The sequence below is a fragment of the Onychostoma macrolepis genome, chromosome 23 (assembly GCF_012432095.1).
Source record: "Onychostoma macrolepis isolate SWU-2019 chromosome 23, ASM1243209v1, whole genome shotgun sequence".
NCBI classification, from domain to species: domain Eukaryota; kingdom Metazoa; phylum Chordata; class Actinopteri; order Cypriniformes; family Cyprinidae; genus Onychostoma; species Onychostoma macrolepis.
The window spans coordinates 24,455,220-24,734,282 of NC_081177.1; the positions used below are offsets into that span (position 1 = coordinate 24,455,220).

The 279,063-nt window shown below is 36.5% G+C and overlaps 11 protein-coding genes across 26 annotated transcripts in view; 4 read left to right on the forward strand and 7 right to left on the reverse strand.

The window, feature by feature from the left end:
- The first annotated feature begins 962 nt into the window (after window positions 1–962).
- tnni1a (troponin I type 1a (skeletal, slow)) lies at window positions 963–8,522 on the forward strand. 2 transcript variants are annotated; one of them, XM_058763496.1, is made up of 7 exons: window positions 963–1,378; window positions 2,387–2,501; window positions 2,604–2,645; window positions 3,300–3,431; window positions 3,765–3,854; window positions 5,727–5,903; window positions 7,846–8,522. In XM_058763496.1, exons 3-7 carry the CDS (start codon window positions 2,637–2,639, stop codon window positions 7,948–7,950), a joined length of 513 nt encoding a protein of 170 aa, XP_058619479.1. In that variant the 5' UTR covers window positions 963–1,378; window positions 2,387–2,501; window positions 2,604–2,636; the 3' UTR covers window positions 7,951–8,522. The 2 variants fall into 2 exon arrangements, with proteins under 2 accessions (XP_058619479.1, XP_058619477.1); XM_058763494.1 differs by lacking the exons at window positions 963–1,378; window positions 2,387–2,501; window positions 2,604–2,645 and adding an exon at window positions 3,165–3,194.
- Window positions 8,523–10,479: 1,957 nt separating this feature from the next.
- On the forward strand, window positions 10,480–23,765 carry lad1 (ladinin). Of its 3 annotated transcripts, none has more exons than XM_058763663.1 (14): window positions 10,480–10,745; window positions 11,717–11,842; window positions 12,576–12,891; window positions 17,210–17,289; window positions 17,482–17,650; window positions 18,618–18,704; window positions 18,995–19,038; window positions 20,326–20,368; window positions 20,460–20,503; window positions 20,611–20,677; window positions 21,592–21,720; window positions 21,806–21,919; window positions 22,636–22,729; window positions 22,985–23,765. In XM_058763663.1, exons 1-13 carry the CDS (start codon window positions 10,708–10,710, stop codon window positions 22,705–22,707), a joined length of 1,329 nt encoding a protein of 442 aa, XP_058619646.1. In that variant the 5' UTR covers window positions 10,480–10,707; the 3' UTR covers window positions 22,708–22,729; window positions 22,985–23,765. The 3 variants fall into 3 exon arrangements, with proteins under 3 accessions (XP_058619646.1, XP_058619645.1, XP_058619647.1); XM_058763662.1 differs by having other exon boundaries at window positions 10,481–10,745; window positions 23,021–23,765; XM_058763664.1 differs by lacking the exon at window positions 10,480–10,745 and having other exon boundaries at window positions 11,717–11,838; window positions 23,021–23,765.
- Window positions 23,766–25,349: 1,584 nt separating this feature from the next.
- tnnt2a (troponin T type 2a (cardiac)) lies at window positions 25,350–51,564 on the forward strand. Its single transcript, XM_058762393.1, has 14 exons — window positions 25,350–25,381; window positions 25,635–25,645; window positions 26,226–26,306; window positions 39,359–39,409; window positions 40,712–40,741; window positions 41,181–41,202; window positions 41,309–41,372; window positions 42,203–42,319; window positions 42,625–42,702; window positions 42,791–42,898; window positions 43,979–44,088; window positions 44,700–44,790; window positions 45,573–45,613; window positions 51,365–51,564. Exons 1-14 carry the CDS (start codon window positions 25,350–25,352, stop codon window positions 51,396–51,398), a joined length of 870 nt encoding a protein of 289 aa, XP_058618376.1. The 3' UTR covers window positions 51,399–51,564.
- A 145-nt stretch (window positions 51,565–51,709) lies between these two features.
- Window positions 51,710–80,160, reverse strand: LOC131531924 (plakophilin-1). 2 transcript variants are annotated; one of them, XM_058763113.1, is made up of 14 exons: window positions 79,867–80,160; window positions 76,578–76,687; window positions 67,379–67,722; window positions 66,943–67,087; window positions 65,883–66,090; window positions 65,477–65,645; window positions 64,521–64,638; window positions 63,650–63,808; window positions 62,626–62,790; window positions 62,393–62,546; window positions 60,959–61,145; window positions 59,044–59,128; window positions 54,925–55,016; window positions 51,710–54,824 (listed from the first exon to the last, which is right to left on the reverse strand). In XM_058763113.1, exons 1-13 carry the CDS (start codon window positions 80,042–80,044, stop codon window positions 54,936–54,938), a joined length of 2,103 nt encoding a protein of 700 aa, XP_058619096.1. In that variant the 5' UTR covers window positions 80,045–80,160; the 3' UTR covers window positions 51,710–54,824; window positions 54,925–54,935. The 2 variants fall into 2 exon arrangements, with proteins under 2 accessions (XP_058619096.1, XP_058619095.1); XM_058763112.1 differs by having other exon boundaries at window positions 62,626–62,793.
- A 283-nt stretch (window positions 80,161–80,443) lies between these two features.
- On the reverse strand, window positions 80,444–95,699 carry smpd2a (sphingomyelin phosphodiesterase 2a). Of its 2 annotated transcripts, XM_058762307.1 has the most exons (11): window positions 95,510–95,699; window positions 95,208–95,347; window positions 93,839–93,935; window positions 92,592–92,668; window positions 88,479–88,572; window positions 87,465–87,554; window positions 87,261–87,343; window positions 87,043–87,175; window positions 86,851–86,955; window positions 85,937–86,090; window positions 80,444–83,427 (listed from the first exon to the last, which is right to left on the reverse strand). In XM_058762307.1, exons 2-11 carry the CDS (start codon window positions 95,255–95,257, stop codon window positions 83,024–83,026), a joined length of 1,287 nt encoding a protein of 428 aa, XP_058618290.1. In that variant the 5' UTR covers window positions 95,258–95,347; window positions 95,510–95,699; the 3' UTR covers window positions 80,444–83,023. The 2 variants fall into 2 exon arrangements, with proteins under 2 accessions (XP_058618290.1, XP_058618292.1); XM_058762309.1 differs by lacking the exons at window positions 95,208–95,347; window positions 95,510–95,699 and adding an exon at window positions 94,779–95,186.
- Window positions 95,700–96,666: 967 nt separating this feature from the next.
- Window positions 96,667–138,465, reverse strand: tead3a (TEA domain family member 3 a). 6 transcript variants are annotated; one of them, XM_058763281.1, is made up of 13 exons: window positions 138,290–138,465; window positions 125,521–125,771; window positions 110,809–110,873; window positions 107,764–107,826; window positions 106,265–106,276; window positions 104,509–104,637; window positions 104,379–104,422; window positions 104,239–104,303; window positions 104,019–104,155; window positions 101,263–101,436; window positions 100,938–101,081; window positions 100,680–100,832; window positions 96,667–99,319 (listed from the first exon to the last, which is right to left on the reverse strand). In XM_058763281.1, exons 2-13 carry the CDS (start codon window positions 125,657–125,659, stop codon window positions 99,206–99,208), a joined length of 1,239 nt encoding a protein of 412 aa, XP_058619264.1. In that variant the 5' UTR covers window positions 125,660–125,771; window positions 138,290–138,465; the 3' UTR covers window positions 96,667–99,205. The 6 variants fall into 6 exon arrangements, with proteins under 6 accessions (XP_058619264.1, XP_058619262.1, XP_058619265.1 ...); XM_058763279.1 differs by having other exon boundaries at window positions 106,013–106,276; XM_058763282.1 differs by lacking the exon at window positions 107,764–107,826 and adding an exon at window positions 107,929–107,991.
- Window positions 138,466–141,254: 2,789 nt separating this feature from the next.
- tulp1a (TUB like protein 1a) lies at window positions 141,255–149,543 on the reverse strand. 4 transcript variants are annotated; one of them, XM_058763943.1, is made up of 12 exons: window positions 149,421–149,543; window positions 148,853–148,954; window positions 147,698–147,817; window positions 146,467–146,577; window positions 145,770–145,943; window positions 145,118–145,200; window positions 144,857–145,027; window positions 144,614–144,726; window positions 144,415–144,523; window positions 144,229–144,327; window positions 142,442–142,613; window positions 141,255–142,227 (listed from the first exon to the last, which is right to left on the reverse strand). In XM_058763943.1, the coding sequence occupies exons 4-12, from the start codon at window positions 146,513–146,515 to the stop codon at window positions 142,094–142,096; spliced, it is 1,104 nt and encodes a 367-aa protein (XP_058619926.1). In that variant the 5' UTR covers window positions 146,516–146,577; window positions 147,698–147,817; window positions 148,853–148,954; window positions 149,421–149,543; the 3' UTR covers window positions 141,255–142,093. The 4 variants fall into 4 exon arrangements, with proteins under 4 accessions (XP_058619926.1, XP_058619925.1, XP_058619924.1 ...); XM_058763942.1 differs by having other exon boundaries at window positions 148,853–148,957; window positions 149,421–149,542; XM_058763941.1 differs by lacking the exon at window positions 149,421–149,543 and having other exon boundaries at window positions 145,770–145,931; window positions 148,853–149,013.
- Window positions 149,544–179,116: 29,573 nt separating this feature from the next.
- On the reverse strand, window positions 179,117–183,416 carry LOC131532461 (adenosine receptor A1-like). The gene is made up of 2 exons (XM_058764135.1): window positions 183,094–183,416; window positions 179,117–180,255 (listed from the first exon to the last, which is right to left on the reverse strand). Exons 1-2 carry the CDS (start codon window positions 183,414–183,416, stop codon window positions 179,574–179,576), a joined length of 1,005 nt encoding a protein of 334 aa, XP_058620118.1. The 3' UTR covers window positions 179,117–179,573.
- Window positions 183,417–190,620: 7,204 nt separating this feature from the next.
- On the reverse strand, window positions 190,621–194,508 carry LOC131532374 (transcription factor PU.1). The gene is made up of 6 exons (XM_058763956.1): window positions 194,402–194,508; window positions 194,099–194,119; window positions 193,084–193,234; window positions 192,332–192,468; window positions 192,071–192,215; window positions 190,621–191,328 (listed from the first exon to the last, which is right to left on the reverse strand). Exons 2-6 carry the CDS (start codon window positions 194,117–194,119, stop codon window positions 191,012–191,014), a joined length of 771 nt encoding a protein of 256 aa, XP_058619939.1. The 5' UTR covers window positions 194,402–194,508; the 3' UTR covers window positions 190,621–191,011.
- Window positions 194,509–214,462: 19,954 nt separating this feature from the next.
- On the forward strand, window positions 214,463–217,722 carry LOC131532184 (uncharacterized methyltransferase YdaC-like). 3 transcript variants are annotated; one of them, XM_058763665.1, is made up of 3 exons: window positions 214,463–214,989; window positions 215,549–215,986; window positions 217,443–217,722. In XM_058763665.1, exons 1-3 carry the CDS (start codon window positions 214,839–214,841, stop codon window positions 217,637–217,639), a joined length of 786 nt encoding a protein of 261 aa, XP_058619648.1. In that variant the 5' UTR covers window positions 214,463–214,838; the 3' UTR covers window positions 217,640–217,722. The 3 variants fall into 3 exon arrangements, with proteins under 3 accessions (XP_058619648.1, XP_058619649.1, XP_058619650.1); XM_058763666.1 differs by lacking the exon at window positions 214,463–214,989 and adding an exon at window positions 214,996–215,316; XM_058763667.1 differs by lacking the exon at window positions 214,463–214,989 and adding an exon at window positions 215,072–215,096.
- Window positions 217,723–234,256: 16,534 nt separating this feature from the next.
- LOC131532145 (leucine-rich repeat-containing G-protein coupled receptor 6) overlaps window positions 234,257–279,063 on the reverse strand; it is a 91,498-nt gene continuing 46,691 nt past the window's right edge. The window contains exons 2-18 of the mRNA XM_058763580.1: window positions 278,868–278,939; window positions 261,347–261,418; window positions 259,404–259,475; window positions 255,538–255,753; window positions 254,616–254,687; window positions 249,578–249,646; window positions 248,789–248,860; window positions 247,527–247,598; window positions 246,902–246,970; window positions 246,114–246,185; window positions 244,668–244,733; window positions 244,363–244,434; window positions 243,610–243,681; window positions 242,142–242,267; window positions 241,171–241,325; window positions 238,197–238,277; window positions 234,257–237,364 (exon numbers count right to left, since the gene is read on the reverse strand). Of these exons, the coding sequence (XP_058619563.1) occupies window positions 236,115–237,364; window positions 238,197–238,277; window positions 241,171–241,325; window positions 242,142–242,267; window positions 243,610–243,681; window positions 244,363–244,434; window positions 244,668–244,733; window positions 246,114–246,185; window positions 246,902–246,970; window positions 247,527–247,598; window positions 248,789–248,860; window positions 249,578–249,646; window positions 254,616–254,687; window positions 255,538–255,753; window positions 259,404–259,475; window positions 261,347–261,418; window positions 278,868–278,939 (2,680 nt within the window). The 3' untranslated portion in view covers window positions 234,257–236,114. The remainder of the gene's footprint in view (window positions 237,365–238,196; window positions 238,278–241,170; window positions 241,326–242,141; window positions 242,268–243,609; window positions 243,682–244,362; window positions 244,435–244,667; window positions 244,734–246,113; window positions 246,186–246,901; window positions 246,971–247,526; window positions 247,599–248,788; window positions 248,861–249,577; window positions 249,647–254,615; window positions 254,688–255,537; window positions 255,754–259,403; window positions 259,476–261,346; window positions 261,419–278,867; window positions 278,940–279,063) is intronic.

The window sequence follows — 279,063 nt, forward strand, 5'->3', positions numbered from 1 at the left end:
AATGCCAGCATTAAAGGAATAGTCCACACAAAATATGAAAAATTGCTGAAAATACTCACCCTCAGGCCATTCAAGATTCTATTTTGTTTTTTCGTAGGAACAGATTTGGAGAACTGTAGCATTACATCACTTGCTCACCAATGGGTCCTCTGCAGTGAATGGGTGCCGTCAGAATGAGAGTCCAAACAGCTGATAAAAACATCACAATAATCCACAAGTAATCCACACCACTCCAGTCCATCAGTTAAACATCTCATGAAGTGAAAAGCTGTGTGTTTGTATTTATTTTTCCTTATGTCATTTTTAGTCCTTCATGTGTAAGAAACAAATCCATCATTATAGACAATTTTAGCTTCAAACTGTTTCTTCCATTTAAAACATAAATCCTCAATCTGCTTTCTCCAGTAAAAAAATCGTCTGATCTGAATCCATTGAAATATGCACAGATCAAGCTCCGCTTACAAGTGAAAACAGTCCAAAACAGTTATAAACAAATATATGGCTGGATTTTGATGTGAGAGAAAAACAGGAGATGGAGGAAGCAGATTATGGATTCATATTTTGGCCAGAAGCGACAGTTTAAAGTTAAATTTGTCTTAATGATGGATTGTTTCTTACAAACACACAGCTTTTCACTTCACAGGATGGATCAGAGTGGTGTGGATTAATTGTGGATATGTTTTTATCAGCTGTTTGGACTCTCATTCTGATGGCACCCATTCACTGCAATGGATCCATTGATGATCAAATTATGTAATGATAAATTTCTCCAAATCTGTTCCTACGAAGAAACAAACTACCATCTTGAATGTCCTGTGAGTACATTTTCAACAGTTTTTCATATTTAGTGTGAACTCTTCCTTTAATTCTGACATTTTTTCCGGTTGCCAGATGTTACTGGATCATGTTGATAGTTAACGTAATGATCTACACCTGTGGTCTCTGCCAAGTAAAATGCTTTAGAAAAGTGGTGTTAGTCCTGAGAAAAGCTTTAGCAACATTTGGTTTGATATTTTATATCTAATACAATGACATTCCATCATTAAGAACAGCTTAAGTGTCCAAATACTTTTTGGAGCCACTGTATATTGACATTTCACAACATAGCAGACAAATTGGCTCTGAGCAGATAAACCAGACCAGTGATGCTCCACTGGCACACCAGACAGACAGATAGAACCGTGGAGCCACGAGATGAACCTAATGTGTGAGACACGGACAGACAAGGAGAGAGAGAGAGTGAAAGATTTGTGCTCTAATAATATCCTCCACTGACAGATTAGAGATACAGAGACACTCTGGGTTAAATAAGGGAGCACATCTCTATTCTGTTATCAATTATCAGTTTGAGGACAACACAGTACAAACACACTGTAAGGTAAGATGCTTCTACTGATGGGAAATCTGCTGATCACAATATACATTTAAACATAGTATATTTCATGGTAAACTATACGTAAATGGTTTTCCGTTAATTTTGATGTACTTTCTTTTTTTTTTTTGGATACATTTCTACATTTAGATATTTTATTCTACATTTATTCTACATTATTCTATATTCTAGACTTAGATATTTTATCAGTGTTCTTCATCCTGAAGTTCTCATAATTTTTATAATTAATAAAGTTTTTCATAATGGTCAGGCAATTATGGGTTATTATGATGCATTAGAGAAATATAATTTAACATAATAGTTTTATCAATTAAGTTGGTGTAACTCATCAAGAGGAGGACTACAGTTTATTGTGAATATTTTCTGCAGATGAAATGTTTAATAATATAATATAATATAATATAATATAATATAATATAATATAATATAATATAATATAATATAATATAATATAATATAATATAATATAATATAATATAATCATTTATCCTACATAAGACAATCGGTTTGGAGAATTGATGGACTATGTTATATATTATTATATTATACCATACTATATTAAATATTACATTATTGTAATTTTTTTTTTTTTTTTTTACTTCTGTGTTGATCTTTGTGAGTAATTGACAATTTTCTTGCAACCTCAAGCATATTTATTTTTATTTTTTTTTTTTCCAAAATTCCCCCTTCATCAAATGCTTTACCTCTTTAGATAACTTTCTATTTGTGGAACCGGGTGAGTCCAAATTCAAGCCCTTTGTGTTAATCCAGTTGAGAAAGTAGAAAGATCACTCTTTGTTTGAGGGGCGTTTCGGTCGGTCACTAACTGAGATATGCAGAAAATGTGAGTGGGTCAGAGGAGGACAGGATGTGGCCGTGATGTATTCATAAATTAATTCAGTGGGAATTCAGTGGGAGTACTGAGTTAAATTTGATTTCATGTGTCAAATTCATCTAGAAAACATTTAATAAAATGATTTTGATCTCTTTTAGTTGCCAAGATGCCTGAACAAGGGTAAGTGTGGCTCTCTAAGCCCAACAATAATATCTCGTAACAAGTTGTCAGTATATACTAACACACATTTTATGCTGTATTTTCAGGCAAGAGGTACGTTATGCATTATTTCCTCTAATAAAATAACTAAAACTTTGATTATTTGATCATCTGTACTACCTGTACTGTGTCATAACTTTCACATCTCTGTCCCAGAGGAAATCCAAGATCTCAGCCTCAAGAAAGCTTATGCTGAAGGTTGGTTTGAAGCACATACAAATTCAGCATTTACATTGTATAATTCGCCCCACTTAACAAGCTGCACTATTTGAGATTTAAGAGTTATGATACAAATTTGAATACTTACTTAGAGGTAAGAGGTTTGTTCAAAACACTAATTCATAAGAACAGTACAAACAATAGTATTTTTTTAATTCAATAACACACCACTAGATGGCAGAAATGTGTCTAAAACAATGTTGGGCCTGTCCCAATATCTACACTTGAATAGAATAGTCCCTTAAAGAACACTGAATCCTCTTCAGAGTGGTATTTGAGGCTAAGCGTATCCCATCATTCATCAAATTAATTAGGCTATTACATATAATTAGGTAGAAGATGCTTGCAACTGCTTTTTATCAGTTAATTAGAAGCAGCACAATTAATACACTGTGTCTTCTGTTACTTAGGGATACTAAACCGACAATAATAAGTTCATTTTGAAGTGTAAAGTGTAGAAAACCAAAATATGTAAATGAAGCTCTGTAAAAACTTGCATTTTTATAACACTATATGTGTGTCCATCAGGTATTTAAAAGTTCTCCATGCCCACTTGAACATTTGGTCAAAAGCAAAGACCAAAAAGTGTGGATATTGGAACAGTCCCATTGACATACAGTTGTGTGTTTTCAGAGTTTGATGGTGGCCAAAGCCAAGGATGAGCTGGATCAGGAGGTGTTGGATAAAGAGGAGGAGAAGCAGAGGTATCTGATGGAGAAAGTTCCTCTTCTGCAGACGCAGGGGATGTCATTCGCTGAGCTTCAGGTAAGTGTTCTTCAGATGAAGTCCACCTAATGTTACAATCACTGCTGCTTGCGCCACTCCGCCTATTTATTTGCATATTAGCTTTCATAAGGCTGATGCAAATGCCTTGCCCAGTGCCTGTCTGTCTTAATTTGATTAACTGCAGTGTAAATAGCCAACCATGGGCATTATGTTTGAGTAAAATGATAACTAGGAAAATTGCCATATGATATTTGGTTTCTTATAACAAAAGACCTTTTGGTTGAGCTTTAATGTTATTAGTCGGCACTCTGTGTAATATAATACGCATTCATATCAAAAAGGATTCCTGATTAACATTTCTGTCTCTTTTAGGAACTATGTCAAGAGCTTCATGCTAAGATTGATGTGGTGGATGAGGAGCGCTATGATATTGAAGCCAAAGTCTCACTGAATAAGCGTGAGGTATGAAAATCCACATAAGCCATAGTTTAATAACCAGTTGGACAATGCCACAACTTGCTGTCTTCATCTGCTCTATTTGTAGGATTCTAATATTAGTGTGCAGTTCTGAGTAACTGCGATTTCCTGAAAAGGTGGAAGCAGTTTTCCACCTTTTGTTCCAAAACTATGTGAGCTGTCTCGCTGTCGACTCCCTACATACGCAACTGCCTGATGGAACATAATGAAATGGAACCTAATTAGGAACAATGTAAACAGACGACAACTGTGTGTCATACAAACGGTGTCATTCATGGGAATAAACTCTCAATTAATTACAATACATTTTGGAATTAGCATGTTGCTAAGCTAACAACAAAAGCAAAACTTCAGCTTAAAAAGTACATCAAAGTACACAAAACATTGACTAAAACAGTAGGCTAAATTTTAATTATTGTGAAATATCTTTAGATATAATGTTCACTTTTGAAAGAATTTTGCTCATAATTGACATTTCTCTTGCTGTTTTGAATCGATTTATTCATCGCGGTGCATTATAGGATTGCCTTCTCCAAAACTAATTCATGAGCTGTGTCCGAAATTGCATACTGAGAACTACAGTGCTAGTATGAATGTGTGTAGTATGAATTTAATCCGGATGTACTACATTCATCATGTTGTCACTAGCTATTTTTCCATCCAAAGTTGCAAAATTAACTCATGCACAAAATTGGAATTGTAATGAAGCCGATGAGACGAGAGACGAGCGGATCCAAGTGCAATGCTTTTATTAATAAACGTGGTCGAAATACAGGCAAGGGTCAAACAGTGGCAAACAGGTATATAATAGGCAAGGCAAAGAGTCATCCAAAACGGGCCTGGGTCGGTAGACAGAGAACAGTATCCAAAGGGGCTAGACAAGAGAGGTAAATCCAAAACGAAAGCAATAGTCCAGGCAGGGGGCAACACAATCCGAAACAGGCAAGGCAAGGCAAGACTAGACTAGACTAGGGAAACTAACAGGGGCTCTGTAGAGTAGCTAAAGCTAGGGCAGCGATAAATGCATACAATACTCGGCAGTGAGGGAGAGAAAGTCCATGGCTTAAGTACGGTGTGCAAATGGGAATCAGCTGTGTCCTCAGTGCAATGAATGATAGGAAACTGTAGTCCGGAGGTGACGTGCAACAGTAACTGTGGTGAGTGAGTGACCTCTGGTGGTGAGTGAATGGAAGTTCACAGACCTGATTCGTGACAGGAATATTGCATTAAACATTTGCACATAAATCACCGTTTCCATCCAGTGCGATGAAGAGAACAAATCGTCAATTTCTGATAAACTGACGCCAAATATCAGTAAGAAAAATGCAATTTATTTTCCATCGTAATTTATGCACGTTTTATTATTGGATAAAACATCTATCCAACTCAGTTGAGCACATATGTTTTTTTGTGTGCATTTTTTTAGAATCTATTCATATCTTGGCGTCTCCATTCAGCATTTTTTTTAATGCGATATCCCAAAATGCACATAAAAATAGGCAGATGGAAGCAGCTACTGTCGCTACTTACGGCGTCAGTTGCACCGCTTCAGGTATCAGTCTACTATTTAATGAATATGATCTCGGAAATACTCTTTATTTCACGTATTGTTTTTCGCCTACGTTATAATAGGTAAGTAGGCCAATTCAGAAGCAGGAATGCAATGCTACCTTTGAACCTGGAAGGTATGATGCTGCCTACCTTTTGGATTAACCTTTCACAAGTATATTTTTCCGAGGTAGCAGGAGAATGCTATCTATGTAGTGAGCTCACTAGCTTTTGGAACAAAGCCTTAATGTGTCTTTATGCTTATAAATGTTTAATAAGTAATTAAACAAACAACGGTTCATCCTCTAGGTCAAAGACCTGAACATTAAGGTTCTGGACCTGAGGGGGAAGTTCAAGCGGCCCACCCTGAGAAGGGTGAGGGTTTCAGCAGACGCCATCCTCCGATCTCTCCTTGGCTCAAAGCACAAAGTCTCAATGGACCTACGAGCCAACCTAAAATCTGTGAAGAAAGAGGATACTGAGAAGGTATGACGTCATGTGAACACGTAAAGTTATATGACCAAGCCATTCAAGCCATGTCAGATGGGTATATCGATACAAATTAAACCTTAAAAAAACAAAACTACACAAGTAGAAACATTATGGAATGTTCAGTGTAAGATAATGGGAGAAAACTGTTAATCCCTCAAGGTTATGCCAGTGAAAACATTACTAACATTACTAACCTTCTATCTGGACTGGCACTTGGACAACTTGTGGATCAAACAATAGGCAACGAAAAGAAACAATGTACTCTGACTATTCAGAGATTAACAGAGCTCAGAGAGAAGGATGACATCAGTAGCAGCAGCTGTTTGAAAGGCAGAGGCTCATGGGATATGAAGCGGAGGAGTAAAAGGCAATTTTAGAGACCAAACGGTGACAATGTTCATTCTTTTCAGTGTTTGTCTTGAATATAATACAGGTTGGGTGTTGTATGACAGACACGAGAGCGGACAACAGAAGTACAGTACTAGAGAAGCTTTTGTGTGGATTTGTAGCTGAATTCAATGGAAATAGCCTTTTCTAATTGTATTTATTTGATCAGAGATGAAACGCAACACAACAGAGAAAAAAAAAAACCCTGAATAGTGTAGTGAAACCAGAACATAAAATGGATGTTCTATGTTACTTTCAATTCAATCAGTCACATGCCATCAATTAGTGGCCAGTATTTGAACATTTTTTCAAGAATCTGTCCTTTGACTTGAACTTTACTTGTCTACATTCCGAAGCATAATACTGAACCTTTTAATCCAATATTCATAAAAGAACATATCCTGTCCGATTTGGGAATGAGCTGATTCTTTTCAATGAACGTGTTGAATCGGTTTGCAAATTGAGTCAACAAACAACTTACTGATTCAATGATTCAGTTAGACGAGTCTCCAGTTAAATTTGGCATTAAATCAAAATCAAAACTTGCGTTCACTTGCGTTGAGTGCCACTCCCATATCTCAACAACATCCAATCAACAACGGTCCATAGAACCAAGTCCCCGCCCTACATTTTTTATTTTTCCGTAATTCATTACACTTGAATTGCCATCACAATACGTAAGATCTGTCGTTACTTTTGCTTTATTGTAACTCAATCCACTGAATTGTTTATGTCTGAAAATGTGCCAACTTCAGGAACGAAAAGTAAATTATTAATTTTGAATATTATTATGATTATTAAAACCTTTTAATACATTTCATCAGAATACATGGCTTCTTTTGAATGACCTTCAATACAGAAAAATGCTTTTTAGAACTATACAGTGTTTTTACAACATCTACCAGCATTTTTGATAATTTTCACAAAACTTTCATGGCCCCTCAGAATATCTGAACATTTTTAATCTACGTTTTTATGTTTTATTCTAGCTTCATGCATTTTTTTTTTTTTTATCAATACTTGAATGTGGGTATGTTTCATTAAAAAACAAAATTTTTGACAAAAACGCAATTTTCTCAGCTTTTTGTTCAAAGACTACGTCTGGATGGGATTCAGAAAGATGATCAAAATATAGATGGAGTAGATCGCTTCCATCAACACCTCCAAAGCTTACACAGCTGTTTAATGTTTGATGATCGCGTTATTTTACATAGAGATCTGCCTACAAATGCGATTGCTTGTTTCTATTTTTCTTCGCTGTGTTTTGATCCAGACATTCAGTACTCTTTCAGAAGATGTGCAATAGCGCCTCCTACCATCTCGTAAATGATGGAAAATTCTGTCAATGGTGGGGAAATAGTGAACCTCATGTCTTTAAAAAGAACCTATTTTCCTTTCAAATCTTTCACTCAAGTGGAATCACCCAAAAGGCTAAACCCAAATTCAGTATAGTGATATTCAATGAAATTTCTATAGTTTGCTGATCATATAATCATGTTTAATCACAGCTAGTTAGTAGTAACACTTCTGTCATCACTTCTTTCTGCAGAAGAGACCAGTTGAGGACAGCGACTGGAGGAAGAACGTGGAGGCCATGTCTGGTATGGAGGGAAGAAAGAAGATGTTTGATGCAGCAAAAGGCCCCACCCAGTAAAACCTTGTCTAGTAAAGTTAACACTCAATATTATGCAATGTATTGTTTGGCAACAAAAAAGGCTTAGGTTTAGAGTTACATACTAAATATACCATTAAATACCATATATACTGTTATTTCAGATGTTGTTGATATGACAACTGTAATTCATTGCAACTGCTCAGCATTGGTGCAAATCATTACGCAACTTTCATGTGGCTGACAATAAGTAAATAATTACTAGCCTAGTTTATCTTTTATTGTGTCAATATTCAGTTATTAGGAAGAGTCAATGGAAGGGCGTACCAATGTATTATGAGAATAAACAATGAGAAATATTCGTTGATGTACAATACTCATTATATATGTTTAATCTTTCCAAAAGGTTCCCATGCTCAGTTTGACATTGTTTTCTGTGAATTATTGTTTACGAAAGCTCATAATTCTGACTTGCATTGCTGAAGTTAACCATATAAAATAAAAAGCACAAAAAGCTCATCCAAATTGTATGTAATTGTACTTGCAAAAAAGTGTATAATAACACAGCCGGGATAGTGTGATAATGTCTTTTTGCATGCTATATAACAGTAAAGTGCCTGAAGAATTTAAACAGATGTGCTGTGTTTCTTTGTTTAGTCTAATTTGATGCAAATGTTTAAATCGCCAATGAATAAGATCGTGCATAGATGATGAGATAAGGAGCTCATTCAGGAAGTGAAGCGTTAACTATGGAGGCTGTCATCTAAAGACAGTGGACTCCAACCCTTATTTGCATAATGGATATCTCTGTCTTCCCTGTGTTGGCATTGGGTGGGGTGTTCAGGCCACTTATGCATGCTGTACTTATTTAACGTTTAACAGTCGAAGTGCATTGTGACATTCTTCACTTGGAATGTTTTTTTTCTCTACTTGCATGAGTGAATATAGAGGCAATTGTAAATGAAACAATATAGCGGAAACATGCCACCAGATTTGTCATTCCAGTGGAGTTGCCTATTATTTCCTTTAAGGCCAAACCCTTTGGTATACTGGATATTCTACTATGTCTTTCATATAGCTCTGGTCAAAGTACAGCAGGTCTAGCTGTCTCTTATAGGTGTGGCACAGGGAATAAAGCAAACACCTCCAGCCTTTGAGCTTCAATGAATTCTGAACTTTAGAGCAAATACCACTGTGAATAATAACATTAAGTGATGTCCTGTATGCTTGACTTCATTTAAAATGTTGTATTCTAGTGTATTGAATTTATGTCTGATGGAACTCACGTAAGACAATGTTTCAAAATGTAACATGTTTTGAACACAAGCACATTTCACCCTATCTCCACTGCTACCCAAAATAATGTGACAAAACTAGATTCAAAACCGAGTTGACACAGCATGAAAAAAATGCTCCTATTACAAACAACAAAGATATCAATGTCTGTAAATGATAGAATTGTTTATAGTAGATAAATTCTGCTTTATCTATTAAAGTAGATAAAGTAGATTGATTAAAATAACTAAAATAATAATGACTTGGAATGACAAATTTATAATTCTACATAACAAAATATTAAGATATAATATAATAGTTATTTTAATGATATATTCGGCTTTTAGCTTTCTGACATTACAAAAGTTTTTTACATTGATAAGTATGTGACCCTGGACCACAAAACCAGTCTCAAGTCGCTGGGGTATATTTGTAGCAATAACCAAAATTACATTGTATGGGTCAAAATTATTAGAATATTAAGTAAAGATCATGTTCCATAGATATATTGTAAATTTCCTACTGTAAATATATAAAAACTATAGGCGATTTTCTCAATATTTTGATTTTTTTCCACCCTCAGATTACAGATTTTCAAATAGTTGTATCTCGGCCAAATATTGTCTGATCCTAACAAACCATACATCAATGGAAAGCTTATTTATTCAGCTTGGTTTTATCGTCCAGGGCCACATATGTTATGTTTAAAAATATTATGTTTTTTAATGTATTTTAAAATATCCTAAAATATGCAAGACAGATAATGAATAGAATAGAACAGAAAAATTCAATATATTTTAGTTACGATAGATATTTTGGCCATTTATTTTATTGCTTCTAGATTTCTGACATTTCATATAACTAAAACAAGTAAGTATATGGGATGTTATCTGTAAAAATATTTTGTTTATTTAAAACATCCTACAATATACAAGGTGAATAGAATTGAATAGAATAGAATACAAAAATGCAATATATTTGAGTTATTATGATTACAGTATATATACTTTCGGCTATTTATTTTATTGCTTCTAGCTTTTAGACATTTCATACAGCTAAAACAATATGTTTTGAGTTTCTAGTAGCCTAATATTTGAATTATTTTTTTAAAGATATACTTTTTTGGCCATTTATTTTAGCTTCCAGATTTTTGACATTTCATATAACTAATGTTTTGAGGTTTATTTCTCAAGTAACTATATAGCTATATTTTGTTTACATATTTTGCATCCCCAATCCACCAAACTCTCCCATTTTTAACTTTGATATTGTAAGTTTTGAGATGTAGTGTTCCTTCTTCGTCCCCACACGCTGTAGAGCTGCTCAGGGGCTTTAACGCGATGGTGTGTTAATAGTGAACAGGTATGATGCGCGCGCGGCGGGAGGTGAGGGTGGTGGTCATGTGACGCGGCTCTCGTGAAGGTGCGGGGTAAAGGTGGCACACAGACACAGGGAAGAGCGCGACACTGCAAATACCTCCACAGACCTCTCTCCAACCGAGTTCAACACAACAACACAAAAATCATGTCTATTAGCCGGAAAAACTGGTCTGCTTTGTCAACGTAAGTAGATATAAATGTACATTTAGCGTTTATATTGGTTTGGTTAATGGTTTTGCGTTTTCTGACAGGTTGCAGAAGCGCAGGTGTCAGTGTTTATACCGATGTTACAGTTGCGTGTGCCATGGACATGTTAACTTACAAATATCAGAACTATAACTGGAAAGAAATGGTGTTTTAGGGTTTCTACTTTTTTATTTCTTCCCTCTAAATTTTGTAAATGAAAAATATCAAACCTTCAGACTTTCAATTAAGCAAAACAAAAAAAGAGGGCACTTGAGTTTCAGAAATATAGCACCCAGGGCAACACTTCCAATGTATGTATGGTCATCGTGTGCATTTTTGGAAGACAACTTTATGACTGAAATAAAAACTGAAAGTAAATGAGTCTGGACTGGACATGCAGTTTGAGTTTGTGGTGCGGGTTGTGATTATTTTGACAGCTAGTGTAATGCACTCATATGGAAAGTAATGTCAGCTATCAGACTCAAGGCAGTGAGTATCCTTTAACCAAAACAGAGCTTGAAAAACCAGTTATTGCACAATGAAACACTGTTTTCAAACTGAAATACAATAGTCCACCTCTGGGATATATCATCGAGACCTTTGATCGTAATGCATCTTCTTATACTTTCAAAAAGACTGACAGGATAGGTTTCAGTAGTGAGTAGCTCAAAACATCCCTGCCATTTCTTTCCTTTTGCCTCCATGTGAATAGATTTAAATCAGTCCAAGAAAAAGTTGAAATTCAATGCTTTTTTTTTTTTTTTATGTTTCACAGAAATCAAAAGTGGTTGTAGCCAAAAGTTCTCATCTTTCAGGCAATATGGGCGAAACTATATTTTGGGAATGCAACAGAACAAGACAATCTACCTTTCTATCTATCAACCAGCATCAGTGTTCACAGAAAACTGGAATGCTGAAAACCATATATGTTGTATGCATTTTAAACATGTGATGTGTTTGATCTTCAGGCTGGCTCGACAGTGGACTGTGGAGGATGAGGAAGAGGTGGAGAGAGAGAAGAGGAGGAAGACAAGGGAGTATACAGCAGACACGGATGAAAGTCCCACTGAAGAGACCAAACCACAAACCAGTAGGTGCGAGAACAAAAAAAGACAAAATTACAGAGAAAACGCAACTTCAGACAACACTAATGGTGTATTTATGCTTTCCTTCCCTCTTCAGATTGCTTAAGAGCTGTAATTGGCTTTAGGACTCAGCGATATATATCAAATGTAATGCAAATTTTGTGTTAAGCATTTGCGTGAAGCAATTGACCTTACAGAACATAAGGATGAGCGCTTCAGAGAGCTTTAGATAAAGGTTTATGGTATCATAAAAGTGAATATGAATATGATCTACATGTAATGTTGTAATTCGGTCTCTTAATACCATATTTGGACACTGCCCATGGCTATCAAGAAAAGATATAGAATATATAATTTTTTCTGAGAAACAAATTTACAAGAAGAGTTTCATGTGATGTACCAGAATGTCTCCAAGTGGCATAAATGAGTGATGAATCCATCAAAATACAAAGACGATTGAATTCTGACCCCCACAAGAAAAACAAGAATACTTGGGGTAAAAAAAAAAGAAGGATAAAATCAGTGGAAAAAAAAGATCGTCAATTTAGTTGACAAAAAAAAAAAAGTCTGCATCCCCTCCAAATCATTTTATTCAGTTTGCACATATATTGCACGTTTACTTATTTTATCACAAGGTTTTAACCACTCAAAGTCTTAAACCCAGTAAGAATGCATGAAAATGAATCTTCAAACACTAACATGACATGACAACATGCTAAACACACTACTATAATGTTTCCAGTGTTAGTGGGCCTGCTGATGCTGGCGACCCCAGTGGCGATGCCGGTGGCGGTCTGGCCCAGCTGCAGATGGACTTTGTGGACATGTTGCGAGTCCGTGATGAACGGAGGAGGATGAGGCACGTTGAAACCCTGAGGAAGAATAAGGAGGAAGATGATGGAGGCATCAAAGAGGCCGGCCCGGGTGCGGAGCCCCATGTGGAGCTGCTGGGGGAACAGCAGGACGAGGAAGTCTTCAAGAACATTCAGCGCTGCGTGGAGACCTTCGTGTCAGCAGAACCTCCCACCAACTCCAAAGACTCAGAGACACACGAGAAGGTAGGAAGACATGGGTTCTCAATGTACAGTAGTTCTTCTACAGTGATGTGATGCTTTTAGGAGATTCAGAGGTGGTCCAAAACCAACAGAGCTGACAACTTAAACAGAATTTTAAGGAATCATGGGTGAGCTTCAGGAAGGCAACAGACCGTTATATTGCCATCAGCCGATAGCTGTGGCCAGCTAAACAATGAATACTAGAGAAGTTGTTCTCAACCTTTTTGACTTCAGTTTCCCCTAGTGTCCACAACGTTTCCCAACCCTGTTCCTGGAAGCACCCCTACACTACACATTTACAGACTCGTCCTAATAAAAACACACTTGAATCAACTTATCATCTTATTGTTAGAGACTCCAATGCATGAAATGGATGGGTCAGATAAGAGAGACATCCAAACTGTGTACTGCTGGGGTGCCTCCAGGAACAAGATTGGGAAACATTGATCCACAAAAATATTTGAGAACCAGACACTCCTAGTTTCTGTAAATTAAATAACAGAATTCCAAAAGTTTAAAGTTGCATGTTTCTCACCGTGTTTAACCAATAAACTGACTGCATTTGCTAACTAAACTGCATTTTCCTGTTAATTTATTTGTATTTTTTAAATTATTTTTACTCACACCTTTTACAGTACCTAAGAAGATATTTTAGATCTTGGCATAACTTGAAAAATGTATATTGATTGTAAAATTTCACATGGAGTTTTAGGTTTTAATTATTGACATGACTTTTCTAGGCCTAGATATGCTTTTTTTTTTTTTTTTTTTTTTTAATTAGGCTACATTATTCAGGTTTTCCATAAAGGAAAAAAAAAATTAAGGAGAATTAAAATAAGACACATTTTTATTTTTAGTTATATTAACTTATTTTACTACATGTTTTGTCTTATTTTAATCATCTTGATGCCCCATTGGAAGTTTGGCCCTGCATTAGAGCTAGTTCCCCCAATATCAGTTCCAAAATCTAACAACTGCTTCATCAGGAGACAATATATATATTTTTTACTTTGAGTAATAGTAATAGTTATTTATTTATTTGTATTGCCCTGTCAGCATCTAAGGCCATCTTCATGGCGAAAACTGAGTTGCAATAATACAAGAGTTCCATAAAAACAAAATAAAAACCAAGCAAACAGAGAAATACAGCAGTTAAAAATTATACAAGATTTTTTAAATTAATATATGATAAAAATTCTAAAATCTACTTTAAAACAGTCCAATAAACTATGTTTAATCATTTTGAAGAACATGCATAGAGTTGGATGTTTAGCATGGCATTGACACTCTTATCACCTAATGACATCTCCTAAAACACCACTTGATCAGATCTTGTTTTAAGGGAGAGAAAAAGTCTCTTCTATATTCAAAAGAAATGATTCCATTTAATAATGTTCAGAATCTAAGGTAAACTATTTCACCCACAATCTGCATTTGCTTTGTAATTTTTATGTTTATTAGCATATCACTGTAGGCTTAACAACATGTTAACATCAGACTCTCCTGGAATCATTTTAAATCCATCAATTATGGTTGTACTTTTGGGGTTGTTATGGTTTGGCGTTTGTTGGTAGAACAAATACTTTGCCATTAAGAGCAATTATGGGTAACTTCTTTAAATAAACCTTTGTATGTTTTGGCATGGCATATTCTTTGCAAAGTCTGTAACCTGAACTGGGATCTTGTTTTTTGATAGGGTTATGCATCAGTTCTCACAGCAGGGGAACATTAATGTTGCAAATGACATTGTAGCATTAGCCATTAGGTGCTATATATAGTAGAACAGCGAGAGTGAAACTGTTAGGTTGTATTGAAGGTTTTTGTCATTCGCAGAAAAGTTTAAATGAACTTGTTGGATGAACTTGTTTTGCAATGGTTTAATTATAAAATCCTCTCCTCTCTGTCAGTAAGTTGTCAGTTCTGCGCCGTGTAAATCTGACAGGTTTCATCATGTGGCTAGTGGTCAGAGGTCATCTGCATGCTGTGAAGCTGTCTCTCATTACCACCCGTAGAGTGTGTAATTAATCATCTACAGGATTAAGAGAAAGAGCTGCGGGAGGCCCAGTCTTTCTTTCACACACCTACACGGCCTCGGCATGAGAGAACATTAAGTCATTTGACCCACTTCTGAAGTGTGCCGTCACTTCTTCTCAGCCAGTGCAACCTAAATACACAGCAATGCTGAACGACTGTTAAAGGAACAAAATCAATATATTAAAATGTTCCTTTAAATGAAACTGCAGTATTTCACTGTAATTATGAATCTGTAGTTTGAATTATTTATCTGCTTATGTTTGTTCAAAGCAATGTTACCAGCATCTACCACATCTGCCATTTACACTGTGTCACACAAAGATGTTAGTGATCTCAAATCAGAAGTGCCTGAATTTAAATTTAAACATGCAATTTTTTAAAGATTTTCTCAGAAATTGTTCTATCCATGTTTACATTTTAAATTAGAGGTCGGTGGCATGACTAAAATCTTATATCACAGTACAAAAGTTCACTACAGTTCATAGGTTTGTTTTTTTTTGAGGAAGGGTGCATTAAATTGATCAAAAGTGACAGTAAAGACATAATATAGTAATGTAATTATTATAATATAATAAATATAATAGTAATATAATAAATATAATGTTGATTAAGATTTCAATTTCATATAAATGTTGTTTATTTGAACCTTCCATTCATCAAAGAATCCTTAAAAATATCACTGATGCAGCAAATCAGCATATTAGAATGATTTCTGAACGGTCATGGTAAACTGAAGATTGGAGTAATGATGCTGGAAATTCAGGAATAAATTACACGTTAACATATTAAAATTATTATTTTCCAATATTATTTATATTTTACAATGTTGCCATTTTTACTGTGTTTTTGCCACCTTGGTAAGCATGAGAGACTTTTCAAAAACATAAAACGTCTTCTAGCACTTTACATTTTTTTGTACGGCTGTTTATAATATTTTTTATTAAATGTGACCAAATTTCATTGTGAATGAATGACATTCTTAAACTGACACGCATGCGCAAAAGAACAACAACAAGACGGCATGAAGCGCGCTGCCATATGAGGTAAACATGGAGGCCACTGAATTTTAATAGTTTACCCTAATTTTACAGTTTTCCCTATTTTCCTCGCTTTTATTAGCTTTAAATGCATGTGCGAATTAGCGGCAATTCAGCGTCAATTGAATGAAAAACTCACTTAGGCTATATTAAACATATAATGTTTAATATATTAACAAAGAGAATACAAACATGCTATTAGGTCTAATATAAAATAAATAACTTACACAAAGTTTAAATATAAAACACTGAAACATTATTAACAAATTGATTTGGTGCAACCAAATAAATAAGAAACGAATGTTAAAAAAGCTTCCAAGTTTATCTTAGATAAAAGGCTAAAGTCAAAAGTCCTTCAAAAGTCTAACATATTTTTAAAGCAGGCGCTTTAAAATTTATACAGTGAAGAATATACAATGTTATTTTACATTTGATTATTTAATTTCTGTTCTTGAACACCTACAAATCTAAAAACGCAAAACATCTTTAATTTATATCTTTGTTCTATTTATTTATTTATTTGTGCTATTGCTTGTAATTTGTTCATTTGCTGTTCATTGTTCATTGACTGTTCACTGTTCACTGACTGTCTTTAATAATGTTTGAACTTTATATTTGTTAGTAGTTGTTGCTGTGTTATTGAAATTGGAATCGTGAATTGTAAAATTTAACTGGTATAGGCCTTTAATTTTGGTTTTCTTTCACAACAAAGTTAGGCTACTTGAAATAAAATATTTCAATGTTACTTGAAATAATATAAATATTAACAGATAAATTATTTAAATTTCTTATACTTATTTTGTTTCTTTCAATTTCTTAAGCGTTAAAAGAAAAAGAAAAAAAATTATCTGGAAGAAGGGGCCCAAATTTCTGTCTTGCATGCCCCCCTTAAAACTCTTCATGACGCCCCTGGACGCAAACCAAAAGATAAGATTATATCGAATGAATGATAAGTCTGGCAACAGTGCAAAAACAACTTCCTATTATATAACAGCTGAGTTAAAAACAAGCACCAGACAACAGTCCACACATAACTGATGAATTCACCAATAGTGAGGCAAAATGCTGAACAATTTCCAACAACAACACCACTTAATAAGTTCTTCATCTTGACACATTTCCATCACAAAGAAATCCTGCACACTGGCATATCTATACCATGGTGTACTAGCAACATTTCTACCATCACATCATACTGCCTGGCTCATTTATATACTCAATGGCAATTTTTTTTTTTTGTCTTTTTATAGCAAGAAAATGGAGGCACGAACCAAGATTCAACATCAACCAACTCCCAACCCCCCCCAAAAGCATCCAGAAAGTTTGTGAGGTATTTACAATTTCTACCCATTACAAATATTTGAATAAGAGTGAAATGCTGGACTGACAGTAGTGTAAACCCAGCTCTTTTATTATTTCTCTCACTGGAGACATTGATCTGTTTACAGTTTCTCACTGTGATAATGAAAGCACAATCTTTGCCCTGCTCAAATTATATCCTACTGTTGTTCTCTTTGATCAGCTCTCTCTCCATGTCCTTTGATAAGAGTCCCACATCACCCTCAGCAACCAGCAGACTGGTTTCTCCTCTGAGCCCCAAGTCTCCGCCCCCTCAGTCCCCGAGGGCGGAGTCACCACACAGCCCCACCCACTCCGGCTCAATGAGCCCCACACCAAATGGGGACGCAGAGGTGAGACTGCTAACAGCACTGCTGTCTTGTTTAGCACAGTTTCCCTACAGAAATAACTATGGTGATACCATGGTACAACGGCAGTCATTCCATAATACTACAGCATTTGTATGGCAATAGCATGTATATACCAAGGCATTTATATAGTACTTCAAAGAATAGCATAATATTACCAATGTACCAATGTAGAATGATGTTAGGGCTCCCTCTGGAGGAACATTGACGCTAATGACATTTACTGTTTTTATTGTGGCCAAAAAAGCACATTTTCACAGATATAAATGATTAAAGTGATAAAGGAGACCACGTACATTGAAAAAAAAAAAAAAAATGTTGGTGTAGGATTTGCATTGACACACATTTCACTAGTAAATTTCACAATTGATTACGAAAACGGCATTGAATTAAATGTGAAATTTTAATGTAGAAAGACTGAAATAGTATTTTCTTATAAAAACACAAACTTTACAAATGTCATTTTTTTACACGTTTAACTGAAAGAAAAAAAAATTATTAGAACTGACTTTGTAATTATTTGTGAAATGATCAGCTATTTCTGAGTAAAAGTTTCAAATAAACGGCAGGTAACACATTGAATTAAACATGAAATTTGAAGTGTACACTGAGAAAAATGGAAGGATTGACTTTGAAACAATTTGCACCCAGAAATTACTAGTAACTCTCAGAAATATGTACAATGAAATGGTAAGTAATGCATTGAATCAGTTTAAATATGTTTGTCATTCCTATAATGCCTCTTTAATCCCATTCTGTACATAGGCTTCTATTATTAACAGGAGTTACAGCCACATTCTGCAGCTGATTTAACTCCAGAATAATTTGAGTCAATTCTAGAGATCTAAAACAGGCTTTATCATTTATTGACTGATTATACTTGTGTAATTCATTATGCATTCTCTTACAGTTTTTTCTCTTACTGCCTTATTTTATTTGCATATGTGCACAGAGCCATGAAAATGGGTCACCGAACAATTTCGAACCAGCTGCGAAACCTGCGTTCACACGGCAGAGCTCCAGAACGGTGTCCTTCAGGGTAAAGCTCTCGTTTGACTATATAAATACATCTGAGCTAATTAAGTATGAGAGTCAATATGTCGTATAACACAGTGTCAACATTTGCATTTCATGTGGACAGTACAGCAAGCCCCTATACTGTCAAATTTACTTGTGTCAATAACCTTCAAGTGCTACGTCACAGAAAGCTTTTATTATTTATGCCATGTTCTGTCAGGACTCATTTGTTAAATATTTGACTAACTCAACACACACACACAGATAGACAGACAGTACTGCTTTGTGCCTCAGTGTCATTATCCATTTCAGATGATGAAGAAGAAGGAGGACGAAAACATGCCGCTACAGAGAAGGTACTGATCAACACACACACACACACACACAGACAAAAAAGAAATGCGCATGTGACATTTTGCTTCGGTTTTTTTTTAAGTATTAACTTTGTGATAAAGACATGCGCTTAACTGTACTAAATGTGCACTTGTACTCCAAATCGTAACACTTAAGTGTATTTAAAACATGACTGTTTCTTAACACACTTAAGTACACTTTTAAAAAGTGCACTTTGTAATAATGACAAATTAAAAGATTTACATTAAATACAATTTAAATCATTGTTTTAATTAGTTGTCTTGCTTTAAAGACCCACACTTATTTTGATGTGTCGACTAATATGCTAAAGCACATGTAAAGTACTTGATTCTAATTTTAACTGTAGTGTCTTGTTCAAGATTACATTTTAAATCTAGTTAATAGACAAGGTAGCATATTTTAAATCTTTGACATTGCAACTTTGTCAATACAAATGTGCAATATATTTAAATACATAACATACAAGTTGCAATAGAAAATTACATTAAAGTATATTTTAGTTGACTATAAATGATTGCCAGTGTATTTGCCATTCCATTTTAACCTTATTTCAAAACGTAATTATGCAATTGCATATAAAATGTACTTAAGTCCTACTTAAGTGAGTTTATAAAAATCACTTTAAAGTTCAGTTAACTGCATTTAATATAAATTTAAACTATAACACATTTTCATTTAATTGTAAATGACATGCAATTTAATTTCACTCAACAATTGTTCACAACTCACATTTAACAGTGGGTTATGTTCTTCTGACTAAAACAGTTACATGTTCAATAAATATTCCCTTTTAGTTTCTTGTTTTTATGTACCATGAATGACCTAAAGAAAATATGATTATTTTCTGAATATGGTAACTCTATGTCTTATCTTTTACATTAATTATTAATGTTAGTTAAATACATTATTGTTCGTTGTTAGCAGATAATGTATTAACTAATGTAAACATGTACAATGTTTATTAAAAATGTATTAGTATATGTAGAAATTAACATTAAAAGATATCAATACATGTTGTAGAAGTATTGCTCATTGTTAGTTTGTAAATTATTGCATTAATTAACATACACAACCTTATTGTAGCATGTTACCCCGGACACAATATCAGATTCACTCATAATTCTAATAAAAATTCTAAAAAAAAGAAAATGAAATTATCAATCAATGACACTGTTTATTTCAAAATAGATGTAATTTAGCTTTTACAGTGATGAGTTACAACAATCTGTATTCCCTTCCCTTCTATTAACATCCAATCTCATCCACAGTGCAAGTGTGCGGATTGCAGCGAAGACCTTTGAATCCAATAAGGTAAAGCTATTGAAGACAAATCTACTACAAACCCTTTCAGTCCAGTCTCAATATTAACTCTCAAGCTTACTCTGGATGTTTTGACCCACAGCGATCCAAACAAGAGGAGGAGCAGCAAACCCCATTTCAGAGAAAGTGAGTGAGTCTGTATTACTGCATTTACAGTGAGCTATTAGTTTCTGTTTCAGCAGCAGTAAAATGAGGGTGTGTTGAATTAACTGCTGTCTGTGCTGTTTCTCAAGCTCCCGACAGAGGTTATCATCTCGCTCCATTCAGGAGAAAATGGAACGACTGGCTCAATCCTCACAGGTCTGAATCTGAAATGACTAAAAACTTGGCACTTTTCCACATGTTCCATGATTTTTTTTTTAAATGCATTAAAAAAAATTTTTTTTTTTTTTTTTTTTTGGAAAACTATTAAAATTTTACATGCACTGCAAAAAATGCATATTTTTTCCAATACAAATATTTAAACATTCTTAAATCAGGATACATTTACTTTATTGAAGATATGAAGTCTTGTTTTCTGAAAAACCGAACAAAATAAAATGTGCTTAAAACAAGAAAAAAATCTGCCAAATAGCTGAACAAATATCTGTAATTAAGTAGATGTTTCTGTTCCCACTGATACTCTTCATTTTGATCAGTTTCTTATAAACATGTCTTACGTCATTTTGAGTCTTCAGCAAATGTATCTTGATTTAATAATGTTTGGATATTTTCACTGGAAAACAAGACAAATAATACAGAGGAAGAACAGCACTTTTCTGCACACTTTTCCCCCTTGAGATCTACTGGATGTTGTATTTTCAAACTTTGGTAACAAAAGACATTTACATTGAGAGACCATATTAACATATTTCATTCTGTTTATTCTTTATAAAGGTCTTAAAAAATGTTACATTTACAATTATAAAACCTGCAGAAAATTAACCTAGCATGAAAAGTTGCTCATAATATTTCATTTTATTTCCAGTAAAGTTTTTAAACTGCATCGGTCGCAAAATGTTGCTAATATGGTTGCAATCAATACAAAAAAGAAGTAGTAATATCAAGTTTAAATACAATTTAGAATAAAATGTTTATCAGGTTAAGCAGCTCATTTCACTGAGCAGCTGTTGAAAGAGTTTTAGGCTCTTTAGGCTGAACAGTGGCAGATTTTGCTGAATGGAAGACAAAATCATGCTTGAGAAATGCATTTTGTTGCTCTTTCCAATTTTTAGAAATGGGAAATATCCAAATCCCCAGTGGTGCACCAGACCGTGTGTTTAGCGGATGAGGTGTCGAGGAAGAGGGAGCTGTTTGAGAAAGAACAGGAGGAATCCGACAGAAGCCATGTGTTCTCCAAACAGGTGAGGACCATTTCAGTGTCTGGACAAAATGGGTTATCTGAACTGACCATTCAATCATTTGTTAAGAACATTTACTTTGTTTCAGGAGTTTCGCAGCTTTTCTTCGGGAATCTCTGATCGAATTAATCGCTGGGTTCAGAAGAAAACATTTACTGTGTCATCATCATCCTCATCATCTTCATCATCTCATAGTCCTTTGGTAAGTGCTGCATCATGTAGGCATACGCTTACTTTTATCTTTTTAAAATTTGTATCTATTTTAATTTTATCATAAGGAAATCATGAGATGGTACACACTGGTGTGAACCTTCTCATGATTTCCACTGTTTTTCTCCAGGCTTTGGCTTGGTGGCAGTATTTCACCTTGCACTGAGCCTATTTCGTTCACTCATTTGACCTTGTTAGTCATCCCACAAATATGTATCATGTATGTGATGAATCTGGAGTAATTATTTGCACCAATGAAATGACAGGTTTGAGCCATGATTTATGTAATCAGTCTATGTAATGACACGTGGCCTCCACATATCCTCACATAACCTTTTCCATTCCCCAAAATAGATTTTTAAACAAACAATCCTGTACAGAACTATAAATTGCATTCTTATCTTTAACAGTAAACATGCTGCAATTAAAACAGCATTTCATGTAGTATTTTTTTTTTTTTGTCATGGACGAAGTCAACTAAATTTCTCATTTAAAAAAGGCTTAAAACTGGTTTCATTTTCTTTATCCATGTGTCTTTCTCGTTCAGTTTGCAGTCTGTAGCACTGATGGCTTGCTGTGTCACATTGGTGTTTCAGCTTTGTAATGTGGAAGATTCTCGTCAAACTTGACTTGAATGAGTTAAAGGCTTAAAATAAGGAACATTGCCTTCTTTATGTTTCCTCTCATAACTCATTTGTTTATGCTCAGGATCTGAGACATGTGAGCATCTCCAGTAAGAAAAGTTTGTTTGAAAGAGGACAAGACCAGGACGACAAGTGACAGTCTCATGGATAAAGACAAAGTGAGCTGATTGTTTGTCTCTATAAATAAAAATTGAGAAGGACAATCGATTTTTATTTTTTGCATTGAACATACTTTTTATATTTAGTTCAGCATAGCTCATTCTCATTAATGTAGTAACAAAAATGTATCATTTAATAGTAAAATTTTATGATACATCACAGTAATAATTGTTGTAATTAAAATAATTGAGGTACATTTTAAATTCTAACAAATCACTGTATCAGGTTTTTTGGGTTTTTTTTCTGCATTACAGGTTTAATGAGATTCATTTGATCATGTATCTCTGCAGATTCTGAAGATTTTGAAAGAAGCTCGATTGACTACTTCAGACAGTCAGTGCCAAGGATTGTCTCTAAACTCCTTTTCCTTCTGCTTCTTTACATTGGCTAATTCCTCAGCACTTTTAAGGCATAGTACTGATCTACATTATTTGGGTAAATTCAAGGCTTATGTTATTGGTTGTGGATGTGTGTATTAATGGATTGTGGAAAGCAACAGGACTGTCTTCCAGGGTCTTTACACAGAAACTGAACATCACAGGGTTTATCTGACTGCAGGAATACAGACATACAGCTTCTTTGTGTCGGTGCCAGACGCTCCTCTTCCTTGTAGCTTGATATTTGTGCTGTTGATAAGTAAGTTATTAGGAGAAAGAGGCATAATCTATGACCTGAGCCATAACTCATAGCAGTCCAAGGTACAACTGTAATATCATAAATGTCTTTTTCAATTAACCTACTGGAAATAAGCTCAATGATTCATTTGTAATGGAGCTGGAATCGTGCGCTGAAGCTGACCTATGCTCTCACTGCTGTTGTTTCAACCTGCCGGAGACTTAAGTAGTAATAAGGAAACATAATTCAGACGTAACCTATGGAGAAATGTGTCCTATCAAGCCCTTTGCAAACTGACTTCAATCCATTCTAATTGAACCAAGCTTACGTTTCCTTTTTTGCTAACTGACCTTTCATGTAATTATCTTTTTTGCCCAGAAGGGTTATGCTGTAGATTAATAAAAAAAAATGTTTTTACTAGTGGTTATGTTGTCTCATGTTTTCAAATGATGCAGGCTTATGATCTGAATTTGTGAGAATAGGAAATATGTTAATAATAATAATAATAATAATAATAATAATATAGGAAATAATAATACAAATAAATAAAATTGTATTAATAACAACAACAGTCATTTAAAATTACCAGCAATTATAATTATATTATAATTATTGGTAATTATCAGTGGTTACGTTCTCTCACATTTTCAGTAATGACATATTTTAATTATATTCGCATTATAATTAAATATTTTAAAATGAATTCATAAAAATATATATATATATATATATATATATATATATATATTAATACTATGTTGTTATGTTGTCTCATATTTTTGGTAATATGCTAGAATTTTTTTTTTATGTTATATAATAATAATGCTTAAATGATGGAGGCTTGAAGTTATATGACTTTATGAAAATAAGAAATATATTGGTAACACTTTATGTATACAGTAATGCATTATAAAAGTAGTTTAAAGCATTAATTATGCCTTATAATGCATTGTACAATCTCATTATACAGGTAATACATTATAACACTTATCAATTCATTGTTACACTATGCACCTTAAATTCAGTTATAATTTTTAACAAGATATAATGTATTACAATGCACATTGTGAATAATTATAATACATTATACCCCATAATAACCCTTTATAATGCATTGCACATAAAGCCTTTAAGTAAAGTGTTACCAATAAAATAATAACAATTTACAAAAATGTTATCATTAATACTATTTTGTCATCAATGCTATTATTATTATTAATATTTATATTTCTTGCTTTTTGTGCAGTTCTTTGAGCCACATATTACATAAATATTGAAGAATCTAGTAACCACACAAAGCACATTAGCAACTGCATAGAAAACTCAGAACATCTAACAAGGCCTACATTCTTACAATACAAAATTAAATCTCTCTTCAAAATACTGAAGTATTCAAACAACATAAAAACTGTTTGAAATCTTCCAACATGGCTCAATCATGGAAACAAACTAAATTGTACATCTGAACATGGTTCAATCTCAGGCTGTTGGCGTGAGTGAGATGTGGAATGGTAAGCATGGTGCCATGAAGTGAGTCAGACTGGTCAGAGACTAGCCAGTCCCTCGTGTTATCAGAGGACACCTCTAAGAGACTCGTGTTGATATGGACATTAGCCACCGCCATTCTCTTCACCATAACAATGCCAGCAGCCTTTTAGGGAGTGTTAGCAAGACTGTTCACCGCTTATCTCTGAGGGTAAAAATAAACACGGTGAGTGAGATGTATGACCCCCAGAAACAGTCCCAGCCCCGATCATATAAGAATCAAGAGGAGAGCCAGAGCTCGCCTCTCGGACATTAACAATCTTTCTTCACACATCTCTGCTGGTATATCAGGTAAGAGTATTATGTGTTATGTAGTATATTACTGATGTATTATATAAAAAAAATGGATGTTTATAAGTACATTTAAAATTAGAATAAAAAGCAAAAAAGAACAGAATTTTTAGAATGTTTAGAAAAACATATTATACTATATTTTTAATGTATTTTTACAGAGTAAAAATGTCAGACAACGAAGAAGTGGAGGAGTACGAGTAAGTGCACCAGTTCATTGCTCAATTATCATCTGTCCATCAGTGGCAAATATGTCTCTTACAAATATTTATTTTCTAGTAAAATTGAGTTGGTCTGTGGTCACCAGTGCTATTGGTAATTTGAATAGCATCTGCTTGTCATATATCCCACTCATCTGATAAGTATATTTAATCTGAGAGTTCAGGCAGCTGTTGGGAAGATACTTGAGCTATGAGAACAATGGAAATAACGCTATTCTGTCTTGTTCTCTAGGGAGCAGGAGGGTAAGTCTTGTGTTTTGTGATATTGCTTTCATACTTCCACTGAAACAAGAAAATACTGTTTTTGTTTTAAAGTAGGTCATAAATAGTGGCCTTGCAGCTACATAGTTTTAGAACAGTGAAGCAACCGATGATATGGTGGTTTATGTAAAAGAGACAGCATGTTTTCAACAGGGTTGTTAAAGAATTGTGTCATTACACTGATATTTGAAATAGGAGATAACAATACTACAATAAAACCTTCAAAAATTACACCAGCTGATCAGGTTTTTACACCTTCACAGATTAAAACTAAAATCTTAAATATTCTGACATGTAAGTGCGGTTGCAAGATAAGGTGACCCGTCATATAGATTTATAAGCGTGAAAGCTGAGCTTTTCTTCTAAGTTGCAGCAGTTTTGTTCACACTGCTTGTCAGCTTTCAACAAAACACACCCAACAATGACACGTACAGAATAAGTAGAGATGAAAGACCTGAAGCATCTGCATATCATCACTAACCCATTATTGTGTTTCAGTGTCGACAGATCTCCTAGCTTCCATTTTTGTGATGTGTTTTTGTTTATTTACTCACCTAACCTGCATGGTGTGGCTTAGAGGTGCAAGAGGAGGAGCAGGAGGAGGAGCAGGAGGAGGTGCAGGAGGAGGTGCAGCATGAGGAAGGTAGATACTGCTTATCTGCTAATGGCAAAGGGCACTAGCCATTCACTAACACTAAAATGTACTATGGTAGCATGGCAATGCCATATTTTTGGAAATGTACCATGGTATTCTGTGAGTAAATAACATGGTACATGAAAATGGAAAACAATTGTTAAGCGCTGATGTTCCAAGATAACAAATGGTAATAGGCCTGACTGCCAATATTCAAACCAGCAGCACGACTGTGATATTGCTTAAAGGTGCCACCACAATAGCGAAATAGCAGAGAAATTTCTCAGGATAAAAAGAGAAATTGGTTATTGTCAATTATAGCAATTAATAAGTCACTTTTAAACCAAGCAGCTTTCTGTTGGTCAATGCGGCAAAATCACATTGCCAATATGTAAATGAGCAAAATCCGCATAGGAAACTTTTTCACCCCTACTCGAAAATACCAATCACGCAGAAAATGTGACTACATCTTAAGAGTGATAATAAACAAGTCAAGTCAAGTCACTATTATTTGTATAGCGCTTTTAACAATGCAAATTGTATCAAAGCAGCTTTACATCTGATGTAAAGCCACCTAAAGCTGGGTGGCTTTACATCAGCTTTACAGTATTTAGACGGGGACATAGTATGTCGAAATAGTGTCATTCTCCTCTGGCCAGACAAAATCAGCAGTTTAAATCTAGGCTGCAGCAGAGTCAGATTTTGCAAATGACTCATCTGGTTCCTGTGGTCTTGTCCTGATGGCCGTCTAGGATACAGGGTCTTCACTGAGGATCAGTCTCTGGGGCTCATCTAGTTGTCCTGGTCTCCACTGACATTCAGGGCTGTAGAGGTCATCTCTAGGTGCTGATCCACCATCTGATCTGGATACGGACTGGATCTGGGTGGCTGCAGTGACCATCTGATCTGGATAGAGTCTGGATCTGGGTGGCTACGGTGACCTCGGAATAAGAAAGAAACAGACTAATATTAGCGTAGATGCCATTCTTCTAGTGATGTAACAAGTACATCGGATGTTTTGGGAAGTGTTCCCGGTTCCGGTTGACCTAATTAATGCAGCCTAACAATCCTTTAACGGATTTGAATTATAGAAATGCGACAGTGTATTATGTGTAAGCAAGGTTAAAGAGATGGGTCTTTAATCTAGATTTAAACTGACAGTGTGTCTGCCACCCGAACAGTGTTAGGTAGATTGTTCCAGAGTTTGGGCACTAAATAAGAAAAGCGATCTCCGCCCACAGTTGATTTTGATATTCTAGGTATTATCAGATGGCCAGAATTTTGAGATCGCAACGGACGTGAAGGACTATAATGTGATAAGAGCTCGCTCAAATACTGAGGTGCCAAACCATTCAGGGCCATATAGGTAATTAGCAAGATCTTAAAATGTATACGATGTTTAACAGGGAACCAGTGCAGTTGACAGAACCGGGCTAATGTGGTCATACTTCCTGGTTCTAGTAAGAACTCTAGCTGCTGCATTTTGAACCAGCTGGAGTTTGTTTATTAAACGCAGCATGAGCAACCACCCAATAAAGCATTGCAATAATCTAGCCTTGAGGTCATGAACGCATGAATTAACGTTTCTGCATTTGACATTGAGAGCATAGGTCGTAATTTAGATATATTTTTAAGATGAAAAAATGCAGTTTTACAAATGCTAGAAACATGTTTTTCGAAGGAAAGATTGATATCAAAAAGTACGCCTAGGTTCCTAACTGATGAGGAAGAATTTACAGAGCAGCCATCCAAGTATGAGACAGTGATCTAGGTTATTACATGCAAAAGTTTTTGGTCCAATAATTAACACCTCTGGTTTTTTTTTTTCAGAATTTAGCAGTAAGAAATTGCTAGTCATCCAGTTTTTGATATCAGCTATACATTCCGTTAGTTTTGCAAATTGGTGTGTTTCATCGGGTTGCGAAGAAATATAGAGCTGAGTATCATCAGCATAACAGTGAAAGCTAACACCATGTTTCCTAATGATATCTCCCAAGGGTAACATATACAGCATGAAAAATAAGGGGCCTAGTACTGAGCCTTGAGGTACTCCATACTGCACTTGTGATTGGTATGATACCTCTTCATTTACTGCCACGAATTGATGGCGGTCAGATAAGTACGATGTGAACCACGGCAGTGCACTTCCTCTAATGCCAACATAATTTTCTATTCTATTTAAAAGAATGTTGTGGTCGATAGTGTCAAATGTGGTGCTAAGATCCAGTAGCACCAATAGAGAGATACAACCACGATCAGATAAGAGCAGGTTGTTTGTAACTCCAATGAGAGCATTCTCACAATGATATGGTCTAAAACCGGACTGGAAATCCTCACATATAGCATTTTCTCTAAGAAGGAACATACTGTAGTTGTGAGGATACTACCTTTTCCAATAAATTTGACAGAAAAGGGAGATTCGAGATCGGTCTGTAATTAATTAATTATTTGAGGTCATCTCTAGGTGCTGATCCACCATCTGATCTGGATAGAGTCTGGATCTGGGTGGCTGCAGTGACCATCTGATCTGGATAGAGTCTGGATCTGGGTGGCTGCAGTGACCATCTGATCTGGATAGAGTCTGGATCTGGGTGGCTGCAGTGACCATCTGATCTGGATAGAGTCTGGATCTGGGTGGCTGCAGTGACCATCTGATCTGGATAGAGTCTGGATCTGGGTGGCTGCAGTGACCATCTGATCTGGATACGGACTGGATCTGGGTGGCTGCAGTGACCATCTGATCTGGATACGGACTGGATCTGGGTGGCTACGGTGACCTCGGAATAAGAAAGAAACAGACTAATATTAGCGTAGATGCCATTCTTCTAGTGATGTAACAAGTACATCGGATGTTTTGGGAAGTGTTCCCGGTTCCGGTTGACCTAATTAATGCAGCCTAACAATCCTTTAACGGATTTGAATTATAGAAATGCGACAGTGTATTATGTGTAAGCAAGGTTAAAGAGATGGGTCTTTAATCTAGATTTAAACTGACAGTGTGTCTGCCACCCGAACAGTGTTAGGTAGATTGTTCCAGAGTTTGGGCACTAAATAAGAAAACGATCTCCCGCCCACAGTTGATTTTGATATTCTAGGTATTATCAGATGGCCAGAATTTTGAGATCGCAACGGACGTGAAGGACTATAATGTGATAAGAGCTCGCTCAAATACTGAGGTGCCAAACCATTCAGGGCCATATAGGTAATTAGCAAGATCTTAAAATGTATACGATGTTTAACAGGGAACCAGTGCAGTTGACAGAACCGGGCTAATGTGGTCATACTTCCTGGTTCTAGTAAGAACTCTAGCTGCTGCATTTTGAACCAGCTGGAGTTTGTTTATTAAACGCGCAGAGCAACCACCCAATAAAGCATTGCAATAATCTAGCCTTGAGGTCATGAACGCATGAATTAACGTTTCTGCATTTGACATTGAGAGCATAGGTCGTAATTTAGATATATTTTTAAGATGAAAAAATGCAGTTTTACAAATGCTAGAAACATGTTTTTCGAAGGAAAGATTGATATCAAAAAGTACGCCTAGGTTCCTAACTGATGAGGAAGAATTTACAGAGCAGCCATCCAAGTATGAGACAGTGATCTAGGTTATTACATGCAAAAGTTTTTGGTCCAATAATTAACACCTCTGGTTTTTTTTTTTCAGAATTTAGCAGTAAGAAATTGCTAGTCATCCAGTTTTTGATATCAGCTATACATTCCGTTAGTTTTGCAAATTGGTGTGTTTCATCGGGTTGCGAAGAAATATAGAGCTGAGTATCATCAGCATAACAGTGAAAGCTAACACCATGTTTCCTAATGATATCTCCCAAGGGTAACATATACAGCATGAAAAATAAGGGGCCTAGTACTGAGCCTTGAGGTACTCCATACTGCACTTGTGATTGGTATGATACCTCTTCATTTACTGCCACGAATTGATGGCGGTCAGATAAGTACGATGTGAACCACGGCAGTGCACTTCCTCTAATGCCAACATAATTTTCTATTCTATTTAAAAGAATGTTGTGGTCGATAGTGTCAAATGTGGTGCTAAGATCCAGTAGCACCAATAGAGAGATACAACCACGATCAGATAAGAGCAGGTTGTTTGTAACTCAATGAGAGCATTCTCACAATGATATGGTCTAAAACCGGACTGGAAATCCTCACATATAGCATTTTTCTCTAAGAAGGAACATACAGTGAGGAAAATAAGTATTTGAACACTCTGCTATTTTGCAAGTTCTCCCACTTAGAAATCATGGAGGGGTCTAAAATTGTCATCGTAGGTGCATGTCCACTGTGAGAGACATAATCTAAAAAAAATCCAGAAATCACAATGTATGATTTTTAACTATTTATTTGTATGATACAGCTGCAAATAAGTATTTGAACACTCTGCTATTTTGCAAGTTCTCCCACTTAGAAATCATGGAGGGTCTAAAATTGTCATCGTAGGTGCATGTCCACTGTGAGAGACATAATCTAAAAAAAATCCAGAAATCACAATGTATGATTTTTAACTATTTATTTGTATGATACAGCTGCAAATAAGTATTTGAACACTCTGCTATTTTGCAAGTTCTCCCACTTAGAAATCATGGAGGGTCTAAAATTGTCATCGTAGGTGCATGTCCACTGTGAGAGACATAATCTAAAAAAAATCCAGAAATCACAATGTATGATTTTTAACTATTTATTTGTATGATACAGCTGCAAATAAGTATTTGAACACCTGAGAAAATCAATGTTAATATTTGGTACAGTAGCCTTTGTTTGCAATTACAGAAGTCAAACATTTCCTGTAGTTTTTCACCAGGTTTGCACACACTGCAGGAGGGATTTTGGCCTCCTCCACACAGATCTTCTCTAGATCAGTCAGGTTTCTGGCCTGTCGCTGAGAAACACGGAGTTTGAACTCCCTCCAAAGATTCTCTATTGGGTTTAGGTCTGGAGACTGGCTAGGCCACGCCAGAACCTTGACATGCTTCTTACAGAGCCACTCCTTGGTTATCCTGGCTGTGTGCTTGGTCATTGTCATGTTGAAAGACCCAGCCTCGACCCATCTTCAATGCTCTAACTGAGGGAAGGAGGTTGTTCCCCAAAATCTCGCAATACATGGCCCCGGTCATCCTCTCCTTAATACAGTGCAGTCGCCCTGTCCCATGTGCAGAAAAACACCCCCAAAGCATGATGCTACCACCCCCATGCTTCACAGTAGGGATGGTGTTCTTGGGATGGTACTCATCATTCTTCTTCCTCCAAACACGTTTAGTGGAATTATGACCAAAAAGTTCTATTTTGGTCTCATCTGACCACATGACTTTCTCCCATGACTCCTCTGGATCATCCAAATGGTCATTGGCAAACTTAAGTCGGGCTGGACATGTGCTGGTTTAAGCAGGGGAACCTTCCGTGCCATGCATGATTTCAAACCATGACGTCTTAGTGTATTACCAACAGTAACCTTGGAAACGGTGGTCCCAGCTCTTTTCAGGTCATTGACCAGCTCCTCCCGTGTAGTTCTGGGCTGATTTCTCACCTTTCTTAGGATCATTGAGACCCCACGAGGTGAGATCTTGCATGGAGCCCCAGTCCGAGGAGATTGACAGTCATGTTTAGCTTCTTCCATTTTCTAATGATTGCTCCAACAGTGGACCTTTTTCACAAAGCTGCTTGGCAATTTCCCGTAGCCCTTTCCAGCCTTGTGGAGGTGTACAATTTTGTCTCTAGTGTCTTTGGACAGCTCTTTGGTCTTGGCCATGTTAGTAGTTGGATTCTTACTGATTGTATGGGGTGGACAGGTGTCTTTATGCAGCTAACGACCTCAAACAGGTCCATCTAATTTAGGATAATAAATGGAGTGGAGGTGGACATTTTAAAGGCAGACTAACAGGTCTTTGAGGGTCAGAATTCTAGCTGATAGACAGGTGTTCAAATACTTATTTGCAGCTGTATCGTACAAATAAATAGTTAAAAAATCATACATTGTGATTTCTGGATTTTTTTTTTTAGATTATGTCTCTCACAGTGGACATGCACCTACGATGACAATTTCAGACCCCTCCATGATTTCTAAGTGGGAGAACTTGCAAAATAGCAGGGTGTTCAAATACTTATTTTCCTCACTGTAGTTGTGAGGATACTACCTTTTCCAATAAATTTGACAGAAAAGGGAGATTCGAGATCGGTCTGTAATTAATTAATTATTTGGGGTCAAGTTGTGTTTTTTTAATGAGAGGCTTAATAACAGCCAGTTTGAAGGTTTTTGGGACACATCCTAATGACAATGATTATGAGTTAATAATATTCAGAAGAGGATCTATTACTTCTGGAAGCACCTCTTTTAGGAGCTTAGATGGAACAGGGTCTAACATACAGGTTGTTGGTTTAGATGATTTAACAAGTTGATACAATTCTTCATTTCCAATAGAAGCGAATGAGTGGAATTGTTCCTCGGGGGATTTATAGCGTACTATCTGATGTGATACTGTGGCTGACAGCTGCATGGTTACAATTTTATCTCTAATAGTTTCGATCTTGGAATTGAAGTAGTTCATAAAGTCATTACTACTGTGCTGCTGGGTAATGTCTGCACCTGCTGATGTTATATTTTTTGTTAATTTAGCCTCTGTATTGAATAAATACTTGGGGTTATGTTTGTTTTCTTCTAAAAGAGACATAAAGTAAGAAGATCTAGCAGTTTTTAAGGCTTTCCTGTAGGAGAGAGTATTTTCCCGCCAAGCAATACGAAATACCTCTAATTTTGTTTTTCTCCAGCTGCGCTCCATTTTCCGGGCTGCTCTCTTTAGGGCCCGAGTGTGCTCATTATACCACGGTGTTGGACTCTTTTCCTTAATCTTCCTTAAGCGTAAAGGAGCAACCGTATCTAAAGTGCTAGAAAAGAGAGAGTCCATAGTTTCTGTTACATCATCAATTTCTTCTGAGCTATTGGATATGCTGAGGAACTGAGATAAGTCAGGAAGATTATTTATAAAGCAGTCTTTTGTGGTCGAGGTGATGGTTATACCATGTTTGTAACAAGGAGTTGGCTTTACAGCTTTAGCTATATGGAATATACACGAAATTAGATAATGATCTGAGATATCATCGCTCTGCTGCAAAATTTCAACACCACTGACATCAATTCCATGTGACAGTATTAAATCTAGAGTATGATTTCGACAATGAGTAAGACCTGACATGTGTTTGTTTAACACCAATAGAGTTTAGAATGTCTATAAATGCTGATCCCAACGAACCTTTTTCATTATCAACATGGATATTAAAATCACCAACAATTAGGACTTTATCTGCAGCCAGTACTAACTCAGATAGAAAATCAGCAAATTCTTTAATAAAGTCTGTATGGTGCCCTGGTGGCCTGTATACAGTAGCCAGTACAAACATCACAGGGGACTTATCATTAACACTTGTTTCTTTGGATAACGTTATATGAAGCACCATTACGTCAAACGAATTATACTTGAAACCCGACCTCTGAGAAATACTGAAAATATTGTTATAAATTGTAGCAACACCTGCCCCTTTACCTTTTGGACGCGGTTCATGTTTATAACAGTAATCTTGGGGTGCAGACTCGTAAAGTAAAGTAATCATCTGGTTTTAGCCAGGTTTCTGTCAAACAAAGCACATCTAGTTTATGGTCAGTGATCATATCATTTACAAAAAGTGCTTTTGTAGAAAGGGATCTAATATTCAATAAGCCAAGCTTTATCATTTGTTTATCTGTATTATATCTGTTTTTTTATTTGTTGAACATCAATTAAATTGTTACTCTTACTTTGGTTTGGACGTTTTCTGTATTTTCTAGTTCGGGGAACAGACACAGTCTCTATAGTGTGATATCTAGGTGAAATATGTGCTGAGAATTAACTGACTCTGTGACGTGAGGCGGCTAGCAGACAGTCGGTTTAGCCAGTCTGTCTGCTTCCTGACCTGGGCCCCAGTTAGTCGAGTATGAACTCTAAGACTATGTGCCATATTTCTAGAGAGAAGAGCGGCACCACCCCTGGAGGGATGAAGACCATTTCTTTTCAACAGGTCAGATCTGCCCCAAAAACTCTTCCAATTGTCTATGAAACCTATGTTATTCTGCGGGCACCACTTATACATCCAGCCATTGAGTGACGGCAGTCTGCTATGAATCTCATCACCCCGGTAAGCAGGGAGGGGACCAGAGCATATTATAGTGTCTGACATCGTATTTGCAAGTTCACACACCTCTTTAACATTAATTTTAGTGATCTCCAACTGGCGAAGTCGAACATCATTAGCGCCGACGTGGATAACAATCTTACTGAATTCACTGTGATTGTAGAGTAATTCCAACTCACCACAGTAGTTTGATGAAATCGAAAAAAAGGAGCGAGAGAGAAAAGAAACAGCGCGAGAGAGATGAAGCGGTAGAAAACATGAATGGAGATGCGATTGACAAGCTAATAGGCTAACGGAATGCAAACGCGCTGCTACGTGCAGCGCTCACAGTTTAGATCAAGAAATTAAAGGCGGATTATGTCAAATTAGTCTTAAATCAGAAATATGGTGAGAATTAAATTATACTTTAGCGATTTAAATAACAGATAGAGTAAGATAAAGATTTCTTCAGATAAACAAAGCCACACGGAGCTACAAACGGCAGCACGGCAGGCAGGAACAGGAAGTGATCTCCAACCAATGAGCAAGAAACATCAACAAACAAGAAGTTAAATGTTAGTGCAAGTAAGGCAGAATTTTGCAGTAGCCCCTCACTGCAGAACAAAAGATCCAGGGGGCGGGGTTGGATCCACATCCAGGGGGTGGAGATTGGTAGGTTTAGGGGTGGGGATGGGTGGGTTTAGGGATCAGGGGGTGGAGACGGGTAGGTTTAGGTAAATGTAAGGTGGGAGGAGTTGGATCTAGATCCAACCACACCCCCTGGATCTTGTGTTCTGCAGTGAGGAGCATCTCAAATTTTGTGGGCCAAAAAGCTCAGTTGTCAAGAGTGCAGAGATATGAAGCACAGCTTACACTAAAATTACTTTAAATTTTTGCACATTAAAAAAAATACCTCACTGTAACTGGGCTGACGAGACGTGAGACGTGCGGATCCATGTGCAAGCTTTTATTTAAACGCATGGTCATAAATACAGGCAGGGTCGAAACAATGGCAAACAGGTATGGCAGGAACAAGACATAGAGTAATCCTAGGGCAAGCGTGGGTCTACGATCGGCGAACAATATCCAATGGGGCAAGGCAGAGAGATAATCCAGGTACACAAGCTATAATCCAAGAGAGGTGCAAACAGAGTCCGGACGGCAAGGCAAGGGTTAATCCAGGAAACACAGGCTAGAATCAAATACGGAAAACAGGCAAGGCAAGGCAAGGCAAGGCAAGACTAATACAACTAAGTGGGCTCCGTAGAGTAGCTATCGCTAAGAGAGGGATAAGTGCATACAATACTCGGCAGTGAGGGAGAGAAAGTCCATGGTTTATGTAAGGGGTGAAATGGGAATCAGCTGTGTGATCAGACTCGGGTGTAAGCATGTGATTGGCTGCAGCTTAATGTAGTGAGTGCAATGGATTGTGGGAACTGAAGTTGTGTAAGTGTAACGATCTGTGCAGTGTAAGAGTCCATGTGGTGAGCGAGTGACCTCTGGTGGAGTGTTAACGGAAGTTCGTAGACCAGATTCGTGACACTCACGTTGTGTCAATCACATTTACACACTGCCCTGATAGCACAGGTACATCACAGAGACATCTATTTGATGTCTCCATTTACATCTGCAAGACATTTATTACAGTGGGGGAAAAAATTATTTGATCCCCTGCTGATTTTGTACGTTTGCTTTTTTTGAACAGTGAGAGACAGAATAACAAAAAAAACATCCAGAAAAACGCATTTCAAAAAAGTTATAAATTGATTTGCATTTTAATGAGTGAAATAAGTATTTGACCCTTCGCAAAAATGACTTAGTACTTGGTGGCAAAACCCTTGTTGGCAATCACAGAGGTCAGATGTTTCTTGTAGTTGGCCACCAGGTTTACACACATCTCAGGAGGGATTTTGTCTCACTCCTCTTTGCAGATGCTCTCCAAGTCATTAAGGTTTTGAGGCTGACGTTTGGCAACTCGAACCTTCAGCTCCCTCCACAGATTTTCTATGGGATTAAGGTCTGGAGACTGGCTAGGCCACTCCAGGACCTTAATGTGCTTCTTCTTGAGCCACTCCTTTGTTGCCTTGGCCGTGTGTTTTGGGTCATTGTCATGCTGGAATACCCATCCACGACCCATTTTCAATGCCCTGGCTGGCTTCAATGCCCTGGCCCTGACGGTACATGGCCCCATCCATCGTCCCTTTGATGCGGTGCAGTTGTCCTGTCCTGATTTTGGTCTCATCTGACCACAACACTTTCACCCAGTTCTCCTCTGAATCATTGGCAAACTTCAGACGGGCTGTACATGTGCTTTCTTGAGCAGGGAGACCTTGCGGGCGCTGCAGGATTTCAGTCCTTCACGGTGTAGTGTGTTACCAATTGTTTTCTTGGTGACTATGGTCCTAGCTGCCTTGAGATCATTGACAAGATCCTCCCATGTAGTTCTGAGCTGATTCCTCACCGTTCTCATGATCATTAAACTCCACGAGGTGAGATCTTGCATGGAGCCCCAGACCGAGGGAGATTGACAGTTATTTTGTGTTTCTTCCATTTGCGAATAATTGCACCAACTGTTGTCACCTTCTCACCAAGCTGCTTGGCGATGGTCTTGTAGCCCATTCCAGCCTTGTGTAGGTCTACAATCTTGTCCCTGACATCCTTGGACAGCTCTTTGGTCTTGGCCATGGTGGACAGTTTGGAATCTGATTGATTGATTGCTTCTGTGGACAGGTGTCTTGTATACAGGTAACAAGCTGAGACTCCCTTTAAGAGAGTGCTCCTAATCTCAGCTCATTACCTGTATAAAAGACACCTGGGAGCCAGACATCTTGCTGATTGAAAGGGGATCAAATACTTATTTCACTTATTATACTTAAAATGCAAATCAATTTATAACTTTTTTGTAATGCGTTTTTCTGGATTTTTTTGTTATTCTGTCTCTCACTGTTCAAATAAACCTACCATTAAAATAATAGACTGATCATTTCTTTGTCAGAGGGCAAGCGTACAAAATCAGTAGGGGATCAAATATTTTTTTCCCCACTGTAGATGTCTTTTAAGATGTTTATGATTGTATGCAAATCTAACATCTTAAAGAAGTCTGTCAGATGTTTGTACACAATAGGTGCTTAACAGACATCTTGAAGACCAACGTGCTATCTCGGTGCCTCCGAAACTTTCATCTTTTATAAAACAATTCGGATCGGGTTCGATTTTCTGTTTTATTTTTTTTTGTATCTGTAGCAAGCATTTTGAGGAGTTTTGACAATTCAGAGCCACTGTACAAGCGAGCGTCAAAATACAGAATGGTGTCTGATGAGTTTATCCACTTCGTCTCGCAGCACAATACGTCCTTTTACATTGAGTTCATGGAAATTGGTGGTCTTCTTTTAAATAAGTGGCTCCAGTATCGCTAGCAACGCATCAAACTGAACTACTGACATCCTGAAGTAAACTTTGAATCACATGGCTGGGATAATTCTCGCAGTTCCTTGATAAGGAGGAGGAACACTCTTTCCTCTCTACACTATCTCAGGATTGGATGGACCCGATATTTCCTCTTTCTTTTTCTCTTGACGAATGACGAATACGAAAACCGCATATGAAAATTTTAGACTCAGTGTGCAAGGACCTTCAGTGTTGCCAAGTCCTTGGTTTTGGCTACTTTTAAACTATTTCTGTGGGGTGTTGCAGCTTGAAGCAATCCCCCCTGCCCCCCTGGAACGTTTCAACTAAGATAGAGCCCCATAGGAATTCGATTTTGACCCCCCAGAATGCTGGGGAATTGGGGAATACCGATTGGGCTGGTTTTATTACACAGACCCTGGTCAACATGGCAAATCTGTGTTGTAGGGAAGTTTTCCGCCCTTACGCAAAGCTCCAAACTACACAGATTCCTATTGGATTTCATCTGCGACAGAGCAACAGTATGAGATGAGCGAAAGCAAATTTTTGTGCCCCATGAAAAAGTGTGAACTCCTATTGAAATGACTGGATTTTGCAGAGAATAAGTGAGCATAATGGTATTTACCATTGTTCAGTGAATTTCCAGTCATTTCAATACGAATCCACACAGCTGGGAATTTCACACAGATTTTCAAACAGATTTCAGTCATGTTCAGGTTGGTGACACAAATTTGCCACAATGACCAAACAGCAATCTGCTTGATTTGAAAGCGACTTCTGTGTAAGCTGTGCTTCATATGTCGCTACAGTATCGACAATAGACACCTACCTTTTCTGCAGATAAAATTTTGCTAATGTGATGCACCTTAATTTTTAAGACACAATACTACCACTTTAATTGACTTTGCCATTTTCTCCATATTTTGATTTAATATTCAACATGAAATTTACATTATAGTAATTATGCGCGTTGCTATCACCAAAGCTCTCTCTATTCTTTAATGACTCACTCATAAAGTTACAATGTAAAATGAACAATGTAGCAGTAATCCGCATTTAGTGCAGTAATATCAGAGTTGAGGATAGAAACTAACTCAAAGTATGGTATTACCTTCTGTACTACGATACTTTTTATGGGTGGTTCGACTTCAGACATGCCAACACATTTATATGATAGATAACAGTTGTGCGGCTGGGTAGAGACGTGTGTAAGTGTGTAACTATCCGAGAGATTTGAGGTATGCTTTAATCTAATAAGCCTGCCACCAGTACCCATCATGCCCAGGCTGGTATACGGCTTCTTTGCCCTCAGGAATTAACTCACATCTTCCACACAAACTTTTGTTAGATTTTATGTTATTCACACTCTCAACTGGATGGAATGACTAAACTCAAAGGAATCATTTTGTAATTTGATAGCTAATGAAGGGAAACAATGAATCATAGTTGACGGTAATGCGAGCTAATTATACCCGTCCTTCAACTTTCTCCATGTTCAGAGGCTCATGAGGAGGTAGCAGGAGGAGAGGACGAGACCACTCAAGAACATGGTGAGTCCTGTTGGTGAGACCCTCAGTTTCACCTCAAACCCCTCCAGATCTACATCGCAAACAAACAGATCTACTCAAAAATATTCAAAAACAGATGCTGGTCAATAAACAAATGTGAGGAGATCATGAAGAGTTTTTCAAATCAGACTGTAGAAGTAATTTAAAGTAATCAGGTATTTCTTAAAAACATATGGCATATTTTCTGGACAGAAAAAGAAAATATTTGCATTGAAAAATAAACACTATATGCCACTATCTTCCAAAAATCAAAATCAATTTTTCAATTTTTATTATTCCAAATAAAAACTTTAGTGCCCCAACTGAACTGAAAATTTGCATTAAATTGAAAAAATGTGTTATTATATTCCAAAAGCGAAGTGATTTAAAAATAATAATAATAATAATAAATTCATCCATTTAGTCTTAACGTTGTTTAATGCCGTAAAATGCAAATCAAACTCCACTACAGCTTGACCTGCCATAACACTTTCAAAAACGAGTTTAATTAAATGTTTAATTGAACTCTATATCTAGATTCAGACAAAGATGATTATAAGCAACATTGATAGCTGTTGGAATTTGGTGTTTGTTTTTCATTTTCATCTGCCAACTGGCTTATCAAAACCGATCGGCGAGCCACAGAAATACCTTTTGCATATGTAGGTGAAAGTTTGTACAGATTTTTTACAGATAGCACTAAATCTGAGGGCAGAATCACATTGAAGTCTACTCTAAACATTTCAATTTTTTTTTTGTTTTTTTTTTAATTGCATTGATGAAGACCAAAATCATGCAGATTTACAAATAAAACTGTTTGAGTCAAAAGCTTTAGAAAAATCTGACAAAGGTTAAAAACAGATAAAAGGGAGAGAAAGTTCAGTAATCTTTCAAAAATATATTTTGTTTTCTATAGAAGAAAAACATTACACCTAAATTGAATGCATTGCTTTGTTAAATATAAGTTTCATCATTTGTAAAGCAAGTCATACTTTTAACTTTTTTCCCAGTAGGTTCACAAAAAAAAAAGATATATATATATTTATTTTTATTTTTTTTACTGTTATATAGTTAAGTATTAATTGTCTATTTTTTTATCATTTAACTGAACTCATGACACACACACACGGGGTGAATCAAATATTCTGCTCTATGTATAGTCGAAGTGACGAGTGATTGCTATGTGACGGTAATTTTTCCACCATTCTTCCGTTATCTGTTTCTAATTTTATCTCTCTGTTCTCTGAGGTACTGTCAGTGATGCCGATTACCAACTTGTAACCTCTTTTCCTTCCCTGCTTTCAGATGATGAAGAAGAGACAGAAGATGGAGGAGGTATTTGCTCTTTGTTGCACTGGTTAAAGACGGGAAACCTGTGACTTACAGTTCTCAACTAACTGTTTGAAACATGTAGAAACCTGTATTATGACACACACCCTTCCTTCTGGATATCTGTCTCTTCAAAGCATTAGATCGTCCCAAATCCTCTTAAGATAACATTCATTCCATCAGAAATAAGATTACGGTTATAATCTAGTTTACGGATTGGATGATGCATTCTTCAACATCTATAACCGTTGGCTATTGTGCAATAACTGCCATGAGAACACAAAGAGGAGACTTTGCAAATTAGGCTTATGCATTTATAATCAGACACGCCTGATTGATATATGCAACAGGTTATAGTTTTAAAAGGAAGAAGTCTTTTAAAAGGTCTCTCATATAATTTTGAATAACTTCTGTTGTTTGTTTATATGTCTTGATTCTTCTGAAGAGGCAAAACCCAAATTCCTAAAGTAAGTTTAGATTAATAACCATTGATTGGTTTTATGCTTTTAAAGAACAACCATACTTCTTGATTCAAAATTCTGTATGAAATGGAAAAATATATTTTTTTTCCAGACCTTTTATGTTACCGAACCTGGTTCCCCCGAAGATTCCAGATGGAGAAAGAGTCGATTTTGATGTGAGTAAAATTCCAATAGCAAGACCCACAGTGCCATGAAACTATTTTGGTTATGATTGGTCAAGATCCACTCTAGAATTTAAAATAAAATCAGCAAAATTGTATAAAATGATAAATAAAATAAAAAAATAGATAAAAAATAAATATATATATATATATTAGGATTCTTTGATTAAAATAAACTTAAAAAGAGAAGCATTAATCAATTTAAATCAGTTAAATGCATCATTGCCTTTAATACAAATATTAATTTTTAAATGGTTTGTCATATAACAAACTGGCCTAGGATAAAATATTAAATATTATATGATAAAATATTAAATAATAAAAATAAAATATTTTTATATTTTATAATTTAAAATATTTTATCAAGTTTATAATTACTGTAATGTATATATATATATATATATATATATATATATATATATATATATATATTTTTTTTTTTTTTTTTTTAAACAATTTTGCCTTGGCTCTGGTTCATTTAGACCCAAAGTCAGACACATTTTCTTGTTTTCTCTTTTGTTTCTCACCAAAAACATGCATGACTGAGTTTAAAATACTCTCTAATGACCCATTTATTCATTAGAAAGTAGTCAAATGTTTTGAAGGAATGAAATATCTTGGCAAACCAAAAGATGCATTAGAAGTTTTGTAGAAACCAGCAATTCTACAAAGGCATCAAAATGTTTCACACTACCCAGACATTTTAGATGTCAATTACTGAAACATGAGCTTTTGATTCATGCTTTTGTCTACCTGAACTTGCACATTTTATTAGGCAAACTGTCCCAGATACAATCTCAAAGGTCAAATGCTTTCCCCCCCAGGACATCCATCGCAAGCGTATGGAGAAGGACCTGAATGAGCTCCAGACGCTGATAGAAGCTCACTTTGAAAGCCGTAAGAAGGAGGAGGAAGAACTCATCAGTCTTACAGATAGGATTGTACGTGCAGTGTTGTCCTATTACATCATAGCTGCTTACTACTATGCAAACATACTAATCATAAGACAAAAACAGAGAAATGACCAATATGCGGTCATTATGGCAAATAAGTGAACCAGAGTAAAAACATACCAGCAGGTCTATTAGTGGTCAGTTCAAGCCCGAATGAGCGTGAAAAGAACTCAACAGACATATGTCAAATCAATCAGCTCTATCATTTTGCAGATTAAACTCCCCCATGAGCTCTTGTTGAGTGATCTGTCACTGAAACTGCTGTCAGGGTTGTAATGTGAGTGATTCTGCAGGAGAAACGGCGCTCCGAGCGAGCAGAGCAGCAGAGGATCCGCAGCGAGCGCGAGAGGGAACGACAGAAGCGTCTGGAGGTGAGTGGAAACATTTCCTCTAACCTCACACTGATGGACACAAGCTGGTACTAGCTTTGCAAATCCTTTCCTGTTTTCAAATGTTCAGGAGGAAAGAGCTCGCAAGGAGGAAGAGGAAGCCAAAAAGAGAGCGGAGGACGAAGCCAAGAAGAAGAAGACACTCACCAGTCTGCACTTCGGTGGTTACATGCAGAAGGTCAGAGTGGAGAGATGAGAGACTATGATAAAGACCTATTGAGTTCCAAAAAATGTTTAGTGAGAGAAATCTGAATATATATATATATATATATATATATATATATACATATATATATGAATCTTCATCTTCATCTTCATCTCAGACATGACTTTTTTTCGACTAACTCTCAATTTTGTTATATACTGTATATACATTTAAACCATCAACTGTGGCACTTCAGAAACATTTATAAAATTCACCTAAGGACACAATATGCATAACTATCATAATTTATGGTCATTTACATTTATGATCAAGTTTTTGGTTTCTATGATCAAAAGTCTTCACTTTGTTACAGATATATATGTACTGTATATACAGTATGTACAGTGTGGAAAATAATTATTTGATCCCCTGCTGATTTTGTAAGTTTGCCCACTTATAAAAAAAGAAGGGTTTATCATTTTTTTGGTAGGTTTATTTTAACTGATAGAGACAGAATATCAAACAAAATCCAGAAAAAAGCAGCATATGAATGTTAAAAAAAGATTTACATTTTAGTAAGTCAAATAAGTATTTAATTGTAAATTGTAAATGTATCATAGTTTCAACAAAGATATTAAGCAACACGTAACAACTACTTTTAACATTGCTAATATATATATATATATATATTTTTTTTTTTTTTTTTTTTTCTTCCAGCAGGAAATCAGCAAATTAGAATGATTTGCATTTTAAAATATACTGACAATTTAAAATGGGTAAACAGAAAATTCATCATCAATATCAATGTTTTATTAAAATACATTGTCAATACTGTTTTCTATAATTTTTTCTTTTTAATATCTGGGGTAATTTCTAAAACAATTTTGCCTGGGCTCTGGTTCAATTTTACCCAAAGTCAGACACATTTTTTTTTTTTTTTCTCACCAAAAACATGCATGACTGAGTTTGAAATATTCTCTAATTACCCATTTACTTATTAGAGAGTAGACATATGTTGTGAAATACTGAAATAAATACAGACAATTCATCATCAATATCAATGTTTTATTAAAATACATTGTCAATACTGTTCTCTATAATTTTGTTTTGCAGATAGAGAGAAGGAGTGGAAAGAAACAGACCGAGAGAGAGAAGAAGAAGAAGATTCTTGGTGATCGGCGCAAACCTTTGGACATCGACAACGCCAGCGACTCTGCTCTCAGGTTAGGAGTTAATTCTAAGAATTAAGAGTTATTCTACAAATGTAACTAATTAATATGCCACAACAGGTCAGGCAATACAATTTTACCACAATTAAAAAGATGCTCAATGCAGAAATGAAGATTCTGCCATTTTATTCACTTATATGTTGTTCCAAATCTGTATGGATTTCATTCTGTGGAAAACAAAAGAAGATATTTTGAAGAATGTTGGCAACGAAACCATTTTGGTTACCACTGACTTCTATTGAAGAGGAAACAAAAATTAATTAACTTCTTTTTGATCCACAGAAGAAAGTCATTTAGTTTTTGAGTGATGTGATGGTGAGTAAATGATGACAGAATTGTAATTTTTTTTTCTTTAAGGAATGTTCTTAAGCACACAAAGCAGATCGGTAGCAGCAACATGATAATTACATAGCCTATATTAATTATAATAACCAAAATAAACAAATTTCTCCACCAGGTAATGTTGTTGAATAGTGTTAACTCTGATTCAGTAAGACTTTTTACCACTCCATAACTTATATAGTATTCCAGAGAGTACAAATAAAAATAGCAATTAAGCAGATTTAATATAAAAATAATGATATTTTCTCTTTCTTTTTTACCAGGGAGAAAGCAAAGGAACTGTGGAGCTGGATGCGTCAACTAGAAGCAGAGAAGTTTGAGTTACAATACCAGTTTACCCATCAGAAATATGAGGTAAGCTGAGGACTAAGCTGAAGAGTTTCACTAGAACCCACAATGAAATGAAATGAAGTCAATGTCAATGTTTTGGTTTTAGTGAGTATGAATCATCGCTTCACGTTATATAAATGCAATATCTTGGTCTTCAACAAATTTCCTCTCTGTTGGTTAATGTTAAGCAATAGTCAAAATAAATAAATAAATGTCGGTTTATATCAATATGATAAAGTTTATAGGATCATATTATGCAAGTAAAATAAGTTACGGATATCGTTTCACGTTGACTTTACTGAAATGATTCAAAAGAACAGCCTCGTGGTACCATCACAGAGAGGCTCAAAATCACTCTCCAGAACATTCTCGTTCACCATTCCTGGCTGGTGGAATGATCTTCCCACCCATATTCGGAGTACTGGATCCCTGTCAATCTTCAAGCAACAGCTGAAAACTCATCTCTTTCGACACTACTTGACTTCAACCTACACATAAAAAAAAAAAAAAAAAAAAAAATTTCTCCTTACTTATTCCTTCCCTTGCTAGCTTGTACTTATTTAAACAATGCCTGAGACTTGGTGTTACAAGCACTTCCTTTGTCGAATTGCCTCTTCAAGATGAATCGCTTCATGTGTTCCCCAAATTGTAAGTCGCTTTGGATAAAAGCGTCTGCAAAATGACTAAATGTAAATGTAAATGTAAACAGCATTGTTATCCAAACAAAATGAAAGTACAACTCAATCATCACGATTTCATGATCCTGTGTTCAGTGAGATGTTTATTGTTTGTGGATCTCTCTACAGATCAATGTCCTGAGGAACAGAGTCAGTGACCACCAGAAAACGTGAGTTCATCTGTGTCTGTCCAACCCAGTTTCACGAGAAAGCTATTTTCGTATGAATTTACCCAATGTGATTCGTATGCCAAAGTATGACAAACAAATATAAAATAAATAAACTCAAACACAAAATAACCACCCCTAAATTTACCTGTCGTTAGGTATGTTTAGATGCACAAATTTTTGTCAACCGTAATACATTTAATACAATTTCCTATTCTGAAAATTCAGTTTTAAAACTCTAAATGTTGCAGTCTGATTCACATATTCAGCAAATATTAGTAAGACCCCCAAAAATAGTTTTCACAATTTTCTTTGTGTTTTGATTGTGCTAGTGTCTATTTCAAGCACACAACATAAATAAACTACAACAACAGACTGGCAAGTGTTTGTCACCCCTTTCAATCGGATTGAAATTGATTTTGGATCGAGTTCAATGGCTTGATTGGGACATTTTCAAGAAGTCCAACTGAGCCATCGATCTAATTATAAACTGATTATTTGGGTGCATGTAAATATCTATTGTGGCATAAGCAGATTGTACAAAAACGTATGCATGAGATCAAATTCATATGAATAATCCACCAACACCAAAACGTAAAATAGTTGAATTTCATTACTAAATGCTGAGTTCCATTATTTTGCAACATCTACTCCTCATCGAATCTAAATAAACTTGGCACTCAGAAGGTTGGCAAGTTGGTGATTGCTGTCCACTGAGCTGGATCTGGCATTATTTTGGTTTTAACACAAACCTGCACAATTCTCTCAGGGTTTGGTATATTGCTTTTATTCACCCTACTTCCCAGAGGGCTTTCTCATTCAAAACAAACTCTGACTCATTCGTTCCTGCCTCAGGCAAAGAACACAGACACATAGAAGTCCATTATAAGGAAACAGCTTAACGTGGCTTAACGTACCTCAACAACGACCGGGGAAAACCAAATTTCTGTCAAATTGTACTTATAATAAACACTTTCTGCTGTCAAAAGAACGAGCTCTTATTCAGCGTCTAAAGTGAATAGTTTAATGTTAAGCGAAACGGCTTAACGTGATATTATTCACTTCATACGATGAATAAGAGCTCTTTTTTGACAGCAGAAAGTGTTTATTATAAGTACAATTTGACAGAAGTTTGTTCCCCCCCCCAGTCATTGTTAAGGTACGTTACGTTAAGCTGTTTCCTTGTAGACTTCTATGGGGGAGAAAACGCTTAATGTGACATTCACTTTATCTGTGGAATGTAATGTAATTATTTAGAAGTCTGGAGTTATGTAAATTACAGTTACGTAAGTTTTAGAGAGCGGTTTACACAATAATTAATTCCCTTACCTGTCTAAATGCACAAACAAGCAACTTGAGCTCTACTCAGGATTTTATGCGTCATTCAATCTTTCCTCCTTGTGCATTATTAGCGATGTTGTTTACGCTGGTTTTGTGACTTTATCGGTCTTTCATGGCTTCGGAGCTTCTGTTTTTTCGTTTATTAGCTTCTGCTTATTCTACTTTTTTGTTGTTGTTGTTGTTTTTATTTTTTTTTTTTGCTGGTAAATCGTAATAACAAGCATTTACTGTTTAATTTTCACGCTACGACTCACCAAACAACGAGACACCCCTCGCTGCAGACTGTAGCGCGGTGACGTCAGGTATCTACGTCAGGTATATGTTTACCGCGCATGCGCAAAGTGACGTATGGTATGTCTATGACACGCAGGCGCATTGCGTGTGTAATTTGCATTACGTGGTGACGGTAGGTGTTTTCGCGTCGTGCGTGACGTAACACGTCATAAAAACGCATGCGCATACTTAACAGAATACTCTAATAAAATGTAAAAGTATTAAGAACCCTAAGGTGGGAAAAAAAATAAAACAATAAAATGTAATACAGCACATATCCATGATTTTAACTATGTTTCATCTCAGGTAAAATGATACGGAATTACAGAGTTTATTCTGTAATATCTGTGTAGTATTTTATTTACAATTTATTAACATTCTGTTGCACTTTACTTCACTGTGTATTGTAATATTACCGAATCCGAATATTGTTCGAATCCGCCTTTTAGCAAAGTTTTTTCTCCTTTTTCAAATATCAAATGACATCAAAAAAGCATTTATTTTCAATAACAATTAAGGAAATAATGAAAAAGTTGTGAGGGAGGGCTTTATTGTCCCAATAAGGTGATATATCCATTTAATAATTTGAATTAAAATTATAATTTACACTGCATTTATTATTGCATAACGTTAATGTTTTATAATGTACTACAACACTGAGGTACAGGTAATTACCACTGTTTGCAATAAGTAGTTTAAATAGCAGAACATCCTGCTATCACTTAGTGCAAAGTTGCTGCCTTTCTTATTTTAATCTGTCCTCTGTCATGGTTCTTGTTTATTTATTTATTTTGGATAATTTTGGACATTTTCCTTTTGCATTGGCAATTCTGCATGTGAAATATTTAAGACAATAAAGTAGTTTTAAATTCAATTGACTACATACAGTATATTTTCAGTGTCTGCATCCCATTTTATGCATGGTGCCTCCAAAAAAACCAAACTGATAACAGTGATCTTTTTTTAAATTATTATTTCAAAGAACAAAACAGAAAATATAATTGTATATACAAATATAGATTAAGACTATAGACTATAAACATGACACAGGAGAAAGAAAAAAAAATTGCATCTGCTCATTCTGAAATTCACCTCCATCACTGATAAAACAATCAACCGAGCAGTAGCCCTCAAATTCTTTGAATGAATAAAACCCACACAGGACTCCCCTCCTGTCAGTCCTGACATACCTAGGTGTGCAGTCTTTAAATACAGTATCTCACTGCACCGTAGGCACTGGTCTGTGAATACGACACCCGGCACTCCTGTCTGTATTGTGCAGAAAATGCACTCCAGTTCACGACACCTAATTTACATAAAATAACAAACAATATTAAATCATTTTGAGGAAAGGCAAAAGAGCCATACAAGGAAAATATTTTAAATGTATTTTTAAATATTATAGGATGGTGTTAGAAAAAGAGTGTTGTTTGCTTTGTCTGTAAAGTACCTAAGAGATTTAATTTATAATCATCATTAACCAACTAAATTAAAAAAGTTTGTCAAGTCAAAATTTAGGTTGGCTTGGCTTGAGAAAGCATATCAGGAAAAAAAAAACAGATAGTTGAGATGAGACAGACAGAAAGATGAGAAGAGAGACAGACACTCAAATACTTTTTACAGTATTCACTACATGTTAAGGAGTTAAAGAACTATCTGTCTAGACATATGAAGTGAGCCTCTTCTCTGAATTTCGTCTCACTGATAATGTCCCTAAAAAGTCATATGAACATGAAGGTAAATTTAAGAGGTAACACTTTACAATAAGGTGTCATTTGTTAACACTAGTTAATGTATTAATTAACATGAACTAACAATGAACAATACATTTGTTACAGTATCTATTAATTTTTGATAATGTTAATGCAAAAGATGACAAATATGAGAAACATACATACATACATACATACACACACACACACACACACACACACACACACACACACACACACACACACATATATATATATATATATATATATATATAAATGTATGTATGTATTTTTTATTTTATTTTATTTTTTTGCAATGCATGCAATTCATTACTTTATTAATATAAGTATTTCTGCTCTATTTTAATACATCTTTAAAGGCTAATTTTAGGCGAAATAAGACTTTTAAAGACCAGCAGCAGAATCCCTGTCACGTCGAATACTAACCATAGACTGTAAAAAAAATGGACGTAGTGTCCGTGACGTCACCCGTAGGTTTCTGTAAAGCGTTTTTGAAGCCTAAAGTGGGCGGAGCCGACCGCCGCCATCTTGGAAGCGCGTCACCGCGCGTCACTCCCGGATAATCGAAAATGGGCAAAAAGGCGGGACGTGGGTGAAGCTGAGCTGAAACCACGCCCCTCTATAGTGACAGCAGTGCTGCCGTGCAAAGACAGAACACCATAACTTCGTTTTTGGTCGAAAATGAGTTATTGATCATTTTGGGACATTAATGATCTCCTTTATCATGTGTTTAAGTATCATGGAGAAAAGCCCCGGAGAAACCAAGGCAGAACACAGTATAACATCAGTTACCGCGCTTTGATTTTGTTTTGGAAAGCTCAGATAAGTTACAGTGCTCTGCATATGTTTGCATTCGTTCGTCAATACTGTGCCAGCCTGGAGTTACACGGTATTCTGCCTTTGTTTTACTGTCCATTAAAGTCTACCGCGTTTATTGTGTACTTCTATATCTGTTGGCACTTCATTAGACAAACAAATGAGAGAGATCGCGATCTAACAAACTGCTCCATATAACAAAGCACTGTAAGCAATAACGATTAAAAAACATCTAATTGCCAGATTCCCAGTGTCCTACCTATAATTATTTTTTTCTGTACAAATACAAATCTTTAAAGCCAGTTTTCTAAGTTTCGCACTAGAGAGTTTCACACTCTGGAGCAGAGCGGCAGTCCACCTGTCACTCAAGTGGCCACGCCCTTAATTATGCAGAACTTTAAGGCTTAATATAATTTAAACGGATGAGTTATAAAAAAATTCACCCCCCTCACAGTTGTCACGAAGGGCAAAATTAGCTATATAGACCAAAATAATTTTTTGTACCAGGCTGTAAACATGTTTTTTTCTGCTGTAAAGTGGGCATTTTAACATGGGGAGTCAATGTGATTGACTCCCTTTTGGAGCCAGCCTCCAGCGGCCAGTCGATGAATTGCAGTTTTAGTCACTTCCGTGTTGGTTTCACTAGAGGCAGCGGGAGGTTGCCGCTTGATACTAACACATCATAAAACATGTCATAAATGTTTGAAATCGCACACATTTGCAATGACACTCTCTGTGATTATGAGCAAAGCATCCTTACAATTAAAAGCCAACACAAACGCACATTTTTAAGAAAACAAAAGTAAGTAAATGTTCTGGAAGTGAATGAACCATTATTGAACCTGCGTATTTACGGTAAATAGGTAACATAGGTAGGTACGTGACGTCACCGCGCTACTGCGCCTGCGTTTTATAGATATACCATACGTCACTTTGCGCATGCGCGGTAAACACATACGTGACGTAGGTACCTGACGTCACCGCGCTACAGTCTGCAGCGAGGAGTACTTGCAAACAATACTAGCGTATCTACAGAGTATGGAAGGCAGACGGGGACAAAACGGAACGCGTGAAATCTGATGGTCAACTCAGAGTTTGTCAGTGTCAGCGCATCAAAAAGCAAAGCAGCCAATCAAATTGCTGTATTTGAGACTGTATTTGCATATGTGATACATTTCTTCAATGTTTAGCGAAACACCAACAGTGATGTCATGATGAGGACGTGGGGCACATCATATTTAATTAAAACACTTTTTACAGAGTATATTATGAGTACAGTCTACAAAATACAGATGAAGCTTTACAAAAACATAGTTTATTTGTTAATGTGCGAACTTTCTAAATTAACTTCTGAATTTGAGTGAAAGAATGACTATTTCATATTGCTATGTATTTATTTTATTTATTTATTTATTGCTTATCAGATGACTATTGTGTTAGCTTAGAAATACATTACGATAAACTCTTGCATTTCTAGTCGGTTTCTATTAGCTCTGAGGTCATGCTAGTGCAAATTTGAGATAAAAACAAATCATGGTTTACAGCTGTGAGTTAAAGTAAAGGCCCTTGGCTATTAATTTTTCTTCTACAGGTCAAAGAGAACCAAGAGAGGCCTCAGGAAGTGAATGCTGTGCTGAAAGACAGACTCGACTCGTCACAAACCCACAGAGATCATCAAGAGAATGTTCAGGAGAGCTGTGTATAGTAGATTCTGATGCTTTTAGTTAGTCCTCACTGAATAAACACTGTAGATTTTGACTGAGAAAAACAAATAAAAAATTAGAAAATGAAGCAGCGTTAACTTGTGTACACAACTGTTGTCAGAAAGAAATTAATAATTTTATTTTATTCAGCAAGGACGCATTACATTGATGAAAAGTGACAGTAAAGACATAATGTTACAAAAGATTTCTATTTCAAACAAATGCTGTTCTTTTGAACTTTCTATTCATCAAAGAATCTTAAAATAGATATCGAGGCATCTCAACAATTTTCAACACTGATGGGAAAATAAAATTGTTTTCTTGAGCAGCAAATCAGCAAAGTAGAATGATTTCTGAATGATTGTGTGACACTGAAGGCTGGAGTAATGATGCTGAAAATTCAGATTTGCATTACAGGAATAAATGACATTTTAAAATATATTCAAATATAAAACTCTTATTTCAAATTGTAATAATGTTCACAGTAGTATTGTTTTTACTGTATTTTTTTATCAATTGCAACCTTGGTGAGCATAAGTGACCTTTCAAAAAACATTGAAGGTTTAAATGATAAATTTAGCTGTTTTATTTCTCTTTTTTTTAACTATAATTACACCTAAGAAAGAAAGGTATTCATGCTCAGTATAAAGGTAATATATGATGGACAATAACACACACCCAGCTGCTCTCTGTTAATGTCCCCTCAGGCCTTTCTGTAGTTTCACAGTCAAAGAGGTCAGGAGATTCTCATCGCCAATGATTTGCATATTAACATTTGGCACAGGAACAAATATACTTTATGAACACTCACTGTTCTGCTATTCACTTTCACTCTCTGCTTGAGCGTTTACAAGTGCCCATCTGAAACTAAACTCAGTGGAGAATAATAATGTTTGTAAAGTAATATTTGCACAAAACGATGATTCTACTAATTATGAGCGGAACATACAAAACACAGCACCAAAATGACCCTTGATATGCACAGATGTCTTTTTTTGGGGGGGGATTTGCAGTCCAGTATTTAAGCTTTCCAATATTGTGACAGGGGCGGAGGAACTTTATAATTGCACTGTGGAATGTGTGACTCATAAAAGCGTCTCCTGGCTGGTCGCCCGTCGTTTCTACTGTAGGGTGGAGATCTTGGGTAAACACAAAACAAGATCAATTAATATGACTGCTTTCTTGAGAAGTGATAAATGTCTGCTTTCTGATGGGGAAATTACTTTCCATAATCTGTCTGTACAATGAAGACATATGTTTGAGGTTTAACGACTAATGCCAACTATATTTTGGCCTCTAAATAAAATCACAAAAAGGAAAGTCTTGTCAGCCAACAAGCCATATTTCTCATAATGATTGATTTGAGGTGAAAACTGGAGAGGGTTCTTCCTCCTCAATAAATCATCTTTCATATTCACTTACACTGTAAATGTATATATTGCTTACACTGTAAATAACTGACAACTTATTTGTTATTATAAATAATCACAAATTCAATACATTTACATCTAACATACACAGTTAAAATTATTGTAAAAGCAACACACCATAAAGTATTTCTTGTTGAATTGCACTTTATTTCTTATTTTTATGCAAGATTAAAATGCACATTTTGGTCATGTAGATGCAAAATGTAATTTTACACAGCCACATTTAATATTTTAGTACAAAAATATTTTCTTTTTATTTGTTAATTTTCTGTTTGTCTGTTTCTATTTTGCTTTTTTTGACAACATAAAATGAAAAGAAAAAAAAGGTCTAGACATTTTCCCACAAGCATAGACACATTTTAAACATTTCAGCCAAACAAACGTCAAATAAAACGAATACTCACAAAATACAATGTCATACACATTTAGCAAACAGCACACAGAAAAGGCAAGTTTGGATTTAAAAAAGGATGTCAATCAGAATACTATATTACTGTATAGAAAACAATTCATTTTGCATTTACTGCTCTAAGCAGCCGATTGACAAACAAAAATATCGTTCTATTTTTCAAAATACAGCAATATTTCATCATTACAATTTCAATTCCCCCCCCCCCCCATTTCAAGTGAATGCATCTAGCATTACATCTCCTAAAATGAAACCATACCCAAAAGTCCAAAACATCTTTACACTGCCAAAAAGAAATATAAGCCACACCTAAAGCAGCATATACCACTCAACTGCGCTTAGTCCTATTCATATAATGTATTTACAGTAGAAATATGTGTGACTAACAATGTAAAACAGAAATAACAAATATTGCCATAAGAACTTCAAAGTTTAAGGTGGTACTGAGTCTACAGCAGGTGAGAACTGAATTTAACACAGCGTTCAGTCCACTTAAGTTGAAGGTGGCAAAACATCCAGAGCTGCGAATGCAACCGAAAGTTCATTTAGTTCCAATCCAACCATCATTTCAATGATGAATCACTCTGGTTTTCATTTAGATTTTTCAAATCAAATCAACAACGACCTTACTTTTCATTATTATTAACATTGTTTCACCTGTTTTTTTTTAAACATTAATACAACAACGGACATTATTTCAATCACATTTCAATCACATTTCAACACCGAAGGTTTTTAAAAGTGTTGGTTGTCATTCCTAACTCTACCTCAGAACAACTTAAGTGGACATCGAGAAGAAATAAAGCGGTGCATTTATACAGATGGTTTTTAATAACTGTGACATAAGAGCATGCTTAGAAACCAACAACTATTCAGGCCTCATTGCACCAAAATGCAAAAGCTTTACCCAACATGTATTATGAACCCCAATATACAGCACAGGAGGACAGGGGAAGGAAAGCATCAGAAGAAGAGTGGAATTATTACTCTGCAGGACCAGTAGTGCAAGTTTGTCAAGCATAAGTGTACAAACTCTTTCCCATGAAAGATGTGCATATTAGGCACTAAACATGCCTGTACTAGCAGTACAGGAGCTACATCATCCATTACTCATAAAATGATCATGATAATCATATCATAAAAACCATTCAAATGACTTGTTTGCTAAATTCCAGATCAGTCCAATTCATGAACGAATCAGTCACCGCAGTTTTGTGAACCACTGCACTGAAGAGATATTTACTTTTGGTAAATTTTTGGTCTGTTCTTTGCACATAGCATCTGGAATATTGCATTACACAAACCCTATCATACTTTAAGAGTATTTTTTTTTTTGAATTTTTGCCCTCAGAAGAAGAACATTTGGGTTTAGAATGACAGTGAGAGTGTAATAGTCCTTAAACAACTTTTTTTTGCAAAAAATTTGGTACTGCATCTAACCATAATGTGCTGCAATATATGAAAGCAGGACAGTTCTCTGAAACAGTGGCTTCCTGCAGAACTCCAAAACTGAAATCAAAAATAGATATTAAGTAACAGTATGAAAGTTATCAGAATCCAGGCAATAACATAAAATAAATAAAGTCAAAGCAAGCATCTTTCCACTCACTTGAACATGTCTTAGCGTCCATTCATGCGTGTTGCTGCCTGGTACGCTGTAGCAGTGACAGCATTTATAAACATGTCCTTGTTCATCCCTTGCTGCAAAAGAATAAAAGGTCAAAACTATAAATGGAGCATCGTTGTCCTTTCAAAATAACACACATCACCATCACAATTAACAGTGTGAAAGCTCTTGGAACCAAATGCATGTCAAGGTTTTGCACTGAATCACTGGTGTTTACACATGCCTGTCTGAGCTCCTGAGGTTCAGCAGCCATAACTGAACGCTTCACTACTGCCTGATTGAGGTGCAGGAATGGAACGAACAAAAACAACAACAACTACATAAACTCTTTGTAATATTCCTGCTGTCAATACACTGTAAAAAAAAAGTTGAGCCAACTTAAAATTTTAAAGCAACCAGCTTCAGCAGATTTTTGAGTTTATACAAAAATTTTAGAATCTCCCACAAAAATAAGTTGAGCAAACTCAAAAATCTGCTGAAGCTGGTTGCCTTAAAATTTTAAGTTGGCTCAATTTTTTTTTTTTTTTACAGTGCAAGTTAAAAATTTTAAAATGAACAACATGAAATGCTTGAATTTGTGATTTGCATTAAATCACAATCAATCACATATATCAATTATTAGTATTTTTAGTAAATAGTATTTTTATTATACATATTTAAATATTAATTACACATCCCTGCATCTTCCTGCAGCTCAGTTTCAGGGTCTTGGCAATCTTCTTATAGCCTATGCCATCTTTATGTAGAGCAACAATTCTTTTTTTCAGATCCTCAGAGAGTTATTTGCCATGAGGTGCCATGTTGAACTTCCAGTGACCAGTATGAGAGAGTGAGAGCTATAACACCAAATTTAACACACCTGCTCCCCATTCACACCTGCGACCTTGTAACACTGAGTCACATGACACTGGGGAGAGAAAATGGCTAATTGGACCCAATTTGGACATTTTCACTTAGGGGTGTACTCACTTTTGTGGCCAGTGGTTTAGACAAGTGGCTGTGAGTTGGACAAGCAGTACACTCACTACTTTACATTGTAGCAAAGTGTCATTTTTTCAGTGTCGTCACATGAAAAGATATAATAATATATTTACAAAAATATGAGGGGTGTACTCACTTTTGTGAGATACTGTATATTTAATGCAGACAATAACAAAAATAGTCAAATGTTGAAAGTTTTAATGACATTTAATTGCATTTTAATTAACTTACAATCTTACATTTTTTTCTGTTGCTCTTTAATATAATTTAATACAATTCGAATATAAACTTATATACTAACATTATATTATTATAATATTTTTATAATAAAAACAAAAAGCTGTCGTTAAGATTGTAATGTCGTACCTCAGGCCTGGAAAGAGAGTACCATTATTCCACTGCCAAAAAAGGCACATGCTAAGGATCTTATTGACTACAGACCAGTGGCTTTATCATCTGTGCTCTGTAAGTGTATGGAGAGAGTAGTTTGTCAACAACTCTCCCAAGCAATGATTGGGAAATTGGATCCTCTGCAGTTTGCCTATAGAGTTGGGCGTGGAGTTGAAGATGCCACCCTCACTCTAATGGATAAAGTTGGAAAGTACCTGGATGCGGCAGGTCATTGTGTTAGGATTTGTATGGATTTTTAATTTTTCAGTCAGGCGGCTGGAGGAGTTGCAGGTGCACTAAACTCTTATTTAACAGTTTTTTTTACGGGACCGTCCACAACATGTATTGGTAAATGGCAAAAAGTCGGAGAATGTGGTTTTAAACACGGGCCTTCCACAGGGGTGTGTTTTATCACCAATTTTATTTTTTATTTATATAAACGAAATGACCTGTGATAATGATAATCTGACGCTTATAAAATATGCAGATGATATGGCATTAGTGGGATGTGTAAAGGATATTCAGTGATTAGATACGTACCTTAATTTTGTTAACTATATTACAATTTGGACAGAGGAGAGTTCTTTGCAGCTTAATATTAGTAAAACCAAAGAAAGGTGTTGTGGGGCTAATAGTGTACAAGCACTTTGTGAACCTTTGTTAGTTAATGGAGAGGAAATTGAACAGGTGGGGTCTTTTAAATATTTAGGTACATAGATTGATTCTCAATTTTCATTTGATAAGCATTCAGATAATGTTTTTAAAGAGGCTTATCAACGTTTAGGGTTATTGAAAAGGACATTTTGATGGTTGTATATAAATCACTTATTAAATCTGTTCTTACTTTTAATATTGTATCCAGGTTCAACTCTCTTTCTGTTAAAAGTAAAAACAAACTTTTAAGGATTATAGATGTAGCGAGTAAAATAATTGGTGAGAGACATACACCTCTTTCTGATCTTTTTACTGTGGCATTAAAAAGGAAAGCCTTTGTTATTGTGGGAGACTCTTCTCATCCACTGAATAGTTATTTCCAGTTACTTCCTTTTGGCAGACGGTATGAAGTGCTTTTAGTGAAAAGGGCCAAGTATAAGAAGACCTTTATCCCAACTGCGATTGGTATTTTAAATAGGACCTTAAAATGAATTTATATATTAATATAGTTGTGTGTGTTTTTTTAGGGGATGTATGTAATGTGTTGCTGTGATGATTATTTGTATTGTTTGTGTGTTTGAGCCTTTTGTCTAAAGATAATTTTCTACCCCTTTGGGGATAGACAATAAAGCTTTTTGAATTGAATAAATTATTATTCTCCTGTTATTACAAATAACAATATATTGATACATTTAAAAATCTCTAATATCAGCTGATAGCAAATATGGTGCATGTTTCCACACTGAAAATCAGCACATAGGTCTGGTGTGTAATATACAGTTATGTGTGTTTTGGACCAATGAGATGTCAGTGTGGGCGGAGCTACACTACCTCATGCTACTGAAATACAAACAAATGATCAAATGACCTGCTTCTCAAGGCTGCTTAAGAAAAAACTAACATTAGAAAGATTAATATGGATCAGACAGCTTGATAGCGATGTAAGTCTAAAGATCTAAATCAGCTTTATGTGATCAAAAACATGTCTGCTGAAATGCTAATATACACAGTGTGGATTGTCATTATAGTCTATGTGGTATACTGTTTGAATGTGTTTGTATATTCTGGAAGGCGAGAGTTGTGTGGGTGTGTGTGTGAGTAGGTGTCGGAGGGTCACATTGGGAGGAGTGTGTTGTGTGAAAGGTGTTTGCTCCGCCCATGCCCTTCAAACCCTACAAGCAGAGAGAAAGATCTCGTCTCCCTGGATTCCTCTCTTATCCCGCTGAACTTCTTCCAGGGTTGGGTGGAGTACATGTCAGGGCCTGGAAGTGTGTGTGAAGACTATTCATGCAAGTGAGAGAGAGACTTATTTGATGTGTAAACTAGCATATAGACAGAATGATTGAGCGCAGCCTGGGGATTTTCTTTCACCTCAAAGCAGGAAAAAAATTTAAGAAAAAGCACCACGTGTGTGAACACACCCTACCACACCCTGCTTTCAACTAGATGTTGCTTCCTTTTTCTCTGCCCTCCCATCATATATGCTTTCAGAATAAGGGAATATTTGCCAAAATCTACCTTCACTCTTCCTCTGAAATCATAAACAGCATCTTGTGATTAACCACTTTGAACAAACGTTTCTTAGGTATGTTGTTTCTTCCAAACAGTGCAGTTCCAATGAAAAAATGTGCTTGTATTTGTGAGATGCATTATGAAGTGAATGTCAGTTTTCAAATACTGTTGTGTAACTGGACAGGCGAATCCTGCAAATCTGCCGACAACCTTTGAGTACCAAAATCAAAAGTACTGAGAATTGTTTTCCTACACAGTAAAAATTCAACATTTTCAAAATGATCTCTTTATGACAACTTCATTATTTTTTTATTTTGACAGCAATGCCAGTTGAGGAAGTATAATGAAAATTATTTTACAACGCAGTGCGGAAATCTTAGATCAGAATAAAATGTAAAACATGAATAAAATACAATTATGTAACTGTATGTACATACATACACAATACACTAAATTTTCTAATATTTTTTGAACCATTAAAGTACTTTCAAAGCTGTGCTGTCTATTCTACTGATCGTGAAAGGCTTTACTGCCTGTATCTAGTTTGACGCAGGACAGTCTTACCTTTTTCAGCACATTCTGGATATCTTTCTGTCCCCACATACTCCAGAGAAGAACTCCAGCAGCTTTTCTGGCTGTCTCAAATAACCTGCCAAACACAGAGATTCTCAGCAGGGTATCTGCTAATGCACATCAAATTCTTACTGAGTAACTGTCTTACACACGTGATCAGAATTGTTGGTACACTTGGTAAACATGATCAAAGAAGGCTGTGAAAATAAATGTGCATTGTTAATCCTTTTGATCTTTTTTTTTTTTTTTAATCACAAAAATCTAACCTTTCATTGGAGAATAAGAATTTAAAATGGGGGGAAATATCATTATGAAATAAATGTTTTTCTCTAATACACGATAGCCACAATTAACAGCATCCTTTTATTCAATACTTTTTGAAACCTCCATTTGCCAAAATAGAATAGGAGTTTTCTCCTATAATGCCTGATGAGGTTAGAGAACACCTGACAAAAGATCAGAGACCATTCCTTCATCCAGAATCACTCCAGACCCTTTAGATTCACAGCTCCATGTTGGTGCTTCTTCTCTTCAGTTCACTCATTTTCTACAGGGTTCAGGTCAGAGGACTGGAATGGCCAGCAGAAGCTTGGTTTTGTGCTCAGTGACCCATTTCTGTGTTGTTTTTGAGGTTTGTGCTTGGATTATTGTACGGTTGGAAGATCCAAACATGGCCCATTATAAGATTTCTAACAGAGGCAGTCACTTATTGATTTTTTATCTGCTGTTATTTGATAGAATCCATGATGCCATGCGTCTAAACAAGATGTCCAGGATCTCCAGCAGAAATATAGGCCCACAACATACAGCAGTATATTTCATTGTACACATGGGGTACTTTTTATCCCTGTGTGCACCGAACCCATCTTGAGTGTTTGCTGCTAAAAAGCTAAATTTTTAGTTTCATCTGACCATAGAAGCCAGTGCCATTTGAAGTTCCAGTCGTGTCTGATAACTGAATATGCTGGAGCTTGTTTTTTGGTGAAAGCATTTTCTTTTCTTGATTTTTTTCTTGAAACCCTCCCAAACAACATGTGGTGATGTAGGTGCTGTGATATAATTTTTTTAAGGTTTTCTGACCCCGAGACTCAACTATTTTCTGCAGTTCTCCAGCTGTGGTCCTTGGAGAGTCTTTATCCACTCAAACTCTCCTTCTCACCGTGCATTAGGACAATATAGACACACGTCCTCTTCCAGGCAGATTTATAACATTTTCTGTTTATGGGAAATTCTTAATTATTGCCCTGATGGTGGAAATGGGAATTTTCACTGCTCTAGCTCTTTTCTTAAAGCCACTTCACTAATTTGTGAAGCTCAATTATCTTTTGCTGCATATCAGAAATATATTCTTTGGTTTTTCTCATTGTGATGGGTGACTAATTTGCAATTTGGCCTTTGTTTTGTTTTCCCTCCTGTTTATATTTCTGTGAAACAGTAAGCCATGGCTGGATAATTTCATGTTCATAATCACGCTGGTGTGCTCAAAATTGTGAATATGAACGGGAATATATTTCAGATATATTTTACTCATAAGAATTTCTAGGGGTACCAGTAATTGTGTACTTGAGAAACGTGTATTTGAGAAAAAAAAAAAAACATTTATTTCATAATGATATTTCCCCCCATTTTAAATTATTATTCTCCAATGAAAGGTTAGATTTTTGTGATTTAAAAAAAATAAAAGATCATAAGGATTAACAATGCACATTTATTTTCACAGCCTTCTTTGATCATATTTACCAAGGGTACCAACAATTCTGACCATGTGTGAATATGGGTGGCTATCACAAAGCTTGTTATTGAAATAGAGTCATTTGTTGGTTTCTTTCCCTCTTAACTTCAACCATGAGCTTGCTAATGCCATAGTTTCACTTTTATACATGCATTTTCCTTTGGAAATACTTACATATTTGAGCTCAGCAAGCTCAGAGAGTCAACGAGATTGGTGTTGATCATCTTCTTGCCAGTGTCAGGGTCTGCCAGCATGAGTGTGTTCATAACACGGCACGCTGTAGCGATGCTGCTGTCAGACTCAACCATGCTCGGCTTCACAGCTGACAGAACAGCACTGACATTGGGAAGAACTTGCTTGGCTGTGGTTGACAAAAACATCATGGAAATCAGGGATCAATGAACTGATGCAATGCTCAAGTAAATGCAATAATATTTCATTCTGTATGACGTTTGTTGACCAGCAAGCTTGATGCTTTGGCTTTTATTTTTTCACTGGAGGAGAAATACATAAGTAACTGGCCTCAATATTAATAACTTTTTCTTGTATACATAATTACTATTGCATACATAATATGACAATTCTTAAAGCGATACTCCACTCATCTCTGTCTCTCTGTGTCAGCGTAGCGCCATTTTGGAGAGCATCCGATGGACGCAAAGTGCGTATGCTATTCTCTGTCATCAGTAACGCATGGATACGCTGTTTCCATTCAAATCAAAGCGTAAATAAACGTGCAATACGTATCCATGCGTTACTGATGACAGAGAATAGCATACGCACTTTGCGTCCATCGGATGCTCTCCAAAATGGCGCTACGCTGACACAGAGAGACAGAGAGGAGACAAATTGTTGAATAAATGTCATTATCGCGTCGCTTCATAAAATTCAGATTGAACTACTGATGGCAGCTGGACTATTTTGACAATGTTTTTTATACTTTTCTGGGCCTTGACAGTGTTATTTACTTGGCTGTCAATGGGACAGTCACAAGCCTCCTTGGTTTTCATCCAAAATATTTTGAATTGTGTTCCGAAGACAAACTAAGCTTTTACGGATTTGGAACGACATGGGGGTAAGTGATTAATGACAAAAATTTATTTTGGGGTGGAGTATCCCTTTAATATAATGTATATTTATTGTATACATAATTAAAATACATAAATTAATAAATACAATTTCTTGTTAGATTTCTTGTAAAACTAACTAACTAACTAACTAACTAAATAAATAAATAATGTTATATGAAAGCAATATAACACTAACATGACATGCTCTAGGTCACTGGCCTCAATATTAATTGTACATTTCTTGCATAATAAAATGTTGCATAAAAGCAATATCACACTTGCATGACATATATGTTAGTCATGAGATACCATTTATAGGAATCATATCATATCAATTAGTGAACAGTTTTTGTAAAGTCATGTTTAGAAAATGCATTGGGTAGGAGATTTTGTTATTTTTACTGCCTCTGGGGTATCAGTTGACAATCTGCTAGTGTCCATTCACTCCTGTGCTTGTGCAGATGTTGCTTAACAGGCACAACACAGAACTGACAACACTCTTTCATAGTTCATCTTTAGTGTTACAAAAGACTCTTACCCATAGTGTCCCGCAGAGATGACACCCGGGACATGTTGCCCACTAAGGACATGGCGGTCTTCTGTAGGCCAGGGTTTCCTGATTTCAGCAGGTGTGAAATGACAGACAGGCCTTGCAGCTTCTGTATGATGCTTTGACTCATCAGAGTGGACAACTGTGCAGAGGTCAAAGTACAAGTTGAAAAACTTTTCCTTAAGTTCAGTAGTGTGTGTGTTTCCTCTAAGTGTACATACAGGGCTCTTTGAAGCGGTCAGGTTCTGCAGGGCTCCACAGCACGCCTCCAGAGTGGCCTCCTCCTGACTGAAGCCCAGCAGAGACAGATACATCTGCAGCGACTTTTGGTTGTACAACCAATCCACTCCTTCAGGCTCTTCCTTCTCCATGGCTGGAAAGTTTAACTTCTGATAAAAAAATCACTGTGAATGCATTGAAGATGGCTTTTAAACACTCAGTCAACTTGAAACTGCTCTCTAAACTATACTGTGTGGTTAATATGAATAGACCAGTTTTATTATTAATGGTATGAATTTCCATATTGGTCCATTGCTGGTTGGGTGGATGGAAATGACCAAAAAGTACTGCTGGTTGGAGGATGACTTCACCCTTAATTTAGGATTCTGCCACTATTTATTCACCTACATGTCTTTTCAAACCTGTGTGACTTTGCTTTTTCAGAGAAAAGCAAGATTTTATTTTATTTTTTCCAAAATTTGGAGCAGCAAGATTTTATGTTTTTGAAATAAGCCTCTTATGCTCACCAAAGCTGTATTTATTTGATCAAAAATACAGCAAAAACAGTAATATTGTAAAATATTATTACAATTTAAAATAATGGTTTTCTATTTGAATATATTTTAAAATCGAATTTATCTGTGTGATGCAAAGCTGAATTTTCAGCATCATTACTCCAGTCTTCAGTGTCACATGATTCAACAGAAATCATTCTAATATGCTGATTGGTTGCTCAAGGAACATTTTGTATTGTTATCAATGTTGAAAACAGTTGTGCTACTTAATATTTTTCTGGAACAGGATTTATTTAAAATATAATTTTGTGTTTACAACTTTTCAAAAGGCATTATATTTCTCATTTATAATATTTTGTGTTCCACAGAATACAGAAAGTCATATGCATTAGGAATATAATAATGAGAGTTTTATTTTTAGGTTAACTTATCTTTTAAGTCAAGTCAGCATCTCATGACCAGCATCCAAAACATCCTGCATGCTAGTCGATTTATCAGGAGCAGCTCATACCTTCTGGGTCTTGGTGCTCTTGGGGCTGAAGAGGCTCTTTTTGTTATTGTTCTCATTTGGTTTCTCATCAGGAACAGATAACTGTTGGAAGTGATTTGGAGCCTCTTTCTCCAGCTGGTAACTCAAGTTATGAAGTATGCAGACACAGTTTTCCACCGACTGCTCCCACATCAACAAAACAAACAGAACCAGGACAAAAAAGTCACTTTCAGCTTGTTGAACTACAATTTTTGGCAATATATTGGAGTATTCTTGTAGACATTAAAACTCTATGGGCCAGATTTACTAAACAGGGCAAATCTACCGAGAGCAGCGCAAATTAAGACGGCTTTAAGACATGCTTTTTTTGGGGCGTTAAATAATGGCGCAAATGCCACTAATTAGCGCAAACGCTAGTAAATCGTGTTGGTTGATTCATTTTAATACTCTCCTCCCATAAATTTTGGGTCTGAAAGGGAAACTCCTACAAATGCATAATCTATGTCAGGCACAAAAATAACTGTGTCCACGCCTGTTCAGTGCTAATTCTTCACTTTGCGTCTTTAGTAAATCCCGAAAGTACTATTTTAACGCTGTTAGTAAATCTGGATCTATGAATTAAAAAATATTTAATAATAGGTGAAATCAAAATTTTATTAAATCGAAATTACAGTTTGTGTAATCTTTAAACCTTTCTTTTAATAAACAAGTTTAGCTAGTCACCTTATTTCCATTTTACAATATCATTTTACACATTTATAAATTTCAGAGCAAATCAGTTTTAGAGAACCTTGTGCTGCTAACATTAGGGCATCTGTTTCAGTGTCCACATATATATTTTTCAATGTAGTGTAAGAGCTTGGAGATCATGCAGCAAAAATGAAAGTATAACCTTGTCATCTGGATCGCCTCTTTCCATTTGAGTCCGAATATAAGTCACGAGAGAGTCGATAAGTCTCGGGCAGCTCCTCATCGATATCCTCTCCTGCTCACCAGCACAGCTGAGGTTTCTGCGAGAGTACAGCCAGAACTTAACATTAAAACAGACATTAATTTTGCACAACCTCACAATGATTATTCATGTGCCAGTCTTTGGTGTAACAGTCCTCTTTCTGTCCAACCCAAGTACGTCAACATCTTGTGATCTGCCTCCGACAACAAAAACGTTAGGCAATTAATTATGCAACACTGGTATGAAAACTTGCATGAAACAACATGACAGCTCCGAGAAATCTGCTGATGATAAGCATGGATGAATTATAAAGCATCGTTCAGGTGGTTTAGTGTTTCTAATCATTGCCCGTGTGAGGGATTATTGGGTGTTAAAGATGACATCATTTGATAAATAGAGTGTGACTATATTTCACTTGTTCTTGTCAAAAACAACCCACTGAACCTAACTAACTGAACAGCCCTATCGGCATAATAGGCCACCATGCAAGAAAGTGAATGTGGAAAATGAGCATAGACTTTGTGGTCTGATTTTTATCAAGGTACTATAAGGTGTATGGTTATGAATTTGACAAAGTAAGAGTTATGTCATTCAAAACCGTGCTCTGTTATCTTTCTGTGGAACGACATAAGCTGCCATACGACTTGGAATATAGTACCAATTGTTACTTTTACAGTGCTTTTTAGAGTTTCTTGACAGGAATTATTTTTTGTGTGTATTCCATGAAAAAAACATATACGAGTTTGGAATTATATAAGGGTGTCTAAATTCTGACAGAAATTTCATTTTTGGATGAACTATGACTTTAAGCAAAATATCATAACTGAGATACTTGTTTGTTTCATTTAAAAATATTATTTTATTCCTCATCTGTTCACTGTGTTTCTGTAACGCACCTTAAACAGCCAGTGACGTTGTAGAACACCTCAGGGTCAATGTGTTTGTTAGTGTTGCTATCAGCATAAAAGTTGTACGGCACCACAACGCTTTCTGTAAGCAGTGGCATGGCTTTACTGATCAGCTTTGGCTTCAGCTCATCAGCCGAGGACAGATTCCACAACAGACCTGAACAGACATCAAAGGGTCATACTCCATACCTCATATTGCATTTTCTTTTTAAACTGCGTTTGATAAACACATTCATTTCGAAACACAAAAGCAATTTATATCATTTTCTTTTATTTTAACTATAAAGGAAACCATTCACACACGATGTGATGAGATCATAGGACAACAAATGACACACGGCACATTAAAAAGTTGAAGCACAGGAAAGAGTGGAATGAGAGCGGCACGTCTTACCAGTGAGTTGTTTCTGTGTTTCTATAACGTTAGTGATTCTGAGCAAGGTCAGAATGGCCTCTAGTCCTTCACAATTGTCCACCTCAAGCTTGTTATTGTGGTCTTTAAAAACTAAGTTGCGCAGTGCAGCGGCAGCGGTCTGTTGCAGCTGTGGATTGTCGCTTTTCAGAAGCTGAATAAGAGCAGGAATCCCACCCAAATGGTAAACCTTTAAGTGATACAAAACAATACTTATGATTAAATCATTTACAATGATTTGTAGTATTCAATTACATTATAAAAATATATGGACTATGTAATCAATTATTTATAACAGAGAGACAGAAAGCTGGAAAGACAGACAGACAGACAGACAGACAGATAGACAGACAGACTATATTTCTTAATTTTTTCAGACTATATTATTTTTTATACTATATTTCCCCAACTTCCAACAAATGAAACCAAATTTTATGGCATTACCAAATGCAGAAAAATTAAGTCACATTTTAGGGGAAAATTCCAAAATGATCACAACAGCAGCAATATATATATCAGCCTGTCACAAACAAGACTGACAGCCAGTGGACAAAACCGAAGTAAGATCATTTCTTACATGTTGTACAAAGTTTTATTTTAATTTTTTTTTCCATTTATTTATTAATTTTTTAACAATGTCTTAAAAATTTGTCTTGTTTGTGGAAAAAAAAAAAAGTATACATGTACATATTTACTTAATTATTTTACAGATCTATTCTTGTTCTATGTATTATATAATTGTTTGTTCATTATTCATGTAATGGACAATGCTTTGGCAATACTGTGCAAGTCATGCCAATAAAGCTCATTTGAATTTGAATTTGAATAGATAGATAGATAGATAGATAGATAGATAGACAGACAGACAGACAGACAGACAGACAGACAGACATTTTATCAGAATAATAAACAGATTGTTTAAGGGTTTAATCAAATATCAAAACGGTTTATGATATGGCTCTTTAGATAATGGTATCACACATCGTGCAATGATGCAGAAGTAGGCAGGTTTAACTCTGCCTGAAATCTTTAGTTTGCTGACCTCTTGCTTGACTTTGTCTTCAGTGAAGGTGTGGTGCTGTATGAATGAAGCTCCACACAGCTGATGGCTGATGTCTGAGTGTGACAGATACTCCACTGCCTCCTGCAGAGTGATGTTAGGAATAGATCCCTCGGTACCACTCGCACTGCACAATGTTTAAGAAACAAGTAACAGACACACAAATATAACTTTGACAAAAAATTATGACAAAAACTTAGAAGAAAAAAAAAGACTAAAATTTAAATGTGTATTTGCTAAAAGTCTTTTCAAAAGCACACTAGCATATAGAAGACAAGGCAAGGTATCTGTAAAATGAACGTTTAGAACCAAAAAACACAATGTTTCTGTGAATCATCTAATGCAATTTTATATACTACTATTAGCACATAACATACGTAAACTACATTAAGATGCAACCCAGATGCAGCACACTCACCCCAGGGCTTCTGATTTGTTCTTGGTAGTGGTGACTTTCGTAATGGTCTGTGATTGGCTGAGGGAAGGTTTGATGCTTGCGACCTGTGATTGGCTGGTGCTGGCAGGCAGGTTATTCTCCTGGAGTCTCATGGATTGTCCAGTCACTCGGTTATATCGCACAGTAAAAGACCTCATCTTGGACTGCTGGGTAAGTGTGCCGCCTGCCTTATTCAAGGCCGGGTCGCTGCCACCGGGTCTCATCCCATTGGACTGAAAATGTGCATTCGAGTTCATCTGAGACTCCCACTGGCTGTTCTGGGTCTGTCTTCTCATCGTGTTGCGCAATGACAAGCTGCGACCATTCTGGGCAAATAAAAAGCAATGATGAATAAAGCGCTAATGGATTAAGTAATATTTATTATCAGTATTTATATGCATACAACTTCAGCTAAATCAGAAAATAATTATGAATTGACCCTTAGTTTCCACAACAAAACAATTTTAATAGAAATGTGAAGCTTCTTTCCGGTCACAGAATAAAAATATTAAAAAAGTTCATTCATTTTAACTTTCTCACAATTTCGAGTGTATAGCTCACAAATCTGACGTTTGTCTCATAATTGCGATTTTATATCTCACAATTCAAACTTTTTTCTTCAGAATTTCAAATTTATATCTCACAAATCAGACTTTTGTCTTGGAATTGCGAGTTTATCTCACAAATCTGACATTTGCCTCAGAATTGTAATTTTATCTCACAGATCAGATTTTATCATATTTGTGTTTATATCTTGCAATTCAGAGTTGTTTCTAAGAATGATGCGTTTATATCTTGTAATTCAGACTTTTTTCAGAATTGTGACTTTATATCTTGCAATTGCAAGTTAATAATTGTGAGATGTAAACATCCAATTGCAAGAAGAAAAAAAAAAGCATGAATTGTGAGATAAAAAGTTGCAATTACATTTTTTATTTTTATTCCATGGCAGAAATAAGCTTCTATAGCTTTTTCATTCATTCATTCATTCATTCATTCATTATTTCATTCAAAGGGGTGGTTAACTGATTTTTTTCTAGGCTTGATTGTGTTTATGGGGTGCATGCGTTAATGCTTTGTTTTAAAAAGAAAAAAACTTGTTTTTATGAAGCCCCTCCCTCAGAAATACGCGATGGGCTCAGATTGGTTAGCTGGTCCAGTGTGTTGTGATTGGCTAAACCGCCTCTACTACGCATCTAAACGTCTCGCCCCTCACCTTAGAATGTGCTCCGGCTGTATTGTAAACAATGACGTTGTCAATATTGCTTATCAATTTGAGCCAGACCCAGAGAATATTAGTAAAGAGGATCGTGCAGAACCTGTGCAAGCACACGGCTCTTAAAGGAACACTCCACTTTTTTTGGAAATAGGCTCATTCTCCAACTCCCCCAGAGTTAATAAGTTGAGTTTTACCGTTTTTGTATCCATTCAGCCGATCGGACAAATATCTAAATAGGACAAATATCGAAACTCTTTGGTCATTTTTGAACGCGATGCTACTGGTCTAATCGGATTCAATGATCTATGCTAAGCTATGCTAAAAGTGCTATTGCCAGACCCGGAGATCGGCTGAATGGATTCCAAAACGGTAAAACTCAACTTATTAACTCTGGGGGAGTTGGAGAATGAGCCTATTTCCAAAAAAAGTGTGTTCCTTTAATGGTATGTTCTACTGCTTATGTTAGCTTTTAATATAACTGCTTTATCAGACATTACATGCAAGATGAAATTAAAATGACATCCATAATTTTCTGAAGACAGTCGGTTTCTTTCAGAAATACAGTGATATAAAAACACCCGCACCGGGTTTTGATTTTGAAACGTGCAGTGCTCAACCAAGAGCTCTCCCCACCCGCCAACTATTCCAATTTCTGTAGGCGGGATTTATTTTAATGATATTCTAATGGACCACTTTGTGACATCACAAACACCGGAAAACAACGCTGTAGTCCAAACGAGCCATTCGTTGTAGTTCTTGAAAAGGGATTTTTTAAAAACGAAATATCTCCCTTTGGAGTGGACTTTGCGATTTGTAACTTTGTAGATCTTTATATGCCAAAACATACATACACACTGACTAACATTCAAAAAGTGAAAAAGCATAATAGGACCCCTTTAAAATATTTATTTTCTGATTTGGTTACACATTTTTGGTCTCATTACTTTGGGTGGGGTCTGCTCCAATTGTAAAATTATGACATTATCTAGGAAAACATGTATAATGCATTATGTGCTGCACTATCAAAACATTTTGACAGTTGTATTATTTTAAACTCTAGTTGCATTATCTATTCTATTTGCGGTGCTGCTGATTGCATTTCGTCTGCTTTTCTTTCCCTTTTGATTTTGCAAACTGAGTGACAATCAAAATTATTTTCTGCGGTAATGGTAATGATAGAGCTTAAACATTTAACTCAATATATTCCTTTACCACAGTCATGCAGAGCAGGGCAAGAAAGACTTGTGAAAGGGAGGAGTAAACATTTCTTGAGGTCAAATGCTGAGCATTCAATCGAACACTACAGTAATTCGTTTCATCTGTTCCTTGGTAGAAGCAGACAGATAGAAACCAACATGGACAGGTTGTGTGACATACCCAAATCCAAAAAACAAAACACAAACCCACAAACAAAACGAACTTACTATCCAGACTACATTAAATACATGTTGGCTTGCAATAAGGGTAAACACGGTCTGTGCCAATCAGTGTTGGGTGTACTGTAATTAAATTACTTATCCACTGAAAAAGTAAAGTAAGGGATTACTGCTCATTTTTAGGTAATTTAATAAAGTACTTGCGTTACATACACAAAATAATTTCAACAGTTCTAAAATCAATATTGAATTTGAAATCTAAATTTACCATCTAAAGATAAAATTGAATGCAGCGGCGTTAACCCTCCGCGCACTGGTTCGTTCACTTTCAGATTTTCCTGATTCACAGAGAAACCTTAAATACTCAGATACATATAAGTAGGGTTGCCAATCGTCCCGATTATTAGCCGAGACCGTGCTGCCGCGACTGAGAGCGGCTCGACGGTGCTTAGTGTCCCGCAGCAGCAGCGAGAGCAAGTGACTTCAGCGCAGCTGAAGAGTTCTGCGTTCAAATGCACGCAATAGGCTAAATCTTACCGCAAAGCCCCAGCAAACATGACCATGAATGTGTCCGCGGGAAATAGTAAGGACATATTTGAATTATTTACTAATAAACTAATGTTTTCTGAGTTCGTGTCGCAAGGATGAAGTTGCTGATCCTGACTCGCTGTCTCCTCATTAGATGCGCCTTTAGAGATAAATGCATCTTTATGATTAAGATTATAATAAAAGTTTGTTTTCGATTTTTTATTTTATTTCGTTACCTGATAATTTAAAGCTTTCTATAGATATATTTATGATGTCTGTGAGGCATGTATTCGCTCAGCTTCGGTTCCTTTTTGTGAAGCGCTCCTGTTCAAGACGAGACGGCAGAAAGCACATCATGTTTGTTTTCTTTGTTTAATAAAAGCACAACGTTTTGTTGATATTGTGAGTGCACACAAATCAAAGTAGACCCTTTACAGTTCCGAATGATGTATTACTCTTGCCTTTATCAGAAAAAAAAAAAAAAAATGACGGCGTAGGCTATTTTAAGTTGTTTCCACTGAAAAAAAAAATGCAAGTGATTTCCCTGGTGCCTCCATGTCCTGCAGAGCGCGCTTTAGCTTCCACTCTCCGCACAAACTTGAATATAGGTTAGCGCACATCATTATTATAGCGCAGGTTTAACGTTTAAACATTGTTATATGCTTGAACTGTTTTAGTATATCTATAGATCTTATTTTAGGCAAGTTGTGATGATTTGAGAAGGCTAAATTGATCAAACATAGGCTATGATCAGCTCACTGTATGCCACTGGCAGCTTGGTCGTTATACATTATATAAAACTTATATTTAACGAACAAAAATACTCCAAACATTTTTCTAAATTAACTTAATGAAAAAAAAAAAACCGAAATATAATCATTTTGCCATTACATACAAAACTGAACTATTTTAATAGCCGAAACAGTAGTATAAGCTGTTTTGGGACAAGGGGGAAAACAAAGACGGGCTCGGGTCGGTAATTCTGATAAGCTGTCGGACACGGGCCGGGCCAGGGCCTACATTTGAGGCCCGTGCAGAGCTCTACTCGCACTATCGCCAATTCCGTCCGTGTTTTGACTTCAGTAAATCAGTTTTGGTGAATACAAACAACGTGATTATTTTTCATGAGTCCAACATCCCGCCGCGCAAGAGACGTGGTCAGTAAGACGTCTTTCACTATTGTAATGCTGTTAAATAGAGAAAAACATTTTATATTTAAGTAGGCTAACTAATAGCATAATTCTTAACCTTATTCTTGAAACACAAAATGACCAATAAAAAGGTGTCAAGCACCAAAAGCAGCCCATATAAATCCATAAGCTGTCTTTAATTGAAAAATATGCATTGTGTGTGTGTGTGTATACACGGTCTCTCACCCAACGCAAACGCCCACACCCAGATAAAAAAAAAATAAAATTAACAAAAAAAATAAATAAATAAGATTCATCTAATTTTCATCATTTTTGAAAGAAGACCTGCTATGAGGAATTTACCTCATAAGAACAGCGCGATCTGACATGACTTTATTCAGCAGAGAAAATCATTTCTGTAATTTATTCTTACCTACATTAGTTAACGTGTTATTTTTACATAAACCTGTATGGATTTTACTAGTTGGGCTTTTCATGAACATCTTACCAAACTGAAATTTATTGTTTAACTTTTAAGCTTTTTTGTTATTCAGATATTTTGCAGAGTATTTATATTTGTTAACCAAAGAAGGTTAACATTTTTTTATAAAAATGTTTAAGTATTAAAGTTGTGTTAAAGCTAAAAGGCTAAACTATTCTATGTTTGACTCAAATTGAAAGAATAAACAGTTTAATTTCTATTAAGGTTTATAGGGATTTTAAGATGTAGCCTAATTAGCGATTTGAATAATTAAGTTACTTATTGAGTAACTAAGTTACTTTTCAGACAGAGTAATCAGTAAAGTAATTTAAATACAATATTGATGATGTAATTAGTAACTGTAATTAATTACTTTTTGAAAGTAACTTACCCAACACTGGTGCCAATTACAATATGTACTTGCTAAGAGCATGAACTCACTGAAATTCAAGAGATATTTAGAAAACAAACAGCTAGGCCTATAATGTTAAACTAAAAGTCAGTTTACCTACATTATGTTAATACTAATACTGATATTAAACTATAGAACTACTGATTTAAAGCCACTTCTCACTGTTTAATGAGCAGATGCAGTTTCTCAGGGATAACTGTCTCAGGAGTAACTGTCTTGCTCAAGAGCATGATGGTGTAACAACTCCTTCACTCGGATCCAGCGGAGCACTGACTGAGCTCTTGGATTTCTGTTACAAAAATGATGAAGATGCAGAGAAAGAAAGAAAATCTGAGGCACAGGAAAAGACTTGTATTTAGTGTATGCGAGTACATTGCTAGAAGGCAATCGGTTGGTTTAAGAGTATGAGCACACAGGGAACGAACTGCGAAATGAACCAAACTGTTCCAACAGCGTTCTTATTTTAATAAACGGTTTCAAATCACAATACAGATGCCTGCTGAGTTCTAAGTGTGAGTGCAAAAATGTATGTGTACTTGAGTTATTTTAGTATCACTGAGATACTAACAGTTAGCTTAATTAGTTTTTGCTCTTATATTTTCTGTTTTCATTTTAATTTTAGTTAAAATGTTGGTAATTTTGTTTTGTGTTTTTGTCATTTTAAATTTTTTTTGGTCAATATAATTTTCATTAATTTTTATTTTATTTTCAGTTATTTTAGTACATCCAAGATAAACTAAAAGAAAATGAAAATGCTGTCATGACAGCTAGCTTATTTTTTTTGTACTTTATTTCAGTTAAAGTTTTTTTTCAAGTAACATAATTGTTTTATGGTTTTATTTTTATGTAAACTATAATAACCCTGATGTGTATCTTTTACTTGCTATTAAGAATATGAATGGCATTACTTTATTTGCCATTGACAGTACTACTGAACTCTTTCCCTTGAATCGCACAGCCGGCTCCGATTGATTTACGTAATATAAAATCAATCATTTACTGATCATATGACCATGCACACAATCTGTTATATCCCTGTCATATTCTGGTGATGAGGTGTGTTTCTTTGGCAGCTGGCAACTAACACCCCTGCTAATGCGAGACTTTACTGTAAATAATTAACTTTAACCCTCCAATTTACGATATGTTGATATGTTGATCACTAGGCAACAATACCCTGGAACTGAGACATTGTAAGAACTGTGTCAAATATAAAAAAAAATGCTACAGCAATACCAGTAGATCTAGATGAAGCATGCAGGGCATAATAATGTTGCTCTGCAGTAAGTTTGGTTCTTCATCAGAACAGATTTGGAGAAAAATAGCATTACATCACTTGCTCACCAGTGGATCCTCTGCAGTGAATGGGTGCCGTCAGAATGAGAGTCACATTAATCAGAGTAATCATCATAATAATCCACAAGTAATCCACACCACTCCAGTCCATCAGTTAATGCCTTGTGATGCAAAAACGTGCATGTTTATAAGAAACAAATCCATCATTAAGCTGTTTTAACTTCAAACTGTTGCATTTTGACAAAATGCATAATTAATAAACGCTTCCTCCAGTGAGAAAAGTCCATCAAACTCCACACACATTTGTTTTGAACTGTTTTGGTTTGTAAACATTAAACAGTGCTTGATCTGTGCATATTTCTTTCCTGATTCAGAGGAAATGACTTTGAAAGAAAAAAACAATAACGGATTGAAGACTCATATTTTTGCCGGAAGTGAAGCTTTGAAGTTAAAAAGTCTTTAATAATGGATTTGTTTCTTACAAACACACAGCTTTTCACTTCACAAGACAGTAATTGATGGTCTGGAGTGGTGTGGATTACTTGTGGATTATTGTGATGTGTTTATCAGCTGTTTGGACTCTTATTCTGACGGCACCCATTCACTGCAGAGGATCCATTGGTGAGCAAGTGATGTGAAGCTAAATTTCTCCAATTCTGATGATGAAGAAACAAACTCATCTACATCTTGGATGGCCTGAGGGTAAATGTTTAGCTAATTTTCATTTTTGGGGGTGAACCAATAAAGTATTAAACATCATAAAACTCATAAAATTATTTTTCATGTCACTGACAAATGCACACAAAAGTGCAAAAAGGTAGCTTAAAGTAGTGTTTGCATGACAATCAACTAGGAATAAATGGAATCAACAATTTTGCATGATGCATACAGTATGAATATTATATGAATATGAATATTACACAGTATATACAGACACATTGTCTATGTCAAAGAAAGTTAAAGTGAAGAAGTACATTTATCATAAATGCACAAAACCATTTCACAACAATTATACAGTGATGCTTTGAAACACAAAACCTTCTTATCCTTTCATCTTTCAATACAAATGTATTCATTAAATCTGACCATTCCTGCCGCTCTTATCTGGAAAGAAACAAAAGCTGGTCTGATCAAAGTTAAACTACAAAACATTATAATCTCATAATAAATGGCCCTGTATCAGATTTGATCTAGCATCTTGCAATAATAAACATTTCATATCTTTTCCATCATATCTTTTTAGAAGTTGCCGTTTAATAGAGCATAATAAAACAAAGTAACCCCCTCCTTTCTTAGGCAACGTCTACAGAACAAATGCTGAACACAGAGCGACAGAGCACATTCTTAGGTATTACGCCGCAATGTTTTTGCATAAACAAAATACTCTTGGTTTAAGAATATACACACACAGGGAACAAAACCAGCAAAACTGTTCCACCAGCCTTCTTCTTCACAACAGCCACGCTTGTTTTAAAAAACTGTTTCATATCACAACACCATAGACTGCTGTGTTATGAGTGTGCTAATTCACAGACGCTGTAACTTAAATATCTACTCAAAAGAAAAATGCAATGCTAAAAGACTGAATATCACAATCATGCTCAGTCATCTTATAAACTAAAATGAAAACCAAAAATACATATTATATTTGCATGATAAAATACTGTAATGCAAATATACCATTTTCTTTACTGTAATGTATCTGGATGTTTTAATTTTGAATTTGTCTTTAATTCTGATTTTCTGTTATATTGTCATTACTGTGATGCATTGGTCCAAAAACAATGAACTTTGTTAATGAATAAAGAATGAGAATAGTGTGTGTGTGTGTGAGAGAGAGAGAGAGAGAGAGAGAGACTAATATAAATTATAAATAATATATAGCCTATATATTTAGTCATTAAGGGTAAATGCAACATGTACAGTATCTGATTTTGTGAGATTCACTCAACAATAACTAAAACAAATTTGGCTTCAAAATGTCTGAATTTAACCTAAAAAGTTTTCAAACACTGTGTATAATTAATTTACTCTTTTATTCATTTAAATACATTTAAGGCTAATATTTTATATATTAGGTCACACTAGCTTAATTCAACAGTGAATGCATTTCACTCGCGTTTGTGACTAAAAATGGAAGTATGCAAACTGTAAAGTGTATTTAGTGTATTAGTACAAGTACGTTTTATTCATTTTAAGCTATCTTAATTATCATTTTAAGAAGTCTTAAATTTGGGAATGGAAAAACGGGAATCGCTCAACAGCCTGTTATGTTATTATTAAACCTGCTTGTAAATGTCTCCTTGTATCCTTTATTAAAGAAAAACACATTATTTGATTACATTTTCATTGCATCCCTGAAGATATTTAATGTGCTCCTAATTTTTTCAAATCAGGAGCACGTGTCCCTTGGGGAAAAAAAAAATAATAAGCATCAAGCTCTGCTTATATCAAATTCATTAAAAACTGCCAACTATCAATTATGCAAAAGTCCATCTAACAGAAGGATTTTATTCCAGTTTAGTAATATACTACTAAAATTGAGTCAATTTCATTTGCTGAATATCAAAATACTTATATGAGTTGCATGGAGAGGGAGAATTGCTAGTTGTGCACAACCAAGCACGCATCTGCCGTGACATGAAACTCTAAATAAGCAACAATCATAAATCAGTGTTGTTAAGCAGTACAGTATATATAAACCATGCTGCTGAGCACATAGTGTGTGTGAGACTTTACCATTCTGCTGCTTGTCATGTTGGAGCTGCTAAGTTTGAAGAGTGTGTCGTTCAGATGTGTAGGTGAGAATTGGAATTTAGGCTCACTGTATTCTGCTGCCGATGCTGGAGCTACAGAAAATGCAAGCAAATTTACAAATTACATAATTACACAAATTTACTAGTGACTAGACTTGATAATTAAATATGATAGTTTAGTGAATGTCTAGTTCACATAGTTAAACATGAATTGCAAAATTTATATAAACACAAATGTATTTTTAAATGTTTAAGAACCCCCAGTTTCTCTTTGTTTGTTTGTAGGGTTGCAAATTTTGTAATTATATATAAATACAAACATAATAATAATAATACAAAATATTATTATTATATTACAACAAAAGAAAAAAAAAAGAAATATTGCTATAGTAAACAAATCAAGAAATTTAAGAAAAATGATATAATCATATTCACTTTATATTATGGTGCAATTGTAAAATTACAATACCAGTTTTTATGGCTGTCCTAATGTACTAATTTTAAAACATTAAAAGACCAAACTTTTATTTGGACAAACTCGGTTTGAAACACTAAACTTTATTAGGCATGTACACTGTAAAGTTGACTTAACTTAAAAAATTGAGGAAACCTGTTGCCTTAAAATGAAGTAAATAATAATAATAATAATAAAAAATTTAAAAAATAATTATATATATATATATATATATATATATATATATATATATATATATATATATATATATATATATATATAAGTGGTGTCAAGTTCACTTAATTTTGTATTTATTTTTTTTATTATTATTCTTTACTTAATCATTTTAAGGCAACAGGTTTCCTCAACCCACAGATAAATCAACTTTACACAAGCTAAGTCAACTTATCACTTTTTACAGTGTAATATTCACATTAATTCATATCGCAATTTTGTTTTTATTTCGATTAATCATGCCGCACTATCCAAATGTCTCACTTATATGCAATATAACTTTGATTTTCAAAATTTCTCTAATGAGACAAATTATTACAGTATATGTACTAACCCTTTATAATAGCTTCCATAGCATTAACAAACATTACATTAACATCTTTAGTGTCAGCAGAGCGACATGATATACTCCTAATTAAACTTCGAATTCTTGCATAATTATACATGCAGTATTCTGCCTATATACATGTTAATAGAGAAACATATATACTATAATTATTTCACGACATCAAAGGACTATATACATTAATACGTGGAAACTTACATACAGCACTTAAAATGCACACTTTCGTTTAAATTTTAATACAATTTTATCCAAACATTTTCATTTTTATATTTTTTGTCAGCAACCCACATTCGGATATTTTGAAAATATCATTGAACTTCATATATATTTGCACATGAAATATTGATGTTATGAATTAAGTCTGTTATTAAAACGTGCAATAAAAATACAACATGCAACTGTGTTAAACAAGACACATTATTCTCTCTTATTATTCTCTTAGCAAAAATCCTTGAGATATTAAATGTAACTGAACTGAATGAAAATTAGCAAAATTCTGCGCTAGACAGCGCGTCACATCTAAACACTGGGTGGATCCCAAAATTACATTGGTGTCTCAAAGCGTATATTGAGCTGCCTACCTAGACAGAATTTTGGGCAGCATAAGCTCACAAAAATATGAAGGTACAGTATATTCCTGGCTAATGACTGTTGTACTGTCAGTCATTTTTACAGTAGCAGTTCTATGATTTTTTTTACAATTAAATGATGTCTGTATACTGTGACCTCACAGACAGACACACAATAATCACAGATGTCAGTGTTACAGTCATGGCTTGTATATTTACAGATTAACTGTAAAACTATGATGGCTACAGAATACTACACTGCTGCTTAGATTCCCAGAATGTATTGCAGCATGAATAAATTAAGTGGTTTCTTTAAAAAAAAAAATAAAAAAATAAAAATAATAATATATATATATATATATGTGAACCCTTGTGAAAAAGAAGTGTTTACAATTTTTACTTTGAAGTACATTTTCAATTATGTTGTAATTGTTAAAAAGTATACTTTGCTGTGTTGATTAACATACTAAAGCGCAAGTACTTGATTGTGTTATTTCACATTCCATTTAAAGTTAATACATTTTAAATGAAGTAAAATTCAACTTTATTACAAATGTGTAATTACAAATATATTTAAATATATGACGTAATTTTCAATGGAATGGCATTAAAGTATATTCTAGCTGATCATATACGCTATTGCAAAGACAATAGAATTAATTATGAAATTACACATATACATGTAAACTGTAATACATTTTCATTGAGTTGTTCAATAAATAACATGCAATTAAGTGTTTTAAAACATTACATTCAGTTCACAAATTATGTAGGCTATATTCTTTTAAAGTAAATAATTTCCATAATAAGTACTCTTTGTATAAGTATGCTAAAGCGTACTTCTTTTTCACAAGGGAAAGTTTGTTTTGTTGCAGTTTTCACTGTCATGTGTATGTATAATACTATTATTTTGTGATGCAAGTTTATGATTGATGAAAATTCAATATTGCTGACCTTTGTGTACTTGTCGAGTGTTTACAACTCATACTAAAAGTTTACCAGAGATAAAAAAAAAATAAATAAATGTGTTGCATGCCCAAAGGGATACATATTTTAATAAATAATTACTAGACAAGTCCCAAATGTTTATTGAAAACTAATATTATTATTCTACTCTACATTGTACAATATTGCCACACATTAGATTGCCAGTTGTTTATACTTGCTTCCAGGCAAATGGAACATTAATAAATCATGATGATTTCAAAATACATCTAAACTATATCACACAATGCACGATATGATTATGTTTACAGTAATTTGTTAAGAAACAGTGACCTGAAATATACTGACTTCACATAGAAACATACTTAAATGTAAGATTAAATGTTTCACTGCAACATACTGCACTGTATTTAGGATGCATGCAGCATGGGATCAAATGTGCATATATCAGCCCCAAAACTGCAGTGCAGGCTTCTAGATCCAAAGGCTTTGAGACACACCCCTGTCAAAAACTCTTGTGTTTGAGATATTGATTACAAATGAATGCAACTTTGCTTCAAAGACCTGCTTGAACTTGCTAATGAAAAAAAATGTTTTCATGCAGATACTGACAAACAAGCATGCAGACCTTGTTAGTGAAGTTTATTAAAGTTGTAAGATTTATTTCACGCTGTCTTACTGGTATTATAACTAATGCCTTTGTGCATATAAACAGCGCACTTACTTGTTGGCGACGGAATGGAGTCATTCTTGACCATCTTCGACTTGCTTCTCTTGATGGACTTCACCTGCTCCAGGACGCGCTGCTGCCCCGTCCGCTGTTTTTTATCGGAGGGCAGCACCAGAGAGGTGTCCTCTATAGAGACGGAGCCCAGAGCCGAGCGAATCGGTTCGGCAGTCATCGCTGCTCTCAGTGGTTCTGCTCGCACTTACGGCCAAACCCGACAGACTGTCCTGCGACAACACCGATCTCCCTTACGGCTGCGGATATAGTGAGAGTCTGTGTGCACTTCATGGAGGACCGCACCTAAGGTCACGCCCATCTGATGTGTGGACCAATCACAACAAGTCCACATTCAATTTTAAACCTGTGAAGTACCTGGTGTTTCCTAGCAACCCTGTTTAATAGCGCAATTGTAGTTCACAAGCATCTATCTATCTATCTATCTATCTATCTATCTATCTATCTATCTATCTATCTATCTATCTATCTATTTATTTGTACATAGTGATGGAAAATAATTGGCTGAAACTGGCTGAACATTCATTCATTCATTTATTTATAGGCCTATATAGTTATCAAACCTTTTATTCCCCTGAGAAACAATGGGTTCACTTTGAGTAGAACGATAAACTGTTTTTAAATGCTTCACTGAGTGAACTTTGCGTTCCCTTGCAAAAATCTCAGAGAAACTGCATTCTCTCGTAAAAGTCTTGCGTTCCAAAGAGAAAATCTGCATTCTCTCGCAAAAGTCTTGTGTTCCAAAGAGATATTTTGCGGTCTCTCGCAAAAGTCTTGCGTTCCAAAGAGATATTTTGTGTTCTCTCGCAAAAGTCTTGCGTTCCAAAGAGATATTTTGCGGTCTCTCGCAAAAGTCTTGTGTTCCAAAGAGAAAATCTGCATTCTCTCACAAAAGTCTTGTGTTCCAAAGAGATATTTTGTGTTCTCTCGCAAAAGTCTTGCGTTCCAAAGAGATATTTTGCGGTCTCTCGCAAAAGTCTTGTGTTCCAAAGAGAAAATCTGCATTCTCTCACAAAAGTCTTGCGTTCCAAAGAGATATTTTGTGTTCTCTCGCAAAAGTCTTGCGTTCCAAAAAGAAAATCTGTTTTCTCCCAGAAGTCTTCCGTTCCAAAGAGATATTTTGTGTTCTCTCGCAAAAAGTCTTGCGTTCCAAAAAGAAAATCTGTGTTTTCTCCCAAAGTCTTTCGTTCCAAAGAGAAATTTTGCGTTCTCTTGCAAAACTCTTGCTACGTTTCCTTTCGAATGGGAACTCTACACTGCGTCCCCTAGAGGGTGCTTTTGGTCATGCCAAAGACATTGCCCAAAAGCGCCCTCTAGGGGACCAAGCGTCTCATTCCCCTTCTCAGGGAACCAAGGTTACATGCGTAACCTGAGACGTACTTCTCCCAAAAGTCTTGCATTCCAAAAGGATATTTTGCATTCACCCACATAAGTGCAATGCAATACTTTTGCGAGAGTAGCCAACGCAAAAGCATTAATTTTTTCCCCTTCTATCTCTCTCTTTAACATCACTATTTAACATTATCACATACTGAAGCTTCACATAACATACACATATTGTATACATACAGTAAATCGACAATTAAAAAATAAAAATAAATAAATAAAAACAAAATAACTGAAATTATATTGATTATAAAGTTCCAAAGTTTACATACCCTTAATTATAGCAGTGATATTATGAGTTGCATCAATGTCTGCTTGCAGCCTTGTGTGATAGTTGTCTACGAGTTCCAGAATTGTGGTTCAACTATTTCTGCCTATCTATAGAAACATGTTTGTTATGTTCATTAAAGTGTGACATGCCATTATTGGATAGTGTAATGTTCACATGCTCCAGTGTGGATGATGGGAGATGTTAATGACTGAGTGCTCAGTCTGTGGCATCACACTTCAGTGACATATCTTGAAGACGCCAACACTTCTACAATATTTGTGACATTCACTCACCAGAATAACACAGTATAACTGTACATGCTTTAGTGTGTAAAACAGTGTATAACAGTGCATCACCATCCATGACTCAGCTGTGATGATCAAACACACAAGTGTTGTAACTCTATATTATAATTAGCCCTTCTTTTACAACCACACCCAGAAATACTATTTCTCCCTACTATTTTGTTGTGTAAGAAAAGGGCTAAGATTAAATTATTGTCTATACTATTGGTATGGTAATGGTTTCCTAAACTAGTTAAATATTATAAAAAATTACTTGTGTTAATGGCTATTGAAGTCTGATGTAGCATTATTAAGCTTGGCATAAAACATTAATGCGTCCTGCAGTAAGATTTGCTAAAATAGATAAAAAAAACTTTGTTATGTAAACTGTCCAAGAGATAAGATTTATTTATTTATTTTTTCACATTTAATGAAAGCGAAAGTTATTGTAGCTGATTGTTCAGAATTTCTTTGGAAGAAAATGAAAGCTAAAAAAAAAACAGCTTGCTAACCACAGAAAACAAACGTTGGCTAAAAGGCTGCAGACTAGCTACTTATACTAAGAAACTAAACTGTTATTGTTCACTTTTCAGCTCCACAATGCAGATATTAATTCATCACATAAATTTAATTTCATAACAATGGATTTTTATGCTTTTTATGCTTTCAACATTTATGCTCTTGCATTCAAGAGCAAGAGCACTACCTTGTGGAAAGGGGGTGAATTATTTAAAACACCCTACAGTAAATATGAAAATACTTCAGAATAGTGATTTATTTATTCATGGATACGATAAAATGACATTCAAACAGTGTTTAGAATGCCTAAAATGTGGTCTAGTAATACCTCAACAACAAACAATTAAAAAAATTGACTTAAGTCTCTTTTGAGTTACATTAAAATATCAGAAAGCACACTGTTTGGAGTGTCTTTACTGGCATAGACAAGTACAGAATTAAATAACTTTCCCTCACGGAAACAAACAGGGCTTTCCTTTCCAGCCTTCAAGATTTTTTAGTTCGCTGAAATGCAAAGAGCAGCAGCTCTGTGATGATTGATCTGTCTATTCACTGAGTTGAGGTAGGTATAGCCTCAGAGCACTGATCTCGGATCAGATCTTCAAGTTATATCCTAACAGCTATTATGTAACACTGAGGTACAGTAACCTGATCCAGGACCAACTCTTAGGGGTCAACCTTACTCCTCCCATTTAAAAGGACTCAGCGGCTGGAGCTCTGGATATCCATCGGAGGACGAAGATCCAGACAGCCGACATCCTGTCAGTTTAGTCTGGAGGTCATTAGAGGTCAGCATCATCTGGTCTTCAGTCTCTTTTAGGACTTTGATGTGTGTGGTGAAGAGCAGGTAGAGCACAGCTCCAGAGAGGAGCAGGCCCATGCAAACGGCTCCCAGAAGCCCCACGGTGCTGAAGGAGCAGGAGCAGGGCAGGAAGGCCATAGCCAGCGGCAGCAGCAGTAACAGCAGAGCGCCGAACATCAGATGCATGGCTTTGTCCCGCAGGGCCTCGGTCTGACACAGGCCTTCCTTTACCACCGCACGTGCCTCTGTGACCACGTCCATCTGATCTGATACAGCCAGTGCTGGACGAAGACAGATAATTACATGCTTTTATTGAAATCAAAATATCATTGTTTCAGTGTCTGTTGTTATTTTCTTCAATATGTTATCCTTGCAGATTCTGTGACATTTTTCCTCTTTAATAATGGTTTGATCTTTCTTGAACATCATATTGATGGGAGTGACATCAAAGACTACCATTCAAAAGTTTGGGGTCAGTAAAATTTAAATTTTGTTTTTGAAAGAAGTCTTTTACGCTCACCAAGGTTGCATTTATTTGATCAAAAATACAGTAAAAACTGTAATATTGTGAAATATTATTACAATTGAAAATAACTGGTTTCTATGGTAATATATTTTAAAATGTAATTTATTTCTGTGATGCAAAATTGAATTTTCAGCATCATTACTCCAGTCTTCAGTGTCACATGATCCTTCAGAAATCATTCTAATATGCTGATTTGCTGCTCAAGAAACATTTCTAATTATTCATTAATTATAAATTATCATGAAAATATACATTTTTCAGGATTATTTGATGAATAGAAAGTTCAAAAGAATAGCATTTATCTGAAATATAATTTCTTTGTAACATTAAAAATGTCCTTTTTAAAAAAAATAAATTTAACGCAATTTTCAAACTAGAAAATAGTGTACATTTTGGAGAATGTTTCTTTATCAGTACTTCTTTATGTTTGCACTTATGGCCTCGTCATGTTCAATAAATCAACTCTATATATTGGAAGGATGGGTCGCTCTGATCTATCACAAACATTCCCCAAACCAGCAGAACCGACAGTACATACCATAACACTCATAACAATCAAATATCCGATATCCTGTAGTTAGTCCAGTACTCCAGTTTTCCCACATTCCTTTTTGCCAACTGACACAAAATTCCTCCATCATCTCTCTTATATGAATCTAAATCCTGGCTCACAACTTGTTATAGGAACATATACACATGCTGTGCAGTAAATTCAAACAAATACATGAAATTTATAGTGGAGTTACTGTAATGACAATTATTTTGGCATATATAGCTTTTGTTTGCAATTCCATTTTCAGTGTTGAAGTCTAAACGCCTAATTTAAACGTGATAACCACACAAGAAAACCAAGAGTTTATTTATTTATTTATTTATTTGAACATAAAACAGCATTGCATGTGTCATTCAGGTCTTATAAGAAGGCAAAATCATTTCTGAGATGGTAAAGAACTTTGTAAGAAAATGTACAAAATGTGCACAAAACATACAACCCACACCTACACTACTGTTCAAACATAGCTGAATTACATTTATAAAAAGTGACAGAAGTCTTTTGTAATTATTATTAATTATGAATGTCTTTACTATTTCAAATACATGCTGCTCTTTTGAAAGCAGCTTAACTGTTTTTCTTGTTTTTTGATCATCTAATCAACATTTCAGAATGATTTCTGAAGGATCATGTGACACTGAAAACCGGAGTAACGATGCTGAAAATTCAGCTTTGCATAGCAGGAATAAATTACATTTTAAAATATAGCACAACAGTTATTTCAAATTTCAATAATATTTCACGCTAGTGTTAACATAAGCCTAAACGTAACTACTGTATGATTATAATTGTAAAAGAGACTATAAAAGTTGTGCATTTTTATGCAACCCAAGCCGTACAATACCATATCTTGTACCAACGTTTAAAGGGATAGTTCACTCAAAAATGAAAATTACCCCATGATTTACTCACCCTCAAGCCATTGTTCTTTCAGACGAATATAATAGTTATATTAAAACATTTCCTGGCTCTTTCAAGCTTTAAAATGGCAGTGAATGGGTATCGAGACTTTGAAGCAAAATAAAGTGCAGAAATCCATGATAAAATGTGCTCCACACGGCTCCGGGAAAACAAATCACGGGTCACGAATTAGAAGTACAAAAAAAGAATTTGTAAAGAAAAATGTTGGAGAATTTCGATATAAGCCAAGAGAAGTTTTGGCTTTCCTTTGCCGTAAACAAAACTTGGTTCTCACAAGACTAGCATATTCTCACCGGAACTTATGCTACGTCTTACGTCATGCGCTGGACCCCACTCTCTTGTGAACACTCGTACAGTTAGCAGAAGCTAGAGATTATGAAGTTTTAAATATGGATATGTTTCTTACACAAACGCATCAATTCGCTTCAGAAGACCTTTGTTGGAGTACTCCTACTGGAGTCGTGTGGAGCCCTTTTTATGATGGATGGAAGCACTTTTTTGGGCTTCAAAATCCTGACCACCATTCACTGCCATTATAAAGCTTGGAAGATTTAATATGACTCCGACTGTATTCATAAGTCATATACACCTAGGATGGCTTAAGGGAGAGTAAATCGTGGGGTTGTTTTCATTTTTGGGTGAACTATCCTTTTAAGAGCTGCCATGACAGTGTGTTGGTGGTATGCATAAAAACTGCACTAAAGCAGGGTTTCATTTGTTATACTGATGTGAAATGCTTGTTTTTGCTGTTCTGAGAACAACGCAACCACACCAGCATCTGAGTACTCACTGTCGCTCAATCCATGCTGGCTGCTGTCCTCTAAACGCAGCAGGGCCAGTTCAGCAGTCAGAGCCTCATGGTCAGAATATGGAAAGGGTTTATCAGCCACTGGACCCTTTGTAGTGGAAAGAGACTCACATTTCATGTTCACTCTCTGAGAGCCCTGCACAAGAAAAATAACAAACACTAATGTTCAGTAAGGCATATAAAAAAAAAGCAATGTGAATACTTACACATACTGTTCAAAAGTTTGTGGTTGGTAAGATTTTTAAATGTTTTTGACAGAAGCGTCTTCTGCTCACCATGGATGCATTTATTTGATTAAAAATACAGTGAAATATTGTGAAATATTTCACTATTTAAAATAATTATTTTCTATAAATAAAATATAGTAATATTGTAATTTTCTATTGAATATATTGTAAAATGTAATTTATTCATGTGATCAAATCTGAATTTTCAGCATCATTACTCCAGTCTTCAGCGCCACATGATCCACATGAATGTTGAAACATGAACAGTAGTGCAGTCAAACAATTAATCGTGATTAATCGTATCCAAAATAAAAGTTTTTGTTTACATAATATATGTGTGTATACTTTGTGTATTTATTATGTATAAATAAATACAAAATAAATACACATAATTACATGCATATATTATGTAAACAAAAACTTTCATTTTGGATGCGATTAATTGCGATTAATCGTTCGACAGCACTACTGTTCAAGAAACATTTCTTATTATTATCAATGCTAAAAACAGTTAAGCTGCATCATATTTTTGTGAAAATTGAAACAGAAATCTTGTGTAACATTATAAACATCTTTAATGCCACTTTTGATCACTTTGCTGAATAAAACTATTAATTTATTTCAACAAAAATGCGTGCAGTCCTATATTTTCTTTAGAGATTATTTTACCTTCATGAGAATGTAGTCAATTCTGATGCCCTTCTCAAAAGGAATAAGATCTTGCTTTTTTGTGAAGTGATTGTCTGCTATTAGCGTGTGACCATCTTCACAGCCCTGCCAAGAGCAACACAAAGTGATGATTCGAATTAAAACAGGACACACAAACAGACTGAATAAGCATGTAACAGGAAGTGCGCTCACATCAAACGTGTCTGTTTCAGTATAGCAGTCTCTGAGCCCAGTGTGGGATCTGAAGAGACGGTTTCCCAGGTCCTGAGGGTGCATGTTCAGATCCCCTCCCAGAACCACCAGATCTGCTCCACGGGACGTGTGGCTAGAGAGGCAGCACGGTGTGAGTTTACTAAAAGCATGTGACCTCTTTTCTCTAAAACACATTTAGAAAACACACTTTCTCTTACCGCACGAACTGTAGCAGTTCCCACGACTGCACTACTCTGTGGGGCAGGTATTCATCTTGAGCCCTGGAGTACTCTGCATGTAACTGAGAGGAAAACAGTATTATTACGAAAGGTGCATCGTCTTCAGTTACTCATAAATAAACCCGAGTGAACATGAAGAACACACCTCAAGACCTATTAAAGCCTTTAGAGAGAGTGACTTACATGAGTAACATAGACATGCGCCTTTAATCCAGAAATGTCTACAATGACCAACCCGACTGCTTTGCCTCCAAACCAGTCGCCATGGCGCAGCTGAGATGAACACACACACACACAAATATATACTGTATATAAGGTAATGTAATTTTTGCTGTGTTAAAACTTTGTTACATGAATCATTCTATCATAAAGAAACAAAACATATCAGTTTCAATTCATATTAAATGCAATTGGCTGAACTTTAAGTATAGGACTTACAATATGTATATATTTACAGTACATGTAATCTCACAATTAATTATATTGTCTGTTGATATTTGGTTAAAGTGTAATGATAAATGTACTGACAAACATTTATGGTAAATTAAAATATAGGCTACTATATATCTTGCACGTCATGTTTTTAAATATATTTGCAATTACACATTTGTAATGATGAAGTTGCAATTTAGCAAATTTTAAATATATTAACCTTAAATGTAATATTGAACAACACACTACAGTTAAAATTATAAAATTATATTTTACATGTACTTTAGTATGTTAGTCAACACATCAAAATACATGTACTTCAAAGCATTTCACTAAGCATTTTAATTTGTATTAATATTAAATAATATTTAATATATTTAAATATTTAATTTTTTATAAAAAAATATATATATATATTGTGACGAACATAAAGCATGTTGTAAATAAATACTAAATTCTGGTGCTTTTTTTGGCCAAGGCTTTTTTTAGACTCTTCTTCTAGTGATGTACAAAGGCCACACTCTAACAAAGAGTGATAAACAAGCAATAATGTACAGTCAACCGCTCACTATCATAAAATAAACCTTGACAGGCTAATCAGAATCCCAATGTGTAGACATATTATACAGAGATTAATAGATCAATAAATAAAATGACATGAAATATAAATTTGAGTTTAGAATTAATTACATAGTTTAGTGTCATTATACAAAATATGTGAGGGCAGATTGACCAATCAGAATGAAGAACACAGAAATAACTTACCATATATGGGTAGCCGTTGAGAGAGTACTGGTAGAGCAGAGCGTCCTGGATCCTGTGTCTGGAGAACACAGCAAGCCCACTGCCAATGACTCCACTGTCAAAACACCACACCGTATCAGATACCAGAACATACAGCAACAAAATAACATTGGTCTTTAGGTATCTCTTGCTGTATATACGCCAGCAATCACACAGCTGCACTTACTTTTCCAGTATTATTAGGGAGACTGAAGATAAAAACCTTTGTTTGACTCTCATCTACACACTTAAGACTATAGGGTTATTATCTATGTTGATTAGCCCTAGAAAACCTACTTTCCTTTCTTTTGAACATATTGGCAGTCATTTGTTTTGTGCGGATATAATAAAGGAATAGTTCACCGAAAAAATGAAAATTTACTCAGCCTCAGGTCATCCAAGATGTAGATGAGTTTGTTTCTTCATCTAAACAGATTTACATCACTTGCTCACCATTGGATCACTTTCCCACTAATGATGGATTTGTTTATTGCAAACATGTAGCTTTTCACAAGACATTCATTGATGGATTGGAGTGGTGTGGATTACTTGTGGATTATTGTGATGATTTTATCAGCTGTTTGGACGCTCATTCTGGCGGCACCCATTTACTGCAGAGGATCCATTGGTGAACAAGTGATGTAATGATACATTTCTCCAAATCTGTTCTGATGATGAAACAAACTCATCTACATCTTGGATGGCCTGAGGGTACATTTTCAGCAAATTGTCATTTTTGGGTTAAATGTTCCTTTAATGCATCCCTTATTTACCTAACATACTTCTAGAGAGACTGGAAAATTGGGTCAGGCTTTCTGGGATGGTCCTCAAATGGTTCAGGTCATACATAGAAGGGAGAGGTTATTATGTGAGTATAGGTGAGCATAAGTCTAAGTGGACGTCCATGACATGCGGAGTCCCACAAGGATCAATTCTTGCACCGCACTTGTTTAGCCTGTATATGCTCCCACTAAGTAAAATAATGAGAGAGAACCAAATTGCCTATCACAGCTATGCTGATGATACCCAGATTTACCTAGCCTTATCTCCAAATGACTACAGCCCCATTGACTCCCTCTGCCAATGCATTGATGAAATTAGCAGTTGGATGTGCCAGAACTTTCTTCAGTTAAACAAGGAGAAAACTGAAGTCATTGCATTTGGAAACAAAGATGAAGTTCTCAAGGTGAATGCATACATTGAGTCTAGGGGTCAATCAACTGTACAGCAGCCGTACCAACATGCTTTAAATGCACTTCCATTGTGCCAGTGCCAAAACACTCTAGCCCGAGATGCCCTAATGACTACCGCCCTGTAGCACTCACACCCATCGTTATGAAGTGCTTTGAGCGGCTGGTCCTGGAACACCTAAAAGACTCTCTACCATCCACATTGGACTCACACCAGTTTGCCTACCGTAGCAATAGGAGCACAGATGATGCAGTTTCCATGGCACTGCACTCTGTGCTCACTCACCTGGACAATAAGAACACTTATGCACGTATGCTGTTTGTTGACTTCAGCTCAGCATTCAACACTGTCATCCCAACCAAGTTAATAGCCAAACTTGGAGACCTGGGCATCAATACCTCAATGTGCAACTGGATTTTGGACTTCCTGACCAACAGACCCCAGAATGTTCGATCAGGATTCACCTGCTCCACATCCATCACACTTAACAATGGTGTACCACAGGGCTGTGTGCTAAGCCCGTTTCTCTACTCCCTCTTCACCTCCGACCGCAAGCCTGTGTATGGATCTAATTCCATCGTCAAGTTTGCAGACGACACCACGGTGATTGGCCTCATCAGTAACAACGATGAGACTGCCTATAGGGAGGAGATCCAGCACCTGGCCACATGGTGCACTGAAAATAACCTGCTCCTCAACACCACCAAAACGAAGGAGCTCATCGTGGACTTCAGGAAGGAGTCAAGAGGCACACGACACCATCCACATCAATGGAATGGCTGTTGAGCGTGTCTCCAGTTTCAAGTTCCTGGGGATCCACATCTCGGCGGACATGTTGTGGAAAACCAACACCTCCAGCCTGGTCAAGAAGGCTCACCAGCGCCTCTTCTTTCTGAGGACACTGAGGAAGAACCAGCTCTCCTCGGCTATCCTGGTGAACTTCTATCGCTGTGCAATAGAAAGCATCCTGACCAACTGTGTCACAGTATGGTATGGGAGCTGCTCTGTTGCGGAGCGCAAGGCACTACAGCGGGTGGTGAAAACTGCCCAGCGCATCACAGGGACTCCACTACCTGCCATCGAACACATCCAGAGGAAACGCTGTCTGCATCGAGCTCGCAGCATCCTTAAGGACTCCTCTCACCCAGCCCACAGACTGTTTTCTCTCCTGCCCTCCGGCAGGCGTTTCAGGTGCCTCCGGACCAGGACCAGCAGATTAAAGAACAGTTTCTTCCCAGAGCTGTCTCTTTACTGAACTCTAACCCCCGTTGATCCACTTCCTCATATATTGTTAACTCTTCTCTCCTACCTCACATCTGCCTTATTTGCACTACTGAATGTAAATTTTTATTACAGTAACAACTGTTTACTTTTGTATCTTGCACTACCATACCTAAATTGGATTATGCTCATTTGCACTGCCGACTCTTATTTACATTATCAAATGTTTAACCTAAACTGCATTTCGTTGCCCTGTACCTCTACTTGTGTAATGACAATAAAGTTGAATCTAATAATCTAATCTAATCTAACTAAAAATCAAGTCAAGAATCTTGGTGTGATTCTGGAGACAGACCTTATTTTCAGTAGTCATGTCAAAGCAGTAACTAAATCAGCATACTATCATCTCAAAAACATTGCAAGAATTAGATGTTTTGTTTCCAGTCAAGACTTGGAGAAACTAGTTCATGCCTTTATCACCAGCAGGGTGGATTATTGTAATGGTCTCCTCACTGGCCTTCCAAAGAAGACCATTAGACAGCTGCAGCTCATCCAGAACGCTGCTGCCAGGATTCTGACTAGAACCAGAAAATCTGAGCATATCACACCAGTCCTCAGGTCCTTACACTGGCTTCCAGTCATATTTAGGATTGATTTAAAAGTACTTTTACTCGTTTATAAATCACTCAACGGCCCAAGACCTAAATACATTGCAGATATACTCACTGAATATAAACCTAACAGACCACTCAGATCATTAGGATCGAGTCAGTTAGAAATACCAAGGGTATTTAGCTATCATGCTGCCCACAGTTGGAATCAGCTTCCAGAAGAGATCAGATGTGCTAAAACATTAGCCACATTTAAATACAGACTCAAAATCTGTTTAGCTGCGCATTTACTGAATGAGCACTGTGCTACGTCTGAACTGACTGCACTGTATTTTATGTATAATCATTTTCTATTCTTATAAAAGAAGCTTCTAATTCCCTTCATGCTTTAGGGGGAGTCTAAGTGTTAACTGTAGATAGTACTGCTTCTTTGATAAGTGAGATGATTACAAATTCTGCCAAATCAGCTTTATTGATGGCATGCTTTAAGATCAATGCTTATTTTTCTTGTCTCATAATGATAAGGATAAGATATAAAGGTCTCTGAGAAGATTCAGAATATGATGTAATATTCAAATATTCAAGATTTTTTAGCTTCTTAAAAGGATAGTTCACCCAAAAATAATTGAAAAACTTTAGAAGAATGTCCAACCTGCTCTTTTCCATACAATGAAAGCAGACAGTTATGAAGGGACACCAAATGACGTTAGTTCTTTTGTGTCTTGTTACCAAACGTGACACACATTTTTAGTAAATAACAACTTAAATATTGGTCTGTTCCTGACAGAATGCTATTATGGGCTTCAAAATTTCTCCTTTTGTTTTTCCACGAAAGAAAAACAGTCATAGGGGTTTGGAACGACACAAGGGTGAGTAAATGATGACTGGATTTTTTTAGTTTTGGTTGAACTCTACTCTTAGTGGGGATTTTATTTCCCACCTTTTTCTCAATGGAATGTGTGAGAGCGTGTAGCCGCTTCAAAGGTTTCAAAGCCTCTCTTTCAAAATCCCAATGGCTTTGAAGTTCAAAGCAACATTCAAAGTCCCTCATGTCACGGCGAGTTGAACTGACCTCTTGAAATAGTGAGTATAAGGATGAGAGGAGGACAGCTTTTTCTTCAGGAAAAGGAAATCTCTTTCACTCCATACCTAGAACAATGTTAATGATACTTAGATCAGTAAAAAAATAAGTTTATGTGAAAAGAGTTTTACATATGTGCATTCAATTCAAAGGTTTTTAGAGATCACAAAGAGCAATACTATATTTTGGAGGTAAAAAATACATTCACTTCAAAAACATTCCAATATTTTTGAAGAATTCATTAACTTACACTTTCACAGAGTAATGATGGTTTTTATTGATTTTTAATGAAATCTCTTATAAAGGCTGCATTTAGTTGTTAAAAATACAGTAAAAACGGTAATATTGTGAAATATTACAATTTCAAAAACTATTTGAATATATTCTATTTGAACATATTTTAAATGTAATTTATTTATGTGATGTAAAGCTGAATTTTCAGTCTTCAATGTCACGTGATCCTTCAGAAATCATTCTAATATGCTGATTTGCTGCTCAAGAAACATTTCTGATTATCACCAATGTTGAAAACAGTTGTGCTGCTTCATATTTTTGTGGAAACTGTGATACATTTTATTCAGGATTCTTTGATGAATAGAAAGTTCACTGACTAGCATTTATTTGAAATATAATGTTTTCTAACATTATAAATGTATTTGCTGTCATTTTGCTGTCATTCCTTATTGAATAAATGTATTATTTATTTATTTAATTTTTAATTTATCATTATGATGATGATGATGATGATGATGATTATTATTATTATTATTATACTTAGCTCAAAACTTTGACAGGTAGTGTATCACACTTTCCATAAAAAATATTAAGCAGCAAAAACCAAATCAGCATATTAGAATGATTTCTGAAGAATCATGTGACACTGAAGACTGGAGTAATGATGCTGAAAATTCAGCTTTGATCACAGGAATAAATTACATTTTAAAACATATTCAAAAAAGTAAACAGTTATTTTAAATAGTAATAATATTTTGCTGTGTTTCTGAGTTTTTGATCAAATAAATGTCTGGTTGAACATAAGAGACTAAAATGTTTAAAAACATTAAACACTTTACCGAGCCCAAACGTTATAACCAGCCACAACTGCATATCTGTTTAGGACACAGTGTTATTCGTCCATCAGGGAAATGAAGCAAAAGTGCTAAAGCCACAAGGGCACTGAATTAATCTCTAAAGACAGTCAGAGGATAAGGGGGTTAAAAGTGTACAGTAAAACCCACTTCCTGTAACAGGGCGATGTCGTGCTGCTCTCGGCCCAGTAAATCTCCAATCATCTCATACCGCTGTGTACAGAGTTGACTGAAGAATCGAATTCCCCTGAAAAACACAAAACCATAGTCACTATTGTCTTACGGTCTAACCCACATACAAACCCCAACAGCATTTATAGTATACACATATGCAGTCATTATGCTCTACATATCAACACAGCTGACTTCATCATTTCACAGCTCCATCACATGCATGTTTTAATAATCTGCTGTGTCATCTAAATCAGGGGAAGTATTAAAAACCACTTTTTCTGTCTCAGCTACAATCACATTATACAATCTGCATTATTGCGTCTTGTTCTGGAGCATGGTGCTGACAGTGCTGGCATCAGCAGAGCAGGAGGCCCACACTGCATGTCATGTGACCGCCGCAGCCTGTCTGCTCATGTGCTTTCACCTTCATACTTATACCAACAACCTAAAACAGTTACATACATACATACATACATACATATTTCTAAAAGTTGCATTCAATGCAAAGGCTTTCTGTTCTCTGAACACGTTTTAAGAGTAAAGTTATATAATAATTATATAATAGAGAGCAACTACTACTACTACTACTACTACTACTAATAGTAATACATTCCATTCAAAAAGTGTCCGTTATTTATGAAGATTTGATTATTTTCAGTGCGATTTGAAGGCCTGGAAACCACTATTTTAAAATTAAATATACCAGGGCTGTTACTGTTAACTACAAAAAAAAAAAAAAAAAAAAAAAATAAGTTAGTTGAAATAATATTTTAAAAAAGTAATTTGCCAAGCTACCATTATTCACTTTCATGTACTGTAACTTCATGTATTAAAAATATATACATATACAACAAAATTTAAAAAATAAAATGGGAAATATTCAAAAACACTCATACTTACTACATACTTAACTTACTATTCTAGTTGACTGAATTATAGACCTCCAAAAAAGATTTCAACATCACCAAAGTCACACAGATGTCAGGGTATCTCAAAACTTCTCCAGGGCCCCAAACACCCTCAGACCCCAGAGCGTTGATGCAGAATAATGACATATGCTAGAATTAGACAAAGCTATTTTTCTAAAGCTCAAAAATGAATGAAAAATGCTAATTTATCTAATAAAACTACTATATTATCTACTTAAAATGTATTTTACACTTAGACGTGTGCAGCAAACCCATAAAATATTCATAAATAAATCCATGCATAATTAACTCAACAAATAAACACAACGAGCTACATTTCTCCCCCATTTACAGCAGTTGACATTGTTTCGGAGCGCTCCTAAGACAAGCGCGTTTTCCGTGCGTGATGTTGACGCGGAAGCATCATCTGAGCTCACCAGCAGTTGAGAGAGAAGACGCGCAGTCTGGAGGGCCGCTCTGTTGCCATGGTGCCGCGCAGCTCAGGCTTCAGTCAGTCAGTCAGTCAGAGAGCGCAGAGCGCTTTAAAGTCCGCTGGCTCTGGAGGCGGAGCTTCAAACTAATCCACAAAGCAGCCAAACTCAGGGACATTTGAAACCATGCTGTTTATTCATTCATCAAGCGATTTACATCAACAGTAAGAATTATTCTGATCTATATTAACTACCAGCTTAGCAAAAAGGGTTCAGGCATACTTTATAATCTTTAGTCATGTAAATACCTGCATAGGACTGGCGCTCAAATCGATGCTCCGCGTGCGTTCCGCTCGCGCTCGTTCTGAGCGCATGACAGGATTCTCTCACGGACTGATCGATAATCATCATTGTCCCGTCAAATGACCTCCACTGTATCCACTGTATCACCTAACATTACACAGCACAGTGCAGCTCATGCGCATGACATAGCCTACTGTAAAGAAACACTCGAGTGCATTGTGGGTAATGTAGTTCACTCAATTAATCCCACATATTTTCCCAGGTAAGGGTTCGGTAACTGCAGTAAATACAGTAAATGTTTTAAATAATTGCTAATAATTAATAGCTTAAATCATAATCATGTAAAATAAATAAATAAATATATATATATATTAATTATGCATTTACGGGGTCATGCAAAGATATTTCTGATTCCTCTAGTAACCTACTTTAAAAATAAGCAGATTTTCATAAATATGCCCTGGTCAAGCTCAGACAGTTTAACTATTAATTTTATAAAAATATTAAAATTATTAATAATTAATTATTTACACAATAGTATGGAAACAAAGAGTTAAAGTTAGGCATTATTCAGTAAGGAATTGATTGGAGTAATTCATCAATTCCACTGATAATGCTTATTGATGTACTATTTCTTTTTTTATCAACAAAATCGATTTTACTTCCTGGAAAATTACATCATTACGGAATTGTCTTTTGATGAGGACAGCTATAAACTGATCACAAATCAAATCAATAATCCTCTTTAAACTTAAAATTTATATATGGGCATTTAATTGTGATACACTAACCTGCAATTGTTACCTTACAGAGCAATTGTTACCTGATTTAACCCATAAAAATTACTACTACTACTACTAATAATTTTGTTGGTATAAATGAATGCATCTGGGTTGATTTAGTGATTTTTCATTGTACATTATATCATTAAAAAATACAGTTAAATGTGACCCTATACAGTCACAGCTGTTGCATAGTAATTATCCTAATGATATTATCACATTAAAAAGCATGAGTGTGTGTGCGTGTGTGTATGCGCATGTGTGTGCGTGTGTACAACAACAATAGCAATTTGGATGTTTTAGCTCCCAGGGGTTGAAAGTCACTTTAATGGGCAAAAACATAAAACATTGTAGATGTTACAACCCTTATTTAATATTAACCAGAACAAGAATTATACTGGAACAAACAAAGCAAAAAATAAAAATAAAGATGAAAAAAAGAATAGACATCAAAACCTTTTTCCTGTAACATTCTTAAAACATACACAAGACAGTTTGTAGAATTTCGAAATTAATTTCTATTTTCCTCTCTCTCACACAGGTGCACAGATACACACAAACACAACACACTCATTCAGAAGCATGGTTTTTCTCTTAAAATGTCACAGAAGACCTGAAGCACACGATAAGGCAAGACTGGGATGATGTTCACATTCGATTCTTTGGTTAAGATATTACAAATTAGTCTAGAAACCTTCACAAAAAACAAAACAAAAAAAAGTTCCAAAATGAGAATGTACAACTCAGTTATTTATGGAACATCAACAAGTGCTTTCCATAACGTATTGGACAAATGTATATAAATGTACCAATATATGATGCCATAAATAATCAGCTGACTACAGTTAAATGTCACTGATTATGTCTGACATTTAAAATCATAAGTACTAACCAGCACAGGTGATTGTGGGTTAATAAAAAAAACTATCAACACCAAGACGGATGCCATGTGGACGAATAAAAAAAGAGTAATGAATCCATGACTCCACATACTGTATACTAGCATTATAAACCTAGAGTGTTTCTACATTACTGAAAGAACCTGAGAAAACGTGGATCGGAATAGCCCGGATCTTATTGCACATTTTGATATGGAATTAACAGCTAATTTCACTTTGTGCTGTTCAAAATCTTCTGTTGACCAATGGCACACCTTACCACACTCCAAAAATTGAGAGAACAACTGAAATATTTCAATTTTATATTAAAATACAATGTTTTTATTAGGAAAATACTCAAGCACCCAGTTAAGTGTAATTGCTTTGGTGATGTAATTAATTAGCATGTAGTTCATTGATTAAAAACACTGAGAAATCAAAACCAAGTGTTACATGCAGAGATTTGTTTTGTCCCGCTGTAACCCCATTATGCAATAGCAGATTTGCCCTCTTTGTTTTAAACAGTGTTACCTGATCTACTGAATTTTCCTGCTCACTCGCCAGTATGGCGAAGGTAGACACAAAAGTGATAAGGCACTCAAAATGAGGGCAATCGAGTAAAACCATGCCTATTCACAATAATCATTAATGGTTTTAAACCAAAACTCTGCTTTAAAAACGCACTTTGCATATCCACGGAAGCCCATTTCCATCACAGAATAATTTAAAGAAAAAAAAAAAGCTAATTGTGACTTTTTCATCTCACAGTTCTAACTTTTTTCCCCCTCAAAATTCCAAATTTGCATCTCACAATTCTGACATTTTTAGTCAGAATTCTGAGTTTACATCTCGCAACTGTTTTTTTTTCTTTTTTTTTCTGCTACTGAAAGAAAAACAAGGTAATTGCGACTTTTTATCTCACAATTCTGACTTTTTCGTTTCTAGAAATTCTGAGAAAAAGACAGAATTCTGAGACATAAAAATATAATTGCGAGATACAAACTCAGAATTCTCACTTTTTTTTTTCCGCAATTCCAATTATACATCTAATAATTCTGTTTATATTTTGAAATTCGAGTTTACATCTCAAAATTATTTTTTTTAATGCTACAGAATAAATAAGTAAAAAAGGTAATTGCGAGTTTTTAATTTCACAATTGCATTTTTCTCACAATTCTTCTCTCAGAATTACGAGTTTATATCTAGTTAAATCTCGCAATTCTGAGCTTATACCGAATTTTTTTGGTTTTTACAAGAAACAGTCCAAATTGTGAGATGTGAACACAGAATCGCCAGAAAATTTGCTAGAAATTGTGAGAGAAAAACTCGCAATTATGGTTTTTATTCTGTGGTGAATACAGGCTTCCATACATATCCACGTAACACCAGGAGGTAGAAATAGCTCACACATTTGCAAACTTTCCACAACAGAAAATCAAGCCAAATCGAGAGTAAAACTTGCAAAAGTGTGCGACATTCATGGAACATGAACCCTGAACTTCTTGCAACTTGCGCTTCCCATCACAACAAACATTCAGTGTCTTTCCCACACAAAACCGTTTTTATTTTCAAGACTTGCGCATCTTTCTGAGCACAGTCTGAGCCCGCGATCTGTCAAAGGTCAGAGGTAGCAAGCTGCTGCGTCTAAATGAAAGACAAACATACGCTATCGCAACGTTCCTGATTAGAGAAAGACTTGTATCGACCAGAATTCCTTTCCTATTCGCTTACAATGGCTTTTAAAAAGACCTTTGTGCCTTCAGAGTCTAGTACCATAAACATGACAGAGTTCACCCACCACAGACATTCAAGACCTCTCCTCCACAAAACAGTAAGAAACAGAATTATCCCTGAAAGTACATTTCCTTTTCTTTTAAGGAACACGACTACACATACAACACAACCTAGTGCAGAGGATCCCGGTTTGTGTTTTGTCCATGATTGTGTTCATGAGCTTCAGGTTTGTCTGATTTTCTTTTCCTCACTTTGTTCGTACGCATTGGATGAACGGCGTCTGGAGGCGTTTCGGCACAGCGGTCATTCAGTCCTTGACGAGTCTGTAAACGTGATACTGTGCTCCGTGGTCGCTTGTGGACACCTCAAACACGAACGCAATGCAAAGTAAAGTCTCTTGTGTGTCTCTGTTTGTGACAACCTGAGGGGGAGAAAAACACATCAGGAAAAAAGTGTAACAGAACAGTAGAATAACACTAATTTCAAAGAAAGCATAGCATTGTAAACTTTCATGTTAGATGAGCTTAATGAAACACATCCTTATTTTGACTGTATTACATACATACCATACTGATGGCTTCCACCAATTTCTAAGGCCTCTAAATGATCAACATGACCGAACCTTTGCATTTTTTATTTTTTATCAAGGCCTATAATTGTAAAAATACTCCCCATTGTATTTTTGCTGTGAAATCTTTACTGATTTTTATTAAACATATGAATAAAAACATGTAATTTCCAAGAATGCTTTAATTTATCCTACAGTCTTTAAAATGAGACAAACATCAATACATAAATATGTCTTTACTGTCAGTTTTTTATCAATTTAATGCGCCCTTGTTGAATAAAAGTATTAATTTCTTAACTCTTATAATGCATTCAGGTCCATTTTGACCCAGAAGACATAAAAATGTCTAAACACTGCATAATTTAATAAGAGATTGAAACTTTGCAAGTGCCCTTAAAATACATATATACATTATAATTGTTTTTAAGAGATGTAGCCATTTAAAAAAATAGTAATGATAAAAATAAATCTTTAGTCAAAAAATCTTTTCCCCATATCTTACATACTTTTGGGACTGATTTTTGTTAATAAACATGAATATGTATGCCTATTAATGAATCACTGTAGCATAAAAACTGTATCACTTTTTTTCATCTAAAAGTTAATGTTGAGCAAGCAAAATGAATTTACTTTGTTTGAAAATTTTTCAGATTTGAATTTTTTTTTTTGCTTTGTAGAAATAAATACGAAGGTTTCATAAATTTGGACTGTTTTTAGCAATCATGAGGTATAAATTCAAATGAATTTAATTAAATTCTATTCATTACAAAAGGGTCAATACCAGTAATTCCCAGATTATATGCTCTTTCAGTTTCAAAGAATTTCTCAATTTTTTTAATTACGGTAATCAAAAAAGGGTTAATTCAGTAATAATATGGTAACATTAAAAACTGAGAAGTTAATTAATGAGAAGTTGCTGATCAGATACATTACGGTTTTAGTTGAAACATATTCAATTTATGACTATTTTATAAAACTTCAGGGCCTGAAATGTGAAAATTGTATGCAGATTTTGAATGAAATAATAGGCATTATTCAATATTTAACTAATGAAGTCCCTCTATTGAAATTCTTTGAACAGCAATTAGGTAAAATCCTTTTCCTGTCATTCAGATTCAACATCCTTTGGGGAATTTGGCCAGTTCACACTTATGAATTAAAAATTTGTCTGATCTTAAAATCTGAATTTTGTCCTGTTTTCTCACTGTCTTACCTGCAGTATAGTGAAGTTCTCCAGGACGCTGTTCATCATGTATTTCTCTGGCAGGTGTTTGAGTTTATGGATGAAGTTGATCATGTATTCACACATGGGTGAGCGATGGATCCGGTAAACATACCTCCCGCCCTCCACACGCGCATACTCCGTCTAGGGGTCAAAAAGTCAAAGTATAGAAGCTGGTTTTCTGCATGAAATATTGTCAGTACTGACCATGTACAGCAGAAAACACAGCTATGAATAATTATAACTCACCTCAACTTTCTCTACCACCTGTTTCCCAAAAGAACAGACTTTAGTGGAGACAGTGACGGTCATGTTTTCAGAGCTGCTGTACTGACTGCTGACCCCATAGAATGAGCCTGCGCCATCCTGAACATTACTGCTGTTCAGATCAGCCTGAAAAAAAAAAAAAAAAACTTGTTTGAAAATGTATCACATACAGTTGACCAACGTCCTTAACACCCAAACTTTTGTTTTAATTGGTATCTCACACTTTTCAACCTTATATTTACTGGATTTTCAGTGGAACACCATTGTTAATGACAGTACAGATCAACGTGCATTTGTAAAAACCTACCCAGAATTTGACCAGAAAGAAGGCGTTCTGTGGGCCTTTCTCATACAGCTCTTTCAGCCCTCCCTTCTTCTCTGGAAACTTGTCGTAGATCTGACGGATGTCCACAGCCTCCAGGAGAGGATCTGTGTACGAGGGGTTCGTCTGGGCGATGTGGACAAACAGGTGCTTGCTGTACTGTGGATTAACAGGTGAAGAGGTAACTGTTATTGTGCTTTCAAATGCATGGAATGTCACTATTCCTGAAACATTTGCATATTTTTGTCTGTGAAAGTATTGCTATTGTTAACCACAACTATTGAAAATATTTAGGTTAAAGGTGCAGTAGGAGATCTTGGAAAATGCTAACTTCAGCCTGATAGCACTGAAAGCGAACGCCCCACCCTCCCTGCAATCTCCATCCAAAGCCACGCCCCCTGAACGCTTACGCTCATTACTACATCAGCGTTCCCAATTCCAGTCCTTGCTAAACTTCCAACGGATTTCCCTGCTCAGGGAGTAGGAAGCAATGAACACCGTGTAGGGAGCATGTCAATCTGAACACGGTTCATGCACGTAGCTCTCTTCTAATGAGTTGGTTATCTGAATCAGGTGTGTGTTAACTAAGAGTGACATGCAAAATATGCAGAGCGGGGAGCGCGAGGACTGGAATTGAAATGCTGAGCTACATCATGTGTCATTCACCGGTGAGAAAACTTTATAGTACGGTTAGTAAATAAGTAAATAAAAAAGTAGATCGGGTTGTTGATGTTTGTCTGCCATTCTCGCTCTGTCTGTAACAGCGTACGTGAACAGGGTGCGCAGAGGTATGCAAATACATACGTTGACAGGCAGGTAGGAAAGACAATTAAAATGCTCGGACCGAGCGTTTTGATCGGACAAACATTTCTTGGTCCTACGCCTTCCACAGAATATATTAATAAAGATAAATACATTTAGACCACTTAAATTAATGATTGCTATCGGGATGTGAAGAGACTTTCAACCAGCATAACAAAAAATGTTTCTGAAGACAATCACCTATTGCACCTTTAAGTTCGGTAGCTGAAATAAAGCAGAAATAAAATATTATACAAAAACTAGATGTAAAAAAGGCAAACTGAAACTTAAATGAAAATTAGAAACTTAAGTTGAAGTACTAAAACTACTAAATCTAAATAGAAATATTTAAAAATCAGTTACTAAAAACTAAACTAGGTAACTAGTAAAGCATTACGCATTACTTTCAAATGTACAAAAAAATATGTATATTTTTGAGTTACTTTTTTTTTTTTTAAGTAAGTAATGCAAGTTATTTTGTTTTCCCATTTATTCCCTGACACAGCTGCAGAGACAGAGGTACTTTATTCAGTCTGAGGCTTATTAATTTTACTTTTGGCCCTTACAGTTGCCAAAAATATAACATTTGGGTTTTTTGTTATTAAAAAATAATTAAGCAAGCTCAGTTCAGGTCAGGTGACAAAAAGTACTGCAAAAGTAACGCAATGCATTATTTTCCCATTAAAAATTAACTAAGTAATGCAATTAGTTACTTTTTTATGGAGTAACGCAATATTGTAATGCATTACTTTTAAAATTAACTTTTCCGAACACTGAGTATGTGCGTACAGAGCCCAAAAAGGGACATAGTGGTGGAAAAAAATTGGGTGAGCGGAAAAAATTTTGGGTGGGAGGAAAAAATATTTTTCAAATGTTCTACGTTCTCTTACAAAGATATTTGCTTTCTCTCGCAAAACCAGTTGAGTTCAGACAAATTCTTCCCGTTTACTTTACAGCATGCAGTGGTTCATACAGCTCCATATGTTCACAATGGAGCGGTTCATAAACTTTTATTTTGAACTTGGACTCCAGTATAAAGAAAGACACTCAGTGCTTAGTTCAAGACACGGTTTTGGGACATTCTAAAACGCTTATTGTGGCTTACTGTTTTAAAACAGTGACACTGGAGGACCAAATTCGAAAACAATAAATACTGATAAAATTAATAGGCTAATATGAATAACCTTATCAATAATATTACTATTAATAAAGCAGAACAGCCCAGAATATGAACCCAACGCCCTGCGCGTTAAGCTTTTTCTCCCCATAGAAAATGCTTAAGGTAGGCTAATGAACGAAGATGGTGATTTAAAAATACCAAATCTGTTTACAGTTTATATTACACACAGAAAAACAGATGAGCCCAGAATGGAACGTGCAGTTTCACGTGTTTTCTCCCCCGTAGACAAAACATTATTAAAAAAAAAAAAAAAAACTCTTAGCACATTGCTTTTCTGTACATAATGTATATTTTAATAAAATATAAAACTTGGGCTTTTTAATCACAGTTTTTTTATATATTAAGCCACGTTAAGCGCACTTTTCTACGGCGCAGAATATGCTTATTGTGTAATTCAGCTCATATTTTGGGCTTGCATGTACACAGTACATATTCTTACTACATATATAATATACTGCAAGCTGTAAAGTAAACAGGAAGAGTTTGTCCGAACTCAACTGGTTTTGAGAGAACAAAACATTTGAAAAAAAAATTTTTTCCTCCCACCACCATGTGGACATTTGTTTGTTTGATTAGCATGCTGTTATCGTGTTAAAAAAATTAAAAAATAAAATAAAACAACCTAGAAACTCTTAGCACTAGCTAAGCCACCCAGAACACCCTACTGCATGCTAAAACCATTCAGAACAACACAGAAACCACATAGCACCCTAACACGCTGGCATTAGCATCTAACATACTCTGCAGTACTGAGACTCACAGTGTCAGGGTCTCTCTGGACTTCCATGAAGGCCGAGTACTCCAGCATGCGCAGTTTAGAGGAGGCAATGGTCCGGTCCTGCCACACAGGCACGGCAGTGGCGCTCGGGGGGTGCGGAGCGGGTAACTGCTCATAACCTGACGAGAAAACATGCTGGTTTAGTCCGGATGGTCAGTCTGAGCTCAGTATAGGGTTGATATAATCCCAGCACTGCTCTTACTTGATATGGGTGTAGGCATTGGAGGCTGAAGGGTGGAGTATGGACTCGGTGCAAAGGGTTTGATGCTAGAAAAACACAGAGAAAGATCAGCAGGATCTCACCAGAACACTGAGATTAGATCAGATGTCAGAAATACTCACTCCTGAGAAGGTCCAGGCTGTCCTGGGATGGGACCGGGCCAAAACTAGACAACAACACAGAGGACAATGTGAGTTTGAAGGTTATGTTAGAGAATTAGTCAAAAGAGGGTGACTTAAACTCTGAACTAACCCGGGCTGGAGGAGGATAGGGGTGCTGAGGAAGAGGAGGCAGCTGACTCTTCATCACACTGGCAGAAACGATCTGAGCGGAGGAAAGAGCGGCGATGTTCTGCAGGGCTTTGTCTTTGGAGGCCTGATCCTGAGAAAGACACGAGAAAAGCTAATTAGATGCACAGTATTACTGGGCAGAAAGATGAACCATTTGGAACAAAACCTGGATTGAAAGAAACATCAGAACTTTCATAATACCACGTCTAAGATTAATTAATCTATTTAATAAAAATAAAGAAAGAAAGAAAATAATAATATAATGTATTTATATAAATCATATATAGACACAATATGAATTATATTATATTATATTAAATGACTAATGTCTAACTTATAATCTGCATTCTATATCAGTAATCTTCATTCTATAACAGTAATATTAGTTATGGTTCCAAATAAAAAGTTCAAGAAATTTGTTTAATAATAATAATAATAAATATTATTAATAGCATACTTTTTATATATGATAATATGCAATATTTATGAAAAGCAGATTTAAAAAATATATACACTACCATTCAAAATTTTGAGAATTATTATAATTTTTTTTTTTTTTTAGGAAACAGTACTTTTACAAATATTAATAACAGTAAAGACTTGGACATTGACTTTGACCAAAAAAAAAAAAAAAATGCTGTTCTTTTGAACTTTCTATACATCAAATGATCCTGAAAAAGAAAAAGAAAAAAAATGTATCACGGTTTCCACAAAAATATTTAGGAGCACAACTGTTTTCAACATCATAATAAAAATATAACAATAAAAGCATATTAGAATGATTTTTAAGGACACTGAAGATCGGAGAAATTCAGCTTTGCGTCACAGGAATAAATTGCATTTTAAAATATATTCAAATAGAAAACCGTTATTTGTAACAATATTTATTCAGTATTCAAAATTCACCAAAAATATTACTGTTTTTACTTTATATTTGATCAAACAAATGCTGCATTAGTGAGAAGTCTTCTTTCAAACCAATAAATTCTTCTTTAAATAAATAAATAAAAAATCCTACTGATCTCGAACTTTTGAACATTAGTGTAATTTTAGTGCAAGATCCGCATGCTAAACTAAATGGTTTAGGCAAACATGCAAAAATCATGCTTCAAAGGGCAAGTGATGCATGATATCATGCTCGCATTTGAATCCAGCCACCCAGACAAAATACAATATCACACAGAAAACTTAAACAGCATAAACGTTCACTGCATGTGAAGGCAGTGTCATTCAGTTGACAAGAAGACAAAAATAAATAAATACATAAATAAGATAGAATGAAGGAGACAGAAATCTGAAAGTGTCCCAACCAGGAAATTGTCACAGATAAAGTGTTTTAAACATTGCCAAAGAATGCAATGGAAACCACCTTTTAGAGTTAAGTCCATGTCTGAATTTAGTATACAAAGTTACTCAACTATTATAGAACAGACTAACAAAATAACTTCGATATAATACAAACTTACAATTAATGACACAGAATAAAACACTTTCAAAATACTTTGCAGTGTTCCGAGTTTGCGGCGATAACAAATAAAAATGTAAGCCAAAACTGAAATGGAGAACAGTAGTAGTGGTTGATCAATTAATCCAAACTGTGAGACGGGTGACACTGGCAGCCAAAGCACTGAACTGCGCAAACTGAAAGCTGAGCGTCTGCAGGTGTCTGTGCGGATAAAGCTCTGCGAGCAAAGCAGACTACAAAACATTTCACTTACCAAGTTCATGGCCTAAAATTGAAAGGAAGAGAAACTGTTAAAAATGCTGATGAGACAAACAGATCAGATGACACACTGATCAAATGACTCTGAGCAGCACAGCTGGACCGAGAGGCCAGTGCTTTCTCCTCTGACGCTGTCTGTTCAGATATCACAGAATAGTGTTCACTTGCTTCTCTCACTCCTAACTGCTGGAAAAAACTAAACCAATGACCTCCGTATAAGAACAATCATCGCTCTCCATTTCAAGGAAGTCATGTGTTTACTTCCTCCCTCACTAGACAAAGCTGAACCATTAATCATGCAAAAACATGAACAAAAAAATGGTGTTATTGTGCGGATTATATATAATAATGTATCAAATATGAATGTTTGTAAAATTATGTTAAATAATACAATGTGTTTTTATTACTTTATTCATTAATCATTATGTAATGAGTCAACAAAGAGTATTTCTGAGTCAGATTATAGAATGAATGAATGAATGAATGGTGGGGGGAAAATAAAGTAAAATAAGACCATAATGTGGTTTGCTGTTTTTAGGTGGAAATTTTACATTTATTTACTCTATCTATCTACCCATCCATCCATCCATTAGTCAATAAGCAAATAAATGATTAATTGAAAAGAAGGAAAAAAAAAAAAAAAAAATTATATATATATATATATATATATATATATATATATATAGGAGTGGTAAATAAATAAACAAATATATTTTTAAATAATTTAAATATAAATAGTTTGGACATTACAGTGTGATAAATAAATAAATATGTTTTTGAATTAATTAAATATAAATATTTTGGACAAGTGTGATAAATAAACTAATAAATAAATAAATAAAGTGACAAAAAATAAAGCGACTGGACATTATAAATTGGTTACTATTATAATTTGAAAAAAAAAAAAAAAGAATTATACAGGCAACATCTCCTTATAAATAAGTAAATAAATAGTAAGTGAGGGGGAAATCAAAGCAAAAGAAAACATGACAACGACCAGGTAGTCAGTTGTTGCCGTTTTTTAGGTGGAAAATTACTTACAAATGAGAATTATACAAGCAAAGCAATTAATCAAAACAAAAGACGTATTACTACTACACCAAAACGTAAACTTGGATAGTACAATGTTTCAGTAAAGTTATCATATAAATCACAGAACGATGTAAATATGCGTTTAGGTTTGAGTTTGAGCCTGGTTCAGTCAGTCATACACATTAGCTTCCATGTAGCAAAACAACTAGAATGCAATGCAATATTCAGTCAACCGCCAGAGAACGCCATTATTTTGCAAGCATGCTGCTCAATTCCATCGCAATGTATGTGCTTTAAAGAATGCCTGTACACAGCGACGGTTACATTACTCTACATGTAAGCTAAACTTGACAAGTCATTTTAACATTTAGAGCGTGCTACAGATAGGAAGGGTTGGTGAGTTTAGGAAAAGCCCGTTTTCAGCGGTCAGAGAAGAAGAGCAGACAGCAGTAAGGCGCATACCTTCAGCTTAGACTGAATCTCGCGAGACTTTCTCCGTGCGAGAACCTGCAGATGGCTAGACACCTGCAGGAAGGAAGTCAGAGGAGGGAGAAAGGAAGGAAGGGAAAAAAAGAAAAGAGAAGAGAGACATTGAAAAGAAGCCACTAGGTGGCAGCACAGCCATACCTTAATGCCTGATTGATATTCCCGCATTTTCTTCCTGGCTAACACCTGTATGTGACTAGACACCTGAGGCAAAACAGGGCCACAGACATTTGATATCAACCAACACATATATATGTCATAACAACACATCTGTCAAAATGACCAATGAACCATAGAGTACTGACTTTTTTAATTACAGCATTGCAGTTTCAGTGATCACAAGAAAACAGCACATTTACATTTGCACTGCTTCAGAATTTGCAAAGAATAGATATATTAGACCTCTACTACAGATATAGGCAAATATGTTTATAACATTTTCTGTTTATTTAAAGTTTCTCTTTATAGTGCAATATTAAAAGTGCCCTAAGTACTTTTTCCAGTTTTACACCTAAATAACTATGCAGTGTTTTGCCAGATATGTTAACATTTAACTCATGGGTCATGTTTTAGTGCATATAGGGGTGGTTTCCCTTAAGGGAATATAAATATTAATTAATTAATTATAATTAAATATTAAGTTTGATTTAACACCAAATCGAAATAAAGACAAATGACAAACGGTTTGATTTTCTTATTATTATTAATAGTGCTGTCAAATGATTAATCGCGATTAATCGCATCCAAAATAAAAGTTTTTGTTTACATAATATATGTGTGTGTGCTGTGTACATTTATTATGTATATACAGTGCTGCTTGAAAGTTTGTGAACCCTTTAGAATTTTCTATATTTCTGCATAAATATAACCCAAAACATTTTCATATAAGTCCTGAAAGTAGACAAAGAGAACATAATCCAACAAGTGAGAGAAAACATATTTTCTTTGTCATTTATTTATTGAGAAAAATGATCCAGTGTTACATCTGTGCGTTGCAAAAGTATGTGACTCTTTGCTTTCAGTATCTGGTGTGACTCCCTTTTGCTGCAGTAACTGAAGGTAAAGTTTCTTGTAAATGCTGATCAGTGCTGCACAATAACATGTAGGAGTTTTAGCCCATTCTTTAGTGCAGAACCACTTAAACTCTGTGATGTTGGTGGGTTTCCTCCTATGAACTGCTTGCTTAGGTCCTTCCACAACATTTTAATTGGATTAAGGTCTGGACTTTGACTCAGCCGTTCCAAAACATTAACTTGGTTCTTCTTTAACCATTCTTTGGTAGAATGACTCGTGTGCTTGGGGTTGTTGTCTTGCTGCATGACCCACGTTCTCTTGAGACTCTGTTCTTAAACAGATGTCCTGACGGTTTCCTTCAGAATTTGCTGCTATAATTCAGAATTCATTGTTCCATCAATGACGGCAGGCTGTCCTGGCCAAGATGCAGCAAAACAGGCCCAAGCCTTGTCTACCACCACCATGTTTCACAGATGGGATGAGATTCTTGAGCTGAATGCAGTGTGTTCTTTTATCCGAACATAATAGCTTCTCATTTAAACCAATAAGTTCTATTTTGGTTTCATCCATCCATTAAACCTTTCTCCAATAGTCCTCTGGTTTGTCCACATGATCTTTAGCAAGCAATTTTCTTTTTGGAGAACAGTGGCTTTCTTCTTGTAACTCTGCCATGCACACCATGGTTGCTCAGCGTTCTCCTGACGGTGGGCTCATGAACATTAACATTAGCCAATGTGAGAAGCCTTTAGTTGCTTAGAAGTTACCCTGGGAACATTTGCAACCTCGCAGACTATTACACGTTCTGCTTTGGAGTGATCTTTGTTGGTCGACCACTTCTCGGGAAGGTAACAGTGGTCTTGAATTTCCTCCATTTGTACACAATCTGTCTGACTGTGGATTTGTGGAGTCCGAACTCTTTAGAGATGGTTTTGTAACCTTTTCTAGCCTGATGAGCAACGTCAACTCTTTTTCCGAGGTCCTCAGTAATCTCCTTTGTTCGTGACATGATTCACTTCCACAAACATGATCAGACTTTGATAGATCCCTGTTCTTTGAATAAAACGGGTCACGTACTGACATTTATAGTCACTGCACTGACTGACAACACCTCTGCACAGATGGACTCTAATTTCACCTTTAAATTAACTGCTAATCCAAGAGATTCACATACTTTTACAACGCGCAGAGATGTAACACTGGATCATTTTTCTCAATAAATAAATGACAAAGAAAATACTTTTCTCTTACTTGTTTGACTGGGTTCTCTTCGTCTACTTTCAGGACTTATATGAAAATCTGATGATGTTTTGGGTCATATTTATGCAGAAATATAGAAAATTCTAAAGGGTTCACAAACTTTAAAGCAGCACTGTATATTTTGGAAATATTTACATGTATATATTTATATTCATATAATTTATATTATATATATATATATATATATATATATATATATTTAGTATATAAACATAACACATTTCTCTTAAATATATACGTGCATGTGTGTGTATTTATATATACATAATAAATATACACAGTACACACAAATATATTACGTAAACAAAAACTTTTATTTTGGATACGATTAATCACGATTAATCGTTTGACAGCACTAATTAATACACATAGTGTAACCATATGTCTTCTATAATGGGAAAAATTTCGGTTTTTACACGTCGTTATTACAAGAAAACATCTTGTTATTATGACATAATTGCAGGGAAAAAATAACATGTATGTGGCAGCAATGCATCACCGTACATAATGGCATCGATAATTGAAAATGTTTGTTTTTGGGCATTGCAGCATCCACACCAATAGTTGTCAATAAAAATAATAATTAAAAAATTGACTTGAACAAGTCAAAGTAAATAGATAAATAATAGATTAATGACTGAATCAAAGCATCATAATGCAATTAAGCCAGAATATAGTGATAATCTTTGACTTTGATATGACTTCCGTTGTACCGATCCAAACAAGTGGTAATAGAAACTGTCACATTACCTGTTTTCGTGTGCGGGTTTTTCCAGTCCGCAATTTTATGTATCTTGCTATCAGCTCATTACGACCTGGAAAGACATCAATAGAAACACAAGATTAGTATAAATTAAAAAATATGCAGTGCTGATTTAGACACATAGCAGACTGAGAGGAGCATCAGTAATATTAATAACGATGAAACTGAAAATTGCTTTGATATAAAAATTGTGTTAGCATTCATAACATTTAAGACTTCATATCTTAAAGTGCAGTTGTTGATAAATTGTTTTTCCTCTGCAGTTGCTTAACCGGTAGAGCACTGCACTCCCAACACAAGGTCATGGGTTCGATTCCCAGGGAACACATTAACAGCTACAATGTTTCATTAAGTGACTCCCAAATGAATAAATATTAATATTTTCCTCATCACATGTACTTTAACACTTTCAAATAAAGCTGATGTGATAGAAGACTCCTATACACAGAAAAGCACATGGAATACTGTAATACCTCCACCAGCAATATCACAGTAGGGTGTAAAGCCTCCTATGAGACCATTAGTTTATTAATAGACCATTGAAAGACAAGGCTTGTGACAGATGAGTCAGGTGATATGGGTGGTGACTTGGCAAAAAAAATTGGGCCACCATGTGTCAGGACGTTGACCAATCAAGCTGTTCTGAGTGGACAAATGCTTTCTTTAAAAAGAGCAAGTTATTAAATGAGTACAGTAATAAATGTGCTGTTGTAATGGTACTAAAATGATGATATTGGAAAAAAGGGATGGAAACCAAGGAATATGTGGGAGGAGATAAATTGAGGTAGAGAGATAAAGAGGATTTCATCACAGTTTATAATGGGTTGACCTTGTGAACAGCTGTGCAAAGTTTCAACTGTGAATCTTTCTTGACACCCCCACCCTCCCAAAGGCATCCCACTCACTGACAGCCGGACCACCTGAACCCAACACAGGAAACCCTGCTCTCTTACCGCAAGCCATATAACACCAGGGACTCGTATACAAGCATGTAGCCAGCAAACAACATGTTTGGACATTGTGGATGTGCAAACAAATGAAGAGATCTGTGATAAGACAACCCAAATAAAGCACCATGCTCCTCTACATGGTGTAAAACATGCCAGAATTTAGGTGAAAGATCCTCTTCCTGTCATGCTAGATTCTAGATTAATGATAGCCATGTGATAAATATAACAATTTATGATGGATTTTACCACTAGTGGCACTAAACACAATTACATATTAAATGATAGCCTCACCCCAAACTCATGACACTGGTTGAACCAATACTGTTGCAAATTTGCAATGCAAAATACAGGTTGTCCAGTTGTTTTTTGGGCATTTGTATATCTAGAAGTGTCAGTAGGTGCCGAAATCATGTTAAATGCATGCTTGCTTTTTATTTTCAAATTGGCTCATATTCAGTATTAAGGGGAGGGAAAGGGCGCACAATAACTCATTTGGGGGGCATGACCGCGAATGCCCTCCCTTGACGCCAGCCCGGTTTGAGAGTTTAGACGATGTGAGCGTTTAATACCAAGATGATATGAGAGATGTCCAGTGTTTGTCACACCAACTAGAGCAAATTAGAGCCTCTTCTATTTAATTTAATTATCTATTACTGATGAAATGACAACATAGGCGAATGTCACAGAGGATTAGCCATGCAGACAGCCTTAGTGAGAGAGAAACATCCAGACAGTGAAAGACAGAACACGTGCAAAAGAGAAGGCAAACATCTTCTGTTCCAGACATACAGAGGAGACTCTGATAGAGAGAGAGAGAGAGAGAGGGAGAGACTTTGGCACATTTTCGGCAGCCTTGAACTCCTGAGTCCCAGCCAAAAGCTTTCAGAGGGCAGCTAACTACCCCCTAGCCTGCCTGCAGGCTACCTGCCCACAAATAGAGTGTTTATGACCTTAAACGAAAGGCTGCACTTCCAGGGAGGCTTGGAGAGGAAAAAAGAAAGATAAGACTGGGAGACTATAGGGGGCTGTTTACACCAGGTCACTTCATGCGTTTTGTCTGATTGGATAGCTATCCGATCGTGAAAAGTCCAGGTGTAAATGCCCTCCGAAACGCATTTGAGATGGATATAAATCCGATCACTCAAACCACTTCAGGAGGTGGTCTGGGCAGCATTCCAGACGAAACTGGACAAGTGTAAATGCATCTGGTTGTTGAAACCACATATGTAAATTTTACTCCTCGCAAAAATGTTTTAGTAATAAATGCGTGAAAGCGTGTTATAGGCTATATGACATTATAGTCAAATAACTGCGCAAACTGCTGCGTATGAAACTGAAAGTAAGACGCAGACGGTCAATACACAATCCTATTGCGGTCTTTGATCTTGAAATGAGTTGATAATTAATCAAATGCAAAGCTTATCTTTTGATTTTGATGACGTGAACTCCATTAAATTTAAATATAGTGCGGGAATTGAAGATCGGATTTATATCTGTTTTGTGAAGACACATTTATGACATAACGAGTGAGAAGCGGAAAGAGGTCTCAGATGTAAATTAGAAACACAGATGCTTTTGACATCAGACACACAACACGTACATTCATGGGTTCATTCATCTTTACAAGTAGTCATTTACTCAAAATTACTTACAGAACAGGAATTTTATTACAAGGACAATCCCTCAGGAGTAACTAGAGGCTACTTCCTACAGGTGTCATGATGTGCTTTGCTAAAAGAGGGTTGTCAAATTCTGCTCTCGAAATGTCAATGTCCTGCAGATCTACACAAGACAAGTTTCTAGAAATCCCGAAGACCTTGATTAGCTGGTTCAGGTGTAAACTCTGCAGGACAGTTACTCTCCAGGAGCAGGACTGGACCCCACTGCCATAGATTATCTCATTTGTCATTTTATTGTGAAGAGTGTTTAAATGCTCTTTTGCATCTGAAATGCACCCTTCATGTTCCCTTTTGCAAAGCCTGCAGACTTTACAGCAGAGCACTATGCAGAAATATATTACCAAAGTATAGAACAGGGCTGGACAAATTCAGTCCTGGCGGGCCACTGTCCCGCAGAGTTTAGCTCCAACCCTAATCAACTTGCCTGTAGCTTATAGTGATCTTGAAGACATTGATTAGCTTGTTCAGGTGTATTTGATTAGGGTTGGAGCTAAACACTACAGGACAGTGGCCCTCCAGGACTGAAGTTACCCAGCCCTGGAATAGAAGGAGGACTGTAGAGCGATAGGACAGGGTTAGACAAGTTTGGTCCCAGAGAGCCTCTGTCCTGCAGAGGTTAGCTCCAACCCTGAAAAAAATTAAAAAATAAATAAAATCTCACCTGCCTATAGCCTTAGTAATCCTGAAAACATTGATTAGCTTGTTCAGGTGTGTTTGATTAGGGTTGAAGCTAAACTCTACAGGACAGTGGCTCTCTAGGACCAAACTTACCTACCCTGGGATAGGGTCTATCCCACACCCTTTCAATTCATTGTAGAATGTTGGGCAGAATCAAGTTGTTTCCTACAGCTGAAGCGTTAGCCCAGTGGTTAACATTCTTCAGAGTACCCCAGACATGTTGATGCTACTTGGCCACATGCAAGATTTAGTTATGAATTCAGTCTGCATTGTGTCTCTGTGCCTTGCCCCCTTAACTTCCTGCCTGAAAATAATAATAACAATAAAAAAATGCTTCAAACTGAAGTCTACCAGGCAAAGCTTACAGAAAAGCAAACCCAACCCTCCAACAAGGGCTCTTTACAACAACCCCCTCAGAGTACAAAGAGTAATTCTTTTTGACCCACTGAGAGCTAAAATTGTGTACCTGCCTTTTTGGGAGGAAAATTAAAGGCTGACCATTCCACTGACAAAGTGCCGAGTATAAAAAGGCCAGTTAAACATCCACTTCATATCAATGTCTGCATAAATACTCCTGCAGATCGCACTGAGGCGGTGCCAAAGGAAAGTGCTGATTTGCTCCCAGATTCCTCTAAAGTACGTCCAGGAAAAGCAGGAGTGAAATGAAACCTGCTTTGCACATATTTATCCCCCTCAAAAAAGCTCCCCTTAATGGTTTTGGCCTATCCTCCTTTCCTGAAATCAGAATGGGCAAGTTGTGCTCCAGCTGGGATAAGTATGTGAGACAGATAGCTTCAGCAAGTGAATGGTGTTTGCATATGTTTTTGGGCCGCATTGACAAGTATGTGAAGGTGAACCCAGGCTTGAGCTCTCCTTTTCAATTATGTTTGCCCTGTTGACATAACCATTTGGAAGCGCTAAACTAATTGCAAGGTCTTTTGGACTTGTCATCTGGGTCACTTGGCAAGAAGTGTGTAGAAAGCAAGCAGTGAGGATGATGATTAGCACCTTGTCTCTTCTAGTTTCCCTCTCTTTCATGGACCATTTTTCACCTTGACAGTTTCCTCCCAAAGTTCACCCTGGTTAACCCTCCATCCCACCAGATGTGTATGTTTATTGACCAAAACCACCTGCATTTTAACAGCCTTCCCACAACCCACCTGTTAACTTTGGCCCACAGTAAAAGACTGGAAACTGCCAGTCAAAGGAAAGACCAAACCAAACAAATGGCCAATCAAAAACAGGTGCCATGCCATTCAAATTAGTTTCTCACAGAACTGGTGCCAGTCTATTGGCATCTTATATCTTAGTGAAATTAAGCCTTCTAACCCTTTAAAACACAGAAGGGTAGTGTCCGCACCCTGACCTTTGACCACTTCTGAAGAGCAAACCTCCACCTACTGACCTTAAGATCTCAACCTTTACTCCTCCACAGATTTCTGTAGTCTTAACGTTTGTTGCTTTCCTCAGTACTTTCTCTTATTTAAAACAATAGTTGGCCCCAAGCTTTGACCATTTTGTCTTTGAATGCTACCCTATTTTACAGTACACAAAGAAAATTTTCTTCATATTTCACTGGTTGATACAATGGTATTCCTTTGCTTTGTACTGACACCTGCTGGGATGGATGTAGCATCTGCAAAAACAAATTAAATTGACAATTTAAAACTGAAACATTATCTATTATCATTGCCATTACAAAACAACCCTAGTCAGACAGATTAAATAAATTATTACATGACAGAAAGTGCCTGATAATAGGGTGTATGCGAGAACAAGTACGTACATTTCAGCTGCCCATCTTAAAGGATTAGTTCACTTTCAAATAAAAATTCCCTGATAATTTACTCACCCCCATGTCATCCAAGATGTTTATGTATTCCTTTTTCAGTCAAAAAGAAATTAAGGTTTTTGATGAAAACATTCCAGGATTTTTCTCCATATAGTGAACTTCAATGGACTCCAAACAGTTGAAGGTCAAAATTACAGTTTCAGTGCAGCTTCAAAGGGCTATAAACGATACCAGACGATGAATAAGGGTATTATCTAGCGAAACGATCGGTCAGTTAAAAAAATAAATAAAAATGTATATGCTTTATAAACACAAATGCTCGCCTTGCTCTGTGATGCGCGTTTATGACGTGATGTAATACGTAATTACGTTGAAAAGGTTACGCTTGACGTAGGCTCCATCTCATCTTCTCCTCCAAGTTCAAAATCGTCCGACATCGTTGTTTTACCTTTTAACTCCCTTTTTTTATAAACGGCGTTTTACTTAACTTTACAACTTGGTCTCATAAAAATACGTACCTCTGCGCACTTTTTGTGCAACACGTTTTACGTACCTTGCTGCACGTTTCGCCGCAGTTTCAAATAGAAATGTCCACTGAGTGGTGCTAAAACACAGGTTCAATACGTGGCACGTTTTTATTACATAGATATTGGTACGTATTGCTGTTTTTTATTACGTTGCTTCAGATACGTATTGCGGCGGTTCAGAATTCAAATATCCAGGGGGCTGTCGCTAAAGGTTAATGCTCTATCGTGTTGGAAATATGCCCTACACCAAATCCAGCCCTAAACCTACCCGATAGTGTTAACAAATGCAAAACTGATATAAAAACGTATTAGCTGATGCAACTGTGCCATTTGAACTTCCTTTTACGCAGATTTTAACTGCTTTGTCGAACCGTAGTTACCGGGATTCGAACTGGTGCTTCTCGTCTTCTAAGTCCATCTCCGTACTCCGTGAGCTACCGAACAAACTTATCATCTATGAAAACCCATAGATATGAAGCTGGATGTGTGCGATGCTAATGTTCAAAAGCATCAGTTTTCAAATCTCCCAGCATATTAATATTGTTTTGAAGTCATAGCATGACATTCTTTAAGTAATTGTGCGAAAATTACGCTTTATTAATCGCAACTCTGTAAATTTGTGTGAAAGTGTTCATTTATTTTGGAAACTGCAGTGATATGTACTTATTGGTATGTATTTCATGTCACGCTAAAAAGTGCACCCAAGTACGTAAATGCCATGAGACCAAGTAGTAACTTTAGTATTTGCATGTTCAACTTGTAAACACTGACTCGGTACCGCCGCCTACGTCAAGCGTGACCTTTTCAACGTAATTACGTATTACGTGAAGTCATGAACGTGCATCGCAGAACAGAGCAAGGTGAGCATTTGTGTTTATAAAGCATATACAGTTTTTCTTTTCTTTTAAATGACCGATTGTTTCACTAGATACAAGGTAGTTATCAAGAACAAGTCATTTATAGCTGTATTTATAAACTGCTTACTAATGAGTATTAATGTTGGGACAATGCTTTATTAAGGATGAACTGACTATTTACTAATGCTTACCTAATGATTCATAGTGTGCAGTTATTATAAAGTGTTACCGACTTATTTTAGAAAGTGGACAATAGTTCCTTGGTGTACTTTTAAGTAGCAGCTCAGTGATAACTAACATATGCATTTTAGTTATGACATACCTTTGGAACAATAAATATGTCATATTTTACACTTTTTCTAGAACTGTATGTTGTGGAAGATTTGAATTGCCTACTAAAGAAACAGGTATTTTAGGTGATTTATTGAGATTAAGGGAAATAAGCTCACTCAGTAACATAAGAAAATTAGTCACTAGCAATATACATAAATATATCAACTATGACGTAGATATGCAAAGGCAATAATTACAAACAGTATGTGTAAATATGTGTGTGAGTTCATTTCTGGAAGATCCTGTTTGAGCCACTGGCAATCCGGCAGAACATGTTTTGACTTGTTCTGAAACAGATTCGAACACACGCACGTCCTGATTTTGCTGAGTTAGATGTGTTCCTAGGTCAACATATTTTGTTGACCCTGGAACAACATTTTAATCCAAACATTTAGTCTTGACCATATCCCTTCACCTAAACCTAACCTTACCCATGAGTAATCCCTAAAATCAGAGGAAATGATAGATGAATGAGACTGATGTACAAGCACCAAACACTGATTGTAAGCCTAAACTTCATAAAAACTATAAACTGGTTCTTCAAATCTGATTGGTTAATCACAATGCTGTTCCAGGGTCAACAAAGATGTGTGTCGCACTTGGTAAAATCAGGTTCTGCACAAACACGCACCTAAATTGTCAAAACATGCGAGTTGGAGCATGAGACAACTGGACAGTTGGTCCATCTCCACTGTGAGAAATCAAAAGGTCAAAACCTTTCAAATGATACCAACTCGCAGAACATCTAAAGAACACAGCTCCTGGAGCGTTTATGTATCTCTCAGTGAAATTAAGCCTTCTAACCCTTTAAAACACAGAAGGGTAGTGTCTGCACCCTGACCTTTGACCACTTCTGAAGAGCAAACCTCCACCTACTGACCTTAAGATCTCAACCTTTACTCCTCCACAGATCCCTACAGTCTTAATGTTCGTTGCTTTCCTCAGTATTTTCTCTTATTTATAGTTGGCCCCAAAATGAAAATTTGCTTAAGATTTACCATCAGGCCATCCATGATGTAGATGAGATTGTTTCTTCATCAGAACAGATTTGAAGAAATGTAGCATTGCATAACTTGCTCACCAATGGATCATCTGCAGTGAATGGGTGCCATCAGAATGAGTCCAAACAGCTGATAACAACAGCACAATAATCCACAAGTAATCCACACCACTCCAATCCATCAGTTAATATCTTGTGAAGCTGTAAGAAACAAATCCATCAAGATTGTGTGAATTACTTGTGGATTATTGTGATTGTTTTTATCAGCTGTTTGGACTCTCATTCTGATGGCACCCATTCACTGCAGAGGATAACAATTTTGACCCAGACTAACAATTTTGAACCCTTATAAAACATGTATAATGTATAGAGGGGGAAAGGGACCAGGAAATACCACAAGCCAGACTCGAACCTGCACAATATTCACTAACCACTGTGCCACAGTCCAGACATTTCCTAGAGAACATTTTCACCCATCTCTTGCAAATGAGCTTTGCTTTGTCATTCGTCTCACAGATGGGGGAGCAGAAGTTCTCCATGACATCTCTTCAGAGGATCATCACATCTGGGCAGCTTGTGCAACCGAGATGAAGTCATGCGCCCTCTCTGAGATGCTCCTAATTCAAAACTTCATGTGAAAACAGACAACCGTAACTATCAACAAGTTCAATAAACGGCTACTACTAACATAAAAGGATGCGTAATGATGAACAGAGCCGCAAATTAGCCTAACTCAGAAAAGACATTGAGATCATTTGCTAAGCGTTAGCGTTGATGTATTATTTCTCAAACAGCTTTGACATACTGGCGATAAACTAAAATGATTGCAGGTCGAGACTTTAAACAAGAAACTTGGCAAGACATCACAGGTGCAGGATGACAAATCAAGCTCATTATAGCAGCCAGACACTGGATGGGAAAATCGGATTGTTTAACCAGTCTTCCCACAGTGCAACGAGAGAGAACTTTATTAGAAAAGCTGCTTTCTGTTAGAAGACAGCAGGAGTTTTGCATTGAGTAATGAAGCTCTGAGAAACATTAACGGCCGCTAAATGCTAGCAATGATGATCGGGACAAAATACAACTTGAACCTTCAGTTTCCACAACATACCTGAGACAAAATATTCCTATTGCAAAACATAGGAAAACTAGGGAAAAGCATAGAAAGCTGTCTATACTGATATAGATAGCATTTTAAGGCATCATAAGTGTGTTCCTGGCATAAAAGATGACATTTATTTTAGCTTTGAGCCTATCCTAGTGTAGTCTAAACTGGAAAACTAGAAAATTGACTGTTTACTATTGTCCTCTTTTTAGAACTGCTTTACAGCAGAATTTAATGTTGTTTACATGGACATGGAAGAGAAGAAATTGTTGAATAAAGTCTTTTTTTTTTCTTTGCACACAAAAAGTATTCTCGTAGTTTCATAAAATTATGGTTGAACCACTGATAACACATGAACTATTTTAACGATGTCCTTACTACCTTTCTGGGCCTTGAACCTGGTAGTTGCGTTGCTTTCTATGGAGGGTCAGAAAGCTCTCGGATTTCATCAAAAATATCTTAATTTGTGTTCCGAAGATGAACGAAGGTCTTATGGGTTTGGAACGACATGAGGTTGAGTAATTAATGACAGAATTATAATTTTTGGGTGAACTATCCCTTTAAATATGTCTTTCTCTTTAGGAAAAACAGACCTAAAATATTGATGACTTTTTTGCACTTTTGTCTAATCATGAGAATTTCTTAATCTTCTTTTAATCAACTACAAAGAAGCACGTTTTTTTTTGTTTGTTTGGTTTTTTTTTTAACTCTGCTTCTAAAAACTAAGGAGAGTTTTCCATTGAAAATTCGGAGTTGGTATGAATGTGCTCTCATAAAACCAAAAAACATGGTTACTATACCTTGCTGAAAAAAACAATATAGAACCCTGCCCAAAACGCAATAGAAAATGTAATGGTTTTAATGGTTATAATGGGAATTGTATTGGTTTTAATGGAAACTATAATGGTGTCTACTGGTATGTGATGGATTCTATTGGTGGGATGTTAAATCCTACTGGAAAAATGCCCAAAACACACTACAAAAAGGAATTTTGTAATGGTTATACTGGAAAAAGCTAATGGTTTATAATGGTATTTTAATGGAAACCATTGGAATTTCTGTGATGGTTTCTATTGGGCTTCTATTGGTTTTTTTAGCAGGGTAGTTAAACCATGGTAACCACAAATTACATGGTAACCATGGTTTTGCTACACTTACCATAGTTTAACAATGGTATTTGTAGTAAAACCGTGGTTATAGACAACGTAGTCAACATGCTAAAAAAACATGGTTACTACACTTTTACTATAATAAAACCATCGTTAACTTTTTTAAGGGACAAACTTGTACCAGTATACTAGCATTCGATATTAATTAAACATGAATGATTTGACCAAATATTTGTGTGTTCCATGTATTGTTTGTGATAATACAATAATTTGTGATTAAAGAATAACAATGTTAACTTAGCATCATGCTAAAGTTAAACTCTTCTAAAATCTCCATGTGGTTGATGTGAGGAACGCTATTCTACACATGCAAACACAAATTATGCCAATCAGGATTCTGGATTCATTCTTAGGTTTAAACTTACTTTACTTAATATTTATCAGATATTCAGTGACAATTCCTCGTTGCAACTTTACTAAAATGTCTACAGCAAACTCTGAGAGAGCAAAAACAATCCACAAAGTCACTAGGGCAGTTCTCTCCTGCCTGCATCAGATAGCCAGACTATTTTAGTGCTGTCTAGTCAAAGTATACATTGCGGCCAGTGAACTTGTGTGGGCTGGGGGTGGAAGAGAGAGAGGGGGCATATCAGGAGACTCTGTTCGCTTTCGGAGATTGACATCAGGGTCCTGGCAGGAGTATCGTTATGGGATGGGGCTGTTTGTAAAGAGAGTGGAAGGGGATGATCTTGTCATTCGGAGGGAAAAGAGCAGGCCCAAGGGCCTCTGTGTGATAACGTAAGCTACCACAAAAGGACAAAATGCCTGGCTGTTGAAACGAACCATCTTCATCTGTTGCGAGGGGGATTAGAGCTCGTGTGACAGACGTGGGTGGAGTATTATGGCGGAGGACAAGGCTGCAGAGTTGTGGAATGTGTGTCCCCTTCAAGCCAAAGGGAACAACAAAAGAATGTGGGCCAGTCTCCATAAGCCTTTTATACAGAGAGGGTCAAAGGTCAAAATACCCCAAAGCCAAATGAGCTCATTTGTGTGGGCAATTATATATTAAATCCTGATGCTTACTTCAATCGGTTAACAAAAGGATTAGGGGTCATAAAGTCGAATTAATTTATGTTACATAGTCTACTCCTGGCCTAGTCCATAGTAATCACTGAATATTCATGCTAGTGATTTATAACATCACAAATGTGCCAAAAAAAAACCTTAAAGTGTGGTCACATTTATTGTTGTTTTCATGCCCAAAATCTAGTAATTCACATTACTGCTAAAAGTTCAGTGGATATGTTGTTCCTCTCCTGGAATGGTGCAATGGAAGTAAAATAAAATGACATACACACTAAATACATTAATAGGCCTACTTTTCTTCAGCAAGGATGCATTCAATTGATTAAAAGTGGTAGTAAATACTTTTGTATTGTTAAAAAATATCTACAGTTTTTGTTTTGTTTTTTACTTTCTATTCATCAAACATTTCTGAAAAACTTTTTTTCAATATTGATAATATCAGAAATGTTTCTTGAGCAGCAAATCAGCATATCAGAAGGATTTCTGAAGGATCATGTGACACTGAAGACTGGAGTAATGATGCTGAAAATTCAGCTTTGCATCACAGAAATAAATTACATTTTATATACTATAATAGGCTACTATAATATACTATAATATATATACAGTATATATATATATATATATATATTTACATAGATAACCATTATTTCAATTGTAAAAATATTTCAGATTATTACAGTTTTTGCTGTAAATAAAGCTAAAATATTTTATTTTAATATACATTTAATATAATTAGGGCTTCAATGCTACATTTCCTTTCAGTTTAATATTCATTAAAAAAAAAAAAAAAAAGTCACAAAGTTTGGTTTCTGTAACAATGGTTGGCCTGTAAAGAATCATAAACTGACCTCCTTTTAGAAAATATGTGTTTGCCAGACACATCTCTGTAAATATGTAGTAATTTATAAACTATGTCACCCAAACAAACATGAATCCACTCCTTTAAATTATCAAGTATTTTTAATAACTATTGAGTCATGTCTCAATCATACACCCAGTCATGGCTATGATAAAGAGAAAACTGTCACACGTGATATAAGGCAGGAGGCTGACTGATGCTTTATTGTGAATACTGACTCAAAAGGGAGACACAGCATTCCTGGCAGTGTGTCCCATGTGGGAACGGGACAATCTGGAGGTGGGAAGTGTCATAAGTTCACCCTCTGATTCACTTCAACAAAACTCCCACAGCTTGACTTGGCCCTGTTTGTCCTTACCGTGTTTCACTACATTTTTTTCCAGCATCAGCACTACTGCAACAAATACAGTGGGGCAAAAAAGTATTTAGTCAGCCACCAATTGTGCAAGTTCTCCCACTTAAAAAGATGAGAGAGGCCTGTAATTTTTATCATAGGTATACCTCAACTATGAGAGACAAAATGAGAAAAAAAAATCCAGAAAATCACATTGTAGGATTTTTAAAGAATTTATTTGCAAATTATGGTAGAAAATAAGTATTTGGTCAATAACAAAATTTCATCTCAATACTTTGTTATATACCCTTTGTTGGCAATAACAGAGGTCAAACGTTTTCTGTAAGTCTTCACAAGGTTTTCACACACTGTTGCTGGTATTTTGGCCCATTCCTCCATGCAGATCTCCTCTAGAGCAGTAATGTTTTGGGGCTGTCGCTGGGCAACACGGACTTTCAACTCCCGCCAAAGATTTTCGATGGGGTTGAGATCTGGAGACTGGCTAGGCCACTCCAGGACCTTGAAATGCTTCTTACGAAGCCACTCCTTCGTTGCCCGGGCGGTGTGTTTGGGATCATTGTCATGCTGAAAGACCCAGCCACGTTTCATCTTCAATGCTCTTGCTGATGGAAGGAGGTTTTCACTCAAAATCTCACGATACATGGCCCCATTCATTCTTTCGTTTACACGGATCAGTCGTCCTGGTCCCTTTGCAGAAAAACAGCCCCAAAGCATGAGTAGGTATGGTGTTCTTTGGATGCAACTCAGCATTCTTTCTCCTCCAAACACGACAAGTTGAGTTTTTACCAAAAAGTTCTATTTTGGTTTCATCTGACCATATGATCATCCAAATGCTCTCTAGCAAACTTCAGACGGGCCCGGACATGTACTGGCTTAAGCAGGGGGACACGTCTGGCACTGCAGGATTTGAGTCCCTGGCGGCGCAGTGTGTTACTGATGGTAGCCTTTGTTACTTTGGTCCCAGCTCGCTGCAGGTCATTCACTAGATCCCCCCGTGTGGTTCTGGGATTTTTGCTCACAGTTCTTGTGATCATTTTGACCCCACGGGGTGAGATCTTGCGTGGAGCCCCAGATCAAGGGAGATTATCAGTGGTCTTGTATGTCTTCCATTTTCTAATAATTGCTCCCACAGTTGATTTCTTCACACCAAGCTGCTTACCTATTGCAGATTCAGTCTTCCCAGCCTGGTGCAGGTCTACAATTTTGTTTCTGGTGTCCTTTGACAGCTCTTTGGTCTTGGCCATGGTGGAGTTTGGAGTTGGACTGTTTGAGGTTGTGGACAGGTGTCTTTTATACTGATAACGAGTTCAAACAGATGCCATTAATACAGGTAACGAGTGGAGGACAGAGGAGCCTCTTAAAGAAGAAGTTACAGGTCTGTGAGAGCCAGAAATCTTGCTTGTTTGTAGGTGACCAAATACTTATTTTACCGAGGAATTTACCAATTAATTCTTTAAAAATCCTACAATGTGATTTTCTGGATTTTTTTTTCTCATTTTGTCTCTCTTAGTTGAGGTATACCTATGATGAAAATTACAGGCCTCTCTCATCTTTTTAAGTGGGAGAACTTGCACAATTGGTGGCTGACTAAATACTTTTTTGCCCCACTGTAGCTGAGCCGTGAGTTCTTTTTTTTTTTTTTTATAGGGATATTTGGAAAATATTCAAGTAAGAATCTTGAAGAAATCTCTCTCATGACTTCTACTCTCTTAAAGAGATAGTTCACCCAAAAATGAAAATTTGATGTTTTTAAAAAAAAAAAAAACATACACAGACAAAACCAAATTAAACCCTGCGGCCCGTGACGATACATTGAGGTCTTTAGACACGAAACGATCGGCCTGTGCAAGAAACTGAGCAGTATTTATATAATTTTTTACCTCTATATATATCTATGTGCCAGAGCACGTTGACACGTCACGTGCCGGATGTTGTGAACGTGCTCAGGACAGTTGGGCTGGGCGGTGGATCAGAGGTAAAAAATTATATAAATCCTGTTCAGTTTCTTGCACAGACCGATTGTTTCATGTCTTTAGACCTCAATGTATCGTCACGAGCCGCAGGGTCTAATTTGGTTTTGTCTGTGTATGTTTTTTTTCTCTTAAAGCCGTGAGTCCCATTGACCGCCATTATATGACTGACAGACTGCAACGGTTTGAGTTAAAAATCTTCATTTGTGTTCTACTGAAGAAACAAAGTCACCTACATATTGGATGCCCTGGGGGTAAGCAGATAAACATAAAATATTCATTTTTGGGTGAACTATCCCTTTAAGTTGCTATCGCTTTGCTGGCAAAGTATGATCTGAGCACTAAGTAAATCTCAGTTGACTCTCGATGGCCGTATTTAGCCTTTTAAGTACTCACCATACATCTTGCCTTCGTCTGAAAGGATGATCTTTCTGCGGCCACAGGGGGGATAAATGGCCAGAGCCTCCTGGAAACTCTGTTCGATGTCTGGGCTCCAGACGCCCTCTGCATCACCGTCCAATCCGGCCTTGTCCATCCCATCCACTCCATCCTCCTGCCCCTCCTCCGGGCTCTCGCTGGTGCTCCACTCGTTGGCTGCAATGGTGGCGGCTCCACCTGGGCCCCTACGTGAGCCCTCACACCCAGGACTAGGACAAAGAAGGAAAGAACAACAGGAGGTCACAATTAAAGTAATTGTTCATCCAAAATTTTTTATTCTTTTTTTGATTTATTTTCTGTTTAATGAATCAGTTCGTTTGAGTCAGAATTCTGACTGAACTGAACAATTCATGAAATAATTGAACAGATTCGTTCATGAATCAGAGATCAGCTCACTAACTGGCCCTTGAATGAACAGATTTTCAGTGAATAAATACTTAATTTTTTGTCTGTTCCTCATACAAAACTATCGCATGGATTCTGAAGATTTGAGAAATATAGCACATGAATCACCAAAATCATGAACCGTTAAACAACTACATGAAGATTCTTCCAAATATCTAACTTTGTGTTCTGTGGAAGAAGGAATGCAGGTTTGGAAAGACCTAAGGTCTCAGCCGACTTTAGAGGAGCATCAGCTTCTAGGCTGTCTTACAATAATTGGTTAATTGAGACGGCGCAAGACCAATAGGAGGGTTGACAGTAACTATCATTCCAGATGGTGTGACCATGAATCTCCATTTGAAGCTGGAGCTTCTCCCAACCCTACTTTAAATAAAGAATCTTGTGGGGTCATATAATCATTTGCATAAGCCCTGTCAATCAGTTTATCCCATTATGCGACGGCGGAAAGAGGAGAATTGGAAAGGGAAGACAAAATGGCTGTCGGAGCGGAGGACACACTGAGCTGCCGAGCAAGGCGCCAGATTTTTCAGACTCCTGATGTCAAGTGAAGTTCAGGTGACGAGATATCAGATTTTCAAGGCCGTGCTTTACAGCTTTCGTGAGCTGGAGGGTATTAATAGCAGTGATATTGAAAATCGAGATAGTGAAGGCACTGATAAATTTCCTTGGTGTCAACAAGACAAGCTGAGCAAGACTGGCCAATGTCATGGTAAAAGCAGACAATAGAAGTCGGCTATTCGTAAATCAGTCAATGCAAGCACTAATAGGGGTCGAACAACTTTTGTTAATCAGTATTTACGTAATTGAAAAAAGTGTCCTAATGTCATTGCTTAAATTATAGCATGACAATATATAGCAATAAGCAGCAATATTTACTACATCGATTGGCTTACTAGAAAATGTGGAACACATTTTAAACATTTTAAAGCAAGAGGAATTCCAAATGACTACAGTATGTGCAATCACTGACTCAATTAATTGAAGAAGACAGTTTGAAAGAACCGATTTGCAAAAATGACTCAAACTTGTACTGACACATTAGTAAAACATCTGTAGTCTTAGCGGTATCACCCTCACAAGTCATCACGACTCAATAAAAAGGGCAAAACCAACTGTCGTGGTCTTTATTAATTTTTTAAATAAAGACTTTATTCTTTATAAAGAATATTTCTAACAAAATCAAATTGAAAAGCTTGTATTCAATTCATGGTCTTGGATCTGGATCTGTCATTCTAACCCCACAATTAATATTTCAATACAGTATATAAACTTTCATTATCATCTCTCAAAAGTCTGGGGTTGGTAAGATGCTAAAACAGTTGTGCTGCTTAATATTTTCTGTGGAAACCTTGATCAATTTTATTTAAAGTATCTTGATATCATGATTAATACATAAATCGGTAACAATTTACTTGATGCTTTTATGTGTAATGCATTATTAAGGCATTGATATTCAGCGTTGAGGAAAGTTACTTTTTAAAGTAATGCATTACAATATTGTGTTACTTCCTAAAAAGTAACTAATTGTGCTACTTTGTTACTTTTTATGTAAAGTAATACCTTATTATTTTTGCATTACTGTTGCATTACTCAACAAACAAGATAGGTCTCAATCAAGCAACTTGCGTTACTTATTTGAAAAATATAAATATTTTGTTGCAAATTTAAAAGTAATGCGTTACTTTGCTAGTTACTTGAAAGTAATCTGATTACGTAACTTGAGTTACTTGTAATGTGTTACCCTCAACACTGTTTATTATGTGCATTGTATCTTTACATAAATATTTGTAACTGAAGTTAAAACGTATTATAATATTTGAAAGTTTGTTTTTCATGTGTTTTAATGCATTATACTTTCTAAAGGTGTAACGATGAATAGATAAGCATTATAATGTATTATAACTGTGGTTACTATTATCCACGAAATCATACAATGCATTATAAGATGCATTAAAGAACATAATTAATGCATTAAAACTACTTTAAAAAAGCATTATATAAAAGCTATAAGTGTTCCAGAATGTTTAAAAGAACAGCATTTGTAATAAATGTAAATATATAACATTATAAATGTCTTTACCGTCACTTTTGATCAATTTATTGTGTCTTTCCTGAATAAAGGTATTAATTACTTTTATAAAAATCTTTTGAATGGTAGCGTATATTTAATTTGTGATCTTTCTGCTCCTAATTAGTGTTAATTTCTCTAAAAACACACAGGCATTCATCTTAAGGAAATTACCATTTGTGCCTTCATTCTTTAAAGAAGTCACTGAGGCCATATGCAAAATGAATCTGAAAAACAGAGTAAACTATTAAGAACTGCCCACAAAGCATTTTTGTGGCCATGGATTTGGTGAACGCTCTGTCCTCGGCATTCGATGATACTGCAGCTTTCTCCAAAAACATGAACGTTTTTCAATAGATTTATCACTGCTAAGCTATATTTAACTACATTTGGGGTTAATAAATAATACAAATTTCCCTGTTATATTTTTCTAGCCCAAATCCATTAAAACCACGTCTAAAACCGAGTCTAAAATATTTACAGAATTTTTAGTTGAGGAATTTAAGTATTCATCTCAACTAGTGACTCTAATATCCATAATATGGCAAATATGCAAGAGAAACCACCAAAACCAAAACACTGGACTTCAGAAACAGCACGAGCGGTTATCATAAGGAGGTACTAGAGGGCCACTGGTATGGACCTACAGAGAGAGAAGGGCTGACATTCCAGACATGCCCTTATTAAGAAAGCCACAGTGTCACTAACACACTCTCTGTCCGTCTCTCTCTCTCTCTCTCAGGAGATCCGTTGTGTCACCCGCACCTCCGTCCTTCCCCTCCCGTCCTCTTCTCTCCTTCCCTCTCGCTTACGAGCACCCCAGTCCAAAAATGGCCTGAAGAACATGGAAATCATAGGGGGTGGGAGTGGGAGTGGGAGTGTGGGTTGCCTGACCAATTTAGGCATCCACTAAGGCTCAGGAAATACACAGAGCTCTCCCCAAGGACAATACTGCTGTTTTAGGTGTACTGGGTTCATAACACAGCACTACTCCTAGCCAATGCTATCTGGAAATAAACACCAAGACCTGGACAACATACTAGTATTGAGGGCCAAAAAGCACATAAATAAATGAATGCACCAGCAAACAACTTTATAGACCTGAAACTTTCACACTTGAAATCACACATATTATTAACAGACAACCTACACACTCGTTTTTCGGCTGTTTCTTTCTTAAAGCATGTGAATTGCTGTGTGTTTTCTCGCTTATGTTTGTGTGTAGTGCTCATGAGTAAATATTGACCTTGGTTTCAAGCATGTTGCCTTATCTGTGAGCAGACATCATGAAAAGGTCACCCGCCGACACCAGCAGCGCTTGGCCTCTGAAGAGACATCGGGTTACAGAATCAAGTGACAAACCAAAAGCATCCAACACTCTTGATGGATAACCAGTGTTCATTAAAGAAGCATCTTGTCTAAACCTTAATCCCCACATCGTGCTATTATAAACACTTTGAGGGGGATTTATTTGACCGAATTTGTAAGGACTTCTCTAACTTCATATATTCACTCCAAAATCAACTGAAAAAAAAAAAAACACTGATATAATCTTCATGACAATCGATTACTATAGTTATTATGCCATAGAATTATTGTAATACTAAAACTATCATTTTATTAAATTATTTTACATTGTAAATACACTACTGTTCAAAAGTTTGGATTAAGTAAGATTTATATATATATATATATATATATATATATATATATATATATATATATATATATATATATATATATATATTGTTTTTCACCAAAGATGCATGCATTTGATCAAAAGTGACAGTAAAAACTTTTATAATTTAAAAAATATTTATTTAATAAAAATGCTATTCTTCAATTTTCTATTCATCAAGGATCTTGAAATTAATGTATCCCAGTTTCCACAAAATATTAAGCACAATTGTTTTCAACATAATAATAATAATAATAATAATAAATGTTTATCAAGCAGCAAATCAGCATATTAGAATGATTTCTGAAGGATCATGTGACACTGAAGACTGCAGTAATGATGCTGAAAATTCTGCTTTGATCATAGCAATAAGCTACATTTTAAAACATATTCACATAGAAAATGGTTATTTTAAATTGTAATAATATTTTACAAATTGTTGTTTTTAACTGTATTTTTGATCAAATAAATGCATAAGTGACTTCATTTTAAAATATAAAAAAAGCTTAGTGACCCCAAACATTTAAACAATAGTGTATATCATAAAATATTTGTAAAATATGTATACATCGTGGTAATAATTACTGCTTTTACGCTATGCTTAAAGTAATTAAATTATTATTGAATTTCAAAAATAAAAAAAAGACCTTCTCTGAAGAATTACATGGGTAATGTAATTAATTGCATTTGTTTACTTATTAATTTATATCTTCAGTTGAGTTGAGCCAGAAATTTTGTATTAGGACAAATCAGAGCTACACTTGATAAGGACATTCTGCTACATTCTGAGCTAATACTGCATCTTGTGATGCTAGGTGGATAAATAACCGTTGATTCACAAATTCAGTCTGAGTTCATCTGACAGAGGCTATCAGCACAGACAGGAGGCAGTTCTCTTCGGAGACTTGGAAAAACAGCTGCAATGCTTGTCAACAGGGAAAAGTCCTTTGCTCATCAACAACCCTCCTCTTGCACACTCCACACCAACACACACACACACACACACACGTGTTTGTTTTTGTGGTAACACTTTACAATAAGGTGTCATTTGTTAACATTAGTTAATGTATTAACTAACATGAACAGACAATGAACAATGGATTTATTACACTAGTTATTAATCTTTGTTAATGTTATTTAATGAAAATACAGTTTTTCATTGTTTATTCATGTTAGTTCACAGTGCATTAACTAATGTTAACAAACACAACTTGTGATTTTAATAATGCATTAGTAAATGCTGAAATTAACATTAACTAAGATTAATAATGCTGTAGAAGTATTGTTCATTCGTAGTTCATGCTTACTAATGTTTTTAACTAATGTAAACTAATGAACCTTATTGTAAAGTGTTACCGTTTTTGTGAAAAATGGGGACATCTCATAGGCGTAATGGTTTTTATACTGTACAATCTGTGTGTGCTATTGTCCTACACCAACCCTACACCTAAACCTACCCCTTACAGGAAACTTTGTGCTATTTCAGATTTTCAATACACTCCATTCTGTGTGATTTATAAGCGTTTTGAAAAGCGGGGACATGGGGTAATGTCCTGAAAAGTCACCTTCTCCTTGTAATACCTTTGTCATACCCTTGTCATTATACAAATTTATGTCCTCATTTGTCACAAAAACACACACACACACACACCCTTTCACAAAGAACAACAGGGCAACAAGTAGACGAGCAGCTGCTGCCCTAGATCGGATTACAGATAAGGACGGCATTTTAAGGCATGAGCAAGTTACGCTGAACCCTCTGATGGTTTAATGGGCCGTTAAGCGAATATATGATTCTAAATGCTGTATCGACGTCAGTTTAAGTGTGTTTTATTTCACCAGGCAACTTGACAAGATCCTGCTAACACTGCCCTACATGGAGAAGCACTTTGGCTGTTTTAGAGTATGATCTTCAAAAATGTCTAAACCAAAATATAGACGCTTTGAAGAAATTCCTTAAAAATAAAAAACTTACAGGAACACATTTGTGTCTAATCTGCACAACATTCAAATATACTTATCAAATCTTCCAGGATAACAGAGTGAGGAGGAAGGCTACTGACATGTCCAGATCGCTGGCAGCCATGCAAAAAACTCTTTATATATGGTAGGTGGAAGACTGTACATTGGACACACAAAAGAGACAAAAACATGTTAAAAAGAGGAAAGATTGAAGTGTATCTCTCTCTCTTCCTTCCGTGGACCCAACCCATGTCAAACCTGTACAACCTGCTACTGTAGTTTATGAGAATCCCAACCCCCTTTCTTCAAGGAGCATCATTTAAATTTACTACATTTTTTCCTCTTACTTACGCAAGTATTATTTTCTTTCTTTCTTGTTTTTTCGTGATGTCGACAAAAAAAAAAAAAAAAAAAAAAGTTGTTTTCTTGTGATCTTGACATAAACCTGACTAGTTATCTAACAATGGCACTAATTAAATTGTACCTTAGCCTAGTTGTGCTGTACTTTTGCTGTAGATTGATAATATCAAAAAGTAAAATACACAAATATCATGAAGTTATTTCGGTTCAGAATAAATAAAGCCATAATTGATGTCATCAAATCACATTATATGTAAAAGTTAGCAGCTATACAAAAATTAATTTGATGTTGTAATCATGAAAAATTTGTGTTGAAATCACCCCCCCCCCAAAAAAAAATTACTATTGTGACATCACAAGAAAAAAATAATTTTATTATATAGTGATCAGAAGAAAATTGTCATGCTCACGAGGCAAAATGCCACCTCATAAAATAGTTGTTTCAGAGCTTGGGTTAGAAAAAAGTCTAACACAGAAAGAAAATTAGGTGTTTATTTTTAGTCTTTTTTGCAATTCTAATATGGACAGTGATGAGAAAATAAATTGTTGCAAGCTCGATTTGAACTCTTATTTCCCACATGAGCACCAAGGCTCAATATGTTAAGGAAATAACTACCAGGTATCTTTATAAATAAAGGTGCCACAATACTAGAGAAAGCTCTGACAGAATCCATTTGTAATGGTGTAAAGAGCAAAGTGAATGTGAATTACAGTGAATGTAATTTCTAAAACTGCAACTGAACCTTTCTCATACCAATTATTATCAGCCAATGGAAGTCTAAAGTATGGGACATTAAAAGTTACAATTTACTCAACTTTTGAATGCATGACAGAGCATCACTTTCACAGATTCTTGCTTGTCAGTAGTGCTCTCTGATGTAATCCCTAGCATGTAGCCGCCCCAAAACCATCAACAGGCTTAGTCTTACAGTGCATGTTTACATATTTGTAATGATCTCCAATGGGGCTTTCTCTCAGACTCCCAGATGCTCACTGTCTATCAACCAATTTCCTCTTCAGAATCAAAATCCTGACCAACATGCTTGTGGTTGCCAACATGAGGCCCGCGTAAAATATGTAGCCATTCCATATCATATCATATATGTAGCCATTACACAGCATATCAATTCACCTGGCAACAGTCATTGAAAGCCAATGAAAACAGTGAAATCACCACTCACAGAGCTCATAAATCATTGATTTGGAACATTTCATAAAAACACAAACTCCACAAACCACAAGAACAGCAGGAAACTTGACTCACCTGATTTCAACAGCGTTCTTTGCTAGCATTGCTAAGCTAACATGCCGACACTACAATAAGCATAACAATAGTACAAATGAGTACAATAATCAATGATGAATTACACTAAATCATTTTTAATCAATACTTTTCAGTACAGAATGAATTCTAAATGGTTATAATCAACATTTATCAGAAACTGGATGTCAGCCATTTTAAATATTTTTTGTCACAATGCTTTCTGAGATTTCCTTATGTTTCACTTTTGGGTTCACCTAAAAATGAAAACTCTGTCATTAATTACTCACCCTCGCTCCAAACACATACGACCTTCGTTCATCTTCAGAACAGAAATTAAGATATTTTTGATGAATTCTGCGAGCTCTCTGGCCCTCCATAGAAAGCTAACCCTAGGGAGGCCTACAGTATGTTCACTAATAGTCCAACAGTTCACAAAACAATTAAAATTCAGTCAGCATTTTCTTACCCTCAAGTTGTTCCAAACCTATTAGACTTCATCTTGGGAACACAAATAACAATATTTTGAATATTTTAAATGCACATAAATAGAGCCTATCAAACACTGTAAACACGTTCAATCAAACTTTCTTAACTCGCAATAACCAATAAGGTTTGTTCTCACAGGTCGAGCAAGTACAGTTGAGATTCTATATTTACCATATTTGATAAGCTCAATGTATGATCAGTTGATTATTACACAACCAGTAAAAACTAATTACACAGGCTCATCCAGGTAACTGCAGTCGGCACTAGTCGCTTGCTGGGAATAGCTTTTTAAAATATTAAAACTCAATTCAATATTATGTGTACGATTATTTAATTGTGTCATCCTGGTATCGTGGACTCATTTCAAACAAACGCAGCTGCTGCAACGAATCAACGATTGTTTTGTACACTGTAATGGATTATAAGATAACTAACAAACTGGTAAGAACTTAAATCATTATATTTTATTGCCAGAATTATTTATGTGGTGAAATGTTGTGTAATAAGTGCAATGACTGCACCGCGTATCCCTTAAATGTCTGTCTGAACTTGCTGTTACTAGCAACTGCTTTCTTCACAGAAGCTTTGCGTTCAAATATTTCAACTCATGTTTCATTTCTAATTATTTAGTTTTGTTGCAGGCAGCCTTGTAATAAGCAGGTTAATGTACATCCAGACGGTTGTTATCGCTGAATAAAGCCAGACAGGCTTATCAGCATCCCGACGCAAAGCCTAAATTAAATTAGTTCATTATATGAACACAGTGAATGTGTCTCTTCAGAATATTTGATTAAACTGGCTTAATTTATATGGATTATTTTCATGATGTCTTCGTGAACTTTTTGAAGCATGAAAGTCTTGGTTTCGTGAAATTTTAATGGATGGTACGGTGGCCGGGAAGTGCAAAACAACATTACAAAGTGTGAAACACTTTTACGAAGCTCGAGACAAATTTACATTTTGGAAAACATTTTTACATATCATAAAACACAATTACATGGGAAAACACTTTTACCAAGGACGAAACAAATTTACATTTCAGAAAACAAATTAACAAGACGCAAAACACTTTTACCAGTCCCGAGACAAATTTACAATGACACATTCTTCACGGAAGTGACGCGGTGAAAGGTGGTGTTGTGGTTGTGGAGTAAATGCCGTAAATAAAGTTTATGGTGACCGAACATGGACTGCGGCCGAGGGATGTTTTGCCCGTTTTGTGGCAAACACATGAGCAGCTTAAGGCGGTTTTGCTGTACGTGTGGTCGGTGTTTGGAGTTTCTAAAGGACGCGAACCAGACGGAAACACAGGGGAAGTCTCGACAGCCGGACAGTGTTAAGCTGCTCATGTGTTTGCCACAAAACGGTAGTGATGTGACGTTCGACACCGAGGTTTCGAAGCCTGTATCAAAAAAACGAAGCATCTGGCAGTGAAGCACTGTACCGGAGCTTGATTCATTTTGCCAAAACCACGTGATCTGTGACGTCCGAAGCTTCGTTTTCGCACACAACCACGTGACTGCTTCATATTCTGTTTCAAATAACGCAAACCACTTGCGCAGTTTGAAGTGTCACTCACTTATTTGATAAGAATGAATCAATATACGAATAAATATATGCATGTGTAGTTTTGTGTAGTTCATTTATTCATATATTGTGTAAAACAATGACTGACATGTAAAAGATTAATTTATATAGCGTTAATACTTTCTTTGTTTTATTTTCATAGCACAAACTGATTTATTATCTGAAACAATCCAAAAATGGCTGGGTCGTCTGGGACGCAAAGGCAGCTATTTCCACCTTTGACCACAAGATGTCGTTAGTGTGCATCGTTTTGAAAAGCTTCGAGTAATGAACCTTTACGATACAGTTGAGGGAAGCCTTGGTGCCATAAAGCTTCATTTTACATCACTACAAAACGGGCAAAACATCCCTTGGCCGCAGTCCATGTTCGGTCACCATAAACTTTATTTACGGCATTTACTCCACAACCACAACACGAATTTACCGCGCTCACCAACAACACCACCTTTCACCGCGTCACTTCCGGTGTGTGGTACATTCCCTTTCCGTGAAGAATGTGTCATTGTAAATTTGTTTCGGGACTGGTAAAAGTGTTTTGCGTCTTGTTAATTTGTTTTCTAAAATGTAAATTTGTTTCGTCCTTGGTAAAAGTGTTTTCCCATGTAATTGTGTTTTATGATATGTAAAAATGTTTTCCAAAATGTAAATTTGTCTCGAGCTTCGTAAAAGTGTTTCACAGTTTGTAATGTTGTTTTGCACTTCCCGGCCACCGTAGGATGGACTAAAATGTTGAAATAACACATTAATAATATATTCACTTGTGTTTTGAAGATGAATGAAAGTATTATGGGTTTGGAACGACAACATTAGAAAAGATGGTACGATTTTCATTTTTTAATTAAGTTCCCTTTTAAAATGCTGTCTAGATTTAAGATCAAAGCATCAATCTTTATATCTGCCTGTGGGCACCTCCAAAAATGCCCTCCGAATAGACCTTTAGCTAGAAAACTGAACTTGAATTCTTCCATATGGCTAAGAAAACAATGCAGGTCTACGCCGCATGTGGAAAGAATCCGTCACACATGTCCAAGTCCAAACTAAAATGACCAACACCAGATGATCAACAGGAAATTATACAACGAGTGACAATTTCGAAGTCTGGATTTACAGACGCAGCACACCTGACCTCCACATCCCAGGTGCTGAGGCGCACAAAAACAGGTCAGCCCTAAAATCTATAAACCTAAGGACGACAGAACTACTCGTGTTGATCAGTAAGTTACTGTTCCTCACACAGTGTACTGGTCTGAAGCACAAAGAACACACTGCAATGCTATTTAAAGCAGTGAGCTCACCAAACACACTTGTCATGTTTTGCAGGCCCTCTTGAAGCTTCACAGCCAGCGTTAAGAAAATTCTCTTACATTCACAGAGAAATAAAAACACAGTGTACATATAAAAATATTTCATGTTCTAAACATTTTGTAATATTATTGTCCGAATGAATGGCTATATAAATAAAAATAGAGGGAAAATCATACAATACTCTAATGTGGAACTGTTTAGTGTTCTTGCTTAACAGATATTCAGATTTAAAAAGAAAAAAAAATGCTAAAGGTGGTACTCTTATAATAATAATAATAATAATAATTATAATTATAATGATGAATCTAATCGGATGCACCTGAAAGCATTTGAAGGAATTTAGTGGCTGATCACTGAATATTCTGTTGGGATAAAGTCTATTAGGGAGCATTTATGTGAGAGAAGAGTTCATACTTCAACAAGTGTTCTGAAGGAAACTTCTGGAGTTATTTTTTCTTGGCACCACTGTTTCAGTCTGTCACATTTGTTACAAGAAATTCTCCTCTGATTGCTCACCGTAACCTTACACAACCTGAAAAACCTGTTCAATCTCTGCACGGCGAAACTGAGGGGTGCGTTGATCTGACACTTGTGATGACTGAACCAAGATGCACGAGATCTTAAATGACTTAAAAGACTATTTCTGATGAATGGGATTATTACACTCCCTCTAACAGCTGTAACTGAATCATACTGATCATTTTACGCACAACAGCAGGCATTATGATTCAAGACAGAGAAAAACACTAAGCAGTCTAATTTTGTTATGAATAGGCTGGGTTTTATGAGTTATTCTTACAGGCTTAAAGCTAATTAACCTACATAAAACAAAAAGACGTTGCCAATATTACATGAATTCTTAACCACTTTTCTTGACAAACATTTACACACTTTCAACTTTTTAGAGCATGCTTTAAACTTCTTGAAGCTTATTCTAGAATCATAAACAGTGGTTTTAAATGATTTTATGATTACATGTTATACAGCTGGCCTGTTTACCAAATAAAAGTAAATGATGTATTTTAAGACAAAATTGTTTTGGACAGCTTTGATCAAGTCATTAAGAAATGCAACAATTTTAATTTATGTACAAAGATCTGGGTATATTTTTACTTTTGATAATTCTATTACATTCTATTATATATCAATCATGTATATTAAAACATATAACAATTAAAACTTAAAAATGATTAAATTAATGTGTTGACCAGAAGATTCAGGCATACTAGTTAGTTTAGTTAAAAAAAAAAAAAAAAATATATATATATATATATATATATATATATATATATATATCCTTATTTGTTTAATATTAGAAAATATTTGGAGACAAGCAATGAAACCATAATTAAATGCGAATAAATTATTTGCTCCACTGATTTAGTACTACAAACTTTCTCATACTCATACAGTGCTCATATTCCACTGATGCATGTCTACATTGAAATATCAGTAATAAGTTTACATCTGTAATTCCAGGTGTGTGAGTGTGCCATGCAACATCACTGAAGCAGCTCCGAAAAAATGCCAAAAATGAGAATGATGTAAAAACTGCAGCACGAGCGCAATGACTTCAAGAAACAAAGGAGAGCAATAAGAGTTGTGCACTTACCTTAAACGCAAACCTCTGCTCTACAGTGGGCAAAAAGAGATTTCAGGCTTTATCTCATGAGCGCGTTTACAAATGTAAACCAAGCTGATGTTTTTGAAGAAATATTTCTCCTGATTTGACAGTAAAGCTGGAATGTGAAGTATGACTTCGGTATGAAATCACGGCGAAACCGAGCGGAGCGCTGGAGGAGGAGTCATGAAGGAGGAGGCCGTCAAATCTCCACCCAACTCCAACTTCACAGCCAATCTCACGCGTGGGGATCAGTTGAGACGCGCTCATTGGCTGCGTGTGTGTGTCTTAAAATCTAGACTGCATTTTTGGGCATGATTGGGTACTTTCCTAACTGACTCAGCTAACTGAATAAATAAATAAATAAATAATAATGATAATAAATAAATGCATTTTTGTTATAATTCATGCTGTTTTGTTCTTATGTACTAATTATTGGGGAATTAGGCACATTCATAGTTTTTGGGCAACATAAAAGTGCAATTAATACAAACTAACATATTGAACATGTCCAACTAACTTGATGAACACAATATTTTATTTAAATTTATTCTATTTTATACCGCATGTTTGGGCTTTCAGACAGGCTGACTTATGAAATCATGAAAACACAGGAATGTCACATTGTGTGATGAATTTCATATTTAACACTTTACAATAAGTTCCCGTCAGTTAATGTTAATCAATGCATTAACTAACATTGACTATTCCCTGATAGCACACATACATCATTGAGACGTCTATTTGACGTCTGCATTTACATCTGCCAGACGTATTGTTTAGAGTGTTTGCTCATCTGTAATAGGACGTTTCCTATCAGATGTCAAATAGACGTTTATTAGATGTCATTAAGATGTTTACGATTTATAATGTATGTAAAACTGACATCTTAAAAACATCTGGCATATGTCTACGCGGCAGATGCTTTCCAGGGGCCTGTACCATGAAGGCAGATGAACAAATTCAGAGTTATAGGATTAATTTTGAGTTAACAAAACCAAACCACTGCAGTCTGGCTTTATTGGTACCATGATGCTAATCATCAACTTTCTTTGTCAACTCAGGCTTTGATCCTGAGTTTGTGGAGTGCGTGCACATGAATGTGTGACATCAGCGGCGAACAGCCAATCACAACACAGAGCAAGTGTGATTCACTTCTCGCGAGAGAGCCAGCGAGATTCAAAACTCTTTTATTAAAGGTTAAGAGATTAAAGATTATGAGGAATTTAAATGCATTGCCACTTAAGTACTTGTCCATGAAAGAGGACAAATAAAGGAAACTATCTTGCTCTATCAGTTAGTTAATATAGTTGATAATAGAGACTTGAACATGTAAGGTCACATGCAGCCATATTTAAAGTGTTATCTATTGATTCTACCACTTATTTATATTACAATCTGTATATATTAATATTTATTTAAAATAAATGCTTTATAATAATTGTTAAACTAAATGTGCTTGTTTGTAATGGATTGATAATAATAGAAATCATATTATAATTATATAAATCATATGTAAATTGTAATTATCATTAAAGCCAGACAATTTTGTTGTATTTTTTTTATAAGGTACTTTATAGTGACCTTTAATTTGTAGGAAGAGAAACTGGGAGAGTGACTTTTTTGTGTGTCAGACATGTGTCACTTTGCTCACATCTGATTGGTCCAATTTCAGTTTGCGATCCCTATCACAGAGCATAACCTGCCCCAGAGCAGGTTAGCCGTGGAGTGTAAGAATGCAGCTAAAAGCCAAGCCACTTCCTTGGTTCCTAAACCCAGGATTGGTGCAAACTAAACTGAAACTTACCTGGCTAGCCAGCTAAACCTGCTTCATGGTACAAGCCCCAGATCAAGCCATCTTTAACAGACATCTTGTAGACTTACGTGTGCTATCTGGATTATCACTGAGCATTTTTCTTGTTACAGTATTTATTAATCTTTGTTAACGTTAGTTACTGTTCATTGTTAGCTCAGGTCCATTAAAAATATAAAAAAATACAGTTTTTGATTTTAATAATGCAATAGTAAATTCTGAAATGAGCTAAGATTAATACATTTTCAGAAGAATTTTTCATTGTTCCTGTTAACTAACGTTAACAAATGGAACCTTAAAGTGTCACCGATACTTACTTACCATCCCCTTCACGACAAAACTTAAACCTGTATCAAGACAAAAATGAATTATTTCTGATTCAAATTAAACCACATCTAATTTAAGCTGCTGCAGTAATTTATGCGACCCCTAGCGATCCACTAAAAAGGTTTGTATCAATAACTGTTTTCAAACATGTTTTCCAGACCCATCTGCTATTGGTCGGTCAAACAGGTAGCCCCGCCCCAGGCTCACGCCATTGGTTGATGTCGACAAAGAGTTTTAAGAGGCTAAGCGTTAAAATTCATGGTTGCTGTGTTTACAAGCCTATGACTGCCACAAAGGTGAGTGTCAAATCTCATGACATGTTATGATCTCTGACAGATAATATGAACTGGTAAATATGTTTTTTATTTATTTTTTAATAGAGCAGCTTTGAAGTGCATAATGCTCAGAAAAAAAGGGGTTTTAAGTGTCAGACTCGTGTATTTGGTCACAGTTGAAGAATGCACGTGTAGAAAAGTGTATATTTTCTCTTTATATTACAGAATTAATACTGGAGACTGTGGACTGAACACATTCAGACAGGTGAGAACAAGGCCCTTGTAAGTTTGTGAATTCACACAGTAGTCTGGTATTTGTAAAGCCTTGTTGAAACAGCACCACCCTAAGGACAACTTCTGTAGTTCACGATAAAGTACTAGATTTAGTAATAAATCAAAAGTGTGTGGACAATTTTAATTGTAGTTAGCAGCTCCACACCCCCGCCCCCCAGCTTGTCTCAGTGTCTCAAAAAAAAAAAATAATAATAATAATAACAATAAAATAGAAGAAGTAAATACAATGAAACAATAGTACATTCAGTATTTATTTTCATTCAGTATTTGATTCATTATTGCAGAAATCTCTGATAATTCTCCAAAAGTGGGCAAAATATATGTTTGACAGATATGCGTCATGAAGTGTTATAGAATCTTTCTCGTATTCATGCATTTTTTATGCATCTTTCATGCATAAAAATGGAACATGTATCTTTCATTAAAAAACAAAAACAAAACAAACAGTTTTTAGAGTTTATAGAGAAGCATATCCTTGATTTCCTTAATGCATGGGCAGGAAGTAATTATATATAAATGAACAAAACAAATCACTTTGTTTCAATAGAAGAATATGTAAAGGCATGTGCATTAGACAGAAACAGGAAAACAACAATAAATAAATAAAACAATATGATACTATAATTTCAGTATACATATTCTAGTAAATTTTAAACAATATTTTTTTTAAAAATGACTTTTAAATGCACACAACATGTATATTTTTATGTTTTGCACCTCATATGTTTGAGAGAAAAACATACATTGCACTGATCATTTATTTTTATTATCAAAAAAAAAAATCATAAATCTCAGTACAACACAAAATATAATCAAACAATTTTTCAATCACTTTCAGTCATTTTATATAGCCTGCATTCATCATATATATGCAGACATGCACGTGCAATGCCTGGCTCTGGTGTCAGTTTCTGTTCTGTATCCAGGATCCATGCATCCCAGTCACATTCAGGCACAGTGGAAATCATAAAAATGTCCCACATTTTCACATAGCACATCTTACTTCATCATCCTTCCTGATGATGAAGTTATCGCGTGTTGATTGCAAAGATTTGACTCTTGGTCGAAGAATTTTGTGCCTTGTGTTCATTCGCAGGCCAGTTTGCCATCAAAGCTGGACAAAGCGATAGCAAAGGCTTGCACTGCACACATGGGGTAATTATAGTCCAGAGTGAACATGTCGTCTGCCACCCTTCCAAACTGCATCACAATGTAGCTATCTGAAAAAAAGAGTGTTTACAGTCAGGTTAGCTTTTATATTTAGGCTATAGTAAAAAAATAACTGAGCACAATTCCAGCATAATATGGAATTATCAACAACATATGCTACAAAATTCCAATTTCAGATTTGTAACATTTTGTCCTATTGTAAAGTTGAAATATTTTTGTGCAATCCCAGTTGAAGAGGTAATGAATATCAGCAGTATCACTCACTGTCTTTGCTGTGGACGATCTGGAAGTTCTTGACAGAGGCCTGTGTGACCCGACCAGAGAAGTTGAGGACATAGGAAGCGGTGTCATCGTTCCAAACTGGAGTTTTGTTGTGGAGTTCAATCAGGTTGTCCATCTGTCTGTTTTGGTAGCGCATAAGTATATTGTCGTTGTCCTTGAAGGTAAAATAACAGATTTGTTGTGCATGAATAATTGGTCGTTGTAGTGAGTGTTGCAACTGAGTTTCTAAGTTAGCAGAACTGGGACATAATAGGTGATGGTTAATAGGTGATGGATATTCTATGCAAATATGTACGTCTGATCATTGCGCTCGCATCTTTTGCAGCATCTCACGAATGACACATCATTCTAAAAATGCAGCACCTACGTTAAAATAAGTTTAATGTAGAAGTTAAAGTTGCTTTTTCATTCCACGGCCACATCTCACATTTCTTCAATGCAAAAACACATTGTTTTTATGGTCCGTAAAAAATGTCTCAAATGGTAGGCAGTAAAATTATGCTACATTCTAAAACACTTTATTTTTAGCAAATACAAAACAAATGTCCTTCGAGCATAAAGCAATCCTAGAATTTGCTTTAACTAGCTCTAATTTTCATTTGATTCAGTGCAAAAATGGTGTACACTGAAAAAAAAAAAAATTAATTGAATTTACTCATTTTTTTTAAGGTAAGTGGTTGCAAACAATTTATTTTAGCTACATTTAAATAAACACATTTAGTTGACTAACTTTCAATTTTTTTTTCTTTTTAAATTGTAGCTAAAATAAATTGTTTGCAACCACTTGCCTTAAAAAAAAATAGTATTTTTTTTTTTTCAGTGTGGGGAAAAAGTAGGAAATAATTTATAAATACAGTACATTTTTATTACAATATTGAATCAGGAGTTAGTGTTCTTTGGTTATGCTCTCTTTTAACAATGGCTCAAGTCTGTCACTTATGACATTTTAGTTGGGATGTTGTTTTGGGCCATATATGTGGCAGACATCATGTTGCTAGGTTTTGAGACACAGCCATATCCCTGTTCAAAATAAAAAAAGAACAAATCTTGCCTTAAGTAAAATGGCAAATGGCAAATACTGTGTCAAATAAAATAATTTCGTCAACATTGAAAATTTGCAATCAAAGCTCATTGAAAAAAATACTTTGTGACACATTTAGAGTGAAATGTCTGATAAGTGGCTCAGAAAGATTAATGCTCTAACATGTTTGAAAATAACATACCACATACACTAAACCCGACCCTAAACCAAACATGAGGCAAATGTGAAATAAAAATGCATTGCTAAAGCAACCACGCCATTTTAGCTTGCTTCTCCAAGTCTTCAAGCTTTATTTTACTGACAGGTTTTATACTCGAGTGTTTCATATCAAGTGCAGTGCTGTACCAGGTGCGCTACTGAGCAAGTTTACCACATAAGAAAAGCCAAACATATGGAGCTGGTTATGTGATGCAAACATCAAAATGTATTAGTATACAAATCATGTGCCGTGGTAAAAGTGTTCTGAGGTCATAACACAGTGTTGTGCAAGGACCATGAGTTTATATTAATCGATAATTTGCCCCTGTAATAATGATTTATGTGAAAAGAAATAAAAGTTGTTGGTGTTTTACTGCCACTAATGTTCACTTCAGTTGTATATGTATAAGTACTTTTTTTGATTTTGGAGCAAGTTTTTTCCAATAAGCCTATGTTTTGAATTTACTTGCTTGCCTTTGTTGTTGTATACCACAGTCAGATATAGCAGTGCGTTAGTAACTGAACTCACCGTTCGTGGACGTATCGGCACTCGCTCGTTGTCGTCATCCATGCCTGGGATGATGACAGTCATTTTTCTGGGCCCTTTAAACCCCAACACATTTGTCTCCTGGACAGAAAAACCAGCGTATACTTTAAAAATGAAAGATTTTCTAACCTCCAGGATGACTGTTCTGGAATGGAAGTGAGCACTCACGTAAATGATAGCTGCTAGCTCTTGCCGGGCGTTAGACATGTCCCTCAGGGCACGGTCAGGGTTGAGGCCATTGTCAAACACTGTGAACTTGGTACCCATGAGATTGGACCTAAAGAAACGACAAACCACAAAACAAAGAAGAAAGTGCAATAGCAATAATGCATACTGGTTTTGGTACGTTTTACATCATGCAAGTTACCTCAACTTTCCGATAAAATTATCTCCGCCCCGTGACAGGTCAGTGGCATCTATGGATATCAAATAATTTGACGTTGCACTCTTTTTTCTTTTTCGACCAGCCAATAGGAAAACCTGCGGGATGGGGTGGAAGAGGATCTCAAATTGGTGTTGGCGATTCATGAGAGCCATGCATTTCAACTACCCTCTCATTCATTAGAAAACCTTGTAGAATTGTCCAAACAAAAAAGTGAGAGCAAGTCACCTTCTTGTCATTGTCTAAATGAAGGTAATAGGTGGGGTAGAAGCCTCTGTCCATGCCGCGCTTGTCTCGCATCACTTTACACTTGATGGTGGTTCCCTGAGGTGCAGGCTGAAGAACAAACTCCTCAAGATCATCGAACTCAATCTCTGGTGATGGAGGCCTCTCCTCCTCCTGTCACGAGAGAGATAATACTGTTCAGATTATGCAGATTATACATTCTTTCCCTCAGGATGACATTGCCTTGGTTTACAGTAGCCTTACCTTTTTACTTTTCTTGCCTTTGCCTTTTTTCTTTCTGGGCACTTCTGTATTCTCATCATCACTTTCATCAGATTTAGCAGCGTCTACATGTTAAACAAGAAGTTAGTATATTGTCATGTGAGCAGCTTTTTTTGTTTGTTGTAGTTACAAGAAATGTAATATTATAGAGAGTTTTCCTTGAACATGTAAAATAAAAGTGCTTGATGTACTATGTACTAGAGCTGAAAAAGATTGTGTAGAAACAGTTTTCAATTGCTAGTAAATTCCAAAATGACAAGTAACGCACTGAATTAAACAGGAGATTTTGAAGCAGAAAACCTGAAATAGTATTTTCTTGTAAAACATACTCCATTAATCTTTGTATACAAATACATTTCACCATTACATTTCTGTCAGAAATTGAATATGACAGTATGAAGTAGCATGGATAATGTTACTGCATCCAGAAGATAACAATGTTATTAGTCTAGTTTGTATCAAAAAAAAAAAAAAAAAAAAAAAAATATATATATATATAAAGGAAGAGCTGTGCTGTTCCTGGCTGTGGGGAAGCACATGTGCTAGCAGTTGTTGAGCTTTTGTCCAAATGTTGCAAACAAACAGTTGAAGTTTTTCGTGCGAAGAGGACGTTTACACTTAATCTTTCACTTACTCTTTTTCTTGTTGTTCTTCTCTTTGTCTTTATTACTCTTGTCTTTTTTCTTGTCTTTGTCTCCTCCAGCCTGAAACATGGAGGTGGAGTTGGCAGAGGATTTCTTTTTGCTCTTGCTGGGTTTAGTCTCTGGCTCACTCTGATCGCTGTCAGACTTGGCGACTGGAGCAGATGCTTACAAGATTCAGTCAACAAATTTAACAATTACACTATTAGTAATAACTATTCTTCAAAACACTGTGAACAAGAATGCATTATATTACACTACTTCACTTTTTTTTATTGTATTGCTAATTATTTAATGATACATCCCAAGAAATGTTCAGTCCAAATTAAAATAAATAAATAAATAAAAAGTCAAGCACCTGTATTTGTGTGTGTGTATTGCATTAATAACTATTTTTCGTTATTGATTATTTTTCATCATTATTCTTTTTTTTTTCCCAGACAGGATTTTTTATTAAATCACCACACATTAAAATACTATCATTATGTATAAAAACTTAAACATTTAAATAATATATTTTTGTTTCAAGTCATAATTAGACTGCAAATTTGCTTAATATTTCATGGTTATATTTGATTTTGATGTAAAATATTACCCAGGCATGTTCTTGGCAGGCTTTGTGAGATTTGCAATGGTTGTCTTTAGCAATACTATGATTAATGTACAGTGTTTTAAGAAAAGTGAAATTACCTTTCTTTTTTGAGATAAAATCCGGTTTATCTCCATTTATCTGAAACATAGAAGCTGGCTCCTTTTTAGCCTTGGCTGTCTTTCCTCTGCTTTCTGATTCACCTTTGCTCTCTGCAGAGATAATATGTTGGATTAAAAATTAGATTAGATAGCTCAGTATTTTCCACTATGGTGGGCGGCCTACAACAAAACCTCGAGTTGATGTATGAGTCACTGAGTTCGTTCACAGGGTATTTAGCTGAGAGTCCTTATGTGATAGTCAAGTTAGGACCGGTTCCCAGAACTCCCTGGGGTTATTCAGGTGTACCAGCTCCAGATAATCAGCACAGCTTCCAGCTGAAGAGCAGTGTCTTTCAATATGGAAATTATGCTGCTAATGGCTCAATACATAGAGGGCAACCAGGGAGTTTCAGCTTGAATGTCAAAACAACTTGGTCTCAGAGAGCCATTAGTTCTAATATCTCAGTCTTTCCTCCACCCACAATCAGTCTTTCCTCCACCACAAATGTTTAATAAAACCTGAACGCACACCCCTGAGGAGTCGTCTGTGAAGGTTTTCATTCATCTAGGTCTTTGCTGAATGTCTAATAAAACGTATTAGTTAGCAGCTGGACTTTGTTTTCCAATTGTTGAAGTCGTTTCTCCACTTATCCAAGTGGCTTGATCAGACACCCCCTGAGGAGCTCACCATCTGTCTTTTAACAACAGGAAAAATGAGGCCAAGCCTTTACAAGACGAGCAAATGCATCCCTAAAAGCGTAACTAAAAACAAGAGTCAAATTCACTTGAAAGTCCCCCACTTCAGCTCATAGATGAAGCGGAGCTGTGATCTTTAAGACAGATCTCGCGTATTGTTCTGGCTAATCTTCTTAGCTCACGAGATCTAGCACTAATCCTCTTCCTGAGCAGCAAACCCCCATGCATGTGTACATAACGACATTAAGAGTTACACACACTGAAGCCATTGTCTAACAGTTTCCTCTGACTCGATACCTCAAGTGATTGGCTCAGAGAGGGAAAAACAAACTAAAAAAAACAAAAGCTTCAAGATTTCTGTTTTCAGGGACCAAAAATACTCTTGGAAAACACTCCCAACCCCCCAGCAAAGTTCAAATTGACTCTCACAATAACATAAATGCTACTTGACTGTTGAAACTAATGGAGCAGAGCTCAAAATGAACCTTGGCCTCGCTCATTAGCATGCATTCAAGTGTGAATACGCTCAGCTGACCTTTGGCCTTTGATTTCTTTTCTTTGGTGCCAGCAGGGGTGCTGTCTTTGGTGGTTTTCTTTTTAGTTTTCTTCTGTGAGGTCTCCTCTTCGTCATCCTCGTCATCTTCATCATCGGAATCTGATTAAAAAGACATCAGGGTTGAAGGACGAATTATATCAATGATTAAGGCAATGAAATAGATCCTAAAAATAGTCAATAATACAGATTCCTGGTCTATGCAAGCCCTATTTCAAGTGGAGAATTTAATTTTTAATTAAAAACCTGCCTCTTAAATGACTTTCCCCTTTTTTCCCGCTACTATGAAAGTCAATGGCGGCCAAAAACGGTTTGATTACCAGCATTCTTTAAAATATCTTCTTTTATGTTCAACATAAGAAAGAAACTCATACATGTTTGGAATGACATGAGGGTGAGTCAATGATAACAATGATAACAAAATTGCTAGTGAAAGGTTTGTGACTGTTTTTGTTCTTGTGGTGCCTTTAGCCAATCAGTGTTGTCTAGATTCATTAGTCACATTGCAATTTTGGTGCAAAATGTAAAATAAAATAAAATGAAATAAAATGTAAATGAAGGCACTCCCAATACAATAACTGAGAATACAAGCAGACAGATTTCTACAGGTTTTTAGACATAATTTGAAACTACATTCATGGTTCACCTTCTTTCAACTCCCTCCAATTGCTTGTTATATAACGAATCAATTTACACGTTCCAATCCTTTTACAACATTCCCAAAGCATAACAAACCAAGTCCCATTTGGCATTTCTAAATGTCACTATTTAAACTACTTAGAGTAAGCCTGAGGAAGACTGATTGACCAAAATGTTGCTAATAATTTCATAATGATGCAAGTTTGGGCAGTGTTCAGGTTTAAGTTTAGTAGTGTTACATTTTTCACTTTTATCCAACACACCTATGAATGATTGGGTGTGAGACACTATACAGTATCTTCTATTAAATATCCAGTTTAAAATATTTCATGTATTATTAAGGGAAAATATGCCGCTTCACTCCCTGTGTATGACCCAAAATGCTGGTATAGCATCGCTGCAACTCTATAGCACCACTGATTTGAAAATGAATGTATGGAACTTCATGTTTAGCAAAATATGTATTTGTCCCAGTTGATTATTAAAAATCACATATACCTTTCTTCTTCTTAGGAGTACTCTTGGGCTTCTTTTTTGTATTTTTCTCTGTTGCCTCTTCTTTGTCCTTCTCGGTTTTCTTCTTCTTTACCACTTTGCTCTCTGCTGAGAAATAAAAGAGTAACATTTGTTTTAACAACCATTGAGCATTCCAGTTTGACACTGACCCCAAAAAGTGTTCCGACTCTAAGCACTAGACATTTCGTAATGTCAGTGTACTTTGACTATTTGACAATTGACTGATGATCAATGACCGATCAACATGTCTTAGCTGAGTGACCACAGGTGTAGTTCATCACATTAACTGTGAACTAACATCCATTTAAAAATGGACAAACTTCCTCTTCTGACATGGTTTGCTTTTTGTAATCTAATGCAATGATGTTCACACATTTATGTGTAGCCACTGCATGTCTCTGAGCACAAATGTGGAAATTCAGTGTCTATGTAACTATTGTTTATTTCATTTCTTAAATAGCATAATCATTTCTTAAATAAAATAATCCAAATCCTATAAGATGAAGTCCCAACAGTTGTTCATTGCATGTTTGAGATGCATCAGACTGACTCTTTGAGGGCGTACTGTCCTCTTCGCCTGACAACTCTTCACTCTTTTTAGCTTTGCTCTTTTTGGGTTTGGCTTCAGATCCGTTGGCCTTTCCAGAATCTGCCTCCGGCTTCTTCTTTTTTGTCTTCTACGCTGTAAATGAAGACAATGAATGGCATTCACATTTCAAGGTTTTCTTTGTAGATTTTTGTGATGGTTGTGTAAATTTAAGCAGAAGTTTTGAACTTACCCATTGCCACACATCAATGAAAGCAAGCAAAATTATGTACAGAATACATTAGAAAAGTGCATGAATTATGGATTTTTGACTAAGTGAATGAAAACTTCCTGCAAAGTTTTAAATCTGAAAGTGCACCGTGTATAAAGTTATGGTCTCTCGACTCTGAATCACTGAAATGAGTCATTTTTAAAAGGAATCCCAAGCCGTTTCAACTTGACACATTAGCATATTGCCCGCCCACTTGTTGCTCATGCAGACCTGGGAAAACTTGATTTTCGTGTTGGTGTGAATGAAAATGCAAATTCATTCTTTGCCACTAGGTGCCGCTTTTGGAGCGTTGAAAGCTCACAAACACTGCTTTAAATGAAATTGACCAATCACCGCAGATTAGCGTCACTCAAAGGAGGGGTTTGGAAAAATGAATTGTTGAGCGAATTGTTTGGGAGTCATTGCCCTGTTGAAAAAAAAACAGCATATGCTGGTAAGGTAGGTTTTGAAGCATGTATGCTGGTTTGAGATGGTTTAAGCTGGTCCTTAGCTGGTCATGTGCCGGTTTAAGCTTGCCATGTGCTCATCCTGAGCTGGTCCTGAGCAGGAGCTAGTTGCTTAGGACCATCACATGACCAGCTTAAACCAGCTCAAACCATCCATGCTTCAAAACCTACACTGATAAAAATGATTTTGTAAAGTAAATACTACAGAAAAACAAACGTAATTTCTACATTAAATAATTTAGTTCAGGCAAGATTAGTACTCAATTTAAGCTTGTAGAATTTAAAGTTTGTACTTATATGTGTATTTTACTTGGAATTGTTTGTTATTTTTACAAAGATTGTTTAAGTAAATATCAACGCCATGATCCCCTTGTTCCCATCATGCACTTCGACATTAATAATTAATAAGGTAAATTTGTTTGTGCTGGTTTCGAGATGTATTTATACTGTTTTATGGTTGCTTTTGTTGTTAGGTTAAGTAACTTGCTGTTTTGTGAATCAGGAGTTCATTTTTTACTCAAAATGACCCAAAATGACCCACTCGAACACTATTCACTGATTGTCACCGTCATTGTGTATCGTGTGCCAAGTATTCAGGCCTCTGTGTTCATTCAGTTTTACTTTAAAATGAATAATGAGCAGTCTACTTGCTTACATACGTGATTGTATCTTAACCACATGCTGTATAGGCATTTTTTTCAGCGCTATTTTGTTTGAGTAAAGTTTAAAAACCGTGACTGAGCGAAATGTACTTGAATATTGCAGGGTAAACTTAAAATAATTAAGTAGAAATTACTCATCAAACTCTACCTGGCCACGTTAAATTTACTTATTTCCTTTGCTAATTTTAGATAGCTTAGTTAAGTAGATTTGACTTAATTCTGTATTTAAATTTTACTTAAAAAATATGCGTGCAAAAACTTGCTAAATAAAAATTAAGTAAATTTAACTTCTTGTTTCTTTCAGTGTACCTAACCAGCATATGCTGTTTTTTTTTTTTTTTTTTTTTTGTTTGTTTGTTTGTTGTTTTATCAGGGTGAGCAAGCAAAGTAAAAATAAATGCATATTATAAGAAAATGAAAATGTTTTTTGACCTTACATGCATGTCAACCTGTTGTTGGGACCTTTCATAACCCCTAATAGGGGCACTTTAATACGTGAGTCTATTATTTAAGCTGTTCATTAAGCAACTTTTAATAAATTATTTTTGACAATGCATCTTTGCATCAATGCATCTGCTCAAACAAAGAAAGTTGGCTGATTGACAATGTGATGTGGCACATTGGTTTAAGACATGATCTCTTTATGTACAGAACGCAGAGGGAGGCCAGACTAGCTTAAGGATATGGAGAAAGTCTTATTCTTACACAATGTAGGCCGGACGTCACAGCCTGCTTCCGTACTGCACGGAGTGGGGAGCATATAATCTGATTAGTTCTGATCTTTAATGAGTATTTATAGACCTCACTTCAACAAAGAGCAAAGACAGTGGGATCCTTGATTACTGCCACCATGGGGATTTTACTTGCTTAGCGTTATGGAAAACCCCTTCATAGACCGTTAGCCACAGAAGATTCAAGTGAGTTTCTGTATGACAGAAGCATCCAAAAGCATCTGCTTGGCTGGCTGAGAAATATTGACTGGCTAGTTTTTTATTAGAGTTAATGTTTAAGCACTTTTCATAATTTTAGCCATGTCTCCTCAAGGAAAACCTCTTTTGGGTCAGTGAGTTTCAGTGCCATGCTCCAGTGGCCTTGATCAAGACTTCTCTGACTTATTCTTTCTCCTTTTCTCCTCCCTTTATGGTTAAAAATGTAACAGGATATACAGTACAGGGAAAAGGAAACAGATGCAAAAAAAGAATTTCCTGTTTTTGAAAAACAAACATTAAAAAAATAAATAAACATGGAAACCTGTTCGAAAGCCTGTTCTTAATTACTTTTAATGGCAAAAATATTTGAGAAAAAAAAACTTTTTTTTAATTATTTTTAAATTATTTTCTAAAGAATGTTTGACATTGATAAATAATTGTATAGATTATTTTATTAATTACAAATTAAATTATTTATTAAATTCCTAAAAATTTGGATTTATAACTTTAATTTTAACCTGGCATTTTAACCAATAAAGAGGTACCAGGAACCATCTAGAACAACAACAAGAGCCAACTCAATCCATTTACTGCCAATATTACGAAAGCAGTGCTTTCCTTTTCTAAAGCCTTTCTAAATCCCGCTGACAGGAAAATACAACCAACTTGATGATCAAAGAGTCAATTCAGTCATTCAAGATATTACACAACGCCTAGACTATGAACTATACCTATTTTAAAGGATAAATGCGCCCTTGGCTTTTTTAATCCAGTGCCCAAATGTATTGCCGATGAGAACTTTATAGGTAATTTATTCATAAAGAATAAAAAATTTCAAAACAGCTTGAATCCAGTGATATATACAGCATTTCTGACACTAAAGTTGGCATGAAATATTGGCAAACTCAAATTAAATGGCTTCCCTTTAAGGGAAATGTTATATAGATTATGGGTAGGTTAATAAAATATAGATTCATGGATCTTGAGGCATTGAGGCAGAATGTGTCTTTAAGGTGGATTGTTCTCTGCCATCTTATCATACAGTATAAATATTGGCAGATAAACTGGCTCTTAAGAACTATGTAAATCACAACCTACTGCATGTTATGTCCTGCAGAAGAACAAACAGACACGAGTATGTTGACACAAAACCCTAATCAATCAAACCGACTTGCATTAACTTCATATGACAAACCTAGGCTTGTTCAGTACCTTCTAGATCACAGAGCTACAGTACGTACGCCTGGTATAAAATGATAAAAACATGCTTAAAACATCCAGTATTATATTGATTTAGAAACTAGAGGCTCTATTTAGCTCTAAGACACAACAGCTAAGATGTACCTTCTCTGAAGACATGGCTATTGAGATGACATCGGTTCAATAGTAAAAGTCCAGATAAGAGAGCAGATGAAGCTGTCATGTGTGTTTATATGACAGTGTGCTAAGGGCATCAGTGTGGCTGATTATGAAGGCTAGGTTAGTCCAGAGAACTTGATAATAGGATTCGTTGTAAAGCCCATCTGCCTCAGGAGCAACCAAAACAACTCAAGAGGAACGTACCATCTACCGACACAATAAACACAACTGCAGAATGAGTTTCCTTCATTACGCTCTCAGATAAAAAAGCTGTCAATGGTGTAGTACACTTTCGAAAGTACCTTATTTACCGCTAAAGGGTGCATATTAGTACCTCAAAGTTACATATTAGTAGCTAAAGTGTACATATTAGTACCTCCAATGGTAGGTACTGTCATAGACACAGCTTTTGCACCTTTTTTTTTTTCTCTGAGAGTGTTAGATATAAATGTTAAAAGGTACCTTACTGACCGCCAAATGGTACCTCAAAGATACATATTAGTACTTTAAAAGTACTTATTAGTACCTAAAGTTACACATTTTGAAAGGGTATCGACCCAGTTAGTTGTGTACCTTTTTTCAGAAATTATACAGATTATTACTGAAAATTTGAATTTCAAAAATAAACAAGAATTTTGTAATATCTTTGCAACAGTAACACTTAAACTGCATCAGTTCTATGGAAGAGCTGAAAATTGATATCTGAGATATTTATTTAATAAGTTTTATTTATCCAAGAATGTTATTCATTGGGAGTTTAAATGGGGGGAGGGGGGGGGGGGTGTTCTCAGACGTTTCGATCCACATTAAAGCAGGAGAATGGAGACGGATTGAGACATGCACAAACTTACACAAACACATTGTACACTTGATGTATAACTCACCTGTATTGACCTTTTGGAGTCATTGTTAGGAAGGCTAAGAGATAAATCAGCATTATTAGCAAAGCAGCTGCATTTATTACAATATTTGTAGTAAAGCTCTGCTCACCTGTCTTCTGTCCAAACCTCCTGTAAGATCTCTTTCTGCAGAGGCATCAATTGAAAGTCACTGAAGATCACAAAACCTCCCAATTCTTCTCAAATAAAATCTCCAAAGCTCAATCAGTCAATTGAATCCAAAAAAAATAATAAATAAATAAATAATCTCAGTGTTCATCAAAGCATGCATCAAAAATATTACAACTGCTAATTATTACATTTTCCTCTTTTTCTTGTTTTCTTTCATTTCTGTGGCCTATAAGACACGGCACATGTTGCCTATGTCTTTTTCAATTGAAAACATACAGGTTGGGTTTTACTGGTCGTCTTAAAAGGCCAATAAGATGAGAGTGCTGTTTCCCAGCATGCATTTAGCTTTAGTGCACCATCTGTCAATGGGAGACAAACCATTACAAAACCATTGGAGGTCTAACCCATCCACCTGCAAAGCCCCACTGGACGATTTAATAGGATTGCCATCAGAATTAGAGGGGAGCCACATGTCTCTTTGGGGGATTTGCTGCATGAAGCTCACACATAGGTATGTATCATTAAAATAATGTTGTATTAATGAAATACAGGAATGTACAGTAGCGAAATACATGACTCCATAAAAGCCATTGATTTATGTCACATTATAACATGACAGTGATTTATTTTATTATATGTTTTTTTTTTTTAAGATAATTTTATTATTTATAATTGTGTGCACTATTTTAGGAGCCAGTATGTTGTACAGATATGAAATAAATAATGCAATGTGCATTTCAAGAATAAAAAAGAACACCTATTGAAAATAACTTTGTAATAGTAAAATAATAGATCCTAAATATTTGAAATAATGTCCAGAAATGCCACTTATAAAATGTAAAAAAAAAAAAAGATTACTAAAAAAAATACTGTTTTTTCTACTTCAAAATTTCAAGTTACTTGCTGTTTCTTTATAATTGTTTGTGCAATTTACTAGCAATTTCTGAGTGAAAATTTTTCTACACCACTTTTTGTTTGTGTAGAATCGCAAAATAATCATGTATAAAAAATACTGCACAATATGTCTAAATACAAATCCATTTATTTATATTATTTTAAGGGGACTGATTTGTGGTTTGGGGTAGATCCAGTCTGATCTCATATCATATATCTTATCTTTATTCATTATTTCATGTTTCTATTTCATATTTAAAGCATTAATATCATAACATTATTTCCACTATCGTAATTCTGCCAAAAACACTAGCAAATGCATTTTTAATGGTGTATAGTATCAGGTTTATATGTATAGCTTTGATTATTTTATTTTATTTTATTTTATTTTATTTTATTTTATTATTTTATTTTATTTTATTTTATTTTATTTTATTTTATTTTATTTTATTTTATTTTATTTTATTTTATTTTATTTTATTTTATTTTATTTTATTTTATTTTATTTTATTTTATTTTATTTTATTGTTTCTGTGTGTAGTTACCAATATATGCCACAAGAGGGAGAAGTATGGCAGCATTTGTTATAGTGCTGATAAAATCAGTTCATTCAAGCTATAGTTCTAATATATTTTAAATATGACACAACATTAATAGTGCAAACTGAAGCACTTTTCTATCACTGGCCAGCATAATAAAGTGAGAAAAAAGATTTAAAGGGTAAATGCACTGTATCAATTAACATACATAATTTTATAATGCGTGCATATTGACCACACAATAAATGAACACGACTTTTAATCAAATGTAATGTTTAAATGTATGAGTGCCCTTTGAGGGCCTCCCGTGCATCAACAGCCTCATCTAAAGTGTGCACTAATTGAACCTCTCCATTTCCTGTCCCTATACTCACAAGTACTGTATATGGGCTGGCTGCCAAGTGTTGAAAACACGACTGCATCTTTAACCTGTAGCTTTAATTATGAGCCTGAAGTAGGGTGCTAGAGGTCAGTGGCCTGGCATACATCTCCTCCTGACCCGAGGGGTCCAGCTCTGTCCTCTATACCCCTCTCCGTGCCTGATTATGGCAGTCTAGACTAATGGATCTCCTGGCTGGCCTGCTCTCTCTGACAGCCTTCCCAACAACTGGCATCACGCCCAAGAGAAGCTAGTGAATTGACCCACTGTGGCGAAGCTCCTCGGGCCTTAAAGGAACAGTGTCATGCTACAACCTGCCGCCGACCGAGTTCCTGTGTGCTTTTTGTGTTTTCACAAGGAAAAATATTGGGTGAATTTAGGTTAATCGGGACATATTTTTCCCAGTCATCTCAATGGCAAAACATTTACCTGAGTTCATCCCTGCTGTTTAGATTTAGATTTTAACTCTCGACAGAATCAAATACACATAAGTGTCATTATACATGAAACATGCTCTTTTTAACTGGCCAGAGGAAAAACAAATTCACAACAGTTTCTGTTTTGGAGAACTTAATGGAGGTTTTGATTCTGTCTCGTTTAAGTGTCAATTTTGTCTCAGATGCTTCTACAAATCAAAACAAAACAACAGTATATATACAAAACAAAAACAAACACTCAATATACTTAAATGTGAACTGAAAAATAGACACTTAACTGCATGTTAATTATAATTAAATGAAAAGTTTAAACTACTATAGTTTAAATTCATATAAAATTGCAGTTATTTGAACTTGGAGTAAGAGTTCTTTCTGAGCCACTTATGTAAGAATTAAGTACCTCTTTATGTGTAATTTAATAATTATGTCTATTGTATTTTTATTAGTGCTGTCAAACGATTAATTGTGATTAATTGCATCCAAAATAAAAGTTTTTGTTTACATAATATATGTATGTGTACTATGCATATTTATTATGTATATATAAATACACACACATACAGTATATATTTTGAAAATATTTACATGTATATACATTTATATTCTTATATTTTATATTATATATAAATATATCTAATATATAAACATACTATATTTTTCTTAAATATATATGCAAGCATGTGTGTGTATTTATATATACATAATAAATATACATTGTACACACACATTATGTAAACAAAAACTTTTATTTTGGATGCGATTAATCGCGATTAATCGTTTGACAGCACTATTTTTTATGGTAAATTAGGATAATCTAATGAAACTTGTCTGTAATGTATTGAAATAGTATATTTGTAATTACACATTTGTAAGGATGAAGTTGCAATTTAGTATTTTTGAAAACTGTTATTTAACTTTATTGTAATATTGCACAATACACCAGTTAAAATTATAATCAAGTACTTTACATGTGATTCAGTACGTTAGTCAACACATCGAAATAAGTGAACAAAGATTATTAAAATATAATGATTTCAAATGTACTTTACAGTAAAACTTTTCATTTGACATTATTATAAACTGCACTTTTTAAAAGTGCGCTTAAGTGTGTTAAGCAATGCATGATAGTGAACTCTTTTTAAATACATCACTTAATTGACCATTATTGTATTATCTGCAAGTACAGTTTTTTTTTTTTTTTTTTTTTACACTGTATTGTATTGTATTGTTGTATTTTTACACAATATTTGTGTGTGACTCATGTTTTGTTCTTATTAGAGGTTTGTGTTTTTAGCTTAGGAACATGCTAACAGCAAAATGAGGGAGTTAGCTTTTGGAACAGAGACTGATGTCTTTCTCGGTGTAAAGTGTTGGCATGAACGTTATGTTCAGGATAATGCACACCCTGACAGATTTTCAGAGTACAGGACGCTCTGCATCGAAGGAAATCAAACAAAAGTAAATGAGAAACTACAGATAATATGATACTGTCCTTGGGGGACTGAAGTACAGGGCAGAGTGTGCCTTATTTTGCAAACACACACACACTCACACATATACACACACAAATACACAAAGGGAGGGTGTTAAACAAAGAGGAGAGCAGGCGATATAATGAAAAGGAACAAAAGGCGCATGGGAGGTGTTCTCCTTTCTAATAAAAGGCTGTCAGATGATTTGTCATGAGTTACAGTACAACAGGCTCCTCGCGCTTGAAAGATGGCATATTCTGACGTCCTCACAGAGAGCAGATGGAGGGCAGTGTGAACAAGTGCACATTTCTCCCTCGGGGCGTTCTCAAATGCTCCTGTCCTCTCACTGTATCCACACACACGTGTGTTGTGTGTCCACACATACAGTCACTTTGTGGTGCTATTGTTTCTAACATCTGAACTGAGTCGCTTTCTCTTAGACACTTGACCTCCCCTTGTGAAAAATAAATAGGCTACACTTTAGCATACTACTACTTAAGAGTATTTAAGTATACTTAAATGCAAACGGAATGTAATGATTTCAGACCCTTAATGGCATCTTATTTACAAATAAATGACAATGTAAAATAGTTTAAATTTATATTAAATGCAATTAGTTGAACTTTAGAGTGTTTTTTTTTTACCTATTTATGTAGGACTTAAGTATCTTTATACTTAAGTGCACTTTATGCAAGTGCACTTAAGTATACTTTAATATCATTTCTATTAAAACTTGTATACTGTGTATTTAAATATATTTGTGATTACATGTTTGTAATGATAATTTGCAATGACGAATTATGTACATTTAATATATTAACCTTAAATAATATAAAAATTATAATTATATTCATAATCAAGTACTTTAATATGCTTTAGTATGTCAGTCAACACATCAAAATACCGGTAAGTGCATTTCTTTAAAACATGACAAAATATGAAAACATAATTATTTAAATGTACTTCAAGACTTAAGTGTGTTGAAAACAATCATGAAATTAAGTACTTAAGCCTTTGATTTCAATAATATTGTATTTTTTAAAAATATACTTTTAAGATTTGAAGTACACTACAATTGCACATTCAGTTCAATAAAGCACACTTCTTTTTCACAAGAGTCTTCAAACATTTCTGCTTCTTGTGGACAAAACTTGTTTGATAGCTTACAGAACATATTTATCACTTACAATTGTGAGATAACAGATATATTGGGCCTCATTTATGAAACACTATTTCTGTGTAAATCATTCATAACACCAATTTAAGTTGATTGAATTTGAATGGGTACAAAATGCAATTCTTAATTAAATGTAAAATATTGAATTAAATTACTAATTTGACTTTTTTTTTTTTTAAATGTACACACACATTTGTTCTGTCCATGTTTCATGAATTTTCAACAAACAGAATTATGATTTTGAGCGATTTACAAAGACATTTCCCATTCATATGTAAACCCAGTTTGTAAAACCATTCTTATGTTCATTGTGCATTTAATTCCAAACAGTTTACCTTTTTCTATATTTATGTTTTATGAATGAGATCCATTGATCTGTGCTTTTACGATCATGTTGTGTGAATTTATTTTTCATTTGTCAGTTGTTGCTATGAAACAATCACACAGAGTGCAGGCCTATGAGTGGATAGATTTGTGATGCCCTTTTGTGGTTCAGAAATGCAGCAAGGGTTACTTATTAACTAAAGATATTTATAGTTGGGTCACACTGTACGGCTCTGAACATAACTGAATAAACACCTGTTTCTCTAATGTAAAGATAAACTGCATATGCAAGTCGTTTTTGTAAAGTTCTCCTAGTTAAACAAGACAACGCTAGACCCACATGCTTCTCTTATCAGTTCATATGCTGAGTGTATTATCTCAGTCAGTTAGCCGAACATGATGGTAGTACTTAAAAGTAGGGGTATTCTGGGATACAATTTCATTAGTTAATTTAAAGCCTAACATAAACACAGAGATATCAAGAAACTGCGGGTTTAGAACTTTAGAAAATGCCTCTCACTGAACACTGGAACTAGACAATATAGACAGTACTACACAAGATCATTTTTTATTTTTCTGCTTTTGACAACAAGCAGTATATAGCTTGATATTTACACTTGAGTTCTAGAAATGTTTTGTTTTTTATTCAAATGAACCATTAGTTTCACAAGATACAATGAAGATTAAAATAATCATGGCATGTTTTCCACACTGTTATTCAGCATCCCATCACTTGCTCACCAAAGGATGCTCTGCAGTGAATGGGTGCCGTCAGAATGAATGTTTAAACAGCTGATAAAAACATCACAATAATCCACAAGTAATCCACACCACTCCAGTCCATCAATTACTGTCTTGTGAAGTGAAAAGCTGCATGTTTGTATGAAACAAATCAATCATTGAGATGTTTTTAACTTCAAACCATTGCTGTCAGCTAAAATACAAGTCCATATTCCATAATAACACTTTCTTCAGTGAAAAAGTCCATCGAATCCACCCACATATTTGTTTGGAGCTGTTTTGGACTGTTTTCACTTGTAAACCGAGCTTGATCCCCACATATTTCTCTCCTAATTCAGACAAGATTAAGGAAATGTTATTATGGATTAAGGACTTTTTGGCCAATTTGAAGTGAAAACTTCTTAATGATGGATTTGTTTCTTACAAACACACAGCTTTTTCGAGTCAAAAGACATTAATTGATGGACTGAACTGTAGTGGTGTGGATTACTATTGTGATGTTTTTATCTGTTTGGACTCTCATTATGACGGCACCCATTCAGGATCCATTGCTGAGCAAGTGATGTAATGCTACATATCTCCAAATCTGTTCTGATGAACAAACAAACTCATCTACATCTTGGATGGAATAGAGTAGAGTACATTTTCAGCAAATTTTCATTTTAGGTAAACTATTTCTTTAAGAAAACTTAACAGACAAATAAAAACACATTAAAATATGTCAATATTCACGATGTTGGCTCATGTACAATCCAACAAAATCTTATATATAAAAATATTCCATATATTTGCATGTGCTGTGGCTGTAGCATTTTTTGGAAAATGTCTGCTTGTATGTGTCCCGAGTTGCACCGAAGACACAAACAAACTACAGTGACTCACTTCAGTAAACACAGACTGGCTTCAGCTCTATAGAGCATATAAAGATGCCATATTAAAACATTAAATGTCACTATATTTTACTTTTATAGATCATCACCTGCACCTTTCCCACATTTTTAGGGTGTGTTTGGCAGGTTTCAAAGCAACATCATGACACACGTTCAATGTTGCAACAACATGAAACCCTCAGGGATCGGGGTGGCGTGTTGTGATATAGCTATTTCTCTGAGCCCTGTCTCTCCCTTTGAGAATCTGGGTTAGAGAGACATGTGTCCTGACTTGACCGGGGTTTTACAGGCGGGGCCTTTGTTGATGAGTAACTGGCAATAACCAGGACAATCGGCTGCTCTGTTGTTTGTACAGAGACACTATTGAGCCTGTCTCAAACACATACTCAACTATGAATTTATCCTGCTCTTGAACGATAGGGCATTTTATTATACTTTACTTTGACCAAACAGCCAACTGAATATCAGTGTCCTTAGCTGAACCTGCCAGGCTTCTGCAGTGTCACCTGCTGTACCAGAGCGCTAAGAAGACTGAACATGTCCGCACATGTTAGCTGCAATGTTTTCCAGTCGTTCTGATTACCTTGACTTTATGTGTTTTTGAATGCAGACAATAGTAGCTTGGCTTTTTATCACACAACTGCAAACTGATGTTACAAGATGCCTCAAAACAAGGCGTCCCCCTTATTTATTGTCAAGCCATGGCGCTTTCATGCCACACATCATGTTCTCACATAGTGAAAAATTCATCTTGGAGCAAAGGGAAAACCGACAGCACAATGACAGACAAGACAGAGCAAGGTTACTTTTGCTGTGAAACAAAGTCTCAGCTTTCAAATTTTGTCATTTTGTAAGAAATTAAAAAAATATTAACCATTTTGTGGCTCTTTAATGAGTCATGACAGATTGTTGTAGCACCTCAGTTCAAGCGGCACGTGAACTGATCATCTTGTCCTCTTTACTAGTTATAGCATGAAATAAACATGAATGAGCATCAGAAGGTGCACAAGAGCTGATAAAATGTAAAAACTGTAACTTGAATGCAATGTAAGTCGCTTTGGATAAAAGCGTCTGCTAAATTCATAAATGTAAATGTAAATGTAGAAGGTATCTTGTTTCAACCGCAGAAAGATGTCAATAAACGATTTTTTTAAGTTCAAGTCCGCCAACGTTAGTGTACTCCTGTCTGGTTTATTTGTCAGACAAAAATGGCAGATTGGTCAGAACGCCTGTCAATCAAACTCCTAGCGAAGGATCAATTGTAAGAAAGTCACCACACAATCTTCTCTCTAATATAATTACAGTAAAAAGTAGCAAAAACTAAGTAAATATCCCTAACGGATATTCAATTTTTTGTCTGAATTTGTTTATATATATATAATATTATGCTGCTAATATTTTGTCTTTTGAATTTCTACGATTTCATGCTGCACAAAACTCATTGACCCATGTTTAGCCCATTTACCTGTATTTTATGTCATTTGGGTTGTATTCTTTTACCTTGAATAGTTTTTTTGTTCAGGTTTTTCAGGATGGAGACATTTATCTTTTTGTAAAAATACAACCAAGTTTGATTAGACTGGATACTGATACAACAATAAATGTGTAAAGCATTTTCTCCATTTAACTCTTTTTGCTATGTTATGCTTGCTTAATTTTGTGGTAAGTTACATTTTATTGTTAGCATTTAGCATTTAGCATTTAGCAAGAACAACCCTTATGGAAATTAACCATGGTTTTATTATGGTAAAAGTGTATTAGGCCTAACCATGTCTTGTGATTTATTGATTACTATTTGAATAACCATAATTGTATTACAAATACTGTACCGTGGTTATTTACTAGGGTTAGTGTAGCAAAACCATGGTTAATTTGTGGCTATGGTTTTAATATAGTAAACGTTTTTTTTGTTGTTGTTTGTTTTTTGTTTTTTATTTGTGGTAAAACCATGGTTATTCTTTTTAAGGGAATACCTGGCTGGCACCATTTACATTTCAAATCACGTTCATAGAGGTTATTGTAGATTCATCAAGCTTCAAGAGTATGTTTTTCTCCACCAATGATAATACACTTCCACCACACTCACTGAAAAGAGTGAGGACCACTTCACTCTCTTAAGCACTCCAACAGAGCTTTCAGCATGGCACTTAGGACTACTTAGCAGCTTCATATTTCAAAAATATGTCAGGTGGACCAGAGCAGGAGGAGGCTGGTCCCTTGATGAAGTGGGCAATGAAAGAATTTGTGGTGGACGTTTTTCAAGGCAGAGCTATGTTCCATTCAGAAGATCATGTTCGAACTTCAGTATTTACGAATGAAGCTAAAATAGAAAGACATCTAAAGAGGCAAATGCATTAGGAATACACAGGAAGCACCACTTCTTGAATGTCCTCATTTGTCTATGTACATAAACTGGAGCTTTCGGCCAGCACATGATGCCTCTACTGTTCTATACTGTTTCTGATGAATGGTTGAGCTCTGAACTTTGCATCAAACAGCCAGTAATGTAAATGTAATGTACATGAATATTTGACCTTTGTGTTGCGGTCCTACTCATGTCCTACGTTTCCCAAAAACAACTATGGCCGCAAGTTCCGTCGTTACCAATAGAGTTCAATGGAACTAACGACCATAGTTAGCTAACGATGCTTTTGGGAAACGCACCCCTGAGCAGGTTTCGAACCACAGTCTCTAGCGTGGGAGGTGGGCGCTCTAACATGGAGGCTAATGGCCACGGCCTCTAGCATCAGTCACTAGAGCACCTCTTGAGATCATGGGAGTGAGGTTTTACCTGCTGGCCTCTGCTACACTCACCCCCCTAAACTTCACTGCCATCCGTGTCATGGCACCAATGTTGCGGTCCTACTCACCCCGATCCGAGCGGAATTCGAACTGCGGTCTCCGGCGTGGGAGGCGGGTGCTCTAACAAGGAGGCTAAAGGCCACGGCACCTTTTACCTGCACAGCACTTACCCGCTGGCCTCTGCTATATTTGCATGCAATTTATCTCTTCAGAGCAAGATGTAAAAAAAACAGCTTACAGGCTGAATGAAAATGCGGACACATGTTAGTTTGTGGACCAATATTCACTATTGACTACTTTTGCTTCAATAAACTCCTAATCTGATTCTTATTAATAGTTAGTAAGGTAGTTGTTAAATTTAGGTATGGGGTCAGATTAAGGGATTTAGAATATTATCATGCAGAATAAGGCATTAATATGTGCTTTATAAGTACTAATAAATAGCCAATAATATGCTGGTAATATGCATGCTAATAAGCAACTAGTTAATAATGAGAATTGGTCCCTAAAATAGAATATTACCGAAAATGCACTCTCTAACAGTAGGTGGCATATTTAGAAAAGCAGAAATAAACTTCTTACTCCGATAAACAAAGCACAACACAACTTTCAGTTTCTGACACATCATTGTCACAGATAAGTCAAAAAGTATTTGCATTCAGCCGTTCATTTGAAGCATTTCAAACATCCGTTCACATTTTTGTATTCATAATGGTGTTTATCAAACAACACCAAATACAAGAGTACACAGAAAAGAGACATACAACAGACTCTTCCTCGGCTATTCACCGCTAATGAAAGTAATCGGTTCATGAGCGCCACCATGTTGTAGTTATATGTAACAGTAGTGTAAATCTTATTGACCTGGGTTTTTCGTGGTGCGATTGAAAAGATACTAGAACATCTATCTGTAAAAAAATGAGTTACATTTATAGCATGTGAATGCTTCTTGTGCCAGACGTATTAAGAGCTTCTCATTCAAATTAAAATGTTTATCACACCAAAGTTTCTCACTAAACATTCATATTATTGTGTTTAGGTGCTGACAGTCCTGTAGACACTATGCAGATGCAATTGGTAGAAATCGTAACATAGTTTACAATTCAAAACCTTATCTTTTGCCATTGAACATTTATAAATATTGCAGAAATGCAAGTCATTATCTCGAAAAGCACCAGCCCCACTGAAAGTAACATGACCAATCCGGAAAAAAAGGGAACTAGGTGCGACAAAAACTTGTTTTAAACAAGCTCTGCAGGTGGAGACGAAGCATAAATGTGACAGTCAGCTGCTCAGACCATCCATCAGTCATTGTGAGCAGCGCTCTGTTTTTTTATGCAATGCTAACACCTGTGGAGTGCACCAAGCCAATGTCAACAGTTCAGGTTGGAAAGTGAGATGACTCTGGAGCCACAGACCCAAAACAAACATGCAGAAAAACAATCAGTGTACAGGCATCACAGCCCGTCCCATCCGAGCGTTTCCGAGCACATGCATTACACAGAACTCAGGAGCACAGACGCTTCTTTGAAAGCGCTTAGGCGCAGGTGGGCTGAGGGTCTTTTGAAAGGTACGCTTTACTGTATGGGAGTAACTGGACCCGGACAGGATCCTGCTTTTAGTTGACTAGATGGCATGTGCAGGAAACGGTAAGTGCCAAGGGAGGTGTACACCTCACACACATGAAAAGGTGCTCTGATCTGTCCCACAACAGGCACACAGGGTCTGACCTAGATTCCCCCCTATCCTGTAAAAAGCTGCTCTGCCAAGTAAGGCAGAGTGGGAAGGGCTGAGCCGTGGCGCGTAGCTTTGCCCCATCTCTCTCTCTCTATTTCTCGCTCTCCCAAACATGGGCGGAGTGTAGCGTGGCCTTTTCAAACTCGCCCGGCTGGCAAGCAGACTGGCTTTTGGAAGCAAGCAATGCTGTTTTGAACTGCTGCCAAATGAGACAGCCTCTGTCGGCGCAGCTGAAACTTTTTACAGCCTCCCCTCACTTCGACAGGAAGAGACACGGGGAGCAAATTTGTAGGAGAGGGGAAAAAAGAGCAAAATAAATCTTTGAAGCGTCTGCAACTAAGGCACTGCATCAAGGATTTCCTTCTGTGCTTTCACGCTCCCCAACTTTGGCAAGGCGCCATTCGAAAAAAGATGTTTAAAAGAGATGTTGTTTTTTTTTCTCTCTGCGAGGATTGAAAGGGGAACGGATGTGCTAGGAAGTGAAGAGTTCAGCGAGTTCAGTAAATGAGAAATATGTAAATGCATCAATAACAAAGGAGCTGTGACGTCACGCGCTGTGCTGCCCAGGACACTGCCTGCGAGCAGACGGGACAAACGTGGACTCATTTGACAAGATGCCATCTGCATACTATATAGCGTATTCCTGTTTTACAGCTTTCTGGCACAGGAAGAAGACCCTGCAACGAATGACACGTTGCAGTCACTTCCTCTTTCATGGTAAGGAGTTGAGGACCTGACAAACTTTTAGCGTTACGACTCCACTGAAAATTACAGTAACTTTCTCAGAGCCTATTTGCATAGTGTCTCGCTACTTCTAACTAAATGACTGCATGCAAAGTGCATCTTGGATGAGGATGTCAAACACAAGGTGAGTCATAAAACCAACTGAACCAGCCAGGCAAATGAGATTAACCGAGTGAAGTGTCTTTCAAGACTGTTTGAGGAAGTACCACGGTCCGCTCATGGCATGTTCCGCCGATAAAGAAATCCAAAACGCAGGCAGTGGCAGAACAGCCTCTGGATGTGTGTAATGATTAGCGAGGACTATATCTCGAAGGCTCAAACTACCTGGGACAGATGCCAAATGCTGACAAAGGCAATCATTGCATTCCCAGGGGCAAGCAAAATCAACTCTTCGTCCTCTCGCGCTTCTTTTGGGAGGGTTATTTATATTCCTCGAGAAACCACCGAAAGCATTGACTAATTGCTGAAGGGGTCTGTCACATGCTTTGGCTAAATGGCATGAAAAATTGTGTAAGTATTAAGCTGTTCTGGTGTTTCTCGCCTCTTCTACTGGGACCCGTTCAGTTGATCAAGTGTTTCCCTTGAATAATCAATTTTGAGCCCTTGTTTTCCAGACTGTGTACTTGGAGATACTGTAACCGGGAAATAGGGGTACAAGCTGACCCTCTTGCATTCCCGTAAAAACAAGTGTGTCACATTTTGCGTGCTAGTTTGTCACGGACGGTAGCAATAACCGTACCTTCATGGGCACTTTGTGATTTTCTGCATGGCAAACCCTCTCGTCTTGATCTCTGATTTGTTTTACGTTACTCAAACTCCCTTTCTTTCTCCACCTCCTCTCTCCCTCTCTCAGTTTCTGTCTTTCACTTTGCATCCTGTGCCAAAGTGGGCAGGGAGAAATGAGCTCGTGGTGAGGCGGGTGAAACGGAGGCCGCTGTATGTGCTCTTTCTTCAGCCACAACCCTGTGGAAGAGCATGTTTGGTGGTAGCACGTTTCTAGGTCTCTCTCCCCGAGATAGGCGTAGTATGTGCATGAGTCTACTCTTCTCGCCGCCATGACCCTGCCTTGTGTTCTTTGACGTTGAAGCCTATAGTCTGCAGGTATTCCGTTTTTTTTTTCTCGTTTTCGTACTTTGTAATATCCCGTAGATTATTTTGTCACTTTTTAAGAAATTCTCGTAAAGCATCATTGTCGATTCTTTCACCCAGCTGCTCTGGCTCTCTTGTTCACTGTTGTCTTCCTCTTGTAAACGTGTCTGCTTCACCCCTGTGTCCATGCCTCGGATTCCGCCATTTCTACTACACTAAACGACTTTCAGACGAAATAATTGTTGATGTACATTTGAGAAATGTTTTTATGCTCAAAGCTATTTAAAAATATATCTTTTTGTTAATATTTTCATCATTCTCACAATGAGGTATGCGTTCCTTCAGATAGCATGCATGTTCCTTTAGTTTTCGGTCGTTTTGTGCAATTGATTTTGGGGTTTGCATTTGTTTAGGGATTAGAATGATTTTCAACATACAAATAGTGTTTGGCTGCTACCTTAATGTTTTTGGAGGGAAATTAACTCAGTGCTGTGTTTGGATATGATGCTAGTGTTTCAAGGACGGCCTATAAATTCCCCTGAAGTCAAAAATATGTTGTACATCCCTCACATTGCATTTTATTTTTTGTTGTTGAATAGATTACGGTCAGTTTGGTATTATATATTTCTGTAAAAAGAAAGTGCCAGTGAGGAATCAGCTGTGGTAGAAATAGTACATTTAAGAAAGCTTAGACTTAGTTCATCTTGCATATACAGTATGAGAGCATTGTTTGGCATTGGGGGATACAATCAAAAGACTTCTTTTTATATTCAGCAGGTATTCTTTTGAAATGTAGGCTTGTCCTGTTTTTATTCGAATGTTTATTTTTTTCTGTTGTGTTTGCATTACAAAGTACATGAATGCCAAAGGAAACAGAATAGAGCTAATTTGGGAAAGAAAATAATAAAATGCAACAGATTAGGATCTAATTGAATAAAATTTAAGGTTTGTTTAAAATAAAACAATTAAAGACTACATTTGAGTTATTGATCGTAATGTTAGAGGGTGGTGACAATCCATCAATCCAGCTATTATGCTAATATTTTGTGCCTTTTTGTTAAACTCATAGTAAATTCCTTTAAAACGGGATGAGCAATCGACAAGATCTAATTCTTTAGAAAAGAAAAGGTGACATCTTTTTTTTATTATTACGAGGCTGTTATAACTTGGACGAAATTACACCAATTGACCACTGAGATTAAAAATGCATCGATGAATTTGATTTAAATCTTTGTAAAAAATTACAAAGAAAAGCTCTCAAGATGGCGTCGACATGCCACGTGTTTGTGTACTACTGTACTAAGTGTATTTTACTTAAAGGGATTTTTTGAGGGACTTAAAGGGATTTTTAATACAGTCTCTTTCAAATAACAGCAAACTTTTTAAACAAATCTTTATTTAACAGCAGGTCGGCTCTCCACATGCAATCAATTATGGAAAAGCAAGACAGAGAAAAATGATGCTGTTAGGTTAAAACAACACATGATGTGCTGATGTTTGATGATTTAGCTATAGAGCAAGGATTTTTCTTGGGTAATGTTCTTTTTTTTTGTGCTTTATTACTCGTCAGCAGAAGGAAGGAGGGCAGGTAATTTACTGCTTTTTAAGGTAGAACCGAGAGACTCACCAAAGAGGCACAAAAGTTTGTGTATACATGTTTATTTTGTTCAGAGACAGAGAGAGATGGCTACAGGAAAAAAGTGGAGTGAGGGAGGGAGGAAAAGAGAGCATTTCCTCCACCCCCTGTTCTCCTCAGATGAACTTATCATGTAGCGTCATATTTTCTCTCCCTCTTTTTTTCCCTTTCCCATACAGCCCCGCTCCCTCCTACATTTACTGTAGCTGATAATCAGATGCACTCTGGGCTCCGACCCCACATTAGCAAACAGGAAGTTTCAAAACAAACACAGTTTAACCCTAAAAATACTTCGATTTCACTGCATACACAATCAAATCTGCAACTTCTTGCTGGAATAGACACAATACAACACCAGTTCTGTAATCTCTGAGTATTTTGACTTGGATGAAGTGTTTAGAACGAAAGCAGAAAATTCACTGCAGGTGAGAAAACACGCAGAAAATGCGCAGACATGCAGCATATGCTCGGAGCCTATTAGTTACACGGCCCCAGACGGGGGCAGAGATCTAAGTCTAATCTGCAAGGTCTTTGTATAAACAAGGCAAGGCAGAATCCTTATCGTCGAGTTTCGATGAGTAACAGCAGGCTCTCCGGAGACCGCGTGACAGAGTCAACCAAGGTCAAGCCAAGCCTAACTTCCTGTTTTTGGGGACCGCTATTTTCGCTTTAAGGGCGTTTCTCTCTGGTGTAGGTTGATGACAGGAGTTCATAAGCAGAATGATTAATTAAATTTTCAAAGAGTTACAGCTTTCTGTGGCTTAACTCCTTTAAGCAGCGGCATGGAGGGAATAACTGAGGAGTAATTTTACAGGTACAGTAACTGGAACAGGAAGAAAAGTGTTGCTAAATGTAGTTCAGGGAAACTGTACAATGATTCATACAAATGAAAAATATGTTTCATGTTAAGAATCTTGTGCAACAGTTGAGGCTAATATGGTGGTAATATGATAGAACTCACCAATGGTGAGAATGCTGATCTACAGCTGTACAAACAAAAGATTACAGATGAGATAGCGACAGTTACTATTAATAGTAAAAACAAAACATCTATTGTTTGTTCATATTTTCCTCGTTCATGAGACATGATTTTCGGTTATACAGATGCCAAAGGGATTTTCAATGGGGAAGCTCCCCTCCTACGTTAAATTATTGCTTCACAAAGGCATTGTCTCAAGTTCCGTATTTTTTTTTTAAATTTTGGCCTCCTATACTCTTCCTCTGCCAACATCCCCCACACTTCAAAGCTCTACCCACCACCCTCTTCTCCGTTCATTGAAATTCAGCCTGGCATACAGGCACTGCCCCTTTCTTGGCACCAGACTCAGGGACTCGGCGACAGAAAGGAGGGGAGAGAATTAAAATGAAAACACGAATATGTACCAATTTCTCAATCGCTGAGCTTGTGCCAAACAGTCAACCGGTTTCGGTGGATCTAATGCGAGGTTATCGATAGCCATTTTCGGTGTATGTTTTCAGCAAATATCGTAAGCACATATGGTCTTGGCAACCATAACGCAGTGGGAGGCGTTCAGCAGGCTAATTGATTTGCCTGTTTACCTCCTGCGATTGGACGGTCACAAGGGCTAACGGCTGTGTCCTTTGATCGCTAGGTAAGATAGAAGGCCTTTTGTTGATCTGATTTGATTTGTTTACCTCTCTTCTGATTTGTAAAACCCTCAGACAGGGAAGTAAGATGATCCTTTGTGGCTATAAAATGCTTGGCATTTGATTACGCCAAGAGGTGGCACGGCATAGGTGACGAGTAAACAAATGCAGGCAATTAAAAATGGCAGCCATTTATCGAGGGCTTTAGCTGTTTCTGGGTAGATGAGTACATTTTTAAGGTTAAATGTCTGTTTAATAGCAGGTTTGTCATGTATCACAGGGTGTGATATTAAGCAAAGATTATTTTAACCTTTGTGATGTTTTTCATATGTTAGAGACACAGGCTCTGTTCCAAAACCTAGTGAACTGCCTACGCAGGGAGCATTTTAAGTCATCATAGATGCACTCCTGATGTGAAGACTGTTCCAAGAGGTAAGATACTTCACTTTAGCCAGATTCTGAGCATTGTAATGCATTGCATGAGTCCTTCGCTGAGAAGCCAATCCCAGAATGCATTGCAAGTTTAATGATTTTTCAAAGTTTGATGCCATTATATAACAAAATGTCTATAAAATATCCATATAAAATCTCATTTTACAAAAGTATTTTGCTTAGTATTGCAGTGTGTATTTTATAGTGTAGCAGAGTAGTCTTAGCTTAGCCTCGACACCAGACTCAACTGAAACCATGAGTCTTGAGTCGAGTTTGTGCCTTCCACAGTCTTCCAAATCAGTCACTTATAATACTGGCTATGTAGGCAGAAGATTGCAAGGCAGCTCACTAGGTTTCGAAAAAGACCATTTGTGACCCTGAACCACAAAACCAGTCTTAAGTCGCTGGGGTATATTTGTAGCAATAGCCAAAAATACATTGTATGGGTCAAAATTATTGATTTTTCTGTTATGCCAAAAATCATTAGGACATTAAGTAAAGATCATGTTCCAAGAAGATATTTTGTAAATGTTCTACTGTAAATATATCAAAACTTAATTTTTGATTAGTAATAAGCATGGCTAAGAACTTCATTTGGACAACTTTAAAGGCGATTTTCTCAATATTTAGATTATTTTGCACCCTCAGATTCCAGATAATAGATTCCAGATAACAAATAGTTGTATCTCAGCCAAATATTGTCCTATCCTAACAAACCATACATCACCGGAAAGCTTATGTATTCAGCTTTCAGATGATGTATAAATCTCAATTTCGAAAAATTGACCCTTATGACTGGTTTTGTGGTCCAGGGTCACATTTAGTCTGCAGAGGGCAACTATACACTCTTTTAATTCAGATTAAGATGCTTAATACATAACACAGTGCGAAGTCTTTGACAAAAATGCTTGCTGTGACAGTTATAAACTTATCTGGTTATTAATCTGGCTCCCATATTTAGGCTGTAAACTAAAGCTGATTTAAAATGAATAAACATGTTGAATGATTAACATAAGGACACTAATGCCTGCAATGCTATGAAGTATTACATGCAGATTTGTAAGTGCTAAGTTGTTTATGTTAATGCTATGACTTTGTGTTGCAAGCCTGCATGCATTCAGTTTAAGAGGCTTGCTTTTAAAATTCAAGCATACATAAACATTTATAGTTTTTACATTCTAAAACTAATCAATAACCTAATTTGAATTCCATTATTAAATATAACCTAGTTTTTAATGGGCTTTGTCAGCATTAAGCTAAGACAATTTTTGGCATGTCATTTTAGTAGCAGTGCTATTTATTATATATGTCATCTACTTAAGTGTAAAATTTAGCAGGCAATTAAAGTCACATTTCAGTCGCTTAGTGGAAATCCCCTTACAATACTGAACTGTTAGGGTGTAGTGATAATCATATTCATTGTTTTTTGTTCTTAGCATTTAGCTCTTATCATTCTCTTAGATGATTCTCTTAGTCCTTTAGTGCCATGCAGAACAATGAAGTGTACTTTTCATAAATACTTCACTTTTGTGGGCTCATTAATGCAAACTATTTCCCAAAGTCATTGAATAAAGTGTTGGAATATATATCTAACTAATATAGCCATCAAAATACTATTTAAATATTTCTGCAATTCTATTTTATGGTATCTTATTATACTATTTTCAATTCCACCCACACTGTCTACACTGAAAGCAACAGATAATCTTTAAATACTCTCTTAAATACCCATGTTGTAAAAATCAGGGCATTTGTGTCTAATTTGCATTAGCATTAGCGTTACATATTTTTAAAACACGACTAAAGAGGTCATTTACATATGAAAAAAATCTAAGCGGCACTAAAATGGACCTAAATACCTGGCAAAGAACCAAAAGCTCTGGTTAGTCCCCATCAATGCGATTACCGCATATAGGGGAACAGAAGTGCAGACTAGTTCCCCATGTAATCTAAAAATGATCCAAATGACACATCTGTCAGACCATATTAGCATATTTTCCTCTTTCACGGGTGAGGCATTAAACGTCGTCCTTGACTAAAGAAGCAGCTCTAGAACAACCGGTACATCTAACATGCTAAATGCTAATAACTACATTTTTTCTTTGATTATACAGTACATCACAATTGCATGTCGGTACTGATGGTGTTTGTAAAAAATGCACAACCTAATGAATTGCACACCTGCACTGATAAGAGATAGTTAAGCGTGTTTTGTTGCACAGCTTCTGACCTGACCTTTACCGAAAAGTTAGCAAATCCGAGTTGGCACAGCAAAGTCATGTCATGCCATCTCTCAGCTTCTGTCTCCTCCTTTGTGATCCAGCAGACTGCGTCTCGTGCCAAAACTTTTCAATGAATGTCCCTCCAAATGGGCCAGAACGAGCATGTGTATGCTAATTAGCTAAGAGGACTTTTGTATGTTAACAAATTGCCCAAAGTCAATGTCTGGAAGAGATTTGCATGTTTATTTATGCAAAACAGACATGCTCCACCTCTCAACACCACACAATAACTGGTCTTATTGCCATTTTGCAAATGTTTTGCGTGTCTCCTGTTGGAAGTTTCTGTTGGATGTTCAAGAATGAGTAGCCTACAGATACTTGGGTTGTAAAGCATTAACATTCACAAAATAAGAAACTGATTTAGCTGGATGCTAATATGTTAGAGTGCTGAAGTTCAGAGATGTTTAGGTTGGTCACGTATGCTAGCATGCTAACGGGCATCCAGAAGCAGATGACTTTCACAGCATATCTGTTCGTTTTGTTGTGTGTGAAAGAACGCTATTGACTCGAGGATGAATCTTGGCTTTCTTGTGGTTGTACTGATGCCAGGCATCCTTCAGTGCATCGAGAGGGAGACCCTTGCTTTTGCAAACAGCCTCTGAGAACAGTGAACGTGTGAATGGGTTTTTCAGGCACACCTCGCAGAGGTTGCAAGGAATGCACAGCACTCGCACCCTAAAATGGCCGAAATGACGCCATTTTGTTTTCCCTCTATTTTGCTGTGCGGAATAGCAGAATCAGCTTTGTTAAAGCTACAGGAGACAGCTGAGGAAGCCATGTTGTACATCATCTGTTTACTTCAGAAGCGTAGCTTACTCAATGTTGTCTTGTTGGAATGAGCTCAGTTTTTGGCAAAACGGGCGCAAATTCCTGGCGAAGGATCAAGACTTTTTTTCCTCATGATCCAATGCCAGCCTCGCTAGAATGAGTGAGTAATTTCTTTGGCTTTCAAAATTAGCGCTTCCCTTTTAGCCTGCATCCTGGTTCGACTCCTCACAGTTCCCCGGTCTTTTTCGTATTTGATTGTTTTTCCGACTCAAATAAGCACCGTTGACTCGAGTCTGGAGAACGCACATGCCAAGCTTTCATCTACTGTTGTTTTTCTGCAACTGCATAGAAATAAGCAGCTCTGTGATCTATGACAGAGCCGTTCTGATGGTGTGAATATGACTGAAGTCAGACCGACGATGCCTTAACATACAGTCACACCAGTTTGAACTCTTTTTGACTCCTTGATTCAGAGAATCAAATATTAAACCAAGTGGCATCGCAGACAAATGCTGCACATGCTTTTCTCATAAATAACTTTTAACCATCTGGTGTCAAGGTGAGTTTAGTGGATGTATGAATTTGGTTCTCCTCAAGTTCTGTATGGTGTCCTTGCAGAATAAGAAGTGTTCACATTAAAATAATCCATTAATGCTGGACAACCACAAAGTATTCAGATTTCTTATCTTCATTTTAAATAGTATATTATTTTGAAGTAAAATTAAGTAAAATGAAATGAAATTTCAAATAAAATAATAAATATTTAATTTAATAAATAAATGAAAATGTATATGTTGAAAAAGTGTTTTAATTATGTAAAGTAATTTAGAGTCCACTCTTGTCCAATTTGTACCCTTGTAAAACAAAAATTACTTCAAAAGGAAATCTTTAAGTCTGAACTGAATGTAATGATTTCAGACACTTAATGTGTTATTTACAATTAAATGAATATGAATTATAGTTTAAATTTATATTAAATGCAATTAATTAAACTTAAAGGGTTAGTTCACCCAAAAATTAAAATTAGCCTGTGTTTTTCTCACCCTCGAGGCATCCTAGGTGTATATGACTTTCTTCTTTCAGACGAATCCAATCGGAGTTATATTAAAAATTGTCCTGGCACTTCTAAGCTCTATCATTGCAGTGGGCCCAATGAAATGCGTACGACAGTCAGCAGAAGTGAGAGAAAAGTGTTTATTACTTTTGAAATATGGATATTTTTCTGACAAAAACGCATGGATTCGCTAGGAGGCCTTTATTCACCCACCGGAGCCATGTGAGGCACGTTTTATTACAAATGTGCGCGCTTTATTTAACGTGTTTTGGACTGTTAAAGAGAAACACCCACCCATTACAATGATAGAGCTTAGAAGTGCCAGGACAAAACTTCGATTGGATTTTTCTGAAAGAAGAAAGTCATATACACCTAGGATGGCTTGAACATGGGCTCATTTTTATTTTTGGGTGAACTAACCCTTTAAGAGTGTTTTTTTTTTTTTTTTTGACTCACTTAGGACTTAAGTACATCTTTATATGTCATTTCATAAATTAACATGTAATTCAAAATATACTTTTAAGATTTCAAATACACTACAAGTGTACATTCAATACAATGAAGCACACGTTTTTTTTTCACTTGGGTAAATGTAATTGTACACATTAAAACACATGCTCAAACTGTTCTGTGGAGTCTATCTACAACAAAGTTTGACTGTATGGTTGTGCTAACCAGCGTCTTTCTCTCCGCAGGAATCCAGCGGTCTGCTTTCTGACTGGTTGACATCTGTTCTGCTGTCCTTGGGGCTGAGGTAGTAGATTGAATAGTTGTGGAGCCCTGCGCTCTCTCACTGAGATAACTATACAATCTACTGTCTTTCCTAAGGCGACAGCCAAATCATCCACAAAAAATTGTCTGCATTCATCCAATGAGTCGCGAAGGATATTCGCTCACGTTACAGAAGCAAAACGGGTTGGGACTGACGTGTCATGTTGACTTCATACATACGCAAGCGTGTCAGGCGATGGGATCGCCCTTTGGTGTCTTGACAGGGTGAGGTAGTAGGTTGTATAGTTTGGTGGGAGGGATCAAACCCTGCTCAGGTGATAACTATACAGTCTATTGCCTTCCTTGTTGTGCCAACTATCTGCCAGCTAGCGGAAAATCCCTGGAGTTTAAATATTGCTTAAACTTTACAGCCTGCTTCACACCACATGAACTATGTATGTGAACACAGCGTGTAAACCGTGTGCTTATTCCGGGACACATGTTTACAGGTTACAACATTTACACTGTCTGCATAAACAGAAACAAATACACTGTAGTCGCCACAAAATGTGTCGAAATGCCCTATTTATTGACAGTATTTTGTGGTATAGACTTTTATGAAGCAGAAAAATAAACATGTTCTATTCAGTAAATCTAAATGAATCAAGATGAGTTAAGAGCATGTGTTTATCTGCACTTAATGCTTTTTGGTTCTGTTCTGCGTAGATTAGTAAATATTTGGATGTAAAAGCTCATGTAAATTACACTACGATTTAAAAGGTTTGGGTACAGTACTTTTTTTTTTCTTTTTAATGAATTTCAGCAAAGATGCATTTAAACGATCAAAAGGACTGTAAAGATTTGTATAGTGTTACAAATGATTTCTATTACATAAATGCTGTTCTGTTCTTTTTCTACTTATCTGAGAATCCTGAATCATGTAGAAACTATTTTCTATCAGAAATTGCTAGTAAATTTCACAATCAATTACAAAGAAATGGTAAGTAACACATTCAGTTAAACATGCAATTTTGCAGTAGAAAGATTATAAAAGGTACTCCAATAATCAAATAAGTTTTATTAGCAACTTCAAAAAATGCTTTCTTTTTTTGATTATTGATAACAATAAGAATTGAAAATAATGAGAAATGTTTCTTGTGCAGCATATTAAATCAGCATATTAAAATGATTTCTGAAGGAACATGTGACATTGAAGACTGGAGTAATGATACTGAAAATCCAGCTTTGAATCACAGGAATATATATATATATATATATATATATATATATTATTATTATTATTTATTTGATTTTTACAGTTTTTGATCAAAGAAATTCATCCTAAGACACTTCTTATAAATTAAAAAATCCAACTAACCTCATGTTGAACAGTAATTTAATGATGATCAAGTTTGTAATATTTTCACTCCACTAAACATTTGATAGGTTATGGTCATTCATTTAAAGAAATATTTTTGCTGTATAGTGCAGCTGCAGAAGCGTTGCGAGTGTGAAAGCACAATGAGACTCTTACAGCTTTGTGTGTGTGTATTGTGAAACAGGTCTAACTCTTTACCTAACAAGCCTGAACAACATCCATGCCACTCCTGCCAGCTTAACATGCTGATCTAGTATTACATATGAAGAGAAAAATCAGATTAAAAGAGATTTACGGAGCTCAGATGTATGGCTTAATCAATAATTGAGCTTTTCTGTTGGCTTGTGATCAAACAGGATTTTCACACATCATAAAAGGAAATTCAGTTTCAATCACACAATGCATGTGGCCTTGTTCAATGAATTAAATATATATATAAAACTGCACAGTATGCATAATATGGTTTTGTTCTGTGAATAAAATAGTTTATTCAACAATCTTTTGTCTTTTTGACTTTGTTTTCATTTTTTAAGTTGATTTTGAGCAGTTTATACAAAACGGTTATCTTGTAGAAAGACAGTCTTGCTTGGTAGAAGTTAGAGGTAAAACAGATTATGCTGTATGCATTGCTTTGATGTGCAACCTTTTTAAAATCATATAAAACAAACACTTTGCATAAACAGGTAGTATTTTGTAGGCATGTAGTAGGCATTTATAATTTTATGAGTGAAAATTATATTTGCCAATAAAGTATAACTTGTGAGAGGATACTTTGATATTTACAGTAAGCCTTTCAAAGATAGCCTTTTCAAAGATGTGTTCAGATAAAGCCTTTACAGCCTTTATCTGAACACATGAACCATGCCAACAAATTACAGTGGCATCCAGTGACACTAACCTCACATGTTAAAAAGGAATAAAGTAAAACTCTCGGCAATCAAATATCTGAGAATATTATAAAAGTAACTATAACCTAACTCAGTTATAACTTCTGTGTTAGCTCTTTTTTGTCTTTTCCATTATAAGTTAGTCAGCCTGATTTGAGTTTATAAATCAACAAATGAACAGTCTTACATTGTGGGAAAAAACAAAAAAAATCCTGTTAAATTTACAGTAAATAATAAACAAAAACCTAATAAAATACCAATTTGATTCTTTGCAGTAACTTCTGGGAAGCTCCAGTTACTGTTTTACACCGCAATTTATAAGATTAGACAGTTTTTACTTATATAAAACAATATTTTACCGTGAAAGTGCATATATTGTATTGTGAAATATGGATTTTCTCATAATTGTTAAGGTCATACTCTCATATTTTGCCACCAAAACACACACACGGTACGATAAATTAACCTGCTTTGTCATATTTGATACACAATTTCCAAGACCTCTAAATTATCAACATGATCAAACTTTGCTGAAAAACTTGTTTAACACAATATACCACATGCCTTCTGTCATCTGATTGAAAAGGCCTTTTTTAGTATCATTAAGTTTAACATAAGATTAATGTTTATGTTGTTAGTAATGTTTCGAACACTTACTGGACTGAAGCAATTTAGGTTTACTTGATAATCCAGACATAATTTTTTAGAAAAATCAAGTTAAACTGTATCAATTATGATCCGTCAGGCTTTTGAGGAACGTTTATTGTTCATCTCTCAATCATCATTGCATTGCATGTTTTACCCTCCACAGTAAAAATCTTACTAAGACATATTATTGGGAGAAATAGAGTGACAACTGATATTTGTATGCATTTTATATAAGTAGTCTGCTATACTTTTTCAAAGATCTCATTTATTTACATTACGAGCAATCAGCATTTTACCTTAATTTCTGGCCATATAAATATCAGCAACTGCACTATTTGGGCCTTAATGTGTTGTTACACTATATCAGGGTTCCTCAAATCTTTCCCTGGAGGGCCAATCTGCTGCAGAGTTTAGCTCCAACCCTGATCAAACTCACCTACCTGTCATTTTCTAATGATCTTGAAGACTCTGATTAGCATGCTGCTCAGGTGTGTTTGATTAGAGTTAGAGCTAAACTCTGCAGGAGTGGGCCAGATTTGAGGATGCCTGCACTATATCATACTGCATGAACCATAAAAGCCTGATGTATTCATACTATGATTTCACATTACAGAGTTAACAGGTCTTCACTTAGGTAGCATGTCTGCTCTTTCTCCGTTAGCAGTTTACAATGTGATTGTAAAAGCTTGTGGCGCCCTCTAGTGGTCATGCAGCTTTACAGCTCCTGAAGACTGAAGCTTTTCAGTGACATTGTTGGATATTGTAGGATATCTCCAATATACTGTCACTCAAAGATCTACTCAGAATTGTATCATACAGTGAAATTATGATTGTAGTTTATTTGCCTGAGTCATGTGCCAGTGTTGGAGGGAAATGTAGTTTGATGGCCAGTATTCGGTTCTCCAGGCTGGGATCTCCATGAGGAGCTTGAGAAGTCTCCTTGTCCTCTCCAGCACAGTACATACCGTCTCCAGATCTCCAGGTAAGCCTCCCTGATCCTTGCGATACGGAGGGCGTAGACCACAGGGTTCACCGCTGAGTTGGCGTGAGAGAGGAGTATTCCTGCATAGAAAGCAATCTGGGGGACGCCTTGAGGACCCATTGAAAGCAATACACAATTCATGATATGCAGAGGCATCCAACATGCTGCAAACAGCAGGAGAACCAGAGCCAGAGAACATGCCAGCCTCTTCTCCTTGATTAGAAAAGTCCTTAGTTTCGATTCAGCAGGTGCTGAAGTCTGGTCTTCCCTCCGGAGGCGTTTGCGCAGACTGTAGAAGACCAGAGCGTAAAGAAGAGTCATGGTTGCTAATGGGAGTAGGATGCAGCCCAGGTAGTTGAAGTAGACCATATAGGGCAGTGAGATGACAGCTAAGAAGGTGCAGTTGATATGGGAAGAGTTAAGGAGCAGGGAGGACTGGGAATCGCCGTTATGCCAACCAAAGAGAGGAGTGAAACCCAGCAGACAAGATATCAACCAACACAGGACCACTGCAATCCAGGAACGCTGCTCAGTGGCGATCTCCTTATACCTGCAATCACAAAACATGTTGACTGGTAATTAAATGTACAGCTGGACACACACTTAAGCTAACATTTTCCTTTCTTAAAAAGAGCACTTAATATGAAAATAATATAATTAAGAATATACTTAAGTGTGAACTGAATATAATGTTTTCAGCCCCATTGTTTAAATTTATATTAAAATGCAATTAGCTCAACTTTAGAGTGCTGGTTTGACCCACTTAATTAGGACTTAAGTACATCTTTATATGTAATTTCATACGTAATTCTATTGTCTTTTATATACGGTTAAAGTGTACTGCTGAATGTACTGACAAGCATTTATGATAAACTAAAATATACTTTGATGGATTCCTATTGAAACTTGCATGTCATGTATTTAAATATATTTGTAATTCCACATTTGTTATGAATTTAGCCCATTTAAAATAGTTTAACTTGTAATATAATATCTAATAACACACTACAGTTAAAAGTAGAATCAAGTACTTTACAGTTGCTTTAGTATGTTAGTCAACATTGAAATAAGTGTACTTCTTTAAATAGAATGTAGTATGTAGAAACTTTCATCTTCTGTAAAGCTGCTTTGCAATGATGTGTATCGTGAAAAGTGCTGTACAAATTGAATTGAAGTGAATTACAGTAAAGCATGAAAAAAGATTGTTAATACACAACTTAAAAAAAAAAAGTGTACTTAAGTGTGTTAAGAAACATAGAAACAGTGCAGGGCTGTGTTTCCCAAAAGTAATCCTAAAATTACTGATTTTTTTCTTTTTTTTTTTTCTCATGTAATGCAGGGATTCCCAAACTTTAGGATATTTACCTAAATATTTACTTTAGGTGTTTTAATATTTTAAAGTTAACATTTCAATAATTTAACACCATATTTGAATATTCTCTGATGTCTGTTATTGGCCATACATTTTATTTATCTTTTTAATAACAATAATCCCATTTAAAACTATAAACAAGTTTTGTCAGAAGTAATCTAAAAGTAATCCAAAGGTATTCAGAATACATTACCTAAAATGAGTAATCTTGACAACATTACTTACTGCAATTTTCAACGTGTACACTGTAAAAAAAAAAAAGTTGAGCCAACTTAAAATTTTAAGGCAACAAACTTCAGCAGATTTTTGAGTTTTCTCAACTTGTCGTTTTAAGTTTATACAACACAACTTTGAAAATCTCCCACAAAAACAAGTTGAGCAAACTCAAAAATCTGCTGAAGCTGGTAAAAAATGTTTTTTTTAAGTTCGCTCAACTTTTTTTTTTTTTTTACAGTGTAGTTTGTAATCAGCAATAGACTACAGTTTGTAAGTAATCTATCCAGGCACTGCATAGTAATAAAGGTAAAATCTCTTTACGTAAGTACACTTAAGTGGCAAGTACAGAATTTTAAAAAATATGCTTTTAAGATTTAAACTACACTACAAGCACACATTCAAGTGAACTTTTTTCAGATTCTGATCTGGTAAGCTACAAACAATATTTATTTAATAAATGAATAATGATTTTTCAAATGGATTTAAATCATGACATTTGACATTTCACTGTATTAATACCCGGGCTGTGTTTCCCAAAAGCACTGTAAGCCTAAATTGATCGTAGCTCTATTGGTTTCAATGGGTGTACACATGGGTGGGTGTACGATGTACTTAAGCTTACAATGATTTTGAGAAACGCAGCCCAGGCCTGTTACCTGATTCTTTGTTTTGGTTTGTCAGTTATCATGTGTTTTTCATTGAGCTCTGGATGTGGGAAAAGCTTCTGTTATATGTCAGTTGGGAATACAGTCAACAAGTGGCATATTGTTTAGATAAATGCAGTAAGTGTGAGAACACTATTTATGGAGCCTAAAATAAAAACAGGTCATGAACTAAAAGACCAGTGTGAGTCATGACAACTAGAAACTGAGAAATTAAAACTTTACTATTAAAAATAATCAATGATTGAAAAGATTTCAATGAGAAACATCTGCTGTCAATACAACCATATGAAATTTTATCATGAAATTATATTGCTGTGGTATAAATTTGTGACCATGGCATTATATGTTGGGGATGATTTTCATTATCATTATCAGATACCTTGGGAGTGAGAACAGGTTGGCTTATTTAATAGCTATAAGTAATATATTTCAATATGATAATTAATATATGTGACTGATAATTAGTATATGTGACCCTGGACCACAAAACCAAAAATCATTAGGATATTAAGTAAAGATCATGTTCCATAAAGATATTTAGTAAATTTCCCACTGTAAATATATCAAAACTTACTTTTTGATTAATACATTGATCTATGCATTGCTAAGAACTTCATTTGGACAAGTTTAAAGGCGATTTTCTCAATATTTAAATTTTTTTGCACCCTCAGATTCCAGATTTTCAAATAGTTGTATCTCGGCCAAATATCCTAACAAACTATACATTAATGGAAAACTTATTTATTCAGCTTTCAGATAATGAATAATTCCCAATTTCAAAAAAAATGACTGATTTTATGGTCCAAGGTCACATATTTAAATCCAAGCAGTGATTTGGATTTTTTTTATTCTTAATGTTATGGTTTGCTGTTATATGTAATTGGCTGAAACAATTTTCATTCAAAAATTGCAAGTAAATTGCTAGTAATTGCTAGTAATGACTCAAAAGTCTTCTGAATAGACAATAATATTCATGGTCACGTCTGTAGCCTATTTTATCAACTAATGTAAATTGTAAAACTAATTACAAAGAAGCGGCAAGCAACACATCAAATTAATATAAAAATTAATATTAATATAAAAAATGTAGTTTGTACTTGTAAGTACATAGTTTTTAAAAAAATTAAGCTGTTACCTGAGTGGTATTGAGACCCGCAGGTATCGGTCCACAGCAATAGCCAGGAGGGACAGCACAGACGCTTGGGTCAGCACCAGCACCACACAGCTGACCGCCAGACAGGCCTGGAACGGGATTTCAACCCACCCGTCCACCAGCACAGCCAGGGGCACTGCCACCGCCCCCACCAGGAAATCAGCCACAGCCAGAGATGCCACGAAACAGAAGGTAGGCTGACGGAAGGTCCGCCTCAAACATACGGCCCAAACCACCAGCACGTTCCCCAGGCAGCATGCCATGGCGATGACCAGCTCCAGAGAGGTGTAGATCAGCCAGGCCATGAGGAGAAACCAATACGAGCAAACAGAACACAGTCTCAGTCGAGTATGAAGAAGCCTGTGACCATCTGGTCTGCACTCCTCCACACAAACCCCTGATCTTCAGTATGCATCTCTGGGGGTCTCATTTCCACTCATAAGTCTTCTGAATAGACAATATTATTCACAGTCACATCTGTATTTCATCAACTAATTCCATTTGAAGGTGGACATAATAATGATGTTAAATTCCAAGTCACAATCAAAATGATGGAAAGCTTGCTGCTCATATTAGTTCTAGCACACGTACAACCTCACAGGTGCTTGAACGTTGTCTTCAGCTGCTACAATACTAGAATACTGCCAAGTATACTGTGTCTACTATTTAGATTTTTTTTTTCAAATGGAATATATTCTGCATTGTGCAACAATAAATATTTCATAGAATAGCATTGTTGTTACATGACCTCATCACATGCATTTTAAATGCAACTGTATATACATACTCACAGTGGCAAAACACTTCTGGTTGAGTATATGTAAGTTCTCATCCACTGAGTGTCAGATTTGGAGTATGCACATAAACTGTGGCCACGTGTTCTATGCAATTTCACAACCAACACGGCAGAGAACAGATGATTGTCTTGTGCTTGATGCATGTGTTTGGCAACTATACTTGCAAAAATGCACTTTTTATGTGGCATTAGTGGTTTGGTTCATATAGTGCCAGCTCAGCAACTGAATTACAATTGAAGAAAATATGGTGGTCTGATGGTTTCCAAAACAGACATAGCTCATAAATTGTTGTCAGTAGAACAAACAAACATGTTCACAGAGGTCATATAATTCCAGGAATCACTTCATGCACAAAGCCAAAACCTCCATCATAGAGAATTGTGAAAAGTGGAAAGAGACACAGACCCAAAACCTCTTTTGTCTTCCTCCTGTTCTCCTCTCTCCCATCATCTACCTCACCAGTCTCAGCAGGTGTCTCATCACACCGATGAGGATGGTTATTCGCTATTATCAGGACATCTCTCCCTCCATCTGCTGGTCAGTGTTCATAAATGCTTCATGTTCATGAACGGTTTGTTTACCTATGGACAACAGGGGGCAATGCTGTGTTTGAGTATTCATCAGCCAAAGGCAAATATTAAACTATTTTAGTAGTTTTTTTCTTTCTTTCTGTAATTCAAATCAAATAGTAACCATAAACAAAACATCTGAAAGAACACAGGCTTCTTTTAACCGGAAAATGTATTATCAGAATATCTAGAACTGCCACTATGACCTACACAGTTTGTTTCCAAGGAATATGCAAAAATGTACTTTTTTTCAGCAAAATACAGTTTCATCAGTATACATTCCAAATGTTAATTTTAGATTCTGACTAAAGGTCATATTCAGTACTTCAATATGATTGCAAATCTTATATTGATTTGACACAACAGTCCTGTAAACTGGAACTTGGCAACATGTGCTTCAGCCTAAATTGTGTGTATGGTTTTATATTCTAAGATCTAATAACTATTATAAGTATTTTGGGTTACACTTTATATTAGGTGACCTTAACTACTATGTACTTACATCAAAAAATAAGTACAATGTACTTATTGTGTTCATACTGTATTGCAAAACACTTTTGCTGCTATTGAGGTGGGATATGGGAATGGTTAGGAACAGGTTTGGTGGTATGGGTGGGTTTAAGGGTGGTGTAAGGGATGGTTTGACAGTGTAATTATAAATGTAATTACAGAAATTAATTACAGATGTAAGTACATATAGGTACACATAATAATATATTACATAAAAATATATGTACAATGTAAAAACATATATGTACACAATAAGTGCATTGTATCAAATGATTAATGTAAATGTAAGTACATAGTAGTTAAGGCCACCTAATATAAAGTGGGACCGTATTTTGTGTGGTTTTAACAGCAAGCCACTGACGTACGATACAAACACCATCTTTCCATTTTCTTCAATCATTAACAGTTCTGTTGTAGTGGCGGTTTTCCAGAGTACACATGCTTTGCATATGTGACTGTATATGTGTGAATATGTACATGGTGGGCTTGTGGTAAACTGCCATCAGATGGAGCACAGGGCTTTGTCAGAGATGTTGTGATCTGTGTGAGATCCTCGTGATGAGGCTTATCAGTATGAGAATTCAGCAGGCTATTTAAAATAGAGATGCAAAACCAAACCCCTTAGTTTACATGTGGCTGCATGGTCAACAACGTTTCAGAATTCAAATTCCAGGGAATTTAAACTGTTGATGCCATTGAAATGTTATCATTCATATTTACAACATGTTGTTGCCACTAACAAAACAAAAGTACAGTTGTATTTTATATATACATTATATATATATATATATATATATATATATATATATATATATATATATATATACATACACACATATATATATAGTGGTGTGAAAAAGTGTTGGCCCCCTTCCTGATTTTTAAATTTTTTGCATGTTTGTCACACTTTAATGTTTCAGATCATCAAACAAATTTAAATATTAATCAAAGATAACATAAGTAAACATAACATGCAGTTTTTAAATGAAGTTTTTTATTATGAAGGGAAAACAAAATCCAAACCCACATGGCCCTGTGTGAAAAAGTGCTTGCTTCCTCCTATTAAATCATGAAAGAACTGTGATTAACCACATTATTTTAGAAAGCTGAGCTAAATTTCATTAGCCAAACCCAGGCCTGATTACTGCCAGACCTGTTGAATCAAGAAATCATTTAGTAAGACCGGCGGAAAATGAAAAGTTGCGATTTTCTAGGCCGATTTGGCTAGGAACTATACTCTCACGCAGCGCCTGAAAGTAGTCCCCAGCTATATTATAACTAGTTACCTAGCTGGGGACTACTTTCAGGCGCTGCGTAATATCACTGCGCCTGCTGCGGCCATGGTATGGCAGCAAAGTTCCTTGATTATTACGCCGGAATGAGAGTATAGTTCCTAATCATATCAGCCTAGAAAATCGCAACTTTTCATTTTCCGCCGGTCTTAGTACACGATATAACTACAGAAGAGTCAAGTTTTAAATAGGACAAATATCGAAACTCTTTGGTCATTTTTGAACGCGATGCTACTGGTCTAATCGGATTCAATGATCTATGCTAAGCTATGCTAAAAGTGCTATTGCCAGACCCAGAGATCGGCTGAATGGATTCCAAAACGGTAAAACTCAACTTATTAACTCTGGGGGAGTTGGAGAATGAGCCTATTTCCAAAAAAAGTGGAGTGTTCCTTTAAATAGAACCTGTCTGACAAAGTGAAGCATGTTTAAAGAGCAACACATTTATTCTGTGATCTTAAGAAATTCATAAACAGATGAGAAACAAAATAGTTTACATGTATCAGTCTGGAAAGGGTTATAAAGCCATTTGGAAGGCTTTGGGACTCCAGCAAACCATGGTCAGAGCCATTATCCACAAATGTAGAAAACTTGGAACAGTGGTGAACCTTCCCAGGAGCAGAGGTGGGTAGTAACGAGTTACATTTACTTCGTTACATTTACTTGAGTAAATTTTTTGGGTAACTAATACTTTTAGAGTATATTTAAAAATGGGTACTTTTACTCTTACTCAAGTACATTTTTAGTGAAAAAACGGTACTTTTACTTCGTTACTGTGGGCGACGCTCCTCTCGTTACTTTATCTTAATGCATACAAGTTAAAAATCCTTCAATTTATTCCAAGCGCGCCATTTACTTTTTTTTCTGGGCAATGAGCGATGCCCGTTCGCGAATGATTCATTCTTTTGAGTCAATTCTATTCGAAGGCTTGATCAAACCAGTTGGCAGACCAATGAATCGGTTCGCGAATCAGTTTGAATGATTCGTTCAGTTCCCTGCCGCACGCGCTGAGTCGTCTGAAGCGGTTCTCACTCAGAGTTGTAACATCAAGAGCGCTGAAGACGTGGCTCTGGATCAACAGTCAGTTGAAATCATCTGCAAAGGTTATGGTTTGCTAGCTATGAAGATCTTTATTAGACGAACACCGCGTGTGCTGACGGTTCCACAGGTATAGATTCGATACCACTATGACATTACCAGTTTGTTGTACATGTACCTTACACATTAAATACAATGTATATTTGATTCATTAAATAAGCTGTGTCAGAGTATAAAATAAACACCCGCCAAACCCACGTTAGTTCCAGGAGGAATGCCTTGCCTAGACACAATTAATATGGAAATTTTCACAATCTTTACGCTTGCAGAAATAAAGGCTACATTTGTTTACATTTTGCAGAACAGACGGAAGAAGATCGGTCAATGTGCATTTGTTTCGTTATGTTCAGATGTTCTGTAGCGGTCATGTGAGGAGATTTTACTCTTCTCCGTGTCAGAGGTTATATACATTTATAATACATAATTAAAATTTAAAATATAATTAAATTTAACTCAGTGATCAGGGCCGGATTATCCATAGACGGGATTGGGCGAGTGCCCTGGGGCACCAGCCAATAGGGTGGCACCAAGTGATTACCATAATGACAAGACCTTTAAAATATTTTTTCATGTTTTGTATATATTATTTTGCTGGAAGAGATACAGATGCATAGAAAATGAACAGTTAATGATACAATATACAGAGAGAATATCAAATATATGCACGCATATAAAGAATTGCGATTGGGTCAGGTCCCAGTGTATTTGCCCCCTCCCCCCAGTCAGAGTCGAGCATATTTATTCACAAATGGATAGGCAGCATCGACTTGGCGGTTGTGCGAAACGTAAATTAAAAAAAAAAAGAAGAGAAAATATCATGACACATAGCCAGGGCTATACAGGGCGACTGAAAAGTAGCTACTGTGTGCGACTATCAAAACATATTTAGGAGCACCTGTGCGACTAACCCGATCAGCATAGGCTATTTGTGTTTGCGCTGAGAGGAGCTTCAAAGATTTCTACTTGCGTGTTTGTGCAGCGGTCAGTGGGCCTAATGTATCGCAGACATATGTTGATTCCTTGAATGCAATGTTAATCAGAATCCACTCACTGCTCAAAATACTTTTGTTCATTGCAGTTATGCACGCTCACAAATGCTCGTTATAACAAACAAAGTGTAGATAGTGTAAATAAGAGATTCGTTGTGCAGTGTAGAGCTTCATTGATTATAATGGAGTTTTGTGAGATTGCTGAAGTGAGTAACAGCTTTTAAAGATTATTAAAGGTATTTGTAAATGTGATATTAAATTAATACAACAGCTCAATAAACAATAAGTTATATAAAGTTATGTACATTGTATGACTTTTAACAATATTGCCTGATTTTGCTCTATTTAGTCAAGGAACATAGTTTCAAACAGTCACAGCCGAGCCGCTGCGCATCTCCATTTAAACATAGCGGTGTTTCATTTATGAATGAACCTGCGTTTTAAATGAGTCTAGTGAGTCAGTGATTCAATTACCCACTCATAAAGTGAGTCACTTGCTTCGTTCTTGAATGAATCAGCTGTTCAAACGAATCAGTGACTTACCGCCACCTGTTGGCAGTTTTATTTTTATGTTTAAAGTGTCCTTTCAGTTATTTAAATCATTTCAATCAAACAATAGTTCTATATTCAAAATGTTATATTTAAAACATTAATCTCACAACATTGCTATGAATTTAAAACATCCATGCCACCTCTGAGCCTCTCTAAATGTCTGTAAATTTACCTACATGCCACTTTTGTGTTCTTCTGTGCCACCTTTGTAGTGGAAACTAATTTTGTTGAATGATTTCTTTTGATTAGTAACTTATTCTTCTTATTCTACCTGTTCTTATGGAATTTTTTTATTTTTTGCACTTCAAATGTGGTCACCCTAGGGCACTACACTGTGTTAATCCGGGCCTGTCAGTGATGCAAATCAGAATTTGTATCAGCTGTTACTCCAGTTTTCAGTGTAATATGATCCTTCAGAAATCATTAAAATATATTGTTTTATTACCAGTGTTGTTGAAAAAAAACAAAAACAAAAAAACAGCATATGCTGGTTAGGTATGTTTTGAAGCTGGGATGCTGGTTTGTGCTGGTCATGTGCTGGTCTTGAGCAGGTCGGACCAGCTTAGGACAAGCAAAGGACCAGCTTAAATCAGTTCAAACCAGCATCCCATGCTTCAAAACATACCATACCAGCATATGCTATTTTTTTCAACAGGGAACAGTTTTGCTGCTTAATATTTTTTGGAACCTGTGACAGTTTGTTCAGGATTCTTTTATGAATAGAAAGCTAAAAAAGAACAGCATTGATAATAAATCAGGCTGATAAAAATTCTGATTTGCATCACTGAAATAAATTACATTAAAAAAAAATTAAAGGTATTTTGAACGGCTGTGTGTGTGTGTGTGTGTGTGTGTATAAAATTGTATCTAAATATCTATATATCTAAATAAAAATAGACTATATTCAGTATATGATCCAAAGTAACTAGTAACTAACTACTTGAGTAGTTTTTTTATCCGATACTTTTTTACTCTTACTCAAGTAACTATTCAGACTATTACTTTTACTTTTACTTGAGTAAATATTTCTTCAAGTACTTTTACTTTTACTTGAGTACAGTTTTTGGGTACTCTACCCACCTCTGCCCAGGAGTGGCTGGCCTACCAAAATTACTCCAAGAGCACAAAGACAACTCATCTAGGAGGTCATAAAAGAACCCAGAACAACATCTAAAGAACTGCAGGCCTCAAAGTCTCGGGTATAATCAAGATATGTTTTTGGCAAATGTGAGACAAGCCTTTGTGTTCTTTTTGGTCAGCAGTGGCTTTTGCCTTGGAACTCTCCCATGAATGCCGATTTTTCCCAGTCTCTTTCTTATTGTTGAATCATGAACACTGACCTTAACTGAGGCCTTTAATTTTTCACGTAGGTCCCAGTAGGTTTGGACAGCTTGTATTTACTTGCATTATCTTTGTGTAATACTGGAACTGTAAGTGAGCTGCAGAATCAGCAGAGGCCAATCAGCTTGTGCCATGTAGTAAATAATGTGATTGCTAGCAGATTGCATGTAAAGGACCTATCAGCTTGTGCCATCTAGAGTTTCAAAACTAAACTAGATATGTAGCCTGGTTGATTCAGTCATATTAAGTAATATATTTGACTTGAATAAAAACTGGCTGAATGTTTACAATGCCATTTTACTGTATATATTAAAATGTTTGGTTGGGTTCCTTGTTATTGTCAAAAATACAACTTTGCATGTTAAAATTAATTAATTTATTCAGACACATCAGATGTCAACATTTTAATGTTGTTACAAAGTCATTGAAATGAGCACAAAAATGTTTTATCACAATAACAAGCAAAACGGATTCATAACTACATATAACGTAGTGTAGCGGTTAACAATCCTCAGATTTATATAATTCAAAGATCACCATCAACTTCTTAGAATTTCATGTTATTCCATATTATTGTACATACAATTCCCAAGTTCAATTGAGCCTCAATTAAGCCAAATAATATTAGAAAATCAGTGTTTTATGCCCACATTACATTATGAACATTAAAAAGGCAAAACAATTTTCTGCAAAATACTCAGTATTTGTTTACACTTTCCCAGTTAGGAGAAATTCTTGGTGGACGAGCCACATTAACTACCCATGAATCTTTGCGAGTTGTTCTGAAGGCCTCTCAGTGTTCTTTCAGTGAACTGATAGGTGAGTTTACGCTTCACTTTGCAGATCTCTCCCGTTCGCGAATAGTTTCGTAGGGCACGAGCCATTTTCTGGTACGTCATGGTTTTCCGGTTGCCCTTGCGTCTGCCCCACATCTCAGCCAGCCTTTCCTTGTTCTGGGACGAGAACTGGAACGTTCCGTTGTTAGACTGAACCCACCAAATGCAGCTCCGCATGTCTGGTGTCTGTAGCATCTCGTACAAGAACTGAAACAGCCGCTCTTTCCTTTTACCTGAGAAACGACATTGTCAAATGTATTTTAGTGACAACAGAATATTTGGCATCTATCCATTGATCTCTGTTCACAATAAATACAGTCTGTTATCCAAACCTATTACGGCCTTTCAAATGTCAGATTAAAAATTAGCCTACATAGTGACATCCAATGTCCAGCAAATTCCAAACTGGATATTGTTTAATCAATTGAACCAAAGCCTATGTGAATCACTTGACTGTAAGGGCAACTCTTTTTGGGAATAAAACTACAAGGTGGGTGGCATGTTGGAAATATAAACAATACAACATTCGATACTAAATAAACTTACCCACTGAAATCTGTCACAATGACATTCTGTGGCTAGTTGCATAAACTGCTTAGACTAGTCTTACAAGTTAGTCATCTAATATACTAGCATAAAATGGTAGATTGGTCTAATTTAAATATGTAAAGTAGTACTGATTATTAGTTTTAAGACTAGTCAAAGCAGTTTATGCAACTGGCCACTGGTCTCTCTATATTTTTTGACCATTTTAACTGAACTGGTGTTGTTTTGGACCCCATTGACTTTCAATGAATTAACAAAAACAGTTCAAGCATTCTCCAAAATCTCCTTTTTGTGTTCCACAAAAGATAGAAAGTCTGAGTAAATGATGACAACTAATTATCCAAATAAACCGATTCACTAATATGAAATGACTTTCCCAAAGCCAAAAAGAAATAGGTGGAACAATGGCCTAGCAATACTGTGTCTTACCTGAGAGTGGTGCTAGAGCCAGGGAGTCATACGCAATCTGACCCTTCATGTCAGAGGTCGGAGATGGTGGAAATTCTTGGCAACCAGAACTGGTGGACAGCGAATCTGAATCACTGTACTGGTTTCTGTCATACTGGAAGTGTCCCTAAAACATAGACTATTATTAATAACAAACACGAACAGGTCAATCTTCACTTACAAAACTGCATGCAGTCTTGACTGCAATATTACAGTGTTTACTGTATGTCTGGTTAGACCTACCCACTCATTGTGACTGGACTGACAGAGCCATGTCTGCTGCTGCTGCTGCTGAGGCTGTTGTTGTTCATGCGTCTCATCTGTTACTGGTACTCCACCATAATGCCATTCATATGTATAATGTCCAGACCAGCTGTTCTCTATGGAAACACATCACTCATTATTACCACATATGCTGCTCACTAGAATCAACAACACATGCAGGATCTAAGAAGATATTTATGGTTATACTATAATTGTTTTTGATTTTAAAATACATTCTCCTATGCAACTTAATCGGCATTCCATGTGTAGTTTGATTCCCCAGAAAAGTCTAAATACTGTTTTTCTGAGGCACGCACTTTCAAAACATTGCTGTTTGTTTGAGCATCAGACCAGACTGACATAGCAACAGCTCAACCAATAGTGTGAGTTTGGGGGTGGGGCTATCTGTTTGACTGACCAATGGCAATTGTGGGGAAGGTAAACCTGTGTGTGACTGTGTTCGAACTAAATTTTTTGATTACACATCATCACAAGTACTTTTTAGTACAAAATGTCCTCTGTTTTTACAGTTTCTCCTCACTGAACTAAACTTTTCTAACCACAATCTAGAGACACAAATAAAGAAGCTTTGTCAAAGAGGAAATTACTGACCTTACAAAACTGAAAAAGCACTTCTATTCAATTTTTTAAAAAAAGGAGAAGTGACCCTTCCCTCAGTGGTCTATTACAGTGTTTTAGTTCTAGTGTTTGTTTGATTATCAATCACTCACCTGCCATACTGTGCTCCTCTTGATTTCTCCTCTGCACACCTGGTGCTGACATCACCTCCACCGAGTGCTCCTGCAGGTACTCCTCTATCATGTCAAGATCCAGGTTCCCAGACGACGGCTCTCTAGGGCCCAGATCTTGGAAGTATTGAATCTGTAGGTAAGTCAATGCATGTTAGCAAACACTGAATCAAATGCGGTGTAGACATTGCATAATGTACAAGACACAAGCATGTTCTTACATTCTCCTAGATTCACATTCATTGAAATCTAAATATTATATATTACTTAAAAAAATTACAATGTAATTGTAAAAAATTACCCATGAATAACAGCTGTTTAACAGGAATATTGGAAGGAAGTTGCCTGACTAGTACATTCTTCCTGCCTTCCGTAAAATTTGGTTTTTATTTGCAGCAACAGAAATATTTGCATTGTGAGTGTGTGTAAACATTTTAGTGGTAATATTCTGCCTCTGTTTTGACATTACATATACACCCATGTACAGAATTTTGACAGTATTTTGAAGGCATACTTCAATGTCTGAATGTCATTGCATTAAACAACAAAATGTCTAAGTGTCACTAAGTACCATTTATTTTATTTCAACACCAGCATACTTTCCATACAAAACAAAAAGAGTCACTTTTTGCACCACTTTAAATTAACACCAAAACTTTACAGTGAAATCTGCAAATTTGTTGATCAAATATGATATTATGGACATAATGACTATTCCATCTGCTTATTAAGGTAATATCGTTTCCAGCACGCTTAGTATAAACAGTTATACAACAATTGAGAATCTATTAATATGATTGGCCAAAAGTGTGATATATGATATATTTTACTTGTGTGATGCTTAAATATATCACAAAGCTGTTTTTTTTTTCTTTAGTTTTTTGTAAGCATAATAAATCATCTGTCAATCTGTCATGCATTTTTCCCAATGCTTTCCCAATTGTTTCCCCTTTAGTGAATCAAAATAAATAAATAAATAAGAATAAATAATACTCACGTTTTCAAGAGTTGCCAACATCTGAAAACAGAAAAAAAAAGTCAAATGAGTAAAAACAGCACATGAGTACAAACAGCTTGGTGTGACTCTGCATGACTGAACAGAACTGAACTGAACGGAATGCCGTTAGAATGCAGTTTGGTCATATCAAGTTTTTCTGAAACATATTTCACAAAACTGAAAGAGTAAAGATAAACAGGCAAAAACTCCTGTAAAACAAATAGTTTTAACAAAAAGTGCAAATAATTGCTAACACAGCAGAAGTTTGAATGATATTGTAGATGTATGAATGTATTTAGTTACCTCAGTGCACTTCGAAGATGACTAGTGTATCACAATAGAAAAGTGGAAAAGACTGTGACTGGAAGAGAGGGTGGAGCCGTACATCACCTGTAAAGTGCACCTGTTGTCTGTTCTGATCCTTTTATATCCTTCCAACTGTCTCTCTCTCTGCTTTTGCCCGCCTCCTCCTGGAATACTCATAACGTTGAGCCAACCTTCCATCATCCAAATGCAAATCTCTATTAATCAAACATTCATCTGGGTTTAACGGTATGGGCGAGTCTTACGATCACTCCCCTTTGCTCTGTCTGTGTTAAAGCCTTCTGGGCATGTGGTCTGCGTTGTTACTTTGTGTCCTAAAAACACAAATTTACTCATAACTGCCACAGCGATCATTGATTATTGATTTATAGATAATTTGTGTATTGCACAGATCCAGATTAACTTTTTTTTTGTCTGAAATCTATCTATCTATCTATCTATCTATCTATCTATCTATCTATCTATCTATCTATCATGTGACACTGGAGTAAGGATGCTGAAGATTCAGCTTTACATCACAGGAATAAATGACATTTGACATTAAAATAGAATGTAGAATATAATAATATTTCATACAGCTTTCAGAAACGTATATATATATATATATATATATATATATATATATATATATATAAAAAATCTTACAGACACTCAAATGTTGACTATTAACACATTGTCTGGAAGACACAGTCTTTAGACATACAAATGTTCTCTTGTATATAATTTTAATATAGAATTTAAAAGGATATTTTCTATTTTAATATACGGTTTTCTGTAATATTTTCTTTTTTTTTTCCACTTTATATTTTGATTTTATTTTATGTAATGTCCTTCCGGAGCACAAAAACTTGTTTGACTTGAATTGAATTGAATTGAATTATAGATTTCGAATAGTACATATTAGATTTACACCACGGTGCAGTATATAGTGCATGTGCTCATGAGGCAATGTGAGTCCACTATCAGATCCTGATCTGATTCCCCCTTCTCTCTCTCTCTCTCTCTCTTAAAAGTCCTGTTGATATATACTTTCCAGTGCAATAAAATAATTGAAACTCAAAATGAAAAGACTTACATTGTACACTTTTTATGATGCTTTTTCAACAAAATGAGTGGAAAAACTTTTTTTTTTTTTTTAATGAAAATATTTTATACCGTGTCATTATTATAAATCCAATCCTTACTTAAATCTCATGATAGCATCCTTTTGACTGGAAGATAATGTTCTTGGGCAACAAGTATTACATATTTTATGACATATGTCACCTGATAAAACATGAAAAACTGCATGCTGCGCACATGAGGCAGTCAGATAGCTTGTGGTGGAGTAGCACTTTTGTGACAAAGTTAGAAACGGGGAAGTACCTATCTAAAACATAGCATAGCAGGAATATACACCTTAGAGGAACACAGAAGAGGATTGGAAAGTGAAATGAGGAACAGCTTTAGGCCTGTTGCAAACTCACGCTTACAAACCACTTTCTGGTAAACCCGGTCTGATTCGCCTTTATAAGACATGTTTTTTTTTTTTCTCCCTGATCTATAGATATGGCTTGAGTCCCTCATTACTGTTTCCAAAAGTGATTTTATCAGCAATAGAAATATTCTTGGCCACCAAACCCTTTGTAAACAGCACTGTCAAGATGTATGATTTAAAAGCATGTCTTAGTGTACAAAATAAATTAAAGAGCTTGTAAAACTTGACAGTCAGTTGTTGGTTCAACCTTTAATTTAGCAACGAGGTAATAAATGTCAAAAAGAAAACAATTTCAAGGCCACAGTGAATTTAAAGTCAGTGAAGGACATTTATTGCAAATAGAAGTTAATAACACAGCAGAAAATAATCACACTGAACACTGTACACTGTTCATGTACACTGAAAAAAATGTTAAGCTAAAATTATTAAATGGTTTTAAATTATATTTGGTCACACTTTAGATTAGGTGGCATTAATTACTATGTACTTACATCAAAAAATAAGTACAATGTACTTATTGTGTTCATACTGTATTGCAAAACACTATTGCTGCTATTGAGGTGGGATACGGGTAAGGTTAGGGACAGGTTTGGTGGTATGGGTAGGTTTAAGGGTGGGTTAAGGTGTAAGGGATAATGTAATTACGGAAATTAATTACAGATGTAATTACATATAGGTATTTTTCAAAATATAAGTACAATGTAAAAACATGTATGTACACAATAAGTACCAAATTATTAATTTAAATGTAAGTACATAGTAGTTAAGGCCACCTAATATAAAGTGGGACCTTATATTTTAACGATTTCAGTCAGATATTATTTATCATAACACTTATTTGGAATGTAGCTTTTTACAGTGTTTAAAATGAATGTCGAAATGAATGTTACAAATATAAACATTATTATCTATGACATTAAATATCTGATCACCATATCACAGACCAAGTTGGACCTATTTAGGGACTAAAATGCAGAAGGATGACACTTAATTTCCTTCTAAAAAATGTTTTAATGAATAAAACATTTTAAAAAATATATTTCTGGACCCTCTTTGACTTTTTATTGTATGGACAAAAACAAACAAAATACCTTCTCAGAAGAAAGGAATGACATGAAGGTGATTAAATGATAACATGTTCGCTGTAAATAAATTAAGAAGTACAAGCAAAGATCAGCATATGATTGTCTTTTACAAAAGTACACTACACTTCAAAATCATCACTGTCACTTTTCAAAAAAAGAAGAAAAAGAAACACTATGTAGGCAGTGTATACACTAATTTGAAAACACATCTTGTTCTGTCAGTTTTGGCCTTCCATGAGATGGTGTTTTGTCCTGTAAAAATGAAGCTTTTTGAAAATGCTGTCCCAAAGGGTTTAAGTTTGAAAACAGTTTTTGAAAATGATGAAGCACGCTTAGTCATATTGTACTGATACGTTTATACCATTATTGTGTCTGTTTCACTTTCACACTATTGCTAAAGATTTGTTACTTTATACATTTTTAATTTCACAGTCCTGCACAGATGACAGAAAATTAACTCACAATTGCTGTCCTGTGGCAAAACATGAGAGCCACTGCATTTTAGGCCAAACATATAATGGTGATTGAGCATGACGTGGCTGCATCAGTGAATGTTGAGATATTTTGCTAAATACAATGATCTTGCCAAAAGAATAGTGTGAGAACTTTATTACGTCTCTTCTATCTGTATCATCTCAGTGAGTTTTAATGAGGTTTTACACATACACAGTAACAGTACTGACTTCTCAGTGTGAATGAGAAACTTCTGGAAAACACTTGAAAATAGTGTGTTTTGAAGCGAAATCACAGTTTTCAAATGTATCCAAATAGATCATCATGTGAAAGGGCATACATCTAAACAAATCCCCTGTTTATAGACATTTCACTTCAGTGAGGTAAAAGGTCATCCTCATTCTAACTGGCATCTGCTAATAAGCCAACGGAGGGGAAATTTCTGTGCTGCGTTTTATTAAATCACAGACAATACAATGACAAGGTTTTGAACTGTTAGTCGTGAGAAGTGATTAGTAATGAAATCGCAGGCTTCAGCGACAGCTGGGAAAATACATCTGGCTCTCTGGCTTTGCCTTGTCAGATAAAGTCCACCATCTGGAATATGGCGGTTTTTATGAACTAACTCACCGCTCAGTTCAGCCTAACCTCCACTGACTTATCAAACTGTCCCGAGCGAGTGTTTACTCTGTAAACAGGCATCTGAAATCCCTTTGCAACATTGGTTCTGTTAGAATCCCACAACTATTGACTCATTTGTGGACATTTGTTCTGAATCAGTTTTTGTGTACAGGACACATGCAGAGCCAAAATAATATCTGACTTAATGTGAACCCTAAATAGGAATTTACTGTGTGAATTTCCAGATTTTGCCTGCCAGAAAGTTTAGTTTCATTTATGTTATCCGAAGAAACGTTGATTATGTAGACTTGAAGACTCTGATACAGTAGCTGTCATCAGAAGCATAGCCTCTGGTTATAAGCAATGCTTGGATTGCGTCATTTACGCATAATTGTTTTAATGTGTTTGCCAAGTTTTTGCTTTGTTTTGACTCCTAGTAACCACTGAGGTGTGAAACTGGATTTTTGGAATGTCGATGTATTGAATTGGACTTTACAAACAGACGTCTTTTTAACCCTTCTCGCCTTCTTAACGACGAGCCAAGAAAAACAAGACACAAACAATAATACCAAAAATGACGCAACTGGTTCTACAAGGGAGAGCTGTAAACCAGACGAGCTGGTTTGGAAAACCCCTGGCTCAAAGAATATCTGGCAGTTGTATTTTCTTGCACCTGTTGCTGATTAGTGATGTTAAGAGAAAAAAAAGAGAGAGAGCTGCAGGTGTAGTTTTCAGAGACACGAGAGAGCAGATTCTTATCATATTAATATTTGATTTTATTCGTACTACATGCATAATTAATAAGGGCAAATGGGACAGGCTTCATACTGATCAAGGTCAACAACAAGGAGGGTCCCAGCTAAACAGGTAACGTTCTCAGAACTCGGGTCAATGTTCCGTCAAGCTTCTCTTAAATTTACAAACTAACGTTAAAGTGCCTAACGTTAATAGCTGTTTCCCTGGTAACGGCTGTACACAAATCAGCACTGCTCACAATCACAAACACTGCTTTAAATGAAATTGACCAATTAGACCAATCACTGCAGAGTAGCGTCACGCAAAGGAGGAGTTTGGAAAAATGAATCGTTGAGCGAATAGTTTGGTAGTCGTTGAGCAAATAAGGTAAAAATAAATGGATTTTATAAGAAAATGAAAGCGTTTTTTTGACTTGCATGCATGTCAACCTGTTGTTGGGGACTCCCAAAACCAAAAAAAAAAAAAAAACATAATAAGGGCACTTTAATAGAATCTTTGTTGTGAACGTTAATATTGTTCTCAAAACATTAGCACAAAAACATTATACATACATCTATCATGGAACATTTTTATGAAATATTTCAGTTGGACATCTCACTTATTTTTTAAACATTACACTAAAAAATGCTGGGTTGTTTCAACCCAACTTTGGGTCAAATATGGACTAACCCAACTTTTGGTTTAGGGTTAGCCCATATTTGACCCAAAGTTGGGTTGAAACCACCCAGCATTTTTTAGTGTAATGTTTAAAAAATAAGTGAGATGTCCAACCGAAATATTTCATGAAAATATGTACTACTTACTAGTTTCAGATGGTCCATTCAAAAATAACATTCCCATAATGTTTGCAAAACGATCAAGTGGAACATTCCCTGTTTTCTCTAACATTCACGTAACCAAGAAAAAGCAAGAAAAACTGCACATTTTGAATGTTCAGAGAACACACGATTCATGAAATAATTTACCATTTTCTCTCAACTATCAACACAATCTCAAAACTACACACCAACAAACCTCAAACGTCCAGGTTGAAATCAAATATTTTTAATCAAAACCCCCTTTCACTTTTTTCAGTTTTGTTAATGTTGCAGCCTGATACTACAATTGTTTAAATTCACTTTGTCTCATTAATCTACACTCCGTACCTCATGACAAAGTGAAAACAGAAGTTTAGAAAGTTCTGTAAATTTAATTAAAAAAAAAAACTGAAATATCACATTTACATAAGTATTCAGTACTTAGTTGAAGCACCTTTGGCAGCAATTACAGCCTCTAGTCTTTTTGAGTATGACACAACAAGCTTTGCACACCTGGATTGGGGGATTTTCTGCCATTCTTCTTTGCAAATCCTCTCAAGCTCTGTCAGGTTGGATGGGGACCTTCGGTGGACAGCCATTTTCAGGTTTGTCCAGAGATGTTCGATAGAGTTCAAGTAGGGCTCTGGCTGGGCCACTCTAGGACATTCACAGAGTTGTCCCTAAGTCACTCCTGTGTTGCCTTGGCTGTGTGCTTAGGGTCATTGTCATGTTGGAAGGTGAACCCTCGGCCCAGTCTGAGGTCCTGAGTGCTGTGGAACAGGTTTTCATTGAGGATATCTCTGTACTTTGCTCCATTCAGCTTTCCTTCAACCCTGACCAGTCTCCCAGTCCCTGCCACTGAAAAACACCCCACAGCATGAGGCTGCTACCAGCACACTTTACTTTTGGGTTGGTACTCTGCAGGTGATGAGCAGAGCTGTGTTTCCTTCAAAGATGATGCTTAGAATTGAGGTTCATCAGACCAGAGAATCTTGTTTCTCAGAGTCTGAGGGTCCTTTAGGGGCTGTTTTACAAATTCCAAGTGTGTTTTCATGTGTCTTCAGTAGGGGTTGAATCCACTAATCAACTTTAATGCTCTGCCATGATGACGCTACAAGCTTGACGTCGACTAGTCACTGGTCCTATAGAGGGCGCAACAGGATAAGAAATCCACATTTACGCTCAGTTTCCAAACAGTTAAAATGACAAATAAATGTATACTGTGAAAGCGGTCTACAAGACATGTGTGATTATACCATCTGGATGCAAGCTCTAATCAAATATGCCGCTGCGTTGTAATGCAGACTCATAGGCTACAGACAGTAGCGCATACATCACGCGCACATCCCGCGCGAACAGAATCATTCAGTAGTGTGGAGTATTGTCAACACTGTTCTGTGATTTCTCAATAAAATAGCTTAAAAACTGAAAGGTTCTAGCATATATTTCTTAATAACTAAAACCCACAGCTTCACTATTAGTGAAGGTAGAATTCATTCGCACACGCAGTTGCTCTCTCACTAATGCATTCATATAAATGTAATCTTTACTGTGCTATTTTATCTGTATATGATTTAGAACGAGCAGAAATCTGTGAGAAATATAATGACCCAAAGACAAAATAACTGATAAAAATGAGCTGTTATAGGAGCAATAGCCATGCGGGCAGTGCTGTGTCATATGCCAAAGCTGTGCACAATAGTATACTGAAAATTACAGTAAAATAAAAATAAATAAATTCAGCATCCTCTGTGAAATTGCATTACAGTATTGATAATGACTGCCTATAGCAGTCTTCTGGCTTTCTCTACCTCCTGTAGTTCTGTAAAAATACAGTACATGTGACTACAAATCAATTCGACAGTTAAACGAGTGAGGGGTTTACAACATTTGCCACGGTATTTACTGTATGTGTAAGTAGTAAATCCTGTAGATGAGCATGTAGGCCAACTTCCCTCATGCTCATTCCATACACAAGAACATGGGTTAACTGTAGTGCTTTGTATTTGATCAGGAAAAAATCTCTTAATTTTCCTCTCTTCTTCCTCTTCGTCTCCCACCACTAGGATAATCACATGTGACCCTATTTATATAATCCTGAGATTCTGACTGGTGTGTCATCATGTTTACAGGTGGATACATGTGAGCTATTTGAGTTCATATTGTGATGCTTAAAGTAAATATATAGTGTACTTGTGTTTTCTGAATGAGAACATGGTTAAACCTATGCAAAATGAGGGCATTTTTGTGTAGAGTTTTACAGAAAACATTGAGAAAATTGTAACGTGTGAAAGCAGCTAAAATGTTTTTTGAGAACAGAATGAATGGTTTGGGAAATTTGGCCAAATTAATTAGTTTGCTATTACGCAGTTACAAAGCTGTGTTCTTTCATTTGCAAGTTGTCAGTAAATTACCCACAGAAATTTCCACACCCATTGGCGTGGTTTTGGAATTGCGCTCTCGTGCTAATTTGCCCTGTTTAGTAAATCTGGCCCCTAGTGTGTTAGCAATACAAACAAACAAACAATAAATAAATACTGTATATATACACCGTATACATATATATATACAGTATATATATATATATATATATACAGTGTATGTGTGTGTATATATTAGTGCTGTCAAATGATTATATATAATTATTTATATATAAATACACACACATGCATGTATATATTTCAGAAAAATAGGTTATGTTTATATATTAAATATGTTTATTTATAATATAAATTATATGATTATAAATATAGACATGTAAATAGTTTCAAAATATATACTGTATGTGTGTGTGTGTTTATATTTATTATGTGTATATATACACAGAACACATATATTATGCAAACAAAAACTTTTATTTTGGATGCGATTAATCATTTGATAGCACTTTTATATATATATATATATATATATATATATATATATATATATATACAGTGGGGCAAAAAAGTATTTAGTCAGCCACCAATTGTGCAAGTTCTCCCACTTAAAAAGATGAGAGAGGCCTGTAATTTTCATCATAGGTATACCTCAACTATGAGAGACAAAATGAGAAAACAAAATCCAGAAAATCACATTGTAGGATTTTTAAAGAATTAATTGGTAAATTCCTCGGTAAAATAAGTATTTGGTCACCTACAAACAAGCAAGATTTCTGGCTCTCACAGACCTGTAACTTCTTCTTTAAGAGGCTCCTCTGTCCTCCACTCGTTACCTGTATTAATGGCATCTGTTTGAACTCGTTATCAGTATAAAAGACACCTGTCCACAACCTCAAACAGTCCAACTCCAAACTCCACCATGGCCAAGACCAAAGAGCTGTCAAAGGACACCAGAAACAAAATTGTAGACCTGCACCAGGCTGGGAAGACTGAATCTGCAATAGGTAAGCAGCTTGGTGTGAAGAAATCAACTGTGGGAGCAATTATTAGAAAATGGAAGACATACAAGACCACTGATAATCTCCCTTGATCTAGGGCTCCACGCAAGATCTCACCCCGTGGGGTCAAAATGATCACAAGAACTGTGAGCAAAAATCCCAGAACCAAACGGGGGGACCTAGTGAATGATTAAGCCAGTACATGTCCGGCCCGTCTGAAGTTTGCTAGAGAGCATTTGGATGATCCAAAAGAGGATTGGGAGAATGTCATATGGTCATAATCCTTATTATTCTTTTATCATTATTCTTTTGTTTTTATTCAGCCATTATCAGCCTTTAAACTGGCAATAAAACGTTTACCAAGCCACATTGCTTCAATCCCAGTGTTCATTTACCCAACTATTATCAAAAGTATTTCTAAATAAATACAACAAAACATTTCTTGCAACATTACATGAAGTATTATGACAAAATGCATTATAAAGAAGAATTGGACCTGTTCTGCAGGTGCATTAGAGCTAACATTAGCATCATGCTACATAAGAATTTATGAGATTAATAGTACACTTTTACTCAGAACTCACTTCAAAACCACCATCGAGTGTTTGTAATAACTTCCTTTTACGATCACATGTGGAATTTGGTTGTTTACTGTTGTTAAAATATGCTATTTATAGCCTTTTATATCGCTGCACAAATTAGCATTTCAGATGTATACATTCAACTCCAGAAAATCACATACAAATATCCTATCGTAATTGTGTGTTTATTATCTTATATAATCTATAGTGTCTGTTGTCATGTTTATTTCTGCTGCTCTGCTGAAACTCACGTTGTTTGTGATGTTACAACCGCCTCTCCGTTCTTAAGTTGCCAGGGATACATTCCAAGTATAATACACATTAGCAAAAGGATCTATTTTAATTTTTATTTGTCTATATAGACTTTGGGCGGCCGCGGTACATTATAAAAGTAGCCCAAAAACCGCAACCCACGGCTCTGTAATTTTTTCCTGCGACTGTATTTTCAAAATAGCCCACTTGTGCCGTTACCCTGGCAACACTGGTGCTGTACCCTCATCACACAATGATAACCTTCCGGGCTACGATGACGGGAAGAAGTTGGGGTCAAACCTTATCAAACGATTAATTTGCGTTAAAAAAATATTAACGCGTTAAAATTTTTTGATTAATCGCATGCGTTAACATTGACACCCCTATAATATATATATATATATATATATATATATATATATATATATATATATATATACATATATGCGTCAAGGGTAGGTGATATACAAATGCACGGTGACGATGGAGATCAACAGAAAAGTACTATTTTGTAATATAATAATTTTTTGTAATATAATTTTTTTGTATAACTGTATAAAATTGTATATAACTTTATAAAATTTCTAATTTATTCATAACTGTCAGTTCCCTGAATGAATCACCATCTCTTCATCTTTATATATCTTAGTTTATTTGTAACAAATAATAAATAATTCTTGAAAAAATCATTACTTAATGAATGAATGGACAATCAATCAATCAATCAATCAGTCAGTTAGTCAGTCAGTCAGTTGATTTAGGAAGGCAAAGATGTGTTTTAGATGTGTTGTTGTTGTTGGATAGAGAACTACTTTCAGAATGCAACTGACCTTGACAGGAACATGGAAAGTGTTTTCTAAAAATAACTGCTATCTTCTATTAATAGTTGGACTGTAGCCTACAAGGCAGAGAAACACAACACCAACTGGGAATGGACTAATGATGTAATGTGTCACTAGGGAATGATTTTCTTTTTGTTAATATGTTTTAAGATGTTAATACACACTCTTTACTACAGTATTGTTTGAAATGTACAATTGTTTGAAATAAAATGAATAAAATAAATAGATTATACTACATTATGAATTATATTATAGTTCATTATACTGAAATAAGTCAGTCCCTCCAGTTTTTCGCGATTCCGCGATCGCTGAATACAATGCAAAATAAGCAAAATGTCGCATTTTTTTGTGATCCTGCATAATTCGTTATTTAACCGCAAAATAATCGCAAAAAATAAAATAAATAAAAGACCTCACATAACATAAAATTATAATCATCTAACTTAATTATTTTACGTTACGTGGATTCAGATGTTGTTCATGTGTAAAACTTCGTAACGCCAGGATCATCAAGCTCTCAGCGAGACCTCGTAACTTCACCCGCCTCCATTCAGATTGACGCGCCTCGCACAGACTGGAGGAGACAGATCTCGGCTTTTTCGCAATGAAAGGGTAAATAAATAACTGATGTTTGAATAGTACAGCGTTTTCTTTACTCAAACACTACGTCTATAAAGGCTATGTTTTTGTGTGCTTGAAGAGCGGAGAAGAAGTAGGTTATTTGCCGTCTATACAATGTACGTTTTAAATATCCATAAGCGCTTAATTTGAGATTCTGACCAAGTGTATTAAACAACAAGAAAAACTAAGCGCCCATCTAGCTACAATAAAAGTCATATAACCTGTAAAAGTTGATGAAAGCATATTGCGATGCACTTGTTGCCTCAGATAACAGCCGTTCTATGACACTCCATCTCCGTCATTCGCTGGTCAAAAACTTTGTTAACTCCATTTGAACTTGAATTTCATATAATGTTAAGTGCATTAAGTGCACACTGATCAGTAAAGTCTGATACAATACCAACGCTGACGACGCAGTGTTTTTTAATTATTTAATTTTTTCCCTTTCTATTTTTTATATATCTATATTAAATTCTGATATATCAATATATCAGATTTTATTAAGAGACCATACCAAATGTATGAATTGGATTTACAAGCAGTATGTACAGCTACAATACTTATTTTTTAATGTTTACATAGGTAAGGTGGAAAAAGGGTCCTAAGGCTGTTTTAAAAGTTAAAATGTTTCAGAATTGACTAAGAGACAAAAATAAACCAGCTTTACGCATTTTGTTTGTCATTTGTGAATATTGTGCATCTAACACAATACATAATCTGCACGTTTAATAAACTCCAGCTGGTTCAAAATCCCTATGGGGACACTTAATTTCCAGCGATATCGTCTACATGATTGCACAAATACTATTAGAACTGTACTGAGCTGGATGATGACATCACTGAATTCAGTAATGAAATACCTTTAACTGAAAATTGAGTGTTTACTATTGTCCTTCTGCACTACCGACACACTATTTTCCTATTTGATACTGTAAAGCTGCTTTGACACAATCTGTGTTGTTAAAAGCACTATATAAATAAAGGTGACTTCACTTGAGTTAATCTGGTAAATGTGATATCATAATTTAAAAGAAAAGAAAAAAATCGCAAATTTGTCACAAATTTATGGAAATTACCACCACAAAATCAGTCATTTTGATCGCAAAAATCACACAAAAAAATCGTGAAATCCTGGAGGGACTGATAAGTACATTACATTACATTAATGTCAATCAGATGTATAGTGTATTTTTTTTTTTTTTTAAATGTTTAAGCTCAGTGTTTGTAACAAGTAAATACATGTTTACTGTTGTGAAGCCAAAGGCGAGTAATTTTTATTTCAATATAATTTTTTTCCAATATTATAATTTCAATAATACATATATATATATATATATATATATTGTTATCGTGTTACATTTATTTTTAACATAGCTTTTTTTTTTTTAAGTGTATTTTCAGCTAGATAAATATCTATTTTTGTCTTGTTTTTTCATAAGTGGTGTCTGTTTGACTGTACTTGTGTACTCAAGCATGCAAATATATCCTTTATCTCTCTGATATACAAACAGGCCTTCATGGATCTGTACTGTATGTTGTGTACGTCTGGTGGTATTAGTGGTTTGGGGGTGGCATTTCACAGCTCTTAGCTGCTCGGAAATCTTAAGGGTAATTGAATCATTGTCAGCACAGTGCAGGTGTACTTAACAGTTTAAAAAGAATCCCCAACCGAATTCACACATAGCAAACTATAAGCAAATTAGCTAAATGCAGATAGAGGTTTGCCGGGAATTTCCCCTAAAGGCCCATAGGCATGATGCTATGGACAGTTTCAACCACTGAACAAATAGAGCTGTGTATAAACAAATCCAAATTTGGGGGGATGGTTTTTTTTAAATTGGGATATATAATAGCTGTATAAAAATTCAACTTTGCTTGTATTTAGTATGAATTAGCAAAACTGTGGACTTGTTTATATGTATCTAAAAAATAAATTAATGATTTATAAACATCAGTTCTCGTGTGTCTGTCAAAGGTTACTGACGATTGTACTTCGACCTCAATCAATCTACAAAACCTACAAATCATACTTTCCCTCCTGGTAAATGCATTAAATAAAAAAAAAAAGTTATACTTAAATTATATAGAAAATAGGGAAAACACGATATACAACATTCAACATGTATACTACATTCATGAGTTTGGAGTCTGTAAAATGCATTTATTTGATCACATTAACACATCGAATACATTAACTGTTATCTATTTCAATATGTTTAAACCATTTATTTATATTTAGGATGGCAAAGCTGATTTTTCAGCATAATACTCCAGTCTTCAGTGTCACATGATCCTTCAGAAATAATTTGAATATGCTGATAATATATCTATATTATTTATCATTAAAAACAATTGTGCTGCTTAATATTTTGTGGAAACATTATACTTTTTTTTTTCAGATGAATAGAAAGTTCAAAAGAACAGGATTTGTTGGAAATAGAAATCTTATGAATAATATTGTGAATGTGTTCACTCTCACTTTTGAACAGTTCAGTGCATCACTGCTATCTAAATTTAATAATCTTAAATTATAAAATAAAATAAAACAATCAATCAATATATGAAAGCCTAAAACTGAATAAAGCCTAAATCCTGCAGGTTCTGGGTGGTTTGCAGTAAGTGTATCATTCATTTGAAAGCAGCTGAATAGTCAAATGCTGATCAATAATTGCTTATAACCATAACTGCTGATGAATCACAATCTGCAGACGCAGAAAAACTGTTTCACAAATGTCTACAATAAAGCTGGGAAAACCCTTCCCTTCCAATGCCCAATTCATATGAGTGCTATTGATTCTTGCAGCATTATGGCACTTGTGCTGATCTATGACACTTAAAAGACAATAACTCCACTGTACTGACAACTCACACCTGTCATAAAAGTTGATGATCTGAGACAAATGAGTGCAAATGAGGATATAATTTGAAACACCATCTTTTCCTTAATGTTTGAGCCCTGCAAACTATGAGGTTACAGTGTAGTGTGATACATAGCATCCTTTATCCAAAAATGATTTAGGACTAGGAATGTTGGTGATCAAACATGAAGCCCTACGGATCCAGTACAGTTATCCCACGGGACACAACTTTCCCAGCCCGTATCCAAAGGCAATAAACCTCTCTAGACAAACAAAGGCAATTTTATCTGTAGCTCGGTAGAACATACATGAATGTAAATCATGTTTTCTCAAGTGAGAAAGATAAGATATGAGAGAAGGCCTTCCAGCGTCTCATGCAGGACGAGCTTGAAACCACAGAGATCTGAAAAGACCCACGGTACGAGGTGTGAAGAAACACACACACACACACACACACACACACACACACACACACACACACACACACACACACACACACACACACACACACACACACACACACACAGACACAGACAAACGGGCTTTTGTTATGAAACTGTACTGTAGTCCCTCTGGTTATTCATACTCCCATTCTCCATCTGCTGTTAGCAAGATGTTCATTATTTGTCAACCTAGAGATGAACAGAAGCAAACCCCTTCTAGAAGAGTAAAGACATATTGGCAATAATACAGTATTTTCCATAAACTGCTCATAGGTAATTATGTAGTTTCTTTCAAGATCTTTAAAACATGTTTTAAAAACACGTCCCCAGGCAGTTTTCGATGTTTTAACTAATAGATCGTCTGGCCTCAAAATCAAGCCATTGGCAGGTCCAATCTTTGAGCCTTGTTAAACAGAACCCAAGGGGTCAAAGTTTAATTACTAAAAGCAAATCACTAAAAGTAGACATGTATTCTGATTGAATCAGTTTTGAAAGCAACATATGTTCTACTAGTGAGTTGTGACATGTTATGTGTAAAGTAGATCTACCCTTGAGATGAATGGGAATAATAATGAGTACCCTTCTTCAGGAATTACACATCTCTTTGGCTGAGACCGACATGTTAAAGTCCGTCAAACTAAAGTATTTTCCTCTGCCACAAGAGGGAGCCACATATAACAGACACTGAATCCACCTGCTTATGCCACACAAAGTGATAGACACAAATAATAGGACTTCTAACCTGACCTGAAGAAGATCCCTGAAATATGTCCATGATTAGCTGACCTTCATGTTGCTTCCTTCCTTCACTGAAACAAACAAAATTATATGTTAGGATGTAAAAAGTAGGCTAGTATTCACTGACTGACAGTCTCAATCACCGTTCACTTTCTTTGCATCTTTTTTTCAGCTGTCACAAAAGGTTGGCGTTTCCCTGAGAAACTTCACATTTTGCAAGCCAACACAAAACCTATGATGGAAATAATATGAAGTGGGAGGAAAAACTATATTATTAAAGTTTATCACAAGAAATATATATATATATATATATATATATATATTTATTTATTTTTACCACGAAATGCAAACATTTGAGAACATGAGAGTACATATTTTTGTACTTTATACTATATAAGTTAGGGCTGTGAATATTTGGATAGACAGCGATTCAATTCATGATTCATAGGTTTTCGATTCGATTCAAGAACGATTTTTGCAAATTCAGAACTATTCGATTTGAGACGATTCTGCAGTGCATTCTAAGTGCATTCACAGGATTATTTAAATGCTTCTCCTAAATTCTTTAAATGCTTAGTCAGGGGGCAAATTACACAGCAGCCTTTATGGAGTCAGAGAGAGAAAAAAAAAAAAACACACTCATGGCATATGTACAAATTTATGTAAGCCAATATTTTTAAAAAAGAGCGTTAAAAATATTATGTATAGGCTAACATTCTGTCACACTAGGGACATAGCCATCATTTCAGAAGTGACAGAAATGTCAAATACAATAATTGTATGTATGTATTTTTATTTTTTTTTTACAAGAAATTCTATTCTTATCTCTTTCTTTGAATTTGCTATGAGAAATCAAATACACTGCTGGACATCATTTGGAATCTATAATGTTTTTCCTAATTCAATTTAATGATTGCTTTATATACTACAAACAATTATTTGAATTTTCTGCACAGAATAAGGTAGAATATATACTTTATAGTTTCTGTACTGTACTAAATGATATGTCAATTAGCACTGCATCATTCATAAACTTGATTTATGTATTGTGTTTATTGTCTTACCATTTCATCAGATCAGTCTGCTTTTTATTCAGCTTATAGCTGCAGATATAGATGCCTTTGTCCATATTAGGCATTTCCTGGCACGTCTTAAGTTCTATAAGCGGAGATCACTTAGTATGAAAACTTATTTGTCTCATTTTCATAAATAAAATGCTATAGTAGGCTATTTAACTTTTCCTCTCCATTGGCAATTGGTAATTCTGAAAGAAAACACACCTGAGGTCTGTTTGCTATACACTCTAAAAAAAAAAAATGGTGCTATATAGCACTATAAGTAGTTCTTTGGGTCGTAATCATAGGGGAAACCACTTTTGGTGCTATATAACACCATTTTTTAGAGTGTAGCAACGAATACTACTTTCATGCATCTGATTAACAGATACACATTGTGCTCTTATTTTAAGGTTGTTGTTAATGCTGTGGTTATTTTAACAGTTTCCTTCGTACATTCGGTTCAATGGCATTGCTAAAACACATTTATCATTAAATAGAACTGTGTGTATGCTTTAGACCAGTGGTTTTCAAACCGGTTCGCAAGACTTAAAAAATGGGTCGCCAGGATGATTTAAGGAAAACGTATGTAACCAAGTTTAAGACTCAGGAAAGAAGCAACTAAATATAAGAAACAAAACGAAAGTAACCGGCAGCCGCCTCGGGTCAAAATCAAATGTGTAGGCCTATTTGTGTTTGCACTCTGTTTTTGCAGCGTTGTACATTGTAGCAAATCAGAGACATATCTGTTGATTTCTATCGTCTCAGGTTACCCATGTAACCATGGTTCCCTGAGAAGGGGAATGAGACACTGCGTCCCCTAGAGGACACTTTGGGGAACGCCCTCAGCGGGACCGGTGTCTGAAGTGCATGTGGAACACGACAATGAACTTGACATTGGCCTATGACGTGTTACTGGTGCGACCATGAGTATAAAAGGGCACCTGTAGAACACGTCATCAGCTTCTTGTCTGAAGGAGACGTGCACAAGAATGCCTGAAGCATGGCAAGGGGACGCAGTGTCTCGTTCCCCTTCTCAGGGAACCATGGTTACTCGCACTGCATCCCCTAGAGGACACTTTGGGGAACGAATACCCATGCTGCCATGCTGAAGGAACGAGTGCCTTATCAGCAGGCACAAGCCAGGAACTCTAAGAGGTTCTCATCCCCAGAAATACACCAGCAACAGCCAACACACTGTAAGGGTCAGAGTTGAAGCAGGCCAGCTTCTCTATCCACGACCCTAAGTGAAATGAGAGGGCCTTATTGCACAACAGTGCTAGGAATTGGGAACGCGAGAGGCGATACTACCCCTCTTCCTAACCGTAGTATCTGGAAGGTTACAGCAGGAGTGGGACGTGAGTCGTGGAAAGCCCACTAACTTCGCATACCTCTCATCTCTGAGTGCAAACGGAGGAAAACCTCCCCCGTATATCATACGGTACATAAAAAGAAGTGGGAACGCGAGAAGCAATACTGCCCATCTACTTTAAATCATATAATATTGTGAGGATTAGAGCCGAGGAATTGGGACACGAGCCGCGGAATAGCCCACCATCTCTGAAACCTCTCACATCAGTGCGTATCGCACGGTAAATACAAGAAGTGGGAACGCGAGAAGCGATACTGCCCATCATATAATATTGTGAGGATTAGAGCCGAGGAAGTGGGACGCGAGCCACGGAATAGCCCACCATCTCTGAAACCTCTCACATCAGTGCGTATCGCACGGTAAATACAAGAAGTGGGAACGCGAGAAGCGATACTGCCCATCTACTTTAAATCATATAATATTGTGAGGATTAGAGCCGAGGAAGTGGGACACGAGCCGCGGAATAGCCCACCATCTCTGAAACCTCTCACATCAGTGCGTATCGCACGGTAAATACAAGAAGTGGGAACGCGAAGCGATACTGCCCATCTACTTTAAATCATATAATATTGTGAGGATTAGAGCCGAGGAAGTGGGACACGAGCATGGAATAGCCCACCGTCTCTGCATACCTCTCACAATGTTAAGCGTAATACAGAGGCTTATAGTGTAACAGATAAGAAGTGGGAAATGCAAACTGCAATACTGCCCCCCTTCTCAACACATCTTACTTTCTAAACCCATAACACAATTCGTATAACAAAGAGAAGAATAACTGAGGAAGTGGGACGCGATTCGCGGAATAGCCCACGTTCCTCAGCACATCTCATAACCTAACACTGATACAACGGGAAACCGCCGTTGTACCGGGAAAACTACGAATTGAAATTAGGGACTGATTCCTACTACAGGATAAAAATAAAGTAAAGAAGAAAATAAGCATTCAACTAAGGCTAGGACTAAGGGGCTTTATTAACAAAGGTTTTGCTTTTCTTTTTTCTTTTACAGTAAATAAACACAGCCCTGGACTCAAGGCCTCGAATTGCCTTTCTTGGCATCGATAACGTCCCTGAGGTCCTGTCTCTGCCTTACGCGAGGTTGCTGCCTAGTGCCCCGACCCCTCGGGGGCGGTGCTCTTGCAGCTACGCTCGCCTTCTGACTCTGCCGCCAGCTGGGCCCGGCGGCCGGCTCAGCTTCAGGTGGTTGCCCGGACGGACGCCGCTTACGGCAAGGGATGTAGTGCTCAAACGCCGCTGACTTAACCTTCGCCTCCCTGAACTTAAGGACCACTGTCTCGACAGCAGCTTTGAAAAGCCCGGCAGGCGAAACCGGGGCATCAAGGAGAAAAGACCTGTCCTTTTCCTTTAGCCCCGACAGGTTAAGCCACAAATGCCTCTCTGTGACAACGAGTGCCGCAAGGGAGCGGCCAATGGCGCAAGCCCCTTGCTTGGTCGCACGGAGGGCAAGGTCACATGAGCGGCGGAGCTCCTCGATTTCAACAGGAGCCACACCCCCCGCCGCATCAGCGTCCCTTAGCAGATACCAATGGTATTTTGTGAGGCTAATGCTGCGTCTCAATGTGCCTACTTATACTACACCCTAAAAGTATGTACTCTCTTGGTGAAGAAAAAGTACACATTTTTGAGTGTGTAGTAGAAGAGTAGGCAAGCTTTGGGACATACTATCATGTCACACAACTGCGTCTTTAACGGACCGCTCTGTCGCATCTGTTACAGGCACCCTGTCACTGTAAACTGGCCTGTCAATCATCTTGTCACTGTTAACATCCTCCACATTTCATTTCATACTGTATTGGAGAGAAAAAAGTAGCTCGTTGATCTGCCAGTCTGTTCTCTTTCATGGCCAGAACTCTGCTCATTTTCTGCATAATGATGCATTTAAAATTTAAAGACCAAATAGATGTTTATAAAAGTTCACATGGCTGTTGCAGATTAAATATAACACGGATAACAATAAATAAATATTTTTTTTACCAGGGTAAATGTTGATTATTAGTAACTCAAACCCCTTTTTGTAAACCTCTCTAACGGTCGATCGCACGCATCTGCCACGTTTGTAGTTTTTCTAACGCGTTTTATTCGTGTTTGTAGTTCTGGACCGAATCCTTCGCCAAAGCGCAATGGATTGTGGACAATTTTAGCCATTAAACCGGGCGATTTCCGGGCGATTTCAGCAAGGTATCAACTCACACTGTACGAGAAGATCGCATGCGATGTAAAGACAAAGCTCTCGATTTATGTGCTCACACTGTAGTCCAATTGTCGAGCGCGATTTACTCGGGTTGCGCTTGTGCAGACGATGACACCGTATAGCTAATATAAAATCCCACTTAAGGAATGAACAAAGTTGCATCGATGAGTTTGAAGTACGGTGTTTGTTTGACAAAACGGAGCAAACGGAAAGAGAAAGCGCGATCTATGGCTATTATTAGCTCCCTATATAAAGCATATGGACAGAAAGACAAACTTTGTGCGGAAAGATACACAATCTTTCAGCCTAGGATAAAGTCATGAACATCAACAATAATTTGGGACAAATATGTGATTGTTTTTTTTTTTTTTGGGAAACTATGTAAATGGCACTCTGTGGTGCAGCAGGATTTGGAACAGGATATATATATATATATATGCGGATCGCGTCAATTTAAAAAGAAAAACATAGGGTCGCTCTGAAGGAGATATGTGAGGGCATGAACAAAGCTGTTAAAGGTCTCCATTAATTAGTGCTTGTAGTAATTTAATGTGTATATATTTTGAAAGCATTGAATCGCTATAGAAATCGCGATTCATTCGATTATTAGGGGTTTAAATCGATTACCGTCCGAAATCGACGATTCACGATTCAAAAATCCATGTTTCAAGATTGATGCATTCTCAGGGTTTGTAATCACAACTCTGACTGAAATTCAATGACGCCAAGGCTGTACTGTGATTGGTTATTAAGGCACACATGATCCAAGTTGATATTTGAAACAAACAAACAAAAAACAGTCGATTTAATACTTATTTAAGGGACAATTTGAGAGCAGAATGTAAAATTATGGTAGATTTTATAAATAGTCAAAGATGTTACAGGTAGGTAAATCAATTCAGTGGGGGCCTTTAAAATATATTACTGTATTTGTTATTATAACTGTAAATCAATGGATTGACGCCTCCTACGTTTTTACACAGTGTGTGGAATTGAATTTTTACACGGTCCCTTATTGTGGCAAAGGCAAGTATAGCACGTCGGCGCAACTTACTGCTGCTATAATAAGCGTTGCCTGTTTTTGACTAGAAGTTTATGTTAAATACTTGCATTTTAGTTATATAATCATAAACGTAAGTGTGCTATTGCTATCTGTTGTAATTATGTCGCTCCCAGTTAGCACGGCCAGAAGAGTGTGTATCGAAACTAAATCATGCTAAAGCCTTTAACCCTCAACCTACTTCAGCATAAAATTAAAAGGTACCTGGCTGTACCGTATGACTTCACACTGAATTAAAACATAGTAGGCTATCTGGACCTTGCCTTGCTTAGTCCAACATCTGCCACTGCTAGGTACGCAGTTATGAATTTAACGTTTTGCTGTATTAAATAGACATTTTAAATGCATTTCTGTCCGTTCTTCGGCTAAACTTATAAGTCTTATGTGAATTGATTGGACTTTTTCGTCTGGAATTTTGTTTATAAAGTTATTTTTTTTGGTTTAGGTCAATCAATAGTTTGGCGTTGCTTCTTATTTCCTCTACTTTGGAATGTTCTTAAATAAAATGTTTTGTTGTGTGCATAGAAATGCTGTCTAACAAAGTGGGCAAACAGCTGGGTCACCCCACGTATTCTTTAACTGGATGGTTGGTGTCCAAGTTCTTTAAATGGCACAATCAGATTTTGGAGGAGAATGCAGTGAAATTGTGCAACATACAACCCAACGACACGGTGCTGGAGCTCGGTCACGGCCCGGGCTTCGGTCTGCAGGCGGCGGCGCAGCTCCTCACGGGTCCGGAGGGAAAACTGCTCGGTGTGGATTACTCGCAATACATGCATGAGATGGCCAGTAAACGCATGAAGGAGCAGATCTCCAGAGGAAAGGCTGTGCTGTATTACAGTGATGTGGTGGCCATGCCGATAGAGGAAAACACGGCTGACAAGGTGTTTCACTGCAACTGTTATTACTTCTGGCCGGATCTGAAAGCAGGAGCGAGAGCGATTCACAGAGTTATGAAACCAGGTGAGATCTCGAGAACTTGAGTGATTCAATAAAGTCTCTAAAGCAATTTAAATAAACATTTAAAAGAATAAGGTGCCTCATTTACTTTTTGCACACGTCACTGTATCTCAACAAATTAAATATGAGCTCTCATTATTTTCATCTGAACATAAACATTTGTGAAATTATTCAATCTGAATAGTTCTGAGGTTAAATGGTGGGTGATTTGCGGAATAGATGTGATCAATTGTCTCAAATACAGTCATGTACAAATGAATTAATTGGATGGAATAAAGATGTTATAACATGAATATAGAAACCTTTTTGATAAGGTAATGTATGACTAATCCACATTTTACAAGTAAAAACGCTGTTAGTGTTTATTTTATGTGATATAGTATGTGATCATTGCTTTTTTTCCCCCTTTGAAAATAAATATTTTAAAGAATTAAATGTTTGCCTTAATAGAAAATCTAATTGAGAAAAACTAATTTAATAGGATTTTTTATTAAAACAATAGTACCAACACAACAATAGTGAATATGAATTGATTTGAACAGGTTTTGCTTTAATGACAGCATGTAGTGCCCAAGTATGTGCAGACCTGATTCATGTTCAACCTGGTCTCATAAAAATACGTACCTCTGCACACTTTTTGTGCGACACCGTTTTATGTACCTTGCTGCACGTTTCGCCGCAGTTTCAAATAGAAATGTCCACTGAGTGGCGCTAAAACACAGGTTCAATATGTGAACCCTGGCACGTTTTTATTATGTAGATATTGGTAGGTATTGCTGTTTTTATTACGTTGCTTCAGATACATATTGCAGCTGTTCAGAATTCAAATATCCGGGGACTGTCGCTAAAGGTTAATGCTCTATCGTGTTGGAAATATGCCCTACACCAAATCCATCCCTAAACCTACCTGATAGTGTTAACAAATGCAAAACTGATATAAAAACCTATTAGCTGATGCAACTGTGCCATTTGAACTTCCTTTTAACTGCTTTGTCGAACCGTAGTTACACGGGATTCGAACCGGTGCTTCTCGTCTCCGTACTCCGTGAGCTACCGAACAAACTTATCATCTATGAAAACCCATGAAGATGGATGTGTGCGGTGCTAACGTTCAAAAGCATCAGTTTTCAAATCTCCCAGCATATTAATAAGTCATGGCATGATATTCTTCAAGTAATTGTGTGAAAATTACGCTTTATTAATCGCAACTCTGTAAATTTGTGGGAAAGTGTTCATTTATTTTGGAAACTGCAGTGATATGTACTTATTGGTACGTATTTCATGTCACGCTAAAAAGTGCACCCAGGTACGTAAATGCCATGAGACCAGGTAGTTCATGTTAGCATGATTTGACATAGGCTAAGCAGTAGTAGACCTTTATCCACTGTGTCATTCGGACCCTAATATTTAACTTTCAAAACAATGTGCAAATTATTTTTATTTCTTTTCTGTTTCTCAGGTGGAATTATGGTTACAGCTCTCAGGCTAGATAGTGTTAAAAAAGTAGCTTCAAAGAACATGTTTAGTGGGGAGAGCTGGCGTCCTGAGGTCTACATGGAAGCACTGCAGTCCTCTGGATTCACAGATGTCCGAATGGAGAATAAAAGAGAGAAACTCATCACATTTCAAGCTATTTTTGCCACTGCTGTGAAATAAATTCCTGTGTAATGTAATATGATATGCCCTTCCACACTTTTTATGATTGAATCTGAATTAAAGATAAATCCAACAAGAGTAAATATTGCCAATGACTGAGATTATACACTGTGTATATATGAGGCACAAACATTTCTAAAGCCAAGAATAACAAAAATAGCCTACAAAACCATTGTTTTGATCAACACATAAGATAGGCTATTAGCCTATAGGAAATTTAAACCACAAATTTTAAATAAATATTGAATAAATAAATATATATATATACATATATTTTTATTTATTTAAAAAAAAAAATTTTTTATAGGCTACCATTGTCCGAGAACTCAGTTCAGTCTTTCAGTTAGTCAAGCTATTTGGGCCTACAGTATACATTTGAAATTGACCCTCATTATTGTTTTTCAAAGATACAATTTAGGATATACCGGTGATAACTTGGGGTTAAGTTGAGGTAAACAAACAAACAATAAATAATAATAAAAAATATATTACCCACGATGCATCGCAGTAAAGCCACGCGTCGCACACTATGAACACTTTTTAGCTGGCAAACACAAAACTGAGGATGTTTAAATAAGTGTTCAGAACTCGACCAAAACAAGACTAGTAAGTAAAATTAATATCACCCCGAATATCTCGTGTAATATTCCTCAAAGTAATTATGGATTTATATGCTATTTGGGCCATTCCACCGATCTTCTGAAGGCAATGAAATGATCGGAAGCATGTGGTCTTATTTTCTTTTCTGTATATTTGAATATATTGTAACGGTGGCTGGGAGCGTCATTATAAACATAATGTCCTGTTACCTAAATTATTTCTTAGATGTTACTTGTTTATTTTAAAAATACAAATCATTGTGAATCACTATAATTTGCTGAGTATTCCCATAATTTTATCATGTACTCCATGTGGCTAGATTATATGCATTTGCTAATTTTATCCTAAAATCTCAATCCTGTTACTTTCAGTCCTGTTACTCATGTACTCATATATCATATACTTATATATATTAACTGAGTAAAAGTAACAGGACTGAGTTGTGTCATCAGAATTATTAATGTAAATATTACGCTACATCCATATTAATCTAGATACATTTGAAAATGCATCTTTTTCTCAACGTGTTGGCCTTCTATCCACACTGAGACAATGCTTTTGCCCAGAGAAAACCTGCATTGTTTTTGTTCCTGCATTGTTGCTTTATATTACTTTCCTGAAAGTATGACAGAAAATGAATGATTTCTGTCCTGTGGCAATTATGTATTAGACTCACACATGGAATGGCGTTTGAGTGTGAGCTGCGCTATAAGAAAACAATATCCACAGAAAAACTGACAAGATATTATTTAAGTTTATTATTTTTATTAATTTTTATTTAATATTTATTATTTTTTAGTTATTTATATATTATCGTATAACCCTAACAAAAACCTCAATAGACCACTAGATTTAAATAGAAACATGATTTGGTCTTTTTTAGCATTGATGTCAGCTCACTAGTCAATGTTTGACACTTTCACTGTATCAGTGCGGACATTAACACCTCATATGTGTAGTCTAACCTGTATACTAATATAATGGATACTCCTTCCTGTTACCAGTTTCATTCCTGTGACTAAATAGTTTTTTCTTTAAAAAATAAAGTTACCTGAGATGGACCAGTACAGATTTTGAATAGCTAAATATGTGTATTACTAGATTCAGTCTTTAAAAAAAGATGGAAAATTACATTTTGGAAAAGAGTTTTGGAAGCAAATGTAATACTGTAAAAATGTTCTTTGATAATGTAATTTTTCTTTGCTCTCTTTCTGTACAATGAAAGTGTTATGATAAGTAGCATACCTTGTTTTTGTTCACATTAACTTTCAATGTTAAATTCACATTAAATATAAAGGCAGTCGTATTAAAATGGCGGCATGACACCATCTGTTACTTACATTTTTTTACAATCATTTTTGCACTAATAACAGAACCTTCATGTCACTTTTCAAAACTCTTGACACAAAACTCAAAACAGTCATTATTTGTAACACAGGCTATCCAATGTTCAAAACATATTGCGTTCATATCGTTAAAGAAGCCTTGCATTTGCAGAAGCATTGGTTCAAAACTATGGAAGAATATTCCGGACTATTTTCAAAAGGAATTGCAAATTATATTTTCAATTGCGTTTTCCACATGTGGGCGCATAAACTGTGACATAATCCAAATGCAATCGCAAATCTTGCATTACAATTTATGCGCCCACATGTGGAAAATGCAATTGAAAATTCCTTTTGAAAATAGTCCGGAATGTTCTTCCATACAAAACACTAATTTATTATGAAATATCATAGGAACATTACTTTAGATCACCCACACACAAGATACCCATAGTTTCACTGTTTAGTTGTTAGTACAATCATTAAATATAGTTGTTCAAAACACATGATGCAGATTTCATTGTAGTTCTCCACATTCATACATCATTGTAACAGAGTAGAGAGAAAAGTACAGACACTGGAATCATTAAACAAAATGTGAAAATTATTGATGAAATTATCAACACAACAGGTTTAAAAAAAAAAAAAATGTAAAAAGAAGAAGAAGAAGAAGAATATTTTAAATAAGAAAAAGATAAGAAAAAAATACATTAGGCCTAAAGTAAAATGTCAACTGGAGTGTTCTTAACTGCTCTTCTATCTTTTTATCAACCCTGTCTTGTGGATTTGGCCACAGGTTCTCATCCACATCATTATGGATGTTTTCTTTAGTTAAACATCTTGGAAAAATCTTCCTGCATGGCAAATACAGGCCTGATATTGGTCTCCTGGCATCACGTCATTGACGTCATTGCTGGCATCATCCATGGCCTGGAGAAGAGAGACTTGTTTGAGACTTGGTGAAAACCTTCCACCTTCATGTGGAGAAAAACTCTTCAGTCGGGTTACAGTAAGGAAAGGGGAATATGGGGGTAAATACAAGGTGATAAACTGTGGATGGGCCTGAAACCATTATTGCTGTCAGTGCCGTCACTAGGAATTCTGAGCCCATTGCACCGATCTTGCTATGGGCTCCCCTCAAAATCACATTCAGTAGGGGGTGGTCAGGCCCCCAGCGAACATCATTCTGGGCTGCTCTATAGCGCTGGGCTCTCAACCTCTCCTTAATTTCTTGGCCAGGGTAAAGCCTGCCTCATCCAAAAATATGAATGATTTTCATCAGCTTCCAGCTCTATCACTCTCTAAAAAGACATTTACTGGAGGAAAAACAAATACTAATAACAATGATATAGACTTTGGGGGATTTTTCTTTTTTTCTCCCAACAACAGGCATCTTGAAACTGATCATACCTGAATATACTCAGTCCTCAGTTGCTTCACTTTCATAATCTAAACATTTAATATTGTTCATCATTTTACATAAAAACTATGCTTCAAGAGTAATGAGTAAAGAGTAATAAACAGTTACTTAGCATTTTGAGCAGTTGTATCAATTGATAGTTAGACCATTGTAATGAAATGAATAGACACACAATTCCGATGTAATGTGTGAGTTGAATTTTGAAATAGTAATTTTTTTTTTTTGTGATCAACTTTTTATTTATTTTTCTAAATCAACAAAACAACATCCACACAAACAAGACAACAGGGAGGGGGGAACCAACAGACACACCATAACAATTTCAATTTCAATTTGCAGCAAAAAGGACAAAACAGAATCCACATGAGTCCACAGGCCAACAACAATTGAACATTCCCAAAACATGTGAAGAAAAGTACATGCTGATACAGTGTTACAGATATGACGGTTTTAGGTCGATGGCAGTTTCATTTTAAACCTCCTGTAAGGAGTTATGTATGCTCAATGGATGACTTTGAAATGGATAAGACGATGAGCCAAGTTTTTAGAAGTTAAGATTAGATTAGACCACACCCTCTCCCAGTCGACCGATAAATCAAGATCTGTTAATTCATGATTCCAGATAGATTTAATAGAAAGAGACTTTGCAGTGTGATCATTAAGTTTACTATATATTAAAGAAACAGATTGCCGACTAGAGGGTGGTGCGATCCAATCCCATATAGGATGAGAGGAAATAGGGGATGCCCAGGGAATCCATAGGCCTTGAGAGCAGAACGTGACTGAAAAAAGACAAAATATGATGATGCTGGTAAACAAAACTTAGTTCTTAGTTCTTGAATGAGCAGAGTCCCTGGTTATCATATAAGTCACCACATGTGTTTCTGCCCAATGTAGACCAAGAGGGCTGGACAAATGGCCAATTTCAAGATTTTAAGTTGTGCCATAAGGGTGTGTTGTTGCAAAATTCGAAAGGTCCTCCCATCAGACGCTCCACCCTTTTTAGAAAAAAAAAAAAAAGTAGTCCTTAAACCCTATTCGGACTGGACTAGTTTTACAGGGGGTTGTTAGAGAAATTTGTGTTTCACAGACCATGTCTGTGTTTTTCTCACACAACCTCTGTAATAGTTCCAGAGCAAATGATCTACTGTTTTTCAGCAAACTCTGTGATCCTCTGAGAAAACAAATCCCGTCCGAATGCGAATGTCTGTGATTGCCGGTGATATTTGTTTTCACAATGCGTTTCCTTGTGTTTTGGCCAACGTGAATTACCTTAGACACTCTTACCGCGCTCATGTTTGATATATTTGCAAAAAAACAATAACAATAATAAAATCAAGAGTCAGGTCATGTAAACTGTTAAGACAGGCTATTGCAATATCAGCGTCTTGTACAATTACTCATGTTCATTTCTGCACTCAATTACATAATGTTTTATTGTAGGCCAGCCTTTTTGAAAATTACATAAAGGTTTACTACAAATAAATAACTAAAGTAAAACTAAAGTAACCACTAAAGTTTTGCTATACTAGACATATAGCTTCACCATGGTATTTGTAGTAATCAATCCGAATGATTATATGCAATGCGCGCATACAGAGCATGTGATCTCTGAAACATCCAGATGTCCAAAACAGACCCTCCCACCTCTGTAATAAACACAGAGATGTTAGTCCCTTCCGAATTGGTACATGAAAATTGCAGACGTCAGGTGATAAGAATCGAAACTCAAACGTAGTTTAGAAAACTAGTCCCGTCCGAATAGGGCTTTAGATGTAGTATTCTGGATTCTCCAAAGATCGATTACATTAAGTTCAGTGATAAATTCATTCAATAACTTAGAGGATGGGTTAGCTGTAGTATCAGGGTGAGATTTATCCAGTGCAGGATTTAAAACAGCATTAAAATCACCACCCATCACTAAAGGACAATCCATCTGCTCAAGTAATATATTGGAAATATTCGTGAAAAATGCACTGTCTGCCTCATTCGGGCAGTAAATGGAGACCAGTGCTAACCTGTCACCGTGTATTTTACCGCGTATAAAAACAAATCTACCTTCATCATCATTCCCGGTATGTTCAATAGTTAAATGTAACTTCCTATCAACTAAGATAAGCACCCCATTAGTTTTATTAGGAGCACAAGAGAAGTCTGCCAGTTTGTAATACTTGTTTTGAAAACGTGCCACATCGCATTGTTTTAACTGAGACTCTTGTATCAGGGCACAGGCAATCGATTTACGGTGCAAATATTCTAATATCCGGGTACACTTAATAGGAGAATTTAGGCCATTCACATTCAATGATAAGATATTCAGAACACGCATTGTGTGCTCGCAATGCCAAGATTCTGTCTAAGTGAAGAGAAACAAAAGCAATGCCATACTGCCAGTGACATGTAAACATTAGTATGTATCCTGGATACCAGTCTACCTAGATGCATAGTCCTTTTAAAAGAAAAGCAGAATAAATAAAATTATTGATGTATTTTGAAGGGCATGGAAAAAAAGCAAAAACAAGGAACAACAAACAACTGTGTATAAAAACCAAAGCAGACCGCACATTACCGAGAGTGTAGGTCTGCATAAACAACAGAAACAAATGTTGATGCGTGACCAGTCCACTTCAATGCAAGACATGTCCCCAAAGGCCCACTGAGCCAAAAGCGTAGTGATTGAACATGCTCTCCATTAGCCCGAATAATAATAATAATAATAATAATAAAGAAAAATAAATAATTATCATTTAACAATCAGCGGACGAGCATACAGGGCAGGGGCAAGATTCCAAAAAGAAATTAACAAGTTTCCATGGCCACCATGTTATTGTCCTCTTCAGGGCAGTTAGGATCACCACAGACCTCATTGTTAGTTTTTCCTCGTTGAGCTGAGAGGATGGAGGCGGCAGCCGACGCCTTCCGCTGCCCTGCATCGCCGGAAGGCGCCGGCTGCCGCTCCATCCTCTTTTGAGGAGAGTCGAACATCATCTGCTCACCTTTGTGCCATAGTTTAATTACCGCCGAATCGAGAGTACTTTGTTGATCTTTAAGCGCTAGCTTAAAAAAAAGGTGAGTTTGTCTGGCTGGGAGGCTCTTGCTGACGCCCAACGGGAGCACAATACCCACTGTGTCGGACGGGTAAGCGTTGCCAGAGTGGGACTTGAAAAGGTAAGGTTGTCTGGCCGGGAATGCGCTCACCGGCGTCCGGCGGGAGATCAGGGCTCACTGTGTCGGACAGGTAAAGACAGAAAGGTAAAGTTAGGTGGCCGGGAGGCACTCGCCGTCATCTGACTGGAGATGGAAGCTCGCAGCCTGGTTGGGTAAGACTCTCCGGCCGCAGGGTGGAAAAGGTAAGTTGTCTATCTGGGAGGCTCTGCCAGTGTTCGACAAGATGTGAAGATTCACAGTGTCAGATAGGTGAGCCTCGCCAAGCGTGGACTTGAAAAGGTAAGTTTTTTAAAAATGTCTGGAAGGCTCGTACCAATTTTTTTTTTAAATTGTTTTAATTTAATTTATTTATTTTTGAATGGAGGTTCGAGGGGGGGATTTGACCTGAGAATTCTAAGGCGGAGATGCTCGAGAGCGGCATGGTAAGGTTGAATGGAGAAAAGAGTTTGCAAATATAAATGAAATTACCTTTCTTAACTTGGTCTGTCTTGTTTGATCAAAATGAAATGGTTTCGCTATCGAGAACTGATGGTCTGAGATGGTGGGGTTGATGTCCGGATCGAATTTAGAGGAGATGGTGAGCCCTGAGCATCTCAGAAACCCAGAAGCCTAGAGTGAATATGGCGTCCGACGGGAGATCAATACTTATGGCATCGGACGGGAAGCTCTCACGCATCTAACGCGAGTTCACTACCCGCAGTGTCAGATGGGTGAGCCTCACCGTTAGTCGACAGAGAAAGGTATTTCTCCACCGGGAGCGCTCTTACAGCGTCTGACCGGGAATTCAATACTCAGAATAATAGTCGTCTAATAGGGTAGATGCTATGAGGATTGCTTGCGTGATTGTAAGACAATCCAATAGCGGTGCCTGATAGTACGTCCGAAAATCTTGGTGCTGCTTGCGTCCAAAGGTTAAGCGTACAATGAAATGGGATTCCCTGTGCTAGCGTACCCCGAATAAGTGCCATGAATCTGGATGGATAGGCATGGCTTGGAAGCTGAGGTGATGTCGACTTTGCCAGCCAGGTGCTAAGACCCATGATTTGCCATATGGATTGCATGATCATTGTCCTACTATTGAGAGAGAATTCATTGAGGTGTTTTATGCTTGAAACGGGTAGTTATGTGGAGCTGACAAATCGGTTAGAAGGTTTCTTACCCCAGAATTTCCTAGCAGCCACTCCAATGGGCTAATGATGAGAAAGCGGTCGACGAAAGATCTGATCATGAACCCTTGTTTAATTGCGCCACCTATAGGGGAAGCTAAACAGATTAATTCAGTGAAACGGCTGAATGTAATGAATGGAAAAATGGCAACTTTTGACGTCCATATTCGATAATTTACGAAGTTATGATAGTAATAATTACGATAGTTTCTGACGTAAAGAAATGGCCAAATGTTAAAGATTAAGTGGACATTTGAATTGGATGTTTAGCCGAACGAGGATTAGATTGCACGGTGGCATATAGACCAGTGGTTCATAATCCCGTCGCGGGGACCACCAGCCACAACACATCCCGCATGCCTCCCCCATTCAACACACCCGATCCAACTCATCAGCTCATTAGTAGAGTCTGCAAGACCTGAAATGGGCGTGGCCCATGAGAGAGACATACAAACTGCACGGCGGCCGGGGCCCACAAGACAGGCCCGAGAACCACTGATATAGACGATTGTCAGGCCATTGGAGCCCTCTTAGGCTTTGATGTAATGAGTATTTACATGATATTGTATAATCCATTATATGACGTTTCAACAGAACCATGTTTTACTTACTTTTGATACTTAATTCAAAACGATTATTATGGCCTATGTGGCCTGCAATGCATCCGTTACCCAATTATTCATTGGTGATGCCTTGGGTGAGGGTCTATGTCTGCACCTGCCAGGATTGGCGCTCGGATGTTGTAAGCCACTAGCGGTGGCACCGAGGCAACAGCATTTGGTGGGACGAGCAGTGATGTTGCTGTAAAAGAGGATATTGTGACGTTAAATGAAGTAGAGAGCTGTGAGAGAGAGGAGCAGGGGCCGCAATTTCTAGTGGAGGCAGCCTCACAATGAACAACGGCCTCTGGGGCTTGAGGTGGGAAACTGATAGAATCGTAAGAGAAAAAGGAGTAAAAGAAAGAGATGTGTGGGTCGGTGTTGTGAGCGGAGGCAGCCTTGTGGCTAGCTCCTGCTGCTGTAGGCCACAGGAAGGGAGTCCTGAAGAGCTATCGTATCCTGCCTGCTACGGGAGCTGGAGGCCACTGTAAAGGAAAAAGAAAATTATTCGTAGCGGGAGAAAAAAACAGATGTGTGGGCCTGTGTTGCAAGCGGAGGCAGCCTCGTGCTTGCTCCTGCTGCTGTAGGCTACCTGGACATTCCAGCGTGTCCCACCAAATGTTACAGTGTTGCCGATTTAGCCATTTATTGCTGGATTAGCCATTCTCACACTAGCCTAGCTACTTCAGCAACAAATGCATGCTATTATAATTTTTCCTATTATTGTGATCAAAAATTATCCACAAAACAAAATTAATCTTATCCATTTAAGGGATGCTATGTGTAAATTAAATACTGGTAAGAAATGCTGGTGAAAAATACAGAAGGTTTAAGGGTCCCACTTTATATTAGGTGGCCTTAACTACAATGTACTTACATTTAAATTAATAATTTGATACAATGCACTTATTGTGTACATACATGTTTTTACATTGCACATATTTTTAAAAATACCTGTATGTAGTTACATCTGTAATTAATTTCTGTAATTACATTTATAATTACTCTGTTGACCCATCCCTTACATCTTAACCCACCCTTAAACCTACCCATACCACCAAACCTGTCCCTAACCTTACCCATATCCCACCTCAAGAGCAGTAAAAGTGTTTTGTAACACAATAAGTACATTGTACTTATTTATTTTATGTAAGTACATAGTAGTTAAGGCCACCTAATATAAAGTGTGACCAGATTAAGTAATTCCTGTGTGTATTCTAGGCACTGTGTCATGGTTACATAGTGACATTAACATCCAATGATGTCGCGACGTCTTTTAACAACTTATCAACAATTACCTGCCTTGAACAATTTTACCTGAGAATTATTTGGCAACACTGATGGTTGCGCCGCTGGCGTAGGCCGCCTCACGCTAGCATCTGGAAACAGAAGCTAGAGGCCCGGCTGCATACGGCGCTGCGGCCGGGAGAGCCGCGGTGAAGGCTAAGCCGAAGCGGGAAGCGAGTGAGGCTTGCTGCGGTGAGAACTGGGGCGCGGCCCAGGCTCGTTGAAGGCCTGCTGCTGCGACCTGACGCTCGCGGGTGTTGGGCAGGACAATTGTGGTGTCGAACGAGGCGAGTTCGGGCTTTTCTCGATCTATTTGGCTGTTGAAATGGATTTAGGAGTGAGGTTGGCTGGTTTGCGGGGTGAAGAAAAGATTGTCCAAATCCGCTTGTTTAACGTTACCCTCCGAGAAGACGGTGCGTTGGAATTAATCAGCCTTTGGCTTATGTTTATATACGATCCATTTCCCGATCGGAGGAATTATTGGCGCGGATGAAATCCGTGCATCCGAATGATAAGAGCATGGAAGTGACGCCGGTGGAAGAGAGCGTGTGGCTGGTTGAGCTGAGAGCAGCGGCCGCGACGAAGCCTGGAGCTCGGCGGCCGTGTCTGGGGGAGAAAGAGGACTGGAATTGAGAAATGCTGTCTTAAAGTATTATTTTGATGTAACAAATGGGTTACAGTATGTAACTGTGTGAGTTGATTACTTACATTTTTTAAATTTGTCTTCCCATTAACGCCATTATATTGTTCATTCAGACTGATTCGCAAATGAGCATGAACAAAAGAGGTGGAGTTTATCACATGAACCAATCACAGCCAAACATAACCAGTCGTATCCAATCATATCGCAATGGAGGCATTGCCTCCTCTCATGTGACTTTCCTTCATTCATCCTCAGTTACCCTCCAGAAAAGTCACGGGACACCTTTAGGGGTCTGTTAAAGTTTTAGAGGGCAGTCGTGGCCTAAAGGTTGCAAGTTCGAGTCTCAGGTCCGGCAGGAATGTAGGTGGGGGGAGTGAATGTACAGCGCTCTTTTCCACCTTCAATACCATGACTGAGGTGCCCTTGAGCAAGGCACCAAACCCCCAACTGCTCCCCGGGCACCACAGCATAAATGGCTGCCCACTGCTGTGTGTGTGCACTTTGGATGGGTTAAATGCAGAGCACAAATTCCGAGTATGGGTCACCATACTTGGCCACGTCACCTCACTTTTTTCACACTTTTTAAAACTTAATGGGCTCAGAAGAGGCAAGACAGAATTGAACTCCCGTTATAACTTTACCTGCTTGTGTCGCTGGACAATGTTTTAGAAAAACGGGTGGTGCTTTAGAAAAACGAGTGATTTATACACTTTTGTAATGGTATGTTTTATAATATTGCGGTTGCTTTATTGCTGCACTTCTGCATTTGTCACTTCTCTCTGGAGCTTACACTACACCTACGTCCTATGTTATCTGCTTTTCCACGCCCCTAAACATGACGTGGCACAAAACAAAATGTGATTGTTGCTTTACCTGTCAGTCATATGGCCTCTTGGGCGGGCCTTGGCTATTCAAAGCAGCCAAAGTTCCCAGACCTTCAGCCGTCAGTCTGAAGGTCTGTGACTACGCGAGACTAGTGATCATCAAATCCTTTTAACAGTTTATTTTACAGACTTTGGGCCTCATTCAGGAAACATTAGTAAATATAGGAGTAAATTCTGTAGGGAGTGAAATTATTTCCTTATGAAATGAACTCCTCCTGTAGCCAAAACTCAGGAACTCACAGATGCCATGCAATAAAACCATAAAACTTATCTGGAGAGGAGATCTCCAAAGAGAGCAAACAACACCTCTCTCCTTGCTCATTTACGACCCCCTTCTCCCCCCTGCCATCTCTACCTCTCCCTCTTTTCCCCCAAAAGGTTACACTCAAAGATCATTAAGAAAATCCATATGCCCCATGTGTGATTCGTTCAGTCGCGCATGCGCAACATCCTATAGGTTCTGCACTGAATTAGTTCACCTGTTTCGAGTCTTCGGGTTTTTCGAGTCGTTCGTTCATCACGTGACAGCCCCATGTAACCTATGCAGTCTGAGCCAGAAAGAGAATTGATCAGTTCATCTTTCGAGTCTTCAGGTTTGAGTCGTTCGTTCATCAAGTGACAGCCTCATAAGCTAAACCTATGTAGTCTGAGCCGGAAAGAGAATTGAAGTGTCCGGCTTGACGTGTCCATTTTCAACTCCACCCCTGACTGCAAGCGGCTACTCTTGTTGATCGCCATCTGTAGCCGTGCTTCAAGTCGAACGCACCTAAAGACAAGTACTGCATTCTACCCAAAGCTAAACCGGAGCTAAACAGTTTATCAACTATCAGCTACAAAAAAATAATAAAATAAAATAATAATAATAAAATAAAATAAAATCAATAAATAAATCAATAAAAAACCCATAGCAAACGTCCTTTTAAAATATTATAATTGAAGTGCAACAAAATTCAGTGTCATCAGTTTGCCGAAAAGAACACAGAACGTTTTACGCACCATTTACACGTGGTAGGGAGAAGGTGTAGATTTCTTTCGTACCAACTAACGTTTTGAAAATACAAACAAATTCATGAATTACGTCAGAACAGCTTTACGAACGATTTACACAAAAAAGTGTTCTGCTCGTGTTTCATGAATGAGGCCCATTGTGTTTAAGTCTTCCCTTTTCTTTTCTATTTTTTTTTTACACAAAATTTTTGCTCTCTTGAAACCATGTCAGTTTCGGTTAAAATTATTTTAAGTTCAAGTGTTAACTTTATAAATGCTTGAATTAATACCAACATATGAAATTAAATTTCATTTGCTGGAATGTTGGACAATAAATATATAACAGGATTTTTTTTTTTTTTTTTTGCTTTGCAGTATTGTCTTATATTAATGTCCGTTAAAGGAAGACTGTAAACAAAAAAAACTTTTTCATGAAACAAACACCCACACCCACACACATACGTACAGCCACTTTCTCCAAAATTATTTATTTAATTATGACAGACACAGCAATGCATCATGTTCCAGAGATCATCATGTTTGTAGTGTGTTCCAGGGGATTAAAACATACAATATATATTTCAGACCTAGTGGAGTAATAGTAAATAATAATCGTAAATGCGTAAAACTGCATAAACTCATTCTAACTTAGAGTCATATCCATATAAATCATTATTATGGTTTCTATGGCTAGGACCTGCAGTTCCTAAAAGGATTTAAGTTTACTACTAGACTATAAGATATCCTGTTATTGCTTTAACATTACTCTTTGCGCTTTAACATCAAACTTATTTGTTTGAGGTGTGTGCGTCTGCGGAAGCGTTCAGCCGTCGTGTTCAGCCTCCTCGTGTGAAGACCGAGGAGTGTAAAGACCTGCGACTTTTTCCTGTGCGACTTGAACCGAGCAACGACACTGAGCTACACACTTAAGTATCTTTTTCCTTCCTCACTCTGCTCTCCTATCCTCTTTCCTTCTACCTCTATCATGTGTCTCCAAAACATTCCGGTTCTCTCTCAGCCACGCTCTAACATCACTCGCAGACGGCAACGTAATACTGCTAACCTACGCCCTATCTCTACATCTTCCACTACACCTCTGGCTTTCTCTGTGGGTCTCTGGAATTGTCAGTCAGCCGTCAACAAAGCTGACTTCATTTCTGCCTTTTCTTTAAAATCCACTCTCAGCATCTTGGGCTTGACTGAGACCTGGATTCGTCCAGAAGACTCAGCAACCCCAGCTGCTCTCTACTAATTTCTCTTTCTCTCATACTTCGCGTCAAGTTGGTCGGGGTGGGGTACTGGCCTGCTCGTTTCACACAATTGGAAATACTCAACCCGCTCTACCCTTTGCAATTACAACTCATTTGAATATCATGCCATTACTGTATCAGCTCGATAAAACTCCAGATTGTGGTAATCTACCGTCCCCTGGACAAATTCTAGCCACCTTCCTAGAGGAGCTGGACGGGTTGTTGTCCTCTTTGTGGAGGATGGCATTCCACTCTTAGTCTTTGGTGATTTCAACATTCACCTAGACAAGCCTTATGCTACAGACTTCCACTCGCTACTAGCTTCATTTGATCTCAATCGCCTTACCACTACTAGCACGCACAAATCAGGCAACCAACTTGATTTAATTTACACATGCAATTGTACTGCAGATAACATTCTGGTACAACCGCTACATATCTCGGACCATTTCTTCATTACATTTACACTACATTTTGCTACCCGTGCGCCACCAACCCCCCTACCGGTTACTTTTAGACGAAACCTGCGCTCCCTTTCTCCTTCCCATCTTTCCTCTGTGGTATCCTCCTCTCTTCCCTCACCTACCCATTTCTCATCTCTGGATGTAAACGCAGCTACTGAAACTTTATGCTCTACCTTAACTTCTTGTCTAGACGACATTTGTCCTCTCTCCTCTAGGTCAGCACGGACTGCCCCTTCTAACCCCTGGTTATCTGATGTTCTTCGTGAACATCGGACTAAACTCAGAGCGGCAGAGAGAAAATGGCACAAATCAAACAACCCGTCGGACCTGAGTAGGTATCAGTCTCTGCTCTCATCTTTCTCTGCTGATGTCCACACTGCCAAATCCTCACATTTCCACAACAAGATCAACAGCGCTCCAGACATGCGTAATCTCTTCAGAACATTTAATTCTCTCCTCTGTCCCCCTCCACCACCTCTCACCACTTCTATTACAGCTGATGACTTTGCTACTTTTTTTACAGACAAAACTAGATCGATCAGTGATCAGTTCTCACCTCCACGCACACAGGACCCCCAACCAACCACATCCACTGCTAAACCTCCCATTTTCTCCTTCTGTCCCCTGACGGAGGCTGAAGTATCCAAACTTCTCCTCTCCAACCATCCTACAACATGTCCTCTTGACCCAATCCCTCGCACCTTCTGCAAGCAATCTCTCCCACGCTCTTACCGACACTCACACACATCATCAACACATCCCTCCTCACAGGCATCTTCCCCACTGCGTTCAAGCAGGCTCGGGTAACCCCACTGCTCAAAAAACCTACATTAAACACTTCTCTTATAGAAAACTATAGACCTGTCTCTCTCCTTCCATTCATAGTGAAAACACTTGAACGTGTTGTCTTCAACCAGGTCTCATTGTTTCTTTCACAGAACAACAAACTGGACGCTAAACAGTCAGGTTTCAGGAGTGGCCATTCAACTGAGACTGCACTTCTCTCGGTCACTGAAGCCCTGCGAATTGCAAAAGCCCATTCCAAATCATCAGTCCTCATTCTGCTGGATCTATCTGCCGCTTTGACACTGTCAATCATCAGATACTCCTCTCCACTCTCTCATCACTGGGCATCGCTGGAATTCTACTTCGCTGGTTTGAATCCTATCTCACTGGTAGGTCTTTCAGGGTGGCCTGGGGAGGGGAGGTATCCAAAGCACATACACTGGTCACTGGGGTTCCTCAGGGATCGGTTCTTGGACCCTCCTCTTCTCCACATACACTACATCACTGGGTCCCATCATACAGGCACATGGATTCTCCTACCACTGCTATGCTGATGACACACAGCTCTATCTCTTTTCAACCAGATGATCCAACGGTAGCTGCAAGGATCTCAGGTTGCCTGGCAGACATCTCGGCATGGATGAAAGAACATCACCTCCAGCTCAACCTGGCAAAGACTGAGCTTCTTGTCTTTCCTGCCGCTCCAACTCTACAGCATGACATCACGATCCAGTTAGGTTCATCAACAATTACCCCATCAACTTCGGTCAGAAATCTTGGTGTAATCTTTGATGACCAGCTGACCTTCAAAGACCACATTGCAAAGACTGCTCGATCTTGCAGGTTTGCACTACACAACATCAGAAAGATCAGGCCCTTTCTGACGGAGCATGATGCACAACTTCTTGTCCAGGCCCTTGTCATTTCTAGGCTGGACTACTGCAATGCTCTTCTGGCTGGACTTCCATCAAACACAGTCAAACCTCTACAAATGATTCAGAATGCGGCACGACTGGTCTTCAAGGAACCCAAAAGAGCCCATGTTACACCTCTCTTTATCTCATTGCATTGGCTACCAATCGCAGCTCGCATCAAGTTCAAGACACTGATGCTTGCTCATAGAACAACCACAGGCTCAGCACCCGCCTACATGCACTCACTATTAAGAATCTACATCCCTCCAGAAATCTGAGATCTGCTAGTGAGCGACGCCTCGTGGTACCATCACAAAGAGGCTCAAAATCACTCTCCAGAACATTCTCGCTCACCATTCCTGGCTGGTGGAATGATCTTCCCACCCATATTCGGAGTACTGGATCCCTGTCAATCTTCAAGCAACAGCTGAAAACTCATCTCTTTCGACACTACTTGACTTCAACCTACACATAAAAAAAAAAAAAAAAAAATTTCTCCTTACTTATTCCTTCCCTTGCTAGCTTGTACTTATTTAAACAATGCCTGAGACTTGGTGTTACAAGCACTTCCTTTGTCGAATTGCCTCTTCAAGATGAATCGCTTCATGTGTTCCCCAAATTGTAAGTCGCTTTGGATAAAAGCGTCTGCAAAATGACTAAATGTAAATGTAAATGTACTCTTAAAATGAATGCAGTGTCTGACATACTTTCCAGTCCTCAGATTTTAAAGACAACAAACCAATATATAGAGAGGAGAGAAGGCCAAGAAGTGGACGCCTGACCATGGAATCCAGAAGAACAAGGTACAAGGTATTCTTTTCATGACTGCCTGTTTAGCAATGGCTGTCCAGCAAAGTCCAGCAATTCATACACTGTCGTCACACACATCACACACTGGGGGGAGCCAGTGCTCTTCTATTCTACAGTCAGTTTGCACTGTTTCACTTCTATCTTGTGTTTGAAGAGTGTTGTGGACACAGATGAAAAGATTTTTCTTAAGAATAAAAATATGAAAACAAGAGAGGCACTGGAAGCACTTCAGAGCAGCCCAAGAAAATCTTACAACATCTAAATAATATTGATCTCATTTTATACAGTTTATTTTGTAACAGGATTTCATGTTTATTGTTGATGAAAATGTAGAAGTACCTTTGAATATTTTTACATTCATATCTCCCTGAATTGTTCAGTAGTCTTCAAGACATACATTTATGAAACTAATAACTTTATTAAATCATTCTTTATCACATGTATACAGAAATATGAAAATATTTACATCCAGAATAGTGTCTGTTGTACAAAGATCTTAAAATTTCAATATAAAAATTACATTTTAATATACATTTAATATAAAAAGAATAAAAATCAATAAGGATAAAAAGGTATAGCATGCTAGATCAGAGGTAGTTATATTTTACAATACAATAGCTAGCCTACTTTACAATCTGTAAAAGATCCTGACCAAGCTTTATTACAACCTAATCAAATCACTCATAGTTCTTTTTAATCTTCAGTTTACAGCGTCAACATGTTCAATATATTTCATGTTTTGCTCTACCTTAATCCTATGGACTGGCATTGTGTAAAACTGATATTGTGAAGCTCAAACATAGGCTATGCAAGTACATGAATTCAAATGCTTCTAGCTATACGAGCTTGAATTTAATGCAGTGTTTAATTTTGAATTGTGTTGCATTACATATTATTACAAAAACATGTTTTAAATTTGCGTTAGTGTGTTTTAATTTTTTATATGTATTGCATTCTCAGAGTTAGTCAGGTGGATTATGGTATGAATTAGCATAATGTCTCCTATGGTGAATTTTTGCTTCTGTCATGGTGGAGCAACAGTCATTAATTAGTTAAAATATGCTGTCAACATGTTTATAGCCAACTACCTGAATTAACGGCACAAACACTTGAAGGTATCTCTGTGACCCTTCAAAGTTTTGCATGCTGAACATATACAGCATGAACAGCTTGCAGCGCATTGACCAAGCCTTCTATGTACTTGCAGAGAGTATGTTTATGGCAATATGTTTTAGCACCTGTTGGCATGATGTTTTTGTTGTTGTTGTTTTTCAAGACACTAAATATTATTTGACAATATACATAGGTATTTACCTTCCCATACATTTATTATTATTTTTTTTTTAATTCTCTAAGGGCAAGTAAGCAAGTGATGACTTGCAAATAATTAACGAGACTTTGATATATACACACTTGGAAATGAATGCATAAAAGTTTGTGTACATAAGAATTTAGCTTTTTGTAGAGACATTTTTTCACATTGAAATATTTAGATGCATAACTCCTTGAACATCAGCAAACATCCCTGTGATATTTCCTAATTAAAGGAATGTTCCAGGTTCAAAACAATGAAATGTAGTGCTCATGAGATGTGAGACCACTGTTGAAGGTGGATTAATTTCTGGTTATGCATTACCAACATAAGTTCTGCCATTGGATTTGTCTTTGTGTTTTGTAGACACATTGTGAATTTGAATTTTCATGCAGACTTACATCGTATGTACATAATGCATTTTTTTTTTTTTTTTTTTTTTGCTTGTTTAAAAAGGGTTGAGTCAAAAAATAAATTATTTTCGGTTGAAAATCATCAATATTCCATGCATGGAGATGATATTAAACCCAGAACACCCCTTTAAGCCTAATTACACAAACAAGTTACAAAAAATAAATGTGGATTTGTTTTTTGAACATTTTAAGATTGTTGCTTAAATTACTAAATGGCCCACAAGATTATGCCACTAAATGTGATTAGGCTTTTTTTCCCTTTTTTTTTTCTTTTTTCCCTTTAAGAATGCCATGTAGCAGTTGGGACAGTATGGTTATATATAGTCCCAAAATACAGTTCATTGTTCATTAGCTCTGAAGGTTTTAGGGGTCAGTTCATACTGTATGTGGGCTCATGACTTCTCATGCTCAAAGGGTCCATAAAAACTTTAGAGTTTAGGAGAAGACTTAAGAATGAGTTGAGAGATGCGTGGAGTGGTAGACTCCAGAGAAGGAGGTTCCATTATGAGTGTCCAGTCCACTGCTCCTAAGGTGCTCCTGCTCTTTGACAATGAGTCCTGGTGTTGACCTGACCAGGTTCTCTGTGACGTTATCCCTCTCTGTTGAGGGTTTCATCTGGATCTGGCATGGGATGAGAGGCACTGAGGGTGGGCAAGAAAACCTGGTGACTGTCTCTGGGTTTGGTGCTGATGAACTCTCGAATGCTGCATCTGCTTCAGCAGCAAAGGACACCAAGGCTTGAGTGGAGTCATATGAGCTTTTCTCCGTGTCAACAGAGACGAAGGAATCCAGGTTGCGGTCATGATGGAGGTGAGCTCTGCTCAAAAGCAGACGTGCATCTTCACGGAAGTGCGGATTGAAGAGAAGGTAGAGTAAGGGATTGATGCATGCAGGAAGAGGCAGAAGCACCAGGACGACTGATTTGACAACTTCCTCGCTCACAGGAAAGAGTCCCAGAAGGGAGGAGAAGGTGAGGAAGGCCACGGGGCAATAGAGCAGGCAGTTGGTGAAGATGAGCCAGGCTACGTGTTTGATCATGGCACAATCCCAAATACTGTCGAAGTCGCCCTTCATCAGGTCCCAGTACAGTTTGATGTAAGTTCCGGTGATCACCAGGAAACACAGGGAGTTCATCATTATCAGAGCAACCATGAAACCCAAGGTGGAAGGTTCGCCGTCCGGCAGTGGTGATGGCATGCAGAGCGGAGTTGCCCCGTACTCCCCGACCCCAATTAGCGGCAAAGCGGCAACTGCCAATGAAAGTGCCAAGCACGCCACTGCGGCGGCTCGCACGCTTCCCAGAGAGGGCGACTTTCCGTAGGCTCGAGCGCATGACACAGACACGCTACACTGCACTGCAGCCAAGGTCAGGAAGAGTATGGAGCCCTCAGAGGCTAGAACTGAAAGAAAGCCTGTTGTTTGGCATCCTGCACCCATTTCCCATTGAGCGCCGTGCAGGGCGAACTCTCCAAATGTCCTGGCGTCAACCAGTGCCAGGGTGCCGGTGCACAGGCCCGTAAGCAGGTTGGCGCCACTGATGGTGCCAATGATGAATTTAACAGGGGAGAGATAGCTGGGTGATGCAAAGACTGTCATGAGGAGAAGGCTGTTTCCCATCAGTGAGACCAAAGAGATGAGCCACATGCCAAGCCGTACCACCCAACTGTCAAACAGGTTATCGCACGGTTTAAATGGACCTGAAGGGGTGAAATTATAAATTAGAATTTAAGCAGAATGAACACATCACCTTGAAGCCTATTCACACCAAGACTGAATTTCCGTACAGATCATAATCCTGTGTAAACCTTTTTAAAAATAGTTTTAACACATTTTGAATTTTTACGAATGAAGTACACATCAAATTATTGTACTGGCTTTGTGAGACCTAATGCATCTTTATCAGCATCTTTGCACCACGTCAGAAAACTTGTACTGCAAGAGTCTGTTATTTGTTTTATTGCTTCTTTATGAATCTTTTTTTATATATATATATATATAATTGAAAAAATAATTTATTTATTTATTTTTCAGAAAATGGCAGAAATCGGGGATAGTAAATGGTTTTGGTGCAAAAAATAGTTTAGGCCACATTTTCCTTGCCATAAAATATTTTGTTCTCTTGCGTGTTTTTCAATACATAAAATTACACTCAAGAACAAAATTAAGAAAAGTGACCCATCAAAAAATCTAACCAGAAGAACTGTTGTATAAGTATTAGGTCATAGCTGAAACCAGCTTTCTTTGTTTGTTTCTTTGTTAATTTTATTTCTTTTTTTGTTTGTTTTTAAATCTGTGTTTCTGGAAATTGTAACACTTAACGTTTTATCAGAGCGTAATCAAATAACACTAGGCTTAAATGTCGGTGGGGATTCGGAGAAGCATGCATAGTTTTGGTGTAAAAAACTATTTGCAAAAATGTCTTTCTTTAACATGCTTGTTGTTTAGTTTGTACTTGATGTGAACAGGCCTTTATAGTCTTGATGGCATACATATAAGCTTGAGTTCAGATCTGCTGCTGGATGAATTTACCTGGGATGGGGGTACACTGTATGCTGGTTTGTAGTTTGGACTCTTCAATAGCTAACTGGAATTCCTCTAAGTCAAGGTCATCTGCAAGTGAACACATGAAAAGCATGAGGCACCTTTGGTTTGTGCATTTACGCCAGTATGATGAAACAGTCTTCAGTGTTCTTCAAGATGACATGATGCACTCAGTCTGGCAGAAGATAAATCACCATGTTATGGACATCTAGTCTGCTGGAACGGATTAATTTATCTAAGGGCTTTAGCGCCACTCAACACCGTACACATCTCAGTTGCAACTTTCCATTTCTCCTTCAGCTTGCAATCAATCATCAGGCTTTGTTCGCGTTCTGGTTTTGTTATTTTCCTATAACCCAAATGGTATGTTTTGGACCTTGAATTGTTAATGTTTATCTAATTTCCCATGGAGTGTAATTACGGAGAGCTCCTTTCAAGTCTGAAACCTGATCAGATCACATCAAGGAATGCATGGAGAAAAGACACATTTTATTTCATCTGTCAAATACCTGTGGTTACTGTAAGGCCCTGACATGTTTCTACTGTGCTAATTAAAGATGAAGAGACTGGCAGATAGAACAGAGCTGATAAAAATAGACACACACACACTCTGTGGAAAACCGCTACAAGTGGTGCTTTCATGTTCCTTTCATATGAGGAACGTGTTTGTGTAGGGCCAGTGTTTTCCTTTTTGGCTACAGGGACTCTGATAAAAGGTTTACTGTACAAACTTGAGTGACTTGCAACAATACAGTATTGCAGTTTGGAAACTTGTCCCGATAATTTCAACATAACCAACTGGTTTCTTCTAGCTGTTTGCATGTCATTTTCTCACATGGTGAAAAGACCATCTCAAGAAGTCTACCTGTTTTGTTCAGTGCAATAGTATTTACATCAGGGATTCTCAAAATCTGGCCCTGAAGTTCCAGTTTTGTGCAGAGTTTTGCTTCAACCCTAATCAAACTGAAATCATAGCTTTTGCTTTGATTGTCAAACACTGATCATTCTGCGCGGTGCCGGTGTCCTGACATTTTATCCTACCCGTCAGATTTTCCTACCGGGGCTTACTGCGCATGCGCACATCAATATTTCGTCCTTTTTCTCACGCTGAACAACAATATTTAATGTATCTGCATTACTGTAAGGGTAGGTTTAGAGTTGGGGTAGGTGTAGACGTTAACACTAGAACTGCCATGACGGTCAAAATGACCGTTTTGAAATGTATATGTACAATAACTTTGTTGAATAAAAAAAAACAATCTTGCTGGTTTGTGACTTTTCCTAAAAGTGTTTCTATTTTTACTTACAATAGATTTTATATAAATTACATAAAAGGCAAAAATAATATATGAGCATTTCTACCTATTAAAGCCATAACGGTCATATTGACCGCTTTAAATCTCGCGCGATTCTATTGTTCTTTCCGCGTTTATTGTCTCTGTCAGCGTCTCCAGTACTATTAGCATATGCTCATTTGATTATAAATACAAATTCTTGGACTACAAATTATTATTGCCTTTTAAAAAATGGCAGCATCGCAGTTGACACAAGGTCCCAACCAAAAGCACAATCAACCCCCGCAACTGACACCAAAACGGAGACAGTGCCAGGCCCAGGTGTGGAGAATCTGCAAACAAAATAAAACACGCGACACCTGTTGCAAATGCCACAAACCCGTGTGTGGAAATTGTGCGAGAAGAACAGAAGTAACTTGTGTTGACTGTGAATCTTAAATAGCCGAGCATGATATAGATATATTTATTTAATATAAAATTTGTAGCGTAATTGTTTTATGGTTCCAAACTTCGCTCGTGACTCTTTTAACTTTAGAGCTGCTTGTTTCCAGCTTATGTTCTGTGTTATAATGTATCATAAATGTTGTAAAAAAAATCATAATCAAATAGATCATTTTAAATGTTATTTTGTTGTTCTGAGTTATGTAAAATAAATACAGAGAAATACTGAATATGCAATAATTACATTTTACTATGAAATGATGCGAATATTTCTAAATTTATAATTATCATTTTTAACTAAATAAAAAGTCTACATGTTGGTGTTATTTGTTTTTTTTTAAAGATATCCTAACACAGTTAATACATTAATCTCTCATTTGGGCAATTTATTTAGAGATTATAGAGTTTATAATATAGCGGTCAAAATGACCGCTCACGGCTGTTCTAGTAGTTTTGGAATTCTGGCGCTTCTAGTGTTAACAAAACACAATCTAATAGGTAGAAAAAAATATTTATTGTTGGTTTCCGATAGCTGTACCCCTTCTAGCCACAACCGTGAATATAACACATAATTACTGTATTTGCCTTACTGTAAGGGTAGGTTTAGGGTTGTGGTAGGTGTAGACATTAATAAATCATAATCTAACAGGTAGCATTTTTCGTTGTCGAATTGTACTACCTACCGTTTTAATGGGAGATAGGAAAATCTGACAGGGTAGCACAAATCGACAGAACACCGGTTCAAGTCGAACACTCCTAAGATTTTTAGGATAACAAAAAATTATAGACAAGTGAGTTTGGTCAAGTTTGGAGCTAAACTCTGTAGGAAAGTGGACCTCAAGGGTCAGGGCTGAGAATCCCTTATTTACATGGTACTCCAGAGAAGAACTAGCCTCCAGCTGAGCCTGGTTTCTCCCAAGGTATTTTCCCCATTTCTGTTACCGATGGAGTATTGGTTCCTTGCCACTGTTGCCTTTGGCTTGCTTAGTTGGGGACACTTAATTTCTGGCAATATAATACAGTGTGGAAGAAAGTAATAATAAATAATGTGCAGGTGACCAAACTTTTGGCAGGTAGCAGTACTCCAAAGAATACCATGCTATTACTTTGGTAAGTTAAAAGCAATTGTAAAATGGTAAAGCAACCTTTTTTTTTTTTTTTACAGTTTCAAAATTGTATAACGTTTCCAGATTTGTAGGATGGCCTAGTGAAGTTGTAGGACTTACAGTTGTTGTCGGTGTGAATGGGGAACAGGGACAGAGCTTTCTTCTGGAGATCTTCCTCTTCACTGCCCATCTGTTCTTCCCACTGGGTGGCTGCTTTGTAGCTGTTGCAGGCTCCAAAAACACAGCACTGATAGGCATATGGCATCTCAATGACCCTGTTTCAACAATAGTGACACCATGTATACAATTTTGTTTATATCAGTTGTTTCGTCAGTTGTGTCAAATGGAGTTTGAACATTAAATATAAGTGCATATTGCATCAGTTTGAGGAAATATGAAAACTATAAAAGATGCCATTTCAGAGGAAGAAATCAGAGAAAGAATGATTCATCAATCTGCAAATGACGCATGAAGTAAACTAGCAATACATCTAACCGCAAGGATTATTTTTTTATGTATTTGGGTCACAGTTGAAACCGTGATTCTCTTTCATTTGCTTTTGCTTAATCAGTTGCTGTTGGGAAATGGTAATACTTGAAATTTCCCAGTTTTTGAGGTGCTAATCAAATCACGCAAGTACTTAAGATAGTCCTTAAAAGTTTTGGAGTGTTTCCAAAGCCTTGAGCAGTTGATGAATCGGGACCGGGTATTTACAACAGCCTCTCTGTATTGCAAATGTTGAGGTATCTTGAAATAATCTTTCCGCTTGTCAGATGACTTGCTTTGAGCCAGATATTCTAGGAAACTTAACAAACAGAAACCGTTTATTCGTACCGATGAACAGAATGTTCCTTGAGCAACATATTATCTTGAAACTGTCAATTCTATAAACAGTTGAACGTTTCTCTGAAAACGAAGCAAAACCTTCATGTGTTTTTGAGCAATTCAAGGCATTTGTGTTGTGGGAATTAATAACCACATACACTTGTGAATTTTCTTTGATGGTTTAACATGAAAGTGTTTTAATCTGTTGTTGTGCGGGATGGCGGAGTTGATTGACTTTTTGGGGTTATTGGTTACCACAAATGTACCTTATGTTGGGGAGATCTTCCTCTCTGAAGGAACGCGAGAGTGCCATGTTTCCTTTCAGTTTAAGATGAGTGAGACTTGTTAGCCCAGTGAGCGGGAGACTGCTCAATCGGTTCCCAGTGAGATCTCTGGATGGAGATAGAAGATCAGCATGTGTAAAAAACTTGCAGATGGAGCTACACTTGAAGTATCTACTTAAAATGTCCCATAATGTACCATCACATAAATAGTTTAAACATTTGCCAATATTGTGTTTTGGGGATCGTCAGTTGGAAATCATGAGGTTCTAGCATTTATAAAAGTGAAATTAGTTACCCCATCCGACATCACACTGAACCATCACATTTTTGTAGTTACTTGTAATCAGCTGGTGTGTCAATGATTTTAGTGGATGTATGAAGTCAGTTCTCCTCAAGTTCACACAGGTGTCTTACCAGAGGAACCACATATACAGTTCATCACATTAAATATAAATATTTTACACTGACATCTGGCAATATATCCAATATATTTCCACTCCACTTTTTTTAAAATATAAAATAAATGCAACTTGATTTAATATTTTGCTAATACTTTGGAATTCCAAACATTTTAGGTCCAAAAACCTTTTGTGGACACTTTACAAATACTTAACTGAGTGTAAATCCAACAGCATGTCTTGATTGGAAAAAGTTTTATTTAAACTGACATGTTTTGGCACACAGGCCTTGAACTTTTAACCCTGATGAAAGCTAGAATGTGTTAGTTTAAATAAAACGCTGCATGTTCCAGGTTCAATACAAGTTAATCGACAGCATCTGTGGCATGCTGTTTATTAAAGCAGAAAATTATTTTTTGCTTGTTTTTACAACTGAGGGACGAGTCAAAATTATTTTCTGTGGTAATCAACAGCATGCCATAGATGCTGTCGATAGAGTTGTACTTGTATTGAGCCCAGAGCTGTCAACAAATACTGCTGGTTTTGACTTCTTTACCAGTGATTTGACTTTTCCATGCATGTTGTTTGCTAGTGATTTTTCACAAGGAAAACTAGAGGTTTATAACTGTTGTAGTATCTACTCGGGTATGACGCTCTACTCATTCACATTTATCAGCCACACTCTGTCACTCTTTATCAGTTTTCCTCATTCATTCATTCATTCATCACATTCTTCACCTAATGCTGCATGCATTTAATCGCCTGTGACTGACGACACACGTCTTCACCGCTGTGCTGAGCTTTTAACCGTGATTACAACCACAGTCTTTTCACTTTGAGCCAAACAAAGCATTGCTCAGATGACAGAAACTCCAAAGTGTGCATCATGGAATCACTTTGTTTGTGTTAATGGGATGGTTTTGCCAAGTCACAGTTTAATAACAGTTTTTGTTAGACTACACAGACATCTAGACTCTGAGGTGTGTAATCTTTATCTTCAGTGCTAAATCCAATGATATGCACTGCCACTGATTTGCATAAATTATACTTACAGTTTAATAAGCGACTGAAGAGAGGAAAAGGCATCAGTGTGGATGGTGTTGATCCTGTTCCAGCTTAGATCTCTGTAATGAAAAATCATTTACCCATCTGAGCATCTGTCATTTTTCATTTTCTCAGAAAAACAGAAATGGTTTTGCTCAGATCTTGACAGCCAATATTAAATATTTTTATTATTCTCACGATCTGATATCTGAAAACTGTCTTGGGCTCAAGTTCTTTTAACAATAATCATTATTTAAATTTTAGCATGTAATTTTCTGCCTTTTTTGTTGTGCAAGATGGTGGAAGTATTGGTGAGCCAATACTTTTTTAATTTATTTTTTATTTTTATTTCTATGCTTCAATTAAAAACAGTGTGCATGCTCTTGCCACAATATCAATATTCCCCAAACTTCTATATATACAGTAGGGATAACTTAGAAAATTTAAATAAAACATTTAAATGTTACATTTTGAAAAGTTTAATGCTGAAAGTATTTATTTTATTTCTTAAACATAAATATTTAAGATTCATTATTATTTTTAGGTCAGTAATTGATTATGTGAACTTGATTTTTCATGTAGTTTGAATGCTACTGTCATTAAAGCAAAAGGGGGGTTTGACAATGAAATTGTTCACTCAAATTGTTCTGCTAATATAATTTGTATTGAAAATGTGTATTAAATGAGAAAAATGCCAAATAGAAGCTTTTTCATTGTAACGCTTACGGCCAGCAGAAGAAGTGTGTGTGTAAAGTACTCACAGTGAACGCAGAGAGCTGAGCTGTTGGAATGTGTTCATCTCAATCTGTTTGATCAGATTGTGCTGCAGGCCTCTGCCGAGTCAAAACAAAAGAACTGGTATTACTGCATCACACACACACTATGGCAGACATCATGAACACACTTGAAAGCTTCCCAAATATGGACACTGATGGATTGCTACAGTAATGACTGTCATTTGTCAAGTACTATGTGGGTTATTTCGGGCTCTTAGAGTTATCATAGATATGTTAGTGATATTACTCTATTCCCGTTTCACTAGAGAGAGAGAGACGCCTGAACTCACATCTCCTGAAGAGACGCACAGTGGTAGAAACTCGGCAGCTCTTCGATGACATTGTGTGACAGCTCCCTGAAACAAAACACATATAGACTGTCTGTATGGAAGATTCTTTCTTAACAAGACAAGACATCTTTATCTTAAAAAGCATCAATTATTGTATAATTCATTTTGATGTAAGGGTACATTTTACACATGACAATGATGTATTAAAAACGGTACAGTTTTAGAAATGTTTCCCGTACAGATGACAATCTCCGTTCACATGGATTGGCCAAAAGAGCTAAAATGCTATATTATGTATGCCAGGCCAAGGCCAGTAGTTGGCGATACCCCCTTTTTTTAAAGAAACACTATTTGTCTGCATACATACCTATAGACTGAACATGTAATACACATGCACAACAAGTCACATTTTTCAAAAATTCACGTTTTTGTAGTTTACGTGGAGACAATAGCAATAGCGCAACTTTCAAAAACTTGCAATTTAAAAGCTAGTATTGTCAGGTCCCCAGGTTTTTTTTTTTTTTTTTTGTGAAAACACCCCATTAGAATAATTGTTCTGTGCCAGTTTAAAAAGTGTAAACATTTTTTATTTCACACAACAATCATTATTTTAGCATTTCTGACACTTGTAATACAAAAATTACAGACTTGCACAATGAGCCTCAATGATAATGCTAAGCATTTCCCATTAAGTAGTCCCCCAGTTGAGGCAAGTCATTTCTCATAGATCTAATTGAATGTAAAATGACCAGCTTCTTTAGTTCAAATTAGCATGATCTCACATGAGGGTTACAATTCTCCCATTTTTCTACAAATCTCTCCCTTATACTGTTTTTGAACAAACATGTAAACATTTCTTAATGTTATTTATAGAATTACATTATAATTTGCCCTCCCAGTTACATTTCTTTTAGTATTTGTTTTTGTCTTTATTTTTACCTAATTAGTGTATTGAAGTGTTTATGCACGAGGAAACCTTAGAGAGAAAAGAAGCAAATATATAGAGAGAGAATGGCATGTTAAACAGTTACTTTCCCCAGAGGTCTAATTCTTCATTTGAACAGTTACATAAAGTTTCAGTCTTCCTGCAGGGGTTTCTCTAACTGAACTTGCCCACCTTTAAGTGGTTGTTCTTATGCATCTTAAACAGTGATTAAAGCAAAGCAAAAAAGTAAAAATTGCTTGATCTAAAAATTTTAGTTTGCACAAGCATGGCACAACTGATAAAAATGATCACATTGCTCTCTTTGTAAAGTTGGCTAAATATCTGCCTGCTGATTTGTTTTGAACGAGGCTTTTAGGAACTCCTTGAAAGTTTGGCTACATCAGATCCCTCAGGTTGAATTTGAACTCCCTTTGCCAGCTTGGATCTTTAGGAATCGTTTAGAGATGAGCTTTCGAATGTGTTTGTGTGTTGCAGGTGCATATTTGTGTTTGGAAACTCACAGCACTCTTAATTTAGGCAGCAGGTGGCAGAGATCATATGGCAGGCCGGTCAGTCCAGCTCGGGTCAGCGTACTGAGAGACAATCAAAGAGAAGAGTTTGCACTGAATGTGTGTGTGTCAAACAGGAGACAAAAAATAGAATGTGCATGCACAATGTGAATAGAGTATTCAAGATTCTCAAAATACATCTCGTTTTAAGGATGTCCAGATTTTATTTTTTTTTTATTGGTAAATCTTATTAAATCTGATTAAAAAAAGTGTTTTTTTTGTGCGTTTCAGACCTGTAGGTAAATACAAGGCACAGTGTAGTTTTTTCTCGAAAAATGTAGCTTTCTATCCAAGCTGTATAGGCAAAGATGTAATGATTTCCCTTAAAATTTTTAATAAACAGTGGAATTATCAAAATTTTGTTTCGTTTGAGCATCCCAACCAGCCCATAGACAGCCCTCAACAATGGCGTGAGATTGGTGCACAACCAAAACCCGTTTGAAAAGCGTTCTCCTTTAACTCTAATGAACGGTTTAACTCTCCCTTTAGGATCAGTAATTATATTCAGAGTTTTATATTAACCGATCATTTTCTAATAAACATAAGTGCTCGGTTCAGTATGCCTTTTCCCTGAATCATTTTTGACCTTGTACGAAACTCGCTGACATGGTGAGTTCAGTAAAAGCATCTCTATTTTGTCAACGGTTATTCCTTTGTCCTCATCGGTGGGAAGAACTTCTGGAAGTCTCTTAAGTGAAACTGATCCTGCGTGAAATGGGGACATTTGATCTCAGACTCACAGAACTTGCAGGCTGGTGGTTCCTTTCAAATCTGGAAACTCTCGGATCTCAGTGGCCCCGTTCAAAGAGCTAAAACGAGATTAGATAACTCATTAGTGAGGATCGTTCTGCTAATGAAGATGTCGTCCAGCAAAACCACAGGGATGTCTACTGTTACCGTACCCACTTAGCTCTCCATCATCTAGAGGCAATATTATTCCACTTGATTCCATCATTTTGATTACACTCGCAACACTACCCAAAATCAACAACGGAAGACTTCATATCACAATAACGAAGGCTGAAAAGACTCTCACAGCATTCTTATGCACTTTCTGTGTAATTGGAGAGAGATAAATGACTTTTTATTAGTTTTTTGAAAAGCTAAATCTCATATTTTGGCATTTATGAGGTTATAATTGAATCGTGCTGTTTTTTGGAGACAAATGACTAGTTTAATGTTTACTTATGAGAGACGTGATGGCAAGAGGCGAGCAAGATTACAGTATTCATCAAAATGAAAGCAATGATGAAATGGAAATTATACACATTTGCCAACTGGTACTTTAAAGGTGCCTTATCGGAAGCCAAACTGCTCTGTTTAATCATGTGTATGTTATCATTTCACACATAGACTTGTACTTACAGCGTGTGCAACTTTGGCAAGAACTGAAATGCTGATCTGCCAACAAACTGAATGGGATTCTCGTAGAAATGACTGAATAGAGAAGAAAAAGACATCTTTTGTTAGAAATGGGATAGATCATTCTAAATGAGTGCCTGTTCCATTTTAACAAGGATATTTACATTCTTTCAGGAAAGATTGTATTTAAGCGTTAATAAATGACACAGTGCTGTATTCAAATTAAATCTAAATTAATAAAACCTAATATGCTGTATGCTGAGATATAATTATTTGTTAATACTGATATTTTTTTAGTGTAATGTTATTTCTTCAAACTAAATAAAATCAGTTTTTTGCTATTCAAAATCTTGGTAACATGGCTGAAATGTAAAACCAGCTAAATTGGTAACAGGGTTGACATAGCCAGATAACTGTTTTTCACCATATTTAAACAGGTAATATACACAAAATAGAGCTAATTTTGCCTTTATCTCTCCTTTTTTTAATTAAAATAATTTTATGCCAACTCTGTTACTATCATAACTATCACATATAAAAAATAAAAAATAAATAAAAGAGTATAGGCTACTGTTCAGTAGATCAAGTGACATCTTTTGACATGCATTCATGTCCATTTTTTTTAATAAACATTTACATATTTTCTAATAGGGGTAGAGCGTGAAAAAGGTGTTATTTTTATTATTATTTTTTAATCTATGGAATAGTACATTACTTTAATAATAGGTAGTCATGTTGGTAACATGATGTGAACTGGAAACACTCTTAACATTTTTTTTTTTAAGTTTAAAAATATTTTAAACACATTGTCATTGAAAATCTAATCAAATAGACAAACATAGACAAAATAAAACTAATTTTGCTTTCTCTCTTTCTACTTTTAAAAATCTTTAATGGCAGCCTTTTCACCATCATAATTTTTGCTAAAAAATATATAGTTCAATACATAAAATTACACCCTTTACATATGTCCATGTCCATTTTGTTGAATACAACTTAATACATTTGCTACTACAGGGAGAACAACTACAATTAAAAAATTGTGTTGATGTGTTATTTACACATACCATTTGCACATATTTAAACTTGTAAAAGAGGGCAAAAAAAGGCACCCATTTGTAAAACAACCCAAATATTTGTCACACATTTCCTGGTCCGTTGGCTGAGATAAACAGACTTTTATAACATGTCTTTCTATCACACAGTGAGGCATGTTTAGTCAGCAGAGAAACTCTTTACTGTTGTTGCTGAGACAAGATACTCACATGGTCTGCAGAAGTGGGTTCCCCACAAACGCTCTCTCGGGAATGGCCTTAATGTTGTTGTTGTGGAAACCCCTGTAAGACACATGGAGAGTGAGAATATGACCATCTGCACACTTGAACACAATCCACTATGGGATGAGGAAATCCAGCGATCAAGACCAGCTTTGCAGAGTGCTTTTGCTAACTGCATCTGTTCTGTATAGCCTATAAATTGTAGCCCTGACGTGCTATTCGGAGCGGCCGCACATTCAACTACTGCAACAGCTTATAATTCATCATCATCTGCCGTCACTATGAATATAACATGCTAAAGTGAATTTATGGCACACATGTTGCCAGCAAATTGTAATCCGAAAATTCTAAACAGTCTAAAATAATTACGCGTGTTAAATAAACAAGGCTATAAGGTCCTTTTTGGGTGCCGAAAATGAATTCATCACCTTGGACAATCAAGTCCAGTTACATTTTATCTCAAACTCCTCCATAAGCACACATGTGAGCCATTTGGTTGCGTCAATTCACATTTGCCCATGTAAACATCCTTTGTATCTTACAGAAACACCTGTCAGGAGGCAGTCCCACAGGCAAAAAACACTTTAGGATACTTGAGAAGGAAGGACTTAAGAGCTCATCTCCAAGCATCTGCTTTTTTCAGGAGACTTGTGCTTGAGAACCACATTCTAGGGACTAAGCGGGATTTACAAGGAGCACGAGGCCAGGCCAAGCGGTCCACTTTAAAGGAAGCACACTGACGCATGTATGCCGGGTAAGTTAGTCTCGGTTACTTACAGTTCCTGAAGCTTGGCGAGTGTGCGAATGGCCACAGGGAACTCTTGAAGGTCATTGAAGTTCAATTCCCTAGAGAAAGGAGACCAACCATGAGAGCAGAAGAACTTTGTGAAACACAAGCTACGAGAAAAAGATCTTGTATGTGCAAATGTTTAGGACTTAATAAGCACAGCTATGTCTAAGTTGTGTCTTGCATAAGACCACCTTTCGAGCAACAATTAGCGGTCTCGTCACATATTAGCCCAACTGTTTTGACGTTTTTATTTGATCTTTCATCCTACGTGTCTGTAACATAAGCAAACACTTAAGAACTGTGGTTCCAATCAGTCAAAATCCCTCCCCGTGACCTTGCGGGTTTTCCATGTTGGCCGCTCCTTGGAGACCAAGACAGCTGTTCTAAGCTAATCTGACATGACGTGACCTCTCCTCTGCATACATTATTTTTGTTGTATGCATTTCATTAGCCTTCTAGGAAACCTGCGTCCAAAAACCGCACTTGAACCAAAACATGGGCGGTTGCTAAGGGCGAGTGGCCTTTACACGCAGGTGCAAGAACAATGTGTTTATGGCCATAGTTTGCATGTTGTTTTTCTTGGATCTCAGCGTTCCTTTTCATCTCCGATTCTTTTGGAGTTTTTCAGAGAATAATTATTGGGAAAATCCTATAATTGAACAGGAGACTTTTTTTCCACAAACCCTCCTTTTTGCCCAGTAAAGGCAACTGGGCGGCATTAATAGGTGCCTTTGGCCCTGTATCCCCTTGTGAAGGCCCAGGTCTTAGTCATATTGTCCGCTCCCCACAGTTACAATACCCAATGCTCAATGTGTCTCTTCATACCCATAATTATATGTCTTATCCCTTAGTGTTAAGTGTACGCTTTCAAAACAGTCCAAATGTTTATATATTTTAGTTTTTTTTAAAGGGGAAAAAAAAAAAAGTTTCTGGCAGGTAGCCAGTGCGTTTGAAGTAAGCTTGGTGAATAGGGGTGGACCACGTTGGCCGCCATCCAGAATGGGCGAAGCATTTGCTTAATTCCAGTGTGTGGGTGTACATGTGTGTGTCTATATGTGCGTGAGTGTGTCTGTGTTGCACAAGAGTGTTAAAGCGAACTTGACCTAAGTTTGAGGTTAAAAGAAAAAAAATATTTAAGGAGATTCTTGATACATGACAAATTCGCTTAAAGCTGAAGTATTTCTGCACCATTAGCATCACCAACGAAATTGAAAAAATAACACATTTTCAAACACAAAGATAGCTACGCCCCAAACTCATGCCATTGGTTGAACCATTGTTGGCTGGCTGGTTGGGAGGCACCTCAGAGGCATCAACCTATGAATGGCTTACTTGTAAACGCTAAAAATAAAGATATCAAAAGGGAGGTTTAACAGTGATGCTATAGAAAAACAATTTTTAGTGCACCAAATAACCTTTCTTTAAAAGAACCAATGTTTCATAGTGTGACGAACACTTTAATAATTCAAAGAACCTTTTTCCACCATGAAAAATCTCTTGTGGAATGGAAAAGTTCCATGGATGGTGAAGGTTCTTTATGGAACCGTCAATGCCAATAAAGAAACTTAATTTTTAAAAGCAGCACTTTTAAACAACATGAGCCATTTAGATTATATAAATGTGAATCAACATCTTTTTATTCATTAGTTCGCTCACTTCTAGTGAGTCATGTAAGTGTTTAAGTAATTTTCTTCAAACACTGCATGGAAATCCACTTGCGCTTGTGGCCTATAAAATGGGCTGCATATGGAGAGACTGGGAACACGCTGCTGTGGGTGAGCTGTGCCGCGTGGTTCTGCCATGTCTACATCCTGGTTTTGTTTAGAACATCCGTCAGTCTTGTTTGGAGACATTACTTTGATATAGCAGAGAAGAGGAATGCCTTTCATTTCCTGGGAAGACCTCATTGTTTAGAACGGGAGCTGTCAGTTACCTTGATTTACAATTCATCAAACCACGCAAAAGTTTGTTTGAAAGCTAAATCATCAGGCATCATAACAAAACAACACTGTGGTGGCCACTTTGTCTGATGGTTGTGAATGCATTTTCAGAGATAATTACAGTGATGGGGATTACAGTAGCATCAATAAAAAGATGAACATTGTCCCACGAAAAGATGTCTGTGACCTCCTAAAGAAGGCAAACATGTTTCCATCTGTTGTTTCAAGAAGCTCAACACTTCCCAAACACACATGTGCAACTGAACTGAGACAGCTGGCATGATTTCTTCCAGTGTGTCATGTTACATATAAGAATATTTGCCTCAGGAAGATTAGTTTCTTGCTTAGCCATCAATATAACGGTAATTAAAATGTCATTCAATATGCAACATGACTACATATTACAGTTTTTTAAATAGTGTGGAATTTTTTAATTGTAATGCATACATGCTTAATTCTTAAATGTTTTTCAAATTGCTTTTTCATTATATGTGTATACCATATATGTGTATATATATATTCAGTCATGGCCAAAAATATCAGCACCCTTGGTAAATATGATCAAAGAAGGCTGTGCAAATTAATCTGCATTGTTAATCCTTTTGATCTTTTATTTTAAAAAAATCACAAAAATCCAACCTTTCATTGGATAATAAGAATTTTAAATGGGGGGAAATATCATTATGAAATAAATGTTTTTCTCTAACACACACTGTCCACAATTAACGGCACCCTTTTACTCAATACTTTTTGAAACCTCCATTTACCAGTTTAACAGCTCTAAATGTTCTCCTATAATGCCTGATGAGGTTAGAGAACACATGACAAGAGATCAGAGACCATTCCTTCATCCAGAATCACTCCAGACCCTTTAGATTCCCAGCTCCATGTTGGTGCTTCTTCTCTTCAGTTCACCACTCATTTTCTACAGGTCAGAGGACTGGAATGGCCAGCAGAAGCTTGGTTTTGTAATCAGTGACCCATTTTTGTGTTGTTTTTGAGGTTTGTGCTTGGATTATTGTACGGTTGGAAGATCCAAACATGGCCCATTATAAGATTTCTAACAGAGGCAGTCACTTATTGATTTTTTATCTGTTGGTATTTGATAGAATCCATAATGCCATGTGTCTAAACAAGATGTCCAGGACCTCCATCAGAAATACAAATTTAAAATATATTTTAAATTCTTATTATCCAATGAAAGGTTCGATTTTTGTGATTTGTTTTAATAAAAGATCAAAAGGATTAACAATGCAGATTCATTTTCACAGCCTTATTTGATCATATTTACCAAGGGTGCTGATATTTTTGTCCATGACTATATATATATATATATATATATATATATATATATATATATATACATTTAGTCCAGCTTCATCTAGTATATAATTCTGTTTTAACAAAGCAAGAAATCTACTTATGCACATCCTGATTGGGAATCACTTCCTATAGTATCATAACTAATTTTCCTATCACTCTAGCCTTGTATCATTTTTGTCATTTTCAAGAGCTGAAATATTTTCTCCTTGAAACAAATCTCCTTCCAAAAGCCAAATTTATCGAGCCACAGAATCGCAACGGGAGAGTTTCAGCGCATGGTTTCTCAGTGATTGCTTTCAAATGAAGTGTTTCAGTTCAGTGTGTGCAATTCTCAAGACTGAAATCCTTCTCGTAAAGAGGAAAACGTCATCTTTAGCACTTCAGCAGGCTGTTAAAAAGCAGGTGTGAACCTCTCGGTATCCTGGAGACCACCGTGACTTCAGCATATGCTTATTCTTTTAAAGCCAAACTTTCATAGCATGGTCTATGTAATGTCTTTCATACATTACATTACAAATATGCATTGGCTCTGGTTCGTAAGCCCCTTTCAAAATGTCTCATAAATTATAATAGCATTTCTAGTGTATTTATTGAGCCTATTTAACATTTGAGCTAAATCTACCATGTTCAGTAATGTATAAGTTACTGTATATAGCCTGAATTCCAGCAAAGAATGTGCACTATTGTTCAGCTATGATATGAAAATTGTTGCCAGTACACTGTAAAAAAAAAAAGAAAAGTTGAGCGAATTTAAAAAAAACATTTTTTACCAGCTTCAGCAGATTTTTGAGTTTGCTCAACTTGTTTTTGTGGGACATTCTCACATTTTTGTTGTATAAACTTAAAACAACAAGTTGAGAAAACTCAAAAATCTGCTGAAGTTTGTTGCCTTAAAATTTTAAGTTGGCTCAACTTTTTTTTTTTTTACAGTGTAGTCATAAAATCATAACTGTATTTTTACTAGTATATTAATTTGTTCATACTCATATTAATATTATTATTTTTTTAATGCTTTTACATGCAGACAGTCAGATAAATTGCATTCAAGTTAATGTAAAATTATATCAAATATATAATATAAATTCAACCACCTCTAACATGAGTCATGCTACTGACACTGCACCAAAAACAAACAAACAAAAAAAAAATGTTGTATTGAAATCAGATGGCTACATTATGGAAATTAAATCTCTTTACATTTCCCACTCAATTTAATGACCCTATGCTGAATATATGAAGCTAAAGGACAAATGGAAACATATATTGTAGCCTGTGATACCAAAATCAGCCACATAAATAAAACCACAAAGGTCCCCTAAAAATCACTATATAGTTTCCACACTGCTTACACTTTTGTATGGAACACTAAAGAAATCACCCAACACTGAAGTCATTGTCAGGACATTATTGTTGTTTCTATCACAGAAAATTAAAGACTGCCATACATTCATTCTTTAATTTTAATGAGAGGTAAGAGTGTTTTTTAGAAAACAAGGTACTGTAATTAACATGTGCGTATCTCAACAGCAGAAGTATTGTGTAAAGAATGATTTGTTTATAGTTCATACAAAGCTGAACCACTGAGCATAAGTAGAGTCATGCGAGTTTGCTAGTAATTTTGGTTTATATTTATAGACGCAGCCCCTTCCATAATGATTCCAAGAGGACGCCAAAATCAAATAACAGATTAGGGTTTGTTTGCATTAAAAACAGGAAATGCTTTCATGTTTTTAATCTTTCATGAAGGGACGATCTTACTTACAGAGTCTCGAGGCTGTGCAGTCCCTCAAAACAGTTCTGTCCGAGGGTCCGGATCATGTTGTTATGAAGATGCCTAAACATGAAAACATTCATTAGGATTATAGTAAACATCAAAACATACCCCAGGAATGACACCTGCTTGGCTGTGTACATTGCTTCAAATAACCGTAAACCGGTGGCGGATGAGATATAAAATTAATCCACACTATCATTTCACTGCTTTGTAATTGAAAGAGTTTAAGATTCTTGTGGTGTCCTGTCAAACCAATGCATGTGTTCCAACTTCCTCTTATTTCATGGCTTCCCTTCCTCATACTGACACAAGCTCTATAGTTAGTGTGATTTAGTCAAATAGATCAAGGGTTAGGGTAAAACATTTAAGATTGGGGTTAGGGGCTTTAAAGGGTTAGTTCACCCAAAAATTAAATTTTTGTCATTAATTACTCACCCTTATGTCACATGCGTCGTTGTACTCTTGTGAAAGTGCGGCAGAGACTGACACGGAAGAGAAGAAATTGTTGAATAACAAAAGTTTTTTTTTTTTTTTTCTTTGCGTACAAAAAGTATTCTCGTAGCTTCATAAAATTGTGGTTGAACCACTAACGATGTCCTTACTACCTTTCTGGGCCTTGAATGTGTCAGTTGCGTTGCTGTCTAGTCAGGATCAGAAAGCTCTTGGATATCATCAAAAATATCTTAATTTCTGTTCCGAAGAATGAAGGTATTACGGGTTTGGAATGACATGAGGGTGAGTAATTAATGACAGAATTTTCAGTTTTGGGTGACATTTCCCTTTAAGAACATTCCTACATTTCTCATCTGATTGAAGGGACTAGATATATGTTGAGGTTAGCTATTAAACAAGTTGATCCAGGAATACATCCTACTTGGTTTATTCATGTTGTGTGGAAGTAGATACGTACAGCACAACCAGGTTGGAAAGGTTCCTGAAGGCGTAGTCTGGGATGTGGGTGATGCGGTTTAGGGCAAGGGTCATAGCCTGGAGCGAAGAGAGGTCGTTGAGGGCGCTTACTGGGATCTCTGTCAGGGCATTGTCATCAAGCCACAAGTGTCGCAGGGACCGCATACCCGAGAGGGTCCTTGCTGGCACCTCCATAATCAGGTTGGCATCCAGACGCCTGTTTTTATTAGAATGAACAGAAGCAGATGTTTATTCCTGTACACAGTTTATGTATGGAGCAGAAAATTAGCAGATGATACAGTCAGTTATGTTTAACCAGGTCACCAGGTGTCAAATTAGCAGGAGATATTAGTGAAAATGAGCAATTACATGACAGGTAGTATATTCTTTCCATGTAGATGAATCACTAAAGGAAGTTTCTGAACCCATGTCAACTAGACACTGTACATTACCTACCCTTTATAAAATATACTTGTTTTTTTATATATTGAGGCCTGACCTGGCATGACTCCAGCCCCACAATGTTTGTGACCCAGTCAACGGCAACACTCCTTGTCCCTGCAGTGTCCTGTCACGGAATCTACCTCTTTCATTTCATTCATCAAACTGCCACGCCTTCCAGAGGTACATAAATAAGATGAACAAAGGAGCCATCAATTGTGGCTAAACAGAAATAGATACCATGCTGTGGTCTGCGGTCACAACATTTCTGCTTTGACGATATCATAATTAAAGCATAATTGTGTTGCCTCTTTGTTTCTATCTTTTGTTATTCTGGTGTAAGGATTGGCACGACTACCTGAGTGTTTTAGTTTTCCCCCAAGCAATTTATGTGCAAGTGTTTTATGAAGCTATCTTTAGTTACTCTAGCATGGACTTGTTTAATGAGAGTTTTGGCACGGTCGCTGCTCTGAATGTTTGATGAAACATTGGGAGCCCACAGGTGGAGTGCTATGCTTTGTGGGTTTTTTACGTCTTTTTTTTCAATTTAAAGCATTCAGAGAAAGGGTGCTAAATCACAACAAGTGGCTTTCAGAGGATACAAAGAAAAGTTGTGCAATCACAAACCAGGCGTACAAGGGCTGCAGAGGCAAAGATTCCACTCTCGATCCAACCACATGAAGGCGTTTCGAAAATTGGCCATTCCTCTTTCATTTTGCTTGCGCTCATATGGTGTAATAAAGCGCTGACTGATAATTTGATGGCTTTGCGGCATGGTGAGTTGATTTGGTTAAAGCCACCAAGCAATTGTTGCTCCACACTGACTGGAATGCTTTAAGATGCTATTGAACAGTTTTTCTCTGATTTTTTGGAAATTAAACAAAGAAACTGAGCTAAAGATAAAAGCTGTGAAAAAAAAAAAACATAAGAGGTTGCTGGAAATAATTGAAAGTGCAGACGCTTGGATTCTTTCACAAATCGAAATTCTCTCCCCACCCCATTTCTTTGCAAGGCTGTTCTTCACAGACCTTGACATCCCCACAACCAAGATGAATGTCCTCCCTATGTCAACAAGTTAAGACTTTGATCTAATGAATGTTGCCCCCTGGATTCAGTGGATGGGGTTGAACCTCAGCGATCAGCGAGTCGTGATGTATGATGATAGCAGCAGAGCACGTGGAGTTAGCCGCAAGCACTTCCTCTGCATTTTTCCCCAATGACCTTTCACATACATTCATTTTAGACTGGCCTCTCCTCACCTCCCCTCTGGCCTTCTCAACCCTCAAGTCCTTCAGCTGAGGGTAATGCACGATGAGCATCAATCGAAGAAGAACTTGAACCCAAAGTACAATGCCATTTGGCTTGAAAAACGCCCCATATTCTCAGACTGCATTTTCCATGCTGTGCAACCCTGCTTGGTAAACACCAACATCTTGCTGATGACGTCTCAATCATCTGGCTTAATAGGCTTAAGATTTTAAATTGAATGTGTGAACATTGCTTACATGGTCCCTTTTGTGTGGAATCTAATTGGTAGGCATCATATGATCAAAAGGTATTGCGTTGCCTCTGATTTAAGGAAGGTGAGTCTTGTTGCTCAGCTTTTACTGGATCTTTATCAGATCTTTCTTTCATAGATTAAATCCTGGAAGGATGGTCTTGACATCAAAGGATGCTCTGTGCTGAGTGCAGCAAGTATAGCCTACAGTCCTAAACTTTAGTAAAGAAACAAAGATGAGTTTCATCACCAATCCTCTATCCTGCCCCAACTCATCTTCCCTCTGTCTACATCGGGCGCCAGTGGACTTCAAACCTTATAGCCCCCCCAGTGGTTAACCGATCCCCATCTTATCATTACCCTAAATTACATGTTTGTTGAGAACTAAATGCCTTTCTACTCTTGTGGGAACTCAGGATAGAGCACCTAGCTAAATCACTGCATATTCTTTGTTATGGGGGATTGAAAGTGAGCGTAAGTTGTCTGGACGAATGCCAGAGTCTCTGCCTCACTACAGGGAGGGCCTGGACACAGTCTATGCACGTCTGGAGCCTCTTCTGGAACCAGGCACGTCTTCCATGCGGAAAAAAAACTCTGTTGGTGGCAAAGGAATTAAATTTGTACGCCATGACTCTAATGAAAACATCCTCGCAAAGGTAGAGGGAAATGAGCGCATGGATATTTACATGGAATTATTCATTTGGAAAAAGTGGGTGTGCGGCTCCGGGATGCTGACTGGCATTGGGAATAATTGAAAGGAGTCGAGGGGTGGATGTAAGTGGAGCAGATGGACAAGGCCAGACAAAATACCAGACAATATTTAGATTCTGACCTTTTCATGGGGAACCAGTTAGGAAGGGGGCGTGATTCCGATTAGGAGGGAAACTTTGGACATAAGGGAAGAGGGAAGAGTAACTGATGGAAAATTGGGCTCTTCATAGCTCATTGAATCTCCCAGCGCTCACTCAGGAGCCAGTGCACAGCGTCTGGCGGTTTCCTCATGGGTTCCAGATGCGCCAACAGCCCTGTAAAGGTTCCTCTTTTTTACCGTTCTGATATTAAATGTGACGTAGTCACGTTTTGTCTTCCTCAAGAATAATTTCATATTTGTCTCTCTTGTAAGTTAGCATTTAGCTAATATTTACAACCCATTTTCAAACTGTATTCGTTTTAAATACTGAATTCCACAGACCACACAAGAACTACTATGCATTTTGTTACTCATTTGTGGTTCTTTATTTGTTGGATCTCCTCTGCAAAGAGCTGCATGGAATGTTTTTTTTTTTTTTGTGATCGAGAATCCAAAAAAAAAAAAAGAAGAAAGATTGCTGAAAAATTCTACTTGTCTCACTATTATGCAGCCAAAGAACACCTGTTTTACCACTACCATGTGTGTCCTAAATTACAAACTTGATCCTCCCTAGTGGGGAGTTCTTTAATGAAGGGTCTAATGGTCCTAATAGGCATATAAATAACTGGGCTTTCCTGCATCAACTCTATTAGAGAGAAACGCCAAGAGTTACCTCATGACTAGATTGCACTGTAGACCAAATAACTACTGCTAGAGACCTTATCTGATAGAGGGGTGCTAAATCGATTATTGTGTTCTGTGCTTATGATGTAATATTTGATACTCAATTTTTGATAATGTAAATGTTCCTGGACAAACAGTTCCACTTCCATTTAGATTTATTTTGTTGTACAATGGGAGCATATTCTAAGTGGAATAACATTTCACATGAGACCAATCTTTGAATCAAGTGAATCCATTTTATTCCAGCTGTTAAGCTCGAAGCTGTGGTCACAACCAGGAGGTCTGTGCTTGGCATGTCAGCCTATCCAATTTTGCTTTAATATACACCATTGTTTCATGTAAATCTCTAACAGCCCAAGTTTGCTTTTGATCACTTGAACTATGTGATACTTACAGAGAGAGCAAATTGGGTAATTCCCAAGGGTCTTCACTGGGCAATCTCTCTAACTGGTTATTCTGCAACATCCTGCAAAGACATCGTAAATGAAAATTAGAAAGATAATCAATTATACTCTGGTGAATATTAAATATTTTAAAACACTAAATGTGATTGTAAAAAAAAAAAAATACAAATAATACTAGTAGTGGCAATGGGTGGCCTTCTCTTTGTATTAACGAAATGTATATATATATATATATATATATATATATATATATATATATAAGTCACCACTAGTCAGTTCCATATGTGTTTCCTGGGTGGTATAGTTGAGCATTAACACTTGTCAAAAAAACAGACTAAAAAGGCATTTTTTTTAAATAGAGTATGTCAGTATGGCTCCAGGGCATAAGAGTTGTCCAGCTTACTGCTGATGAGGTTACCTGTCACTGACATCAATCAGTCAGGAGATATGATTTCAGGTGCTGTGTGGTGCACTTTTCAGTGGACAAAACCAGAACATGGGAGGGGCAGAGAGACTGAACAAGACGAAACAGAATGAGGGGGAGAAACTGCTTGGGTGGGCCACTGAGGTCATGCTCACAGGACTCGTCGAATAAAAGAACGAAAGAAACAGGAAGTGGTAGAACAATGACACTGAGCTCTCTGAACAAAGCAAATTATTCCAACGTGAGAGCACGCGGCCACAGACGTTGAGCTTTAATTACAAGGCAGACAGCTTTATCATGTCCAATCAAATGAAACTCCTGACATTTGACCACGCAGCAGAGAATTGCTAGTCTTTGAAGGAATAAATACGCCTTTGTGGGCAGGATGCCCTTATCAAGGAAATCATGGTGCCACCATAGCCATTGTGAATCTAGACTTAAAATGTCCAGCAGTCTTTATGATTTTGTGAACAAGCCTCTATTATTTTGTCATTCAAATGCCACAAAGTATGTATTCATCCCCCCTGCACTTTCAGTTTTGTCATATTTTCACTAACAGATGTTTTTTCATGTTGTTTTGGTTTATGTGACCCCACATTTAAATGTGATTCCAACAGACTCACTGAAAACTGAACATTAGTTTAAATGTCAGGAGGTCAGGTACTCGTGCCTCAGACAAGTTCGGTTGTTGAATAAGTTGTTGTACAAAACACAATAGGGCACAGAAAGCAAACAGAGAACATTTGTAACTATTGTTATACCCAGCCCAATCCATTTTTGTCTACATTGACCACTGAAATAAGATCTCTGACAATTACAATTATGTTGATTTCAAGACAAGGGAAAGGATATTAAATATTAAACTGAACTAAATTAAATGCATGCTCTCAGTAACCTACTAAAATGTAAATCTAGAAACAGTTAAAGAAAACATTTTTAACAAGGTACAATTGCAGAAAATGTATGGGCACATTATGAAGATATTTAAAAAAAGATTTTTTTTTTTTTCTTCACTTTATGGGTCAGTAAAATTATTTGATGTGGTAGGGCAATTTAGTGGTGCTCAATAAAACAAAACAAAAAACAATGTCACTGGATTGTTGAATGACAGTACAGGGCAAATTTTCTGTAGCTTCCAGGACGGCATGGAAAGGTGCACTTAATCCTGTGTGGAAATTTTGAGATGCATGTTGGCATGAATGAAGTTGTTCCATGCCTGGTCTTTGTCTGTCCTATTCAATTCAATCAACTGGGTTTAAGTCAGTCAATAAAATTAAAATCTGTCAATAAACCATCAACAAACATCCATGCATAAGGAACAGCTCAGTGACCATTCACCGCAAAGCAAAACTTGAATCATCACCTGTCAGAAGTTCTGTTTCTAATTTCATAGTTTGTGACACTGCAACAAAATTCTTTTTTCAGAATGAATCACCCTGAATGTTATTTTCCACAGAAGCATTAACTGAAACAAAAACGCTCTCGCTCTTTCTGTCTTTCGTTACTTACAGGACTTTGAGGTTGTAGAGGCCTTGGAGCACGGGGCCAGGGATGTGTCTCAGGTGGTTGCCCGAGAGTCTCCTGTGGAAGGACAAAAGAAGTGGTTTGGTTCATTTGCAGTCCAACACATTGATGACTTTAACAGAGAGAAGAGAATCTGGTGAATTCATAAAGACGAGTATGCATGTGTGTGCGTTCAAGAGCTCATGGTGAAAACAAAAGTGAGAGATCTCTTTGGAAGCAAGAACCACCGCAGCTGGGGTTCAGATCTCTCTGGCCTCTGGTCTTTACCGCTCATGTACAGAAATCTCTATTGTATGGTCTCCAAACACGTCAACACATTTTGAAAGCAGAGCCAAGATATGAATGCGCTCTAAGCTCCTTTTGCCTCCTGTGGCAACAAACATGCCATAGTACAAGTGAATTTATACACAATGGCCAAAGATAAAATGGTTAGAGTTGCTATTGAAGTGGAAAATGTACTCCACGGTATGTTGTTAGACCTTAGTATTGTTTGAGGGCCTCACGGTACAATCAGTGCGCAAATTATTAGAGTTTGACGTGTTTACTAAAACCCGAAATGGTGTTTTCAAACAAGAATATAATGTAGTCAGAGTGTACAATGTCACCTGATGCTAAACAGACAGTCTTAAACAGAAATTATGTTCCGCTGAGGTAATCATATCCACATGATGCGTTCAATGCCAAAAGTGGCCTATAGGTGCCAAAATCCAATTTGAGTCATTTCAAGAAATCATCCTTTAAGTTATCTACCAAAATTTCAGTTGACCCCTTAGAAAATTGCTGTATAATGCACACACAGCCACAGCCAAGCGGAGCATCATGGCTGATAGCTACCTCTGAAAGTACTCAAGACACAGGAAAGACGTTCCCAGAGAGAGTGAGAACAAATATCAACCAGCTGTAGGCTCACCCATCCGGACTAATCAATTTGTTTATCAAACAAATCACTTAATAAGTGTTCGTGCCTGTTTTTTCCTGGGTGGCAGAGTTTGAGGAAAGTCTGTCGAAGCCTCACAAGGAGTCATGACAGGCTAAACAGGACCACCCATACCTCCAGACTTCTTTGCCTCAAAGTTGCTCCATCCTGTCGGGGTAGCCTCAATCTCCTTGTGTACTCCAAACGGTTCTTTTTGTGTGACAAGATGAAAGTTTTGAGAATTGCTGCCAATGTTTAGCATGTAAGTCAGCTTAGCTAATGTGATGGGTGCGACAGCTCTGGCAAAGCAACAACCGTGTTGTATACAGGCACATTTACGGCCACATGAGCCCAGAAAGCAGAACGACAAAACCCAGAATTGGGTCTATGTCAAGGTCTGACAGATCACACTCTCTTATGCGCTCACACACACTACCGTCTTCCGCCACTGAGCCATTAAGTCTCTGAGGTTTTTAATGGCTATCACTTCATGTTGTGCCAGACCACACTCCCATCCGTCGATTCTATTTCTGGTAAGACCGTGTGCCGCCACTCTTTCACAAACATTTGTTTTGCGCAGGGCAAGAGACAGAGGGAAATTAAGCAGGGGGATGGAGGGGCTGGGGAAGGCAAAAATAAAAGTGTCAGATTTGGAGGCTGCGAAGCTTAGCGGTTCACCCTGTGTAAATAGGCCAGTGACGGTTTCACATGCGTGTCGGATGAGGTTTCAGGCACGTACCACAGCAAGCTGTTCTGCTGAAAGCTCGTGCCAGCCCTGTGGTCAACTTTTATCCCTCGTTATAATTCAGTCATGTATCTAAACACTGGAGCTTTCTGCTTTATGTATTCTCTCACATTACAGACAAACATGGCTTTAATACTAATTTCCTTAAGCCACTTGTGTCAACATGTTGTATATTCTTCTGAGAAATGTTGAGTGTATTGTTATGAATATTAGGGATGTTTGTAAAGTCTTCAAAATTGAATCTGGCCATGGAAACAAAATGAGATTTCTTTAATATCTCAATGCAATTACATTGTGATGCATGTATACACAGAAACGTCACTCAGTGGAAGGTATGCACAAACTGGAATTTCATTTCTGTATATGAAGTCTTTCTCACTAGTGCGGTAGCTTCTGACCCTTCTCCTGGAGGGCCATTGTCACGCAGATTTTAGCTCCAACTTGCCCCCATCACACCCGTCTGGAAAATTGTCAACAGGACAGTGGCTCTCCATGAGCACAACTGGACGCCCCTGCACTAGATATTTTAATGCAGACTTCTGTTTGACATTGGTCCTTGCTTCATTTGGTTGGTGAGCAAATGGTCTTCTGAACAGTGGTGTGCTCTAGCAAATCACAGCCCATAGTTACTTGGAAAATTGGTCTGGTTTGAGTCATGTGAAGTGGTATTATTTGCAGTCAATATGAATCCAATCCATGCTAAATTGAATCTGTGAGCCTCTGTTGCAGATGTAGCCAAACCTGCTCCTGGAGGTTTACCTTACTGTTACCACACACCTTCCCTATATCATCAAGTAATCCTGAAAACCTCTATTACATTCAAGTGTGTTTGTTTAGGGTTGGAGCTGAACTCTGCTGTAGTCCACCAGGGGCAGGGTTGGCTACCAATGCTCTGCTGATAACCTAGTCACGTTTTAGGAGTAGCATTTTAGTATTCTGTGCAGCCCCAGATAGCACACGTACGTCTGCAAGATGTCTGTTAAAGATCTGTTGATCTGGAAAGCATCTGCTGTCTACAAACATCTGACAGACATCTATAAGATGTCAGTTTTACATACATTCTAAATCATAAACATCTTAAAGACATCTAATAGACGTCTATTTGACATCTAAAAGGAGACGTCCTATAGACGTATTGCAGATGAGCAAACACCCTAAAAAATACGTCTTGCAGATGTAAATGCAGATGTCAAATAGACGTCTCCTTGATGTACGTGTGCTATCAGGGGCTTGTCTCAGAATGAAACACTGGCATCATCTTGTCCTGAGTCGTTAACTGATAGTGCTCACAGTGGTAGTCTCATTAATGATTTGGGCAGATGCTGGGGATCTACTACTACACCAGCGGTGTCCAACGTTGGTCCCAGAGAGCCACAGTCCAGCAGAGTTCAGCTCCAATTCTAATCAGACACACCTGAACAAGCTAATCAAGGTCAAAGGGTTACTAGAAAGCTACAGGCAGGTGAGTTTTTATCAAGGTTGGAGCAGGACTGTGGCTCTTCAGGACTGACGTTGGCCACCCCTAAACTACACATACTACCTCAAACCCAATAATACAACATGAAAAGAGACCAGAGGAGGCAGGATGAGGGGAGTGGAGTCAAACTCAGGTTCAGAACAAGCAATCAAACCAAGTGTGAAAACAGCCTAAGAGACACTGCATTAAACAGAACCTCTTTGAACCCTTCCCTAATAACCTGTGCCAGCCTTACTAGTCTTTGCTCTGAGTCCAAAATTGTCCAAACTGCCCTCAACACTCCACTCCCCTACAAAGGATCATTGAATAGTCAGATTAAGGAAGGTGTGAATGAGAAAAATATGCTATCGGTGGCAACCATTTCAAAAGCTTCAATACATTTTGGGGTTTAGCTCTAAAGTGATCTTCAAACCAAATGGTGTAAAACTCAAAAACAGTTTTTCAAAACAGAATTAATGCATTTTGTTGGATGCAAGTTACACAGGGCATATTTACTCGCTGTAGTGTGGGATCTCCAACATCTGTCTAAATCAGACCAAACAATAAAAGTCTGCATCAAATGAAGTGTGAGCTGAGCTTTTTCATACTGCAACTTTACCACAGATGTTTGTTGAAATTAAGTGTCAGGACACATTTGGTTGTCAAAAAGTGCAATCACAACCTACTAACAGCTCTATTTTTGCAGTTCCAGTCCGTTTTTAGCATCAATTGCGACCTCATAAAGCAGCAACCGCATGTTTATGGGGAGTAGTTTACAAGAATCGGCTGCGTTGCAGATAGTGTGTGTAAAAAGGTGAAGGCTGGCCGTTGTCATTAGACCACTGAAAGCTGTGTTGACAACAAGCAGCACAAGTCAGAGGCAAAAAACTTTGGGATAGCAGGTTAGTGTTAGGCCCCCTGCAGCACATCTGTCTTCTGTTAGATGCCTCATTGGGGGCCAAAATACCGTAAAACTTTAATCATACTCGTCTTTTTTAAAATTTTGGTTTGTTCGTGGAGAGGTAATTACAGTTGAGTTTCAGAGAAGAATTGTTAGCAGAGAAAGAAAAATAAGGCCTTGATGGGACTCATACTGGTTCAACTCTTAATGTATTCTCATTTACTCTCATCTCATGGATGTATCAATAAGGAATTTGAATTATAAAGTGTTTTCCTCATCCACATGGAATCTATTCAAAGCCAAATAAAAAGGGTAAAAAGCTTTTCAGATTTCAACCAATTTGAAACACCTGTCATTCAAGAAATGTAAATTCCATGCATAGCTGTTTATTAGTTGAAGTGCAAAACGGAATAAATGATTGTTTTCAAACAGGTTTACGAAACGCTCTCCCTGTCTGCTATTGGTTGGAAAAACTAATAGCGCTGCTTCAAAACACACACTATTAAACAATGTTGCTATGTTGGGCTGGTAAGGAAGTTTAACTTATAAATGGTATTTTAACACTGAAGAAAAAAATGCACACTTTTCAGCTTTAAACGTTTTAGCAAATGTAATCATCTAGCAGTCAGTTTACCATATTCTACAATGTTGAAATCCATTCTGCGGATTTTCCCACACAATCAGCGCATAAAAACATCAGCAAATTCCTTCTAGCCCTGCATATCCATAATCAAACTTTATTACAGATTTTATTAACACGTTGCAGTATGCAAACATTAAACCTTTTTTCCTACTTCTTTTTGGAATAAAGCCTATATGATAAATTACTTTCATAGAGATAAATGCACACTGTGCCCTTGAGATAGCTTTAAAAGAGCTCACTTTCATTGTCTACCTGTTAAATTCTTATTTTTGCAATTACCACAAGCACACTGCAAAACAATGGCAAACCTGCACAAACAGTGATTACTTGAACAAACTGCTTAAACCACATATGTATTGCATTATTGAACAACTGAATCTGAAGAATTCTCTGACTGGTGAAAATATCATTGGCTTTAAAAGCCTAAGAACCGGGTCATATTATTTGCAATACAGTTTCCTGCGATATCAATTTCACAGCACGATGGAAAACGTTTCTATAGCTAAATCATTTTTGATTGGATCCTGGCCTGAGGAGGATCTGCAAATGGAAAAATGTACACGTTGTGACTGCACTTCCTCTGGCTTTGAAATCCGAACTCTAGCCAGCTCCCTGAAAGTGACCTTGTCTTCTCGAATATGTATTCATCATCACTATAAACTCTGACCTGTGCGGAAATAGGTTGAGCACAGCCCCTTTCGATTCTCTTGTAAAAAAAAATTGGGTTGATTTAATGGCATTTACACAGATCTTTATCACAGTGCTCACACTCTGTCCCATGTGGGCACTTGTAGAAGGCAGATTTAAAAAAAATAAAAATAAATAAAAAAATCCTGTAATATGTCTTTGCTCTCATACATCTCTGATAAGACTAACCAAAAATTTACATTTCAGAAAAACAGATAAGATTTAAGACTGATTCCCCATACCAAAATTGTCCTAACTTTGATTTCACAAGCCAGTGTTGTGGAAGCTGCTTTGAAAAGTTATTTATGATTGGCTACACTACAAATTAATAGTATTGACTAGTAACTTACTAAAATTGACTAAAATGCTTAGAATTCTTGCTTCAGTTTGTGATATTTTAGATTTAGATGAGTTTACTACAATTTTACAATGTAGAAAATGGCAATACAGAATATGCTGGTATGTCTATTAGGATGACTTTTGGCTATTAGTGATTGAACACTGTAAGCATGCATTTAGTTTTCATTTCAAAAAGCTGTAAGCTGTCTAATTATATTATAAGAAATATTCACATATAAGCTATATCTAATAATACAAAGAATCCGTGAGGAGATCAAAAAACATTCAGTCTAATCTGACATGAAGTGTCAGAGATATCCAGACAGTTGAAGTCACGGTACAATGAAAATCACCTCGACTAAATGCAGTATGTTACCATGTTTTGGTTACTAAAGAGAATCAAAATGAGGGTTGCTGTGAAAGGCGCTGATTGGATGCATTTCGACATCCAATCTTTCCAGGTGGCATTATCTTTGGTAAAGAAAAGATGAGAGAAGAGAAGAGAAAGGAGAAGAGGTTATCTGCAAACACATGGGTAGGGTGTGGGTTTTTACGTAGGTGCTAATCTAAGTGTGTTTATCTGCGTCTGACATTGTGACTGTAATATCAGCCTGCAGTCTGATGAAAGACATCTGCACAGAACACTCGATTTGCTGATATATTGTCCTGACAATATCTACAGAAGAGAGGAGATTATATCTGAAGTAAAACATAGATGCAAATGTGTCTTTGGGACATTCTTTAAAGAGGGACATCACTTTTTAATCACTTAAGCTTGAATTTAAGGGTTTTATGTGTGTGAAAAATCATATTTTATTTTTTTCATATATTAGTAATATTTTATGTACCTGTATCTCCTGCATTGACATGATTAAGTTTCTATATATGGGATTGGAACTTTCAATACAGTATATAAGATACATGCATTAGGTCTTAAAGTGATTGCAGCAGACTAACATAGTTGGATAGAAGCCCATTTCCACCACAGAGTAAAATATAAGGTTAAATGCACATTTATTTATTCATTTTATCTCACAATTTCTCGCAATTCCGAGTGAATATATTGCAATTTAGAGTTAGGATCTCACAATTCTGACTTTTCCCTCCAATTTTTTATATCTTGAGTGTTTTTCTCAGAATTTTGAGTCCACAATACATCTCTTTTAAGGGGAGTTTAATTTTGTGCTTGTCTAACAAAGTTTTTATTTTTTTTCCCCCTATTATTTGGAAGAATTCTTTACTCATTTTAAAGTCATATTCATGCCTTTCTGAATAAAGTATATGACTTAGAGTACATTCCTAGTCATTATTTAGTTGAGAAATACCACCTGTTCTACTTTCTCTGTCATTTTCCTTTATGACTGGGTGGCTTAAGTTTCTGACCATCCAATGACGTGTAAACATGGACAATCCTGTGTCAAGCATCTGACATCATAGACGTTTTGCAGCTTGGAGTTTTGAAAGTTATGGTATGTTTTCATAGTACAAGCCTTTTTATCTCAAAAGATCAAGGAAAATTTGATTGCTTATGATACGACCCCTTTAAGGTTGACGGCGTGTGACTTCAGAGGCAAGCTTTGCAAACAGTGCATGACTTAACCCTTGGCTTACAGCTTGACCACGAAAATGAAAGTAAGATTTTTATCTCACAGCAAGTTAGATTTCTATACTCTTTCCCAGTGATTTTGGTTACATCAAAAATTAAAGCCTGACAAACTCAAAGAAGAGCCGTTTTGATCTGCCTGATCCAGTAAAACTCTTTAAACTCTTTTTTGTACAGCCATATTTCTCAGATGTAAAGTCACTGTCATGTGTGTACCGAAAATGAGGCCACGTCATCGTTGTATAGTGGAAGGCGCCAGGTACAGGAGAGGATACAGTACAGTCTGATATTAAGCTCAGTCATTAAATCAGATGGAAGCTTTTGTCAGATGACTGTAAGCTTCTCTGTCCTCCAGTCTGCAGTCACTGCAGTTATCCTTCATTAATTACAGGATATAAGACAAACCCAGAACTCTAAAGATGGTTTAATCACGCTTCACTCGCAAGTGTTAAATGAATGCTTAATGACAGGGATTAAAGATCAATGAAAGATTAAAAAAGAAGGGAATTAAAAGAGAGGAGAGGGGAGTGGTGCGCCCCAGGAGATCATCTGCAAAAGCAGGTGGGTGGCAACCTCCAATCTAGTTATTTATTTAGCTTGAACTGCGCAGTGACCATAGAGATGCATTTAAACACTCCTCAATATGGTTAGTAACCAACCTCAGGGTAGGGATCTTATTGCCATTATTGTGTCAGAGACATAACAGTAACACTAAAGGTGTGTTCAAATGTTTGGCTGATATTGTACATATTTATCCACGTTCCTTTAGTTCAAATATTGGCGCAAGATGCAAGCAATGCCAATTTTGCGGTTTTAAATCAACCGTAATCAATGAATTGATAAAATAGCAACATAGAAAAAGCGTGCATCTACCTACATTGCTGCAAAACCCCCAAAACCACACTTTTACATACAGTTCACTACAGTTTCCAGCTGAAATGAACACCAAAGGCAGTAAAACAACATCAACGTTTATTTTGTTCACACAAATTATGATTGCAGGGGAACATTTATGATTACTGAAGACCTTTTTTGCGCAGTTCCGTCCACACTGCTACGTTATGACCTCAAAACATATTTGAAATACTAAATTAATACATTTTGACATTTTTATCACATACTCAGCTCCATTATATGGCTTTTCTGATGTAGTAAACTTGCTCAGTAGCACACCTGGTAAAGCACTGCACTGCACACCTTGAAAGTGTCAAGAAACACTTGCAAGAAGCAATTTAATATCATTTTGCAGAAATGTTGCCACAGGTTCGTTTTTCCATTTGAGCCTGAGTTGCAAAATTCATGTACCATGAATGCATTGCAAGTCACTTAGAGTAAGCATCTTCCAACTGTGCAGGCTCAAGTAATAAGTTCCTGGCGCCTTTCTATAGAGCCATTATGTGAAATTTAAAGAAACAAGTTCGACCTGCTCTGGTTATGGTGGCCATAAACAATGATTCTTCATAAATAGATTTAAAATGAAGGAAAACATTGAATTAAATGTTACAGAGATGCACGGCAGAAGCAAATGAAATCCTGGGAATCTTGGGTGTAAGATATCTAAATACAGTAGTGTCAGTTCTGGCGCTGCGCCGAGCTCTGCCGCAACATGTTTCATTCTGCGTGTCTGCTAGGTGTGTTTTTAAAGGACCTATTTATATTCACAAGAAGTTTTCGTTTGATGTGTGTAAGGAGATCTACCATTCACTTTAAAGGATTTCTGCAGTTATACTTTCCAGCTAATAGCAGGACTTTGATTTATTTTGTGGCAGCTCACTGTTTATCTTACTGCCGTGTAAAGCAGACACTGTGTCATGTTCATTTTTTGCGTTTTGCACAAGGTGTTATTTTAACTGCGTGTCTTCGGCCTTCATGCTGAATATATATGATCGCGCATCTGTATTTGCTCATCTGCTCTGCAGAAGCTTCCTCTGATGTGAAGACAGCTTATTTCTCTGTGTGTGGTTCTCTGTTTTCATACTGTAAGTGTGTGTGGAGTGTACAGCTCATCTCTGTGATCACTTCACATTGATCTGACGACCATCACATTGAACAAGACATGTTACAAATTACTACACTGAGTCTGTGCGTGTGTGTGTTTGTGTGCGTGCGTGCGTGTGTGTGTGTGTGTTGGGGGCTGTGTTTGATGGATATAGCAACACGGGCTGTGTAATTTGCTCCATATGAGTGGGGCTGCCGGTTGGGTTCTGGTTTATTATGGCAGGACAGAGCGGGGGAAAGCATTCAGAACTCTGCGGTAGGTGACTCCAGTGCTGTCACCTGCACTGACAGGCGTCAATCAAAATGATTCACCTTCACCTCCTTCAGGTCACGTGACCACGTCCTTAAAAAAGAGGGATTCCGTGCGCCCACAAGGCCAATTTGTAAAAATGTGTAATGTAAACAGCTTTTATGAAGATTACAATTTTGGTTTGTAGATTTTGACAGATTTGTAGCTTTATGACTTTTCTAACAAAGCTTTTTTTGGAATTGTTATTTTTGCAAATGTAGATTAAAGCACAGCATGGAAACATCACATTTAGAGCTTGGGAATAATGTTAAAAAATGAAAATACCTGTATGCATTTCTTTCTTCTGCAGAGCGTAAAAGAAGATATTTTGAAGAATGTGGGTAACCAAAGAGTTTTGTCATCTATTGACTTCCACAGAAGAAAATCAGTCATACAGGTATGGAATGACATGAGGGTGAGTAAATGGTGACATAATGGTCTTTTTTTTTTGGGTGAACTATCCCTTTAAAATCAAATCTACCATCCTCTCCACACATACCAGAGTTCTGAAAAAGATTTATCCATCTCAAACTGTTTCTCGTTACCTAGATTTTCACTGCAGCTGAAATGTAAACACAATTTTTTGTGTGAAAATACACAAATTACATGTATAAACATACACCAAACAGATGTGAATTCCAAACATTGTCAAGACGTGATTTGTGTGTTTTTTCTGTGGTTTGTGTTTAGTAAATTTGCTGAGGACCCCTCTGTATTTCTTGGACAATTAAGATACACCGTCATTTACCTCCCCTTGTATAGTAAACAATGATGTATCAATGATTTCTCCACTCGAAGCACAGTTGTACTACTGTTTGTGTCCTCACGAAGGTTGTTCCGTCACTGATGAAGCCAAGTTTAGGCTTTTCCGTTTATTGCTGTTCCACATGAAAATCACCAAAAATCAAAACAAAACTCTCAAGACTAATTCTGTCTGTCTGTCTAGCTATTTTGTCTCTGTCTGTCTGTCTGTCTGTCTATATATTTCTGTTTTCATGTGCCTGTCTTTGTCCTTATGTCTATTTATCTATTCTTTTCATCCATCTCTCTGTTTTCATTTATTAGTATTAGTGTTTTCATTCATGCTTCATTGTTATTCTGTCCTCAAAAGGGTCAAAACACCATTAAAGTCCTCTCCATGGCAGTCACGTCCTCACTGGAAGCAACACAAAGCAACAAGTATGTCTCATAAAATGTTACGACATGAAAGTGGACAGTAGAGACCAACAAAACCTTTTGCACTCCTCCAAGGCTGAAGCCTGCCAGAGACATGAGCTCTATATTTTGTTTTTTTGGCTTCTTGTTATAAAATCAGAGATGGGGACCAAAGCAGGGTTGAGTCTGTTGAGGGGGTTACATTAAAATTGCAGCTGGTCTTTTTCCTCATATGATACCTTTCAAGGCTTTCATCTCCAAATTTGGCCCCAGAGAACAGAGGAGAGGTAGAGAGAAAGAGCAGTGTTCATCACATTTTCGTTGATTTGCACAAGCATCTACAATGAAAACATCAGATGCTGAGGCTTAGTTGGGTACACGGTCAGAGTGGGCTGACGAGAGAGGGGCTTAAGGGTCATCATGGCCTGGTGCTCTCCTGTCTTGTTTCATAACGTAAATCCTACGCTGTATTAGGCTCTGAGGTTCTCGCGTCACCAGGGTGTCGTTCAAAGACAGGTGTTCACTTGTAAGGCCCTGATATACTTATGGCAAAGTGTTTTTTTGTTCTTCGCTGAGGGGTAAAAATAAGTCTGAAATACCTGAGTAGCAGTTTAGTGTTAGCAAACTTCCCGACGCCACATGCTGCTGAGACACATGTTTAGATAAGCAACTATGTGCAGCACTCTTTCCTTTCAATAAAATAAACACGACAAATATAACAGCGGTGAGAAAACAGCAGTTAAGCAAGCATCGGATCATAGCGATGTGGATATGTTTGCACCAGATCTACAATCTCAAGATCAAGTCAAGTCACGTCTATTTATATAGCACTTTATACAATAGACTGATTTAAAGCAAGCAGCTTTACAGTATTAAACATGAAATTCAATTAAAATTTTGACTTCAATTTCTACTATAAAGCATCTCGCATCTGGCCTCGACTGATTGAACAGAAGAAATAAACCTTCCGAATCAAAGATGCCGGAGCCACAGAGCCACACCTACCTATCACATCATCGTCACGGACCAATGGTAGTTCAAAGGTATTTAGCATCTGGAGCAAACTTTTCCGGGAAAGTTTAGTCCAAATGAACTCCAAACGAACTTTGTTTTGGCTCAATTTTGATGATGTCACATCAGTTTGTTCTTCAATATACCAGTCTAAAGGCTGGACATACTTGAGTGAGTGAATGTTTCTTGTTGATTTGTGCTAAACCTACCAGGAAACATTTCCTGACAGTATATCCAGTTAACCTTCACTTGAGATAACGTGAGAGCTTCTTGCTTGTTACAAATCACAATTAGTAAAGCAAACACCAGCAGTATTTCCAGTCAGCCGTAATGCCATCAGAGCAGCTGATTAATGGCCTTCACATGAGGGATTAACCGTTTCCGAATGGGGCAACAATGCACCCATTAAACCCCATCAGCAGTGACGGGGCCTGTCCTGTGAGATGGAGGTACCTTTAGCCCTCTAATGGCTCAGCATCAGCTTGCAATAATAAAGAAACAGAGCAATCTGGCCGCGGTTTGTTTGGTTGATGACGAAGGAGCCATGAACTGTGATTTCAGCTGAGAGCCATTATGGAAACAGAGTGAAAGGTGGGAGAGGGGAGCTGGCCGTGGCCTTGTGTCTCACACAGGATGAGGAAGATTGGAAGACTTAAGAAAACAGGAGGACGGGTGTGAGACAGGAATTCCAGGTCTTTAGCATCGGAGTGCTCCCTTCTTAAAGGTGCTGAAAGGTCACTTACTGCTCGAGCCTGGGAAAGAAGCTTGTGCTTGAGTGCTATCAGCCTATGAAGTTTAGCTGGACTTCCAACTGGTTATGCCGGTCTGTTTTGATTGTTTTAGAGGGGTTTTGGACACTTGTCAGCTATTCAGGTTGAGAAACCAGCTGAACGACTTGCTAGACCGTGCTGGGAGGCCAGTTTAGTCAGCAGTATTTGTATTTTTGACATCAGGGCAAATCATGGTTAGGTTTATGAGAAAAGTATGTGGCATTTCTTTAATCTAGGTTACCCTTAACAAGAAAGATACATAAACAAATACTAAAAATACCGAAGGCCTGGAATTCGTGTCTCTCACCAATCCTCCTATTTTCTTAAGCCCTCAGATCTTTGTGATTTTTTTTTTTTTTATACAAACTTGATACAAAAATGATACATAGTTTTCTGTGGTCTGGTCTGAAATCTGAAACTAATAGTAAAAGTCTAAAAAAAGGTACTCGTTCTGTTTCTTAACACACTTAAGTAACTGCATTTTGCACTTTGTAATAATTAAAAGTTAAATTAGTTAAATTAAAAAGTTTTACTTTGAAGTATACATTTTAAATCATTGTTTCAATAACATTTTATGTTTTTAAAAAATGCACTTATTTTAATGTGTTGAATAACATACTTGGGTGTATGTGAAGTACTTGATTAATTGTATAATAATATTTATTCTTTATAATATAATGTTAATTGTATTGTGTTGTTCAAGATTACATTTACAGGTATTATATTTTAAATGGTTTAAACTGCAACTTCATCATTACAAATATGTAATTACAAATATATTTATATCCAATACATACATATTCCTGTTGAAATTAGGTATATTTTACCATAAATGCTTGTCAGTACATTCAGCAGTACTTAAACCACATTTCAAAGACAATAGAAATACGAAATTACATATAAAGTGTCAAAAAGCACTGTAAAGTTTAGCTAACTGCATGTAATATAAATTGAAACTAATATACATTTGAATTTAATTGCAATTAAGAAACAATTGCATGTCCAATAAAATTACATTTTGGCCAAAGTTTAATGCAGCACTACATATTTTAGGGGAAAAAATCAATCCCAGAATGCATTGCATAAATTATTTTATTTAAGATACCGGACAGACAGATTTCACTAATTACTGGTCATTATTGAAGAAAGCCGTTAAATCTAATGATATTTATTTATAAAGTTTTACCTAATATTTATGTGTGCTATGTACTTTTTAGGCTTATTAGAGTAACGCCATTAGTCAAATGCTGTTGGATTTAACTGTGTGTGTTGAGTGGTGTGCAGAGTACAGCTGTTGAAATCATTTCTATTTAGTTTAGATTTGCTACAGTATATAGACAGTACAAACTAGCTTTTGGATGTGAGTTCTTGTGTGAACTCAGAAAATCATCAGTTCTGAAGAAGGTGAGGTAGAGCTGAAGTCAAAAGGTGGGGTTTAGGAAGTAGAAGGACATACTTGGCTCAGATTGCGTTTCATCTGTCCCAAAGGCGCACAACAAGACTTCCTCTTCCCCCTTCCACACTCACAGATGACCTTGGAGTTGATAGGACAGCAGCCAGAATCTGACAGCCGCAGGTCATGGGAGTAGTTTGTGTAATGCTGAGGGACTTCGGTGGGTTATAGTGTTACAGAAGTGAACAAGCAGATATTGATGGCTCAGTCTCAGTTCTGATTGAAGTAGACACACACCGCATAACTCAAACACAGGATGTGAAGGGATAGCGCTTGGGTCGGGTCAAATCCGCCTCTCTGGACGATAAACATAAAGACTTGTCTGTGTTCTCTCATCTTATACATTTTATCACATCTGATTGTTCCAATTAATCATTCGCATTTGGTAGGCAGCTTAAGGTGTAACAGAGACTAAAAGAAAAAGCGAAAACTCCCAAAGAGCCCGACGCTGTCCCCGGGGCAAAGAACTTTACAGATGATCCTCAAAATTGTAATTTAGACTCGTGAAATTACTCTGCGCAAACTACAGTGCCTAGGGGTGTAAACGAGTACCAGAAAGGGTGAAAACACACAAATTCATCATTCCCAGCAGCACTTCAAAGCATGAAATGTATCTCCCACTAATATCACTGTAATGTGTTTTCAGTCAAACTGTCTCAAGGAGTTTCTTGCTGTTCATAATGCAGTTATTAAATAGAAACAAAGAAGCCCATTATATTCCTTAACAATAAGTACAGCTAAAATAAAAACAATATGATTTTAAAGAGGTGTACAATGTTGCTAGGGTTCCAGTCTGTAAGCCAAGCAACGCTTGGGGCATTAAAATCGTATTTCAATATGACACTTTTTTTTTTCTCTCACATTCTTGTGTCAACACTTTAGATATTGATAGTTGTTATTATGTATTATGTTTAATGATGTGTGCATTCATTTAATATCTTAATTTCAGTTAATGAAGAACTGCAGAATTTCAATAAGCTCAAACTTTTTTTTTTAACTTTTAGTTTTACTCATCATTTTAAGATATTGTGAAATATTAGGACCTTCAATCCAGTTATAAGTTAGGAGAGAATGGTATATTCAAGGTTTGTGCCAAAGCAATCATATATTAATAATAAAACATAATCCCATATTAATAATATGATATGTTGCATCAATATTTTAAATAATATATTTTCAATGCATTATTAAATTGTATTTATTTGAGTATATTTCAATAATGTTTTATACTAATAAATTAATTTTGTACTCTTTTTTTAATGTATAAATTAAATTTATGTGGGAAAGCTGAACTAACAAACAATTAGAAAGTGTTATTTTAATATCATCGAGATACTATACAGTATCTTATAGTATAGTTCTGTTGTTAGTTTTTATATAAATTATATTTAATTTCACATTTAATTAGTTAAAGTTTTAGTTGTTTTGTGTTTTTGTCATTTTTAGTTTTTTTGTTTACAGTATGTCTGTATGGTTTTTATTTACGTCTATTTAAGTTTTAGTTACTTTAGTACATCTAGTAAATACATATGAAATATTTTATATTGCATATTGTACTGAGTCAAGACGTATTGTGATTGTTAGTTGAACAGAGGTTTCAGGATGTACAGAACGGCTTCAGATTTGCTATTTTGTTGAAGCTTCGACATTTCCCCCACTTCGCCCTGTTGTTTGAAATGTAGCAACAGCACACCATTCCCAGGGAAGCGAGGACTAATTCAGTGAAGTGGAATGAGGAATTGCCGTTTGCTTTGACAGTCACGCCATAAATATTGACTCCTACAAAAATGCTACATTTCCTGCAGCCCTCTTCCCGTCTGCACGTCCCGCAACACTTTCTGACAGCTTTGGCCATTCCAAAATCCCAATCCATCCTGTTTGTGTCAGTCAGGTGTCCAAAAGTCCCAGCTGCTCCGCAGACCTGCTGCTGCTGCCGGCGGCACCATGTGTGAGACGCCACAGCCGCCAGGTGCTTTTCATTTCAACCTTAACGCTCTCCAGAGACTCTCAGAGGGGTTACGCTAGGTCTCACCTGAGCTAATTGGTCCTTCAGGGGGAAAAGTGTGAGCAGACATGCTATATTGCTTTAGCCTTCAACTTCTTTTGATTGATGGCTGACATGTAAAGGTCTAGACAGAGTGTGTACATGCTAGATGTTGGTATAAAATACATTTGATCTTTTATGTGGCTCTGATGAAGCTGCAGGATTTACTGCATAAATCTGTCTCAGAAACGTGACCTAGGAAACTGAAAAATTTACGTTTTCACCAAAAATACAAGATTGGTATAATAAAGACCTAATTTAAATGGGTTTCCTGCAGTGTAACATGCTATAATACAACTGAAACTATTTTATTTGTTTTTCAATGTTTTATTATTATTATTATTATTATTATTATTATTTATGCATTCATATTAACACATCAATAACTACATGGGGGGGAAATTGTCTTGCTTGTATTATTTTCTGGTGAAAAAAAATAATAATAATTTTTAGAAAAAAAAAACTTACTTGAGAAGCAAAACTGAGGGGAAAAAAAGTTGAACAAAATATAGAAAATAATAAGAAATAATGGGACAAGAAATAAAGAAATATTTTATTAATTTAATCCTCAGTGCATTAAAATTAATCATTTGAACTAGTTTAGCTGTTTTTATTAAAATAAAATAAATAAGAAAAAAATATTAAGTGATTTTTGCAGGATAAAATGAACTAGTGAACTGAAATTATGTAAAACCTAAAAGAAAAAAAATGCTATTTCAAATAGCACTTTTAATATTAATGCATTAACTAACAATGAGCAATACATTTGTCGCAGTATTTATTAATGTTTGTTGACATTAATTAGTTTATGTTTACAATTTACACAGACAACAGATGCAACGTTTGACTTTAATAATAATAATAATAATAATTCATTACATTTATATAGCGCTTTTCTGCTTATCCAAGCATTCAAAGCGCTCTACATTGTCAAGGGGTATCTCCTCATTCACCACTACTTTAATAATGTATTAGTAAATATTAAAATGACCATTAATTAAGATTCATTAATAAAAGCTTTATAAATGCTTAATAAATACTTGAAAGCATCTTTCATCATTAGGTCATGTTAACTAACGTAATTAATTAATGTTAACAAATCAAACCTTATTGTAAAATGTTACCCAATTTCCCTTATATTCAATTTCATGTTGATAAAAATATATGGTAATAAATGTTATAATAATACAACTTTAATAAGAACAAATCAACTACGTCAGCTACCCAAATACACAACGCATGCTAAGGTCATTATCAGCAGAGCTGATGATTTCATTTATTTGTTTATTCCTGATTTTATGGTACACTTCTATCTAGGTCTTGTATAACACATCTGGAATTACGTCAGTCTCCAATTTAACCTTCACTGAACCACTTCACATAAATAACCACTCATCAACTGGAGTTTTTGTATACACTGCTTTGTCACACCATAGAGGTGAACGCAGCTGAAATGCACAGCAGTGCAGGTTTAAATGCCCTTCAAATGTACTTACAGTTCACTGAGGAAGTGCAGGTTGTGGAAAGCGTTGGGCTGAATCTCACTGATGTTGTTCATACTGAGATCCCTAAAACCAGAAGAAAAGAGAGAGAAACAAGAGAGGTCAACGGCAATGACAACCATACCAGTGTCAGACATTCAGTGTCACATTTTCCCTCAGAAATCAAGAAACATACATTAAGAAACATTAT

Bases quoted from the DNA above. Each gene is read 5' to 3' on its own strand.
- lad1 (XM_058763663.1), top strand. From the start codon at position 10,708: ATGTCTATTAGCCGGAAAAACTGGTCTGCTTTGTCAAC. The intron at 12,892-17,209 runs GTAGGAAGACAT...GTCTTTTTATAG, and splicing joins ACTCAGAGACACACGAGAAG to CAAGAAAATGGAGGCACGAA. The intron at 19,039-20,325 runs GTACTGATCAAC...TCTCATCCACAG, and splicing joins AACATGCCGCTACAGAGAAG to TGCAAGTGTGCGGATTGCAG.
- LOC131532184 (XM_058763665.1), top strand. From the start codon at position 214,839: ATGTTACAGGTAGGTAAATCAATTCAGTGGGGGCCTTTAAAATATATT. The intron at 214,990-215,548 runs GCAAGTATAGCA...TTGTGTGCATAG, and splicing joins GGTCCCTTATTGTGGCAAAG to AAATGCTGTCTAACAAAGTG. The intron at 215,987-217,442 runs GTGAGATCTCGA...TCTGTTTCTCAG, and splicing joins TCACAGAGTTATGAAACCAG to GTGGAATTATGGTTACAGCT.
- smpd2a (XM_058762307.1), bottom strand. From the start codon at position 95,257: ATGGCAACAGAGCGGCCCTCCAGACTGCGCGTCTTCTCTCTCAACTGC. The intron at 88,573-92,591 runs GTCAGTTCAACT...GTGTTTTGACAG, and splicing joins TATACTCACTATTTCAAGAG to TGGAGTCATTGGCAGTGGGC. The intron at 87,176-87,260 runs GTAAGAGAAAGT...CTGCCTCTCTAG, and splicing joins GAACTGCTACAGTTCGTGCG to CCACACGTCCCGTGGAGCAG.
- LOC131532374 (XM_058763956.1), bottom strand. From the start codon at position 194,119: ATGTTGGCAACTCTTGAAAAC. The intron at 192,216-192,331 runs GTAGGTCTAACC...TCTATGTTTTAG, and splicing joins AGTCCAGTCACAATGAGTGG to GGACACTTCCAGTATGACAG. The intron at 191,329-192,070 runs GTAAGACACAGT...GTCGTTTCTCAG, and splicing joins GGCTCTAGCACCACTCTCAG to GTAAAAGGAAAGAGCGGCTG.
- LOC131531924 (XM_058763112.1), bottom strand. From the start codon at position 80,044: ATGACTGCCGAACCGATTCGCTCGGCTCTGGGCTCCGTCTCTATAGAG. The intron at 65,646-65,882 runs GTAAGACGTGCC...ATGTCTGTTCAG, and splicing joins AACACAGAAACAACTCACTG to GTCTGTTGTGGAATCTGTCC. The intron at 62,794-63,649 runs GTATGAGCTGCT...TTTTTTTATCAG, and splicing joins AGAGCACCAAGACCCAGAAG to AAGTTAAACTTTCCAGCCAT.
- tulp1a (XM_058763940.1), bottom strand. From the start codon at position 148,979: ATGTTACTCTTTTATTTCTCAGCAGAGAGCAAAGTGGTAAAGAAGAAG. The intron at 145,944-146,466 runs GTAATTTCACTT...GAATCTTGTAAG, and splicing joins TTTTATCTCAAAAAAGAAAG to CATCTGCTCCAGTCGCCAAG. The intron at 144,328-144,414 runs GTGAGTGCTCAC...TTTTCTGTCCAG, and splicing joins AGCTAGCAGCTATCATTTAC to GAGACAAATGTGTTGGGGTT.
- tnni1a (XM_058763494.1), top strand. The intron at 3,855-5,726 runs GTATGAAAATCC...TTCATCCTCTAG, and splicing joins TCTCACTGAATAAGCGTGAG to GTCAAAGACCTGAACATTAA. The intron at 5,904-7,845 runs GTATGACGTCAT...TTCTTTCTGCAG, and splicing joins AGAAAGAGGATACTGAGAAG to AAGAGACCAGTTGAGGACAG.
- LOC131532461 (XM_058764135.1), bottom strand. From the start codon at position 183,416: ATGGCCTGGCTGATCTACACCTCTCTGGAGCTGGTCATCGCCATGGCA. The intron at 180,256-183,093 runs GTAACAGCTTAA...TTGTGATTGCAG, and splicing joins CGGGTCTCAATACCACTCAG to GTATAAGGAGATCGCCACTG.
- tnnt2a (XM_058762393.1), top strand. From the start codon at position 25,350: ATGTCAGACAACGAAGAAGTGGAGGAGTACGA. The intron at 39,410-40,711 runs GTGAGTCCTGTT...CCCTGCTTTCAG, and splicing joins CGAGACCACTCAAGAACATG to ATGATGAAGAAGAGACAGAA. The intron at 40,742-41,180 runs GTATTTGCTCTT...ATTCTTCTGAAG, and splicing joins AGAGACAGAAGATGGAGGAG to AGGCAAAACCCAAATTCCTA.
- tead3a (XM_058763279.1), bottom strand. From the start codon at position 125,659: ATGGACAAGGCCGGATTGGACGGTGATGCAGAGGGCGTCTGGAGCCCA. The intron at 104,638-106,012 runs GTAAGTTTGTAT...TGTCTTTCTCAG, and splicing joins TTTATTCTGTGTCATTAATT to GATCAGGCCTCCAAAGACAA. The intron at 101,437-104,018 runs GTGAGTCTCAGT...GTTAATCCACAG, and splicing joins TCCAGAGAGACCCTGACACT to TACAGCAAGCACCTGTTTGT.